This window comes from Anomaloglossus baeobatrachus, chromosome 1 (assembly GCF_048569485.1).
Source record: "Anomaloglossus baeobatrachus isolate aAnoBae1 chromosome 1, aAnoBae1.hap1, whole genome shotgun sequence".
Lineage (NCBI taxonomy): Eukaryota > Metazoa > Chordata > Amphibia > Anura > Aromobatidae > Anomaloglossus > Anomaloglossus baeobatrachus.
Window position 1 is genome coordinate 629068062 of NC_134353.1, and position 288358 is coordinate 629356419.

General features: G+C 45.9%; 1 protein-coding gene across 2 annotated transcripts; it reads right to left on the bottom strand.

Moving 5' to 3' along the window:
- Positions 1-70238: 70238 nt before the first annotated feature.
- Positions 70239-207600, bottom strand: CDC42SE2 (CDC42 small effector 2). Of its 2 annotated transcripts, XM_075318975.1 has the most exons (6): positions 207361-207600; positions 190281-190371; positions 103178-103424; positions 82266-82367; positions 76141-76254; positions 70239-73462 (listed from the first exon to the last, which is right to left on the bottom strand). In XM_075318975.1, exons 3-5 carry the CDS (start codon positions 103229-103231, stop codon positions 76156-76158), a joined length of 255 nt encoding a protein of 84 aa, XP_075175090.1. In that variant the 5' UTR covers positions 103232-103424; positions 190281-190371; positions 207361-207600; the 3' UTR covers positions 70239-73462; positions 76141-76155. The 2 variants fall into 2 exon arrangements, with proteins under 2 accessions (XP_075175090.1, XP_075175083.1); XM_075318968.1 differs by lacking the exon at positions 190281-190371.
- Positions 207601-288358: the final 80758 nt, after the last annotated feature.

The following is a 288358-nucleotide window of genomic DNA, read 5'->3' on the forward strand; positions in this document are numbered from 1 at the left end:
AACTCCTCCACCATGCTTGTTGCTAGGGTGGGGGGTTTGAGAGAGTTGGAGACCGCCATAAGAAAGTGCAGCAGGGGAAGCAGTGTCAGAGGGGGTGAGCCAGGTTTCTGTGATGCAGAGGAAGGAAAGTTTATTAATGATAAAAAGATCATGAATGTAGGATAGTTTGTTGCAGACAGAGCGAGCGTTCCATAGTGCTCCTGTTAGTGGGACTGGCGGAGCGGGGGCTGGGTGGATGGGTATGAGGTTTGAGAGGTTGCGGAAATTTGTGTTAGGTTGGGGATGAGGGTTTGAAGTGACAATAGGGATGAGGTGAGGAAGACCAGGATTAGAAGAGATATCTCCAGCAGTGAGGAGAAGCAGAGAGAGTGTTAGTAGGTGAGAGCAGGAGAGGCCATGAGATGGCCGTGTGTGTCTGGAGACACTGGGTGAAAAGTGGAGGAAAATATCTGACGGGAAGGTGAGATGGGTGGGGAGGATGGAGGGAGAGATGAACAGTTCATTACAGGGTTTAGGGATCAGAGGGGGCAGTAGAAAGGGAAGTTTTATAGGGGTGAAAGTGAAGAGAAACACAAACATTGTTTACAGTGACTATGTTTCCAGTTACCTTCCGGTCACTTCCGGCCCAATTCTGGCCTAATTCAATGCATCATACTTATATGGTGCAAACTTGTCTTGGTGCAGACAAAGTCTGGTGCAGACTTTTAGTTGCCCCAGTATATACACATACAAGTGCAATCAGCTGTGAAGGGGTGGGGTGCAACAAGAACCCCTTGATCACTCAATCAAAGAAGTCAGCATCACATAGGACTACAGTATTTATCTGTCACATTTCCACTCGAACCTGCTTCTGTTGTCAGGTGTCACCATATTCACTCTGGGCAGTGCTGGTGATAGAGAAGATGTTAGAACCAGAAGCCCTGGACAGCGCAGCCTCTGTCCATCCACTAAGTTAGAGTAGCTGGGACCTGCAGTACTTTCCAGTCTGGCAAAATGGCTGAGTGCGCTTCCACAGTATGAGAACAACAGGGTGTGTGATGTCCCAGAAGCTCCGTGCTGTGACCTTCAGTCTCCTGATATCTGCTTCTATTCTCAGACTGCGGAAGTATTAGGAGACTGATACAGCATGGAGCTTCTGGGAACGTCACACACCCTGTTCTTAGGGGAACTTTGCACATTGCGACATCACTAGCCGATTGTAGCAATGCCAAGCGCGATAGTCCCCGCCCCCGTCGCAGATGCGATATCTTGTGATAGCTGCCGTAGCGAACATTATCGCTACGGCAGCTTCACACGCACTTACCTGCTCTGCGACGTCGCTCTGGCCAGCGACCCGCCTCCTTCCTAAAGGGGCGGGTCATGTGGTGTCACAGCGACGTCACACGGCAGGCAGCCAATAGAAGCGGAGGGGCGGAGATGAGCAGGACGTAAACATCCCACCCACCTCCTTCCTTCCTCATTACAGGCGGGACGCAAGTAAGGAGATGTTCCTCGCTCCTGCGGCTTCATACACAGCGATGTGTGCTGCCGCAGGAACGAGGAACAACATCGTACCTGTCGCTGCAGCGAAATTATGGAAATGACCGACACTACACAGATCACAGATTTTCGCTTTACACGTTGCGACGGATATGCATCACCTTCGATTTGACCCCGACGATATCGCAGTAGCGATGTCGCAACGTGCAAAGTACCCCTTAAGGTACCGTCACACTTTAGCGACGCTCCAGCGATCCCACCAGCGATCTGACCTGGTCAGGATCGCTGGTGTGTCGCTACATGGTCACTGGTGAGCTGTCAATCAGCCAGATCCCACCAGTGACCAGCCCCCAGCCCCCAGCGACGCGTGGAAGCGATGCTGCGCTTGGTAACTAAGGTAAATATCGGGTAACCAACAGCTTGGTTACCCGATATTTACCTTGGTTAACAGCGCACACCGCTTAGCGCTGGCTCCCTGCACTCGTAGCCAGAGTACACATCGAGTTAATAAGCATACCGCTTTGCTTATTTACCCGATGTTCGGCTACGTGTGCAGTGAGCAGGGAGCCAGCACTGGCAGACTGAGAGCGGCGGATGCTAGTAACCAAGGAAAATATCGGGTAACCAAGCAAAGCCCTTCACTTGGTTACCCGATATTTACCTTAGTTATCAGCGTCCGCAGCTTCCATACGCCGGCTCCCTGCACATTCAGATCGTTGCTCTCTCGCTGTCAAACACAGCGATGTGTGCTTCACAGCGGGAGAGCAACGTCCAATAAATGAACCAGAGTAGTGTGTAACGAGCAGCGATTTCACAGCAGGGGCCAGATCGCTGCCCAGTGTCGCACACAGCGAGATCGCTAATGAGGTCACTGGTGCGTCACAAAAACCGTGACTCAAGCAGCGATCTCGCTAGCGATCTCGCTATAGTATCAGCTATTATAGGAGACTGACTGATACAACACTAAGCTGCACAATCATGTGTGACGTAAAGTCCCAGACTGGAGGGGTGAGTGGTGAGGGGCAGCTACTGTATAACTGATTTACAAGTGTTCTAAAGATAATATAAGGGTACGTGTTTTGGATGCAGCATGTTTCAGCTGTGTCCAAAACGCTGCGATGTACAGTACAAGCGCAGTAGATGGGATTTCTAGAAATGCCATGCCTATTCTGTGTACTGCCTGCAACGTAAACTGACATGCTCAGCATGTCAATTCTTTGCTGTGGAGCAGCAAGCGTTTGACGGGCCCACAGGGTTCGGGAGGTTACTCGTCACCAGGCCAGTGTAGGGGGTGGGATGTCACAGCAGCTAGGCCCGGTTCCGTGACCTCGGCGGTGTCAAGAAATGAAGGATGATGATGGGGATAGTAGTTATTCGTGACGCCACCTGTGTTATGCGGCTAAAAGAGGAGCCGCCGCTGCAAGAGGTTTCCCCTGGAGACAGATGGTAGCGAGCAAGTTTGGTACAGCTCTCCACAGGCAAAGCTTAGTCCCCCATTGAGGTTGGGAGTAGTAGTATTCTTTCAGCGGAGCACAGGGTTGGTGGCGGTGAAGAAAGGGAGCGACACAGGGGTTGCAATCAAAGTTCTCTACTCACTGAGATGTCACCACCTTTGGACTGCCAGACTCCGCTGTCATGGGCTCCAGCTGATCCCGGATAGTTCGGACATCAGAACCGGTGTTTATTTCTGTAAGTCCTTCCTACTTACACTGTGTTGTGTCCCTGTGGCTTGAAGCTACGCTGGGACCCGAGTCCTTGGATTGGCTCCGTTCCTGTCCCGTATGGCAGGCACTGCGAGTCCGTTACTGTTGCCGCTCTTGTGTAGGCTCCTGGCTCTAGTATGCTGCTGTGCCCCGGGCACTTTGTGTGGGCCAAAAGACTTGAAATCCTCTGCCTGGCGGATTCTGCTGGCGGGACTTGCAGTGCCCACCAGCCTAGGGCTCCGCACCCTGTTCTGTGCGCTCGATCCTGAGGGAGCTATGGTGTAGCTCTCTCCCCAGCGACCATGTACTCTCCCCTCCTCACTTGTTCCCCTCCTCACTTGTTTCCCTCCGCACTCAATGTCTGTTTGTGTGTCTGTCGCCTTTCTCCCCATTTTGTAGCTCCACCCCCCGAGTTGCTGAACTAGTGGGTGGGAGGTCCCATACCTTGTAGTGACCATCCAAATGACCCTACTCTAACCCAGTCCCGGTGGAAGGGCAACTGACTGTGTGTTTTCTTGGATTGTGGTGGTTTACCGGCAATGACCTCCTCCGTACCCAGGATGAATACTGCACCCCTGGTGAGATGCAGTACCCTATGGCAACTGAAGCCTCAGGGGTGCCACACATTCTCCGCATGGAGAACAGAGCAAAAGACCGCAGTTACCCGAGCCCAGATGGTGGGCACGAGCAGCTGCTGTCTCCTACGGAGGAGACTCGCGGCCTTGCAGGTCAGGACCCGCCACGTCCAGGGCTCAGCTGGTCCTGATCATGTGAACATAACCGAAGTATATGTCGCGGGCGGGGAGAACGCCGACGTCGCGCGCTCGCTAACGCTCGGGTCCGGCGCTGCTGCGATGGCTGCTCGGTGGCTCGAGCGGTGGGCCGGATCCGGGGACTCGAGCGGCGCTCCTCGCCCGTGAGTGAAAGGGGTGGTTGGTTTGGGGGATTTAGTCCGTGACGCCAACCACGGGTCGTGGTGAAGATAGGCACCACCGCTGCTGGTGACGGGGATCCCGGGAGCGATGGTAGGGAGCAGCTGGGATGTTGTTTCCCCCTCCGTGGGTAGGGGTCGGTGGTCCCGGGGCCCGGTGATGTTGTGACGGGGAGGCAGGGTCAGTGAGGTGCAGGGTCGCAGGGACAGCGCGGCGTGGTGCCGGATGGCACGGGTGTACTCACTCAGCAAGAAAGGTACAAAGTCCTCGGTAAACCAAACGGCTGGATGGACGGGTCCCGTAGCCGGCTGCAGTGTCTCTAACCGGACAGGTGATGGCGGCTGTCTTTCCCTGCACCTTGATGTTCTTCTTTCTGACTACTATGGATTCCCAACGGTAGTCCGCTCCCCGGTGTATGGGTACCGGAGGAGCCCGTTTGCCCGCAGGCGCTGGCCCTTGGGTCTCTAGCCTTCGGTGGTAGCTGTATACCCTCACGGTGTGGGCGGTTGCCTTCAATCGGGACTTTTGCTGTTGTGAAACCCCTGGGGTTCCAGTCACATTCGGATCTGACTATTGTCAGCGGCTCCAAGCCTGGCCGGGGTCCGATGGCCCTGCCTGTGTGTGCTGGCTTCACTTCGCTCCCCGGTTGGTACCGGCGGGCTGTCGCCCGACCCCGATCCTACGGTTCCGCGTTGCTCCACCACTCCTGCAGACGGCCACCACCGTCTGCCAACCTTGCTGTCAGTGCCTGGGCCACAAACCCAGACACCCAAGAGTTCACTCCTCCTCCCCCTTGGTGAAATGCAGACCGTCCGCGGGCTGCCCCTCCAGCACCGATTTTATTTTTCAACTGTAAAAAGATAAATTAACATGTAAAACATTTTAAACATACGCATGTTTGTTAGAACACTTCAAACGTTGCACATATATAGCATTTTTAATAATAGACGGACGGACGGGTGTCTTCCGCTCTCCCACCCAAGCAACCTAGCCCTGATGCTGCCCTAAGAAGTGGGCAGCACCCCTTGACCCCAGTCCAGGTTCAGGCTGCCCGAGCGGGAACGGGTACGGTTACTCGCACCCGGCTGCCACTTCAGGGGACCCCACGTCCTTGGGGGACCCCTAACCCCTGGAGGATGGCCACCGGTCCTGGTGGTGGCCAGGCCCCAGCCTGCTCTGCTGTGGGCCCTTCCTCCAATCTGCTTCTCCGGAGGTGGCTCCGACGGAATATCACCCCTCAACTTATTTACAAGCCCACAAGTTCGTGGGTGGCCTGCCAGTTCTCGGCCATGTCCATGAGTAGTCTCTCATGCAGGTTGTAAACACAGGGTCCCTCCGGGGACAACTTGCCGGCAACGGCCGGAATAATCACACAGATAATCGGGTGAAGGTTCGCGATTCATTAAAAGTCATTCAATCAAACTGCTGAGGGTCCCAACGGGGGACAACTGCTTGCAACGGCGAACCGCTGCCACTACTTAAGGTCATACTCCTCCAGGACCTCTTCCTGCTCCATATCCGGACGGCTTGGTGGAGGAGGAGGGGGCTGGGGCCGCATCTGCTCACCGCGGCTCTTCCTCTGCTTAACGTTCAAGGCGAACCAGCCCCTCTCCCCGCAGTGGCGGGTATGTCACTAGGTCGCCCGGCAGTAGATCATGACCTGGATGGCCCGTGGGGAGGTGTGAATTGACATCACGGCGGGCCACGAATACTTCGACCTCCAGGCCCGGCTCATAGATGAAGCCAAACCCCCTCCATTTGTCGAACTGCCGGACTTGACCCTCGTACACCGGGCCCCGCACCCGAAAGGTGGCATAACGGAGTGCATCTTTCTCTCGGATCACCCTCGCCATCACTTCGGCGCTCTGCTGCTCTCTGGCGGCAATCTCCCGGCTCGGATCTGACTATTGTCGGCGGCTCCAAGCCTGGTCGGGGTCCGATGGCCCTGCCTGTGTGTCCTGGCTTCACTTCGCTCCCCGGTCGGTACCGGCGGGCCGTCGCCTGACCCCGGTCCTACGGTTACACGTCGCTCCACCACTCCTGCAGACGGCCACCACCGTCTGCCAACCTTGCTGTCAGTGCCTGGGCCACAAACCCAGACACCCAAGTGTTGACTCCTCACTCTTCACTCTCCACAACTTAACTGTCACTTTTCCCGCCTCCAGGCCTGTGAACTCCTCGGTGGGTGGAGCCAACCGCTTAGCCCTGCCCCACCTGGTGTGGACATCAGACACTGGAGGAAGGCAACAAGGATTTTTGTTTGGCTGGTGTCCCTGTCTAATGGGGGGGTGGGGGTGTTTGTGTGTTATCTGTGATGACCTGGCTAGGCCAGGGCGCCACATGTACTAGATAGTTCATCTTCATAGTGTATGAGTATATAGGGACAGTACAAACAGTTTTTATCTCCACGGAGCAACCTTTTAAAGGGTGCAAAGGTTACTCTGGATTCTGCCAAATGCAGTGCTTGTGCCATGTCTGGCCAAGGTAGCCGTTTTGAGCCTGTGGCCTCAAACAGATGTTACAGGATCCTACATTCAACACTCCAAGGAGCTGTGAGTGGGGATGAGCAAACCCGAACTGTAAAGTTCTGGGTTTTTACCGAACACCAGGTGTCTGGGTCTCGGATTTGAACACGAATTTCCAACCAGATGTCCGTGTTACTGTTCAGGTTCGTCAGTCAAATAAAGCTTGGTTAAAGGCTGCATCCAGGCAATCAAAGGGCTTTTAGGCTGTGGAAACTTACGGAGCCATCACAGCCATGCCGTTATACAGCCTGTATAAAGGTTGTATCACGGTTTGCTCCGCCATTTTGCATTCTAATCCTGGTGCAGTACCACCCAGTGCAAAGCTGTAATATTAGTATTATTATTATTATTTATTATTATAGCGCCATTTATTCCATGGTGCTTTACAAGTGAAAGAGGGTATACGTACAACAATCATCAACAGTACAAAACAGACTGGTATAGGAGGAGATGACTGCTTTAAGGAGCTCTAGTACCACCTGGTGCAAACATCTCAAATATAGCCTGTGTATTACTGCTCTAACACCACCCGGTGCAATACTGCTCTAATACCGACTGCTTTAATCAGCTCTAATACCGCCTGGTGCAAACAGCTGTAATATCAGCTGCTTTAGTCAGCTCTAATACTACCTGGTGCATATGTGGTGCCCCTGAGGGGTCAGGTGCCACAGGGTACTGTATCTAACCCCGGATTCCTAGAAGACCAGTACCGGTAAATACCATTCAAACACACACATCCACGCCCTTTTCCCCAAACTGGGTAACAGGCTAGAGACGGAACTTATGGATGGACACCTATTGGTTGGGACTCATCCAATCCGCTAGTCAGAAACCTGGGAGGGGCTAGTCAGTGCAGTGGACGGGTTAACAGACATCTAGTCAGTCAGACAGTCTGTGGACGGTTAGTCAGAAGTCAACGTGCAGCCAGAGTGTGTAAAGTGGCTTATTGGGCTAAAGGAGTACGGTTGCCAGGGAGAGTACGGAGTGAGTACTCACTGGACTCAGCACCGGCAGGGTGCAGAGCCCTAGTTCAGGAAGACGCTTCAAGCTCACCAGATAAATCTGCCCGGTGAGGTAATCATCAGGGTTCCTCACCAACGTTAGTGTCTGGGGCACAGTAGCAAAGAGGGAACCGGGAAAGGGCACAGAGGTCCGACCCAAGAGAGGTTCAAGCTGCCTGCCATACGGGCCAGGACTGTGACAACAGGAGGGGATCCCAAAATTCTCCAGGCCACGGGGACCCACCAACTACAGACGGGTGCATGGAAGTAAAGTTCAACAGGTCACTACACCGGCACTGGGATCAAGGGAATACCAAATCACCTGGGGCCCAGATTGGTAGAGACCAGCACCAGCCAGGTTGCAGCTACTCCATACCAGTAAGTAAAGCACAAGTCAAACCACAGCCCCTGTGTTGTCTGAATTCTTCCTGCACCTCTGTATCACCATACTACAACCACCATCATCCTCCCCTGGGGCCTAGCTCTACTTGCACAGAGCCATAACATCCAAGCTGCACAATACCACCAGCCCCAGCAGTGAGAGACTTTGCAGCGGCGGCTTTCCCCACATAGCCGCATACCGCAAGTGGCGTCACGAAAAATGATCTATTATGATCTTCCATGGTTCCGGATCATAACACGTTGCCTAAAAAAAGCAGCATGTCACTTCTTCATTGCATTTTAGTTGCATTTTCCAACCAGTGTGTCAAATCGCAATCAAAATGTTTAGCTGTGCATTTGCACTGCATTTTGGTTGCATTTTGGATGCGCTCTTGTCAACAAAAATGCAAGTCTCTCTCTCTCTCTGTCGGTGTCGGTCTCTCTCTGTCGGTCTCTCTCTGTTGGTCAGTTTCTCTCCCTCTCTTCTCCTCTCTCCTCCTCACCGATCTCCGGCGCGGCGCTGCACAGCTGCTCCGGCAGCTTCTCCTGCTTCTGAAAGAGCTGGCCGCTCATTAGGCCATCTCATATTCACTGCTTCCCCACCAGCGCCCACCAGCGCCTATGATTGGTTGCATTCAGACGAGCCACCACGCTGAGTGACACTTGTCTCACTGCAACCAGTCACAGCCGCCAGTGGGCGGGTCTATATTATGCAGAAAAATAAATAAATTTAAAAAAAACAATGTACAGTCCCCCCAATTGATACCCAGCCAAGATAAAGCCACACAGCTGGGGGCTGGTATTCTCAGACTGGGCAGGCCTCTAGTTTTTAGGCTTCCCCCAGCCTAAAAATATTAGCCAGCAGCCGCCCGGAATTGCGGCATCCATTAGATGCGACAGTTCCGGGACCTTACCTGGCTCTTCCCAAATTGCCCTGGTGCGTTGGCAATCAGGGTAATAAGGAGTTAATGGCAGCCCATAGCTGCCTCTAAGTCCTAGGTTAATCATGGCAGGCGTCTATGAGACACCCCCCATGATTAACCTGTAAGTGAAAGTAAATAAACACATACAACCAAAAAATCCTTTATTTGGAATAAAAGGCAAACAAACCCACCCTCTTTCACCTCTTTATTAATCTCTAAACACCCCTCGAGGTACGACGTAAGCCACACGAGGACTCCAGCTATGGCCACGGGTAACCTGAGTGATGGCACCGCTGATCATGCGGCTCACTTCAGTCACTTAGGTGATTTGCTGTCACAGGTGAGTCCTTCACCTGTGACCACAAATCAGGCTGCGACACAGAGACAGAGCCGCGCGATGACAGTGAACTTGAGTGAAGCTCAGACGTCACTTCTGCGGACCCCACACTACTGCTTGTGTCCTGGCACTGACCTCAGAGGTTTATCCAAGTTCATGACAGCATACAGAGACAGAACAGCGCGATGACAATGAAGTCGGGTGAAGTTCATCCGAGTTCATTCTTATCGCGCGTCTCTGTCTGCTGTCAGCGGGCAGTCATGCTCTACGGTGCTGCTGTTAAAGAACAGGGATGTAACAGAGCCGAATCGCCTGGGACCGCACTGTCATATGCACCATAACACATGTAAAACGCATCCTCGACGCATGCGTTTTGGATGCATTCTTTTTGTCGAACGCAGTGTTTACAGTTGTCAAAGTCTGCCAGAGGGTGCTTTTTTTTTGTCAAATCAAGAACGCAGAGTGCGGACATACCCTTAGTGTCATGCATTTGATAAAGCACAGTAGGAAAGAGTATAGACACTATGGGTTGAAATTATCATGAGTGGAATTTTTTAAGTCAGTTTTGCTGTAGCTGCATTGACTTTCGTTTTGCAAAATTTGTCAAATGAATTTGCAATGTTTAATAAACTTGGTGAATCTTTTAAATAAAACACTTTTGCCTACATTTTTTTAGTTTTTACTCCACATCTGTACTTGAGAAAGTTTTTAATAAATCTGTTTTAGATTTATTTGCATAGCTAGCCACATCTTCACCTCAAAAATAGGTAAAGCAGCGTAAAATCCCTTAAAGTGATTAGTTAAAAGTTAAGCTAAAATACCATGCAACATTTTGATTCAAATAATGGAGTAAAACTATTATTTATTATGTAGATATACGGTATTCTCACTATTTATTGTCTCAATATAGCATCATATTATAGAGATTTTCAATCTCATCAAAATGAGAAAATTCAAAATGCATCTTGGATAGCATACAGTTGGTTACTATATAAATCCAACACTCAGTATAATTCCACAAACTGCAATAATTTACATAATGAAAGTTGATCAAAGATTTCTTGAACCTGCACCAAATATCAAATATCATCTGATGCACATTTTCAAATCTAAAATGAACAAAAAGAAATACCGTATATGTTATACAAAATGTAAAATACTTCTAGTAAAAAAAAAAAAAAACAAAAACAAAACATCATCACAACGTACACAAGGTTGTCATACTACATCTACATAGGTTTAACAGTCTGTGATGATTAATTTATTAAAATATCTTTGTAGAGCTCAGGGCCGTAAGCTCCCCTGCATAGTCCACTCTCCTGATATGTCTTGGGCTGATTTCATACATACACTGTTTATTGGACTGTGCTGAGATCGGAATACCCTCCCTGACCATTTAGTCTCCTGATGTGAGCTACTTGTCTTATATACTAGGCTATCATCATCTGTGTCCCTCCATACAACTCTAAACTAATATCCTGATACCTTCCCACACGTAATTCAAAAATTACAGTTTGAAAAAGCAACTAAACCCCTAAACTAAAGACTAATTTTAGATATAACTTTTATTACTACATTAATAAGTGCATAGATGATGCCGATCAAATATTGAAAGCACAAAGTGCTGTGATCTGAAATCTCTTGAAGGTATTTGGTAATGTTATTATTATTACACCTATTACATTTCGGGATAGGATCTTGGTGCAGATGAGAATACAGAAGAACCTAATTGGGTATCAAAAAAGGGGGGGAAATATATGTGGAGACACGGGGCTCAGTGGGTGCTCTCGTCCGCTAACACCCGCCGCCTTTAGAAAGACAACGTGGCTCAGGGCTCATCCCAACTGAACGCCGGCCTCCTTAACCGTGGGCGTAACACTACTCAGACAACACAGGGTGAGGGAACCACAATAATTAGACTTTATTGGATCTCCAAACAATTAACGGCACATAACACATAACCAGCAAAACACAAATGTAACAGGCAACAGAGTCTCACCCCTCCGCTGGCTCACCAGGGATTTAGAATGTCCATGCCTCAGAGGTCCCAGGGCTATTTACTCCAATCCAGCAGCACCCCGCTTTTGGCGGGCACCCACCGAGAAAGGAATAATGCCAGATTTAGGAAGCTGTCTGAGGTCTGCAAAGTCTGTAGCAGGTGACTGAACTGTCCCAACCTGAGTGTCCTCCTTAGGTAGTCCTGGTATGATGATATAATCCTGGCAGCCGGAGTCGAAATCCCTAGACTGTGGATATGGTCTCCAACCGGAATCGAAGTCCCTAGATTGAAGCCATGTAGCCAAGTGATCCTCATGTCAGAGCCAAAGTCCCTAGACTGAGTCCACAAAGTATCTTGGGTATGATCCCCTAGCCAGCTCCTAAGAGCTTAGACTGGGTCCATCAGCATTCATCCACCTTCATCAACCTGATGGCTTAAAGAAGTCCTCTCTTATAGCCACAGCCCTCCATCTGGGCACACTGCGTCCTCATCGATTGGTTGGACAAGATCGCCTCTCCCATTGGATGAATCTCAAGCTGCATGGACAATGTTCATCCAAATGATGTCTACAGAAAGACTGAGGGTATACATGTAGTCTGGAATGCACAGACTAGACAATGACTACTAAGGTAATTACATTAGCACTACACAACTACAATACAATGATTACTGGAAGGGTCTGGAGAAACAATAGCTAAGCAAACGTGAGTTGGCACACATAAGAACAATACGTCTGGCTGAATGTTAAGAAAATTTAACCCATGAGAGGCATTGGGTGTTATGATCCGGAACCATGGAAGACCACCACAAATCATTGGCAAAAGGTGACAAGAGCATTGGCAACTAATCTGGCCGCCATCCCCTTACTAACCATCACAACTAGAAGTAGCCGAGGGGTGAACTAACATCCTGTGCACCGCGAACCCAGCCGGAGAACTAACTATCCTAAAGGTAGGAAAGATGAATAACTCTCTGCCTCAGAAAATAGACAAGAATAGCTAGCCCCCCACATTCAAAGACTGCGGTGATATAGGAAAAACACAATACACAGGTAGATGACAGAATTAGCAAAAGGTGAGGCCCCCGCTGACTAAAATAGGAAAGGACAGGAAAGGGGCTGATGGTGGGCAGAGAAAAACCCTGCAAAATACCAACTTCCTGATAGTACAAAAAGGCCCTCAGATCGCACGATCTGAACTCCGTCCTATACCAGGTGCCCTTGTCATACCAATGAACAGAAAACAAGAATCATAACAAATTCAACAAGCCACAAACACATGGACCCAAAGGAGCTATACGCCACACAGAACTGCAGGGAGTTCCCCAACAAACCACTGAGGGGGGAAATCCCTGCAAGCAAAAAGCTGAAAACAACCACAGCAAATTACAAACCCAGATAAGCAAAAATAACCAGACAATAAATAAAGAGCAAGCACTTATCTGGAGTAGATGTGGTGTAGAGCAGGATGAAGCAGGCTGGAGATACAAAGAACAACTGACATCCGGCAACAGCCTGCAATCAGACCAGGATTTAAATAAGCAGAGAGTTAGCAAAGGAAACACCCATTGCACAACACACCTGGTCCAAGTCCAAACCATTCCTGGCCACCAGAGGGAGCCTCCCAGCAGCAAAAACATAACTAACATTCACAACAATTGGGTGTCCATGTCGTCACAATATACACTGCCATCGAAAAAGAAAATGCATTAAAATAATAAACTTTATTATAAACTGCAAATTCACACAAAAGTGCATGGATTAAAAACCACGTTGCTCACGTACAGGTAAGGGAAAGGGGCCAAGGGCACAAGTCCCTAATATCTCCCTTCCTAAGCATTATGGCGCCCCCGCTCATCTATGCAATATCTAAATGGGTTTGCACAATCATAATAATTCATCCATCCTGTAGTATACCCTGGGCGATGGGCTGTGATTCAGTAGGTAATTTGGCCAATTATGAGTGGTTTTATTATGGCTTGTTAAGCATATTTATGATGGATATTATTGCACATATACGAATATAACTGTATTATTGCTTTGACTGACCCTTGTGATGGTTACTGGGATACATGGATAGATGGAGATGTCTATACTGACCTATTGTGGGTTTGTTTCGGATTGAATGGTTTATGCCCCACCAGGATATACTATAGGATGGGTGAATTATTATGATTGTGCCAACCCATTGAGATATTGTGAACTGGCGGGGATTGTGATATCATTCACTATAATTTTTGTAGGCCCTTTAGTATCTTGAGTGTAGTGTTGGAAGGGCGAGCCATCGATGCGCGTGGACGCCATAATGCTATATTAGGGTGCCAAACTCTGCAGTCAGGAAGGGAGCTATTAGGGACTTGTGCCCTGGACCCCTTTCCCTGACCTGCATGTGTAGCAACCTGATTTTTAATACATGCACTTGTATGTAAATTTGCAGTTTATAATATAGTTTTTTTTGGTGGTTGTGCAGATGAGAATACCCCTTTAAGAGCTTATTTACCTACTGTTTATATATTGAATGAACCTGTGTAAATGTATATGTAATGTGGTGTAATTGTGTTAATATTGCTGTCTTCCCCAGTTTGTAGCACAGCTCTGCTCTAGTCCTCTTCTCACTCTCCTGACATTCCACAGGTTTTCATTGTAATAATGACTTCCAATTCACACATAAACCCTAGACACATGAATCCAGCAAGTCAGAATTGTAGTCACATGAGTGACAAGAGGACCGACGTGGGGCTGGAAATCAGTAGATGTTGATCAGTGCGTATTGTAACATACTATACAGTACATTACATATACATTCACAGATTTAGGGCATAAATGTTTCATGAGAGTGTTTCTTTAATTCTGCAAATCAAATAATACAATAGGTATTTGAACGAAGGTGTGGATGCCGGGCTGTGAGGGCTCCACACTCCTTCACCAGAGAGGGCCACTGCTTGTAGGTCGCTTTGGCTCGGGTGTACAACTCTTACTGTACTATTCGGAGTAGTATTCAATACCGCGCAGCCGGTCACCATAATAGATGTAGTAGATAGACACTGGACACTGGAGAACTCTTGGCAAAATAACCAGTTTATTACTTCTTCCACCTTCATAACAGACATGGCCACACTTATACGGTTCTGCTGCCGCTGTTTCGTGGGGTACTCTGTCTGGCCTATCCCGCTGACTAGAACCTAGTCCCCCAGCTGGCGGGTCAATGCCTCTGCTTCCCCCTGTTCTTCTCTCTTATGCTACCTGTAGTCCTTTCACTGCCTCGGATGGCTTCTAGTCACTCAACTTCTTTAGGCCCGTTCTGAGGAATTCTCACTCTGTAAGTCTATATAGTCCTCAACTCATCTAAGCAAGTCCTGAGGTGAGTCATAGTCTCAGGACCCTTGGAGGATACCTCTGGGTTTCCCGTCAGACCCAAGTTACAAGGTCACTTCTTTACTCCAGAAACACCACCGCAGAACTGACTCCTAGAGACTCATCTCTTTAGCCAACCATCTGGCCAGCTGTCACTCCTTCCACCTTTGTTCCTAGAGAACCTAGCTTCATTGCTGCATCTATTCACTATCAAAGTCTACGTTATCTATATAACATTCTTATGCTTTACCTTACTTCCTATAGATGACATCCTACTTAACATTCGTATACTTTTAATTACACTGTTAACATATTAACGGCACATAAGAGGTCACACTTCACATTACCAAATACATAGTTATTACAGCACAATATGCTTACAATTAATTAGGCCTCAGCACTATGCAGCGCTGGCCGCTCTCCTACATCGGGGAACTGCAACCTCCCCCATCAGCACAGTCTACATAAAACATACTGGACATAATACACATCAAACAGTATAAAACTCAGTGTGAGTGAGGACAACACGACCACCTCCTACACAATAATCTTCCAAACTAGTGGTGGCTGCATCCAGAATATTATCAGAGTTTTGTATCTGAAATCGGCATCTTCAACTGCCATAAAGAGTTATTAGAAAATTAAACAGCACAGAATAGTGGACCTAAAATGGATTTAAAAGTTGGAGATTCACCTTAAAGCCTAACTTGACCTGATATTGCCAGCGTCTTAATACATATTTCATTCGCGTGACACTGACGGGGTCCTGCCAGAAACTGATATATATTGAATAATTTGTAGACTCCTCACAGTGGAGTAATTAAGGCTGTTGCGTTAGGTTAATAGAATCATAAGGGGCAGTGTGATGCCCTGGCAAAACCAGGTAGTCACACAGAGTAGGCCCCCGCATAACACCGCTCCCACACAGGGTTAAACCAGCCGACAAAATCCTAGTCACCCCCTCAGGGAAGGACAGACACACCAGTGGGTGGGACCAGGCGGAAGCAAAACGCCCACCTAAGGGTCTGGAGAGCCCGGGGCGGAAAAACAGTCAGTTGAGTGAAGTTGAGTGGAGTTAAGTTTTGGAAGTCAGTGAGTTTGGAGGTGAAGCTGACAGGTGCCAGGGTCGGAGCCCTGACACATTGGCTAGGTGGCAGACAGTGGTCAGTCCCAGCAGGAGACGGAGAGACGGCTGCCGGAGATTTGAGATGGACCGGGGCAGGGTTGTAGCCCGCCGGTACCGACACCGGAGAACTGAGCCGGAAACCGTGCACAAAAGGGTGGTACTTGGACCCTGAAGCCAGGACCGGCACCAACGGCCTAGCTAATTAACCAATTGAGGGCAGGATTTTAGGTCCTGTCCCAACCTAAGTCCCGAAAAGTAGACAACCACCCACAGAGAGGGATAGGGCATCCGCCAGGGCCCGGTAGATCCAACGGGTCAGCGTCTGATGGGCACGGCTCCCAACAAAAGGACCGGGAGTGGACTCCTGCGTTACACACCAGGAAGTCCACCACAGAAAACACGAAGTGAAGAGGAAAGGGGCATTGACCACCGGCCCGGGTGTGGGACCAGATACACCCGTCTGCGGCAACCGGCCACCATCACCTTGGTTTACCAAAGGACTTGTGTGATTTATTCAACTGTGAGTAACATCCCCGGTCTGACCGTGTGCGCCGGCCCCTGCCGTTATCATCCCCTGCACAGAGACATTGGGCCCCGGGGCATCCATCCCTGCCCACGGAGGGGTTACCATCCAGCTGCCAGCCCATCACCCCCAGGAGTCCCACAGCAGCAGCGGTGGTGCTACATGTCACCACACACCGTGGGTGACATCACAGACAGTTTTCACCTGTACAAATACGCCACCCCTTTTATTCGAAGTTTCCGCGTGACCCCCGGGTCCGGTAGAGTCCCTCGAGCCATACCGCATAACCGGATCCGAGCAGCATGGCTGTTGGCATGGGGGCGGCACAGCAGCTCTAAATTTTGAAGTATACTCATCCTTAAAGGGAACCTGTGACCAGGTTTTTGGCCTATTAGCTGCGGCCACCCCCCAGTGGGCTCTTATAGACAGCATTCTAACATGCTGTGTATAAGAGCCCAGGCCACTGTGTACAACATAAAAAACACTTTATAACACTCACTTAAATTGGTCGCTGTGGTGGATGTGGCTCAGATGGGTGTCTTGGTCCTCCAGTGCCGGCGCCGCCTCTTTTGGCCACCTTTGTCGCCGCTTCTGTCATCCTTCTGATGCCGCGGTGCATGACGCGTCCGACGTCATACACACTCACCGGCATTCAGGTCCTCATGAGCAGGCGCACTTTGATCTGCCCTGTGCAGGGCAGATCAAAGTTTTGTAGTGCGCTTGCGCGGGACCGGCGAGTGTGTATGACGTTAGACTCTTCATGCACCGCGGCTTCAGAAGCAGGACAAAGATGGCTAAAATAGGCGGCGCCGGCACCAGAGGACGAAGATGCCCATCTGAGCCACATCCACCGCAGCGGCCGGTTTAGGTGAGTATTATAAAGTGTTTTTTTATGTTCTACACAGCGGCCTGGGCTCTTATATATAGCATGTTAGAATGCTGTATATAAGAGCCCACTGGTGGTGGCCACAGCTTATAGGGTAAAAAACTGGTGACAGGTTCCCTTTAAAGGGATTTTCCTTTAGCATTTATTACCTATCTAGAGGCTAAGTGATCTGTCTGATTGCCCATGGCCCATCGATACTAGAACATGAATCACAGTTCTCTGTCCTTTCTCCCTGTGCTCAATGATAGATTGATGTGGCATGCTTGCCTTTGGGCTGCCAAAAATCAAGTACTGCTGTACTCAGCTCTTTCCCTCTATCCCATACACATGATTAGAGCACCAGCAGCCAAGTTCGACCATGCTGCTCCCTTCAATCTCCGATCACAGTTAAGAAGGATACGGACTAGAATAAGGACCCCTATTCTACTGATTCATGGGGCTTTCAGTAATTGGATTACCTCCCTAGGATAGGTAATAAAATTAAGCGCTGTAGAATTAATAGTGCAATATATAAGTGAGTAAAGTAAAATAAAAAATAATAATTTATTGGAAACATTTAAAAATTTACCAAGAAGTTTGTTTCCATAGTTTATTCCTAGCATACATCTTTAGTAACAAACTACATGAAATTGCCATTTTGAATCCACACATACTGTATGTTATCTGTTACTGCTTTCATACTTTTCTGTGCTTTAAAATATTATTTCTTACAGAATAAAATGTAACGGACCCGTTAGCTCTACCCATTTGTAGCTACACAAAGCATGCATGGCCAGAGGCCTAGAATCTAGGCCAAAAATCAACCCCCCTGGAAGTTATTTGGAGAGGAATTAACCTCAAAAAGTGAAAAAATGCACTGATATAATAAGAACATTAGTGTGAAGCATTATAGACTTATCAAAAAACAATCTCTTATCATGTTCATTTAGAGGGATCCAGAATGACCAGCTATTTTTAAGTGCTTGTTCTCACCCACAAAGCTCTCCACAGTGCGGCACCCCCCTACATCTCCACCCTCCTCTCTGTTTATCATCCCACCCGTTCTCTACGCTCTGCAAATGACTTTCGACTAACATCCACACTAATTCGAACCTCCCACTCCCGGATCCAAGACTTCTTCCGAGCTGCACCAAACCTCTGGAACGCTCTACCCCAAGAAGTTAGGACAAATCACAACTTACTCTGCTTCAGACGCTCCCTAAAAACGCATCTTTTTAGGGCGGCCTATCACACTCCCTAGCCAAAATAATTTCACCTAAGCCCTCTACAACTTCTCAGAACATAACCCCACGTCAAACTCCATGGCACCCAAATGCATCTCAAGGCTCTGGCCAAGTGGTCCAGGAACATTATCTATCCCCCATGAGATGGCTGGATTGTCATTGTAAATAAGCACTTGTACCTTGCCCCTCCCCCCCATCTCATTGTAGATTGTAAGCTCTCACGAGCAGGGTTGCCTTTTTTCCCTTTAAATATTGTATCTTCTATAATTATTACTTGTTTGTATATGTTTATGTATATGATATGTATATGAGCCTCCTGAATTGTAAAGAATATGTTGGCGCTATAGAAATAAAGATTATTATTATTATTATAATAAGTAAGTTGGTGCAGAATGCTTTACCTACACCAATGTTCCCTTTCATATGTTATTGTCAGTACCAAGATTTAAATGTATTCCTACACTGTTCCATTACCTTACATCTGGACTTTGTGTATTTTAACTTATATTTTCCATATATACAGTTGTAGCCAAAAGTTTTGGCCCAAATTTTGGTTTTCATGTTTCTTGTTTCAGTGTTTTTAGATCTTTTACACAGATATTTCTATGGTTACTGAAGTACTATTATGAGCATTTCATAAGATTTTACAGTTTTATTGATGAATACATCATATTTAGGCAAAACTCAATAGCTGCAGTGTTGACCCATGTTTTTGAAGACTTCTGTAATTCTCCCTGGATATTATTTTCTGGGCCAAATCCTGACTGATGACAACCCATTCTTTTTTAATCAGTAGCAAGAGAAATGATGAACAGCTTAGTGGAAAATGCAATGATGGGTGCATTTTTCGGACATCCTGGGGAGGCAAACAAGTTGTTTGAAACGTACCAAAACAGCAAAAAAAATCCAGCATCTGCAAGGAAAAATGTAAATCTTGATTTCTTTATTCGAGTCCATTAAAATCCAAATATGAATTCTTATCAAAACATGTATAAAAAGAAAGACCAAGTCTTTGAGTCGTTTCGAGCAACGTACTTGCGCTTAATCATGACTCAGCGATATGATGGCTGGACATTTTCATCTTGTTTGTACTTGAGTATAATTGTTTGTACAGATGAACGAGGTTCCTTCAAGTATCTCGAAATTGCACCCAAGAAGGAACCAGACTGGTGCAAGTCCACAATTCTCTTCCTGAGATCTTGGCTGATTTCTTTTGACTTTCCCATGATGCTACACAAAGAAGCCGTGTGTTTCAGGTATGCATTAAAATAAATCCACAGGTGTGTCTCCAGTTAACTCAGGTGTTGCCAATTAACCTATCAAAAGCTTCCAAAGATATGACATCATCATATGGGCTGTCCATATTTTTTAAAGGCATAGTACTCTTAGGCGGGCTTTGCACACTACGACATCGCAGCCCGATGCTGCAATGCCGAGTGCGATAGTGCCCGCCCCCGTCGCAGCAGCGATATGTGGTGATAGCTGGCGTAGCGAAAGTTATCGCTACGCCAGCTTCACACACACACTCACCTGCCGTGCGACGTCCCTGCGGCCGGCGACCCGCCTCCTTGTTAAGGGGGCGGGTCGTGCGGCGTCACTGCGACGTCACACGGCAGGCAGCCAATCAGACCGGGGGGGCGGAGATGAGCAGGATGTAAACATCCTGCCCACCTCCTTCCTTCCGCATATCCTACGGAAGCCGCAGTGAGGCCGGTAGGAGACGTTCCTCGCTCCTGCGACTTCACACAGCGATGTGCGCTGCCGCAGGAGCGAGGAACAACATCGGACCATTGCGTCAGCGTAATCATGGATTACGCCGACGCTGCACCGATGATACGATTACGACGCTTTTGCGCTCGTTAATCGTATCATCCAGCCTTTACACACTGCGATGTCGCATGCGATGCCGGAAGTGCGTCATTTTCAATTTGACCCCACCGACATCGCACCTGCGATGTCGCAGTGTGCAAAGTGCCCCTTAGTGTATGCAAGCTTTTGACTTTGCAGAAAGTAATAAAAATTCCTTAAAACATTCTCTCTCTCTCTGTCTCTCATTAGTCTGGGATTTGGTAAATATAAATAATTTTGGTTCCTAATTGATCTAAAACGGATAAGGTTTATTCTGATTTCATGTCAGATAGTGAGAAAAACATGCATATGTGTCTTTTTAGATATATGTATATGACATTTGGGGAGTGCTGTACCCATGCTGCGTTTTTTTCCGCAGCGGAAATAATGCGGATTTCGCTGCGGAAAAATCTGCAGCATGTCAATTATTCCTGCGGATTTTTCCGCAGGATCCCATACTTACCTGTCTTGATAGCAGACACTGGAGTCACTTCCTCAAGTGCAGAGGAGCGCGGTGGACCTAGGAGCAGGCAGCAGGAGGTGGTGGGCGGGGCCTGCACGAAGTTCGGTCATGTGACACCCGGAGCTAATTCAGGCCCGCCCACCTTCTCCTGCAAAGTGCAGACAGGCACGGCCAGAAAGTGAAGTGCTGTGTGATGGAGGTAAGTATGAACTCCCCGATCACTCCAGCACTTGTTCTGCATTGAGAATACAGTGCCGAAGCCATGGTACTCTATCCTCAATGCAGAATGACTGCAGCAAATCCACAGGACATTCCGCAATACATCCGCAGCACATCCACTGCATGAAAACAGACAAAGTAGTGCTGCGGATTTCTAGGAGCTCCTGCAGAATTTCCTGCGGATATATCCGCAGGACACTTTCCCCCGTGGGCACATAGCCTTATAGTCCGAAAAATACGGTACTTAATAAATTAAAATATCGTCATAAAGTTAATTTAATTCAGTAATTCAATACAAAAGGGAAACGCATATATTATATAGAGTCATTACTAGAGATGAGCGATGTTCGATTCGAGCCGTTTGCCAATTTCAAATTCGAGTGATTTTGGGCGGTGTTCGAGTCGTTCGATGAATTCGAACGATTTGCTTCAAGTTCGGCCGTTCGAGTTACCATTCGATAACGGTTCGATCACCAAAACCATGGCTTTTCACAGTAAGGCTATGTGCGCACGTTGTGTATTTGCATGCATCCACAGCACAATCCCTCTCTCTTTCCTACTCACTGATCAGCTGCACGGCTGTCACAAAGCTCCAGTGGCTTTTCCTCTTTTGAAAATGGCTGCAGCTCATTATTCAATTCCCTGCTTTCCCCGCCCACCGGCGCCCATGATTTGATGCAGTCAGACACGCCCCCACGCTGAGTGACAGCTGTCTCACTGCAACCAATCACAGCCGCCGGCGAACGGGTCTATATCGTGCAGTAAAATAAATAAATAAATAATTTAAAAAAAAAAACCTGCAGTTCCCCCCAATTTTGATACCAGCCAAGATAAAGCCACACGGCTGGAGGCTGGTATTGTCAGGATGGGAAGCGCCACGTTATGGGGAGCCCACCACCCTAACAATATCAGCCAGCAGCCGCCCGAAATTGCTGCATCCATTAGATGCGACAGTCCCGGGACTCTACCCAGCTCATCCCGAATTGCCCTGGTGCGGTGGCAATCGGGGTAATAAGGTGTTAATCATGACAGGCGTCTCCCCGAGATACCTTCCATGATTAACGTGTAAATTAAAGTAAATAAACACACACAACGAAAAATCCTTTATTTGGAATAAAAGACAAAAAGAAACCTCATTTACCTCTTTATTAATCCCCAAACAACAATCCAGGTCCGAAGTAATCCACACGACGCTTTCAGCTCTGCTACATGAAGCTGACAGTTAGCACCGTAGAACACGAGCACTCTGTGTCAGCTCCACGTAGCAACTGAAGTGAGCCGCGCTGTCACCGGAGACTTCACCCAGGTAGTGCCTGCGTGTCTCTCTCTCTTCTCTCTCTCTTCTCTCTTTTTTTCTCTCTTTTTCTCTCTGTTTCTTTCTCTGTCTCTTTTTCTCTCTTTCTCTCTCTTTCTCTCTCTTTCTATCTTTTTCTCTCTATTTCTCTTTTTTTCTCTATTTCTCTTTTTCTCTTTCTCTCTCTTTCTCTTTCTCTTTCTCGTTGAATAATACACTTCTGGATTCTCTACTGCAATACAGAAGTCAAGATTACCAATGGGTAGAGCTGCCACCTAAGGAGAATTAGTTCACGAGATCAAGTCCCAGCCGTCCAGGTAAAGAATTTAATTTATTTATAATTTTAAATTATAATTATTATTTATTTATAATTATAATTTTATTTAATTATGCACTGAGGGGAGGAGCTGGACATCAGCTGTGAGACGCGGGACACACCTCTAAAATCGGAGCAGTTCACGGAATGAGGCTACATTGCTCTCTCCTCTCTCTCTCTCTTCTCTCTCCTCTCTCTCTTCTCTCTCTCTTCTCTCTCTCTTCTTTCTCTCTCTTTTCTCTCTCCTCTCTTCTCTCTCTCGTCTCTCTCTTCTCTCTCTATCATCTCTCTCTCCCTCTCTCTCTTCTCCCTCTCACTTCTCCCTCTCTTTTTTCTCTCTCTCTTTTCTCTCTCTCTTTTCTCTCTCTCACAGACCTGGTGATGATCAGCTGATGCGGTCACCTGATGGGATCTGCTGACACTATAAGTCTAGCGGTGAGGCCGGCTTTTTACTGCCCGGCCAGCTAAACTATCAGCTGCTGCTGTCGGACAGGAGTCTGCCCAGAAGTGTGTAGTTTGGTTTGGGGTTTTTTTTGCACTGATGCATCAGCTGATTGTATAAAAGCCGTTTATACAATCAGCTGCTGTGTCATGTGATTCAGGCCCTTGAACCTGACATCATCTGATCGCTTTGCCTTCCAGCAAACTGATCAGATGATATTGGATCCAGATTGGACGGCGCAGGACCCTTGACCCAGGATTACTGTGGAGGAGGGTTCTTTATTTCAATAAAGATGGAGCCACTAATTGTGTTGTGTTTTATTTCTAATAAAAATATTTTTCTGTGTGTTGTGTTATTTTATCTGTACTAGAAATTCATGGTGGCCATATCTAATATTGGCATGACACCATGGATTTCGGGCTTAGGGCCAGTTGATAATATTCAGCTAGCCCTAACCCTATTATTACCCAGTGAGCCACCCGTCACCAGGGCAGCTGGAAGAGTTGGATACAGTGCCAGAAGATGGCGCTTCTATGAAAGCGCCATTTTCTGGGGCGGCTGCGGACTGCAATTCGCAGCAGGGGTGCCCAGAAAGCTTGGGCACCATGCGATGCGGATTCCAATCTCCAGCTGCCTATTTGTACCTAGCTGGAGACAAAAATTGGGCGAAGCCAACGTCATTTTTTTTTTTAATTATTTCATGAAATTCATGAAATAATTAAAAAAAAAAGGGCTTCCCTATATTTTTGGTTCCCAGCCAGGTATAAATAGGCAGCTGGGGGTTGGGGGAAGTCCGTAGCTGCCTGCTGTACCTGGTTAGCATACAAAAATATGGCGAAGCCCACGTAATTTTTTTGGGGGGGCAAAAAACTCCTGCATACAGTTCTGGATGGAGTATGCTGAGCCTTGTAGTTCTGCAGCTGCGGTCTGCTGTCTGTCTGTATGGAGGAGAGGAGACAGCAGCTGCAGAACTACAAGGCTCAGCATCCTCCATCCAGTATGCTGGAGGGAGAGGCAGGGGGAGCAGAACTGCAAGGCTCAGCATACTTCATCCACTATTGTATGCAGGAGAGCAGACAGCAGCTACAGAACTACAAGGCTCAGCATACTCAATCCAGCATTGTATGCAGGAGTTTTTTGCCCACCAAAAAAATGACGTGGGCTTCGCCATATTTTTGTATGCTAGCCAGGTACAGCAGGCAGATATGGCTGCCCCCAACCCACAGCTGCCTAGTTGCACCCGGCTGGGAACTAAAAATATAGAGAAGCCCTTTTTTTTAATTATTTCATGAATTTCATTTAAATCATTTTCAATTAAAAAAAAAAAAAATGAAATGAGCTTCGCCCCATTTTTGTGTCCAGCCAGGTGCAATTAAGCAGCTGGAGATTGGAATCCGCAGCACAGGTTGGCTCGAGGTTTCTGGGCCCCTCTGCTGCGAATTGAAGTCCGCAGCTGCCCCAGAACATGACGCTTTCATAGAAGCGCCATCATCTGGCGCTGTATCCAACTCTTCCAGCTGCACTGGTGACGGGTGGCTCGCTGGGTAATAATGGGTTAATACTAGCTTTGTTTTACTAGCTAGTATTAAGCCAGAGATTCTTAATGTCAGGCAAGTTTGACCCGGCCATTAAGAATCTCCAATAAAGGGTTAAAAAAAAAGACACCACACAGAGAAAAAATACTTTAATAGAAATAAATACACAGACACACTTAGAGACTCCATGTTTATTACTCCCTCTCACCCCTCCACGATCCTGGTCTTCTGTCTTCTTTCTCCTTCAACCCATGCAGCTCTGCTACATCAGACAGCACTGCATGGGAGGAAGACGCTGCTGCTCCCGTGCAGTCTAATCACTCAGTGAGTGAGCAGAGGCTACGGGTTGTAAGCGGTGACGTCACCACTGCCACCGTTGAAATAGTAATCTGACAGGTGGGTTACTATAGCAACGGTGATCTCCGATCACCTGATTCCCGGTGCCGCTATTCACCGGCTATGGCATTCAGTCCTTGCATTTGGGCTGACTCTGTAAAGAGCGCCGACATGCAGGAATGGGGAGCCAAGCATGTGCCCAAGCATCTCACCGGTAAACGGAGATGCTCAAATGAGCACCGCGTACTGGAGAGATACGCTGACAGGACCTAGCATGACGTTTAGCCATGTGACCAGTCTGTAGCCAATGAGATAATACACATGTGACTGGTCACATGCTATGACGACATCACGGAAGGTCCTATCATCACTGCTGGTTACTGGGAGGGCACAGCGATGATCGGAAGGAAAAGCGGTGGGAGACAGAGTGCAGGACGCGTTGCGGGGACCTATAAATATATTGGCAATGTTTAATAACTGTATGCGTACATGTATAATGTGTTTGTATGTGTTTGTGTTTGCCTGCCATTGTTTTCAATGGGGTTCGAAGGTGTTCGTCGAACGTTCGTCGAATGTTCGCCGAACATACCCGCCATTCGACGAACCGAACACGAACACTAGGGGGGTGGCTCAACACTAGTCACTACAAACAGAGTCATCTTTTTCAAGTGTTTATTTCTGTCAGGCAGGGAACACATATCCGGCTTTTTGCCGTTTTGACGTATGCAGCGCACGCCAGTACACTATGATACAGTACAGTAGCAGCTCCGAAACTTACGGGTCACATGCTTCGGTCACATGACAGCATGTGACTGGTGCTTGCTGCGTTGCCAGTGTACTTTATACACTGTACTGGTGTGCGCCACATCCGTCAAACCGGCGAAAAGCCGGATATTTGTACCCGGCCTTAATGTTGTTGATTATGGCTTACATTATTATTATTATTTTTTTTAAATAAATATTAAGATACTCATTAGGACAATTAAGAGAACACCATACATTCTCAATGACTTATTACAGCTTCTTATAATGTAATATGGTATTTCCAAGCTGATTCATGACGTGCTGGCCAGTCATTATTAAGGTTTATTTTTAGCTCTGAACAAATGTAAGAGATGCAAGTTCTGAACTGCACTTTGCTCTTTGTGAAGCTGAAATAAGAATTACAAAAATAAACAATATAACGTCAAAGTTTCTGAATAACAGTTTGCTCAAAAATAGAAATTTCCCTGAATTGGGGTCAAGTCATTTCTAAATCTGTAGACATGTATTTTTTACAGCTGAAACCTTGGGAATTACAGTCCTAATAATAATGCTCAGAAATCATAATGTTCTTAAAGATACATTTTGTAATAAATTTATAAGGTGCATTAACCACTTCATAATGGCAGAAGATACATTTGTGTTGGAAGAATTAGCCTGTGTACGACAGACATAAATGTGTTACTTTCAAGGGATTATTCACCACTTTCTATTGGTGACCTATTTCTGGGATAGGTCATCATCAATATAAGATTGATGTAAGCAGTGTTGGTAGCTGCACAGTTTATAGATGACCTGTGCTGGTTTCTGTCCCCTTTATTTCTGCTTCCACTACAAGGCTGCGTTGCACATTTGTTCTGCTGCAAAAAGAAAGAAAGAAGAAATGCACAAACAAAGAGATCACCTAAAATAATTAAAATGTATCGAACAAGCCTAAAAACAGGCTACAACAATTAAAGGGAACCTGTCAGGTGCAATATGTGTGGCGCCCGAGGCTCAGTCGCCACAGGGTATTTCATCTGATTTAAATTAACCACTGGGTTTCACTTACACAACAGACACACAGCTAGGTGCTTCCCCGCTGGAACTGAGTTAATGGAGGTCACCATAACAATTGGTTTTTCCCAGCCACCAGTGAGTCATCAGGAAGGTGGGGGCAGCACAGGGGAAGTGAGAGAACACACAGTTTTTACCTCAGAATAGTCTGGGACACAGAATAGCTTGGTCGCAGGGGACAGTGCTTCAGAGCTTCCCCTGTTAGGACTGGCCTGACTGGAAAAAGCAGATGTTTACCGGGTGAGCTGGAGAGACAGAGGAGTAACACGGTTGCTGATGGGAGAGCTTCATTGCTCCCTTGGAATCGGCGCAGTGCGGGGTGCAGTGCCCTAGGGTGGAACATACTCTACGTTGGATCACCAGAATCTGCAGGATAGGGGGATTGTACGTCCTTCTGGCCATCACAAGTTCCCAGAGCACAGTGGCACATAGGACCCAGGGCCGGGATTACAGTCAGGCCCCACAGCGGATCCGCATCACCTGCATATGGGACGGGAAGTTAACTTACAAGAACTGGGTCCCCAAGTAGCTTCAGACCACTGGGATCCCTCTTTAAAATCGCAAGACAGGAGGGCCTCTCAGTATGCAACACCAGTGGCTACCTCAAACTTTCCCGGGATCGGCTGGGGCCCATGACAGCAGTGACCGGTAACCTGAGGGCAGCACTTGAACTGTGAGTAAAAAGACTTTGAACCGCAACCGCTGCCTCAGCCAATCATTACCAGCGCCCGCGCTTCGGTGTCAGCGGCCATCACACCCCTCATCATCCTCCCCGGGGCCAGCTCCACCTGAGGGGAGCAGAACCATCCTTTCTGCGACACCACCAGCCCCGGAGAACATCTCCCACCGCGGCATCTAATCCCTGGCCACGTACTACAGGTGGCGTCGCGAGACAACCACTACTCCCAATATCCTCACCCTTATCATCCTCCTCCCTTTTATTATACACCTCGGGGCCATGGAGCCGGGTTGGGCCACCCGTGACATCCCAGACCCAACATCACCAGCCCGGCGACGAGTATAATTAAACCCCTTTCTCCGTGGGTGGATGTGGTATTTATAAAAATTCTTTATAACATGTACGTTCCATTGAATAGCATTGGTGACGTTCCATTGAATAGCATGTTGGCATGACCCTGTGGGCATACTAACATGCTAAGAGGGCGAACTATTCGGGGGAAGTAACACCCTTATAATTACACTGTGTGCAGAATTATTAGGCAAATGAGTATTTTGATCACATGATAATTTTTATACATGTTGTCCTACTACAAGCTGTATAGGCTTGAGAGCCAATTATCAATTAAGTAAATCAGGGGATGTGCATCTCTGTAATAAGGAGGGGTGTGGTGTAATGACAACAACACCCTATATAAGGTGTGCTTAATCATTAGGCAACTTCCTTTCCTTTGAAAAAATGGGTCAGAAGAGAGATTTGACAGCCTTTGAAAAGTCCAAAATTGTGAGCTGTCTTGCAGAGGGATGCAGCAGTCTTGAAATTGCCAAACATCTGAAGCGTCATCACCGAACAATCAAGCGTTTTATGGCAAATATCCAACAGGGTCGCAAGAAGCGTGTTGGGCAAAAAAGGCGTAAAATAACTGCCCATGAATTGAGGAAAATCAAGCGTGAAGCTGCCAAGATGCCATTTGCCACCAGTTTGGCCATATTTCAGAACTGCAACGTTACTGGAGTATCAAAAAGCACAAGGTGGGCCATACTCAGGGACATGGCCAAGGTAAGGAAGGCTGAAAAACGACCACCTTTGAACAAGAAACATAAGATAAAACGTCAAGACTGGGCCATGAAATATCTTAAGACTGATTTATCAAAGGTTTTATGGACTGATGAAATGAGAGTGACTCTTGATGGGCCAAATGAATGGGCCAGAGGGTGGATCAGTAAAGGGCAGAGAGCTCCATTTCGACTCAGATGCCAGCAAGGTGGAGGTGGGGTACTGGTATGGACTGGTATCATGAAAGATGAACTTGTGGGACCTTTTCGGGTTGAGGATGGAGTGAAGCTCAACTCCCAGACCTACTACCAGTTTCTGGAAGACAACTTCTTCAAGCAGTGATACAGGAAGAAGTCAGTATCGTTCAAGAAAAACATGATTTTCATGCAGGACAATTCTCCATCACATGTATCCAACTACTCCACAGCGTGGCTGGCAAGTAAAGGTCTAAAAGATGAAAAATTAATGACATGGCCCCCTTGTTAACCTGATCTGAATCCCATAGAGAACCTGTGGTCCCTCATAAAATGTAAGATCTACAGGGAGAGAAAACAGTACACCTCTCGGAACAGTGTCTGGGAGGCTGTGGTGGCTGCTGCACGCAATGTTGATCGTAAACAGATCAAGCAACTGATAGAATCCATGGATGGTAGGCTGTTGAGTGTCATCAGAAAGAAAGGTGGCTATATTGGTCACTAATTCTTTTGGGTTTTGTTTTTGCATGTCAGAAATGTTTATTTCTAAATTTTGTGCAGTTATATTGGTTTACCTGGTGAAAATAAACAAGTGAGATGGGAATAGATTTGTTTTTTATTAAGTTGCCTAATAATTCTGCACAGTAATAGTTACCCGCACAAACAGATATCCTCCTAAGATAGCGAAATCTAAAATAAACCCCACTGCAACTTCCAAAAATTTTAAGCTTTGATATTTCTGAGCCTTTCGGGTTGATTGAGAACATAGTTGTCGATCAATAATAAAAAAATCCTCTAAAATACAACTTGCCCAATAATTCTGCACACAGTGTAAATATATGCATTTATTAATATTTTTTTTATTTATTTATATATATATATATATATATATATATATATATATATATATATATATATATAGTATATTAGCTGTACTAACCAGCTTCGCCCGGGTTAATAACTGCTGTTAACAAATAGAATGTATTGACAAAAATGTATTCTGCACACAAAAAACACAAAACAAATAGATAGAAATGTAATTATTAAATGACAAAAACTAAGCTAATAGAAGCATGTCACAACATATATTTCAACACACAGATATTCCACACAGATTTAACTAACTTGGTGTCACGCTCCCCGGGTCCTCGGCTCCCCTCCCCGGGTCCTCTGCTCCGCTCCCCGGGTCCTCTGCTCCGCTCCCCGGGTCCTCAGCTCCGCTCCCCGGCTCACCTGCCATGCTCCCCACTCTCCAACCTCCGGTGCCCGTCCTTCCCAGGCCCCCTGGTCTCCGCTCCCGGCGCCCGACGGCTTCCCAGGTCCTGGCCGGCTCCCCTGCGTCCTCCTCTCAGCTTCCTTCCCTGTCTTCTGGCACCCGCGCCGCGCGCATGCGCATTAGGGCGCGCGCGCGGTCACTGACCCTTTCTTAAAGGGCCAGTGTCAAATTACAGGAAATGATGCACATAGGTACAGGGTATATAGGGGGTTAATGTCCAAGGGGGCGGGGCCTGTTCTTCGTGTTTTCCCAAGCTAGGAGTCAGGTCTCCTTGTGTTTTGTGAGATACTTACCTCTCTATCTTCTAGAGCCGATCCTGCCTCGCCATCCGGTTCTGCGGTACCTCGAACCCCGAACGCTGTCCATCTGCCATCCTGACAGTCCGTACCATCTCGGATCCCTGCGGTGACCCGTCATCTCGCTCCAACGGTTCCGGACCCCGCCTGACACCATCACGGCTTCCGAACCTGAGCTCCGTCACCCGGACCACCATCAGTGACCTCGTGGTCCCAGGGACTTCTCCATTTTCTCCCAGTGCACGGACTGTCCAGCTACCTACAGTGCTCCGGCTACCGGACTCCTTTCCCTCATCCGGGAGTTCGGCCCAGTGGATCCACCTCCAGGGTCTACCCGTCCATCTGGCCATAACAGTAAGAACAGGCCATGGATCCCGCCGAAGCACTAGCGGCCTTGCATGAGGAACTCCAACGCCAGCGTGAAGTTCAGACCCGCATGCTGAACTTTATGACTTCCGTGGACACCCGCCTGACCACGCTACAAGCGGCAGTCACGTCTTCAACATCCCGAGCCTCCACTAGTCAAGCCACGACCCCCGCTCCCGTGGCTGCCTCTTCGGATGCTTCCAGACTGCGTTTGGCCACACCACCCCGGTACGCCGGAGATCCCAAGACCTGCAGGGGATTTATAAACCAATGCTCCCTCCATTTCACGCAGCTGCCACATCTGTTTGCCTCCGACCAAGCCAAGGTCGCCTTCATCATGTCTCACCTAGAGGGCGAGGCACTGGCGTGGATGAACCCCTTGTGGGAGAAGGAGGAACCTATGACCAAGAACCTCCAGGAGTTCCTGCAGGCCTTTCGCAGCACCTTTGACGAACCCGGACGCGCCTCCGCGTCTGCGTCATCACTTCTCCGGTTACGTCAGGGAACACTGACGGTGGGTCAATACGCCATCCGTTTCCGCACCTTGGCTTCAGAACTCGGGTGGAATAACGAGGCCCTAACCGCCGCCTTCTGGGAAGGACTATCGGGTCGAATCAAAGATGAGCTGGCTGGTCGTGACGTACCGTCCACCCTGGATGCCCTGATTACCCTAGCGACTCGAGTGGACATACGCTTTCAGGAGCGGTCCAAAGAGGTATCCCGTGAGAGACATCCGGTACGGCATTCCTCTCCTCCACGGAAGCCCGCCGTACTCCAGTCAACGGCCTCTGGTGTCTCCGTCCATGAGCCCATGCAGATCGACCGTGTGCGACAGTCTGAACAACGTCGAGCAGAGCGGCTCGCCAAGGGTCTCTGCTTTTACTGCGGAGAGGGCACACACCTGCTACGCGCCTGTCCAGAGAGGCCGGGAAACTCCAAAGCCTAGGGTTGGTAGGAGAGGCCACCCTAGGTGCTGGGACTCTCTCAGACCCAGTCACATGGACTGTGCAAGTAACAACGGGAGAGACGCGGTTTACGGCTGAGGCGTACCTCGATTCTGGGGCAGCAGGCAATTTCATCCAGCAGGCCACGGTGGACAAGTACCAGGTGCCTGTTACTCCACTCGACAAGCCCCTCGTGATTGCCTCTGTGGATGGGAGACCTCTCTCTGACACCATCTCCTGGATCACCAAGCCGCTTGAACTGCGCATCGGTGCTCTGCACACCGAGAACATCGCTCTCTACGTCCTCCCACATATGTCACATCAAATTCTGCTGGGTCTTCCCTGGTTGCGGACACACGAGCCTTCAGTCAGCTGGGGCACTGGTGATATTACTCGATGGGGGCCTTCTTGCCATGAGAGGTGTCTGAAGACCATACAACCCATCCGGCGACCTCCGGTTCCCGAGTCCCTACCGGGACTGCCCTCAGCCTATTGGTCCTTCGTGGACGTCTTTGACAAGAAGGAGTCCGAAGTACTTCCGCCACATCGTCCTTACGATTGTGCCATTGACCTGCTCCCGGGAACTACACCACCTCGAGGACGGATATATCCACTGTCTCCAGCCGAAACAAGGGCCATGTCTACGTACATCACAGAGAGCCTGGCTAAGGGATTCATCCGGAGATCCTCCTCTCCTGCTGGAGCAGGCTTCTTCTTCGTAAAGAAGAAAGAGGGTGACCTACGCCCATGTATAGACTACCGGGGATTGAACCTAATCACCGTGAAAAACAAGTACCCCCTGCCGCTCATCCCCGAATTGTTTGATCGGCTCAGAGGAGCTCGTGTGTTCACCAAGTTGGATCTTCGGGGTGCCTACAACCTGGTCCGTATCCGCTCAGGGGATGAATGGAAGACCGCGTTCAACACTCGCGATGGGCACTATGAATACTGCGTGATGCCCTTCGGCCTGTGTAACGCACCAGCTGTCTTCCAAGAATTAGTGAACGATGTGTTTCGGGACCTTCTCTACGTCTGTGTGGTGGTATATCTGGATGACATCCTTGTCTTCTCTCCGGACCTTCAGACCCACCGAGAGAACGTGCAACTGGTTCTACAAAGACTGAGAGAGAATCGTCTGTACGCCAAGTACGAGAAGTGCGTCTTCGAACAGTCTTCTCTCCCCTTCCTGGGGTACCTCATCACCGATACCGGACTGCAGATGGATCCCAAGAAGGTCTCCTCCATTCTCAACTGGCCTCCTCCTTCTGGACTGAAGGCAATCCAACGCTTTCTCGGATTCGCTAACTATTACCGCCAGTTCATTCCTCACTTCTCGGCTCTGACTGATCCTCTCTCCGCTTTGACCAAGAAGGGGGCTAATCCAAAGGACTGGTCACCTGCGGCCGACGCCGCGTTTGGCGCTCTAAAACGAGCCTTTGCCTCCTCTCCTGTACTCCACCGCCCAGAGTTAAACCGCCAGTTCACCTTGGAGGTGGATGCCTCCTCCTCGGGAGCCGGAGCAGTGCTCATGCAGAAGTCCTCCTCCGGGAAGATGGTGACGTGCGGTTTCTTCTCCAAGAGCTTCTCCGCGCCTGAACGCAATTACACCATCGGTGACCGAGAGCTATTGGCGGTCAAATTGGCTCTGGAGGAGTGGCGCTATCTTCTGGAAGGAGCAGTGTACCCTGTCATTGTTTACACGGACCACAAAAACCTGGAATACCTGCGGACTGCTCAGCGACTGAACCCACGGCAAGCCAGGTGGTCCTTGTTCTTTGCCCGGTTCATTTCCGACCCGCAAACAAGAATGTACGCGCTGATGCCTTGTCTAGGTCTTTCGTGCCCATGGAACAGGAGGAAGAGACATCTCAACCCATCATCTGTCCAAGCAAGATTATTCCGGTGGCTCCTGTCACCCTGGCCCAGATACCGCCCGGGAAGACCTATGTCTCTGAGACTGACAGGCAAAAAGTGTTACACTGGGGCCATGCCTCGAAAACAGCCGGTCATGCAGGTCAGAAGAAAACATGGAGCGCTATTGTACGTCATTACTGGTGGCCATCCCTGCGCACGGACGTCGCCTCTTTTGTCTCTGCCTGCTCCTCCTGTGCCAGGAACAAGACACCCAAACACCTGCCATACGGCCGTCTTCTGCCTCTGCCCATACCCTCAGTTCCCTGGCAGCACATAGCGATGGACTTTATTACGGACTTGCCATTGTCCTCCGGACACACAGTCATATGGGTCGTGGTGGATCGATTCTCTAAAATGGCCCATTTCGTTCCTATGGCTGGACTGCCCTCTGCTCAGGAACTCGCGGACGCCTATATACATCACATCTTCCGCTTGCATGGCTTTCCATCACACATAGTGTCCGACAGAGGAACTCAGTTCACCTCCCGCTTCTGGAGGGCTCTCTGCAAACATCTGGGAGTGACTCTAGACTTTTCATCTGCCTACCATCCTCAGTCTAATGGCCAAGTGGAGAGGGTCAATCAGATATTGACCTCTTTCTTACGTCACTACGTGAACGCCCATCATGACGATTGGTCCACGCTTCTTCCTTGGGCAGAATTCTCCCATAATCACCACGTCAGTGAGTCCTCCTCCAGTTCTCCCTTCCATGTCGTCTACGGACTTCAGCCGTCTGTCCCATTGCCTGTATCCTCGTCCTCGGACATCCCTGCTGCTGATGCAGTACTCCGTGACTTTACTACCATTTGGGACTCAGTTAAGGCGTCCCTTGCACGGGCAACCCTGCGGATGAAGAGACACGCGGACAAGAGACGCCTAGATCCTCCGTGTTTCTCTCCGGGAGATCTCGTCTGGCTTGCTTCCAAGTACATCCGACTGAAGATACCATCCTACAAGCTGGGACCTCGCTACATCGGGCCGTTTAAAGTCCTCGGCAAGATCAATGAGGTTTCCTACAAACTACAGCTCCCGGCCACAATGAGAATACCCAACTCCTTCCACGTCTCTCTGCTCAAGCCGGTTGTCCTTGGTCCCTTCTCCGCTGCCGCCAGCCCGGCTCCTCCTCCTATTGCTGAGGACGACATCTATGCGGTAAGGGATATCGTGGCCATGAAGACCGTACGTGGTCGGCAGTTCTTCCTGGTGGACTGGGAGGGGTATGGTCCTGAGGATAGGTCCTGGGAGCCCAGGGAGAACGTGGGCACTCCTCTGATCCGTGCCTTCATGTCCCGGTTGCGGGGAGGGGGGCGTGGGGGGGGGTACTGTCACGCTCCCCGGGTCCTCGGCTCCCCTCCCCGGGTCCTCTGCTCCGCTCCCCGGGTCCTCTGCTCCGCTCCCCGGGTCCTCAGCTCCGCTCCCCGGCTCACCTGCCATGCTCCCCGCTCTCCAACCTCCGGTGCCCGTCCTTCCCAGGCCCCCTGGTCTCCGCTCCCGGCGCCCGACGGCTTCCCAGGTCCTGGCCGGCTCCCCTGCGTCCTCCTCTCAGCTTCCTTCCCTGGCTTCTGGCACCCGCGCCGCGCGCATGCGCATTAGGGCGCGCGCGCGGTCACTGACCCTTTCTTAAAGGGCCAGTGTCAAATTACAGGAAATGATGCACATAGGTACAGGGTATATAGGGGGTTAATGTCCAAGGGGGCGGGGCCTGTTCTTCGTGTTTTCCCAAGCTAGGAGTCAGGTCTCCTTGTGTTTTGTGAGATACTTACCTCTCTATCTTCTAGAGCCGATCCTGCATCGCCATCCGGTTCTGCGGTACCTCGAACCCCGAACGCTGTCCATCTGCCATCCTGACAGTCCGTACCATCTCGGATCCCTGCGGTGACCCGTCATCTCGCTCCAACGGTTCCGGACCCCGCCTGACACCATCACGGCTTCCGAACCTGAGCTCCGTCACCCGGACCACCATCAGTGACCTCGTGGTCCCAGGGACTTCTCCATTTTCTCCCAGTGCACGGACTGTCCTGCTACCTACAGTGCTCCGGCTACCGGACTCCTTTCCCTCATCCGGGAGTTCGGCCCAGTGGATCCACCTCCAGGGTCTACCCGTCCATCTGGCCCTAACACTTGGCCAAGTAATGTGAAGTAATCTTCTACTCCTTATTTGAGAGCCTTTTGATAAACGACATTCTTAGTTCAGGTGCAATGACGAACAGATTTTTGGCTGTTCCAACTCTTGAACAAGCCACATAAAGTTGACCATGAGAAAAGCATGGAGATTGTAAATCGATTCCAACTACTTTCAAAGACTGTCCCTGAGCCTTGTTGATGGACATAGCAAATGCCAGTCGAACAGGAAACTCGAGGCGTTTAAAATCAAAAGGCAAATCAGATGGAATAAGAGGAATTGTTGGAATGAAAACATCTTCTCCTGTGGCACATCCTGTCAAAATGGTTGCCTCAATTACATGTGGAAACAGGTTCTTAATCAAGAGTCTTGTTCCATTACACAGCTTTGGTGGATCCAAATTTCTCAATAGCAGATTATGTCATTTGGAAGCAGTTGTACTTCCTAATGTTGTCCAAGAAATGCTTTGATATTGTACTGGTTCCTGTCATTAGAGACTTTAGGGGATCTGGTGGTGACAGGAGAGCTGGAAGTTTTATCTTGCCATTTGCACAGCATAAACCTGGCGGTTCATTTTTCAATTTCAGGGCACTGCAGTACATGCAGACCACATCCATTTTTCCTATCTGAACTTTAGGATGATCATGATAGTTTATGTCTGATGGGTAACAAAAGGCAGCATGTTTCAAATCTCCAACTATTTCCTGTGCCCTGGTGGAAGAAATAGCAATTCTCTTAGTGGCAAGTTGGCCTTATCTCTGTTGAGATGACTCATTGGCCCTTGAGCTCTTCTTCTCTTATCTGCAAGCCTCGCTTCCCTCTCCTTAAGGTACTGTCACACATAACGAGATCGCTAGCGAGATCGCAGCTGAGTCACCGTTTGGTGACGCAGTAGCGATCCTGTTAGCGATCTCGTTATGTGTGACACTTACCAGCGATCAGGCCCCTGCTGTGAAATCGCTAGTCGTTGCTGAATGGTCCAGGTCATTTTCTTCAAAGGCAATGTCCTGCTGGGCAGGACACATCGCTGTGTTTGACACTGTGTGACAGGGTCACAGTGACTGCTGAGATCGTTATACAGGTCGCTACTGCGACCTGTATTGTTCCTGCATCGCTGGTAAGATCTGTCTGTGTGACATCTCACCTGCGACCTCCCAGCAACTTTTTTTTTTTTTTTACCTGCGATCCCTATCAGGTCGCATCGTTTTCGGGATCGCTGGTAAGTCGTTGTGTGTGACTGGGCCTTTAGAAAGTTCATTGGCTCTTGAGGAAGCAGTTCTTGTTCTCTTGTCTGCAAGCCTCAATTCCCTCTCCTCATAAAGTTCATTGGCCCTTGAGGAAGCAGCTCTTGTTTTCATGTCTGCAAGCCTTGCTTCCCTCTCCTCACAAAGTTAATTGGCCCTTGAGGAGGCAACTCTTGTTTTCATATCTGCAAGCCTCGCTTCCCTCTCCTCAGAAAGTTCATTGGCTCTTGAGGAAGCAGCTCTTGTTCTCTTGTCTGCAAGCCTCGCTTCCCTCTCCTCAGAAAGTTCATTGGCTCTTGAGGAAGCAGCTGCTGTTCTCATGTGTGTCAGCCTTGTTTCTCGGTCTTCACATTTTTCATTGGCCCGTAATGCAGCTTTTCTTTTTGCATCAGCTGACATTCGTGCCAAGGAATTCCTTTTCTTATGCGGCATTATTGTGGTAAAAATAGTCTGTAACTGACAGTTTCTATATCCTCTCACATAGAGGTAATGTGACTGACATCAGCCTTTCCACCAACACACCCTAACTGACATCCTATTACCTCACACAAGCTTTGTTATACTAAGAATGTCCTTTGTTGCCTATATTAACCAATCAGAGCTTAGATTAATTAACTGTAGCAAAATGCTGAGCTGTGATTGGTTGCTATTGGCAGCCTGATAAATCCCCAGGCAACAGAAAGCCCTCTCCCTGACAGTATACATTAGCTCACACATACACATAATAGACAGGTCATGTGACTGACAGCTGCCGAATTTCCTATATGGTAAATTTGTTGTTCTGGTAGTTTGGCTGTTTATTAATCAGATTTTTATTTTTGAAGGATAATCCCAGACTTGTGCGTGTTTTATAGCGATTATGTGGCGAGGTTGTTGTATGTGTGGTGAGATGTGTGCTGAGGGTGGTATATGTGTTCAAGCACGTGGGAGTGTGTGGCGCATTTTGTGTGTGTGTTCATATCCCTGAGTGTGGTTAGTATCCCATGTCAGGGCCCCACCTTAGCAACTGTACGGTATATTCTCTTTGGCGCCATCGCTCTCATTCTTTAAGTCCCCCTTGTTCACATCTGGCAGCTGTCAATTTGCCACCAACACTTTTGTTTCAGTTTTTCTCCATTATGTAGATAGGGGCAAAATTGATTGATAAATTGGAACGCGCGGGGTTAAAATTTCGCCTCACAACATAGCCTATGATGCTCTCGGGGTCCAGACGAGTGAGTGTGCAAAATTTTGTGGCTGTAGCTGCGACGGTGCAGATGCCAATCCCGGACATACACACATACACACATACATACATACATACACACACACACACACACACACACACACATTCAGCTTTATATATTAGATATATATATCTACATACATAATCGTCAGTTTCTGTAACCCAATTCCGTCATGCACCGCGGCACAGTTGCGCAGGCACAGTTCGAACATACCCGTTACCGCAGCTTCGGTGCACGAACTGCACGTGCGCAAGTATCAGAAGCTGCAGTCTGTGTCCCGTTGTCATGGCCATGAGTCATGCTTCCCATCTCGCTTTCTCTCCCTCTCCCTCCTATCCACGTGAGCAGAGCAGAGACGAGCGCGCTACTTCAAACAAACGGCTCTGACTCTGTGCTGCTGCTAACGTATGGGTCAGCGGCAGACGCACTTCCCTGGCTGCCGCCGCTTTAAACCCGGCACCTGCAACCCATCGTGCATTGCTGACTGCTTTGCTGCTTCTGTATCGAAGTTCATCTGTGGCCGGAGCTACCATGCGACATGCTGAGCTCCCGTCCCACAGATGAACGTCACCGGGTCCAGCGCTGTTCGTGGCCCCCCTCTTCCCCATCTGTATTCCCCCAGCCCCCCCTCACCAGATCTGTATTCCCCAGCCCCCCCACGAGATCTGTACGCCTTCAGCCCCTCTCATCAGATCTGTATGCCCCAGCTTCCCCCCACAGGATCTGTATGCCCCTCCACCAGATCTGTATGCTCCCAGCATCCCCATCACCAGATCTGTATGCCCTCAGCCTCCCCCACCACCAGATCTGTATGCCCCAGCCTCTCTCACCAGATCTTTATGCCTCCAGCCCCCACCCCTCCAGGCGCAGTGACATACATGTCGCCGCAGCTTCCGGGCACGATACACAGAGTTAATACACACACATAGCGCACATGCATGTATACATTGAACACACACACACACACACATACACTGCTGTATACTCACCCAGCGATGCGTTCCCCGACACTAAAGTCCTCAGCGCTGCTCCGGCTTCCAGCTCCACAGTGGACTGAATATTCAGTGAGTATAATGAGCGGCGGTCAGGAGCGGGTTACAGCAGAACCGGCGACAGCACCGCTGGAGAGAGGTAAATAAAGACACGTGTTTTTTCCGGGGGGAGGGGAAGAGAGACAGAGAGAGAATACACACACATATACACAGACGCCTCTTACACACAGTGTACAGCCATATACACACACATATACACACACGTACACAGTGTACAGCCATATACACACACATATGCAGACACCACCTACACACAGTTAGTGTACAGCCATATACACACACATACACAGACGCCACCTACACACAGCGTACAGCCATATACACACACATACACAGACGCCACCTACACACAGCGTACTGTTGTGATCCAGTGACCGACGAGGATCAGAAAAAGAGCAATAACTCAGAAACCCAGAAAATAACCAGAGTGGCTGGTACCTTAATGGACTGCAGACCTAATACTGACACACAACTAGAAGTAGCAGTGGAACGAGCCTACAATGACCTAGTCATCTCGACACAGTCGGAGAACTAAATACTTTAACAGAGAGAAATCTAGAAAAGCTAATCTGCCTTGGAGTAGTCCCCAAAGATATTGCTAGCCCCCCACATGTAAAGATTACAGTGATATAGGAAAACACAATCCGTAGCTAGAGAACAGACTCAGCAAAGATGAGGCCTAAAACTATCTGCATAGGAAAGAATAGGAAAAAGCACTGACTGTAGCTGTAAAAACCCTAATAAATACCAGCACGCCTGACATGGAAAAATACTGAGCCTGAACAGGCTCTCTCCCGCTATATCAGTACTCTGGTGTTACTGAGATCCAAGAAAAACATTGATATAGAGAGGGGACTGAATATTGTACCAAGCGTGACAAAACACAATACATAACAGAACATGGAGCAAGGTACACAGATACTCCCAGCAGGGAATAGTCCAATTCCACCAGGAACTCCACACAGGCAAAATTACAAGAAAGTGAAAAACCATAAGCAAAGGCACAAGACCAACTTATCTGAGAGGAGTTCTGGTAGACACAGAGAATAGGGCTGGTTTCAGGAAGTCCTTAGGACACAGGAAATACAATTGAGCACCGGCAAGGAACAAAAGGAAGCTACATAGTTATATAGGCCCAAACTTAAATGGCCTGATTGCAAATCCTATTCAGCTGTCCAGTTCCCACTCAGCAAGTCAACTGCATTACCAGCACTGACGACAAGAGGGAGCCTCACACTGGAATCTAATTCAAATGTATTCACAACAGCGTACAGCCATATACACACACATACACAGACTCCACCTACACACAGTGTACTGTTGTGAATACATTTTCCAGTTTGGGGCTCCCTCTTGTGGTCAGTGCTGGTGGTGCAGTTTATTTGTGGAATGAAAGCCACACACCTGTAGGGCACTGGCAATCAGGGTCAGATTGGGACTATATAACTGAGTAGTTTTCTCTTGTTACTTGCCGGTGCTCAATGGTCTCCTGTGTGTTAAGGACATTCTGTAACCAGCTCTGCTTACTACCAGAACTCCTATCAGATAAGTGGTCTTTGCACCTCCGCTGTTTGTTTTCCACTTTTTTGTTGTTTTTTCTGCTTTGATATTAATGCTTGATTCCTATTTTGTCTGTGTGGAGTTCTTGGTGGAATGGGATAATTCCCTGATGGGAGTGTCTGTATACTTAGATCCATGATTCTGCAAGGTATTGTGTTTGTCGAGCTTGGTATTAATTCAGTCCCTCATCTATATTAGTGTTTTTGGATCCCAGTAACAACAGAGTGCAGATACAGTGGGGGAGAAGTTGTGTGACCTCAGGATTTTTCCATATCAGAAGTGCTGGTATATATTAGGTTTTTTTTACGGTTGCAAACAGTGCTCCTTTCTATCCTTTCCTATAAAGATAGTTTGGGCCTCACCTTTGCTAAAACTGTCTTTTCTAGCTTTGTATTGTGTTTTTCTATATCACTGTAGCCTTTACATGTGGGGGTCTATCTATCTATATTTGGGGACTGCTCCAAGGCAGATTAGCTTTCTTATATCTCTATCTGTGAGAATATTTAGTTCTACGGCTGTGTCGAGACGACTAGGTCATCGTAGGCTCGTCCCACGGCTACTTCAAGTTGTGTGTCAGGATTAGGTCTGCAATCCATTAAGGTTCCAGCCACTCTGTTAACATTTGGGATTACGCATTTTTTGATCCTCCTCGGTCCCTGAATCATAACAGTGTACAGCCATATACACACAAATACACAGATGCCCCATACACACAGCGTAGAGCCATATACACACACAGACACTTACACACAGCATACAGCCATACACACACATATACACACACGCCACCTACACACAGTAAACAGCCATATACACACACATATACACAGACACCACCTATACACAGCGCACAGCCATATACAGTACAGACCAAAGGTTTGGACACACCTTCTCATTCAAAGAGTTTTCTTTGCACACTCTTGGCATTCTCTTGATGAGCTTCAAGAGGTAGTCACCGAAATGGTTTTCACTTCACAGGTGTGCCCTGTCAGGTTTAATAAGTGGGATTTCTTGCCTCATAAATGGGGTTGGGACCATCTGTTGTGTTGTGCAGACGTCTGGTGGATACACAGCTGATATTCTGAATTTGTATTATGGCAAGAAAAAGGCAGCTACGTAAAGAAAAACGAGTGGCCATCATTACTTTAAGAAATGGTCCGTCAGTCCAAAAAATTGGGAAAACCTTGAAAGTGTCCCAAAGTGCAGTGGCAAAATCCATCAAACGCTACAAAGAAACTGGCTCATATGAGGACCGCTCCAGGAAAAGAAGACTAAGGCTATGTGCCCACGCTAAAATGTCCCTGCGGATTTTTTTGCCTGAAAATCCGCGACTTTCGCGGCAAATCCACACCCGCGGATTTGCCGCGGATTTACCGCGGATTTGCCGCGGATTTTGATGCGGATTTTTTTTTTTTTTTTTTTCCCCATTCAAAGCCAAAAATCCGCACCAAATCTGCACCAAACAATTGACATGCTGCAGATTTTTCCGGATCAAAATCCGCGGCAAATCCGCCGCGGAAAAATCCGCAGCATGGGCACAGCATTTCCAAAATGCCATTGAAATGGCTTGGAAGTGCTGCTGCTGCAGATTTTCGGCAAATCCGCGGTAAATCCGCGGCAAAATCCGCGGTAAATCCGCGGTAAATCCTGTAGCGTGGGCACATAGCCTAAGAGTCACCTCTGCTGCGGAGGGTAAGTTTATCTGAGTCACCAGCCTCAGAAATCGCAGGTTAACAGCAGCTCAGATTAGAGACCAGGTCAATGCCACACAGAGTTCTAGCAGCAGACACATCTCTAGAACAACTGTTAAGAGGAGACTTTGTACAGCAGGCCTTCATGATAAAATAGCTGCTAGGAAAGCACTGCTAAGGACAGGCAAGAAGCAGAAGAGACTTGTTCGGGTTGAAGAACACAAAGAACCGTGAAGCATGGAGGAGTAGGTGTGATGGTGTGGGTGTGCTTTGCTGGTGACACTGTTGGGGATTTATTCAAAATTGAAGGCATACTGAACCAGCATGGCTACCACAGCATCTTGCAGCGGCATGCTATTCCATCCGGTTTGCGTTTAGTTGGACCATCATTTATTTTTCAACAGGACAATGAACCCAAACACACCTCCAGGCTGTGTAAGGGCTATTTGACTAAGAAGGAGAGTGATGGGGTGCTACGCCAGATGACCTGGCCTCCACAGTCACCACACCTGAACCCAATCGAGATGGTTTGTGGTGACCTGGATCGCAGAGTGAAGGCAAAAGGGCCAACAAGTGCTAAGCATCTCTGGGAACTCCTTCAAGACTGTTGGAAGACCATTAACCCCTTTACGACCGCGGGCAGTAAAATTACGTCCTATTTTATCGTGACTTAACGACCAGGGACGTAATTTTACTGCATAAAGTTCATTTGATTGCCGTGGCCATAGCAACGGCTTTCAAATGATGTCCCCTGCTGTTTCTTACAGCAGGGGACCTTTGCTTCACCCCAGAGGGGGTGGCATCGCCACCCCCCATCGACGATCGATGTGATTGGCTGTTCAAATCTGAACCGCCAACCACATCTTTCGCACTGATTTCGGTAAAAATAATGCCGGAAATAGTGCGATACTGTGAGATCCAGCTATGAGACGCCGTAGCAGGTACAGCAGATCATAGGTGGATCTCAAACATGCCGCCCCCAGCCGCTGCAGCACTGATTGGAGTGATCGTGCTATGACGCGCAATCGCTCCAATCAGTGTGCAGTGGGGCGGTTTGATTTGCTGGTGGCCTCCCTCCCCAGGCCTGTGCTGGTCTGGGGACCCTCCCCCAACATGTCTGCAGCGTGCAGCACTGGCTGGTACTAGTGGTACCACGCCACCGCTGCTGCTGCCGCTGCTGTCACGTCATGGAGCAGGAGCGGTGAGTATTGTGCTCACCTTGCAGCCCCTGCGCGCTCCTGTGATTGCTCATGCGCGCTCCCGTAATGGCCCCTGCCCGTGCCCCCCTGCGATCTGCCCCCCGACATCCCAATCTGCCCCCCCGACATCCCGATCTGCTCCCCCGACATCCCGATCTGCCCCCCTGACATCCCGATCTGCCTCGACATCCCGATCTGCCCCCCCGACATCCCGATCTGCCCCCCGACATCCCAATCTGCCCTCCGACATCCCGATCTGCCCCCCGCCATCCCGATCTGCCCCCCGCCATCCCAATCTGCCGGCCTCCCCCGTGATCTCTATTCTGCAGCTCCTCCGGTATCTCCCTCCTCCTCTGCTCTCCCCCTCCTCCTCTGCTCTCCCCCTCTGCTGTCCCCCTCCCCCTCTGCTGTCCCCCTCCCCCTCTGCTGTCCCCCCCGACGTCCTCTTACCTGTCTTCACTGGCCGATCACATCTGCCTCCATCGCTGGGTCCTTCTTCCTGGGTCTTCTGCTGAGCTGTCCAACTTCCTGCCTGCTGGCTGCTGCTGTAAAGCTGTTCCTCCTGATAATCCTCTGGGTACTGTGAGTATAACTTTTTTTTTTTCTTTTTTTTTCCTCTATCCCCTGTCCATTTTTACACCTCATGCGTCCGTGCGTCCCGGCATCCCTGCTCAATTTTTGGGGTGACTTTTTTTCCCGTATCCCCGACGCTTTTTGTATCGCATCAGTCCGTGCGTCCCGCCGAGCGCTGATCAGGGATGCACATAACGGATCGGCATCCCTGCTCAATTTTTGGCGTGACAAAAAGCATCGGGGATACGGAAAAAAAAGTCACGCCAAAAATTGAGCAGGGATGCCGATCCGTTATCTGCATCCCTGATCAGCGCTCGGCGGGACGCTCGGACGGATGCGATACAAAAAGCGTCGGGGATACGGAAAAAAAAGTCACGCCAAAAATTGAGCAGGGATGCCGATCCGTTATGTGCATCCCTGATCAGCGCTCGGCGGGACGCACGGACGGATGCGATACAAAAAGCGTCGGGGATACGGAAAAAAAAGTCACGACAAAAATTGAGCAGGGATGCCGATCCGTTATGTGCATCCCTGATCAGCGCTCGGCGGGACGCACGGACGGATGCGATACAAAAAGTGTCGGGGATACGGAAAAAAAAGTATCGCATCTGTCCGTGCGTCCCGCTGAGCGCGGATCAGCATCCCTGCTCAATTTTTGGCGTGCCTTTTTTTTTTTTTCCGTATCCCCAGCGCTTTTTGTATCTCATCCGACCGTGCGTCCTGCAGTGGCCGATCAGTGCACTGCGTCTGTGCGTTTGAAAAGTCAAATGGCGTTCCTTGTCTTCTGGGCCCCGCCATGCGCCCAAACAATTAATTTCCACCACATATGAGGTATCTGCGTACTCGGGAAAAATTGAACAATACGTTTTATGGTGCATTTTTTCCTGATACCGTTGTAAAAAGAAAAAAAAAAAAGCTACCTTGTTGCTGCAAACATTTAAAAAAAAAAAAAATAACTTTCACGGTTCAACGTTATCAACTTTCAGTGCAGCCCCTGGGGGTACAAGGGGCTCACTAAACATCTAGATAAATTCCTTGAGGGGTCTAGTTCCAAAATGGGGTAATTTGTGGGAGAGCTCCACTGTTTAGGCACCATAGGGGGGGTCTAAAAACGTGACATGGCGTCCGCTAATGATTCCAACCAATTTTGCTGTCAAATGGTGCCCTTCTCTTCTGAGCCACGCCATGCGCCCAACAATTACTTTCCACCACATGTGAGGTATCTGCGTACTCAGGAGAAATTGCACAATACGTTTTATGGTGCATTTTTCCTGATACCCTTGTGAAAAAAAGCTACCTAGTTGAAGCAACAGTTTTGTGGTAAAAAAAAAATTTTTTCTTTTCACGGCTCAACGTTATAAACTTCTGTGAAGCCCCCAGCTGTTCAAAGTGCTCACCAAACATCTAGAAAAATTATTTGAGGGCTCTAGTTTCCAAAATGGGGTCACTTGTGGGGGAGCTCCATTGTTTAGGCACCTCAGGGGGTCTTCAAACCTGACATGGCGTCCGCTAATGAGTGCAGATAATTTTGCGTTCAAAAATTCAAATGGCGCTCCTTCCCTTTCGAGCTCTGCCGTGTGCCCAAACATTTGATTTCCACCACATATGAAGTATCTGCGTATTCAGGAGAAAATGGACAATACATTTTATGTTGCATTTTTTCCCGATAACCTTGTGAAAAAAAAGCTACGTAGTTGAAGCAACAGTTTTGTGGTAAAAAAATGTTTTTTCTTTTCACGGCTCAACGTTATAAACTTCTGTGAAGCCCCCTAGTGTTCAAAGTGCTCACCTAACATCTAGAAAAATTATTTAAGGGCTCTAGTTTCCAAAATGGGGTCACTTGTGGGGGAGCTCCATTGTTTAGGCACCTCAGGGGGTCTTCAAACCCGACATGTTGTCCGCTAATGAGTGCAGCTAATTTTGCGTTCAAAAATTCAAATGGCGCTCCTTCTCTTTCGACCTCTACCGTGCACCCAAACAATTGATTTTTACCCCATATGGGGTATCAGCGTACTCAGGAGAAAATGCACAATAAATTGTAGGGTGCACTTTCTCTTTTCTCCCTTGTAAAAATGAAAATTTTATGGCTAAAGTAACATTTTTGTGTTAAAAAGTAAAATTTTCATTTTTTCCTTCCACATTGCTTTGGTTCCTGTGAAGCACCTAAAGGGTTAATAAACTTCTTGGATGTGGTTTTGAGCAGTGTGAGGGGTGCAGTTTTTAGAATGGGGTCACTTTTGGGTATTTTCTGTCACCTCGGCCTCTCAAAGTCACTTCAAATGTGATGTGGTCCCTAAAAAAAATGTTGTAAATTTTGTTGGAAAAATTAGAAATTGCTGATGAACTTTGACCCCTTCTAACTTCCTAATGAAAAAAAAATTTCTTTCGAAAATTGCGCTGATGTAAAGTAGACAAGTGGGAAATGTTATTTAGTAACTATTTTGTGTGACATATGTCTCAGATTTATGGGCATAAATTTTCAAAGTTTGAAAATTGCTAAATTTTCAAAATTTTCGCACAATTTCCTAAATTTTCACAAATAAACGCAAAAAGTATCGGCCTAAATTTACAACTGACATGAAGTACAATATGTCACGAAAAAACAGTGTCAGAATCGCCAGGATCCGTTGAAGCGTTCCAGAGTTATAACCTGTCAAAGTGACACTGGTCAGAATTGCAAAAAATGGCCCGGTCATTAGGGTGTTTTAGTGGCCGGGGGTGAAGGGGTTAACAGTGACTACCTCTTGAAGCTCATCAAGAGAATGCCAAGAGTGTGCAAAGCAGTAATCAAATCAAAAGGTTGCTACTTTGAAGAACCTAGAATATAAGACATATTTTCAGTTCTTTCACATTTTTTTGTTAAGTATTTCATTCCACATGTGTTAATTCATAGTTTTGATGCCTTCAATGTGAATCTACAATTTTTAGTCATGAAAATAAAGAAAACTCTTTGAATGAGAAGGTGTGTCCAAAGTTTTGGTCTGTAATATTTATATATATATATATATATATATATATATATATATATATAATTTACAATTTGTTTTTTTTCTTACCTGTTTTTCACTTTTTTTCCCTATTTGGGACATTATCTTTTACTACCCTGATCACAGCTATAATGTATTGCAATGAATAAGTGCTGCACTAACACATGCATTTGAGATCTTTCTCCTGGCATGATCTCAGATGCTTACCATAGCTGGGTTACCCAGAGGTCATCATGATGTCATCATGACGACCTCAGGTTATCACTGCATAGATTGTGATCACATCACTCTGGGGTCCCGATCACTTGGAAGAGGAAGTGCACTCCCTCTCCAAGCCCCTAATTGCTGCGATCGCTATTGATCGCAGAGGTTAGGCTGTTAAACAGCCCGGGGCTGTGAGAGCCGGGTCTCGGCCTTCCGGTTAGCCAAGCTCCTCTGCCCCGCGTGATCGCCATGATGTTAAAATACATCATAGGTTGGGAACCCCTTCCCAACAATGACGTATGGATACTTCAGAGCACGTGAAGGAGTTAATACTACTTTAAAGATGTTGTCTGGTCTAAATCCACAATGCTGTACTCACTCCATGTGACTGCAGACTTATAAATTCTCACATCTGACACACTGTGGGGATTCACCAGTGTCAGACCATGGAATGGTGGTCACGTGTCCATGAGTATACAATATGCATACTCCCGTCCAGAATTCGAATAGATGGACATGCCACTCTTGATACATTTGCATTGATTGGAACGAACCCATCTAGTTGGAATGTGGCTGGAAGCATGTACCTGTACACTACTAACAAAAAGTTAGGGATATTTGACTTTGACTCTAACCTTTTCACGTGAACTTTATGTGATATTTTCTAAACTTTTGACTGCACACGTCCAACTATCCAATGTTTCAGTACTTTCTGCACAACTTGCTGTTCTCCAACAAGGAGCCTAAGGGCAAAATTCACAACAGGTGTTTGAACCCCAACATTTATTGAGTGATTCATGGATCTATTAGAATTGGTATTAACAGTCCTCCGCCTCATGCTGTTCCCATTTTGGCATATAAGACTAAGATAACACCTAACAATTGACCAACAGTACCTTGCCTTTGCAATATTTCAAGCAGGATATTCTCAGATGGAAGTGGTCACTGAACTTAGAATGTCATAGAGTGTCACCAGTAGGTTGCTACAAAGATACAGAAAGAATGGAAGAGCCACAAAAAGGCAGAGAAGTGGATATCCTTTGGCCACATCCCACACTCATGACAGCGTCACTGTGAACAATGCCCTTTGGAACCGGATGCATAATGCCACACAATTCATGTAAGTGAGGTGAGAGGCACCCAAGTGTCATGTCAGACCATTTGAAACTGTTTACATCAGTGTGGTCTGCATGCTAGATGACCTGCGAAGGTACACCTGACTACACTACCAGGCACAGGCGTCATCGTCTTGCTGAATGAGAGACCAGTGGACCTCAGTGCAGTTCACTGATGAAAGTCAATTCACACTGAGCAGAAATGATGGCTGTCACCAATGTTGGAGATGTCAAAGAGAGCGCTATGCATTAGCCATTTGTGTCACCAGATGAGCCTTTGGTGGTGGTGGTGTTACAATGTGCCCTACACTTTATGAATGGCAAAGTGACAAGCCTCTACTACTTGAATAACATCATTAATCCAGTCATTGTGCCTCTGCATGAACAACACAGGCTAATTTCTTCTTAATGGAGGACAATGCTCCAACTCATTGAGGTCGCATAATTAGGGAACAGCTGCTGGAGATTGTGGGGTATGTCAAATGGAGTGTCCTGCACTTTCTTCAGACCTGAATCTCATAGAAAACCTATGGGATCAGTTGAATCGCCGTGTAAAGGCTCAAAGCTCTGTACCCCAGAATGTCAATGATCTGAGGGCCACCCATCAAGAAGAGTAGGATGCCAAGCCTCAGTAGACAATAACTCCACTTGTGAACAGCATGAGACTTCGTTGTCAAGCTGTAATTGATGATCAAAGCCACATGATAATTTATTGAGGTATTGACATATTTTTGGGAAGGTATATCCACCACTGCTGTTGGCTTTTGTTTTAATTGTTTCAGATGAGGAAATCACTATTGCATACTTCTACTTCAATGCCCTAATTTCATGATAAAATATCACTGTAGCGTGAAAATTTAACATCAATTTCATCCAAAAGCCAAATATCCCTAACTTTTTGTGAGTAGTGTATATCGCATAACCGCGGCCATATGACCACCATTCTCGACCCTGACACCTGTGAATCCTCACAGTGAGCAGTGCGTGCTATGGAAGGATTCACAAGTCTGCAGTTATTCGGAGTGACTGCAGGCTTGTGGATTTACACTGGACAAGCCCTTTTAACGCTTCTCTTCTGGTTTAACATCTGGAAGTTCACTTGGGTTGGACCTCTAACTGTTTGACCTTTTACCTGCATTCCCTGGATACTGACCAACTTGCGCTTAGATTCTAGACTCTAGATTGACCCCCTGTCCATTTGGTTACCCCTCTGTTCCACCAGTCAGTCTGTGGATGCAATCAGGGAGTTCCTGTAGTGAATATTAGATGCCTGTAGAGGGAGTTAGAGGGTTAAAACAGGGAGTTACTGGAGAGGCCAGTAGAAAGCCTGACTGTGGAAGCCCATTTTGAGCTGATGTTATTATTACATTTGCATTGCAAAACGATCTGTGTGTCACATATGAGTGACGTGACTCATGCACCAGCTGAGGCACCGCTCTGTAGGACGTTGTTTGTTTTTCTGTAGCTCTGTGTAAACTCTCGAGTCAGATTCAAATGACTATTACCAGATTTTAAATAAGGAAGATGAAAGCGTCAGCGTTCTTAAAAGCAAATTGACATAGGTTGGCATTCTGTGACAGTTGTATGGTTCCTGGAGACTTTCCCATGGGGAAGAATTGAAGATGCATCATGACTGTCATGTTATGCCTAAAGCAGGGCCTGAAGGTTTGATGTATGACACCTCTTGGTGTTCTTAGATTCCTTTTGTCCTGCACCTTCATGGTCCTGCACTAGGCATAAGGGAATGTCCACACAATTGTTTTTAGGTGTTTAAACACTGAGTTTTCTATTGAAATTGCTTCAGGACATGCTTCTGGAGTTCTTGGAAGACTTTTTTTTTGTTTCCTCAAGCATCTCCTGAAGTGGTATGAAAGAATTTTTGCAGCAAGTCGGGGAGTGTTTTCCCTGAGGCGTTTTTTGCAACCTTCTGCAGTATCCACCAGCTCCTGTTAGAGCCACTTGATGGCTGATTAAATCAACCATCAAATCTCGCATGACCGCACACTCTCCTGACAGGAGTGGGTCAGCTGCATGTATTTCCATGCAGATGAGGTGCTCATGTCCGGAGAGTTTGAGGCTGTGCCGGGTGATACCGATGCGAGACTCGCACGAGTCATACGCAAGTGGAACTCCGGCTTAAGGGAAAGATGCGGGCTTAGCGTGTGAGCCCACATGAAAGGCTAGGACATGACCAATGATATAAATATACTTCATCGGTTGTGAAGGGGTTAAGCATATAACAGCAAAGTGATTTTACAGTGTTGCTTAAAATTTTGTGAACCCTTCAGAACTTTCCATATTTCTGCATAAATTTGACCTAAAACTTCATGAAATTTTCACACAAGTCCTATGAGTAGAGATAGAGAATCAAATTAAACAAATGAATCAAAAATATTAGATGCGGTTATTTATTTTAAATGGGAATGATCCAATATCACATATCATTGAGTGGCAAAAGTATGTGAACCTTTGCTTAGCTTTCAGTATCTGATGTGACCTCCCTGTGCAAAAGTAACTGCATCTAAACATCTCCAGTTATCGATTAGCTCCGTACATCGGCTATGAGGAATTTTAGCCCATTACTCGCCAGCCTTAATGCTGGGTGGGTTCTCTAACATAAATTGATTGCTTCAAGTGCTTTTGACTGTAGGACTAAAGGGTGCTTTACACGCTGCGACATCGCTAACGATATATTGTCGGGGTCGCATCGTTAGTGATGCACATCCGGCGCCGTTAGCGACATCGCAGTGTGTGACACCAAGGAGCGACGATCAACGAGCGCAAAAACGGGAAAAATCGTTGCTTGTTGACACGTCGTTCATTTCCTTAATATCGTTGCTGCTGCAAGTACGATGTTGTTCGTCGTTCCTGCGGCACGACACATCGCTAAGTGTGACACCGCAGGAATGACGAACATCTCTTTACCTGCGTCCACCGGCAATGAGGAAGGAAGGAGGTGGGCGGCATGTTCCAGCCGCTCATCTCCGCCCCTCCTCTGCTATTGGACGGCTGCCGTGTGACGTCGCTGTGACGCCGCACGAACCGCCCCCTTAGAAAGGAGGAGGATCGCTGGCCAGAGTGACGTCCCAGGGAAGGTAAGTCCGTGTGACGGGTGTTAGCGATGTTGTGTGCCACGGGCAGCGATTTGCCCGTGTCGCACAACCGACGGGGGCGATTACGCTCGCTAGCGATATCGGTACCGATATCGCAGCGTGTAAAATACCCTTAAGGTTAGGACACTTGGCCATTCGAAACTAAAAACTTTATTCTTCTTTAACCATTCCTTTGTAAAATGATTAGTGTACAAATACAAACTCAAATACAAAATTTTGAATTTTCAATAATATGTACAATTCAATGTTTAATAGGAAGCGAAAAAGAAAAGATGAAAAGGATGATAGACATCATTACGCTACAGCAATAGCAATTATCAACATCATATTCTATGTTATACAGGCTAGATATAGATATATGATACGTACCGTATGTATTTTATGTACCTCTGTGGCGATAGGCAGAGGAAAGGGATGCTGAATATATCCTGAATTAGATAACATATACTGTTGATATTGTTAGGGCTGCAACTCACCAAATCAGTGTGACTGGTGCCATATGCAAGCATCTGTGTGCATTTGTGAGGCAACTATCCATGAATGGTCAGTTTGTGAGTGGTTGTTTCATCAGTATTTTGTAGCTGTCCTGCCCCTGCTTTTATCTTGGGGGTCGACTTTATCCTGAAATGCATTTTTTATTGTGATTTGGTAAGTTAGGCTGCCTTTTTATTGTGTTTTTTTGCTATGGCTGTGTAGCGCCCCTGAACCCATCAGGGCACTACAAGGTACTGCATCCTGCCAAAAATGCAGGGCCTACCCCCAGGGACCTGATAGACCAGTGCCGGTAACAGCAAAACACATTCAAATCCCAGTTTTCCCCATCCACAGACTGGTGACAGATTAGAGTGGACCCAATGTGGATGGCCACCCAGGGGTGGAGCCGATCCAGTCCACTAGATGACAACCAGGTGGGAGGAGACAAACAGTTAGTAAGTGGAAGTGAGAGAGAACGGACGTAACTGCACTGACACGGGAGTGTGACGGTGACCTGAGGGCCCAGGCATTGGGCTGCCGGTGGAGTATGGCAAAGTATTCCTGGAACCATAGCACCGACGGCGTACAGAGCCCTATGTCAGGAAAAACGCTCCAGGCAGACCTGATAAAATCTGCCCAGTGTGGGGACCATCCAGGACCTCACTGACCGTAAAGTCCGGAGGCATCAACAGTGATGGGTGAACCAGGGACCGGAACAGAACACCGACCCTACAGGGTTCAAAAAGACCGCTGTATGGACTAAAGACTGAGAGACTACAAGGAGGGGACACCAAGACGCTTCAAGCCAAGGGGACCCACCAAATAGAGAAGGGTGCAGGGGAAACAAGCCACCAGGTCACCAAACCGACACAGGGACTAAGGGGACCAGTGGTAAAGACCAGCCTTCCTCCGGGTACCAGCCACCAAACCGCTGTAAGGAACCCAGTTACACTGCAATCCCGTGTGTGGCCTACCTGCTTTCTGCGCCTAACTCCATCACCTATCCCCTGGGGCCCCGGCCCTACTTGCGGAGGGCCCAACATGCAGGTTGCCATCAACATCAGAACCAGCAGAGAAACTGTGCAGTGGCATTTCCATCACCATAACCGCAACCCGCAAGTGGCGTCACGATACAAACTCTATAAACATTCCCCTGTACATAATCCCCCTTTTAAAAGCAACCCCAGGATCACGGAACCGGGCAACAGCCACCCAGTGAACTGTTCCCCGTATATATACGGCCCGGGACCAACTACCCCATAGCCCTGGGGCGACACAGCTGCAATGTGATGACACATTTAATGAGAGTTATTCAAACTCGTATATTGTTAGATGCAGAAGAGGAACAAAACTGGTGTCTCATGTCTCTGTAAAGAAATTGACATGCTGCCCCTTTCCCGCTTGAATACATTAATTGCGTTGTTATTATGTAATGTATAATGTAATGTGTTGGTAACATAGAATGTGAATTGTGTTATACAGTCAGATGAAAAAGTTTGGGCACCCCTATTAATGTTAACCTTTTTTCTTTATAACAATTTTGTTTTTTTGCAACAGCTATTTCAGTTTCATATATCAAATAACTGATGGACTCAGTAATATTTCTGAATTGAAATGAGGTTTATTGTACTAACAGAAAATGTGCAATCTGCATTTAAACAAAATTTGACCGGTGCAAAAGTATGGGCACCGCAACATGAAAGTGACATTAATATTTTGTAGATCCTCCTTTTGCAAAAATAACAGCCTCTAGTAGCTTCCTGTAGCTTTTAATGCGTTCCTGGATCCTGGATGAAGGTATATTTGACCATTCCTGTTTACAAAACAATTCTAGTTCAGTTAAGTTTGATGGGCGCCGAGCATGGACAGCACGCTTCAAATCATCCCACAGATTTTCAATGATATTCAGGTCTGGGGACTGGAATGGCCATTCCAAAACATTGTAATTGTTCCTCTGCATGAATGCCTGAGTAGATTTGGAGCGGTGTTTTGGATCATTGTCTTGCTGAAATATCCATCCCCTGCGTAACTTCAACTTCGTCACTGATTCTTGCACATTATTGTCAAGAATCTGCTGATGCTGATTTGAATCCATGCGACCCTCAACTTTAACAAGATTCCCGGTGCCGGCATTGGCCACACAGCCTCAAAGCATGATGGAACCTTCACCAAATTTTACTCTGGGTAGCAAGTGCTTTTCTTGGAATGCCGTGTTTTTTTGCCTCCATGCAGAACGCCTTTTTGTATGACCAAACAACTCAATCTTTGTTTCAGCAGTCCACAGGACCTTCTTCCAAAATGTAACTGGCTTGTCCAAATGTGCTTTTGCATACCTCAGGCGACTCTGTTTGTGGCGTGCTTGCAGAAACGGCTTCTTTCACATCACTCTCCCATACAGCTTCTCCTTGTGCAACGTGCGCTGTATTGTTGACCGATGCACATTGACACCATCTGCAGCAAGATGAAGCTGCAGGTCTTTGGAGGTGGCCTATGGATTGTCCTTGACTGTTCTCACCATTCTTCTTCTCTGCCTTTCTGATATTTTTCTTGGCCTGCCACTTCTGGGCTTAACAAGAACTGTACCTGTGTTCTTCCATTTCCTTACTATGTTCCTCACAGTGGAAACTGACAGTTTAAATCTCTGAGACAACGTTTTGAATCCTTCCCCTGAACAACTATGTTGAATAATCTTTGTTTTCAGATCATTTGAGAGTTGTTTTGAGGAGCCCATGATGCCACTCTCCATAGGAGATTCAAATAGGAGAACAACTTGCAAGTGGCCATCTTAAATACCTTTTCTCATGATTGGATACACCTGCCTATGAAGTTCAAAGCTCAATGAGGTCACAAAACCAATTTAGTGCTTTAGTAAGTCAGTAAAAAGTAGTTAGGAGTGTTCAAATCAAGAAATTGATAAGGGTGCCCATACTTTTGCACCGGTCAAATTTTGTTTAAATGCGGATTGCACATTTTCTGTTAGTACAATAAACCTCATTTCAATCCAGAAATATTACTCAGTCCATCAGTTATTAGATATTTGAAACTGAAATAGCTGTTGCAAAAAACCAAATTGTTATAAAGAAAAAAGGTTAACATTAATAGGGGTGCCCAAACTTTTTCATATGACTGTATGTGGTTGCCAGACCTAAGTGTAAGAAACGGTGGGCATCGGTGAAATAAAAGGGCAAGAAGATTCACTCAGCCCTCCAGATATTACACCCTCAGTAGGGAGTGCCGCATCTGGGAGTGTCAGTTCATGGTGAGAATTGCCTGCCCACATAGGGCAAAATGAAGAGAGAAAGCCTGCTCTGTACAGTGTGACAGTGAAGAACGGGTGGAGAAGCAAAAGGAATGAGATGGTGAGCCAGAAGAAAACCCACTGAATGAAATGCTTCATTTGTTGCACTTCCAGTCTGCAGCCTGGGGAAATAGTCCAGTTTCTCAAAGAAGACTGTCCACGAGCGTGGTTTACGGTGGCAGTCTCCAGGATGAGATTGGAGATGAGAAAATTGCCTGCAGCAGTGCAGCCCCAACGAGAGGCATCCGCACCAAAGACTTTGGTGACTCCTGGTCCGGAAGCCCAAGTGTAGAAAGATGGAAGGGAGACTGCTCCATCCCTCACTAAGTAAGGCTGCTTTCACACTTGCATTGTTTTGCATCAGTCACAATCCGTCACCTTGAGGAATTACGGTATCCTGCAAAATATTTTTCAGGAATCCGTTTTTTTCCTTATAGACTTCTATTAGCGACGGATTGTGACTGATGGCCCTGCGTTGCATCCGCCACGTGACGGATGAGTTGTTTACTGACTGACCGTAAGGCGAGAGCAACACTGAATGTAACGTTTTTTTGTAAGCAGCGGTTCGGTTTTTACTGTAAGCGTGTGCACAGTAAAAAACCATGATCTACTGTAAACTCAGTTCCAGTGGCCGGAACGATCAGCTGAACGCCCGGCGGCCGCATTTTGTGAACGATCAGCTGATCGGCCAGCGGACGGCTCTTACAAAAGCCGACCGACGGCCGATCAGCTGATCGTTCACAAAAGGCGACCGCCGGGCACTTAGCTGATCGGTCATAAAAGGCAGCTGCCGGTAAAACAGTAAAAACACAACGGATCGTTTTTTTGAAGCATCAGTCACATCAGTTGTGCCACTGTCTGCAATGCATCCGTTGCATCAGTCACACAACTGATTGTGACTGATACAAAACAACGCAAGTGGGAAAGCAGCCTAAGAGTGGACCAGCAGACTTCTGGAAAAAGCTGTCCAACCGGCCATGGTATACATGGCTCAGGGTGCTCACCCTGTTGGCTTCAGGCAGAGATTGGAGGCCAGAAAGACCTGGATATGTCGACCAAAGAACAGTGAGAGAATGAAGTAGTATGCTGAGGAGGTCCAGCTGTGCTAGTTGCATCTGATTAGTGGTATAGTTCTAGATCCCTGAGGACCACATATCTGTGGGTCTAAGACCCACATAATTTGGAACTCCCACATGTTGAAGCCATGAATGGCTCAAACTTGTGTTACCCCTTTCCGGATAGAGGGACTTTGGAGCCATGAGTGAGCTGAATGCATTTTATCATGGAGTTTGTCCAATACAAACATGGACTTTGCCCCTAAAGGATTATGTCCCCGTCCTAAGGACTGATATGAAGAAGCCATGAACTATGCCCTTAACATGAAAGGCCACCACTTTGCAAGGATGTACTGTGTTATACAAGCCCTTGCTATAATGGGCTACCCTTACAGGGATGAACTGTGTAAATGAATCTTGGTGAAATGAGCCAAAGTGACCCAAAGGACTGTGCTGGGAAGATGGACTTGGACATTTGTGGTTTAGGGGTCTTATCAAAGTAGGACTCGGTTGGTATTATTCTGAAGAAGAACAGAAGACATCCTATTGATTAATGTTGTGTTATATGTGGTGTTATGTTTGTGTCTTCTAGGTTTCTGGATGATCGAGGGTGGCCATCATTAAAAAAGGGGGAAATATTCCCCCTTGAAGACAACAATCAAATTGTTATTATGTTATGTACAATGTGATGTCTTGGTAACATGCAATGTGAATTGCATTATATGTGGTTTCCAGACTGTAGGGTAAAAAACAGCTAACAGATGGGACTAGCCAATAGTTTGAGGAGCTATTACACGGACAGAAAACAGTTTTCCTGTCAGAACATCAGATAGGGCCTAGAGTGTGATGAAAAAATTAGAGCTTGAGACTCTGTAGGCCACATGACATGGGTGTTCTGAAGTGAGAGTACACCAGAGCAAGTCAGAGTGTGATCTGGAGTACAGAGGCAGAAGGAGGTGAATGTGACTCAGAGTCATCCATTTGAGTCGGGTTAGTGGACTGACCAAAGGAGTGAGTGGCAGAGTGATGTGAAAAGGACGCTAAGGAACAAGGCCCTAAGCAGTTTACAACTCTTAAAGGTAACAGTCCAGGACAGAATAGGGCATGAGACAAAGTGTGTGTCCTGGGCAGAAGTCCTCTAAGTGTCATAGAGCATGAAGCTAGAATTGAGTCATATTGACAATACAGTATGTATCATTTACAAGGAGAATAAGTCGTGGAACCACAGGAGGGAAAGAATGATTTTTACTAACTTTACTGTGATGTTGAGCTGGGTGGTGGTGAAACAAGCAAGACTAGTGACGACAGAAACAACTGAGATGGAAGGAGTAGAGAAACTTTATGGATATATTTTGTGTTGCTGAAAAAACCTGTGAGAAAACTTGTGCTCACTAGTAGATAAAGGGTATCAAATCAAATAAATGAGACAAAAATATTAGACTGTCATTTTTTATTGAGTAACATCAGCCAATATCACATGTCTGTGAATGGGAAAAGCATGTGAACTTTTAGGTTTCGAAAATAATTTGAAAGTGAAATTAAAATCTTGTGGGCAACCTTTTCTATTTAAATAATGGGGATCTGTCAAAGTTTGATCTTCACAAAACATTTGTTGACGTGTATCCTGGCACAAACAAGAGAGATTTCTGAGGAGTTTAGAAGTTTGAACTCCAGCAATCCATAATCAGACAGACTGTGTACAAATGGAGGAAAGTCAAGACCATTATTATCCTCCCCAGACATGATCAACCAACAAATATTACTCCCAAGGGCAAGGCATATAATAGTCTGCAAGGACACAAAAGAACCTAATGGTAACCTCTAAGCAACAAAAGGCCTCAGTAAAATTAGCTAATGTTAATGAATATATTGTGAGCTAAAAAAATACACTAGCACTCACCAACTAGTAGCCATCTTTTTATTTCATGTATGTCCAACAAACACATCCATGGCTAACAGAATATGTTTGGAGAAACCAGAGATTGTAGAATATTTAGGCACTGCTTGGACTCTATACTACCCTGTCTGTCAACCATAGAACATTCCATTATAATTCAGGCATGGTGACATGTAAGAAAAACCCTAAATGCAGCCACTTTGATCGGGTTCCTCAGTAATTGTATAGTTAGGCAGCCACATCTTAGGCCATGTGCCCATGGGAGCTTTTTGCTGCGGAGTTTGCCGCGGAAAACCTGCGGATTTTTCTGGATTTTCCAGATGAATACGCAGGTTCTAACATGTACAGGCACTCCCCATGTTACCCTATGGGACACGGGGAGTGTCTGTGTCCACGCTGCGGAAAGTGCGGCTGCGGAATCTGCTGCGGAGATCCCTCAGCCGCACCTAACTGCATGTCAATTATTCATGCGGATTTACTTGCGGAGATCCCGGCCCTCCGCTATGGAGATAGAGGCCGGGACGTCCGCAGGTAAATCGCGTGAAAGTCCGCATGTTTCCCGCAGCTATTCCGCTGGAAACTCGCAGCTAAAAATAGCTGCGGATGCCAGCGGGCAGCTGCGGGAAACATGCGGCCGTACCTGCGAATATATCCGCAGGTACGAGCGTCCCATGGGCACATGGCCTTACAATACTAAAACTGTTAATGATCATAAATAGTCATTGTTTTACTTTAAGGCTATGTGCGCATGTGTGCGCTCTGCACCGCACCGAAAAGGTGCACTTCAGAGTACAGCTGAAAAGCTGCGTTCTGAAGCGCATGGTGCCGGCGAGAACGTGCGCTCTGCCTGCAGCTCCTGCCATAGACAGAGCAGGGGCTGCCAGCAAAGTGCACGGAAGAAGTGACATGTCACTTCTTAGAACGCAGCGATTCGGGCAGCAGCTGAAGCGCTGCGCTCTAATATGCCACGTGCGCACGGCCCCTGCACAATCTCCATAGATTGTGCAGGGGACGCAGGACGCATGCAGTTACGCTGCGCTACAAAGCGCAGCGTAACTGCATGAATTTCGCACACGTGCGCACATAGCCTTACACTGTCTTACAAAATAATGATTGTCAGCTTTATATCTAAATATTGTGGCAGCTTATTGTACAAGGGTTAATGATGCACTGGGTCTCTATAGGCGTCTTCAAATACTATCAGTTCATGTTATTCTTGGCACAGAATGTCCTAAGTTATTTTCTGCTATTCCATGTTCTGAATAATTATACTATGTAAACGACATATTGTCCTACATCTTGATAAGAACATTGTTGTTACATTACAAAAGCACGCTGCTATCCCTTGATGTCATGTACGCTTATTTTCCTGGTTATTGTTATGTTATGTGCATGAGCTAATTTCCTACAAACTGCCAGGAATGTAATCCTTGATTATTTAGAGGAAGTTGTGACATTGGACAAAATGAAATTTATACTGTAGACCTGATTTAAAGGTGTTAAATTCTTAAAACAGGCACAACCAGAACATCATTGTTTTGTTATAGCTGATTGGAGGATACGATATTTATAGTTAGAAAAAAAAAAAGCAGCAAATTAACGTAAATTGTAGCTTCCTATTAAAAACATTTTTAAAAACTGCATTCTTAGGCAAAGAAATGGTGAATGACTCGCATGAGTGCAAAGTGAGAAAATCTCGCATTGCACTTGGCTCCATTTACCGCAAGTCAATACTGCAGAAAAAAAATTGCAGCATGCTACAATTGTCTGCGAGTCTCGGATCACTCGCACTCATACAAGTCTATGGGTGTGAGTGAAACATCGGACTGCACTCGGATAACAGCCAAGTTCAATGCGATATACAGAGGGGCTGACAATGGAGGAGACATGGAAATTAGTCTCTACCTCCCTCTCCTCTGCAGCTGTGATCCGATCGCAAGATTGGATCACAGTTGCATGACACTCGGCTCACGCTCGCAGCAGAGACGGAACAGAGAGTCATTAGCATCTCGCATCCAATGCTATACACTAATGTGCCTCCAGCCTTTATCATAGAGATATCCTACCCTGTCTAGTAACCTGCTTACAAACATTTAAGAACCCATCATGGTAAATCAGATAATTACTGACATATGTGTCATTGAAACAAGTATTGAATAATAACATTTAATTGGACAAAGCAGTCTAGTATACAGTATATCACAAAAGTGGCAACCTCTGAAGCTCTAGTGAACTCCATGCCTAAGAGAGTTAGGCAGTGCTGGAAAATAATGGTGGCCATATAAAATATTGACACGTTGGGCACAATTTGGCCATTTTCACTTAGGGGTGTACTCACTTTTGTTTCCAGTGGTTTAGACATTTATGGCTGTGTGTTGTGTTATTTAGAAGGCACACCAAATTTACACTGTTATACAAGCTGTACACTGACTACTTTACATTGTATCAAGGTGTCATATCTTCAGTGTTGTCCCATGAAAAGATATATAAAAATATTTACAAAAATGTGAGGGGTGTACTCACTTTTGTCATATTCTGTATATGGTATAGTTTCTATAGTTTAAGCCATTCAGTTGTTTTGTTTTAATTAATAAAGTCTAATAGATTTACTGTGTCTTTTTGAGCAATTTCCTCCCCCTTCAGGGCTTATAGAGTGAGAAACAATGAATGAAAATTTATTCTCTTAACAGATGAATCTAGCAAGTGATAGTTGTAGACTTTTCCCAGGTCCATTCCAACCATGTGATCAGAGTAAGGAAAGAAAAAAACCCCAAACTTTCTGCCTTTATTATATTATATAAAAGGTGGTTTTTTATTCAAAATGTAGCTGTGTTGTTTGTTGTTTTTCTTTTCTTCAAATGATAGGCAGTTGGTAATATTTAACATGCAATTTTAAAACCATTTTTAGCATCTTTTATTTTTATAATAATTTGGCCTGTAAGCATGCTCAGCTTACCCAAGAAGAAGCTGACAGGCGAAACACGGGATCATGTTAAAGCTGTTTTTAATGCATTTACTTTTGTGATTATAATATGAAATCCTAAACTAATTGTCTGGCAGTGCTACTCTATAGCGGGCTTTACACACAGCGACAACGCTAGCGATGTCGCTGGTGAAAGCACCCGCCCCCGTCGGTTGTGCGTCACTTGCAAATCGCTTCCCGTGGTGCATAACATCGCTAACACCCGTCACACGGACTTACCAGCCTAGCGACGTCGCTGTGGCCGGCGATCTGCCTCCTTTCTAAGGGGGCGGTTCGTGCGGCGTCACTAAGCGGCCGCCCAATAGAAGTGAAAGGGCAGAGATGAGCGGCCGTAACATCCTGCCCACCTCCTTCCTTCCTCATTGCGGGCGGCCGCAGGTAAGGAGATGTTCCTCATTCTTGTGGTGTCACACATAGCGATGTGTGCTGCCGCAGGAACGGCGAATAACCTGCGTCCTGCAACAGCAACGATAATCGGGAAAGGAACGACGCGTCAAAGATCAACTTTGATCGTTAACAGTCGTTCTTGCGTTTCACACGCAATGACGTCGCTAACGAGGCCGGATGTGCGTCACGAATTCCGTGACCCCCAACGACATCTCGCTAGCGATGTATTTGCGTGTAAAGCCCGCTTTAGTCCTGTTGATTTGTAAGGGAAACTTTGAAAATATGGTTGTCAGTGATAGCTTGTAGAACTATTGGTCTCAGCTGGACTGATAACATCAACATCGGATGAATACACCAATACTAGAAAAATTATTCCTGATGATGTGGATTTTTCTGTAAAGATTGTTGATGCGGTAATGTATATAAACCGTGAAGCGTCTTGTACCACTTTATTGAACATTGCCTTGCTCCAATCTTACTCGCCTCCTTTTAGTGGGAGGAGTGGCCAGTTAAACAGTTATAGTGGTAGAATTGCACCCTTACACAGCTGTAGTAAATCAGCCCCAGCGTTTGTGAAGGTGCCTGGAATGTAGTGGAGTGTTCTTGACTGATTGTTTCCAGTGAGAATGATTCATTCCACAGACATACCAAGGATAGATTACATTTATCTTAAGTGTTCAAATATTTTGACAGAGATTATTTATCAATAAAAAGTATTTTTTATGAAATCACATCCATCACAAGTCTGTAGAGACTGAAGAGGAGCTCTGTAATAATATATGACATTTTCATCCATTTAAAGGGAACCTGTTATATCCAGAAATGTAATCTACTTGCAGATATGGGGTTAATTTGCAAGTAAATTGGATAAAAAATACATGTCTGCCTTTCTGGAGCAGGGCTACAGGGAGAAAATACATTTATATCTTCCCTGCAGCCACTCATTTCAGGTCATAGGGGCAGTGCGCGCAGTAATCACTCCCCTGTAGTTGGATTGAGAGTCAGATTTGCAGCTTGTGTGCACAGAGCAGGCTGTCACAGTGCCTGGGAGTCACTGATTGTAACAGCTCTTTCCACCACCCCTCCGACTGGAAGCCAGTGGCTACTGAGAGGATATAAGTTAATTTTCTCCCTATGGTGACTATTCCAGTAAAACATGATTTTAATGCCATTTATCTGCAAATTGATTGTATATCTGAAGGTAAATCACATTTCTGTACATGATAGGTTTACTTTATTAGTAGTACTGATTAGAGAAGAGGGAACCTTTGGAGGTTCGGTTCGGAGGGCACATTGGAACCTTAGATAAGGTTCGATTTGTGACCCTGACGTGATCCGAATCTCCATGGATGTCAGTAATTGGGCAGTTTATGTCTCCATGCACATATAGCCAGCCATAAGCAAAACACTTCCAGGGGAGGGTGACCAATTTTTCAAATTATTATTTTTTTTTTTCATTTCGTGTGTGCACACACACTACATCTGATCACGCTGTTGTTACCCCCATTGTGAGCCGTTCATACACTGCATGCGGCTTACACAGGGCTGAGCATCACTCATACCCAAGCACAGCGCTGCTCGCTTGAGCGGATTGCATCGTGACTCACTCGAACGTTGTTTTTTTTGGAAGTCGGTTTCCAAACCCGAACCTTGAACAGCAGGTTTGCTCATCTATAGTACTCATGGCAATTAACTTGATGTGACTAATGGTAAGTACCATCAGTTGCATATATTTTTCTTTAGTGAATAGAACTTTTTCGAGGAAAATCCCTGGGAAAATACAACTTTATAGACTATTCAACAGAGAGGAAAATAACGGATCAATCTGTGACATCTAAAGTCTTGAGCGTTCATCCTGTTGACGGTATTGAGGAAAAAAAAAACGGGTCTGTGGTCTGAGCGGCCTGTGAGGCAGACATGTAGCGAATGCTGCTTTATCCTGAGTTACCGGCAGTATCTAGGTATATAAAGGCGCTCACAATCAGACTACCTTCTGGAGAGGCCAGAGCTTTGATTGAGAAGGCTACTCCCGACATAAAAATGCAAAGGAGCCTCATGACCGCAAGATGACGCCATCCAATATGGCGCTGACATTTCGCGCTCCTGCTCATGCCAGAATATGCGAAGCTGCGGCTAATCTGGAGAGATTTGCTCAGACGTTACCCTCTGACAACAGTAACAGGGAATGCTCTAAACGGGAGTGTGGTGTGGAGGTGGACTTACTAGCAGGACTCCCGTAAGTAAGATGGCTGCCACCTGCCACATGGACCAATGGTCAGACCCTTTAAAGCCCCAGGGTGAAGGGGAGATAATGGTGGGTGCTGATAATCAAGGGCCCTTACAGACTGAGCCTACACTTGGTGTTGTGCTTCTGGCAGTGAATGCCTGAAATAATACCCAAACCATACTACAGGGAAGTAACAAGAGAACGGCAAAAGAGAAGGGAAACTCTGTGTTTAGAAAAGGGGGAGATGGTGACGCCTGACCAAGCCTACCGCTGGGACCTGGCTTCCCACACCACCCTAGATAGGTTCCATACCTATGTGCGAAGCCTGATACCTGACCCTGGCTGACTCTAAAGTAGGCCCTCTGTGGGGAGCAGATGGGATGAGCATTTAGTCAACCCCACTGAGCTCTAAATAAGACACAAGGATAACAAACAGGGAAAAGTAAACAAATAACTTATCTCCAGATGAGTCAGGGCAAGGAACTGCAATATCAACAAAGTTTCTCCATATGAATGCTAGCTGAATGCTTGCACTGAAGATTTGTTAAAGGTATCATACTTATCACCAACACAGAGTAAAGAGAAGTTAGGGTATATAAAGACACCAAGGGAAGTGCTGATGAAAAACAGTTAAAGGGTGAGGAACTTAACAGGGTCCTAAGGGGAAAGGAATTAAAGCAGAGGCGATACATAGAATACCAAATACACCAAGCCGGAATAATAGAAGGGGAGCAGGTTGCACAGCCAAATGCTGTGACCTTCTATAGCCAGACACCGCAGGATTGTCACCCGTGACCGTGCGCAAATGGAGGACCTGAAAGCAGCCATATACGGCATTAAACATGAGCTGCATTGAGTTAATGAAAGGATTCGGGAATGGGAAAGTTGTCTGAGTCCTGCAGAGGATATGATCCCTCCAGTGACCTGTGACCTTGGCAAGATGGTGCACACCATCTCATTGCTGATTAACAAAATTGATTATTTGGAAAATTGGTCCCGCAGAATTACCTGCATCTTGTGGGAGTCCCTGAGAGAGCAGATGGTCGAGACCCTGCAACTTATTTTGAAGAATGACTGTCAAGTACCCTGGGAAAGGATGTCCTCTCCCCATTTTTTTTAAAATTAAAAGGGCATATAGAGTCCCCACCTGTTCTCCTTCCCCTGGAGTGCCTCCACATTCCATCCTTCTCAGACTCCTTCACTTTAAGGATTTAGATTCTGTTCCTCTGAAGGCTAAGGATCTTAAAGAACTCAGCATAGGTGGCAACAGGGTCTCTATTTTCCTGAATGTCTTGATGGAAGTACAGCGGAAATAAGTACAATTTCTTGATCTTAAAAAATGATTGAGGAATCAGCAGATACCATATTATATAATGTACCCAGCCAAGTTACGCATTGCTGCAAATGGAGATACCCATAATTTTGACTTTTCAAATGCTGCACTGTCCTGGCTTGATGCCAATGAGGCGGCTTTAAATAGGGTCACCTGCTGCATTCTATCCTTCCATTGAATTATGGTATATAGCTGTGTAAATACCGGTGACAATACTTTTATTGTCCTAAACTAGACATGAAGTGGGAAACATCCGTCTTCACGCATCGTTGTGTACGTTGCGAGGTGTGTCACTCTCTGTCTTATATGGGCCTTGGTCGTTTTTTAGCCCTGTTTCTCTCTGCAACTATGTTTTTTAAATTTACTGTGTTTTTATTTTTTTTATACAATAGTCACTTTGCTGCTTTACATTTTAATGCTAGAACTCAAAATGCTTATTTGTACAGTGCCTTGCGAAAGTATTCGGCCCCCTTGAATTTTTCAACCTTTTCACACATTTCAGGCTTCAAACATAAAGATAAAAATTTAATGTTATGGTGAAGAATCAACAACAAGTGGGACACAATTGTGAAGTTGAATGAAATTTATTGCTTGTTTTAAACTTTTTTAAAAAATAAATATCTGAAAATTGGGGCGTGCAATATTATTTGCCCCTTTAAGTTAATACTTTGTAGCGCCACCTTTTGCTGCGATTACATCTGCAAATCACTTGGGGTATGTGTCTTTCAGTTTTGCACATCGAGAGACTGAAATTCTTGCCCATTCTTCCTTTGCAAATAGCTGGAGCTGAGTTGGTTGGTTGGAGAGCGTTTGTGAACAGCAGTTTTCAGCTCTTTCCACAGATTCTCGATTGGATTCAGGTCTGGACTTTGACTTGCCCATTGTAACACATGGATACATTTTTATGTAAACCATTCCATTGTAGATTTTGCTTTATGTTTGGGATCATTGTCTTGTTGGAAGACAAATCTCCATTCCAGTCTCAGGTCTTTTACAGACTCCAACAGGTTTTCTTCAAGAATGGTCCTGTGTTTGGCTTCATCCATCTTCCCATCAATTTTAACCATCTTCCCTGTCCCTGCTGAAGAAAAGCAGGCCCAAACCATGATGCTGCCACCACCATGTTTGATAGTGGGGATGATGTATTCAGGGTGATGGGCTGTGTTGCTTTTACGCCAAACATATCGTTTGGCATTGTGCCCATATAGTTCGATTTTGATTTCCTCTGACCAGAGCACCTTCTTCCACGTTTGGTGTGTCTCCCAGGTGGCTTGTAACTTTAAACGACACTTTTTAGGGCTATCTTTCAGAAATGGCTTTCTCCTTGCCACTCTTCCATAAAGGCCAGATTTGTGCAGTGTACGACTGATTGTTGTCCAATTGACAGCCTCTCCCACCTCAGCTGTAAATCTCTGCAGTTCATCCAGAGTGGTCATGGGCCTCCTGGCTGCATGTCTGATCAGTCTTCTCCTTGTTGGAGATGAAAGTTTGAGTGGACGGCCGGGTCTTGGTACATTTGCAGTAGTATGATACTCCTTCCATTTCTATATGATCGCTTGCACAGTGCTCCTTGGGATGTTTAACGTTTTGGAAATCTTTTTGTAACCAAATCCGGCTTTAAACTTCTCCACAACAGTATCACGGACCTGCCTGTTGTGTTCCCTGGTTTTCATGATGCTATCTGCGCTTTAATCAGAACACCGAGACTATCACAGGGCAGGTGCATTTATACGGGACTTGATTACACACAGGTGGCTTATATTTATCATCATCAGTCATTTAGGACAACATAGGATCATTCAGAGATCCTCAATGAACTTCTGGAGTGAGTTTGCAGCACTGAAATAAAGGGGCCGAATAATATTGCACGTCCCAATTTTCAGTTATTTTTTACAAAAGTTTAAAATAAGCAATAAATTTCATTCAACTTCACAATTGTGTCCCACTTGTTGTTATGGTGAAGAATCAACATTAACATTTTCATCTTTATGTTTGAAGCCTAAAATGTGGGAAAAGGTTGAAAAATTCAAGGGAGCCAAACAATTTCGCAAGGCACTGTATCTTTGCATTGCTGGTGCAATTTCCTGTTATATGTCAAAGATCAGCACTATGGCATCAGCAATAAATATTATTGCATGGAATGTTCGAGGCTTGGGGGAGGCAACGAAAAGGTGCGCTCTGTTTACATATTTGAAGCAATTTCACCCAGCCATTTTGTGGGCTTCTGAAGTGCACATGGTAAGGGAAAGGGTTCATTTGATGCATAAAAATGTTATCTCTCAGGAGTATCATTCAATGTACTCGATGCATTCTAGAGGAGTGAGCGACTTAATACAGAAATCATTCCTATTTTCCTGCATCATATCCTCAGTTGATCAATAACCCTCAGTCCAGTAGACCACTGTGCAACCGGCTCTGTCTTCACCTGTTTTTCCTCTCACCCATTCCCTGTAGACTGTGAGCCCTCGCGGGCAGGGTCCTCTCTCCTCCTGTACTAGTCTGTTTTGTACTGTTAATGATTGTTGTACTAGTTTCTATGTATACTCTTTTTCACTTGTAAAGCGCCATGGAATGGCGCTATAATAATAAATAATGCCAGCCCGTGTGCATGACATAGGACGCGTCATGCACCCCGGCTTCAGAAGAAGGACGACAAAGATGGCTGAAAGAGGAGGTGTTGCACCCGGAAAACTGAGCCATCCATCTGACCTGTCTGCTCCGCACTGACAGTTTAGGTATTATAAAGTGTTTTTTAAGTTCTACACAGCGGCCTGGGCTCTTATATACAGCATGTTACAATGTTGTATATAAGAGCCCAGTGGTGCTGGCCGCAGCTTATAGTCACCAGATCTGGTAACAGGTTCCCTTTAACTGATTGCTAATTAACTTGCATTTGTAACGGATCCGTTTTTTTTTCTTAAGGATCCATTTCAAATGAAAGTACACTGGAAATAGAAAACCATTAACAGATCTGTTCTCCATAGACTCCCATGTTAAAAAAAAAATAAAAAATAAATGGATCTGGCAAACATCAGTTATTTAACAACAAATAAAAGTTGAGTCTGCATATCTTTTTTTTCCCAACAGATCTCTGAATGCTCCATTCTAATGGATAATTACAGGACATCTGAACTCAGCCTAACACCTTTGATTTACAAGTTGACATAATGTTGTGCTGCGCATAGGAAAGATATATGTCCTACCTTCCAGTCCAGCCAGTGACTGCCCGCTGCAGTGAGGGGTTGTCCACAGTCAGGTCACGATGGAGGACTGTTAGGTTTGGCCTACTGCATTTCATGAGATTTGTGGACAATAGGTTCAAGACCTTAATGGTTCTGTGATAGTTGGGGTTGAAGATTCTTTAGTTATTTGGTCTCATATGAAATTACATTTCAAAAAGTGTTGCCCCCAACAAGGTAGGGTTGACAGTAAACACTTGATAACTTTCCATCATCTACACTACTGTCCACACATAGCTTACTAGCAGAATTACCCCATTTTGCACAGGCGTATTTTGTTGTTTACTGGTTTATTTAAAAACAATGTTTGCTGTCGTGTCCGACTATAGAAGATCACAGCGCTTGGCTGTGCAAACTGCTCCCTGACCTATTATTCCTGTTTGGTGTATTTGGTATCCTATGTATCTCCTCTGCTTGATTTTCATCCCTTTCCCTTTAGGACCCTGCGTATTTTCTCACCCTGTCAGCTCTCTTTCATCAGCACTTCCCTTGGTGTCTTTATATACCCTCACTTCCCCTTACTCTGTGCTGGTGATACGTCTAATACCTTTAACAAGTCTTCAATGCAATCATTCGGCTTGTATACATCTAGAGAAACTGTTGTTACAATTAGGGTACCGTCACACTTTAGCAACGCAGCAGCAATCCCACCAGCGATCTGACCTGGTCAGGATCGCTGCTGCATCGCTACATGGTCGCTGGTGAGCTGTCAAACAGGCAGATCTCACCAGCGACCAGTGACCAGACCCCAGCCAGCAGCGACGTGCAAGCGACGCTGCGCTTGCACGGAGCCGGCGTCTGGAAGCTGCGGACACTGGTAACTAAGGTAAACATCGGGTATGGTTACCCGATGTTTACCTTAGTTACCAGAGCACACCGCTTAGCTTAGCGTGTGCAGGGAGCAGGAGCCGGCACTGGCAGCGTGAGAGCTGCGGAGGCTGGTAACGAAGGTAAATATCGGGTAACCACCTTGGTTACCCGATGTTTACCTTGGTTACAGCTTACCGCAGGCTGTTAGATGCCGGCTCCTGCTCCCTGCACATTTAGGATTGTTGCTCTCTCACTGTCACACACAGCGATGTGTGCTTATCAGCGGGAGAGCAACAATAAAAAAACGAACCAGGGCTGTGTGTAACGAGCAGCGATCTCACAGCAGGGGCCAGATCGCTGCTCAGTGTCACACACAGCGAGATCGCTAATGAGGTCACTGCTGCGTCACAAAAAACGTGACTCAGCAGCGATCTCGCTGTGTGTGAAGTACCCCTTACTCTCCCCAAGTCAACTGCAGATAAGTTATACGTTTATTTTCCCACTGTTTGTTAGCCTTGTGTCTTCTTTAGAGCTTAGTGGGGTTGACTAATAGCTAATCCCATCCACTCCCTACCTAGGGCCTACTTCAGGATCAGCCAGGGTCAGGTATCCAGCTCGGTGCATAGGTGCAGCACCTAACTAAGGGTTAGAGAGTTGAAAACCAATCAGAAGCTCCCAAATTACCCATATGCCAAATTTAGGGCTTATTGGTCCAGTCATTTGGCCTTAAATTAAAGGGGTTGTCCAGTATTCGGACAACAACTTCTCAATCACGGTTTCCCTTTGATGCCAGCTCAATTTCAGCCGTATTGGCACTGGTTTTCCAGGGGCTCGTGTGACATTGATATATCACTCAATCCTTGTGGCCATTTAGCAGCCGATTCACTCTCCAGGTCATTTGGCTGTAAATTAGTATTTTTATTCATGCTCCATTTGTTTGTCGTGAATATCTCAAGAACAAAGGCCAATACCAGAAGAAATACACTCTTCATCTCACACATCATTTCAGTTGCCATTTTTATTTGATAATGTTGAGAAAATGAAAACATTTCCAACGCAGAGATGAAAGAAAACATTTATTGAATCAATGTCAATACTTCTCTGTAATATCTACAAGCCAACACTGAACTTACTTTATTCAAGAATGAACACAATGTACAAAAAGTATGCTTTGTTATAAAAATATGTCAATTATTTACTTCTTATTCTCTTGTTCAAAGAATGTGAAAATATTTTTTGATAAACCTGCTCTTTAGACAGATTGGTAGTAGGATGATAAAAAGCATGGCGAATAATCCTGGCACAGTCTGATGCCTTTCACAGAACAGTGTGTAATGCCACACAATACTGAAAGTAGTACAACAGTTTATTAGGCTTTTGGATGTAGCACAACAGTGTGACCATCTCTGGTCGGGTGAGGAGCAGAAATCCGCACATGAATCCCACCGCTGCTTGTTCATGAGGAGCTTTGATCTAGCGGGTTTACTGTAATTAATCCTCATTTCCCCATTCTGATAAGCCATCTGTTCTGACACTGTATGGATAAGGTATACTTGTCATACTAGACATTATACAGGACATTTTGGCGTCACGGTTCTCGACAGGCATTCAGTCAGCGTTACATTTACATCCCATTTATTCAATACTGTGTTTGACGTGGTGCTGAAACTAGCCCGACATGATGGTGTCACGCCAGCTCCAAAACACACCGCTTACATGATCTGAACACGGGACCAAACAACATGTATATCTGTAAACAGTGCAATATCAAAATAGCTATTTTTACAATGTGTAAAAGACATACACGTTTCGGAACCTGAGCAAAAGACATTTTACAGACGCTGTCAATTCACCCTGTATTTTAAAAGCCTTTTTAACTTTTCCCTTGCCCTGGAATTTTTTCAACCACAGAGCAGCAGCCTACAATCATATAAGCCTGTAAGAATGAATATGGTCTTAAAGGAGAACTCACAAAAAGGTAATAGAAGAAAAAACATAAAAACTCCATTCAAATTGGGAAATAAAAGGAAAAACAGGGTCACTGGGAGTGAGAAAATACAAGCACCACTTCCCTACTGGTCCCAATGACCACTCTTCAGATGTGATGAAAAGAACTGATGTAATGTCCAAATTTTAACTTCTACTACTAGCTAAAATGTGGACATGATCCATTCTCTAATAGGGTCCCTAATGAGAAAGGTGACCAGGGGGGGTGCACACCTATTGGTATTGTCACCTGGAGATGATTTACCAGGCTTCAGATAATGCATTTAAATGTTTCCCATTTGCAGGAAGCTTTTATGGTCTTACCTGGCCGTTTTGAAAATTCTCCTTTGAAGACCTCCAGCTATGTTTTATTTTTTTCACCACAAGAGACAGAACTAAGTCCCTTTTCGTTTTCAACGTGCTCTTGCCAGTTGTGTTAAGAAAGATTGTTGGAAATTGAGCAATTCCACAAGATTATGAGTTATCCATGGATGAATCATAGACACACTTCTTGCCAATCTACCTTCACTCCAATCTAGAAGTCCCTAACCTTTTGTACCTTGTAGCCACATTAAAGTTTGAGCCAAGATCCAGAGCTACATTCAACTCAGAAATGGAAAAAGATGGTGTAATTTGTCTGCAATATTGCCTGGGCATATTTTCTTAACTCCAGGTTTCTATGGTGGGCTACCGAGCTGGGAGTCATGAGTTACCAGCTGGGTACCACTACCCTAAATCATTAATAAAGGTCAGGGTTGAACAAGAAAAGAATGTCTCTGCCATCAGAGGTGATTAACCAGATGTTGAGAAGATGCGCATTGTCAACCTATTTAAGAAACGCTGGTGCCACCTATTTCTCATGTTCCACCAGCTTTTGAGTTCCCGAATTGAAATCTTTTAAGCACAGGAGCTGGGGATAGCAGGTAAGCAGAATTAGTTTTCTTTTTCACTTGGTAGCGTGTGGAGGGCATGGACCCCAACTCAATGAGTGGCCTCTTGTGCAATGTAAAACTCAACACCAGGTGGAAATGCTCTTCCCATGGCTCATCTGACCATTTCTTATATTTCGGTCTCTTGTGGTTGGTAAAACCTTTAAGAACATTAGTTGGACTCCCTTTCTTCAGGTCATACAGTTGTAATTGATGGACTATGCGATCTATTCTAATCATAAATCTAGAAGTTATATTATATTCTCCTTTTATAAATTTCTCCATTTGAAAATAATTATCCTTTTCTTCCATCTATAGATGTTTGTGCCAATGTAGTGTCGGTTATGATGCGTGTGATTACTCCTGGAAGGGCATAATGTTAATATTGAGAAGCACATCGCAGCTTTTAATGGCTAAAGCAAAATGTTTAGAATATCACTGGCTAAAATCAATGGTTGAAAACTGGCCATAAAGCTAATGAACTCTGCCAGCAGCTGCATGACAGGCCATGAGTTTCAGCCCAGACCGGAGAGATGGTTGCCTGTACATCATATCATGTTATGGGATTATTGCAGGTAGTCTGACATGCACTATTGGCCACCTAACATTAGGCAACTAAATGGGTAAGAAAGCCGGAATGGTGATTCTAGTATTTCCTTAGAACAGACAAAAGCACCAACACAACACTTCATAGGTTACTACATTGGTTTACAATCTCGAGGTCAGAGCTTCCAAATAAATATAGCGAACATTTACAACAGAATTCCTTATGAGTGGAAGCGTTTTATTATTACGTCGTCTTATTATTATCATCCTTAGCACGATCAGATTGGGGTACACCTAAAGTGATATAGCTATACTCAGTCTTTACACGCATTTTCTCCTGTTGCTTTAGGAGGTTATTTTGGCAGATACAAGTAGCATCATCTTCAGCAACAGGCAGTTTCCCAGTTTCTAGACCCAGCATAGGGCCACTGTACAAAGCAACATTACATAGCATGCAAGTCATCTACTTCACTGGCAGTCCAAATTTCAAGAAGCATTGTGCTTGACGGTCCCAGGCCTTCTCAACATCCATGAGCAAAGGCCTGCATATAGCAATTATTAACTAACGGGGGAAAAAAAAAAAAGAGTGAAAAATGAGCGAATCTGCAAAATAATAGGATTTCGAAGATGTTGCTATTCATTTTGGCGTTGACTCTTTGTGCCCTTTTGCGCTTGGTAAGACAGTCGGCACAGGCCGTCATCTTTTTCACGTGGGAGTACAAATGCATCATCTTGCACATAATGAAGAACACAGAAAGCAGTCACCGATGCAAAATGAGGGTGGTAAAGACAAAAGGAAGGAGAAGTAAGAACCATTCAGAGGACCCTAGAAAGAAAGAATATAATAGATTAGTCATACAAATGGGACCTGACTGTTGATATGGTTTCCGATCTGGAAGAGCAGCGCTGAACAACTGTACTAATTACACATTAAAGGTGGTCCGAAACTAATAATGATTTTCACGCTTTTTTGATCAAAAACAGTAATTACTAAACACCCTATATTATTTATATCTATTATTACTATTTACTTACTGCAGGGAATATTCTCATTTTGTTTCTATCTTAAATGGACTCTGTCAGTAGGTTTCTGCAATGTAAGGGTACCGTCCCACTTTAGCGACGCTCCAGCGATCCCACCAGCGATCCGACCTGGTCAGGATCGCTGGTGCGTCGCTACATGGTCGCTGGTGAGCTGTCAATCAGGCAGATCTCACCATCGACCAGTGACCAGCCCCCAGCCAGCAGCGACGCATGGAAGCGATGCTGCGCTTGGTAACTAAGGTAAATATCGGGTAACCAAGCGCCTGGTTACCCGATATTTACCTTGGTTACCAACGCACACCGCTTAGTGCTGGCTCCCTGCACTCCTAGCCAGAGTACACATCGAGTTAATAAGCAAACCGCTTTGCTTATTTACCCGATGTGTACTCCGGCTACTTGTGCAGGGAGCCGGCACGGACAGCGTGAGAGCGGCGTACGCTGGTAACTAAGGTAAATATCGGGTAACCAAGCAAAGGGCTTCCCTTGGTTACCCGATATATACCTTGGTTACAGCTTACCGCAGGCTGCCAGACGCCGGCTCCCTGTTCCCTGCATATTCAGAACGTTGCTCTCTCGCTGTCAAACACAGCGATGTGTGCTTCACAGCGGGAGAGCAACGTCCAAAAAATGAACCAGCACTATGTGTAACGAGCAGCGAACTCACAGCAGGGGCCAGATCGCTGCTCAGTGTCACACACAGCGAGATTGCTAATGAGGTCACTGGTGCATCACAAAAACCGTGACTCAGCAGCGATCTTGCTAGCGATCTCGCTATGTGAGAAGTACCCCTAACCTGAAGATAGCATACTGCAAGAGTTAAAAGAGACTTCAGCCCTGCTTCTGTTATCTCAGAGTCTTTTTTTAGTTTACATGCAATGTTAGCTTAAGCCTCTTATCTTTATCATTAGTGGATCTCAGCAGCACATGAGCTCTAGTCCAATTCCACCCCTTCTGTGATGAGTAGCTTTTATCTATGGAAATATGAACTGAAAGCCTGGTGTGGGTGTGTATAGCTCTTCCAGCACTACTATATGCAAAATCTTATATTTTTCACTGTGAAAAAAGGCTGCACACAGTAATCTAAGTGATACACATTGAACTCAGGGCCTCTTTACCTACATCCTGCTTCTCTCAGATAAGGTAGCAAAACTGCTGACAGATTCACTTTAAGTTTTGTCTGTTAAATTGCCATGGTATATATGCGACATGTAAGAGCATTTTCACACTAACTTATGCTCCAGCTCGTTTCTTTGATTTTGATGTAGTTTTCTTGTACTTTGTACAAACGAGCTTTACGCCCCCTTTTTGAGCTAGGCATTTAAATTTATAAATCTTCCCATGGGCAGGTATCTGAAAAGTCAGGCCCGATCCTGCTCTAAAATTTAATCTTCATTGAGGTCACTTGACACAGGGAAAGGTTTTTAATACTAGAGGATAGGGCTGTCCTGAATGAGGTACACTTTGTTGCATTGGGATTGCATTTACGCTTTTGTTTTTTTTTTTAAATCAAAACAGTGTTTACAAAAGTACCCTATGCCATTTACCTGTACTATTACTTTTTACTTATAGCAGGACATATATTCATTTTCTTTCTATCTTAGGTTTTGTCTAATAACTATTTTAATCTAAAATGACTATTTATTGTAATAATCGAATAGCTTTTCTAATATGCTTTAATTATAAACTCCTTACCGTTCCCTTTCTAATCTAAATGCTTTATGTTATACCTAGTTCCTATTCGGTGATGTTCCGTTTGAGAATCTCCAGTGCATCAGTGATGTCCATTACACAGCCTGGCATAGTCCCTGCTCTACTGAGCAGGTGTCGGTTCTCAATTTTGATGTAAGTAGGATTTTGTCATTGTGCAATATTTTTCTCAGTGCACAGTGACAGCGCGTTCCCCTGCCATCCCTAATAGATATGATGAGCTGGCAAAAAAAAGCACATTGTAAGGAGAGAATAGATCGAGGAGAGACCAACTCTGCCCCAGATTGTAACATCACTTTCCAGGGTGGAGATGGTCTTTGCTTGCTGAGTACTCACCTTACCATGTGCAATGACAGTACGCTCGCTTGCCGTCTCATCAAAAGACTTATTTTCATTCCAATCCATACATGATTTTCTAACCCTTATCGTCTATTGATACAATAGCAAGTGGGGCATCAGACAATAAATCTTTAACCTACAGCACTAATAGGAAGCAGTGGGGTGCTTTCATGACTGCTATTGCAGTGTATTCGACATTTTTAGTCTTACGATTCTTTTACACGATCATAATGAGCATCCAATTGACACTCATTTAAGGGGCTTTTTATCCGGGCCAGTAATTGTGAGCTTGTGTAAAAGCTTATAAACATTATTGATCCCTGTAAAAGCCATCTACTATACATCTTTTAGGATAAGTGGAAGATTTCTGAAACTCACATTCACTGACAATACATTAATGCTACACATACTGACCAGGTAATACTAAGGTTATCCTGCTTTTGTATCTACAAGTTGCATCTGGACATTCGCAGACATGTTGCCACCATAGCCGCCCTTTGACTGCATTTGGTTTTGGATAGAACTCACCTGCAACATAAAAAAAAGCATTAGAGACCAATATGATCACGTACTGTGATATTTACAGCAGAATTATACAGCATACAAACAATGACCTTGCAAAGGGCTCCTACGTCTGACTCTGGAAAGACAAAAGAACTTCTCTGCTTTTTGAGACATTTTCTTTTCTTACTTTAATATAATAATAATAATAATAATAATAATAATAATAATAATAATAATAATAATATCAGGTTCCATTACAAAATATGATGAATTTTTTGCTTTTTATAAGCCGTGTTGGACAGTCTCAGACAACATAACAGTTGAATGTGCACGGAAATAAAAAGCCTGTAAATTCACAAATGCAATTTTTTTAATGAAACTAAATTGCAAAAAAAAAAAAAATAAAAAAAAAATATTTTTAGCCAAAAATTACAAGCGTTTCAGTAATAAATAATTTTTTTTCCCTAGACTTGGACGACCCTTTTAAAGCTTTGAGGCTCACAAAGTCTCAAGACACGAGTGACCATACCCTCTATATCAGTGTGACGTAAAGTGGTAAATCGGAATAAAGAAAGATGCTTTGCACTGAAATGATTTCACCTTCCTAGCTACTAATCTATGGACTTTCACATTCATGAATGGGTTTATTCTACTGCTTATTGCAGATATTTAAAACTTTCTACAGAATCTACACTGTATTTGCACAATTTCTGGAAGAATCTACCGTTTTACTTTCTCTGTAAATTTAAATGCTACCAAACATGAGTAAGCAAGGGCTTCCAGTAGATGTACTTGAGGCCAATTTGATTACCCAGAGCAGAGGTCTCAAACATGCAGGCCGCATGCAGCTCCTCAGGCTTTTTCTTGCAGCCCGCAGGCACGTGGACCCCGTGACAATCCGTGCCAGGGGCCGCAGTAGTGAACGCTTCATTTCATTTGAATTAACTGCTGGTGCCACGCTGAGCCGCATTATCCCCCCAAAACATATATGAAGTTTGAACATAGCATGAGCCTTATGCAAACTTTACTACCAGTAAAGTGTCCCATGCCTGCAGAGTAATGAAAGGGAAGGGAAAAGAAGGTGCGTAACACATGGGATCATCAAGCAAATATATATCCAAAAATAGCAAAGGTTTTTATTAATGAACAATAGCAAAAAAACGCCAAAGACATATTAAAACCATTTAAAACACTCACAAAAGTGAACAAAGTGACCGGGGTTTGCATGTAATAAAGCAAAAAAAAAAAACAAGGTACCCTCCTCCAATCGTAACAGTCCAAGGAGGTAATGCACCAAACACTCAAAAATGTGAAGTAGCTCAATGAATATGTAGCTTAGGAAAAAGCTATTGGTAACAAATAACATAGATGAACAAGAAAATAAACAAGAGCATATCAATACATACTATCCCACCAGAATCGCATAAAGAGATGGGAATAGGGAACAGAGCCTTCAGGTTAAAGTAAACAACCATGATGGAGGAGGGACCCAAAAGTACACTTCACATTGTTGAGTGTTTGGTGCATTACCTACTTGGACTGTTACAAATGAAGGAGGGTACCTTGGGATTTATTTTTTTTTTGCTATATTACATGCAAACCCCGGTCACTTTGTTCACTTTTGTGAGTGTTTTAAATGGTTTTAATATGTCTTTGGCGTTTTTTTTTTTGCTATTGTTCATTAATAAAAACATTTGCTATTTTTGGGTATACAGTGGAACCTTGGTTTAAGAGTAACTTGGTTTGAGAGAGTTTTGCAAGACAAGCAAAGCTTTTTACAAATTTGTAACTTGGTTTAAGAGCAATGCTTTGCAATAAGAGCTAATACTCACCATGCACACGTCTGGTTCTGTCTTTTCACCACGCTCTGACCCGCTCTGGAGGTAAATTTCTGTACATATGTACTGTATAATGTACACAGTATACCATTGTATAGTAAGGTATATACTATATAGCATATCTTTCAATTTGCATTTGTGGATATGGTATTGTACTTTCTTATTGATAACCAGTGCAGCACATTGCTTGTACTGTATCTCCCGCACACCAATTCTATTGTAAGCTAAAGTGCAGTTTAAATTTATTTTATATGATTTTACTGTATTGCACAGTATTTTGTATTAGTGCACTGTAATAATGTTATATGAATACAGTACATTATTTTGCATTATTGTAATACGTTTGTATAAATACAGTAAATATTTTAGGGTTGTGGAACGAATTGTCTGTGTTTCAATTATTTCCTAAGGGAAAATTTGCTTTGATATAAGTGTAACTTGGTTTAAGAGCAGACTCCAAGAACCAATTATGCTTGTAATCCAAGGTTCCACTGTATATTTGCTTGGTGATCCCATTTGTTACACACCTTCTTTTCTCTTCTCTTTCATTATCCTAGTACTTTAGGTGTGCCTTTGGATTGATCCCATTTCTATTGTTGTAGTGCCCTCATATTGTTTTATATATGCCTGCAGAGTCACACCGGCCAGTCGGTAAACATGCCATCTGGGGCCAGAATATATCTCATGCCACTGTGCCCGCACACTGGGAAATGATGGATTCTGGCCAGTGGGATGCCCGTGCAGTGAAGCAAGGTGTACTGGTGCCTGTCCCATCTGTGCACTGTGCATGCACCAGTTGCTGCTAGAACAGGCTTGTAATAACTGATAGCAGCCTGTAAGATATCAATAAAGCATGGTAAGGGAACTGGCCAGAGTAAGGGTACCTTCACACTTAGCGATGCAGCAGCGATCCGACCAGCGATCTGACCTGGTCAGGATCGCTGCTGCATCGCTACATGGTCGCTGGTGAGCTGTCAAACAGGCAGATCTCACCAGCGACCAGTGACCAGCCCCCAGCCAGCAGCGACGTGCAAGCGACGTTGCGCTTGCACGGAGCCGCCGTCTGGAAGCTGCGGAGACTGGTAACTAAGGTAAACATCGGGTATGGTTACCCGATGTTTACATTAGTTACCAGTGTGAGCAGGGAGCAGGGAGCCGCGCACACTGAGCGCTGGCTCCTTGCTCTCCTAGCTACAGTACACATCGGGTTAATTAACCCGATGTGTAATGCAGCTACATGTGCAGAGAGCAGGGAGCCGCGCACACTGAGCGCTGGCTCCTTGCTCTCCTAGCTGCTGTACACATCGGGTTAATTAACCCGATGTGTACAGCAGCTACATGTGCAGAGAGCCGGAGCCGGCAGCACAGGCAGCGTGAGAGCTGCTGGTAACTAAGGTAAATATCGGGTAACCACCTTGGTTACCCGATGTTTATCTTGGATACAGCTTACCTCAGCTGTCAGATGCCGGCTCCTGCTCCCTGCTCGCTTCATTTGTCGCTCTCTTGCTGTCACACACAGCGATCTGTGTGTCACAGCAGGAGAGCGGCTTTGAAGAAAACGAACCAGGGCTGTGTGTAACGAGCAGCGATCTCGCAGCAGGGGCCAGATCGCTGCTCAGTGTCACACACAGCGAGATCGCTAATGAGGTCACTGCTGCGTCACAAAAAGCGTGACTCAGCAGCGATCTCGGCAGCGAGCTCGCTGTGTGTGAAGCACCCCTAAGGGTACCTTCACACTTAGCGATGCAGCAGCGATCCGACCAGCGATCTGACCTGGTCAGGATCGCTGCTGCATCGCTACATGGTCGCTGGTGAGCTGTCAAACAGGCAGATCTCACCAGCGACCAGTGAACAGCCCCCAGCCAGCAGCGACGTGCAAGCGACGCTGCGCTTGCACGGAGCCGCCGTCTGGAAGCTGCGGAGACTGGTAACTAAGGTAAACATCGGGTATGGTTACCCGATGTTTACATTAGTTACCAGCGCACACCGTTTAGCTGTGTGTGCAGAGAGCAGGGAGCCGCGCACACTGCTTAGCGCTGGCTCCTTGCTCTCCTAGCTGCTGTACACATCGGGTTAATTAACCCGATGTGTAATGCAGCTACATGTGCAGAGAGCCGGAGCCGGCAGCACAGGCAGCGTGAGAGCTGCAGAGGCTGGTAACTAAGGTAAATATCGGGTAACCACCTTGGTTACCCGATGTTTATCTTGGTTACAAGCTTACCTCAGCTGTCAGACGCCGGCTCCTGCTCCCTGCTCGCTTCATTTGTCGCTCTCTCGCTGTCACACACAGCGATCTGTGTGTCACAGTGGGAGAGCGCCTTTGAAGAAAACGAACCAGGGCTGTGTGTAACGAGCAGCGATCTCGCAGCAGGGGCCAGATCGCTGCTCATTGTCACACACAGCGAGATCGCTAATGAGGTCACTGCTGCGTCACAAAAAGCGTGACTCAGCAGCGATCTCGGCAGTGAGCTCGCTGTGTGTGAAGCACCCCTAAGGGTACCTTCACACTTTAGCGATGCAGCAGCGATCAGACCAGCGATCTGACCTGGTCAGGATCGCTGCTGCATCGCTACATGGTCGCTGGTGAGCTGTCAAACAGGCAGATCTCACCAGCGACCAGTGACCAGCCCCCAGCCAGCAGCGACGTGCAAGCGACGCTGCGCTTGCACGGAGCCGCCGTCTGGAAGCTGCGGACACTGGTAACTAAGGTAAACATCGGGTATGGTTACCCAATGTTTACCTTAGTTACCAGCTCACACCGCTTAGCTTAGCGTGTGCAGGGAGCAGGAGCCGGCACTGGCAGCGTGAGAGCTGCAGAGGCTGGTAACGAAGGTAAATATCGGGTAACCACCTTGGTTACCCGATGTTTACCTTGGTTACAGCTTACCGCAGGCTGTCAGATGCCGGCTCCTGCTCCCTTCACATTCAGGATTGTTGCTCTCTCGCTGTCACACACAGCGATGTGTGCTTATCAGCGGGAGAGCAACAATAAAAAAACGAACCAGCACTGTGTGTAACAAGCCGCGATCTCACAGCAGGGGCCAGATCGCTGCTCAGTGTCACACACAGCGAGATCGCTAATGAGGTCACAAAAAACGTGACTCAGCAGCGATCTCAGTAGCGATCTCGCTGTGTGTGAAGTACCCCTAAGTGAGCTGTCAAACAGGCAGATCTCACCAGCAACAAGTGACCAGCCCCCAGCGACGCGTGGAAGCGATGCTGCGCTTGGTAACTAAGGTAAATATCGGGTAACCAACCCGATATTTACCTTGGTTACCAGCGCACACCGCTTAGCGCTGGCTCCCTGCACTCCTAGCCAGAGTACACATCGGGTTAATTACCTGATGTGTAGTCTGGCTATGTGTGCAGGGAGCAGGGAGCCAGCACTGACAGCGTGAGAGCGGCGGACGCTGGTAACGAAGGTAAATATCGGGTAACCAAGGAAAGGGCTTCTTGGTTACCCGATATTTACCTTGGTTACCAGCGTCCGCAGAAGCCGGCTCCCTGCTCCCTGCACATTCAGCTGTTGCTCTCTCGCTGTCACACACAGCGATGTGTGCGTCACAGCGGGAGAGCAAAAACTAAAAAATGGTCCAGGACATTCAGCAACAACCAACAACCTCACAGCAAGGGCCAGGTTGTTGCTGAATGTCACACACAGCAACATCGCTAGCAACATCGCTGTTGCGTCACAAAAGTCGTTCCTCAGCAGCGATGTTGCTAGCGATGTTGCTTAGTGAGACATGGCCTTTACGCTACAGGTAAGTGGTCCCAATTACCAACCGCCTACCAGCAGATGCTGTGAAAGTACTAACCTTTTTCCATTTATGTAGCATTAGACAACAAATATAAAATGAATGGCCGACAATGTAATGTAAGATCTACCAGAGCAGGAGATGGTTTGTAAAAGAGTATCCCTGTTATATAGGGTGGTCCTAAGCAGAGGGTTTCCCTCATATATATGATACATGGAAAGGGGTTGTCTTTCACCTCTACTAATTGGCGGTGCTTCCAGAGGATTGAACCCGCCATAACGTTCTAAGGCGGTAAAAGCACTACCCTGAAAATATGACTGGTGACTGTAGACAGCGAAAAAAACATTGCTGATAGCGGGAAGACATCAGGTATAGAAAACACAGCGGTTACAATATCCATATTTACTTCATTTTTTTTTTTTAAACAAAGTTTTAAACTTACTGAATTCATTCCGCTAAATACATCTCCTGATCCTACATGTGCAGTATGGACAAAATTTGTGGGTTCTCCTATCATGCTTCTGTCGATACGCCGCCTTCTTTTCTGTAATGAAAGAAAAAATACAATGATACATTGTGGCTCAGTCACCTGCTGTCATATGCCTAATAACATGTAATCGTCTATGAAAATAAGTGGGATCATAAAAATGTTACGCTTTGTAGGTTGCGCAGACCTAGAACGTGTGGTGTCCACACAACACAACCATTTACTATGACAAGTTTGGTGATTGAGAACCGTTCAGAATTCTTGGCAACTCTATGAATATATTTATCAGCTTTTATGTTATTGTTTTTTCAGTGAGGTATTTCAATACGTGCTTCTTGAACTTTGTCGTAGCATGTCAAGTGCCCTGTTGGCGCCCTTTTTTTTTAAATTCACGCTGTATAATTTGTACAACTGACATTGCTTTGTATCTTGGTGGTTCTCCTGAAGAAGTGTGACCACTGCGAAACGCATTGAGAAATAAACAGCCTTTCATCTTCCCACTTCTCAGCAGCGCAGTCACTACCATGTCATGTATCGTTACGAGCTTGAGGGTTTGTGATTCCTGCGGCAGCGGATTATGATCGTGTTGTGTGTAAACAGAACTCAGCAAAGTGAGCATATACTCAGAAAATACAAGTTTGTTTGATAAGACCCTATTTGCACTGTTCTATCTCATAGTTCCCAACCTTGGTGAATAGGATCACGATAATCCAGTTTGCGGTTTATTCTTTTCACCAGGTTTTTCCATCCTGCAGATTTTACATCTAAAATCTGAAGGGAAAAATCTTCTCCAATTCCGTCCAATGTGGCCTAAGACTCTCTACACCCACTGGATTTTTGCAAGAAGCTTTTCTTTCAAAGAGAAAGCAGTTTGTAATGATTGTATCCTGCAGAGAGCAGATGAGATCCTCAAGCAAGTCAGAAGCAGTGGATTCTTTCCAACTTGCTTATTACCTTTCTTGCAGGTCACAATGCCACCCCATCCACTAGGCTACAATATAGCAGAGGCATACAGGAATCTTTGGCCATGCAACCTGTGTCACGACCAAAGTTGCCAAGTAGCATCGGTCTAAAGGGGTTATCCAGGACTCTGATATTGATGACTTACCCTTACTTCAACACACAGCTTCAATGGGAACTAAGCTGCAATAATAGAGAAAGACCACTATACAGTGTATGGGGTTGTACTGCTCTTACTGTGTGTACATATGACCACTGCAGAAGCTGCAAACAGATGACCGTTGGGGGTGATGGGTATCAACTTATCTCAAGAACAAGCCAACAATATCAAATTCCAGGTTAACCTCTTTATGGGGATGTGATGAGGTATGCGACAGAGCAGTGAGGGACGCCAGGCCAAGGAACAATTCAAAAAGGGCTTTATTGGAACCACAAAGATAAAGCACCAAACATAAATATAAATCCTTAAAGTCTGCAAGGAGTCCACAACAAAACAAAAGATCCAAGGGCGCCTCCCGGTATTCCAACGCCAGGGAAAATATGGCAATGGTCCTCATAGGAGTCTCTTGAGTCCAACAGGGTGAACAACAAAAGACAATCCCACGTGGCCACTGATCTCCAGTCTGTAACAGTCCATACGCAGGCTCTAGGATCCAGCCTCAGCTATAGATCATAGTCCTTCTCCAGCCGAGATCCAACTAACTGACCTAACATGGGTCTCATTGTTCTTCTCTCCTGGGATCAGCCCCTAAGGTGGGCCCAACTCCGCCTGGACATTTGATAACATTTGATACATGAATGGACTTTAGACTCCTGGCTCTGTTCTGTTTACCAAGTTGTGGATTGGAGAAGTCCCATGCTGAGAAGAACAAACAATCACCCACCAGTAGCACATACAGGACAGTCAAGGAGAGACAGACTATTACACCATGAGCACAGGCGGGGGAGTGTACCTTTTGTCATTGCTAGAAGAAGTCATTTTTATCCTCATGTGTAGAACACTTTTATCTTGCAGAAAGTGTCTAATTTATTTCCCATTCTTCTTAAGGGTATGTGCACACGTTAAGTATTTGCTACAAAACACATACAGCTGCACTCTAAAATGCTAACAATGAATAAGGGAACTCTGGTATTGCATTACTGCTTTAGGAATATTTGAGTAAAAGATATATTTAGCTCATGTATTGGCCAATGCATGTGAGCCCAGTAACCAGCGTCAAGGTACATCTCAATACCGGGACCCTAACTCAAATGCCTCTTAAAAACAAACATGTCTGGGCAGTCAGGATCTAGCTATAAAGGGGAATGAACACAGCCTGGTTACAGGGTGGAGGGCTCAATCACAAAGAAATGCTATAGCAGTAATGCAATAATAGAGTTCCCTTATTGATTGTAAGCATTTCAGAGTGCATCTGTATGCGTTTTGTAGTTATATTGTGTGTTCAGCTAGCACCTGTTCACATCTGTTGGATGTGCGGGTCAGTCTTTTTGATTTATTTGTAGTTCATTTCTTTCTGATTGCGTACTCTGCCCTGTAGCCAGGCTATGTCCATCCTCCTTTATAGCTGGATCCTTTCTGCCCAGACATGGAGGTTTTAACCCAGAGAGAGGTATTTGAGTTAGGGTCTGGGTATATTGAGATATACCTTGCTGTTAGTTACCGGGCTCACATGCACTGGCCAATACATAAAGGTAAATATCACTTTATTCAAATACTCATAGCAGTAATGCAATACCAGAGTTCCCTTATTCATTGTTGGCATTCTAGAGTGCAGCTGTACATATTTTATAATTAGAGTGTTTTCAGCTAGCACTTATTCACAACTGTTGGATGTGAGGGTCAGTCTTTTTCATATATTTGTAAAGTATTTGCTACAGGATTTTTGCATCAAAAACATGTCTAGTAACAGGAAAAATACTGCAGAAAAAGTGTGTTTTTGCAGCATTTGTGATGCATTTTTTCCCCATTCATTAGAATGTGTGAAAAATGTTGCAAAAACACTGAAAGAATTGACATGCTGCAAATATGAAACCTGCAAGGAAAAAATAAGCAGCATATGCATGAGGTTTCACAAATCTAATTCCCTTTCCTGTGACAAAAATACACTGCGTTTTTCATAGAAAAAATGCGATGTATGAGCACACCCATATACTTTTACTCGAATTTTAATTGCAAATGGCTGTGTACTGCATCATTGCTCTATACTGTTTCACCAGCACTTTCATACATGATCGGCAATGTGTACACACTAGATAGGAGGGATTCATGTGATTAAGGAAACAAAAAGGGAATAAGGATGTCCTGTTACATAAGATTAAATAAACTAGCCGAGGTCATGGAAAGATACAGACTCCTGCAGAGTGCAAGATAACATAACCAGGCTGCAAAGCGCACCTAAATATAGTGTATATACTTTACAAAGTATGCGGACTGAAAAATACTTCTCAAAAAGACACCACGCTGCCCCTCTTCTGCCCCACTGTGATGATTCGGGAAAGGCTGGTTTAGACTCTGTTCACACCTGCTGTAGAGGCGGCACTGCAGATCTTACCGGCTACGTGCTGCGCTATTTCTCATATCAAAATGTCAATGATATGTGACTATTATAAATACGCAGTCTGTACGGTACAGGTGGTATCCACAATATAAGTAAACTTGTGTTGTGCCATGGTTGCTTTTATAAATGGAAGAGTTTTTGTCATGTTGTACTACTAGGATATGCACTGGTTACAATACACCTTAACAGTGAAATTGTAACGCCATGAAGGAATAGCCGTGTTACTACGTACAGAAAGAGAAAAGACAAAGCGCAGAAGGAGCACACCACCAACAATCACAATAAATTATTACATTTTATTAATACAAAACACATATGCGTTAAAAGGACAAAATCCCTAGATGCCAAAGATGTTACACATGAGCCAACAGCAGATAACAAGTATCCCCATCAGTAGTGCAATGCTATAAAAGGATACCATGTTTCGAACACTATTGTTGTAAAAAAAATAGAATAAATGCTGGACACCATAGGAAGAATATATACTCCACATATATTACTATAATACACTGGATATATAAACAGACAGCCCCTCCAGAAGCCTGACTAAAGCAGTCAGGACCATTAAATGACTTCAGACCTGCTGGTTGTGCCCTGTACAGGAGGGAAAATCCAGTGTGAATAGAGGAGTAAAGCCCACTTATGCCCAGGGATCCACCTGGATATGGGGGATCCAAAATGTGGCCTAGACAGCCACAATGCTTGGGACCCAAGTAGCTAGATTATAGATGGAATTAATGAGGCATAATCATCCTCCGACGTGTATCGCCACTGCAAATGCGGCTTCATCAAGGAGAGATATCGTAAATCACAGGACCAATAGACATGTTAGTCATGCAAATGATAAAAAATAGAAACTACATTTTTAAAACATCTCAATAATTCAATATCACGTATGAGCGTCACGTGTAGAAATACTCGGACTTCCACTACCAAATAATGCCAAGCTGTTCCTGCACCAGAATGAAAACTAGATGGCTCACCCAACACCATAATCCTAGGATTAAGACGGCTGTGACATTCCTTCATGAAGGCCCCTTTGCGGTGTTGCCACTTGGTCTTCTGACCCAATTTGTAGCTATCACTGCATTTAAGACAAAAACGGGACTTCTAGCTGAAAAGGCTGGACCTGCATTCAGCCTTCATTGCTACTTTCTATCTTCCAGTGTCCATCTGGAGACCACGTCGGCAAAGCCATGAAGAAGCCTTCATGACGGAACCTCACATCGATCCTACGTCCGACATGACATGGGATGGCATTATATACACTATTCAGAGTGGCAGAACATTCCTCAGACAACCATTAATAACCTCATTGATAGAATATAAGGGGTATGTGTGTATTTCTGTATGTGGCGCTCATACTCAATACTGAATAACTTGAGAGGTTTTTCATTTTTTTCATTCTTTGCATGTCAGTAATATCCATCCTCTGATTTTCAGAACTCCACAACTTTTCCTTCTTGGTGTTGCAATCTCACTGTTTAGGAATGTATATAAAAAAGGGGCGACGGTAGTAGGGCTGTTTTTTAAGATTTCACATGAATGAGGCTGTGGAGAGAACTGAGGGGCCGCAGCTCCTTCCTTCTATAAACTAACCATGGTCTTCCATGTTTTTGTAATTACGTTATAAAAACAATAAAGACATCTTAGCAAGAATGATATTTCCAAAAGAAGAAATCCATAGCTTTCAAGTTATGACCAATAATAAACATATGTAAATATAATGCTGTGCCTGAAATACAATATGACAAGGCCCCCAGGACTGGAGACATCCATACTAATGTGCTTAGGTCATAGCAGCACTTCATACCAGAGCTCAACATCATTCCGGAATAAATCATCAACCCAACAGTAGTACGCGCATAAAAGAATTCATCAGATATGGTGCCATCCTCCACACCTCAATCGTATGGTTTGAATTTAATGATTTTTATGAGGCCAATTTTGTTTTAAGCTTCCCAGTAGAAGACCAATGTCCAATATATAGAGTCCTACAGGCTGAAATATTGGAACAAATCAAGCCAGACATGTCACTCAAAGCAAGGATCACCAAGCTACGACTTGCCTACTTTGGGCACATCATACGAAGAGAGAAATCAATGTAGTAGGTCATCATGGTCAGATGAATAGAAGGAACAAGGTGAAAAGGAAGACCAATAACTAGAGTTGAGCGGATAGTGCAAAATCCGGGTCCGGCGGCTATCCGGCGGGTTGATAAAGAAGTCCGGACCAGATGCGGAGTTTGGCCCCATATATATGTCAATGTGGAGTGGAATCCGGGAGAGAGAAAAGAAAGAGAGAGAGCGAGAAAAGAAAGAGAGAGAGCGAGAAAAGAAAGAGAGAGAGCGAGAAAAGAAAGAGAGAGAGCGAGAAAAGAAAGAGAGAGAGCGAGAAAAGAAAGAGAGAGAGCGAGAAAAGAAAGAGCGAGAAAAGAAAGAGCGAGAAAAGAAAGAGGAGAGAAGAAAGAGAGGAGAGAAAAGAGGAGAGAAAAGAGAGGAGAGAAAAGAGAGGAGAGAAAAGAGAGAAAGAAAGAGAAAAGAAAGAAAAAAGAGAGAAAGAGAGAGAGAAAGAGAGAAAGAGAGGGGGAGAGAGGAAGAGGGGGAAAGAGAGGGGGAAAGAGAGGGGGAGAGAGGGGGAGAGAGGGGGAAAGAGAGGGAGAGAGGGGGAGAGAGGGGGAGAGAGGGGGAGAGAGGGGGAGAGAGGGGGAGAGAGGGAGAGAGAGGGAGAGAGAGGGAGAGAGAGGGAGAGAGAGGGAGAGAGAGGGAGAGAGAGGGAGAGAGAGGGAGAGAGAGGGAGAGAGAGGGAGAGAGAGGGAGAGAGAGGGAGAGAGAGGGAGAGAGAGGGAGAGAGAGGAGAGAGAGGGAGAGAGAGGGAGAGAAAGGGAGAGAAAGGGAGAGAAAGGGAGAGAGAGGGAGAGAGAGGGAGAGAGGGAGGGCGAGAGAGAGAGAGAGGGCGAGAGAGAGAGAGAGAGAGAGAGAGAGAGAGAGAGAGGGCGAGAGAGAGAGGGCGAGAGAGAGAGAGACTATATCCGGATTTTGCCGATCCGGATCCGCTCAACACTACCAATAACCCAACTGCATGATACTATCAAGATAATGGCAGAGATACCCTGGTGGAACTATCTAGGCTTGTATAAGATCAATCCTCCTCCTCCATCCTTCAAGTCGCCATAGCTGATTATTAAGCTGAAAACCGGTTAACAAAAAAGTCTTAAAACATGGGCATAAAAAATATAGCTTGCGTTAGAGCACTTACCAGTGGGTCCTACAAGAGTATGGGCTTTTTACGAGATCTTTTTACAAGATCTGCTCCAGGTCATTAAATTGCAACCAGCTACATACAAGTCATTGAGTCGTTTCTTGATTTATTAACCTGTTTAAGTATGAAGAGAAAGGTGTACCTAACAAACAGGATCACCACACACAAAATCAAGTGTATTAGCAAAAAATATATATTTTTATTATTTTTTTTGAATATATATTATATATATTATATACACATAACACACTATATTTGGAGATGAAGTGTTTTGCACTTCAGAGTATGTGTACATAAACTTTTTAAGGAGTTTTCGTAGCAGGTCTGTTATTAAACAAAAACAAATTATTTTTTTTTCTTTTGCGAATACACTTGATTTTTTGTGTAGTGATCCCGTTCGTTAGGTACACATTTCTCTTGACACTTTGCCAGTTTGTCTTTGTACCTAGGAGATCCCACTTCCAGGTGGTGCCCCCCCCCCCCCACAGTTTACAGTTTTGATTTATTGACCGGCTTAAACTGTCTGACTGACTTAACAAGCATAGACGGATCCTTAATATACCGTATTTTTCGCTTTATAAAGACGCACTTTTGTTCCCTCAAATTTTGGGGGAAAGTAGGGGGTGCGTCTTATAAACCGAATATACGGGGGGGGGTGTATAATATTATATATATATATATATATATATATATATATATATATATATATATATATATATATATATATATATATATATATATATATATATATATATATATATATATATATATATATATATATATATATATATATATATATATATATATATATATATATATATATATATATATATATATATACTGCAGGGCCCTCTCTGGAGCGGTGCTGGGGGCAGGTGAAAGCTGCGGGCGACAGCGTTAGATCTCCTGCTTCCGCTCATATAATATGCACAGCCGCTGTCCATCAGCGTGGTGCTGAAACCGCATCGCGCTGATGGGCTGGGGCAGCGGTGCATATTATATCTGCCTGTGCTCCCTTTGATCGCACATGATCCCCCGTTTTAGATATGGCCCCCATACTGCTGCTCATAGTAAAATGAAATAAGCTTTACTTACCTCCAGTGCTGATCTCCCGGTCTCCTGCTGCTGCTGTCTGTGATAAGGCAGGCAGAGATGATATCACTCTGCCGTGCCGATCACATGACCGGCAGCAAGAATCAGGAGGTGGAGGAGGACTCTGAGCTCAACCCCACGGAGGGAGACACAGGGATTACAGCGCTGAGAAGGTAAGGAAAGAGTGTTTTATTTTATTATGAGCAGCAGTATGGGGGGCATATCTAACACAAGGATGTGCCATCTATAGTGGCCATGGGCAGCAGTATGGGGGCTTTATCAAACACAGGGAAGGTGTGCCATCTATAGGGGCCATGGGCAGCACAGGGGGACGTGTTTTTCCACACCTGCCTAAAAGTTTTTCACAGTACTGTATATAATTCACATACATGGGAGCTGTGAAGATCCCAACCACACTCAGCTGCTAACACTAATCACTGGATACACCAAAGCAGCGGCTACTTCTATCCGCATTGCTAATAAAGCTCCATGTTGCCTTATGGAGGAGCAATTGACAACAACTTAAAAGGAATCGGTCAGCAGGTGTTTGCTATGTAATCCGAGGGCAGCTTGAAGTAGTGACCAAGACCCTGATTCTAGCGATGTAACACTTACGGGGCTGTGTATTACTGCTTCAATAAAATGAGTGTTTTAATCAGCAGAAGATTATCAGTATAGGACAAGCTGCCTTCATGCATATACAGTAAGGGTACCATCACACTTTAGCGACGCTCCAGCGATCCCACCAGCGATCTGACCTGGTCAGGATCGCTGGTGTGTCGCTACATGGTCGCTGGTGAGCTGTCAATCAGGCAGATCTCACCAGCGACCAGCCCCCAGCGACGCGTGGAAGCGATGCTGCGCTTGGTAACTAAGGTAAATATCGGGTAACCAAGCGCTTGGTTACCCGATATTTACCTTAGTTACCAAGCGCAGCAATCGGGTAACCAAGCGCTTGGTTACCCGATATTTAACTTGGTTACCAGCGCACACCGCTTAGCGCTGGCTCCCTGCACTCGTAGCCAGAGTACACATCGGGTTAATAAGCAAACCACTTTGCTTATTTACCCGATGTGTACTCCGGCTATGTGTGCAGGTAGCCGGCACTGGCAGCCTGAGAGCGGCGGACGCTAGTAACCAAGGTAAATATCGGGTAACCAAGCAAAGCACTTCACTTGGTTACCCGATATTTACCTTGTTTACAGCTTACCGCAGGCTGCCAGAAGCCGGCTCCCTGCTCCCTGCACATTCAGATCGTTGCTCTCTCGCTGTCAAACACAACGATGTGTGCTTCACAGCGGCATAGCAACGTCCAAAAAATGAACCAGAGCAGTGTGTAACGAGCAGCGATCTCACAGCAGGGGCCAGATCGCTGCTCAGTGTCACAAACAGCGAGATCGCTGATGAGGTCACTGGTGTGTCACAAAAACCGTGACTCAGCAGCGATCTCGCTATGTGAGAAGTACCCCTTACTTTGTCTCTACCACTGATTATCAGCTTTCTGTCGATAAACAGTGTATACAGAAAGCTGCCAATCTCTGATGTGGGTGTAGTTACTAAGTACTTAAAGGGGTATTACCATCCTCAAGCTGTAGTAAGTGTAGTTATGATAATATTAGCAAATACTTCCAGATAGAAATGTAGTATAGTTCTCTGCAAACAGCGATGTCTCTTACCTCATGTACAGGGCATTGCCAGTAGTTATCCATGGTTACGACCACGAGCAACTAACTGTCACTATATGAGTGGATGTAATCATGGATACCTAAGCTTCAATGCCCTGCACATGAGGTAAGAGACATGGCTATATCAGAAGAACTGTACTACATTTCTAATTGGAGCCATTTGCTAATAATATTATTATTATTACACCTACTGCATATAGGGATAGGATCTTGGAGATGGGAATAACCCTTTAATATTGTGAGCATTGCTAGATCTGCAACAGAGAAAACTTTGATTCTTTCACAACTGTTGCACCCAGTAAAATAAATGATACATTGCTAGAATAAGGGTATCTGACTACATGCTGCCAGCATATTAAATGGCAAATACCTGCGGACAGATTCCCTTTAAATGGCCGTGTAGAGTGGAGTGGAGCTACACTTTAATATATGCTGATTATATGCTGGAGGAACAGAGTTCATAGCAGAAGGATGCCTGAATGATCTGCCAGGAGCTGATGTCTGCACACTTGTGAATGCTCTCTGGTATTTTAAAAAAGACAGGTTTTGGCATTTTCACAAGATCTGTTGGCGCTCAGACTTATACTTAAAGGAAACTCACTGAAAGAAGCCCGTTGTATGACTAGACTGATGGTTTTCCATTTCTGTTACTTTTCATTTCAGCGCCAACGCCTAAACACAACATCCCCTTCCTTTATATTACAGTGCTGGTCTATACAGCTGTCCATGTAACCGGTGCAGCCCAAGCAACGGCATCTCCAACAGGTAAGTATACATACCCTTTTACAAGACAAGAAATTAGTGTCTCACTAATGAAAGAGTAATTATGGCTCTATCAGGTGGATGGCGGGTAGAAACTGCATCCCAGCCCTATATTCCTGCAGAGCGCATCCACTGAGTCCTTAATGCAGAGCGTAGGCATGCACAAAACTCCAGTAGAGGTAGTCACAGAGATTTCTTGCCACTCAGAGAGGGCATAAAGCAAATGTCCCCTTCTGTATACAGATCTCTTGCAGGAAGCCTCCTATATCAGTCAGTAATAGGTGTCTTTCATGCAGCATCCCGCTAGCAGAGGGAACATCACAAGACTCCATGGGAGGCCAGCATCTTCAGCAAGGTGGGCCAGGTGTTTGTGTGTCTGCTAAGGGATGGGGGTTCTTTCTGCGACTACTGAAGGGCAGAATGGAGTCAAGAATAATCAGGCATTGCAATGCAAATGGGACCTATGAAAAAAGGTGCTGATGTGACTACTGAAAAATTCTAGGGCTAAGCCCTGTCTACTATTGGGTGGTGACTGCTATGACTACTGCGTAATGGTCTAAAACAGTGCACTTTATGCCAGGTTAAATTAAATTTCAATAGGAAAGTCTCTCCAGCTCACCATTCGGCTCAGAGGCTGAAGAAGAAGGGAAATCGCGAAAAAAATCCAAAAAAGAAAATTCCAGTTTCTAAAAAATTCCAATTCTTTAACAGAATTAAAACTAAACGAAATTTAATCAGATTAAGACTGCAAAAAATACATTGGAAAAAGCATCAAACTGATACTGATTATAAAGAATTATTACATCGCATTGAAAAATGTGTTTCGGAACTTGAAGATTCCATTATTCTTAGAAAAAAGCACACATTTCTACAAGATTACAGTGTTTATACCCTAAAACAGGTATACGAATGGGGGCGAAGGGAAAATACCAGCAAGAAATCCCAAATCTATTCTAAAATGCCTAAATTCTCATAAGTATCACGTGTCAGGTTTAGTTCCTCGGATGTGGAGTCGTCTGACAATAACCCAAAAAACTTGGTTATCATGGATTCATCTAAGAATTCATCATATTTTCGCAAGAACAAAAATCGTACAAAAAAAAAAAAATGGAAAAGACGAGGTGGCTGCAAACGCAGAAAATCCTGTAGGTATGATTACCCGATACAGGAAAAACTTCAGATTTGAATCAAGTTACTAATGTTCTAAACCTTGCACAAAGGAAACTAACAGATCAAATTAGTGTTTTATCTGGTGGACTTAATTTTATGCTGGACAGGAATTTTTATTTTTTACGTTGTTAGAGGTCAATAGATTATTAAGGAACTTAGCTGTCTATAGAAATTTTTTGGATGAAGATTCAACTAACCAGAATGGGAATTTTTCTTGTGAAAAAAAATGATTATTGTCATCTGAATTTTGATGAACAGTTGAAGTGAATTACAAGAAACTAATTCATCGTTGGTAAACACAATTGACCAAGTGAAACAAAGTATCCACACTTCAACCCTTTACAGTCAAGAGCAAAGTGTATGGATCTAGTCCAGGCGATAATGGAGAGGGAATTGAAAATCTTCCACAAGTCTATTGTTAAAATCCCCAGACGTAACAACCTAACTACCTCACAGTATAAGGCAATAAAAGAATTGAAGAACACGTCCGACATTAATATTGAAGTGTTGGCTAAAAGGTAGTACTAGTTGTCCTGGATTCTCCAGTTTATAGGTTACAAATTCTGAACATGTTGAGTGAAAACAGTACAGTACATACAAAAAACCTCTTCAAATCCGACTAAAATCTTCTAGAGACAAGCCATATCATTGAGGAGGATTTTACATTGGGGCTGTTCACAAAAGCACAAAGATTAATTACTAGTAGACTATCCAGTTTTCCCTATACTACATTCTCTTCCACAGATACATAAAGCCATTGACCCTACACCTATGAGGTCAATTGTGACACAGCACGCCAGGGGGAATGGTTGCATTCTTTACTTCAGCCGCTAGCCCAACATATTCCTGGTTTCCTGAAGGACTCGCGTGATATTTTAGACCAGTTTTCATATCTTTTGTGGGCCAATGAATTGAAATGGCTGAGCTGTGAGGTCATAATACAACTCAATCCCACATTATATCGTCATTGATGCTCCTGATTTGTCAAAATATAGTACCTATTCATTTGATCTACATATATTATTACTGTTACTTTTTTCTTGTGACACTTTTCCTTTGATAATGATTTTTTTTTCTACAATGTAAAGGTGTGTCTATTGGAGTGAAATATTCACCTTCATTGGCAAATTTGGTAGTATCTTATTTGTAGATGTATTATATTTATACTCCAGATAATGCTTTCACCCCTTGCCTGTTTTGGTATGGCAGATTCATTGATGATCTCTTCATATGGAGGGGCAATGAAGCTGCCATATGTTCATCCATTAAATGAATAATAATCACTGTAACCACAGATTTACTTCAAATTATCATCCTACCAAAATATGTTTTTTGGATCTACAGTTGGAGACTGTGGATGACAAGATTGTCACTTCTACTTATTCTAAACCACTTTCTGGCAATACCATACTTCATGCCTCAATTAGTCACCATAGACATACTTGTTAAAGCACTCCCAGTAGCTGAATTTACAAGATTAAGAAGAAATTGCAGTGATACTGAGAGAGAGGTTATTGTACCTGGATTTTAAACTGGCTGCACAATATTGTATTGAGAAAAAAATTGCCAAAGTTTTGTAAAATCCAAAACTTGTAATCCACCAAGTATCAGTAATAGACTGGGTTTGTCATTACAGTTTAGTCCACAATTTAATCAGATTAAATCTATTTTTCTCAAACATCTACCTATCCTATAGGAGGATTTAGCTTTATCCGCTCTTCTTCAATCTGGATGTAGAGTAAAGCTACAAAGCTTGGTAATATCCTTTCACCTAGCATGGTTAACTCTTACATACAGTGGTGTTTAAAAAGTGAATTAAGCCCCAAATCTTTACAATAGTTTTATTTCCATGCATGTGGAACATTGCACACGGTTTTCTAAATCATTCCTGTGAATCACTAACCTAATATTTAGTTCTATAACCATTTGTTTTCTAGAAGTGTTTCACATCTACGTTGTTGCATAGAGTCAACCCAAACTTCTGGCACCTGTCAACTCCTATTCCAGCCCAGGATGCTTTGACTACATCCCACAATTTATTTGCATTTGCTGGATTTGCCTCAGAAACTGCATTTTTTATGTCACCCCACAAGTGTTCTATTGGATTAAGGTCTGGGGATTGGGCTGGCCACTCCATATTCTCAATTTGTTTGGACTGGAACTAAGATTTTGTTTGTTTACTTCTGTGTTTATGGTCATTGTCTTGCTGAAACACCTATTTCAAGGGCATTTCCTCTTCAGCGTTAGGGTACCTTCACACTTTAGCGATGCAGCAGCGATCCGACCAGCGATCTGACCTGGTCAGGATCGCTGCTGCATCGCTACATGGTCGCTGGTGAGCTGTCAAACAGGCAGATCTCACCAGCGACCAGCCCCCAGCCAGCAGCGACGTGCAAGCGACGCTGCGCTTGCACGGAGCCGGCATCTGGAAGCTGCGGACACTGGTAACTAAGGTAAACATCGGGTATGGTTACCCGATGTTTACATTAGTTACCAGCGCACACCGCTTAGCTGTGTGTGCAGGGAGCAGGGAGCCGCGCACACTGAGCGCTGGCTCCTTGCTCTCCTAGCTACAGTACACATCGGGTTAATTAACCCGATGTGTACAGCAGCTACATGTGCAGAGAGCCGGAGCCGGCAGCACAGGCAGCGTGAGAGCGGCGGAGGCTGGTAACTAAGGTAAATATCGGGTAACCACCTTGGTTACCCGATGTTTATCTTGGTTACAGCTTACCGCAGCTGCCAGACGCCGGCTCCTGCTCCCTGCTCGCTTCATTTGTCGCTCTCTCGCTGTCACACACAGCGATCTGTGTGTCACAGTGGGAGAGCGCCTTTGAAGAAAACGAACCAGGGCTGTGTGTAACGAGCAGCGATCTCGCAGCAGGGGCCAGATCGCTGCTCATTGTCACACACAGCGAGATCGCTAATGAGGTCACTGCTCCGTCACAAAAAGCGTGACTCAGCAGCGATCTCGGCAGCGAGCTCGCTGTGTGTAAAGTACCCCTAAGGCAACATGACCTCTTCAAGTATTTTAATCTATGCAAACTGGTCCATGTTCCCAGGTGTGTGGTAAATAGGCCCGGCACCATAGTAAGAGAAACCTGCCTATATTATGATCCTTGCACCACCATGCTTCACTGTCTTCACAGTGTACTGTGGCTTGAATTCAGAGTTTGGGGGTCGTCTGATGAACTGTCTGTGGCCCTTGGACCCAAAAATAACAATTTTGCTTTCATCGGTCCACAAACTGTTTCTCCATTTCTCTTTAGGCCAGTTGATGTTTTTTTTGGCAAATTGTATCTGCTTCAGTATGTCTTTTTTTAACAGTGGGACTTTATGGGGACGTCTTGCTCATAGATTAGCTTCACACGTGTCTTCTGTCACAGTCCTCACAGGTAACTTGAGACTGTCTTTCATCATCCTGGAGCTGATCATTGTCTGAGCCCTTGTCATTCTGGCAATTCTTCCATCCATTCCAATGGTCATGTTCCAGTTTCTTCCATGTCTCTGTTTTTGCTTTCCATTTTAAAGCATTGGAGATCATTTTAGCTGTCAGCCGATCATGGTCTGCACTTCTTTATAAGTTTTACCCTCTCCAATCAACTTTTTAATCAAAGTACACTCTTCTTCTGAACAATGTCTCAAACGACTGATATTTCTCAGGCTTTCAAAGAGAAATGCATGTACAACGTGGGCTGGCTTCACCCTGGAATAAGGGCCACCTGATTCACCCCTGTCTCTTCACAGAATGATTGACCACACTAATGTAACTCCACACTGCTTTTATTTTGAACACTACTGTACCTATGGAAATGTGGCTAAATCATTGCAGTTTCTACAAATGCGGCATTAAATTGATTTAGAATTTGCAGCACATCTCTGGGATTCACTCTTTTTTCAATCATATGTCCCAGGAATACCAAACTAGACAATACATAAATTGCAACTCACATAATGTAGTATATGTGATTTGCTGCACACTTTTCTAATAAAATGTATGTGGGTTGCACTATTAGAAAGTTTAGTGCGCATCTCTGAGCATTTATCAGATACTTCTAATCTTTCTGGTTCCTCTAGTAATATTTTCAATGCATCTGAGACTTGATCACAGAACACCAAAGTAAAATTTCATCTTTACAAGTATATGGCATTGAGAAACTGCAGAAGCCGATAAGAGGAGAGGACCTTAGAAGACGCTTATTAACACATGAAGCATTTTGAATTTTTAATCTGGGAACGTTTCATCCGAATGGTTTAAAGGGAATCTATCACTAGGTTTTTGCTATGTCATCAGAGAGCAGTATAATGTAGGCAAAGAGATTCTGAAACTAACCATTTTTAACTTAGATTACAAAGTGCAGCCTTCTGACTTAAGGTACCGTCACATTAAGCGACGCTCCAGCGATCCCACCAGCGATCTGACCTGGCAGGGATCGCTGGAGCATCGCTACATGGTTGCTGGTGAGCTGTCAAACAGGCAGATCTCACCAGTGACCAGCCCCTTGCGACACGTGGAAGCGATGCTGCGCTTGGTAACTGAGGTAAATATCGGGTAACCAAGCGCTTGGTTACTCGATATTTACTTTGGTTACCAGCGCACACCGCTTAGCGCTGGCTCCCTGAACTCGTAGCCAGAGTACACATTAGGTTAATAAGCAAACCGTTTTGCTTATTTACCCGATGTGTACTCTGGCTACGAGTGCAGGGAGCAGGGAGTCGGCACTGGCAGCGTGAGAGCGGCGGACGCTAGTAACCAAAATAAATATCGGGTAACCAAACAAAGCGCTTCGCTTGGTTACCCGATATTTACCTTGGTTACAGCTTACCGCAGGCTGTCAGAAGAAGGGTCCCTGCTCCCTGCACATTCAGTTAGTTGCTCTCTCGCTGTCAAACACAGTGATGTGTGCTTCACAGCGGGAGAGCAACAACTAAAAAATGGTCCAGGACATTCAGCAACAACCGGCGACCTCACAGCAGGGGCCAGTTTGTTGCTCGATGTCACACACAGCGACATCGCTAGCAAGATCGCTGTTGCGTCATAAAAACCGTGACTCAGCAGGGATGTTGCTAGCGATGTCGCTTAGTGAGATGTGGCCTTTAATCTCAGAGTTGAGTTTAGCAGAGATACAATAGAAATTGTGCATTGACTGTGAGGTGTCAATCACATTAGGGAGGACACCAATGTTAATAATGGAGCAATAAACCCTTTAGTATGAGGGAACAATTTAGAAGTTGGAAATTAAGTAAATCTGTAGCAAGTTGCCACATGGAAAAAACAGCCGGGGCAGCAAAGTACAATTAGCAGGAGAGAGAGGCATATTTCTTATGTTTTATACCACAAAACTAATATAAATGTTTTGAGAAATCAAATCCCCCTCATTGTAGTCAGGTCATCACACTTTGAAGGTCCCCATCCAAAAAATAGTAGATCAAACCTACCGATTTCAATTGGGCCAGCAGATCATCTAATGTGTTTGGGGACTTTGACTCTTCCACCTTGACAGATGAAGGTAGGCCAGTAACAACTAATCCTTTTGTTTCAGAGATGCAGCGGCTTTCCCCTCTTGAACACACTCAAATGATTTGCCGAGTGAAAGGGATAACCGTCTCCTGAACAGTAATTTGACTGACAATTATCTTATGCGTATGGTCAGCTTAAAGAATCCCATATGTATTAGACCAATATTGGCCGATAGTCTAATGTGTATGGGGGCCTCCTGACTCTTGCCAGACAAATGATTTTGTGTCAGTTAAGGATCTGGCATGTCTGATTTTTGAACTTCGATCCTACTGTTCTTGGCGCCAGGGAAGTATGGCAGCAGCAATATCATAGTAGGTATGGAGGAGTCAGATCACTTATGGCCAAATGATTTGCAGAACCATTGGTCGCCTAAAAGTTATCCATCGTGTATGGAGGTGTTAAGACCCCATAGGAGTACTTGGATCAGAATTGATAAGCCCATAGCAGTTTATGTTTTGGACCAAAAAAATCCAGGTGCAAAATACAGATACTACTATAGTGGTCTATGACTTATCTGCAGATGAAATGTCTCTGCAGTAATAAGAAGCCAGCTAGAATGATTCACTGTTGGTTAGGTGCAGAGAAATAGAATAGTGGAGTATGGCCGCTCAATAGGTGAACAATCTAGATCTGCTCCACCATCTCCACTAAAGACTTCTAGAATAGTCAGAAGATGAAAGCACAATGGATAACCTTAATTACCAGTGGATGCGCAGTTGTGAACCAAATAAAACATAAAATAATTGTATTTTACCAGTATAGCTAATGCTTTAGGCCACATATATACCGTATTTTTCGCTTTATAAGACGCACTTTTGTTCCCCCAAATTTTGGGGGAAAGTAGGGGATGCGTCTTATAATCCGAATATACGGGTCCAGGGGAGGTGGGGGAAACTCTGGAGCGGTGCTGGGGCTGCTGGGGGGGCTGATGGAGGCTAGTAGAGGCTTGTGAAGACTGCTGGAGGCAATAGCAGATCTCCTGCTCCAGCTCATATAATATGCACAGCCGCTGTCCATCACCGTGGTGCTGAAATCGCACCGTGGCGATGGGCTGGGGGAGCGGCGCATATTATATGTGCCTCCCCTTTGATCGCACATGTTCACCCCCCTCGTGTTAGATATGGTGTGCATGCTGCTGGCCATTCTAAAATAAAAAAAGCTTTCCTTACCTCCTCCAGCGTGTCTTCCGGTGTCTCCCCGATCTCACTGCTGATGCTGTGATCAGGCACGCAGAGATCATATCACTCTGCTGTGCCGATCACATGACCGGCATCGAGAACCAGGAAGTGGAGGAGCTCAACCACATGGAGGGAGACACGAGGATTACAGCGCTGGAGAAGGTAAAGTGTTTATTTTACTATGGGCAGCAGCATGGGGGCCATATCTAACACAGGGGGACGTGTGCCACCTGTATGGGACGTGTGATAGCAATAGGAGTCCTGTGCCACCTGTATGGGACGTGTGCCAGCAATAGGAGACCTGTGCCAGCTGTATTGGATGTGTGCCAGCTATAGGAGACCTGGGCCATCCAACTGTATTGGATGTGTACCAGCTATAGGAGACCTGTGCCAGCTGTATTGGATGTGTGCCAGCAATAGGAGACCTGTGCCAGCTGTATGGGACGTGTGCCAGCTATAGAGACCTGTGCCAGCTATAGAGACCTGTGCCACCTGTATTGGATGTGTGCCAGCACAAGGGGGCTATATTCAATATAAGGGGGCCATATTTCAGATTAAGGGGGCTAATTATAGGATGGGGGGCTATAAGAGACATATACCGTATATGATTTGTTAGACGGACACTGGCATTATAAGACGGACCCCATCCCATTTAACATTAAAAAAAATAAATTCTCTTTCTTCACCAAATTTGGGGGTGCGTCTTATAATCAGGTGCGTCTTGTAAAGCGAAAAATACGGTAATTAGTGACTCTAGTGTAGCTGCATTATATATTAGTAGTTTATTGAAGAGCCACTTTCCATGTAATCACAGGCTCAGGGTAATGATGGAATCCAGCCTCATTTTTTTTACATATCTAGTACAAACTGCAGAAAAGGGAAGAGGAACATGTATTCTAAGATTCGAGATACATGGTTCCTGGCCAAATAATAGCCATTTCTTCTGACCCCCTTATTTACTGTACATACTAGCCTCACTGAACAGAGTATGTAAGGGGAGAAGGAAAGACCTTGGTGCCACAAAAAAGGATTTGTATTTAAAGGGAACCTGCCATCAGACTTGTCCCCTATAAATTGCGGCCAGCATCAGTGAGCTCTTATATACGGCATTCTAGAATACTGTATATGCGGGATGGTTCGGCCCGATGGGCAACGCTGGTCTCGGTCTAAAGCCTCCTCTCTTCTTGCGATTGCCGCCCTCCTTCTGTGCTCCATATGGATGAAGCATCCTAGGTCATCCACACAGAGTCCTCTATTGCACTCCTGAGCAAGTGCACGTCTGTCTACCCTGTTGAGGGCAGAGCAAAGTACTGTAATCAGCAGGTATGGGGAAAGGTCAAAGACCGCCCGCGCATGCGCACTACAATACTTTGATCTGCTTTCAGCCGGGCAGAGAGAAGACACAGAAGAGGGCAATGAATGACTGTGTGGATGACGTAGGATGTGACATCCACACGGTGCACAAAAGGAGGACTGCCATTGCAAGATTGAAGGAACCGGATTAAGACCAGTGACACTCATCAGACCGGACCAGTGAGTATAATAAAAGGTTTTTTTTATATTATACAGATTGCCCTGGGCACTTATATACAGTACTCTAGAATTATGTACTTGTATATAAATAAGGGCTCACTGGTGGTGGCCACAGTTTATAGGGGACAAATGTGGTGACAGGTTACCTTTAAGATGAACATGCCCAGTCCTTATCTGCTACTGGGGGACACTTGGGGAGGAATTTATCACAAGGAGAATTTTTTTAAGCCTGTTTAGCTGCAGACAATTTTGACATAATTTGCTACAAATTTATCAACGTTTTGCTGAAGGGTTGACACCTTTAGCTCTTGTTATATTTAAACACTCAGGTCTCGTGTTGTTCTTTCAATGTCTCCTCCACAACAGAGTGAGAGCCTGATAGATTGCCTTTAATTTCCAATGTGAAGGTCAATCACATTGGCAACAGAAGAAGTATCCAATGCCCACCATTATTTTACCGACTAGTATGGGGGTTAAAATCCCCCAAATCTCTACTACCCTACAGCATTTTCCTCCTATAAAGTACTGCCCGGTCTACATCTTCATACCACTCATCACTGAGAGCATGGTGCACCATGTCACCGGTGTGTGCTGTAATATTTCCACCAGCTGTATGACTACTGCCGGAGGTTCACCCATTGGCCTTTGTAGACCACCGGTCAGGGACTGGTCTGGTGACATGATACAGAACGTGCGCATAGGATGTTCTTTCGTGCACTAAAAAACATGGAATGGGCCAGCAGATGTAACGTGAGAAAAGGAGATGTGTCTGTGACCTTGTGCAGAGGTGTTTCCTCCTACAGAGGTTTTCCTAGAAGAGACCATGCTCATGACCACTGCTGCCAAAGATAAGAGGATATACTACTCCAGAAGCATTTCAATTACCAAATGACACTGTTTTTCCCAAGATAAATAGCAGAACATAATTAACCATGCGTTGCCAGACAGCTGTCACATGCAGGCCGAGAATCACATGGACGGCTCTATTTCCTCCAGCTGTGGTATGCTGGTGGTATATTCCCTACAAACAGGTAGTAGGAACCGCTTTCTTTCCGAAATCTAAATGTATTCTGTCCAAGATACACATTGTGTGAAATAGGAAATGTATCTACGGCAATCCTAGGAAATAAATGTGGAAGCTACTTACAGGCTGCGGCTGTTCTGCAATGCAGCAGTTGAAACACAACCAGAATTCACTCATTGCTAAAAGTCCAACAGTTACAGTGAAGGGAAAATGGTGAGAGACCCCCTCCACAAGCCAGTGGACAGGATAGTAAAAAGGGGTCCGGGAGGTAAAAATCCAAAACACGATGTCAAGTGCTCAGCAAAGCCGTGTCCTGAGCGAGTTGCGCCTGCATTGGGGAGCGTCCACTGGTCACGGTGAAGATGGAAACCTAAGAAGAAAAAAAAACAATATATCACTTATATTATAAAATAATATTTATCAACTTTGTTATTTGCAGACAATCAGATGAATAAGCAAAGTGGCTAGCGCAAAATCTCTATATAAAAAAGGGATGATCAAAACTGATAGTAACAAATGAAGTGTCACACACACAATGAAGTATTGGTCATAAGTAGGTATTTATGAGGGCATGTAAAGCAAGATCTGGAGGCAGATGGGAGATCCGTGTCCGGCTCGTAGATCTCAACTCATTTAAATATTAAGAAAAGCATGGATCTCTCAAGAAATAAGACATCGGCTCATAGACATCAAAGTATAATTTTATTCAACGTCCTATGACGTACGTGCCCATGTAGACGACTTACGAGGGTTGATCCGATTAACAGATTCCCTTTAAGTGAGAACTCAAAGTACTAATAATACTCAAAAGCAATTCATACACCGAGCAATGGTAGACCTCTATACATATGGAACATCACATGGTCATATGGTCCTTAATGGGTAACCTTGCTTTATCACAAGGCAGGGTAGATACAACTATTACATCAACGCAGTTGCAGCACCAATACCTAGAACAAGGTATTTGTTTGCAGAAGGATTTACTTTATAGTATTATAGCCTAACACAAGGGCACTTTACACGCTGCGATATCGCTATAGATATCGCTAGCGAGCGTACCTGACCCCGTCGGTTGTGCGTTACGTGCAAATCACTGCCCGTGGCGCACAACATCGCTTAAACCCGTCACATGGACTTACCTTCCCTGCGACGTCGCTGTGGCCAGCGAACCGCCTCCTTTCTAAAGTGGTGGTTCGTGCGGTGTCACACGGCAGCCGTCCAATAGAAGCGGAGGGGCGGAGATGAGCGGGCGGAATATCCCGCCCACCTGCTTCCTTCTTCATTGCCAGTGGACGCAGGTAAGGAGATGTTCGTCGTTCCTGCGGTGTCACACATAGCGATGTGTGATGCCGCAGGAACGACGAACAACTAGCGGCATGCACCACCAACGATATTATGAAAAGGAGCAACGTGTCAACGATCAACGATTTTTACCTCTTTTGCGATCGTTGATCATCGCTCCTAGCTGTCACACGCTGCGATGTCGCTAACGACGCCGGATGTGCGTCCCAAACACCGTGATACCGACGATATATCGTTAGCGATGTCGCAGAGTGTAAAGCACCCTTTACTACATAATGCTATTAGCAATGTATTCTGTCTGCCACCACATTAATAACGGACTGATTGCAGCCTGCCAATCTCCTATGGCACGGGCACAGCCCAGCTATAAACGAGCGGCGGTGCCCTTATCTAACCTCACTTCTGCAGCCAAATTTTCATGTAATAACAGCTGAATGCACTCTGAAATACCAAGGTTAAAATCAATTGATTGTTCCCAAGAAGAAATCATCTTTAATTCTTCCACTTGTCGTTCCTTACAGGGCACAGAATAACCCTTCAGATTCCAAAGAAGAAACTACACAGTCAAGATGAGGACAAGTCAACACTCAAGAGGTATTCGGTGGAGGGGCTGAACATGTCCACAGCTAGAGTTCATTGCACTAATTAACCGGCACATTTCAAGTTGTGTTCAGACCTTCATCCTGCAAGGAATTCTGGGAGACTGCAGCTCTGGACATATAACATAAGACCAAAGAATGGTCAGTAAACAGCTTTATTGACAAGCTACAGGTTTACAAATAAGCTGAGCAGCAGCACTCAATGTCAAGCAGCAGCTGCTAAAGCAAACAAGGTTTTAGGGTGTATAAAAAAGAGAGATTAGATCCCGTGATCCCAACGTACTGTTACCCCTCTATAAATCACTTGTAAGGCCACATCTGGAATATGGGGTCCAATTTTGGGCTCCACATTTTAAAAAGGACATTCAGAAGTTAGAGTCAGTTCAGAGGCAGGTAACTAGACAACTACAAGGGATGGAAGACCTCCCATATGATGACAGGTTGAAAAAGTTAGATATGTTTAGCTTAGAAAAAAGACGTCTCAGAGGAGATCTCATTTATATGTATAAATACATGTGTGGTGCATATAAAGGACTGGCACATGACTTATTTCTTCCAAAGCCAATACTAAGGACCAGCGGACACTCACTGCGAGTGGAAGAAAAACGATTCCGGCAGCTAAATAGGAAGGGGTTCTTTACAGTTAGAGCAGTCAGACTGTGGAATACACTACCACAAGAGGTAGTAATGGCTGATACTATAACAGCTTTTAAAAAAGGGCTGGATGATTTCCTCAGTACACACAACATTGTTGGTTATAAATGACTTAAGGGGGCTTTACACGCTACGACATCGCTAATGCGAACTCGTTGGGGTCACGGAATTGGTGACGCACATCCGGCCGCATTAGCGATGCCTTTGATTTCCTCTGACCAGAGCACCTTCTTCCACGTTTGGTGTGTCTCGCAGGTGACTTGTAACTTTAAACGACACTTTTTATGGATATCTTTGAGAAATGGCTTTCTCCTTGCCACTCTTCCATAAAGGCCAGATTTGTGCAGTGTACGACTGATTGTTGTCCAATTGACAGACTCTCCCACCTCAGCTGTAGATATCTGCAGTTCATCCAGAGTGATCATGCGCCTCTTGGCTGCATGTCTGATCAGTCTTCTCCTTGTTGGAGATGAAAGTTTGAATGGACGGCCGGGTCTTGGTAGATTTGCAGCAGTATGATACTCCTTCCATTTCAATATGATTGCTTGCACAGTGCTCCTTGGGATGTTTAACGTTTTGGAAATCTTTTTGTAACCAAATCCGGCTTTAAACTTCTCCACAACAGTATCACGGACCTGCCTGTTGTGTTCAATGGTCTTCATGATGCTATCTGCGCTTTAATCAGAACAGTTAAGGGGGCTTTACACGCTACGACATCGCTAATGCGAACTCGGTGGGGTCACGGAATTGGTGACGCACATCCGGCCGCATTAGCGATGCCGTTGCGTGTGACACCGATGAGCGATTTTGCATCGTTGCAAAAACGTGCAAAATCGCTCATCGGTGACATGGGGGTCCATTCTCAAAAATCGTTACTGCAGCAGTAACGAGGTTGTTCCTCGTTCCTGCGGCAGCACACATCGCTCCGTGTGACACCGCAGGAACGAGGAAGCTCTCCTTACCTGCCTCCCGACCGCTATGCGGAAGGAAGGAGGTGGGCGGGATGTTACGTCCCGCTCAGCTCCGTCCCTCCGCTGCTATTGGGATGGCCGCTCAGTGACGTCGCGGTGACGCCGCACGGACCGCTCCCTTAGAAAGGAGGCGGTTCGCCGGTCACAGCGACGTCGCTGGGCAGGTAAGTATGTGTGACGGGTCTGGGCGATGTTGTGCGGCACGGGCAGCGATTTGCCCGTGTCGCGCAACAGATGGGGGCGGGTACCCACACTAGCGATATCGGGACCGATATCGCAGTGTGTAAAGCCCGCTTTAGTGACCAAATGTAGAACTGGTGGAGGAAGGTTGAACTAGATGGACCTAGGTCTTTTTTTCAACCTAAGTAACTATGTAATATATAGAAATTGGTGTTCATCGGTGCATATATTTGGTATTCTAAAAGTATATACAAGAGCGCAATATATCTATTGCTATGGTTTATAAATATATACATTCTGGGATCCCTACAAGAGTAAATATCCTGTGATGACCCAACATTCGGGAAGGGGGCTGGCTGTATGGCTTGTTTCAGTAACTAAGCCAGTTCCCTTCTCTGTCACAGCAGATGCGTACACAAAGAAGAGTATTGGCTTAGCCACTGAAATATGCCAGCCCCTTTACTTCCATCACTAGCTACATCCTGACACAAGAAACATTCTCCTGTGTCAGAATTGACATAACTAATCAGGAGAACTATACTACATTTCTAATTGGAGGTATTTGCTAATATTCTTCTTACACCTACTACTTATTGGGATAGGAATTTGGAGATGAGAATAACCCTTTACAGTGAATTTGTCAGTGAAACCAACGTCCCCCTCCCCCAAACCTCAAAGATCAGCATGTAGGGTCTTTGAAATGGAAAAATCGAATGTTTGAATGACGCCAAGAACAGGATAATATGGGGCACAGCAAACAATGTGCCAATTTTAAGTGCTTTCTTTCTAACCCTAGCTGCCATTTTGTGAGGCCACTTAGCACCAAAGATGTGGTAGCACCTGCCACCAATTTGTGCACAAAGAACCTTCATTTTTCTAAGTATATTTTATATAGCATTTATGCAGCTTACATTTCATATATTGTATGTTAGCACATGTTTTGGTGCTTACAGAGTGCTGCTGTATCCCTTTGTGTTTCGTGCAGTTTTAGTAGTTCGCACTCCTTCACACTTGCTATATTTGGAGATGCAGTGTTTTGCAGTTTAGGGTATGTGTACAACTGTACATAACATTTTTAAAGGAGCTTTTGTAGCAGGTCTGTTATTAAACAAAAAAAAACAAAACTTGAAAATTTGCTCAAAACTCATTTGAAAGATTTGCTTTCCACTTTTTTTTTGTAAAACTCCTTTATATTAATATGTTCACTCTTTTTCCACCTATGGTTTTGAGAAACGCCTGATGGGAGAAAAGAAAGTTCTTGTCACTAGTGATAAGCGAGCACTACCATGCTCAGGTGCTCGGTAGTCCAAACAAGCAGGTCAGACGCTCCGACGGGCTGGACTAGAGTATCAAACATAATGGAAGTCAATGGGAAACTCGAGTTTCCCATTCACTTCCATAATACTAGGTACGGAGTTGAGCTCATCTGACTGCTCTTCACGAGTACCTGAGCATGGTAGTGCTCACTCATCATTACTGGTCACTACTGTGAAGCGCCTTCTGATGGAATGTGTTCCAAACTAGGCACTGTCCAATAAGAAAGCTGCAGAAAACGTGTAAAGAAATAAAAAAAGTCTTCCAAAAACTCTTCAAAACCGCCTTAGGCTAAGTGCACACAATGTATTTCTCAGGTGGATTCCGAACGGAATGAGGCTAAAAAAAAAAAAAAAAAAAAAAAATCACTGCCAAAGTGCTCCATAAAATGAACAAAATGCGCAGCAATGTTAAAACGACACTGCTGTGCACATGTTCCATCACATCAATTAACTGTTTCAGGGGTTGGAAATACTGAAGTGGTTAAAAGAAGTTACCTGCTCATTCTTCACATTATATAGTTAAAGACACTGAAGCCGTGAGAATGACAGCAAAACCACCAGCAAAATCCCTGCGGGAAAACTTGCCATCTCAAGGACATCAAGAGCGTGTAGTCCCTGGAAACTTAAAAACTACTACAAAAACTACCCAAAGAGGGAATATATTTGGAATAGGTTGCCACCAAACAACTTGTGTTTGACTGCCTCAAAAAAAAAAAAAAAAAAAAAACTTCCTGTGACATAGCCTAAGCCTAAGGGCTTGTTCACACGTTTAGTTTTTTTTAAAGGTAAAACAAAATAGAAACGGACATTTCGGAAATCTCATGATACTTTTTTCCCCTTGTGGTTTTTTAAAAAATAAAACATTTTTGCAGATCTGAAACATGGAAATTCTCTCAACATGTTTTGCAGTGTTTGTCACCCATTCCAATAATTGGGTAATAAATGCAGATAAAAATTCTGCAAAAAAATCTGCTGCAAATACTCAACATGTGTACATGGCCTATAAATATAAATATCAGGAGACAAAAACTACCGCATCCTTTTTAAGTCTGCCCTAATATATTGGCCCTAATACTTTGGCATTTTCTACTGACAGATATGGTTTTAAAGGGAATCTGTCAGCAGTTTTTTGCTATGTAATCTGAAGACAGCATGCTGTAGGGCAGGGGTCAGGAACCTTTTTGGCTAAGAGAGCCGTAAACGCCACATATTTTGAAATATAATTCCGCGAGAGCTGTACAATATGTTTAAAGGGCCATTGACAGATCAATCGCTCCAATGTTCACTTAGTACAGCAAGGAATGCTCCTCCCTGCTGTATAAAGCCACAACTGGACTGAAACAATGGTAATTAGCAGTAAAAAAATCAAATAAATAACTTACATTGTGAACTTGCAATGCATGACATCAGTCCAGCAGTCTGGCTTCTTCTTTTTCCTGCGCATGACTGGAAGCTGGCATTCTTCCCACCTGATGTTGAGAGAATGCCAGCTTTGAGGCATTCGCAGAAGAAAGAAGCTGGAATATTGGACATGTCACACAACGCATTGTCAGTTATGTCAATTATCTATTTTATTATTTTACAGCGAATTATTGTTTAGGTCCAGCGGTGGCTTAGTGCAGCAGAGAGGAACACTCCTTTGTGTACTAAGTGACCGCTGGAGCAATTGTATCTGTCAGTGGCTCTTTTAAAAGTGTTGGTCTTACAGAAAATGAACAAAAAAGAGAGGCTCAGACCCAGGAGATACACACACAAGCCATACACAGCACTCAACATGCCGTATACACAGTACATAAGGAGAAGAAAAAAAGCTCTGCAGGTAAACATATGCACACCAGGAATTAGATATACCAATAAACCTCACAATATGAAACTTTATTAAGTGCCAAACACAACAAACACAGCACACATACACACCATATACACAGCACACACTCACACACGCCAAATACACAGCACACGCACGCGCCGTATACACAGCACACGCACGCGCCGCATACACAGCACACGCACGCGCCGTATACACAGCACACGCACGCGCCGTATGCACAGCACACGTACGCGCCGTATGCACAGCACACACAGATATAAGTACCTGCTGCTTAGTTGCCCTGTAAGATCAGGTGCAGCACAAGTGATGGATGCAGCAGTTCAAGGGCTGGCTTCATTCTCCTCTTTTCTCTCCAAGAAAAGACCTTATAGACCTGAGCAGCAGAGCACAGAACTGGAGGGTGAGAGGCAGAACGCACGGCACTATACAGGCCCCTGCCCCATCACTCTGCTTCGATCTGCAATTTCACAGGGGAGCATGTAGGAGCCGGAGGGAGGAAGTCCCACCCCCAGTGCTGTCTGCCGGCAATAGACAAGATCAGCGGCTGCCCGAGCACTGCAGCCTCCGGGAATCTGCCCCAGTGCCCCGGGGGCCGCAGAAAAGGTCATCGCGGGCTGGATGTTCCCCACCCCTGCCTTAAAGGGACGGCAGGCACAGTTTCCTGCCGAGGACTGCGGTCCCCGGAACTCAGCCCAGGGACAGCAGAACTGAAGTCGAGTGGCCAAAATGCCGCGCCCCTGACATGTGCCGCCCGGGGCAGACTGCCCCCTCCGCCCCCCCTTTGCTACGCCACTGCAGACCTGCGGGAGAGGCGGGGGGCGGCGGCCCCCCCACCGGCCAGCCCACCGGGAGAAGTCCCGCCCCTCCCGCCTGTCAGTCCGGGCCTAATCAGCGTGCACCACGGCCTGATGGAGCGCGGTGCATGCATCCTTCCCATAGACAGGTAGGAGCCCTGTCTGCGAGCCAGATACGGCCATCAAAAGAGCCATATCTGGCTCGCGAGCCATAGGTTCCCGACCCCTGCTGTAGGGGATAACACTGAGATTTCAGCCATGTGTCTCTTTTCACACTGTGTGCAGTTGTTTACTGCAACGTTTCTTTGTGCTTCAGGAGATTATCATTGCCAGACTAGGTCAGCTAGTCTGGCACACGGTCCCCCTGATTAGCACCTCACTGTCTATACATATGTACATACAGAGCCTGGTGTGGAGTGGGGGCAGCTAAAAACTCTGTCAGAACCACACCCAGTATACTAAGTGATACATCAATGGATTCAAAGTCTCTTTCCCTACATTATGCTGTTCTCAAATGGTAAATGGCAAAAACCTGCTGACAGATTCCCTTTAACCCCTTTGCAACCAATGACGTACCTATACATCATTGGTTGTGTATGTCTTTTAAATGCGGGATCATCTGATCAGCCGACATGTGCAGCTAAGAGGTGCGAGTGGATCGGAAATCCATTTACACCTGTTATCTAGTTAGATTGTGAAACTATGACAGTGCAATCTAACACACGCCGGCAGGGATCGCGCCATTACCCGCCGCTATAGGCGGCCCTGTGATCAGATCACGGCGTGCCGTTGGGCTGTCATGACAGCCGAGGGTCATGACGAAGTTCCTGTGAATGCCGGCTGAGGTTCAGCATTTCTGCTGTGTAGAGGGATGCTGAAGCATCCCTCAGAACAGGAGAAGTGATTGGACAGTCAGGCTTAAAGACCCTAAGGGGACTAATAAAATCAATTAAAAAAATGTAATAAAAGTTTTTAACAATATGAAGAAGAAAAACCCCTAAAAATTCTTATCACCCCTTTTTAACCCATTGAAACTAAAACCATAAAAAAATACACATATTTGGTATCGCCGAGTTCAGAAATGTAGAAACACCTTTTTTTTTAGTCGTTGCAAAATTGTATTAAAATGCAATAACAGGCGATCAAAATATCACATCTACCCAAAAATGGTATAAGACCAAACGCCAAGTCAAGACAAAAAATACGCCATCACCGAGCACCAGATCCCAAAAATGAGAACGTTACGGGTCTCAGAAAACGGCGTTGAAAGCGCTATTATTTTCTTTAACAAAACTTCTGAATTTTTTTCCACCACTTAGAAAAAAGTAAAACCGTACGTGTTTGATATCTACGTACTCGTACCGACCTGGGGAATCAGAATGCCGGGTCAGTTTTACCATATAGTGAACTTGGTAAATAAAAAACAAAACAAAAATCAATTGTGTACTTGTCCTTTTTTCCCCATTTTCAGTACAGTATGTGGCAGAATGAATGGTGTCGTTCAAAAGTACAACTCGTCCTGCCAAAAGCCAAGCCCTCATATGGCTATATTGATGGAAAAATAAAAGTTATGGCTCTTGGAAGAAAGGGGGAGAAAAAAAAAACAAAAATGAAAAACGCCGGGGGGGTGAAGGGGTTAGAGGACAAAAAAAAAAAAAAAAAAAAAGAGTAGACATTTCTCATATATGTTTTACGAACAATTAACATGTACGTCTTTAAAAAGAAAACCATGTACTCTACCAGCTGCTGAAAACAAACAGTGAATATGTACAGAGCGAAGAACACACCCAAGATACTAGATAAATCTTACACTACTGCATCACCCAAGGCCACGGTAGGGAGAACTCGCTCAACAACCAGCGACACAATCTACAAGACAGAAGACAAGATCTAAGGGTTGTGCCCAACAGTGGACAAACCAAAAGAGAAAGCAACTACCGGTAAATGAAACCTCCCTGGGTAAAGAGAAAAGTCCCTAAATTCACCTTTCAAGGGCTTCTTGGAAAGGTGAACTGCTTGGATTTCACCTTGTCTGCAGGTTATTTCTTGTTAGGAATTCTCAGCCAATTCTAAATAAGACGGAATTAATAGCCCTGAAGATATCCCATAGTATACATTGCATGCAGACAGCAGGAAAGATCTTCGTGGGCATTGGATATTAATCGCTGATTTGGATGCAGACTAATGAATAACTTCATAGGAAGAAATGGAAAAAATGGGAAAATGTATACGTACGTGTTGTGCCTATGTGTATTGGTTATGCAGGTAGCATTATACTAATGATATTTAGTAAAGTGTTGGGTGCCACTACTAGACAACCTCTTCCGAATGCCCCCAATGTGCTCAATAGTACTTATCTTCAGGACCGGCGTGGCTCCTCCACTTGTCTCCTCCACTCCCAACCCTGCGGCTCCTCCACTCCCAACCCTGCGGCTCCTCCACTCCCAACCCTGCGGCTCCTCCACTCCCAACCCTGCGGCTCCTCCACTCCCAACCCTGCGGCTCCTCCACTCCCAACCCTGCGGCTCCTCCACTCCCAACCCTGCGGCTCCTCCACTCCCAACCCTGTGGCTCCTCCACTCCCAACCCTGTGGCTCCTCCACTCCCAACCCTGTGGCTCCTCCACTCCCAACCCTGTGGCTCCTCCACTCCCAACCCTGTGGCTCCTGCCCATCTTACGGCATTGTTTAGGATATGTCAACACTGCTTCCAGTCAAAGGCTGCTGATGGGCTGCAACCTTCAATTCCAGAAAAGTATGATGTTTTTTTAATCAGCATATCGGTGGCATTCAAAAGGGGATGTGTAGTAGTGTACAACCCCTTTAAGATGCATACAGCTCTATTTCAAGCCCCAGTACAATGGTTTATTAGCACAGTCAGACATTAATAATGCAGTAAAAGGTAATCACCGATGCCTACATGCCCTTGATTTATCCTCTACGACAGTCAATTCAGCATTTCGGATTTCCGTCTGTATCTGGGCGACAACCAATATGACCACCAGATTGGAGGGAGGAACAGCACGGCATAAATATGTAGGATGACAAGCGTAATGGCTGTATTGGCAGTCATTCCCGATATATATAAAAAAACAAACGGAATTTTTAATGAATTCACAGAAGAGGACAACTCAAGGACTGTCTATTTTATGAGAAAGTGATTTATAAGACGAATCTGGGAGGACAACTACAATCTAGAAGTATTTTCTGGCAGGCACTTGAAACACCATTGCCTCTGTGTAAGCCTAAAGTTGGGGGTAGACGGGAAATTGATCAACTTTGTACGGGAGAAGAATATGGAGAGGCTGATGCCCCCAGTAAGGAGTCACAGGATGTGCCGACATATAGGTTTATTTCATCACAATGATTAAATATCACTCAATAGAATTAAAGCATTACGAGATTCGCAATGTTGTATAGCCTATGATGAATTTCTGAGGTCTTATAGCTTGAAAATAAAGGTCTTCTCTGCAAGGGAAGAAAAATTACTCTAGGCCAAACTGATCAACCATAAACCACAAGCTAGCCAATCATTTGGACCAAACAGAAAGGATCAATCCAGGAGGTCTTTGCACAACAATCTGTGTCATCAAACCATCTGTCCAGAAGATCTTGAAGACTCACCCTGTTTAGGTTCGGTCAGACCTTCGTTACCCCAACAATTTCTCCCTGAGAAGGGCAGTCCACATCTGACCCTATATAGACAATACCTTACAAAATACCCATTCAGGTTTCTTCTGTGGATAGCGATGCACATTATCATTCTAAGGGCTTTAGTGGCACCCACATCCATGTGGTGGAGGAACCCTAGAATGTTTATGATCTTCTTGTTACGAACTTACGTCTTAAGTAGGCGACAGTCTAGATCCAGATAAAGGTATTTTAGACCACGACAGTTATTTTAGTGTCATCAGTTGCAGTGTGACTAATTTTATTAGGGGTCAAGTATTAGCGAATACTCCCTTTTGACTGATAAACGAGAGTGTTTTATAAGGTTTAGTGTCTTCCTGTTACTGACATGAAGTGTAGGTGACAGCCCAGATATAGCAGACATCCTCCCAACCCACACACTCGAAAACTTGTAACAGGTCATAACCGCAACCTAAGCAGTGTGCAGATCTATAGTGCTGCAGAGCATCATCTCCCAAAGCCTCATCACTGCAGGCCCAGGGAAAAGCATACAAAGGCCGAAGAAGTAGTGGCGGGGACTTACTTTACTGCATGTCCGTGCAATAGTATGTCATATACATGCTATGGAGTATGTGCAGGATTTATCTCACAGTGAGCTATGCGGGTAGTACATATATACAAATACCAGCCACCACAAAATGAGCGCTCTAATCAAAACACCTAGCTTACCGAGCTCCAGGTCTAGGCACCTTTGGGTTGTGAAGCGGACAAGTGTGCTTCATTACTTAAATGGTCACTGTCGTTCCAACACACTGCATAAATCAATAGGGCAAGCGAATATAAGAAACTTTGTAATATCTTATCGGAGAAATATGCCTTATTCTCCACTTCTTCCCCTCCCCCGCGTCCTGAACTCGCCATCCTCTGTGTAAAACAGGTAAAATCATTTACTAGCTCCCTGAGGATCGGATTACAGCTGCTTAACGGGAGTCTGCTCGCTCCAAACCACAATGGAACCTACTCATACAGTCCTATAGGTATAGGGAACCTAGCCCTTAAGAAATGTATAGTGCAGCTATGTATATTCTAAGTCGCACAGAAAAAAAATAATATACAAAAGAGTTTAGTCGGTGTACCCTTGGTGTGGCCAAGGGGTCAATACACTGATAGCACCCCAACAATTAGCATTCACCACACTTCTTAGCATGAGTGACAGGACTCATTTGCCCAAGAGTGAGCTCCTCCTGAACCGAATCCCTGGCTTTGCATGTCCACACTGACACTGCAGGAGCCCATCGAGTGCGTGCAAACAGTGTCAGTGTCCTGTCAGCAGTGCCCTGCTATAACACAATCAAGTGCTTCTCTCCTGTATGCAGTGTCCTCTTTATTTGCCTACACTGTATGTGCACTGGTGCTGGGCTCAGAGTCAGCGGGCGCTGGCATCAAGATAAGGGACAAGCAAAGTAAATGAGAAGGCGGAATGGTGCACTGAGCTCTTGGCCATGCCAGGGGTGCACAGAGGAGCCCCCATTTACATATGAAATAATAAAAAGCTACGTACAACTAAAGGAGTAAAAACTATACTGCTAGAGTGATTGGGGTTTTTTTACATTTTTTTTATGGGGGCCAAATCTCTTATCACTAGAAGTCCCAGAGAGGGGTCATTTAACATTTCTACCTTTGGAACCCAGAGATCTGAAGGATTTTAGCTAACATCCTATAATCACCGTCTTTTGTTCTGTAACTAAGGCCATTACTGTCGCACCACAGGAGGTTGTTGTTTTCCATTGAGTTTAGCCATTTAGTTTCTGGTTAGTTCTATTCAGTTTATTGTATGTCATTTGACCCTCTTTCGGGACTTCAGGGGGGAGCTCGAAATTTCTGGGACTTCTAGTGTTATAGGACTACATAAGTAAAATAAAGGGATTCCGTGACCCCGGGCCCCAAACTCTATTTAAAGAAGGGTGTAAAGAAGAGTGAGGGGAGCACACAGACAATGCTGGTGCTGTCTATTGGGCATTTTCTCTCATCCCCATTCCTGATTTCACAGATACAATGCTAAGTACCGCCTTAAGGTGTCTCCCATGCTAAGTACCGCCTTATGGTGTCTCCCATGCTAAGTACCGCCTTATGGTGTCCTCCATGCTAAGTACCGCCTTATGGTGTCCCCAATGCTAAGTACCGCCTTATGGTGTCCCCCATGCTAAGTACCGCCTTATGGTGTCCCCCATGCTAAGTACCGCCTTATGGTGTCCCCCATGCTAAGTACCGCCTTATGGTGTCCCCCATGCTAAGTACCGCCTTATGGTGTCCTCCATCACGCTAAGTACGGCTTTATAGTCTTCTCCATGCCAAGTACGGGCTTATGGTGTCCATCATCATGCTGAGTACGGCCTTATGCTGTCCTCCATCACGCCAAGTACGGCCTTATGATATCTTCCATCATGCTAAGTAACGCCTTAATGTCCTCCATACTAAGTACCGCCTTATAGCGTCCTCCATGCTGTTGCTTATGCTACATAGAAACAGCAGAGCAGGAATCCAGGTCTCTGTGCATACCGTGTATGGCAGACATCATAGCCACTAATCTCTACCCACTAGATCAGAGATAACTGAACACTAGACAGAGTTTACAGAGGGAAAAATACAGCATACAAGCCACGTACTCTCCATAGTAATGTTCCCCTCCTATACACACACACACACACACACACACACACACACACGAGAGCGCATTCTGAAAAATTACCCGATACTGTAGAGACACTTTATTAATGGAAAAGCACAAGTGATACCTATCCAAACATCAGGCCACTACAAAAAGTGCAAAACATCAGAAAAACTACAAATTCAAGAAACATTTATGATTACGAGTGTTCCAGACGAAAAACGAGATTGAATATTAGTGGCGAAGGTAGAAAAGGAAGAGTGGAAACAACCTGGCACAAAATCCTGCCATTCATCCAGCCATAAGCAGACTTCCAGATGGTCAGGCTGTAACCTACATGTATAGATGTACATAAATCTTACGGGGCTACTCCAGGTACAGCGGGAGAATGGAACGGACGGTGCTGGAGTTCGCTCTAGTCTCACCATGTACTTTATGTACTCGCACTACTTCCCTTGTTAGTTTCCTCTGTAAAGGAAGCAGCTTATGAAATGTTGATGGTATCAGATACATCACCTCAAGCTGAAGACTTCAAGTAGCAGCTCGCCGGGGAATCTTACAGAGAGCCGCCTTCTGACGCTGCAGACAACACTTGCCTCATTTATTATAGGACTATACAGAATCACTAGAGTTCATTATGTCCTCTCTCCATCAGATGAGGGGGCAAGGGGCAGCAACAAACTGCAGCTACAAGAGCAATATCAGCATATGTAATAGGAAAGTTCATAAACTACCAGAGCAATGTCTACCTTATCACTGTACGAGGATGCAATCTATTGTTCCCTGTTATCAGTCATTGCAGGCTGGGGAGATCCCAACAACAGTTCTCCATAGTATTTATAAAGCATACTGTAGTGGTAAAAGGGATTGTCCTGAACAAAAGATAGTGGACAATGTACTAAAAACTATTTCTTTATTAAGTTAGAAAAAACAAAACAAAACACGTAAAAAACCTTCTAAAATTCCAATCAGTGCCTCTGCAATGAAGGGCACAAGGAATTGAATAGAGCATTTAGGTCAAAAGAAATGGTGAAATATACACTTGGAAGCACAGCAAAACTTGTAGCAGTCCCTGTGGATAACAGAATGATGAGTATTATATTAGCAAGTCCTAGTTCTAGTTCCTTAGAAATTTATGATCTTGATGCAACCATATACAGTGCAATACCTGACTAGATACAAAGCTGTTTAATAGATCCACACGTGCAATAGGACATCTGAAAGATTTACCTGAAAATAGTGATGGGCAGCAAATGGCTTCTTGTCCCTCCACCCCGACGCGAGTTTCACCTAGCTTGTTCAGGCGATACCAGCACCTAAACAGCTGATCAGCAGGGGTGTGGGGTGTTGCACCCCGACCGATTTGCCATTGATGGCCTATTCTTAATGCCCTGTCACACACAGAGATACATCTGCGGCAGATCTGTGGTTGTAGTGAAATTGTGGACAATCAGTGCCAGGTTTGTGGCTGTGTACAAATGGAACAATATGTCCATGATTTCACTGCAACCACAGATCTGCCAAAGATGTATCTCTGTGTGTGACGGGGCCTTTAGGATGTGTCATCAATATAAAAGTAGTGGACAACCTCTTTAAATTCAGCAAGTGACCCACTTAGCACCCTGTTAATATGGTATAAAGTTGCCGAAACTACGATTAGAATTTGAAGCAACTATAACTTCAATCCACCCACATTTATAGGCTTTATGATAGTGTCGGACCCCCACTAATCTCATACTGATGACCTATTTAAGGATAGTAATATTTTAGAAACCTGTATATTTAACATGGTGTTTTTTTCTCTCCGGAATCAATGGGGACAAACTACTACTAATTAGTAGAGTTGAGCGCGGTTCGTGGTTCGTGGTTCTCCAGTTCGCGGCTCGAGTGATTTTGGGGCATGTTCTAGATCGAACTAGAACTCGAGCTTTTTGCAAAAGCTCGGTAGTTCTAGAAACGTTCGAGAACGGTTCTAGCAGCCAAAAAACAGCTAAATCATAGCTTGGTTTCTGCTGTAATAGTGTAAGTCACTCTGTGAATCAAACTATTATCACATTTCAGTGTATAGTGTGCGTGAACAGCGCCTTCAGATCACTGCTGTTTCTATAATGGCGATCGCCATTTTTTTTTTTTTTTTTCTTGTCTTCCTTCCCTAAGCGCGCGCGTCTTGTGGGGCGGGCCAGCATGTCAGCCAATCCCAGACACACACACAGCTAAGTGGACTTTGAGCCAGAGAAGCAACGGCATGTGTGATAGGATCTGCATGTCACATGTCCCTGCATTATAAAACCGGACATTTTCTTCACGGACGCCATTATCTGCCTTCTGCGTCTTTGGTGTCAGACATCACTGTCGCAGCTCCGTCTTCCTGAGTCCTATAGCCGATACAGCTGTATGCGCTGCATACACAGCGTTAGACAGCTTAGGGAGAGCACTTTATAGCAGTCCTTTTAAGGGCTCCAACCGGCAGGGTCAGAGAGCCATAGGTGACAGGTCCTGCAAACAGCAACAGCGTCTGTGTAGCCCAGGTCAGGGATTTCCTACCTGCATTTCACCATTAGGAGGGAATAGAAAGGCAGGCTTCCATTCCTCTACCCAGAGCACCACAATCCTGCCACTGTACCCTCTTGTCCTCTGCACACTCCAACTGATAACTAAGCCATTATACTAGCAAACACTCAGTGTACCTAGTGGCATCCTATACGTGGCTATTGGACTTTGCTATAGTCCCACTAGTGCAAAGACATTTGCAGAGCGCGTCTGCCTGCATTGCACACTACAACTCATTCTAACCAAGCCATTATACTAGCAAACACTCAGTGTACCTAGTGGCATCCTATACGTGGCTATTGGACTTTGCTATAGTCCCACTAGTGCAAAGACATTTGCAGAGCGCGTCTGCCTGCATTGCACACTACAACTCATTCTAACCAAGCCATTATACTAGCAAACACTCAGTGTACCTAGTGGCATCCTATACGTGGCTATTGGACTTTGCTATAGTCCCACTAGTGCAAAGACATTTGCAGAGCGCGTCTGCCTGCATTGCACACTCCAACTCATTAAAACCAAGCCATTATACTAGCAAACACTCAGTGTACCTAGTGGCATCCTATACGTGGCTATTGGACTTTGCTATAGTCCCACTAGTGCAAAGACATTTGCATAGCGCGTCTGCCGGCATTGCACACTCAAACTCATTTTAACTAAGCCATTATACTAGCAAACACTCAGTGTACCTAGTGGCATCCTATACGTGGCTATTGGACTTTGCTATAGTCCCACTAGTGCAAAGACATTAGCAGAGCACATCTGCCTGCATTGCACACTACAACTCATTCTAACCAAGCCATTATACTAGCAAACACTCAGTGTACCTAGTGGCATCCTATACGTGGCTATTGGACTTTGCTATAGTCCCACTAGTGCAAAGACATTTGCATAGCGCGTCTGCCTGCATTGCACACTCAAACTCATTTTAACTCAGCCATTATACTAGCAAACACTCAGTGTACCTAGTGGCATCCTATACGTGGCTATTGGACTTTGCTATAGTCCCACTAGTGCAAAGACATTAGCAGAGCACATCTGCCTGCATTGCACACTACAACTCATTCTAACCAAGCCATTATACTAGCAAACACTCAGTGTACCTAGTGGCATCCTATACGTGGCTATTGGACTTTGCTATAGTCCCACTAGTGCAAAGACATTTGCAGAGCGCGTCTGCCTGCATTGCACACTCCAACTCATTAAAACCAAGCCATTATACTAGCAAACACTCAGTGTACCTAGTGGCATCCTATACGTGGCTATTGGACTTTGCTATAGTCCCACTAGTGCAAAGACATTTGCATAGCGCGTCTGCCTGCATTGCACACTCAAACTCATTTTAACTAAGCCATTATACTAGCAAACACTCAGTGTACCTAGTGGCATCCTATACGTGGCTATTGGACTTTGCTATAGTCCCACTAGTGCAAAGATATTAGCAGAGCACATCTGCCTGCATTGCACACTCCAACTTTTTTAAACTAAGCAATTTTACTAGCAAACACTCAGTGTACCTAGTGGCATCCTAAACGTGGCTATTGGACTTTGCTATAGTCCCACTAGTGCAAAGACATTTGCAGAGCACGTCTGCCTGCATTGCACACTACAACTCATTGTTACTAAGCCATTATACTAGCAAACACTCAGTGTACCTAGTTGTATCCTAAACGTGGCTATTGTACTTTTGTCTATTCACAGTATTTGAACGATATTTGCAGCACGTCTGCCTGCATTGCACACTCTAACTTTTTTAAACTCAGCCATTTATAGTAGCAAACACTCAGTGTACCTAGTTGTATCCTAAACGTGGCTATTGTACTTTTGTCAATTCACAGTATTGGAACGTTATTTGCAGCACGTCTGCCTGCATTGCACACTCAAACTTTTTTAAACTCAGCCATTATACTAGCAAACACTCACTGTACCTAGTTGTATCCTAAACGTGGCTATTGTACTTTTGTCTATTCACACTACTGCAAATCTATGTGCAGCACCTCTGCATGACAACCTCGTGCTCTGTTTTTAATAAGCTATAATGATAGCACAAAATACTGCCATTTTGTGGCATCATAGAACTGGCTGTTGTATTCCATTAGTGCCCCACTGGTGACAAGCTATTTCTAGCACCTCTACATCACACCCTCATGCACATTTAGCTACGCTAATGTTATAGCAAACTCATGGAATTCATTGCTGCATTTCATAATTCGGAGGGATAGAAAGTCAGGCTTCCTTTAGCTTTTCCTTCTGTTCATAGACAGCATCTCCAAGACAAATTTCCCCTCCACGTCTAAGTGTGGAGAGGCAGCTAGTGCGCATGCGTGTGCCGATGTACCCCAGCTGCAGCATAATTACAGTGTTTCGCCTAGTGAGTATGCTCAGCCTGACTGTGCCATTCCTGACGCTAAGTCTTCATTTCGGGATACAGCGCATGCTCCCACACTAAGTGTGAAAAGCCTCTTTGCACAGGTGCTTGCATTCTGTGCCGGGTCTAAGTCCTGTTTTGTGCCTAGACACCATGCTAAAGCTGATAGTCTTTTTTCAGAGACTGTATTTCATGCTACTGAGCATGCTCAGGCACTTCCTGCATCAGAGACTAGGTCCGGTAATGAACTCTTTGGCCCTGGCCCTGATGTGGGGGTCCCATATAGACCACAGGGCATCAGGTGTCCTCCCAAATGGCTTGCAGAGGCCCACACCTATGACTTGTCACCGCATTATTGATGGTCAGACGATGACTGGTGAGGTGTTTGGGTCATGGCAGCCATGAGGTCATCATTGAAGTTGCGTTTCCAAATAGGACGCTAGTTATGCCACTCATGACGTGTCACTCTGCTTTTGTCTCCAGGAGGTGCATTGTGGTTCACCCTGGTTTGGGGCGGACCCAGGTTATAAAAGGGGCTGGAGCCAACAAGGAGGTGCGCAGTCTTCTATTATGCTCCGAAAGAGCACACCTCCATGTGTTGAACCCATTGCGGCTTTAGGCCAGAGGTAGGCAGGGATAGGGTGGTGGATGCAGGCCACCACCACAGTTGGTAACGCAGAACGGTTAAGACCAGCTCCTGTCCTAACAGTCCTGCTTGTGCAGCCCAGTGGCATTAACAGGCCTGCTGCTGCTGATGCGCCTGCTGTCCACAGGTGTGGCCCCTACGCACACGGTCAGCGTACTCAATGGCCCCTGTGTTGTTAACAGGGAGTTCCTGGGCTGGGTGGGCATGTGGACCCTGTGACGCTAACAGGGCTCACAGTCTCCAGATCCGAATGGCGTCTAACTCGGTTCAGGCTACTATTAGTTTCATAGCCACACAGCTCTGTATCCTCCACCAAACCTTCAAGTTGCCAACCTCTCCTTTTCCAACTGGGAGCACGGTGGACACTGACTGCTGATGGGGATATATACCTTTCTCTTTCTTTTCTTATTAATTTTTGTTATATAGCGGTCACAGATTATATACCACTTTATCCAAATCTGCCAGTCCCACTGTAACAGATGTTGTTTCTTCAGCAAATGTTACAGTTGTTTAACCACCAAATCCACGGACCAAAATTTTTTTCCCCTTTCCAACACACCTGTTCCCCTTTCCAACAGCATCTGTCCTTTTTCAACTCATTTTGGGATATGACCAAAAGTGCAACTGTGCAGGGACACCGTACTCAACGCCATCTCAGCACAGCAGCCATCCCTCGGTCCCTCCGATGTGGACAAGTAAAAGACCATTTCCTCCTATCCATGACAAAGTGTTGAGATTCACTCTGTGCAGCACTGGTGTTTAGTGGAAAAGTAGATCTAAGATTGCGTACCACATTCTGCAGATACTCCTGTATACGTGCGTCTATTTCTATGGCAGGAATTAGTTCGCCAAATTTTGTCTTGTACCGGGGATCTAACAGTGTGGCAACCCAGTATTCAGGATTACTTCAAATTCATACAATCCGAGGGTCATGTAGGTAGTGCAGCAAGAAGGCGCTCATGTGTCTTGTGCATCCAGGAGGACCAAGTCCTTGGTGTGTTGGTGGCAGAGAGGTGAGAATCGTGCATCCTTCCTCTGCCCTCTACCCACAACCTCGCACAACCGAAATGTGAGCAAGCTCTCACTCATCTGCTGAGTCTTCCATGCCCATCGCCAGTTCGTCCTCCATTTCTTCATGGGCTCCTGCACTTTCATCAACACTTTTTGCTGATACTATGCGCCCTTGTTAATCCCTCTCCCTCACCATGACTGCCGCATAGGTGCCGCTGACCATCTGGACCTCGTAGATCTTGTTATCCCTTCCGCATATGACTCCTCCTGTACTTCCTCCCCTTCCTCTTGTCCCAACACCTGACTCCGAATAATAATTACAGTGTGCTCCATCATGTAGATGACCAGAATTGTCACGCTGAGAATGACATTGCCAGTGCTAAACATCTTCGTCGACATTTCAAAACTGTGTAGCAGGGTGCATAGGTCCTTGATCTGACACCACTCCAGCAGCGTGATCTGCACCACCTCTGGATCAACTTATCCCAGGCTATATGTCTTACCGTATTTCAGCAGGGCTCTGCGGTGCTGCCACACACGCTGCAACATGTGCAGATTCCAATTCCTGCGTGTCGGAACATCGCATTTCCGGCGTTTAACTGCCAGACCCTAAGACTTCCGGAGTGATGAAAGTTGTTGAGCTGCTGTGTGCGCACGATGGAAGTGAGCACATAGCGAGCGTGCCCGCTGCACAAGGCCATGTAGGCCGTGATGGTGTTTTAAAAATTGCTGGAGAATTCGGATCAACACGTGAGCCATAAAAGGCACGTGTGTCACATTGCCCTGAGGATGGCCCGCAGCCAGGTTTGCATCATTGCCGCACACGGCTGTTAAGTCACCAACGGAGTCCGCTCCGTCAATTTGTACTCCGGTCGCCAGGTGACAACGTGTTCCTTTCATGAATAGTGCTGATGATGGGAGAGTAGTCGATGCCAGCGGCGCAGGTGGACGCAGGTTATGCTCACCCACTGGGCTGCATTACCTTGACAGATGCAGAATCTCTGGCTGAATGTAGCTGGTGGGTATCTCACAGATGAAATACCATCATTCAGCTACAACCAATGGGAAGACACCACACCCTTTTTTATGCCCATCCTGTCTGCAGACCACTGCCAGACATAGCTATGAACCTCTGGTTAATTTTACCCCCAGTTCAGTTTTATGATTTTGTGTGCTTGTTACCTGACTACTTTTCCTGCTTGCTGTTTATGTACCTTGTTGGCCGATACGCATTTCACCTCTGCTTGTTTTCTGATTAAGTCCTGGCCGTCCCATTCTGTTCCTGTTCCTCAATTAATGTTTTGACCCTGCCTGACTACTATTCTCTGTAATAGCGGTGTGACTCACATTTCCCATACATTTCAAAGTAAAACTTTGACCGCCTGATGGCATTGAGCTCTGCTGCCAGCATAGTAAGGAGGTGTGTGGTAGTCCTTGTGCGCAGTTGCAAGGAAGGGTGGCCTGACCACACAGGGTTTGCGCAAAGGTAGAGGACCCACACGAGGTTGAAGAGGCAGAAGCAGTGTATTAACTTCTACATACAGAACAAGGATTGAAACAACTCGTGGGGACGGCAAGACTTGTACAGCAGACCCTTCTCCATCTCTCACCATAGTTTGCCAGTGCCCAGTCAGTGACATGTAATGACCCTGTCTATGCTTACTGGTCCAAGTATCTGTGTTGAAATGCACCCTGTCGCACACAGATTTTCTCAAGGAAGTGGTGATGTTGTGTGCGACATGCCGGTGTAGCGCGGGCATGCTTTTCTTGGAGAAGCAGTGGTGATTGGGCATCTGGTACTGGGGCACAGCGACAGACATAAGGTCTGTAAAATCCTGTGTGTCCACTACGCGTAAAGGCAGCATTTCGGTAGCCAACAGCTTACAGAGGGATAGAGTCAACCACTTAGCTTTGTCATGGGTCGCAGTAAGTGGCCTTTTATTTGACCACATCTGAGGGACAGAGATCTGGCTGCTGTCTGTAGACGGTGTTGAGTAGGGTGTCCCTGGAAAAATGCAGGTTTGTGAGAAAAGTGCAGGCGGAGACATGATGTTGGCTTCATCTTGCCTTCAGATCTGTTCATCTTGTATCATTTTTAAAAAACACAGCAAGCAAGGGTTACTCCAAGCGGAGTCTCCCTTTTTTTCCAAAAATTGGGCCCCACACAGACACCTTATCAGTGGCAGCACTTGTGCCCTAGTTGCAAACAGGATGTTTTGATTTGCATCAAGCACATTCCAAATCCACAAGCATTTACTCTCCCCAGGATGACACAGGGGTAGTAAATTCCTTCTGGATCCATGACTTGTTCATTTTGATGAACGTCAGTCTGTCCACATTGTCACTGGACAGACGCGTGCGCTTATCTGTCAGCACACACCCAGCAGCACTGAAGACACGTTCAGAGACAACGCTGGCAGCTGGACACGACAAAATCTTCGAGGCGTAACTGGAGAGCTCTTGACATTTTTCTAGATTTGAAGCACAAAAGGAGCAAGGCTCCATTTGCAAAGTCATTGCATCGATGTTCATTTGGAGATACTCCTGTATCATCCTCTCCATCCGTTGACTATGTGTCAGACTTGTTGTCTCTGGTGGCCTTGCAAAGGAGGGTCTAAAAAAATTATGAAAAGATTCCATAAAATTGCTGTTACCAGCACCAGATACGGTCCTACTGGTACGGGTAGACTGTTGAAGATGACGAGGCCGTCCCATGTTTGTCAAGTTACAACTGGGAGAATCACTCCCTTCACCTGCACGGTTGTTTGGTGGAAAAGCCGAGCTAAGATCGAGTAACAGCTTCTGCTGATACTCCTGCATACGTGCGTCCCTTTCTATGGGTGGAATTATGTCACAAAATTTGGACTTGTCCCGGGGATCTAATAGTGTGGCAAGCCAGTAGTCATCATCACTTCTAATTTTGACAATACGAGGGTCATGTTGGAGGTAGTGCAACAAGAAGGCACTCATGTGTCTTGCGCAGCCATGCGCACCAAGTCCACGCTGTGTTTGTGGCATAGAGGTGCTAACCGTTCTTTCTTCCTCTGTCATCTCCCCCCAACCTCTTTCAACTGAAATTTGACCAAGGTCCCCCTCATCTGCTGAGTCTTCCATGTCCATGGACAGTTCGTCCTCCATATCTTCATGTCCTCCTGCACCTTCCTCAACATCTCACCTGCTACCATGCGCCCTTGTTGATCCCTGTCCCCCATGGTCCCATGCCTGCCGCGTTGGTGATGATGAACGTCTGGACCTTGGTGATGTTGTTGTGTCTTGCGCATATGAATCCTCCTGTAGTTCCTCCCCTTCCTGTTGTCCCACCCCCTGACTACGAATAGTGTTTAGCGTGTGCTCCAGCATGTAAATGACTGTAATCGTCATGCTGATAATGGCATTGTCAGCGCTAAACATATTCGTCGCCATGTCGAAACTGTGCAGAAGGGTGCATAGGTCCTTGATCTGAGATCACTCCATCAGGGTGATCTGCCCCACTTCTGCATCTCGTTGGCCCAGGCTATACATCATGACGTATTGCACCAGGGCTCGCCGGTGCTGCCACAGTCGCTGTAACATGTGGAGAGTTGAATTCCAGCGTGTCGCCACATCGCATTTCAGGCGATGAACCGGCAGGCCGAAAGACTTCTGGAGCGATGCAAGTCGCTCAGGTGCGGCGGTTGAACGGCGGAAGTGAGCACTGCAGACAGTTTCCGTGCCCTGGTCAGAAGGCCATCTAGGCCGGGATAGTGTGTTAAAAATTGCTGGACAACAAGGTTAAACACGTGAGCCATACAAGGCACGTGTGTCACCTTGCCCAGGCGAAGGGCCGCACCCAGGTTTGCAGCATTGTCGCACACGGCCTTACCAGGCTGCAGGTTGAGTGGAGACAACCATTTATCAAAATCAGTCTCCAGAGCTGCCCACAACTCAGTCGCTGTGTGACTCCTATTTCAAAGACATGTCAAGCTAAAGACCGCCTGATGCCGTTGCGCTCTGCTACCAGCATAGTAATGAGGGGTGCGTGATTCCTTCTGCGCAGTGAGAACGCTGGTGGCCTGACCAGGCAGGCTTGGGGCGGAGGTGGAGGACCCAGATGAGGTGGAGGATGCAGAAGCAGTGGCGGAACTTGGACAGACAGAGGATTGACACACAAGTCGTGGGGACGGCAAGACTTGTGCAGCAGACCCTTCACCATCTATCACCATAGTTACCCAGTGGCCAGTCAGCGACATGTAACGTCCCTGTCCATGCTTACTGGTCCAAGTATCGGTGGTGAAATGCACCCGTTCACACACAGAGTTTCTCAAGGAAGCGGTGATGTTGTGTGCGACATGCTGGTGTAGCGCGGGCACACCTTTCTTAGAGAAGTAGTGGCGACTAGGCATCTGGTACTGGGGCACAGCGACAGACATAAGGTCTCTAAAATCCTGTGTGTCCACTAGGCGGAAAGGCAGCATTTCTGTAGTCAACAGCTTACAGAGGGATAGAGTCAACCTCTTCGCTTTGTCATGGGTCGCAGGAAGTGGCCTTTTATTTGACCACATCTGAGGGACAGAGATCTGGCTGCTGTGTGTAGACGGTGTTGAGTCGGGTGTCCCTGGAAAAATGCAGCTTTGTGAGGAAAGTGCAGGCGGAGACATGATGTTGCCTTCATCCAAAGTTGGTGATATCGATGTCTGAGAGAGCTGTACACACTCACTTGTTTCCCCTTCCAAACCAACTGACGACCTACCAAGCAAACTGCCTGTTGCGGTTACAGTGGTGGAAGTTGTGGGTGGAAAAACAGGTGTGACAGCTGTCCCCACAGTCCTAGAAGATGACGAGCGCGCGGATGCACTGGAAGGGGCAGGCGGTGGATGGTTCGCTCCGCTAGGCCGCATTGCAGCACGGTGAGCTTCCCATCGGGCCATATGATATTTATTCATGTGACGATTCATGGAAGAAGTTGTCAAACTGCTGAGGTTTTGACCTCTACTAAGAGAACCATGACAAATTTTACAGATCACATAATTTGGGCGATCTTTTTCTATGTCAAAAAAGGACCTGGCTAGGCAAGGCTTAGAGGCCATGCGACCTGTTGATCCACCCCGAATAATGCTCAGAGGCAGAGTGGTGGCTGAGGATGCAGTTGTAGACGTGCTACCAGTGCTCCGACTGTGTCCAGGAAGGCGCCAGGTTACTTCGACGTCGGTTGCATCCTCCTCCACCGCCTCTGTTGACCTCCTCGAGTGTCTGACTGTGGGTTGACAGTAGGTGTGATCTAGAACTTAATCATCAATTGTTGTGTTTGCACTCCCCTACCCCTCAGACCGAGTTTCTTCTTGCCCTGACCGAATATTTAAGTTGTCATCCCAATCGGGTATCTGCGTCTCATCTTCATCAGTATGTTCCTCATTGCCTATAACCACAGTTGTTGGAAAGGCAGCATTTTGGTAGCCAACAGTTTGCATATGATGAAAGTCAACCTCCAAGCCATTTCATGCCCTTCTAAAAGCATGTAAAACACAGCGAGGGGACTCCAACCACAGTCTCCCTCGTTGCCACTAACTGGGCCACACACACCCCACTTGACTGGCATCGGTTGAGCCCCCTTTTGAAAAAGAAAAAGATGCTTTGCATGAAGCACTCTCAAAAATACGCGTGCCTTTCCCGTCCCCTGGCTGACCCAGGGGAAGAAAAGTCCTCTGAGAGCCATGACTTGTTCATCTTGGTTCTTTTAGAGACACAGCGAGGGGACTCCAACCACAGTCTCCCTCGTTGCCACTAACTGGGCCACACACACCCCACTTGACTGGCATCGGTTGACCCCCCCTTTTGACAAAGAAAAAGATGCTTTGCATGAAGCACTCTCAAAAATACGCGTGCCTTTCCCGTCCCCTGGCTGACCCAGGGGAAGAAAAGTCCTCTGAGAGCCATGACTTGTTCATCTTGGTTCTTTTAGAGACACAGCGAGGGGACTCCAACCACAGTCTCCCTCGTTGCCACTAACTGGGCCACACACACCCCACTTGACTGGCATCGGTTGACCCCCCCTTTTGACAAAGAAAAAGATGCTTTGCATGAAGCACTCTCAAAAATACGCGTGCCTTTCCCGTCCCCTGGCTGACCCAGGGGAAGAAAAGTCCTCTGAGAGCCATGACTTGTTCATCTTGGTTCTTTTAGAGACACAGCGAGGGGACTCCAACCACAGTCTCCCTCGTTGCCACTAACTGGGCCACACACACCCCACTTGACTGGCATCGGTTGAGCCCCCTTTTGAAAAAGAAAAAGATGCTTTGCATGAAGCACTCTCAAAAATACGCGTGCCTTTCCCGTCCCCTGGCTGACCCAGGGGAAGAAAAGTCCTCTGAGAGCCATGACTTGTTCATCTTGGTTCTTTTAGAGACACAGCGAGGGGACTCCAACCACAGTCTCCCTCGTTGCCACTAACTGGGCCACACACACCCCACTTGACTGGCATCGGTTGAGCCCCCCTTTTGACAAAGAAAAAGATGCTTTGCATGAAGCACTCTCAAAAATACGCGTGCCTTTCGCCTCCCCTGGCTGACCCAGGGGAAGAAAAGTCCTCTGAGAGCCAGGTCCACATTGTCAGTGGACAGACACGTGTGCTTATCTGCCAGCAGACCCCCAGCAGCACTGAAGACAGGTTCCGAGAGAACGCTGGCTGCAGGACACGACAAGATCCTCAAGGCGTACGTGGCGAGCTCAGGCAATTTATCCAGATTGGAAGCCTAAAATGAGCAGGGCTCAAGTTGCACAATAATGGAATCGATGTTTCTTTGCATATACTCATATATCTGTGTGTCTCCCTCTTTTTCCTTGTCCAGCTGTTTTGTTTTCACATGAGTATATGTCCTTGTCACTTTCCCATGTGTTTGTGTTATGTTGTGAGTTGTTTGTCACCTTTTGGACACCTTTCAGGGTGTTTTCTAGGTGTTTTACTGTGTTTGTGATTGCCTGCCATTGTTTCCTATGGGCTCGAGTTCGGTTCGTCGAACGTTCGACGAGCCGAACTCGAGCCAGACCCCCCGTTCGGCGAACCGCCTCGAGCCGAACCGGGACCGGTTCGCTCATCTCTACTAATTAGCATGTGGCAGTTTAAAAAAAAATTTAAAAAAGCATAAAATAAATTTAAAAAAAAAAAAAAAAGACCACCGCAAAAAATATCTATACTGGAGGTTACAAAAAAAATCCCTAATGATTGTTTCCAAAAAAGCTGCAGGTTTTCCACTCTAGGAAAGACTCCTTTCGGACGAACACACAGACCCCTAACTCAAGACTCACCAAGTCCTTGCAAACAACAAATCTTCATGTGTCTGATGAGATGAAATAAGCATCTGTTAAATTCAGATTTCACAGATAAAAGGGTCGTCCTCCTGTGACGCGGCCCCTCTTATCAGAAATACCTAGCTATTAAGACACTTGGTTTAGTACATTATTACCAAATAAAGGAATGTGCTAAAACTCTGGAAAAACCTAGGAAGTGCAAGTGACCCACAAAGGGTCGGCGCTGCCAGGACATTGCTGGACTAAGCCAGGTGAGTCACGGAACGCAGCAGCCAAGAATTGATCAATTCCCACTGACTCCGCAACATGCTGCGAGCAGAGCATTACTCAGCAGCGTACTTCATGTCGGACGGATTTTATTTCTAAGAGGATGACATGGCAGAATACGGAGGAGGCATGTGGTGTTACCTCTCTGGGGATCCTAAAAAGGCTTTTCTCCAGGAGGAAGACTGAAAACACCACATGTCAGTCCATACATATTTGGTTCATGGAGATCCACCGCCAACTAAACGTCCTGCTCCCCACAGTCAAGAATGGCTCGTGAGGTAATGACGGACTGGGCATTAGTGGGTGAGGTTGTAAGCAAAATGGATTCTGACGGTGGTGAATAGGTGATTATTCACTATAATGGGCAGCTTTTTAAATAAAAGTATCAGTTTTCAAGTCAAGAAAAGTGTGTGTAAAACTCACCAGACGTACAGTATGCAACTGTGAGAAATTGTGAGGAATCTGTGAGAACGATCTGTCCAAGTGCCTTATGCTGGAGCAGGGGTCTCGAAATACCACATCTACAAGATATGACAAATCCAGGACTACCATGACACTTCGATTTGTACAAGTCAAAGGGAAACATTTAGTGCCCCAAAGCGCTCATATGACTGCTGCAAAGACTTTACACTAAACAATGCGCCTGTGCTGTAAAGCGCTCATATGACTGCTGCAAAGACTTTACACTAAACAATGCGCCTGTGCTGTAAAGCGCTCATATGACTGCTGCAAAGACTTTACACTAAACAATGCGCCTGTGCTGTAAAGCGCTCATATGACTGCTGCAAAGACTTTACACTAAACAATGCGCCTGTGCTGTAAAGCGCTCATATGACTGCTGCAAAGACTTTACACTAAACAATGTGCCTGTGCTGTGCTTCTGGAAGTTGAGAGATCACTACACCAGTCCCGATATACAAATGCGGATAGTTTTATGTGTACAATCCCTTTAAATCTTTTTGCCTTGTCACACTACTAGGCCCATGTGACTTGTTTAGGAGCCTATGAATGGCCCCTCCGCTGCACCACGTACCTCTTTCCTTTAAAGGAAAACGTAGCTATATGTTGCATTAAAGTGAACCTGTCATGTCCAAAAAAAGCTAGTAATTTGCGGATGTGTTTTAATCTGCAGGTTTATGGCGTTGTGAAGCTGCCGGCACCCCCACTGCAGGGAAGAAATTAACTTTATTCCTCCCTGCAGCGTTCAGCTTTCAGTCATGGGGTGGCGCCGATTCGAGTTCAGTCACCGCTCTTTGTATAGTGAGTGGCAGCTGTAACCACGCCCCCACAGCTCAACGGTCAATGTGGGGGGTGTGGTTATAGCTGCCACTCACTATGCACAGAACAGCGTGACCCACATCGGGTCTACCCCATGACTGAAAGCCTGCGGCTGTCAGGAGGAATAACGTTAATTCCCCCCCAGAAGTAGGGCTCTCAGAGCGGGCTCATGGAGAAAACAATCAACCCTATATCAGCACCTGAATAGTCATTTTTTTAATTTTTTTACCAGACAGGTTTTCTTTAAGAAAACGAAATGAAAAGCACTGTCCAGTATAAATGCGCTATCCCTTATCCCCAGTCTCGTTCGCACATAATTGTATATACTACAGAAGGTGACAATAGAAACCGCGACCAAAGTTCAACCAGATGGCAGTGTTTATTGCAGGAAGGCAGGGCTGGTAAACACGTAAATAGTAATGGAGAACCACACTTCCCAGAATAGAACTGAACATTGGCTGCCAGCAAAATATGGATATCACTGTATGTGGTAAATTAGTATTTGTCAGATAGTAATTAGCAAATCACACTGGGAGGTAACCACTATAGTCACTAGATGCCACCGCCTTGTGACACTGGCAGAACCTGTCCTGGAACATTAATAGGACAGGTGCTTGTGAGCTGGAGACAATATATATCACAAATTGGTAGAGCAGGAAAGTTAAAAGGGAATCTGTCAGCAGATTTTTTCCTCCTCATCTGAGAGCAGCATGATGTAGCCAAAGAGATCCAGAATGCAACGATGTATCACTTAGATTACTGGCTGCAGCTGTTCTGACACAATCAGAGCTTTTAGATTTGGCCATTTAGCAGAGCTGAGCTGTCCCACCTACACCAGGCTCTCAATAAAGATTGTATATTGACAGTGAGGTGTCAATCAGAGCAGGGGGAGTGCAGGACTGTCCTGCACATGACATTGGTATGATAGTCACTAGGTGATAAAGCCTAGTTTTAGTTTAGTTTAAGTAAACACCAGCACATAGCCTGATTAGAGACAGTTGATTTTTGCTTTTTAACCCCTACAGCATGCGGTCTTCAGATTACATAGCAAAACCCAATGACAGATTCCCTCTAATGATTCTAGTTTTATGCAAATGTAGACTTAAAGAGAATCTGTCACCAGGTTTTCAGGTTTTTGCCTTTTCTTCTTCTTTGAAACATCTAATGGAACACTCCACGCTAGGCTCTATCCAATCAAAATAGTGCAATTAAAGGGAATCTGTCACCAGGTTTTTGCTACCCCATCTAGGAGCAGCAAAATGTAAAGGCAGAGACCTTGATTCCAGCGATGTGTCACTTACTGAGCTGTTTGCTGTCATTTTGATAAAATCACTGTTTTCTCTGCTGCAGATCTAGCAGTTATACAGAGCTCATGAATACGCTGGACTACCTGGCAGAGGCCAAGTAGTCCTCTAATGATAAAATCACTGATTAATCAGCAGTAGATCAAAACTTCACCAAGCAGCCCAGTAAGTGACACATCGCTGGAATCAGAATCTCTGCCCCTACATTATTCTGCTCTCAGATTAGGTGGCAAAAAACAGGTGAGAGATTATCTTTAAAAATAATTTGTCAGCAAGAATTTCTACCTCTTCATTTATAAGTGCATGTAGCTCTTTCAAATACAAGTCGAGTAATACCTTTTCATGGCGCTCCGTCCCTCTGTTACTGAGAAATCAGCGTTTGAACTGCAAATGAGTCTGTAGATTGAAGACTTTGTCACTCCAGCTCTATTCCATGACCATCACTACTGCCTCCTGCCTGACGGCTCCCTTGCCTGAAGTCACACAACCAGAGTGGTCAGTCAAGCTGGAGGAGGCAGTGCTGCACAGAGAACAGAGCTGGAGTGACCGAGGCTACAATCTACAGCATATCAATTCATGAAACCGCAAGTGTCATTTTAATGAATTTGGTGCAAAAAAATGGGAGTGAAAACCACTGGACAAAAAAAGAAAGGAGACAAAAAAAAAAAAAAAAAAAGACTTTGTTCACAAAGCAAACAACAAAAAAGAAGTTGGAAAAAAAAAAAGCCAAAAGTTTCTCCTTCACCTTTACATCTCCAGTAAGGATTGTGCATTGTCTCCCTGCATGAAGGCCCATGGTGCATTTGATTCCAGCAGGGGACATTTTTCCCCACTAGGGTAATACACTTCTGATGGCCCGCACTGTTTATAGCTACGTTCCCATGATGAGTTTTTGATGCTGTCAATTTTTACTGCTTCAAAATCACAATGTCTTAGGCTACATGCGCACACTGCGGTTTTTGCTGCAGTTTTGTTGTCAGAGCTTTCTGACATTTCACTTCTCAGCAAAGTCTATGAGAAGTCAGATTTGCGCACATTGCAGTTTGTCAGCGTTTTGTCAAGAGTTTGTGACAAAAAAAATGCAGCATGTTCATTCTTCCTGCGTTTTTGTCAACATTTGTCACAAAAACGCAGCAAAAACGCAGCAAAAAAGCACCGAAAACGCAGCAAAAAGGCACCTACAATTACAAGCATTTTTTGTGACATTTCCAGGCTCTGACAAGGTGCAGTTTTGGCTGCGTGCGCATGTAGCCTAAAAGGTACCATCACACTAAGCAACATCGCTAGCAACATCACTGCTGAGGCACGACTTGCTAGCGATGTTGCTGTGTGTGACATCCAGCAACAACCTGGCCCCTGCTGTGAGGTCGTTGGTTGTTGCTGAATGTCCTGGGCCATTTTTTAGTTGTTGCTGTCCCGCTGTGAAGCACAGATCGCTGTGTGTGACAGTGACAGCGAGACAGCAACAACTAAATGTGCAGGCAGCAGGAGCCGGCTTCTGCGGACGCTGGTAACCAATGTAAATATCGGGTAAGCAAGAAGCCCTTTCCTTGGTTACCCGATATCTACCTTCATTACCAGCATCCGCCGCTCTCACACTGTCAGTGCCGGCTCCCTGTTCCCTGCACTCCTAGCCACAGTACACATAGGGTTAATTAACCCGATGTGTACTCCAGCTATGTGTGCAGGGAACAGGGAGCCGGCACTGGCAGTGTGAGAGCGGCAGACGCTGGTAATGAAGGTAGATATCGGGTAACCAAGGGAAGGGCTTCTTGGTTACCCGATGTTTTCCGTGGTTACCAGCGTCCGCAGAAGCCGGCTCCCTGCTGCCTGCACACGTAGCAGAGTACACATCGGGTAATTAACCCGATGTGTACTGTGGCTAGGTGTGCAGGGAGCCAGCGCTAAGCGGTGTGCGCTGGTAATCAAGGTAAATATCGGGTTGGTTACTAAGCGACGCTCCAGTGATCCCACCAGCAACCTGACCTGGCAGGGATCGCTGGAGCGTCGCTACACATGGAAGCACGTGTAGCGACGCTCCAGCGATCCCTGCCAGGTCAGGTTGCTGGTGGAATCACTGGAGCGTCGCTTAGTGTGACATCTCACCAGCGACCTCCTAGCAACTTACCAGCGATCCCTGCCAGGTCAGGTTGTATCGTTGTTGGGATCGCTGGTAAGTTGTTTAGTGTGACTGGGCCTTTACAGTTCCAGCAAAGTGGATGGGATTTCTAGAAATCTCCTGCCCACGTTGCTTCTTTTTTTCACATAAAGCATATTTTGGCAGCAAACATTTTTTTATTGCGTTTGTGCATTTTTTCCTTTTCCTTTTTCAGTCATGGTGATTGCGGGGATTCAGGCACTGTCCCTCCATGATAGTTGCTGGGTCTCCGGCTGATGTTAAACCTGGGACCCAGCACTCAATGCCCAGAGCGGTGCCTGCGCTGCTCACGGCAGTTAACCCCCTGAATGCTGCGATCAGTGTGATTGCAGCATTCAGAAGGCAGGGAGAGGAATCACTTACCTCTCCCTCGTGATCGGGTCCCTGTAATGTGATCACAGGGACCCAATCGCTGCCATAGTAACCCTGGGTCGTAACCATGACAACCCCAGGTTACTGAACTATGGCCAGCCTCACACCTCATGGTGTCTGAGGCAAAGTGCTGAGAAATAATCCCCTGTAGTGATAAAGCAATGCAGGAGATTATAGAAACTCAGGAAATAAACGCAGAAAGAAGTGACATGCGGATTCTTTTTTCAGCAACAAACTCTGCAAGGAAAAAAGAAGCAGCGTGTGCAGAGCAAGTCAGGATTCTCAGACTTTGCAGGGAAGCTTTTTCTTTGCTTTCACACATCCGGTTTTTGCAGAGCGGCTAAATTCGGCTCTAAAACCTATGTAACGGATACGGCTAAAAAAACGGATCCGTTGCATAAGTTTTTCCATGCGGCCCGTCTGTTTTTTGACGGATGCAGCTTGATACTGAGCATGCGCAGTGCAAAAAACCGCACCCGGCGGCCGGATGCGGTTTTTGCCGCAGGACGCCGCATCCGGCGTCCATAGGCTTGCATTGTAAATTGCGCCGCATTGCGCCAAATCCAGCGCGATGCGGTTTTTTCGACGCACAAAAGACGTGCCAGGCAACGTTCCATCCGGCCGCCGCATGGGCTAAATATGTCGTATCCGGCAAAAACCGGACACAACGCAAGGCCATGCGGCACAATATGGCGCTAATGCAAGTCTATGCGGAAAAAAACGCAACCGGAGGCAAAAAAAAAACCGGTTGCGTTTTTTCTGCAGAGCGCCGTATTGTGCCGCTCAGCAAAAACGGGATGTGTGAAAGCAGCCTAATTCAGCGTAAACTGACCTGTGGTATGTGTTTCATATCCGCAATATGACAATTTATCTTGCGGTGTTGCTAATTTATACGTGCAAATTTTCACCATTGACTTGCATTAGATGCAGAAAATCTTGCAGGTAAAAAATGCGTATTGTTTTTAGTTTGTTTCCGTGACTAAAACGCATATAATTCTGATCTAGATATATCAATAAAGATTTGTCAAAGCCAAATAGCAGGAAATATAAAAAACAAACCAGCTTTATTTAAAGAATAACAAGCAGACAAAAAATAAATAAACTGTATATATATATATATATATATATATATATATATATATATATATATATATATATATATGTATATATATATATATATTATATATACATATATATATATAAAAGTGATAAAAATGCACGTAACTAAAATTTAAATAATAGGTGCAGAAATTCTGCAACATCAAAAACTCATGGTGGGGAACACAGCCCAATAACTGTGCCTCATCGGTTTAGGTTTCTAGATGTGAATATAATGTAAAGTTTAGGCTGGTTTCACACTACGTCTTTTTAACATCCGTTGAAAACGTTATTTTAGCGGAAGTACGGATCCAGTGCAAATGCGTTTTCATTTCAATGCATTTGCAATGGACTCGCGTCCACCTGCGTTCACCTGCGTTTGCGTGCGTTATAGTGCGGATCCGGTGACTTGCAGTTTTTTAACATGTTTCAAAAACGCTACTTGTAGCGTTTTTGAGCTGCGTCAAAATACTGCAAGTCACCGGATCCGCACTATAACGCACGCGAACGCAGGTGAACGCTGGCGTGCTGATAGACAGGATCCTGCTTTTGTACTGAGCATGCCCAGAAAGTACTGAGCATGCCCAGAACCAGTCTCGCGTGATCTGTCTATCTCTCTACTCCCTCCCTCACCCTCTCTATCTCTGTCTTTCCCCCTTCCTCTCTCTCCCACCTGAGAGCTGCGGACACTCGTAACCAAGGTAAATATCGCGTAACCACTTCTCTTAGTTACCCGATGTTTACGTTGGTTACGCGTGCAGGCAGCCCTGCTCCTAGCAGCTGCAGACACTCGTAACCAAGATAAATATCGGGTATCCAAGGCCGATGTTTACCTTGGTTACCAGCGTCTGCAGCTGTCAGAAGCCGGCTCCCAGTCTAGCTCCCCTCACTCCCGATCACATGACTCCAATGCCCGCCCCTAAACGTCCAGTGCAGGATCCTGCAAAATAACATATGCGTTTGCATACGTTATTTGCTGTAAAAGCAGGATCCGTACTTCCGCTAAAAAAACGTTTTCAACGGATGTTAAAAAGACGTAGTGTGAAACCAGCCTTAGTAATAAGCTCCATGTGATGCAGTTGCCTGTATAGAATAAGGAGTAGATGACGTCCACCATTCTCTCACACAAGCTATGCACTGAAGGCGAGGCATGCCGTCGTCAGGATGTGTCCCCGGAATGAATCTGACGGATTAATGTGCCCGGCTGCAGGCGGGGGCCACGCTTTTGGAAGGATGCCCTACTTCTTCCTCCCAAGGTCTTGTTACCAGGGATGCAGCTGCACTGTCACTGTCTCCTAGAATGCATGTTCTGATGGGCACAAAGACATTCATTATGTGCACACCACACACTGCGGACATCATGGCACCCCCCCATCCATGTGCTGCACACAACACTGCCAAAAACCCAATGCATTAACACCAGTCTAACCTCTGGTCCATTAATAAACTCAAAAACATGAGCAGGTAACTTTTCACTAGGTATTAATGCATAGGAATTCATTACAATGTAGGATGGATTATAGGGTTACTGACTGCGAGGGTGAAGAATGGTCCCATAACAGCCATATAGAAATCCCGCTGTCTCGTCAGCTTCTCACTGACATCGCCATTCCTTTATTCAGCGGTAGCACACATTTTCTACAAAAAGAAAGTGAAAACAAGAAGAGTAGATATTCAGGTTGTCATTTTTACTTAGATATTTAAGGAACTGATCATCAATAATGCATGGGACAAAAGGTAACAATGAAAATGGGTACAAAACAACTTTTATAAAAGATTATTTAAAAATATAGGATTTTGTTGTTTTTTTTTTTTTTTAAAATGAACTTTAAAATAAGTTCTAATTCACCCATTTTCACTGCTATCTTTGTCCGCACATAATCGGTTCGTTGTGTCACGTTTGTGCTTTAGGACCCCTTAGGCCATGTGCGCACGTTGCGTCCAGTACCTTGCAGAAATGTACGCATCCTCTGGCAGAATTTGTCATTGTCAAATTTGGTTTTGACCATATAAACGCAGGAAATACATGTGCGTTTTTGCCGCGTTTTGACCGCGCTTTACTGCATTTTCAGTGCTTAAATTGAGATGCGTTTTCAATACAAATACACAAATAAAGTTTGAACATTCAGTCAGAAAAGAAATAAAAAAATAATAATTACCTTTAAATCAAACACTAATGATAATTTACCGAAAATGTTAATTGAGATTTAATAATTATGTTCAAAATAAAGTAAAAGTATTGTTTTACTCATTTTTTAAAGTCGGAATGGATGAGAGGGCAAATGGAAACCTCTTGCCCAAAACGCATGCTTTGATTTTGTCAAAAAAAGCATGCGTTTAGCATCAAAAATGCATGTAAAACGCTAGAAATTTCTTTTAGGATGCGTTTTGATTTCTCTCATTGACTTCAATGTTAGCAAAACGCTGCCAAAATGGCAAAAACAATTCACATGTTGCTTCTTCAAACGCAGAGATTTTGACAAATTTTCTGCAACTAAAACGCAGTGTTTTTAAATGCATAGTGCGCACAAGAAAGCCATATTTTCCATAGACTTTGCTTGGAAATCAAAATGCATGCAATTTAGCATTAAAATGCTGCAGTTCAAAACGCTGCGAAAATGCATGAAAAAACGCAAAGTGCGCACATGGCCTTAGACTACGTTCACACACTACATTTTCACAGACACGTTAAAATTAAAAAACAAAAAAACAAAAGGAAAACAAAAAACAGTGCAGTTTTCCAATTTGGCCAGGAAGAAAAAAAGAAACAAGAATGTGCATGGGATTCCTATAGCTCATAGCTTAAAAGCGACTGTTAATTTGCTTAAAAATGGTGAAAATAAATGTGTGAACATAGCCTTACTTCACTTTAGGTTCTGGATTATATATTTACTTAGGGGTACTTTGTACGCTGCGACATCGCAAGCCGATGCTGCAATGCCGGGCGCGATAGTCCCCGCCCCCGTCGCAGCTGCAATATCCTTGTGATAGCTGCCGTAGCGAACGTTATCGCTACGGCAGCTTCACATGGACTCACCTGTCCTGGGACGTCGCTCTGGCCGGCGACCCGCCTCCTTATTAAGGGGGCGGGTCGTACGGCGTCACTGCGACGTCACACGGCAGGCGACCAATAGGAGCGGAGGGGCGGAGATGAGCGGGATGTAAACATCCCGCCCACCTTCTCCCTTCCGCATATCCTACGGGAGCCGCGGTGACGCCGGTAGATGTTCCTCGCTCCTGCGACTTCACACACAGCGATGTGTGCTGCCGCAGGAGCGAGGAACAACAGCGGACCATCGCGTCAGCGTAATTATGGATTACGCCGACGCTACACCGATGATACGATTACGACGCTTTTGCGCTCGTTAATCGTATCATCTAGGCTTTACACACTACGATGTCGCCTGCGACGCCGGATGTGCGTCACTTTCAATTTGACCCCACCGACATCGCACCTGCGATGTCGTAGTGTGCAAAGTACCCCTTAGATGTTTGGTAACATTTTCACTTTGTAGTTGTAAAACGGGATGACATTAGTTTTGTCGTCCTTTCAGAAGTTCCCAATGTGACGTCCTCTACTGCAGACCTCCCTGTTCACACATTTGTATATATTAAAAAAAAAAAAAAAAGGCACTAAAATTGTGTTAATAAGCTCATGGTGCGTTTACAACCGTAAATTATAAATGCTCGTCGACAATTATCCACTGGTTTTACCATGGCAGCGTTTTTCGGACACTCAAGCGTTTTGGGTGATCTTTCAGCCCCTTTAAGCAGGCAAATGAATGAGCACCAAACAACTTGTGTATTGTCTAATAGCACTCATTATTGGTATATTCAGTGACGGGCCAAAATTGACAAATGTCAATGCTCCATGAGGCTACTGCCCTTCACTGATATAAGCAGAGGTCCTCTAACCTGATCACTGATCGCAATTCATTGGCAACGGCTGCTTTTACTGAACCCCAGGGATTCGGGCATGGCCTCTTATTACCTAACCATATTTTCTAATACAAGCTTATTACTGGCAAGTAGGAGAGGAGAGTAAAGGGTGCTTTACACGCTGCGACATCGCTAACGATATATCGTCGGGGTCACGGTGTTTGTGACGCACATCCGGCGCCGTTAGCGACATCGCAGCGTGTGACACCAAGGAGCGACGATCAACGATCGCAAAAACGTCCAAAATCGTTGCTCGTTGACACGTCACTCCTTTTCATAATACCGTTGCTGCTGCAGGTACGATGTTGTTCGTCGTTCCTGCGGCAGCACACATTGCTACGTGTGACACCGCAGGAACGACGAACATCTCCTACCTGCGTCCACCGGAAAAGAAGGAAGGAGGTGGGCAGGATCTTCCGCACGCTCATCTCCGCTCCTATTGGACGGCTGCCGTGTGACGTCGCTGTGACGCCGCACGAACCGCCCCCCTTAGAAAGGAGGCGGGTCGCCGGCCAGAGCGACGTCGCAGGGAAGGTAAGTCTGTGTGACGAGTGTAAGCGATGTTGTGCGCCACGGGCAGCAATTTGCACGTGTCGCACAACCGACGGGGGCGGCTATGCTAGCGAGATCGCAGCATGTAAAAGTGCCCTTCAGGTTTATTTGAACGGGCACTCATTCCCATGTAAACATGGCAGGTTCCACTGCTAATCGCATGGTTTATCCCGAAAAATCATAGCAGTGAATTCATGTATGTCATCGACCATGTCCCTGCCTTTGATGCGGCCTCACACTATGAGCCCGTATTTTTCCCAGCACTTAACAGCTGATTTATTCAGTCATCAAGTGCCTCTATCAACTGCGGGAGATCCACCTGTAGCTGTTAACCAGTTAAATGCCCATGTCAACTTCTGACAGCAGGATTTAACAAGCGCTGACAGGAAGCGCATCACTTAACCTGCCAATCCGAGACCCTGTCTATTGATCACGGGGCCCTGATGGGTTGTCTTGACAAGTGGAGGTCAGCTGATGACCCATGCGTCATCGATCCTTCTGTGAACGCCAGTTGTAAGCCTGCATTCATAGGAGTAATTTTGTGCCATACAGAGGAGTGCTGATGCATTGCTATGTATAGCACAGGCGATCAGATGATTGCAGCTTCAAGTCTCAAAAGGGGACTATTAAATGCTGCATAAAGTTAAAAAAAGAAGTTTAAATATACAATATGGGGCAGAAGGAATGGTGTCATTCAAAAGTACAACTCGTCCCGCAAAACTCAAGCCCTCATATGGCTACAATGATGAAAAAATACATTATAACATCATAACATAAAAAAAATTATAGCTCTTGGAAGGGGAGGAAAAAACAAAACCGGAAAATCGCCGGGAGCGAAGGGGTTGATGAATGTTGGTCCCCATACAGTTTATATCAGCACATGTGAAAAAGCCTTCAAATCAGCGTTGATCAACTTGTTAGACTGTCAAAATGAGCTAGCTATAGGCAGAAATCTGCCCATGCAAACCTCCCTAGTCACCTACGGCAGCAGCACACCTTTCCTGAGAAAAGGAGGATTGGGCATGGTGAAAATCAACACGCCCAGTCCCCACATCCAATATAGGCCAAGTAAGCATCTGTTAAACTTCACATTCAAATGAATTGTCCATCTTGTCCTACCAAAGTCACAGTTTGGCTAACCTAAATGTTTATGGTCACCATAAAGAGTGATTAGTTGCTGACAATTCTGCCTGTCAATCACGTGCAGCAGCATTATTCAATAACTCTTACAGGTAATGTTGTGGAGGGAGTTGTCAGAAATAGCTGACTGCAGAATGACAGCCATCTCATGTGTATGGCCACCACAGGTATGGCAAGTGATATACTAAAGGAGGTTGGAGGCCACAAAATCCAACAACTGACTATTGTCTACAGTTAGTGAAATTGGACTAATTTGGGATTCACCTTTATTTGGCTCAATATGCCATAAAGTGGGTACAGGATAAGGGGTTGCTAAAGCACACAACCATTACACAAGTAGTCACTCTGCAGACGGTACAGCAGACTGCCATGTTTCTACTCATAAAATGTAGTGCTATGGTGGTACTAAATAGACTATCACAGCCAGGTATACTACAGTACACTGTCTGATTCTGCTGTTCTATTACTTCACAGGTATCTGTTCTCCATTTCTATGTGTTTTAGTTCTCATGATACTGTCCTACTGCTGAAACTTCCACCTTTCTCAGAAGGAAACACTATACTTTGTAGATGGAAATGATCAGCATGACACAGCTTCACAGCTCTTAAGGGATTCTCAGAGAATGAGATAAAATGGCAGCAAACTGCAGTCTGTCCTAGAGACATGTCAGTATGGGCTGCAGGCTGAAGAGATACAGTGTGTCCACCGCCACTAACTTGAGAACGGCGGCAGCTATAGGCATAGAAGTGGTGTCTAGGTATAGTAAAGTAGCCATGCGCTACGCAATTAAACCACCTATTGCGCCACCTGATGGAAAACAACACAGTTAGCATTTTTATCTCGAAAACGGAACGAGATAGAGAAGAAAAAATGAATTACAAAGTTGTAGGGCATCATCAATTCAATACAAATCGACACCTTGCATACAGAAATGCTATGATTAGAACGTGTAAAACTCACAAGGCTGCGGACGTGAAGCGATACCTCATGGAGGCCTTCCTACAAGTCATTGAGTATGGTGGCTGCGTGGCGTGGCCTCTACGCTCACCTGACCTGACCCCATTGGACTTCTTTCTGTGAAGTCACATCAAACAGCAGGTGTATGCGACCCCTCCACCAACATTGCAGGACCTACGACGACGTATCACAGATGCTTGTGCAAACGTGTCACCTACCATATTGCACAACATGCAGCAAGATACAGTATGCTGTCCAGAGTCCAGATGTGCATTGCAGCTGACGGTGGCTACTTTGAGCAGCAAAGTTAAATGAGCGCCATATGCATGACCTGCATTTAATGTTCTGGGGGTGGAGGGGGGGGGGGGGTGGGGGGTTGATGGGTTTCATATCATAGCATTTCTGTATGCAAGGTGTTGATTCGTATCGAATTGATGATGCTCTACAATTTTTTATTTCACTTTTTTTCTCTCTATCTCGTTCTGTTTTCAAGATAAAAATGCTAACTCCATTGTTTTCCACCAGGTGGCGCAATAGGTGGTTTCATTGTAGCACTTGGCTACTTTAGTATACCTAGACACCACTGCTATGCCTATAGCTGCTGCCGTTCTCAAGTTAATGGTGGTGGACAGGATATGGGTGGACACACTGTATAGCTCCCAAGACCTGTGTGTCGGCTGATAAGAGCTGCATCACATATACCTCAATCAGCAGCACACATGTAAAGAAATATATCTTTTTTACTGAGCACAATTGGGTTATCTCTTGGTTCATTCCACCAATACTCAATGTTTATTTGTTTTCTCGTAGCACACAGTCAATCTCTGTGCACTGCTATAAAGCGCTCAGACTGATGAAGGAGGGAGATGAAGCTGATGGGTTAAAATATTTATTCACATATCACAGCCGGCAGTTGACTGAAGTTTGTGTGATACAGCTTGTGAGTTGAAACACAGGTTTTGGGAGCTATATATTGTCAATCTGCAACCCGTGCGGATACGTAACTAGGATGGGCTGCAGTTTGAATTATATCAGGATGCCATTTTCATCTCATTCTCGGACAACACCTTTAAATATCAATTTGGTCCTGTATTTTTCCTACTTTCCTGCAATCATAAATTGCCAGTTAACACGCACGCCATCTGTGCTGATGAGGTATAAAAGGCCAAAACAGATCTGCGCATAGATGTGTAATTCCAACTTTCGTAGAGGTGCACAACCTGTTTTGGTCTGAGTGCCAAATTTTGTGATTGTACTCCTGCCAAGGGCTGCATAAAATCTGAAGATGTTTTCGGATCCTAGTTCTATATCGACTGACAGTACTATATGCCATAATTTAATAAGATACTCATATACTTCCACTATTGTAGACAGAAATAGTCTTTTGCTCCCCTATCTAGCACTTCGGGGGAAAAAAAAGGAGTGAAGATGAACATACATTGAGCTCAACTATCCCCATAGTTCAGGAGTCACTGAACACCGAGGAGTCAGGAATGGCTGTGGGCCAACCAGACAGATGTAGGTTGTTTACCTCCTATCTGAAGACTATATAGATTACGGGCTTCAGAGGGAAACTTAACTGAAGACCCTCTAAGGCCCAGTGCTCACGCTGTGTAGTTTTGACGCGTATTTTTAGAAATCTGCAGCAAAATCTATATGTCCATTGTAAAGCCAGCAAAGTCTATGAGAATTCAGAAGTGCTGTGCCCACGTTGCTTATTTTTCCTTGCGTGTTTGGTGCAGATTTGGTGCAGAAAAAAACGAAATCTGCACCAAATATGCAAGGGGAAAATACTCATCGTGGGCACAGCACTTCTGAATTCTCATAGACTTTGCTGGCTTCACAATGGACATGCAGATTTTGCGGCAGATTTCTGAAAATCTGCGTCAAAATCCGCGTCAAAATCCGCAGCGTGCGCACAGGGCCTAAGGAGAATAAATATTCAAGGTTCCATCTTCCCCAGTGACCTTGTGTGCTTATTCAATACCAGCACAAGATGCAAGATTTGCTGAACTTCCGTTGAGATTTCTGACAGAACTTGGATGCTTACACCGTTCCACCTCAATACACAGCCACGCATTTTTTTTGTAAGTCATCTAGGTAAGGAACGCTTCAGCGATGCTAAGCTTCATTTCCAGTCTACTGCCTCTGAGCGTTTCGCACATTTGTGTCAGGGAGGCAATTTCTCCAGAGCTATGAGCCTGACATAAGGAGCAAATCACTGTTGATGCCGACAGCTCTCTCTCAGGTGTCAGGCAGGTAGCATAAAGCAGACGGCCTTATCAATTACACGTGCTATTCATGTGATCGCCATTTACATATCACATACCGGAAGCCGGCAGCTGCTACAAAAACAGCAAAAACTAAACAGTAATAAATACGTGTCCTTCTGATGTATAAAATACCAATGATATATTGCATCTAATATTCATGTAGGTAGGGATAAAGGCGTATATATAGCATGTTTAGTAAGAATACCTGTAGAACCTGTACAGATCTGCTATCCTTACTCTTACTGTACTCATATCTAGGTCATAGGGAACTATAACTTATGAGCAAGTACGATGCATGTGTACTTCTCTTATTTAGGCTGAAATTGTGTATTATTAAAGGGAATCCGTCACTGGGTTTGTGTCACCAAGTCTGAGAGCAGCATAATATACAGATCTAGACTCTAATTCAAGAAATGTGTCACTTATTGGGCTGTTTGCTGTAGTTTTGGTAAAATCACTGTTTTATCAGTAGGAGATTATCACTAGTGAGCTAGTAAACTGCTGTCATGTAGTCCCCCATATTCATGAGCTCTGTATAACCCCGCCCCCACCTCTGATTGGTAGCTTTGTCAATAGGCAGAAAGCAGCCAATCAGTGATGTGGACGGAGTTACACAAAGCTCAATATTCAGAGAATTAGTTGATCTGCAGCAGAAAAAAACTGCGATTTTTATCAAAATGACAACATGCAGCCCAGTAAGTGACATCGCAGGAATCAGGGTATCCTGTTGTTCTCTTTATAGGTAGCAAAAACTTGGTGTCAGATTTCATTTAATAATAATTACTAAACCATTAAAAACAACTTCTACTGCACTCTAAAGTTGCACAATGTGCTCCATTTGACTCCCAATGCTTCCTTTGCTCAGCTAAAGAGGATCAATGACTCCTTCTTCCAAGATGGCCGCCTCCGTCATAAACACATCTGCTCTGCTTTTCCACAGAAAAAGGAAAGGCATGGTTTAGACTTACCACCGCACTCCACATTGCACACCGGCAGCCATCTTGGAAGTGGCAGGAAAGGAAACTGATCTGAGCAGAGGAGGCAGCAAGAGGCACCAGGTCGGGTGCCTACACATCACAAGTAGCTTTTTAGTCTCAAGGTGGAAGGTCGCTTTCATATTTGTATGTACATTGGTTCACCCAGGTTTGCTTTTACAAACCAAATGGACTTGAAATCTCAAATCAATAACTTTAGCTGCCTAAAGGCTGCTTTACACGGTACGACCGATTGTGCAATTTCACAATCGATCGTACCCGCTCCCGTCTTTTTTGCGTCACGGGCAAATCGCTGCCCGTGTCACACAAAGTTGGTAACCCTCCGTCACACGTACTTACCTCTCGTGCGACCACGCTGTGGGCGGCGAACGTCCATTTCCTGGAGTGGGAGGGACGTTCGGCGTCACAGCAACGTCACACGGCCGCCGGCCAATGGAAGCGGAGGGGCGGAGATGAGCGGGACGTAAACATCCCGCCCACCTCCTTCCTTCACATAGCCGGCGGCGGCCACGTCACGCAGGTGAGCTGCTGTTCATCGTTCCCGGGGTGTCACACGGAGCGGCGTGTGCTACCCCGGAAACGATGAACAACTAAATTAAACGATATTATGGAACCTAGCGAGCAGTACCCGACTCACGATTTGTGAGCGATACTGCGTCTCTAGGAGGTGTCACACAGGCCGGCATCGCCAGCGATGCCGGATGTGCGTCACAAAAACCGTGACCCCGATGATCTATCGCACGATAGATTGTCTGGTGTAAAGCAGCCTTAAGGCCCCTTTCACATCAGTTTTTTACCATCAGTTGCAATCTGTCGTTTTGTGAAAAAAACTGATCCGTCGCTGCATCCATTTTTTTTCTCATTGACTTGTCTCAGTGACCGATTGCGACGGAAGGCCTCACGTTTCATCTGTCGTGCGACGGATCCGTCGTAAAATGTTTGTCCGGGCGACGGAGCCGACGTCCACATGAACAATTTTTTGTCTGCGTCGAAAAAACAAACAGCGACAGATCAGTCGTCTGTTATAATGGAAGCCTATGGGAGCAGAATCCGTCGCAATCCGTCAAATGACTGATTCTGACATCGTATCAGTTTTTCAACCGAGCATGGTCAGATGAGGTGTAAAATCATTTGTGGTCACAATTGCTCACTCCTTCCCTGGGATGGGTCCATACAGGTTTTTAATAGCAAATAACCTTTGACATGGAAAAAAAAGTGGTGCAACAGATCCATTATTTTACAGGATCCGTCGCATCAGTTTTACCACAATCTGCGATGGATCCATTGCATCAGTCACAAAACGGATTGTGACTGATGGCAAAAAACTGATGTGTGAAAGAGGCCTAAATGGGAATTTATGTACTGTATCACAGGTGGTTAGGCCTTCAACAATCAGCAAGTTATGCCCCATCCTAATGATAGGGAAAAAGGGGATTGATTGAGAATAACAATGGACGCCGGGTTCGTAGCAGAGAAGATCCGGGAGGCAAGAATACTTTTTCTTTTATGCAGTTTGGTATGCTGATAATGAGTATTTCAGTAGAGGACAACCTTAAGAAGGGCTAAGGCTGCTTTCACACATCCGGTTTTTGCAGTGCGGCACAATACGGCGCTCTGCAGAAGAAACGCAACTGGGGTTTTTTGTCGCCGGTTGCGTTTTTTCCCGCATAGACTTGCATTAGCGCTGTATTGTGCCGCATGGCCTTGCGTTGCGTTCGGTGTTTGCCGGATGCGGCATATTTAGCCCATGCGGCCAGATGGAACGTTGACTGGCACGTTTTTTTATGCGGCGAAAAAACCGCATTGCGCTGGATCCGGCGCAATTTACAATGCATGCCTAAGGCCGTCGGATGCGGTTTTTTGCACTGCGCATGCTCAGTATCAAGCCACATCCATCAAAAAACAGACAGGCCGCATGGAAAAACTTATGCAACGGATCCGTTTTTTTCGCCGCATCCGTTGCATAGGTTTTTGAGCAGGATTCAGCCGCACTGCAAAAACCGGATGTGTGAAAGCAGCCTAACCCCTCTCCCTGTATGAATGTGTCCCTATAAGAGGAAGAGACTCAAGAAACAGCAGAGGCTGCAGCTTCAAAATGGCCTCAAAATACTAATAATAGTAAGGAAAAACCACATTTCTGACATCTCTGCGACCAGCAAATGAAAGACGAAACACTTCTAATGGACATCATGAAGGGTGGGGGTGAGGGGAGGAATTCAGAAAGTCCCCTCATTTATACAGTAGGAGTCAAAATCCCTGCACACATGGAAAAGTAAATATCACCCTGCAAGGACATTCATTTTACATATTTTCTGAAGACAAGAAATCCAGTTACTTTCTTTACCTTCTCTTCCTCCACAACAACATTGCGAGTGTCTGTGTGTATGGGCATACATAAGGTATATGCATATGCACTTGAGAAAGACTGTACATGAGAAGCTGAAGTGTTGCACGCGTCGTTGCATAAAGTAAAGCCCGCGCCACCTTTTGTTTACCGATTTCCATTGGGTTGCCGCTTCATATTATATACACACATACATATATTATTTATTTCTACAATGCTATTAATTCCATAGTGCTTTGCAGGCGATGTAATCATATCACTGTCCCCATTGGGATTTCCAATGTAAATCCCCTATCAATAGGTCTTTGGAGATTATTTATAATATATGCTATAACATATATATATATACATACATACATACACACACACACACACACACACACACACACACACACACACACACACACATATATATATATATTCTGTCAATGAGAAAATAAGCAATGTGTGCATGAGACTTCAGGATTCTCATTCACTTTGCTAGCATCAGGAAACCCTTTGTGAAAAATCTGCACTGAAAAACACATACCGTAAGAAGCACAATAAAGCTGCAACGTGTACACACAGCTTTAGGACACCTCAACATGTCAGTGATTTTGGTACGTATGTTACTGTTTTTATATGTACCAGAATCACGGACATACACAGACTCATTAAATTCAATGGGTCTATGCATACAACAGTGACTTCTCACTGACGTGTTTATGTGCAGCGTACACGCGTGTCCGTGTGCTCTGTACGCAGACAAGTCCGCTTCTTTCTGGCATCACTGATGGCTCACGGACCACACAGTGGTGTGATCCGTGAAACACATAGCAGAAAAACAGGGACATTTAAAATAAAAAGCTTTTTAAACTCACCCATCTCCAGTGATGCCGTCTTCAACCGCTGCTGTGTCCTGCTTCCTGCACAGCTAATTATGCTCATACATATTCACTGCACAGCTGACCAGGAAGTAGGTGCAGAGGGGAGACAGCAGCGGCCAGACACAGCATCGCGGGAGACTTCAGCACCACAGTAAGCAGTGGCGTGGACAGGTGAGCAAATTCCTGCTATCACTGATAACACACAGATCACACTTGTGCCAAAATCACGACACACTAAAGAACATACGCACCTTTAACAAGTCAGTGGAAAACGAGTGTGTTTTTCACTGACGTGCCTTATGCTGCTTCTAATTAGTGCTGAATCCTACATGCCCTTTACATTTTAGTGCAGTGGAGACATTTTTGATTAAAAAAAAAAAATATATAGGTTCTGGGTACCATTGGAGAAAGCTACATCTTGCTGTGGCGCTCATGAATTGGCTAATTTGTGAGTGAAGCACCTTCATTTCAGAATTATACTCTATATAGCAGTAATGTAGTCTAAATTTCATATATTCAACCTTTGCATACATTTTGGTGTATACAGAATGCTGCTGTGTCGCGCAGGGTTATGGGGTACTCGGTCCCAGGCGGTGTATAACTGGGGAATGTCACTTTGGTGGCCGTTGCCCGGTCCCGTGCCCTGCGTGCTTTTTAAAAGGGGAATATTTACAAGGGATTTTTGAATAAAGTTCACAAGCGACGCCATTTGCAGTTTGCGGCTATGGGAATGGAGCCACCGCTGCACAGTTCTTGCTACTGGGGCTGGTGTTAGTGGCAGCCTGGATGTTAGGCCCTCCGCAAGCAGGGTCGGGCCCCAGAGGATGGGGAATGTAGATGGGTGTTTAAAGAAGGTATGCCACACAAGGGGTTACAGTGTAACTGGTTCCTTTACTCACAATAAGGCTGGGGCCACACGGGCACTACTGCGATCCACTTGCATGACACTCGGCTCGTGCTGGCAGTACAGCAGAGCCGAGTGTCATGCCTGTGTCCTTGCAACTGAGGTCAGTTCGTGCGAGCAGACCTCAGCTGCGGGGGGTGGGCCGGCACTCAGGAGTGGAGGGAGGGATTTCTCTCCCTCTCTACTGCGTAGCCGGCTATTGCCATTCTCGCACTGCACTAGCGGTACACCGGTGTACCGCGAGTGCAGTGCGATTTTTCTCTCGCCCCATTCACTTGAATGGGTGCGAGAGAAAGAGACTCAGCTTACAATCGCAGCATGCTGCGATTGTTTTCTCAGTCCGATTAGGGCTGAGAAAATAATCGCCCATGTGTGCTGACACACAGGCTAGAATTGGTCCGAGGGGAATGCGATGTTTTATCGCACTCCACTCGCACTGTTTTTCTCGCCGTGTGGCTTAGGCCTAAGCTGCAAACTGGTCACTCGAGGAAGGCTGGTCTCGACCACAGGTCCCCTTAGTCCCAGTGCCGGTTTAGTGACTCGGTGGCTTCTGTCCCCTGCACCTGTCTTTGGTTGGTGGGTCCCCGTGGCTGGGAGAGGCTGGGGGTCCCTTCCTGGTAGTCTCTTAATGGTAGTCCATATGACGATAGCGTGAACCCTATGGGGTTGGAATCTCTGGTCCTGGTCCCCGGTTCTCCCGTAGTGTCCCGAATATCAAGGTCAGTGAGGTCCTTGATGCTCCCCTAATTGTGAAGATTTTATCAGGTCTGCCTAGAGCGTTTGCCTGACCTAGGATTCTGTACTCTGTTGGTGCGTGATTCCGGGAGTACTCCACCGGCAACCAACTGCCTGGGCACTCCGGTCACTGCTACACTTTCGGCAGTCCTTCCTCTCTCTCTCTCTGTCACCGACTCACTGACTGTCCGTCCACTGTCTGCCTCTCCCACCTGGTCGTCTAGTGGACTGGATTGGCTTCACCTCTAGGCGGCCATCCATTGGTCCAACCCTAGCCTGGTACCAATCTATGGAGATTTTGGGGAAAACAGGGATTATCTGGAGTTTTTGTGTTGTTACTGGCACTGGTCTTCTGGGTCCCTAGGGGGTAGGCCCTGCATCCCGGTGGGGATGCAGTACCTTGTAGCTCCCTGATGGCTTCAGGGGCGCTACACTGCCATATTCTTATATATATATTATATATATGCAATGTGAGTATGTACACACACACATACTGTATCTAGCAGTTGGTCAGATTGAGCACCCAAGGATGATGTACGTCAATGGAGAAATCAAGCATTTTCCCAGAACATATTCCCAATTGACTTCCATTATACTTGGGTACTTGAGTAGCGCCCGTCCGACTGCAGACTGTGATTACTGAACATGGTAGTGCTCACTCATCACTACTATATATGCACACGCATGCATCTAGATATATATGTATTCGCTTATGAGAAGAACATTATTATTCTGAGCTGTCTGGGTCTAACAGATGCTGGATTCACCATGTGACAGCCGTCGTTGGCAGTTTTCACAGCTGTCATACAATTGCCTATACACCATGCATTAAATATAGTCCTTCACTGTTCTCTCATACGGCTCTGGTATTTTATCCCTGATCTATCAGGTTGAGGGTGAGTAGTGTTCTAGGTCTCCCCAGATTATAAACCACTATATCATACTTCGGAAATACCGGACAGTGCAGCAGCGTATTCCCACTGTTGCCAATCAGTGTCTACAGACTGTTGAGGAGATACCCTACTAATATAGATGATAGGAACGCCCAGTAGTTATTTTCTGTATACAATTCCAGAAGAAATGACAGGGAAGTGGCATAATGCAGCAGACTAATCAAATGTGATATAACAAATAAAACGGAAATACCAATAGTGTTGACTAGTGACCTGCTACAGCCTGGGATTGCCTGCAGCGGTCACGTGTCACCTCATTGCGATAAAGTAGGGATCATAGTAAGACAATGTAGTAAAGTAATTGGATTCCTCCTTTAATGATCTGTAGTATTGTTAGCCAGAATAGTGATGAGAATAAAAACACAATGAGATGTGCAGTGACTGTCAGCGCCCTTACATTTAGGAGTGTGCTGTACTAATGGAGAATCAGCAGCAGTAAGTCGGCATTCTTATCTAGCAAGGCACAACAATCCTCAACAATCAAATGGTTCAGGGGTGACATTAGTTACATAAGAGGATGTACCTAGCAATGCCGTAATCTCACAGTAAGCTGCAGGCTGCATTACAGCAGGTAATACTGGCAGCAACAGCCGGCCATTGATATCACGGTCTGTAATAGAGCAGAACATATGGAATGGCGGACCACAAACTGGCTGAGGTTATGTATATGTATACATTTTAGAAAGCAATTATGCTCCACTAGTTAAAAAAAAAAAACAAAAACACTAGAAAAGAACATTTTTCAAGGGGTTTAAAGAGAAGCATATAGCATCACAATCCCCTCACCAACACCTGGTCACATCTCAACATGGCGGAGAGTGCCTGTTCAGCCAATCACTGGCTGTGGCAGGTCAACAGTATGGCCAGTGATAGATGGCAATGTTTGCCACTTCTGGTGAACTGAAATAGGACCACAAAGTTGAGACCAGCAGGGCCGGAATAAGAATTAGACTTTACATCCATGAAATGTGATGAAAATGGTATCAGTAGGGCATGCCACGACCACATCATCCACAGAGATGCGTATTCATGAGCTAGGTCTCATGGCATCCTAGTGGTGCCTCTAGTTGTGTCACTGGCACACTGCATCCCTCTGGCTCCCAAGGCACTGTGGTGTCCATTATTATCAGCTGGGATACATAGAGTACCCCGCCACCGCATTGAGATGATTCAGGAATGATTCATAGAGAGCGCACAATGTAGAGGCAGAGACCCTGATTCCAGCGATGTGTCACTTACTGAGCTGTTTGCTGTCATTTTGATAAAATCACTGTTTCCTCTGCTTCAGATCTCGCAGTTATACAGAGCTCATGAATATGCTGGACTACCTGATAGCAGGCCAAGTAGTCCTCTAATGATAACCTACTGCTGATTAATCAGTGATTTTATCAAAACTACACTAAGCAATCCAGTAAGTGACACATCGCTGGAATCAGGATCTCTGCCCCTGCATTATGCTGCTCTCAGATTAGGTGGCAAAAATCTGGTGACAGATTCCCTTTAAGCTTCATTAATTAGAAAATGTATTTTTACTTAACTTACATTTTTGTAGCCATACTTGTGTAATAGCGGACAACCCCTTTAAAAAGCCAATGGTCAGCAGGTTTTTGCTATGTAATCTGACAGCAGCATGAAGTATGGACATGGAGACTCCAATTGCAGGGATGTATTTTTTAGTTTACTGGGTGCAGCAGTTATGATAGTTTTCTCTCCTGCCGACCTAGAGCTCAGATATTTATCTTTGTATAACCCTACCCAAACCACAGCTTTCGTTGTAAAATGTATAGTGACAGAAACTACTACTCAGTGATGGGGGGGGGGTTGGACTAGGCGGCAGGAAATCAGTTGTTCTGGAGTGAAACTCCTGCTGATAACACACTGATTGTATGCAAAACAGCAAACCACAGCCCAATAAGTGACACATCCCTGTAATCAGGGTCTCTGCTCCTACATAATATGGCTCTCAGATTACACTTCAAGAAACCTGGTGACTGATTTCCTTTAAGAAACTCTAGCATTAAGGCTGCTTTAAACGCAGCGACATCGCTAGCGATGTCGCTGGTGAAAGCACCCATCCCAGTCGGTTGTGCGTCACGGGCAAATCGCAGCCTGTGGCGCACAACATCACTAGGACTCGTCACACGGACTTACCTGCCTAGCCACGTCGCTGTGGCCAGCAAACCGCCTCATTTCTAAGGGGGCGGTTCGTGCGGAGTCACAGCGACGTCACACAGCAGCCGTCCAATAGAAGCAAAGAGGCGGAGAAGCAGCCGAAAGAAAGTTACGCCCACCTCGTTACCGGAGGCCGCAGGTAAGGAGATGTTCCTTGTTCCTGAGATGTCACACGTAGCGATGTGTGCTGCCTCAAGAACGACGAACAACCTGCGTCCACCACCAGCAACGATATTTGGGATTAGAACGACGTGTCAACGATCAACGATTAGGTGAGTAATTTTGATTGTCAGCGGTCGCTCGTACGTGTCACACGCAACGACGTCGCTAACGAGGCCGGATGTGCGTCACGAATTTCGTGACCCCAACGACATCTCGTTAGTGATGTCTTTGCGTGTAAAACCCCCTTTAGGCGTGAGTAAATAGCTAAGGCCACGTTCACATTTTGAGTATTTAGTGAGTTTCTTACCTTTGTAGCCAAAATCAGGAGTGGTAATAAATACAGAAGTGATACCGTGTTTGCATTATACTTTTCCTCTGATTGTTCCACTCTTGGGTTTGTCTACAAATACTGAGGTAAAAACTCCCCAATTACTGAAAGTGTGCACGTGGCTTAATACACGTTTTGTTCTGCAGCTCCCAAGTAGACCTATGTGTTTCCATGGTAACAGACTACAAACTGTACGCTCTCATTTTGCAGTAAGGCTACTTTCACACATCCGGTTTGAGCACTGCGGCTCAATCCGGCTGTGAAAACTATGCGACGGATGCGGCGAAAACACCGCATCCTTTGCATAAGTTTTTACATGCGGCCCGTCCGTTTTTTTCCGGTTGCGGTATGCTACTGAGCATGCGCAGTGGAAAAAACCGCATGCGGCGACCGGATGCGTTTTTTTCCGCATTGCGCCGCATCCAGCGTCCATAGGCATGCATTGAAAAATGCGCCGCAGCAGCCGGATGCGGCGCGATGCGGTTGTTTTTGCCAGAGCAAAAAACGTTGCAGGCAACGTTCCATCCGGCCGCGGCATCGGCTAAATCTGCCGCATGCGGCAAAAACCGGACCGAACGCAAGCCCCTGCGGCACAATACGGCACTAATGTAAAGTCTATGCAAAAAAAAACGCAACCGGCGTAAAAAAAAACGGTTGCGGTTTTTCTGCAGAACGCCGTACTGTGCCGCAGAGCAAAAAACCGGATGTGTGAAAGTAGCCTTAGGCTATGTGCACACACTGCAGATTTGGGGCAGAAATTTTCTGCACCATATGTGCATGCTGTGGCAAAAAAACCGCACCAAAACCAGATGCGGGTTTCATACGTTTTTATTGGGCCATGAAGAAAGTCAATGAATTGAAGTCAATTGGTGAAAAAACACTTTTTCTACATCAAATTCTGCACCAAAACTGCGAGGGGAAAAAAAACACCATGTGCACAGCAAATCTAAAATTCCAAAGACTTTGCTGACTTTACGAGAAGCATGCAGATTTAAAATAAAAAAAAACTGCGTTAAAAACCTCAGCGTGTGCACAGGGAGTAATATTCACATCTGTCCCATTTCTTGCTTGGATGCCTTCAGCAGGATACAAAAAAGGACAAATAGAAGGAGGATTTGTGATCTGAATCCATACTGGCACAGACATGAAGTCTGCATAATCACTGTACATACAGAATAGTTGTTTATTTTTTTCTCTTTTTTTCCAAAATTAAAATTTATGGAATTTTTGCTAACCGTGTATGTAGACAGTACCATAACAGTAGTGAAAAGGGATTTAATAGTACCTAAAAATGTGGTTAAGCCAAGTGGTACATCAGTTTTTGGCACAAGTTATTGGTGTATGTGTACATTGGCCATGAGAAGGAGGAAAGCCTCCAGCGCTTCCACAGTTGTACCATTAGGTAAGTTAGAGCCATTTCCAGCAACCTCTGAATACATCCTGGTAAATCTCACAAATGTGTAATACAAAAAAAATATATATTTTTTTTTATTTTGCTTCTCGATTAACCTTTTCCTATCCAATAAAACTGCCTGTTTCGCCCATTGAAAACCTATTACAGGTCGTCATCAGTTATATTTATTCCAGCGTTGGTAGTGAAAACAGAATCTGCTCAGACCCATTGGCAGACAACGACATTCGTTGCCACCCATCGGTATCTACATCCGTACCCTCGTCATCTTCGTCGCTGACATCGGTAGAAAGAACGCTTTCAACATCCCTCAGTTCCAACGCTACAGCTTCACTTCCATCGTCTGAATCGCCCTCACTATGACTACTTTCACTAGTATCGATTACACGCTGCCATACGTATTCACATACCTTCGTTTTGCTATCTCTTAGCCATTTTCACTTGTCAAAGAAGAAGAAAACAAAACTGGGTTGGGTCAAAGGTCGTCAAGAACAGATTCAACCATTCGCTGCCAAAAATATCACTATGCGCGAAGTCCTGCCTACTATGCTTAGAAAATGGACTTTCCACTCAATGGCCCGCTAGAAGAGACTTAGGACCGTAAAAAGTGTATGAAATATTGATGTCCCCTGCCAGGGGACTGAGGATAGGAAAAGATTAAAGAAATATTAGCAAAGTATTTGTTACTTAACGATTAACACCCACTTGGATATAAAAAAAAAAAAAAATAAAAAATAATAATATAATATATGGAGATAGAAGTACATGCCCCCGGTGAAAACTGTGTTCTGCTGACCAATCATAAAAAGACAGCAACACTCAAATGAAAGAAGAACACGCCCTCACATTAAGTTAGAACAGGTTTCTCAGTGTGTGAGATGTATGACAGACAGCGTGATCTCCTGGTCTAACCTCCTGCATGATTAGAGAACACAGATGACCAACACCTTTCAGATAAGGCCCCTGTGAGGGGAAGAGAAGCACAGGGGAGTTTAGCCCTGTCATATTAGAAACCCTTCTATCAGCTCTCCATTCACAGCGCTATCACCTCTGCTGTACTGCCCCTCCAGAAATGTGTCAGTGTTCACACTTATATCTGCTGTGCTCATCTTGTAATCGCTCTGCAGTGAGATCGGAGCAGGGTAACATTACGTCTCCCACACAAGTAGTCTCCAGAACAGGCAGGCTGATCATTTGTGAGCCCTGATCCCTTATAAATTGCTTGAGAACAACAGTCATAAGTGTGATTACTGGCACATCTCCAGACAGGAAGTGTGGGGCAGAACAGCAGAGCTGACAGTGCTAAGAGAAGAGGAGAGCTGATAAAAAAGGGTTGTAATGTGACACAGCTAAACTTAGTAGGAGTGCCCCTCCCCCACACTGACGACTCTGATCTCCTGGTCTAACCTCCTACATGAGTCAGACATTATACCTTTCATTTATTGAGAAACCTAATCCAAGTTATGGTGGTGGCTAGTGTTGAGCGAGTAGTTGACTATTCATACTTGCTATGCTGTTAGTGAGTACTGTTCGCTACTCGCATATTCGTTACGAGTAGCAGATGCAATGTAAGTGAATGGGGAAATTCTCGCTAAGTAGCGAGTAACCCGAAAGCCGTACTACTCGCACAAAATGTACGGCTTTCAGGTTACTCTGTTCAGATTGGTGATCACTACAGCGGCGCCTGATTGGGTGACCGTGCCAAACAAAGGAAGACACAAAAAAGGACGACACACTAGCGACACCAGACAGAGACTCTACTACGTGGAACAAACAATTGAACTTAAAGAATGAAATCGCTGTAACGCCTTCGGCAAGGTACCCAATCGGAACGCTGTTATCACCACCAATCGGAGTCGTGGGGGCGTTGTAAAATACACCTTGTCCTGCCTTCAGTCCTTCGTCACTGCCTTCAAAGTCGTCGCGACTGTCGCTGCTGCGGTGTCAAACACAAGGATGCATGTGGCGCAGCGGGATAGCAGCGATCAAAAAATGACCAGGAATACTCAGGAGCGAGCAGCGATCTCGCAGCAGGGGTCTGATCGTTGTTATGTGTCACACACAGTGATGTCGCTGTTGAGGTCGTTGCTAAGTCACAGAAAATGGCGACTTAGCAGCGATGTCGTTGTCGCTGTGTGTGACATCACCATTACGCTCTCCCTCCTAATGCAGGGTGCACAGATAGGGTGTGAAGGTTGCACGTGCATATTTGCATTAAACAGTCACTCTTTATTTCCAGGAAATCAGAAAACGCTTTACAAAAAGTGTTTCTAGGGAATGTATGCAGATAGTCTCTGTTGCCCCATGGAACCAGGACTTGTGCCAATCTCTGCTGGTCAGACGCTGATGCAGCGGAATACATCTGTTCCGGGATCTTCGGATCAAAGGCATAAAGTAGCTTTATTCTCTTTCATAAGTGCAGAAAATTAATATAAAACAGGACAATTTTAGAGAAAAAAGTATACGCGCAGCAGATGGTTATACTAGAAAAGCGATAGCGAAGGAGTGCTGGTAATCGAGCAGAGAGGAAAGCAGCTCCTCCTGATGAGAGGAAAATAAAAATACACCAAATCAATGGTTTGTCATTATGGGACAATTACTACTCGTCAAGTGCGTGACTGTGTCTCTACAAAAGCAATTTCAGCGCCTGCGAGAAGCGAGAATCTGCTCCAAAAGTACAGTCCAATTCTATGGGATGACGATCGCGTGGTCACGAGCTGGGACATCTCACAACACTTCTACAAACAGAGCCTTAATTGTCCCTGGAGACAACTAGAGGCACTAAACGCTGTGCAAATGTTATCTGGGTCAACGTCATGGCCATGTGCAAAGAATACACACACACACAACTGTAGACATAGTATACAACAGTTGTGGAGAAATCTTATTTTGGTTGCTTATTGCACCTAGAATGTAAAGCAGTGTTCCCCAACTCCAGTCCTCAAGACCCACCAACAGATCATTAAAGGAATTGTCCATGCAGAATGCGTACAAAATAGATTCAAAGAGACTGATGGAACTGGTTGTTGAAAATTAAAGAAAACTGGTGCTATAACTATTTATATGCGCAAGTAGTTCTTTCAAAGGAAAGTCCAGCAATAAATTGACATGACCGATCCATTCCTCTATTAGTGAGAAATTGGCATTTGAATTAATCTGCAAATGATGTTGTAGATCTGAAACCTCTGTCACTCCAGCTCTATTCCCCACCCAGTGCTGCCTCCTCCTGCTTGACTAATGATTCTTTGCCTTAAGTAACACAGCATAGAGGCAACCAGCCAAGCAGGAAGAAGCGGTGCTTGGACAGGGAATAGAGCTGGAGTGACAGAGGCTTCAGATCTATCATATGTATTTGCATATCAATTCAAACACTGATTTCTCAGTAATGAAGGAACGGACTGGCCATGTAAAGGTATTGCTGAACTTTTCTTTGAAAGAGCTACATGCACATATAAATAGTTGAGTGGGGGATTGAAATCATGCTGACAAATTCCCTTTAAATAGATGCATACTTATCTGATCCACATTACATCAGGACACCATCGGTATTTCATCTTCATTGGAGCCATGTTGCCAAGATGGCTCTCTCATGTAGTGAAACGTTAACAGCCATGTCCCCAAATGTTATTAATCTCTGATATAGCCTAATAGCATTCCAATGCTGCCCGGGCACCTTTTTGCAAGAGTGCAAAATATACTTTATTCTTCCTGATAAAGTCTGGCTTTCAGTCATAAAGAAGTGCCAGTATGGCTATATACAGTAATCAGTATATGGTGATCAGCAGCTGTAAGCATGCCCCAGCACTTTGATTGACGGCTCACTGTGCAGTGCAAGCTGTCAAAGTGCTGCAGCGTGCTTAGGGTACCGTCACACTTTAGCGACGCTCCAGCGATCCCACCAGGATCGCTGGTGCGTCGCTACATGGTCGCTGGTGAGCTGTCAATCAGGCAGATCTCACCAGCGACCAGCCCCCAGCCAGCAGCGACGCATGGAAGCGATGCTGCGCTTGGTAACTAAGGTAAATATCGGATAACCAAGCACTTGGTTACCCGATATTTACCTTGGTTACCAGCCCACACCGCTTAGCGCTGGCTCCCTGCACGTCTAGCCAGAGTACACATCAGGTTAATAAGCAAACCGCTTTGCTTATTTACCTGATATGTACTCCGGCTACTTGTGCAGGGAGCCGGCACTGACAGCCTGAGAGCGGCGGACGCTAGTAACCAAGGTAAATATCGGGTAACCAAGCAAAGGGCTTCCCTTGGTTACCCGATATTTACCTTGGTTACAGCTTACCGCAGGCTGCCAGAAGCCAGCTCCCTGCTGCCTGCACATTCAGATCGTTGCTCTCTCGCTGTCAAACACAGCGATGTGTGCTTCACAGCGGGAGAGCAACGTCCAAAAAATGAACCAGCCCTGTGTGTAACGAGCAGCGATCTCACACCAGGGGCCAGATCGCTGCTCAGTGTCACACACAGCGAGATCTCTAATGAGGTCACTGGTGCGTCACAAAAACCATGACTCAGCAGCGATCTCGCTATGTGAGAAGTACCACTTACAGCTGCTAATCACTGTATAATGATCAGTGTCTGAAGCCACAAGGTCACTCCTGTATGACAAAGCCAGCAGCTCCTGAGAAGAATAAAGTAATTTTTTCCAAGTTGCCACACTTTCAGTAAGGCAGGCAGGAAGTATTGCAATATTAATCTGCAAATTAACCCTGTTTATAGCGTTTCTGGACATGAAGGTTCCCTTTAAATTTCCTACCTAGAAGACAATCAATCAGTAGTACCAATTTCATCTGTAATCGGTCTGTATTAAAGATCCGTATTGTACGTTTGTACCATTTTACATGAGAACATTTGTAGTTTCAGAAAATTCTAAAGAAAATCAGCAATGAGCTTTTCAAATCAGTTTTATGAAATGACCAAATAATGATCGCTATAAAAATATGCAGTGATTCACAGAGGGCTCAGATCAGAGTGGCTTTAATACATGTGCTGAACAGACATTGAGCACATTTCCCATCCTGACAATGAGCCATATATGCAAAAATACACAAATAAGTCCTTATCAGTTTCCAGGCCTCATTCGTACATTTTGCAGGAAAATGGCACTGCATTTAAAGGGAGCTGGCAATTACCTACCATTAAATGCTTAGCTCCATAGAAAAAGAAAAAAAAAAAAAGAGTTCCGGATAACCCCTTTAAGGAAAGGCTGATATGGCTATTTGGGATATCGTTGGCGCTACCCGCGCACTAAATATAGACTGAAGGAGCACATTGTGCTGGCCCCTTCACTTTGGCCACCTACATCTACAACCAGGCAATATAGTACAAGTCAATACAGTCACTTACAAAGTGTCAGAGTCTAAGGCGATTCATATGGAAGACTATGAAAGAAGCATTATATATGTCACTGACAACGAAGGCTCTGTTCTGTTCCTGGCAATAAAAGACAATTCATGTAGTAGGCAATAGCGAGACAGAAGAATCTTATTACATGTGAGTGACATCATGAAGGTTCTATTTAATATGTAAATGTATTCTCTCGTTGTATTAGCGAGGTTTTTTTTATTTTTGTTGCTTTTTTTTATTACTATTATATTAGTTGGACTTTATACCTTAGGTTCCCATTACTAAAAGATCCTGCACTGATGTACACAGAGCCATACTGTATCAGATCAGTATACAGTTCATAAAAAGGCTACACAGCCAAGCTAAATTAGGTAGAGGGGGTTCGAAAAAATTAGCGTACTGGAACTATACTTAGCAATCAAATCACTATGTACACACGAAAGGGAATTTCGACCAGTTCTCTAATGACAGAAGTAAATTTCATAGCTCCGTTCTCGAGGCAGAAGCTGGTTCCATTGGTGGGACACAGATCTCCTACAGTGGGGAAAAAAGTATTTGATACACTGCCGGTTTTCCACCTATAAAGGATGGAGAGGTGTGTAGTCTTTATAGTAGGTAAACTTCAACTGTGACAGACAAAACAAAAAAATACAGTAAATCACATTGTATGATTTTTTAAATAATTAATTTGCATTTTATTGCATGAAATAAGCATCCGATCACCTACCAACCAGCAAGAATTCTGGCTCTCACAGACCTATTATTTTTTCTTTAAGAAGCCCTCCTACTCCATACTCATTAGCTGTATTAACTACATCTCTTTGATCTTGTTGCCTGTATAAAAGACATGTTTCCACAGACTCACTCACACTCCAACCTCTCCACCATGGCTAAGACAAAAGAGCTGTCTAAGGACACAGGAACTAAGTTGCAGACCTGCACAAGGTTGGGATGGACTACAGGATAATAGGCAAGCAGCTTGGTGAGAAGGCAACAACTGTTGCCGCAATTATTAGCAAATGGAAGAGAAATAAAATTACTTTCAATCTTACGTGGTCTGGGGCTCCATGCAAGATCTTGCCTCGTGGGGTAAGTATGATTCTGATAAAGGCCAGGAACCAGCTCAGAACTACACGGGAGGACCTGGTCAATGACCTGAAGAGAGCTGGGACCACAGTCTCACAGATGACTGTTAGTAACACACTACATAGTCATGAATTAAAGTCCTGCAGGGCACGTAATCTTCCCCTGCTCATGCCAGAACATATCCAGGCCTGTTTGAAGTTCGCAAATGACCATCTAGATGATTCAGAGGAGGCTTGGGAGAAGGTCATGTGGTCAGATAAGATCAAAATATAAATTTCTGATATCAACTCCAATTGCCGTATTTGGAGGAAGACGAAAAAGGAGTACAACCCAAAAACAAAATCATCAAAACCATAAAGCATGGGGGTGGCAATATACTTTGGAGGTGATTTTCTACAAAGGGGACAGGATGATTGCACTGTATTGAAGGAAGGATGGATGGGGTCATGTATTGCGAGATTTTGGCCAACAAGCTCCTTCCTCCAGTAAGAATATTGAAGATATGTGGCTGGGCTGATATGTGTTGTGGCTGGGTCTTCCAGCAGGACAACCAGAAACACACAGCCAGGGCAACCAAGGAGTGGCTCCATAAGAAGCATTTCAAGGTCATGAAGTGGCCAAGCCAGTCTCCAGACCTGACCCCAATAGAAAATCCTTGGAGGGAGCTGAAACTCAATGTTGGCTAGTGACAGCCCCGAAATCTGAAAGATTTGGAGAAGATCTGTATCGGGGAGTGGGCCAAAATCCCTGCTGTAGGGTGTGAAAACTTAGTCAGGAACTACAGTAAACGTCTGAGATCTGTGATAGCAAACAAAGGTTTCTGTGTAAGTTTTATTTTTCAATTGTATCAAAAACTTATGCGGGCGTCACACGAGAAGATCTATTGTGCGATCGCACCCGCCCCCGTCGTTTGTGCATCACGGGCAATTAGTTGCCCGTAGCGCAGAAAGCCGTTAAACCCCCGTCACACGCACTTACCTGCTGAGCGACGTCACTGTGGGCGGCGAACATCCACTTCCTGAAGGGGGAGGGACGTTCGGCGTCACAGCGACGTCACACAGCGGCCGACCAATAGAAGCGGAGGGGCGGAGATGAGCGGGACGTAACCATCCCGCCCACCTCCTTCCTTCCGCATAGCCGGTGGCCGCAGGTAAGCTGCAGTTCATCGTTCCCGGGGTGTCACACGGAGCGACGTTTGCTGCCTCGGGAACAATGAACAATCTGACGTTCGATTTTTTGAAAATGAGCGACGTGTCAACGATGAACGAGAAGGTGAGTATTTCTGCTCGTTCATAGCTGTCACACGCTACGATATATCAAACAATGCCGGATGTGCGTCACTTATGACGTGACCCTGCCGACATATCGCACGATATATTGTCTCGTGTGACGCCCGCATTATTCTATGCAATAAAATGCAAATTAATTATTTAAAAATCATACAATGATTTTCTGGATTTTTTTTAATTGTGTCACAGGTGTAGTGTACCTACTATAAAAATTACAGTATCAAATAGTTATTTTCCCCATTATATATGCTGCGGATATGCCGTAAATGTTTGAGTAGGAATATCCCTTTAATTTTTCAAACGGTATTCGAAAAAAGTGTTAGCAGTAATTCCACTTCTATCTTTCCATCGCTCGTGTTTCCTGACTTTGATGTCAGCTGCACAGCTTTCTTCTGGACACGTGTGATGCACATTGATGAATGGTAGGACTGTAGTGCTGGCTAGTAGTGCGGCCCCTCACTGCCTCCCACATTACATATTGCTATGGATACATGACGTCCTGCTGATCTGAATTCAGAGCGCTATCTAGGCTCCTGCTCATTTCTCTGACATGATGAGTGTAAAAATAGAACAATACTCAATGCAATTCAGCTAATGCAAGCACACTCCAACTAGTGATGAGCCAGCGAAGAGCATGGGCAGGCACGTCTAGCCTCCCAAGCTGCCCCCACCGGGCCTATATTAGGCAGCAGCCGTACAAATTAGCTCTACCCCAGACATCCTGATGGAGTACCCTACTTCTGAGTATGCATTATTCCATACCTTACCTCATAAGTCACCGATCTAGGTCACACTAACGAAAGAAAATGCTTCCTCATTTATAACCATTAAAAGGAAAACCCATTTGGAGAGAGATTTGACACAGGTTTGATGTATTCGGATCTTATACACAAAGCGTGCCTGTAAAGGTATTCACTCCAGGGTCCGACTTCCGAGGCGTCAAGAGAAAGCCAGGATTCTTCATCCTGATGTGGCTTCACTGCTGCAGTTTTTCCTATACTTTTATCTACGGTATGAAGAGCAACCATGGCCATATTCTTTTTATTACAAACTCTGAAGCAGTTAAAGGGAACCTGTCAGGTGCAATATGTCCCCAAAACCATGAGCATTTCTTTGTGCATATTGCTATTCCCTGCCTAAAGGTCCAGTCACACTAAGCAACTTACCAGCGATCCCAACAACGATAGGGATCGCTGGTAAGTTGCTAGGAGGTTGCTGGTGAGATGTCACACTGCGACGCTCCAGCGATCCCACCAGCAACCTGACCTGGCAGGGATCGCTGGAGCGTGGCTACACGAGTTGCTGGTGAGCTCACCAGCACCCAGTGACCAGCCCCCAGCGCCGCATGGAAGATGCTGCGCTTGGTAACTAAGGTAAATATCGGGTAACCAACCCGATATTTACCTTGGTTACCACCGCACGGAGCTACACGTGCAGAGAGCAGGGAGCAGCGCACACTGAGCGCTGGCTCCCTGCTCTCCTAGTTACAGCACACATCGGGTTAATTACCTGATGTGTGCTGCAGCTACATGTGCACAGAGCAGGGAGCAGCGCACAATGCTTAGCGCTGGCTCCTTGCTCTCCTAGTTACAGCACACATCGGGTTAATTAACCCGATGTGTGCTGCAGCTACATGTGCACAGAGCAGGAGCCGGCACTGACAGTGAGAGAGCGGAGGAGGCTGGTAACAAAGGTAAATATCGGGTAACCAAGGACAGGGCTTCTTGGTTACCCGATGTTTACATTGGTTACCAGCCTCCGCAGAAGCCGGCTCCTGCTGCCTGCACATTTAGTTGTTGCTGTCTCGCTGTCACACACAGCGATGTGTGCTTCACAGCGGGACAGCAACAACTAAAAAATGGCCCAGGACATTCAGCAACAACCAACGACCTCACAGCAGGGGCCAGGTTGTTGCTGGATGTCACACACAGCAACATCGCTAGCAACGTCACAAAAGTTGTTCGTTAGCAGCGATGTTGCTAGCGATGTTGCTTAGTGTGACGGGGCCTTAACTGCCCCTGTACCTAGTAGCATAGATAAAGGGAAAAAGTATTTCTAAAGACCTTTTATCTTATGCGAATGAGCAGGGGAACTAGTCATCAGGGTGTTATATCCCCCGAATAGTCGCCCTCTTAGCATGTTAGTACGCCCACAGGGGTGTACTAACATGCTATTCAATGCAGCATCGCCACGCATACCTGTATTTGCTATGACTGCTCTTCTGAATGCCCCGCACTTCCGTTCACGCGCACTAGACCTCTCTGAAGCCGGGACACGTACACCCGGCCTCATACTGTGCATGACCGGAAGTGGCCGGCATTCAGAAGAACACCAGCACCGCTGATGATGATGCATTGAATAGCTCACTGGGGTTTTTTTTCAACTGCTCTGCATCTTTGAAAACCTGAAATGGTTAAAATATGCACAGATTGAACATATGCACAGCAAAGTCATTTTGACACTTATCTCACTTTCTCTGGTTGTCAATTACGTCTGAAAGAGGGGACAGTGAAGAGACAGCTGATTGGTAGCATGGATTGCATGACAATGTCACGTGAGCCCCAGGAGAGGCAATTCCAACACTGCTGGAACAGCTCCAGCACCAGAGGTGAGTATAGGTGATTTTTTTTTTTTTACCTGGGGGTAACAGGGAATGAGAAGGATTATGATAATGTTAATGAATCCAAACCTGAACCATTATAAAAGTAGGCCACACAATATGTCTATATTGAACAATCCCATTAAATACATGACCAGATACATACAACAGTATGCATATACTGACTTACAATGTAAATAGTAATGGATACAATACACTTTGTATACAGTGCTTTTTTGCAGTATAGCGATTAAAGCTGTGCCAGATTAAATAAAAAAATTATATATATATATATATATATATATATATATATATATTATATATATTATATATATATACACATATATACATATATATATATATACGGCATATAGGCAACACAGGATCCGTCCTGGGCAGATGTAGATGATTAACCCCTATACAATAAGTAACAGTATAGAGTGCTAAAGTAAATTAGTACATTCTTCGTTTTGGAGGGAAGGGGGAGAAATATCTGAAGGAGGAGATATGACTGGCTAGAACATTTGGACATCTCAGGATTCTGACATTGTCGCACAGCGTCCAGACCCATTTGATAAGTGTCAGATATACTGAAGTCACCATAGTAGAGCAGAGCATGTATGGATTATTCTGGACTACACCGTGGCCACAATACATTTCACAAGTAGGTGCTGACATATTGATTCATATTTGCTGTTTCCCTTCTTTGAGCTAAATGGAAAGAGATCAATGTGAATATGGAACGTGTCACCCAACCTGACATTGAGGAGAGGGAAAAACATTGTTTTCCATTTCGATCAGACCTAGATGTATCAAACAGCATCTACTCACAGCCCCGCAATCTATTCATAGTGACCCTATACGTTTCCAGCATATATTCAAGGTTGTTCATGTAACTAGTTTCCAGAAACTGTCATTCTGCATCCCAACATTATGATACAGCATATCAGCTGCACAGAAAATGGCAGAAACCTGATGAGTCACCAGACCGATACAGCTGGTACACCCTTATTGTACACTACCACCCAAAATCAATGCTTCAGGTAATAGGGGAAAGTCAGTGGAGACATGTTTTTACCATATGTAGGACGGTGTCTCTGCATAACATCAGTCACTTTGTAACTATCCATCTAGAACATGGGTGGGCAATTAATTCTCTATAGGGGCCACATGAGAGACATTGGCTGAACTGTTAGGCTGAAATTAATTATGTCCAATATTAATATTAACATATTAGTTACAATTAATATAAAATATTAATTCTAAAACTTCATATTGAGCAGACTATGATAGTTCCTCCTGATTGTGCAATACTATGTCGCATGTGTGAAACCAGCCTTAACTGGTTTACATGATTTCAGTCACAGATCCATTCGGCTAGGTTCATACCAGCATTAGCTGTTCCATGTCAAGGTTTCTTAAAGGGAACCTGTCACCAGATTTGGCGACTATAAGCTGCGGCCACCACCACTGACCCCTTATATACAGTATTCCAGAATGCTGTATCTAAGAGCCCAGGCCATGCTGTAAAACGTAAAAAACAGTTTTATAATACTCACCCAGGGGGCGGTCCGGTCCGATGGGTGTCGCTGCTCTCTGGACCAGCGCCTCCTCTCTGTGGCGATCGCCATCCTCCTTCTGAGGCTTGTGTGCATGACACATCCTACGTCATGCACACAGGTCGGCATTGAGGTCCTGCGCAGACGCACTTTGATCTGCCCTCCTCAGGGCAGATCAAAGTATTGTAGTGCGCATGTGCATTTTAACCATTCCTCGTGTCTGCGCATTACTGTTCTTTGATCTGCCCTCAGCATGGCAGATCAAAGTGCACCTGCGCAGGACCTCAATGCCGGTTAGTGTGCATGACGTAAACGCTGGGTAGAAGGAGGACGGAGATCACAGCAGAGAGGAGGCGCCGGACCAGAGAGCAGCGACACCCATCGGACCGGACCGCCCTCTTAGGTATTATAAAAGTGTTTTTTTACACAGCGGCCTGGGATATTATATACAATATTCTGGAATGCTGTATATAAGGGCTCACTGGTGGTGGCCACATCTTATAATCACCAAATCTGGTGACAGGTTCCCTTTAACAGGAGTGGAAAAACAAAACTCCCTAAACAAAATACTACTTCTGTGCTGTGATGGAAACAACCCCAGACCGCACTTTACTGTACAACGTGCTTTTTCTTCTGGTGGTTTTCTGACGGAGGCTCCACTAACCTTAGATTGGAAGGATCTTCCCAAATTGCAGGTTTTTTTCTCTCATGATGATAATAAATAGTATATTTTTAATAATTGAATCCCTGCATAGAATCAGCAATTATTATTCACCATTCCTCCGAATATAACTTCTGACCATTCACCTGTCCTTTCCTGCCTTTGTTCAACGACAAAGCCATCACATGTATAGTACATGTCCTCCAACGTACAGTACGTATTCCCAAGGAGAATGTACTTTCAAGCTGAAACCCTAGTGTTCACGAGTCCGGGGCTAGTAGATGTCATACAATTTACCTGCTGCAGAGGTCACCTCCTAAAATTAGAAAGTTTGTTTCCAGCAATACTCAGGATGTGCTAGCTTCTTACAAGTGAATGAATGGACTAGTCCAGAGGCTCTGCAACAGACCTGAGCTACCTCTGATGACCACTTACTGTAAAACGTACATGTAATCACAGCCTCTATAGGGGGTACGGTCAAGAATTGTGCAGCGCTATATCACACTATTCGCCTATAGGGTCAGTTGATCAACACTGGGATCAAAATTACAGCGGATCCCTTAGTGATGGAGTAAAAGGGGTTGGTTGCCGTTGCCTGGATTATGACAAGGCTCTACTTTATTCATAGTAAGGGTCCCAGAGGTCAGACCCCCACTAATCATAAAATGATGGTATAGCCTAGCTAGAGGTTATGCCTTTAATTCTAGATTACTGATCTTAGAATATTGCTGTTATCAACAGTTACGTGAGAACATTTTCAGCATGGAGTAATGATCATAGAAGGGGCAGACATTTTCATCAAAACACATGCCGTTACCTACAATTTTGACTGTTAGGCTATGTGCCCACGTTGCGTTCTGTCCCTGCAGAAATTTCTGCAGCGATTTGAACAGCACACGTGCGCTTCAAATCGCTGCAGAAACAGTGCGTACTGAAAAGTCAAATTTCTGATAGCAGCCCCTCCCATAGACAGAGCGGGGGCTGCATGCAGAGCGCATGAAAGAAGCGACATGTCACTTTTTAGAACGCAGCGCTTCAGCAACAGCCGAAGCACTGCGTTCTAATACGCCACGTGGGCACGTCTCCTGCATAATCTTCATAGATTGTGCTGGGGACGCAGGACGCACGCAGTTACACTGCAGTGCAGAACGCAGCGTAACTGCATGAAAATACACCACTTGGGCACATAGCCTTAGGCTACATGCGCACGCTGCGTTTTTTTTGCTGCGTTTTTGGCTGAAGTTTTGTTGTCAGAACTTTCTGACATTTGAGTTCCCAGCAAAGTCTATGAGAAGTCAGATTTCCTGCGCACATTGCAGTTTGTCAGTGTTGTATTTGTCAAATGTTTGTGACAAAAAAAAAATACAGTATGTTCATTCTTCCTGCGTTTTTGTCAACATTTGTCACAAAAACGCAGCAAAAACGCATGTTGTGAAAAACGCAGCAAAAACGCAGCAAAAACGCACCTACAATTACAAGCATTTTCCAGGCTCTCGCTGACAAGGTGCAGTTTTGGCTGCAGTTTGTGAACACAAAAAGATGCAGCGTGCGCACGTAGCCTTGTAATAACTTGTTGAAACCTTGATTTCACATAGTAGGTGGCTACATCATTGGTACAGAGTTTTGTGTAGACGTTTGGGGCAGTTGTTTTTTGCCGAAAATGTGTTTTTATTTTTTCATGTGTATGTGCTCGTGCTGTATATAGGGGGCTATGTGAGGCTCAAAGTATATACGAGGCTTTATGAGGCTCATGCTGTATATAGGAGGCTGTGTTGGGGATCATCCTGTCATTTAGAAGGCTGTGCTGGGGCTTGTGTCATATTTAGGAGGCTGTATTGGGGCTCATGCTGCATATAGGAGGCTGTATTGGGGCTCATGCTGCATATAGGAGGCTGTATTGGGGCTCATGTCGTATTTAGGAGGCTGTATTGGGGCTCATGTCGTATTTAGGAGGCTGTATTGGGGCTCATGTCGTATTTAGGAGGCTGTATTGGGGCTCATGTCGTATTTAGGAGGCTGTATTGGGGCTCATGTCGTATTTAGGAGGCTGTATTGGGGCTCATGTCGTATTTAGGAGGCTGTATTGGGGGCTCATGTCGTATTTAGGAGGCTGTATTGGGGGCTCATGTCGTATTTAGGAGGCTGTATTGGGGCTCATGTCGTATTTAGGAGGCTGTATTGGGGCTCATGTCGTATTTAGGAGGCTGCATTGGGGCTCATGTCGTATTTAGGAGGCAGTATTGGGGGCTCATGTCGTATTTAGGAGGCTGTATTGGGGGCTCATGTCGTATTTAGGAGGCTGTATTGGGGGCTCATGTCGTATTTAGGAGGCTGTATTGGGGGCTCATGTCGTATTTAGGAGGCTGTATTGGGGGCTCATGTCGTATTTAGGAGGCTGTATTGGGGGCTCATGTCGTATTTAGCAGGCTGTATTGGGGATAATTCTGTATTTAGAAGCCTGTGTGAGGGCTCATGCTGTATTTAGGAGGCTGTGTAGGGCTCACACAATAAAGAGGGGCAATATGGAATTCCAAGCAGTTCAATATAGAGGGGCTTGTGAACTACAAGCAGTTCTGGGTGCATATTTTTAATCCCTGGCTAGTTGAGGGAAGTAACGCCCTAAGGCTACATGTGCACGCTGCATCTTTTTGTGTTCACAAACTGCAGCCAAAACTGCAGCCAAAACTGCACCTTGTCAGAGAGAGCCTGGAAATGTCACAAAAATTGCATGTAATTTTAGGTGCGTTTTTGGTGCGTTTTTCACACCCTGCGTTTTTGCTGCGTTTTTGTGACAAATGTTGACAAAAACGCAGGAAGAATGAACATGCTGCATTTTATTTGTCACAAACCTTTGACAAATAAAACGCTGACAAATAAACTGCAATGTGCGCATAGCAAATCTGACTTCTCATAGACTTTGCTGGGAAGTCAAATGTCAGAAAGTTGACAAATAAACTGCAGCCAAAAAAGCAGCAAAAAAGCAGGAAAAAAAGCAGCGTGCGCATGTAGCCTTACAACTAGTCCCGACTCATTAACATACAATAAAAGATCTTTTTTCCAAAGATCTCTTTATCTATGCCACTAGCTACAGGGACGGTTAGGCTACATTCGCACGCTGCTTTTTTGGCTGCAGTTTTGTTGTCAGAACTTTCTTTTCTTTTCCCAGCAAAGTCTATGAGAAGTCAGATTTGCAATGCGCACATTGCAGTTTGTCAGCGTTTTATTTGTCAAAGGTTTGTGACAAATAAAATGCAGCATGTTCATTCTTCCTGCGTTTTTGTCAACATTTGTCACAAAAACGCAGCAAAAACGCAGGGTGTGAAAAACGCACCAAAAACGCACCGAATACGCACCTAACATTACATGCGTTTTTTGTGACATTTCCAGGCTGCGGCTACATGCACACGCTGCATCTTTTTGTGTTCACAAACTGCAGCCAAAACTGCAGCCAAAATGCAGCAAAAACTGCACCTTGTCAGAGAGAGCCTGGGAATGTCACAAAAAACGCATGTAATTTTAGGTGCGTTTTTGGTGCGTTTTCGGTGCGTTTTTCACACCCTGCGTTTTTGCTGCGTTTTTGTTACAAATGTTGACAAAAACGCAGGAAGAATGAACATGGTGCATTTTATTTGTCACAAACCTTTGACAAATAAAACGCTGACAAATAAACTGCAACGTGCGCATGACAAATCTGACTTCTCATAGACTTTGCTGGGAAGTCAAATGTCAGAAAGTTCTGACAACAAAACTGCAGCCAAAAAAGCAGCAAAAAAGCAGGAAAAAAAGAAGTGTGCGCATGTAGCCTCTCTCTGACAAGGTGCAGTTTTGGCTGCGTTTTGGCTGCATTTTGGCTGCAGTTTTGGCTGCATTTTGGCTGCAGTTTTGGCTGCAGTTTGTGAACACAAAAACATGCAGCGTGCGCATGTAGCCTTAGGCAGGGGTTAGCAATATACACCCAGAACTGATCGTGGTTCTGGGTGCATATTGCACCTGACAGGTTCCCTTTAATACTGCCAATTTGTGGTGAAACTGGATAATGAGGGGACGTGACTGTTCTCATTTTAGCCATAGAGATAGGAATATTAAGCCACAAAACATTGAATAAATATTACATATAGCGTACGACAGCACAGCAGTGAAGAGTGGTTACCATCTGTTTAGTCATAGCTGTGTATGTTGAGGCCAATGACATTACTAAGGCTGAGTTTGTAGTAAAAAGTTTAAAATGAGTTGGTACAGGCCTAAGAGACCTTAGTGTGTGTGTCGATCATTTGTGACTCCCCGCAAAGCAATAGGCTGAGAATCAAAATTTTGGGAAAAATTAGGCGACGTTGACTAATTGGAATTTTGAAAAGATTCCCTCATCTCTAGTATCAAGCTGCAGAGTTCGGTTGAGGAGGCCCAAATGGGTCTGGATATTGCAGCCTGTGCTCGGACCATCAAGTTGTGACTAAGGCCACCAAACCCAGGAGTGGAGCAGTCAAAAGGAAAAGTATAGAAATAGGTGCTCCACTTCTGCATTTTTTATTCTCTCCTGGTGTCAACAAAAAATAGAAAATAAACCTGTTAATAATTGGATACAGAGACGGAGCAGGATACCAACACAGATTGGGCAAGTGCCATCTCATCCAGGTTGTAGCACGGATTGGTTTCCTTGTGTGACCGGTGGTCATGCTGTGAAGACCGGAGTATCCTGCAGCCAGACCATATGCCAGAGGTACAATTGTGTCATAGAAACTACTCTGATCACTCATAACCTTTGCCCAAAAGTAGAAAGATCCAACATGAAAACGAAGGAGCCGTCTGAAGAATGTCTGCGAGCCCGGCAGTGGAGCTGAAGTCATACATTTTTCAGCATTTTAGGGACATTTTTGGCAGGAACCAGTGTAAATGTGCTTGGCATTGGCAGAGCTTCAGCAGCTGTTAACGTCTCTATGGAGGACGAGGGCAGGCGTATCTCCAAAAATACAAACTACTTGTGTAATAAAGACATTAACTTGTCGGTCATAGGCTGCTTAGGAGGGAAATAAGTAATTATTCAGTCTAATCAGAAGATTCTACCAAGACAAGGATTGTCAACTGCAGAAGATAACTATGGGATACTGACCTCATTAACACTTAGCTCAATTCTGTGCCTTTGGGAACCCCCCCCTATAAAAATGACATATCAAGCAATTTCTTCATATATAATTACCAGTCGTAGACCGTGACATATGACTGTTAAACTAGTTTATGTTCCAGCCTAATAACATACACGGTTATTCAATGTGCTTACTAAACGCATAAGAACGATGCTGATGGGGTGGTTTATGGGTATCTGCTCGTTTCCATATACTATCCACAATATAAAAGGGAATGTGTCACCAAGATTTTTTTTTTTACTACTTAGCTGAGAAACGGATATCCAATTTTATTTTATATACCATTAGTCAATTTTCTATAGGAGAGCTTTCTTAGCATGGTCTGTGGAGAGGTCATTGTCCAGCGAAAGGGAGGAAGCGAGCGGTGACCATCACCCATTATGAATGTTGGATCCTTTGTTGTAGGTGCTACTTTTCATTGTAATCCTGTCTGTGATGATAATGACAACTGAAAATTGATCTCTACAATACAGGAGGTGTCCTAATATTGTGGCGCTCATTGGTTTGACTGAAAATTGCACAATTTTAGGATCTTTAAAATTACAGATAGAAAGCAGAAAATTAAAAAAAAAAAAAAAAAATTCTTAAACATTTTCAACTTAATCTTGAATCACATAATCGTTCACCATTCCAGCAGGAGGAGTACATATGGGTAGGCGTCATCACTATTTTCATTTATGCATTATTATTCTCTAGATGGAATTTCTCTTTTTATACTTATTATTTTGGATGGGTATTACACCCCATATGTACTAGTTTCTCCATTACCAGTGCATCATTACTGCTCTATGTCTGGTGCTCTTTTCCCATAGCTATTCTTAACAATTATAAGTATATAGCTTATTGATTATTGTCTCTCCTGCTTTGTATGTCACCTTATATACGATTCCCTCACTTTTCAATTTCTATTTTGCATTTTTTACCAATAAACATTATCAATATTCTGTGTTGGGCAATGTACGATTTTTGTTGGTTTTCTAGTTGTAAGGTACAGTACGGCGGCTGTTTTTGACTATATGCGTACTTTTAGTGTATTATTTACTTTTATTATTTTGGGATTTTATATATACCCTTATATTTACTTAAGTAATCATTTCTTCATACACCTTTGTGTTCGCTGCATCTTTGGTTCTTTACATGAGGAAAAAGCTTAGTGTAAGCCTACAGGGACGTCATTACATATACACTATTTATTATCCCCAGCTCATCAGCACAGTAAATAGGTAAGAACATGTGGAATATCAGGCACCTAATGGCAGAGGGATGACACAGGACTAATTAAATGGTTTGTTCAACCGTCTACTGTATTAATTGGTCTTTTGGGCCCTTTAAAGATCACACTTCCTATGGGGTATTATAGGATAGTGAAAAGTAGGCCAAGTGCTAAATTTACACACCGCACAAGACTGAACAGACACTGTAAGAGAGCAATAGTCTGGAATGACTATTCCATGTATGCCACAGCACTTTACATAGATACTGCCAGCAGTGTAAGGACCGTCCCCTCAAGTGTAGACATATATGAGCAATGAACAGTGCAGAGTATGAGTTGAGGTACATCACAGGATTTTACGGCTTGCTGTGACATCACGTAGACAGAGAAGTTTCTTCTCTTCATCTCTGCTCTGTTTACAGAGCATCTCTGCTAATGTCATGCTGACCGATAGCTGGCTCTCCGTTTGCCAACTGAGGGGATCCAGTGAGATCCCGAAGACGGAGAAGACCGGAAGAGGAAGAGCTGCTCTGTCGATGCAACATCACAGGACAAAACAACGACTCTGGCCGGGTGGGAGCAATGCCTAGTAGACCAACAAGACAAAACAACGACTGATCTCGGGGGAGACCAGCCAGAGAAAACACTGCCGGCAGCCAGCGAGGGCGCACAACAGAGTGAAATCCTAGGTGCATTGCCCCCTGGGAAATATGCAAATCAAAAAAGTCCGTGGAGCCTCTGTTAGGAGTCTCGACACAGAAACCAGCCAGATATCCCTCCGGGAAGGACCCAACCAAGGAGTGGCTGTTTTTAGGAGACCACCACCACGGACTTTTTTGATTTGCATATTTCCCAGGGGGCAATGCACCTAGGATTTCACTGTGTTGTGCGCCCTCGCTGGCTGCCGGCAGTGTTTTCTCTGGCTGGTCTCCCCGAGATCAGTCATTGTTTTGTCTTGTTGGTCTACTAGGCATTGCTCCCACCCGGCCAGAATCCTACTCCTCACTGATGAGGGGCAATACCCCGGAACAGCTGTCTGTGGATGGATACCTGGCCTTGGTATTTCCCTTGTCATATCTTTAAACTTGTCAAAAAGTTGGATATTGACTTAAAGGGCCACTTAATATGGTGGTTATGGTGGTCTCCTAAAAAGAGCCACTCCTTGGCTGGGTCCTTCCCGGAGGGATATCTGGCTGGTTTCTATGTCGAGACTCCGAACAGAGGCTCCACGGACTTTTGAGATGCAACATCACAAGAAGCAGCAAAATGGTCAGCAGGAGCAGACTATAACCACTGTGAGACTGCAGAGATAGGCGCCGGGCAGAAAGACAGAATTAGCAACTACCTGCCTGTAAGTTCTTAGCCTTAAGAAAAAGAAAAAAAATAGAAAAGTCCCAGATATCTCCTTTAGGCACCCCATACACTTAAATAGCTATCAGTCAAACAATGGCTCAGCCAACAGCCATCTTGCCCAACTCTCCCATCCAGGAGTCCTTGCTCTGCTAAGCACTACTGTATTCTCCATGAGAGCAACTACCAGACATGATGATGTCTTATCTCTACAGAACAAAAGGATTGGCAGTACGAAATCAGACATGTCAAATCTTTATTTCCCTCGACGTCACCTTTCGAAGGCCCTCATACACATTAGACTGTCAGCCAAACTCGTTGATATCGACGGGTTCGGCTGACAGCAGTTTGACACGTAAGGGGGCCTTCAGCATAGGCCATGAATATTTTTACTCCAATGGGTCTGACTCTGTAACCCCCACAAATTGACAATATGAAGGGGATGAGGGGCTCCCGACACCTTCATTGTACTTTTAGTAACGATTGTGCCTGGTATTACAACCTCATTCCATTGAGGTGAAAGAAACTACAAAATCAAATACTGACAATTTTGCAGTGGTCTCTGAATCTTTGCCATGGCTGTATATTTTTATTTATCATGCAAAATGGGTTTCACATGTATATAATACATATACTAAGGCATATTGGATCCGATCACGATTGGATCTTACCCCCAGCTATTGAAATACTGCAAGTGGATCTCACTGGGCTGAGCACCGAGCGTATCCGAGCACAGTGATGCTCGCACAGTGGTTTGCAGAGATAAAGCTTCCTCACTCAAATACTGTTTTTTTTTCGGGCCTGCTCATCTCTACTCTTGGCACCTGAATCGATCAGCTGTTATAATTGAGACTTTTTATACACTGATCTATACAGAGCAATGTTTAGACACGGCTGCTTTTCTGATTTTTCTCTTTATAGGTATATTTTTGAGTAAAATGTAAACTGTTCTTTTATTCTATATAAACTACTGACAACATGTCTCCAAATTTCCAAGCAATAAATTTTGCATTTTTTGTTTCTGAAAATGAGAAATGGTCAAAATCACAAAACAATGCATTGCTTTCAGACATCAAATAATGCAAAGAAAACAAGTTCATCATTTAGAAACAACAATACTAATGTTTTACCTCAAGAAGAGTTCAGAAATCAATATTTTGTGGAATAACCATAATTTTTAACCACAGCTTTCATGCGTGTTGGCATTTTTTCCACCAGTCTTTCACATTGCTTTTGGGTGACCTTATGCCACTCTTGGTGCAAAAATGTAAGCAGTTCTTCTTTGTTTGATGGCTTGTGACTATCCATCTTCCTCTTGTCTACATTCCAGAGGTTTTCAATGGGGTTCAGGTCTGGAGATTGGGCTGGCCATGACAGGGGTTTGATGTGATGGTCCTTCATCTACACATTGATTGACCTAGCTGTGTGGCATGGCGCATTGTCCTGCTGGAAAAAAACAGTCCTAAGAGTTGGGGAACATTGGCTGAGCAGAAGGAAGCAACTGTTTTTCCAGGATAACCTTGTATGTGGCTTGATTCACAAAGTTTAATCTGCCCAATTCCAGCTTTGCTGAAGCATCCCCAGATCATCACCGATCCTCCACCAAATTTTACAATGGGTGCAAGAAACTGTGGCTTGTACGCCTCTCCAGGTCTCCGTCTAACCATTAGACGACCAGGTGTTGGGTAAAGCTGAAAATTAGACTCATCAGAGAAGATTACCTTACTCTAGAAATTGGGCAAATTAAACTTTGCGAAGGACGTATGAATCAAGTCCCATACAAGGTTATCCTGGAAAAACTGTTGCTTTCTTCTGCTCAGGCTATATTCCCCAACTCTGAGGACTGTTTTTTCCAGCAGGACAATGCGCCATGCCACACAGATAGGTCAATCAATGTGTGCATGACGGACCACCAGATCAAAGCCCTGTCATGGCCAGCCCAATCTCCAGACCTGAACCCCAATGAAAACCTCTGGAATGTAATCAAGAGGAAGATGGATAGTCACAAGCCATCAAACAAAGAACTGCTTAAATGTTTGCACCAGGCGTGGCATAAGGTCAGCCAAAAGCAGTGTGAGACTGGTGGAAAGCATGCCAAGACGCATGAAAGCTGTGATTAAAAATCATGGTTATTTCACAAAATATTGATTGCTGAACTCTTCCTGAGGTAAAACATTAGTATTGTTGTTTCTAAATGATTCTGAACTTATTTTCTTTGAATGCATCTGAAAGCAATGCATTGTTTTGTTATTTTGAACATTTCTCATTTTTAGAAAATAAACACAAAATGTATTGCTTGAAAATTCAGAGACATATTGTCAGTAGTGTATAGAATAAAAGAACAATTAACATTTTACCCAAAAATATACCTATTAAGAGAAAAATCAGAAACACTGAACATTTTGCAGTGGTCGCTTAATTTTTGCCAGAGCTGTATGTGCTGCAAAGCAGCATTCTTGCTAAGTTATATATACTCGTCTTTAATGAGAGAAATAGCCTGTGATGCCAGGAAAGATACCAGACGACTGTTCATACAGTGACGCCGCATTGTAAACTCCATGTTCTAGTTGTCAACATAGTACCTCCAGTACTGATAAATATATAAATGTATATATACATAATCTCACAGAGAAACAGATTTTGAGATACATTTAGGCCTTGGCTCATTGCTTTGCACCTTTACTTGAGTAAAAGTTTGAGTTTTAAGCATTTTTAAATACTTGCGCCAAATTAATTATGTTTTTTTCAGCTATTTTCCTCAGTTCTTTTTTAGGTAGTCTTGACAAGTTAACTGTGGTTTTCATTATCCAGATGTTTTCAGCTAAGGCTAGTTTCACACTTGCGTTGAACGGCATCCGTTGCATTGCGTTGTGTGACGGATACAACAGATGTGTTGCATATAGTGACACAACGGATGCAACGGATCATACAAAACAACAAAATCTGCTTTTTTTTTCTTTACAGTTTTACCGGCAGCAGGCTATTGTGAATGATCAGCTGATCACCCGGACGCCAGGTGATCAGCTGATCACTCACAGCAGCCGGCCGCCGGGTGATCAGCTGATCGTTCGGCTGCCGAGAATGTGTGCGGGGCGCGGGGTGGGTGGAGCCGAGCGGGGTCATGGCGCTGAGGACATCAGTGCCGGGGACTGCATGGCTGGGGACAGGTGAGCGAGTGTGTGTGTGAGTGTGTGTGTGTGTGTGTGTGTACATACGGAGTGGTGTGCGGGAGGGGGCGGAGCTGAGCAGGGAAGAGTCGGGCTCCTTGCACACGTAGCCAGGGTAGATATCGGGTAATTAAGCAAAGCACTTATTATCCGATATTTGCCTTGGTTACCAGCGTACACCGCTAAGCGCTGGCTCCTTGCACACGTAGCCAGGGTAAATATCGGGTTACCAAGCAAAGCGCTTTGCTTAGTAACCCGATGTGTACCCTGGTTACGTGTGCAGGGAGCCAGAGAGAGCATGCGCAGCGAAATCCTAAGGATTCCGCTACACAAAAAACGTTACATGCTGCGTTCCTTCCACCCGGCGGAAGCAACGCAGCATCGGCCAGCGGAAGCAACGCGGGTACTTCTGTCACAATCCGTCGACCACACAAGTCTATGGGAAGCAGCGGACATACAAGTCTATGGGAAGCAGCGGAATCCGTTAACGGATTCCGCTGGTTTCCAAAACGGCTGAATGCAACTGAAGGAAAACAACGCAAGTGTGAAACTAGCCCAAGTCATCATTTGATACTTTTCAAAATATTAAAAAAATTATTGTACAACTTTACTCTGGCACCCTAGTGTTATAGAATAAGCCGCCTATTTTTGAGTAGATGAAGACTATCGAATGACATCATCGCCCCTTAAAACTTAGATGCCGAGCCCATTCTACACCGTTCAGATGTCGGCTGTGTTACATAGCCGCCATCTGCATCTAAACAGCAGCTGTTGACCGTTTAAGTGCCACTGTCAATCCCTGACAGCAGCATTTAAGCGACACGATCTATCCCGATGTACCAATGGCAGCTGAACAGACATAATTCTTTACTATATACTGTAATATTACAACAGGGATTAAAGTCCCTTTCGGAGACTGAAAAAGAGTGAAAAGTTCAAAATATATTATATATATATATATATATATATATATATAAAAATCGCCTTGTCCAAAAAAGTCCAGTCCTGAAGAATATAACATTGTTTAGCCTGTGTGTTAGAGGGTATACAGAGAAATAAAACTTAAAATGTCAAAACTGACATATTTTACTTGTAGCTGCGCCTAATCGCTAGAAAAAAAAATGAAAAGAGTTAAAAAGCGATCATCCTGCATATATGGTGATTAAGCAATTGTCTGGTGAAAACAAGCTGGGATTAAAGCTTAAAAGGGGTCTTCCCATCCCCAAGATCCTATCCCAATATGTAGTATATGAAGTAATAATTTTAGAAAATTCCTCCAATTAGAAATGTAGTATAGTTCTCCTGATATAGTCATGTCACTTACCTCATGTGCAGGGCATTGCAGCTTAGGTATCCATGGATACGACCACCCATATAGTGACAGTTGCTGTGGTCGTAACCATGGATACCTATGCCCTGCACATGAGGTAAGAGATATGGCTATATTAGGAGAACTATAGTACATTTCTAAGGTATTTGCTAATATTATTATTACACTTACTACATATTGGGATAGGATCTTGGAGACAGGACTACGCCTTTAATGAAAGGGCCATTTCCAGGCTGTGTAGAGAAGGGCTATGATTTACAGCTTACTTGTAATTTCAGTTTGGTATGCAGTACTTAAGACATATTTCTCTCCAGCACTTTATAATCTATAAGAAAACGAGGATGATGCTATAATTGGAAGCCACATAAACTTGTAAGAATTTTTTTATGAAGATTTCCATCATATTTCAGTGACTACAAGTTCTAGGAGTGTGTAAAGCTACATAATGCAGACCTTGACGGCCATTGGTATAGTTTGTAGCTTTTCACAGGTTGGCATGTGATGGGTTCAGTAAAAAGAATTTGCATTTGGCAGACTTGTATTTAAGCAATTTTCCTATTGTCATCCAGAATTCTTTGCCCAAAAAAAGGGCATGAATACCAAATACTGTTTTGGGGTACCTGCCATGGCCTCCCAGACTCAAGTGTATCATCTTTTCCATTGTGATGAACAACATGGCATTGTACAGAGAGCCATGCTGAGGTATATAGCTCAATCTCTCATTATTAGTAAATGTGTTTGAGATCCAGTGTCTCCAAACTATTTTTTATAATCTTTCTAGTCTGAATAATTGATTGGGGAACACTAAGCAATCCTACTGTCGACTGTGCTCGTTAAACGAACACTGATCGGCTACATTTAATCTGAAAGATTGCTTTTTAGTTTAGACCAGACTATCGCAATTGTATACACACAGAACAGTTATAATGAATGTTCTGTGCACATAGAATATAGTTTTATAGGCAGCACAACTGCCGTTTACACAGGTTGATGTGCTGCCGAAACTGATCTTTAGACCAGAGGAACAATATGTCAGGTGTCTGAGAAGGAGCAGTCCTAAGAACATGTGTTACCAGGTCATCAGCCCGTCTACATGGTCCGTAAGTAGACCTGAGGAACGATATATCAGGTGTCTGAGAAGGAGCAGTCCTAAGAAGATGTTACCAGGTCATCAGCCAGTCTACATGGGCCGTAAGTAGACCAGAGGAACGATATGTCAGATATCTGAGACTGGTCAGTCCTAAGAACATGTGTTACCAGGTCATCAGCCCGTCTACATGGTCCGTAAGTAGACCAGACAAACGATGTCAGGTGCCTGAGAAGGAGCAGTCCTAAGAACATGTGTTACCAAGTCATCAGCCCGTCTACATAGGCTGTAAGTAGAACTGGCCCTGGTTTTAATGCAGAAGTGGCCATACCTTTACTGAAGTTACATGTAGTGATGAGAGAGTGCTTGGTACCGAGTTACAGGTAGTGATGCTCGGGTGCTTGGTACTTGTAACGAGCAGTTAGTTTCTTGGATGGTCTGGACTCGTGTGCCGAATATAAGGGAAGTCAACGTGGAAAATCAGGAAAAATGCTCGAGTTTCCCATTGACTTCCATTATACTTTGTACACTAGTCGCGCCCATCTGAGCATCCAACTGCTTGTTACGAGTACGGAGCACCCAACCATGGTAGTGCTCACTCATTACTAGTTTTAACTGCTCAGGCTTGTAGATTGTGTCTAAAATATTTTTGGAGAGACAATTTGAATATTTTGCAGAGGGGCGTGGCAGCTATAAGTCCCCTTACTGGAAAGCAGCCAGACTGGCTTGCAAAGTCTCCATAAGGAGAATAGTGTTCCCCCGTGATCCCCACATAGCTTTCTCATGAGCCAGATCAGACACCCCACACTTTGCACTGACGAGGGGCAAGCACCCCGGAACACCGTGTCTGCAAATTGGGATTCTGATCTGGCATATATATCCTAAGTTATATGTAAAGGGTTGTTAAAAATCCACATTTAACTTTTAAGATCGCTACTTCCAATAGGTGGCGCTGCGCTAGAGTTGGTCTCCAGTCCTGGAGAGACAATTAAAATATTTTTGGCACAAATAAGGAAAAAAATATATATATATCGTGTGAATTTGAGCCAAATCCATCATTGTGCACATTGAGAATTTAGTGAAAAATTCACCTGCACAAAAAAGAATGACGAGTAAAAGATATTAATAAAAAATGCAAATGTTGAATTAAGGCCAGAGGGGCAGATTCTCTAAAGCTTTCCATAGAAAGCTTACATGTTAAAAAGTCACTAATTTTTGACCAATGTAAACTGGTAGAAAAATTTAGCAAAATATATTGAAAACTATAACATAAATGGACTTCAGTCAATGACAAGCCCCAATGATTGGAGTACATGTATGACTGTGGCGCACGCCAGCTGAAAGATGCACCACACATTAACAGCCATGCGCCTAAATGAATTTGGCATACCTTACTGCAGCAAACAAGACCGGCCTATTGCTGATAAGCCGAAGTCTCCGCTTATGTTTGCTCTTACTTTATTTTATTGGTGAACCCATTATACCAACGTGTGAGAAGCTACAAACTATGCCAATGGCAGCCAAGTCGTGTGTAGTGCTACAAAGTGCGGAACGTGTAGTCACAGATGATGAAGACTAATACCTTGCAAATCTCCATAAAACAATTATTACAAGTTTATGTGGCTTACAATTACAGCATTATCCCGGTTTTCTTAGTTTATAAAGGGCTACATACCAAGCTAAAGTTATAAGTAAGCTGTAAAAACACACCCCATATCTACACACAACGCCTGTAAATGAAACAAGCTGAATCACGGGCGACCTTACCTGCTCCGTCCACTGCGGGACTGCTTTATGATGCACGCTTGATAGCTACAGGAATGCAAGACAAGCGTGCGTCCTTCCCTGAACAATGCCGTCCGCTCCCTTACGAGCGCTCTACTTTGGAGTAGTCACTTGCTTTTTTTCTTAGTTTATGCTTTGTTCGCATACATTGTATTTATCCGGTTGGACCTATTAAACAACTCTGACTGCTGTCGGATGGCATCCAAGTGGTCTGACTATTTTCATGGACCTACAGACTCTGATCAAAATCAAACACGTTCCGCGATTTTGGGGAGAACACTCAGTCTGCGGAAAATCATGGACATGAGAATGACCCCATTCACTATTGTAGGTATGAGTGCAATCTGTGAGAACCACGGATAGCCCTTGTATGTAAAAAAAAAAAACAAAAAAACAAAAAAACACAACAGGTATCTGAATGAGGCCTTAGAAAGGAATGGACACATTTTATGCCTACAAGGTGTTGATCAAGTGTCACGGGTGTATCACAGGTGACAGTCATGTGGTTTCTGGCCATAGAAGGTCACAGCCTTTGGCTGTGCAGAATGCTCCCTGACATTCCATTGTTCCTGTTGTCAGTATTCACTAGTATGGTTGCTGGAAACTTTGCTGAACTTCTGCCTGAGTAATCTGTAGATAAGTAGTTCATACATTTTCCCCCAGTGTTTCCTCCTTGTGTCATCTATAGTGTTTATTGGGTTTGACAAAGAGCTCATCCCATCCGATCCCCATTTAGGGCCCAACACTAGGGATACCTAGGGTCAGGTATCCGGATTGGCACATAGGTGCGGAACCTATCTAGGGTGGTGAGGGACCACAGGGACCAGCAGTAGGTTAATCAGGGGTCACCATCTTCCCTTTCCTTAGACTTAGTGTTTCCTTTACTTTTCCTTTCGCTTGGTACTACCCCTAGCGAGGTCATAGAAAGTGATCTTGTGTTACACATCCCCTATCCCCTATTGAGGCATGGAGAAGTGCAACCGACAGGCTAAAAGTTTTCAGACCACATAAAAGATGGAAGGGTTTGCTTTCTTGTCAGTTGATTTCCCTGCAGGCTTAAGGGGGCTTTACACGCAGCAACATCGCTAGCGTTGTCACTCGTGAAAGCACCCGTCCCCATCGTTTGTACATCATGGGAAATCGCTGCCCGTGGCGCACAATATCGTTAGTCCCCGTCACACATTCTTACCTGCCTAACGACGTCGCTGTGGCCGGCGAACTGCCTCTTTTCTAAGGGGGCGGTTTGTGCAGCGTCACAGCGACGTCACAGGGCAGGTGGCCAATAGAAGCGGAGTGGCGGAGAGCAGCCGCAGGAAAGTGACGCCCACCTCGTTGCCGGAGGACGCAGGTACGGTGTTGTTCGTCGTTCCTGGAGTGTCACATGTAGCGATGTGTGCTGCCTCAGGAACGACGAACAACCTGCGTCCAGCACCATTAACTATAATTGGGATTTGAACGACGTGTCAACAATCAACGATTAGGTGAGTAGTATTTGTGATCGTTAGCAGTCGTTCATACGTGTCACATGCAACGACGTCGCTAATGAGGACAGATGTGCGTCACGAATTCCGTGACCCCAACGACATCTCGTTAGCGATGTTGTTGCGTGTAACGGGGCCTTTACACAGGGTATGAATGGGAGAGTTCAATGAGACCTTCACCCTTACCTTACTGTCACAAGTAAAATCTCACCTTCTTGCATATAGATAGCAGGTGTATTGGGAGTCAACCCCCGAAAGCAATGCAGACAATGCACAAAAATCCCAGCAATTCCACCTTAATTTGTATACCTTTCCTTGTCCTTTCTTCAAATCCCAATTTGCACTAACAATTTGTTAAAAAAAAGGTCACCTTGCTTTTCCCACAAGCCTTTCTTTAAGGTCTCGTTCACACCACTGTGTAAATCGGATGAGCGCAAACCAATGAGAAAAGGTATTGCACTCTGACCCATGTTATTTAAAAAGGCATTGCTGATTAATATTTTGGGGGTTTTTTTTATTCTCATACAGATTTGGGGTGAGAAAAAAAAAAATACAAATTCCACATGAAGCCACAATATAACATCATATGTTTAAGGATACATTGCAGTGGTTTAACAACAGGAAACTATATGATTACCGGCTGCTGAGTAAAAAAAAAAAAAACGGACTGCACACAGCTCACGGATGACAAGCAAAAAAAAAAAAACTGGCCCACTTTTCTGGATGAGTATGGGACGGATTTTTTATACAGCCACATTATACTCAGCCGGATAGTGGCAAGAGGGTGAGCACTACATTTTGAACATGGACACTTACGGCATGAGCAAATGGTTTGGTTTTTTTAGGCTATGTGCGCACAGTGCGTTTTTCGTGGCGTTTTTGCGCGTTTTTCGGGTGCGTTTTTGGCCTCAAAACTGCAGGACTTTGCTTCCCCAGCAAAGTCTATGAGTTTTCATTTTTGCTGTCCACACACATCTGTTTTTTTTACCTGCGTTTTTGAGTTAAAAAAAAAAAATGGACATGTCAGTTCTTTCCTGCGTTTTTCTGCGTTTTTCCCCCATGCAATGCATTGGAAAAACGCAGCAAAACGCAGAGATCAAAAACGCAGCAAAACGCAGCCAAAAACGCACCAAATCGCGGCAAAAACGCATGCGTTTTTTGATGCGTTTTTTTGACGCAGGTGCGTTTTTGTGCGTTTTTAGCGGCCAAAAACGCAGCGTCAAAAAGACGCAGTGTGCGAACCTAGCCTTAGGCAGTCAAAAAGGATAAAATCCACTGCAGCAGACGCTCCTTATCTGGAGGAGTCTTTGGAGATTGTTGTATTTCCTAAAGAGGATTTGAAGTGTTGAAGAACAGTTTTTTCCTGACTCGATTTTTTGCAGTCTTTTCATTGGTCACTTCATTATTTTTCCTCCCACCAAGAGTTTTTAAACACTGGAAGTGAAATAAAATGCTCAAAACACTGAACATTAGACCAGCAAAGGTTTTTGTATAGAAATGGGCGAGTCTGATCCTGACCAAACGTTATATTGGTCAGTGTGCCGTTTGTACACGATCAGTTCTAGGCTGGAATCATACAATCGTATGAAAAACGGTCCCATTCTCCTCCAGGAGAGTCAAACGAGTGGCATTTGTGTGTACTGCGAGTGCTACGTGAGGGGGTGACTTTTCCTCTCACTTGTCATCAGTGTACTCTCAGTGCACAATCTCTTCTTTTCTCAGTAGCTATTAGTCATGTACAGGACCATTTACAGTGTTCTATGCTACATGATAATCATGTATCCATAAAAATGGATGTCACTAGGATGGTCTGTGTGACGTCCGTTTTCCACTGACTTGTATTGGCGAGTCTCACATTTTCAGCATCCACTCGCAGCATGTTGCGATTTTTCGCTCATCCAGAATCTGTACGAGAAAAAAGCTGAAACTGCTCCAACTGATTGTCTAACATTGATCTGAGTGCAATACGAGATTTTCTCGCATTGCATTCGCAAGCGTTATATGCTCATGTGAGCGTATTCTTAGGGTTCTCTCACACTGGCGTATAAAACAGATGCGAGCAACGAGAGAAAAAAAAAACGCATTGCATTCAGACCAATGTTAGTCAATGAGGCAAAGCAGATCTGCGAGTTTTTCCTCAACTCAAATCAGATTGAAGAAAAAAATTGCAGCATGCTGTGACTGCACTCTATAAATAAATCTTTATTTTTATATAGAGCTAACATATTCCGCAGCGCTTTACATACGTCAGAAAGACTGTCCCCATTGGGGCTCACAATCTAGGTTCCCTATGAGTATGTCTTTGGAGTGTGGGAGGAAACTGGAGAACCCGGAGGAAACCCACGCAAACATGGGGAGAACATACAAACCCCTTGCAGATGTTATACTTGGTGGGATTCGAATCCAGGACCCCAGCGCTGCAAGACTGCAGTGCTAACCACTGAGCCACCGTGCCGTCAGTCAGACCAGATTCGCCATATAGGTGTGGGGGGGATAATAGACACCATCCATATGCCATCTGGTTTTTACAGATATATTTCCATTCATACGGGTGCTAGGAGGGAAAAAAAAGCCCTGCACACTTGCATAGCACTTGACCTATTCCACTCGTCCTTTTCAGTAGTGGAATCAGGCTAGATTTTCACATGCAGTGTGAGAGTACCCTTACATACAGGCAGCAAGCAGATTGCACACTAGTCTGAACGAGCCCTTATAGAAAAGTGCACCCGATTGCCAGTTCACACTGGGTAATTAGTGCAGCATTTCATTGGTTTTAGTAACTCCAGCATTTAAGGGAAATCAGGATGATTGATGAGAAATATGACCGACACTGGCACTCTCATGGCACGGAGTACATGCGGTGTGTAGACCCTGTATTGTGGCCTAGCTGGATGCCCATAAACAACATTTCAGCAGCCACACCCTATGACAACACTTCCAGCAGGTTTCTGTGTGCACCTTTTACACTGGCAATTCCTGAGCAGCCAGCTATGTGTGACAGGTTTTTACCAGCCGACTGTTTACTCCGGGAAAGGGAGGTACACTGTGCTGATAATGGCAGCATAAGTGCTATGTTATTGTTTTCCCAATTACGGAGCCCAGAGGAGTGTCGCTGGTATGCTGCCTGATGTGGCACCCAATCTTCTTATGGGCATGCTAGAGACCCCAGTGCCACCTTCATATGCGGCAGCCAGAAATGCCAAGCATATTCATGTCTGACAGCCGAGAGAATGACGTTTCTGGGTGCAATCCTGTTGGAGTAGTGTATATATATATAGAGATATATAATTTATTATGTGTGTGTGTGTGTGTGTGTGTGTGTGTGTGTGTGTGTGTGTGTGTGTGTGTGTGTGTGTGTGTGTGTGTGTGTGTATACACAGTATATGACACATATATATGACACACAGATATACATACCACAACACCAAATGATACAACTAAATGGCAAACAAAACAGCGCACGATATGGAGTTTTATTTTTCTGTTCTTTCTGTTCTATTTTTATGTTCTTTTAACCTAGTGTTATGTATGTACAATTTTATTTTAATTATGTATAATATAACAAATTATATATATAGGTTCTATTAATTATTTTATATGTAGTTATACATTTGTTATTTTAGTTCGCGTTTTTTGTCATTTTATTTACATACATGCATTATTTTTCGTTGTTGGTGTTATTTTATTTAGCGCTATGTATTCATTTTTTTGTGATGTTTTCAAAGGTTTTGGATAAAGGTTGAACTTGATATATCTGCTGTAGATCTTTTTTTCAACATATACATATATACACACACACATACATACATACATACATACATACATATATACATACATATACATACACACACAGTAGATGACAGGTGAATAGTGTGTGTAAAGCAATATTTTGATCAAACACCCGTAGCCCAAAAATCTCCAGAAACCAATACGTATTTTATGTGCTTATTTTCTATTGCATTATTGACATCAAAGTAACATAATGTAGAAGACATGCACAACAAAAATACGCTAGAAATAATGAAGAAAAAAAAAATCACAGTGTGTGTCCATCCGATATATAAATCTGGCACACAAGATATACCGTATGTTCTAAAAGTTACTGCACCTGATCAGTTGTATATGTCTGAATGTTATTGTTCCTGCAGAATTCTTTCACTCCTCTTTTCACCTTTAATGAGCCTCCATTTAATCCCCCCCTAAAAAAAAAAAAAAAAAAAAAAAGTTTGCAAACTGGTATCAGAGTTTTTTTTCTTTAAGTGATCAAATTAACAGAGTTTCCTAGTGGAAACAGCTTTAAGAAACACTCATTTGGAGAGTTTTTAATTTCCTATGCAATTTTGAAGATATATTTTTAGATAATTTAAAGGGAATCTGTCACCAGGTTTTTGCCACCTAATCTGAGAGCAAAATAATGTAGAGACAGATATCCTGATTCCAGTCATATGTCCCTTAGTGAGCTGTTTGCTGTCATTTTAATAAAATCACTGATTAATCAGCAGTAGATCATCATTAGAGGACTACTTGGCCTGCTATCAGGTAGTCCAGCATATTCATGAGCTCTGTATAACTGCTAGATCTACAGCAGAGAAAACATTGATTTTATCAAAATGATAGCAAACAGCTCAGTAAGTGACACATCGCTGGTATCAGGGTCTCTGTCTCTACATTATACTGCTCTTAGATAGGGTAGCAACCTGGTCACAGATTTCCTTTAATTGCACTATTTTGATTGGATAGAGCCTAGTTTGGAGTGTTTTCCATTAGATCTTTCAAAGAAGAAAAATACTCAAAAGACTGAACAGAAGAACAATAAAGTGGTTTTACAACAAAAATGAACAGGAAGAGTCTTTCAAACTATTTTTGAGCGATTTTTCAGGCATCTTTTCCTAAAGAAACTCTGTGTTTACCTTAGGCTATGTGCGCACTAGAAAGTGCATTTTTCTTGAGAAAAAAACGGACCCCCTGAAAGAATCCCGCACCCGCGGTAAAAACTGCGGTAAAACCGCACCCGCGTTTATGCCGCGATTTGCCATGGTTTTGCCGCGGATTTTCCGCAAGTTGGTCCCCGCAGTTTTTACCATTATCTATGGCAAAAACCGCAGGTACCTGCAGAAAAGAAGTGACATGCACATTTTCTCAAGAAATTTTCTCAAGAAATTCTGCAGAAAGAATGTTCTTGAGAAAAAAACGCAGTGTGCGCACAGCTATTTTTTTCCCATAGGTTTTGCTGGGAAATGTCTGCAGAAAGGTTACAAACATTTCTCAAGAAATTTCTGCAGGAAAACCGCGGGTAAAAACGCAGTGTGCGCACAAGGCCTTAAGAGTATGTGTATATGGCTACATTCACATGTTCAGTATTTTACATCAGTATTTGTGAGCTAAAATCAGGAGTGGGTAAAAAATGTAGAAGTGGCGCCCATATTGCTATTATATTTGTCCTCTGTTCCACTCCTGATTTTGGCTCACAAATACTGAGGTCAAATACTGAACATATGAACATGGCCTATGTGGTCTGTTAGACCCGCTGAGTTTCTGAAGCTCAAAGACACCTCAGGAAGACGCTGGTGGTGTTTTCCTTAGGGTACGCTCACACGAGCGTATAAATCGGACGAGTGCAATGCGAAAAAATCTGGCATTGCACTCAGCCCCATGTTAGACAATGCTACAGCTCATTTTTTACTCAGTCGAGATGGTGGTTTAGTAATGTACATGTGCAAATGTGGTGCCAATATTCAAAAAGGGGACAAAAACTGAGCCGGGAAATTATAGGCCGGTAAGTTTAACCTCTACGGTTGGTAAAATCCTTGAGGGTTTCTTGAGAGATGCTATACTGGAGTATCTCAAGAAAAATAACCTTATGACAGAGTATCAACATGGGTTTATGAGGGATCGATCCTGTCAAACTAATTTGATCAGCTTCTATGAAGAGGTAAGTTCAAGCCTGGACCAGGGAAATGCAGTGGATGTTGTGTATATGGACTTTTCAAAAGCTTTTGATACGGTGCCACACAAAAGGTTGGTACATAAAATGAGAATAATGGGGATAGGGGAAAATATGTGTAAGGGCTAAGCCACACGGCGAGAAAATCGGTGCGAGTGGAGTGCGATAAAACATCGCATTCCACTCGGACCAATTCTAGCCTGTGTGTCAGCACACATGGGCGATTATTTTCTCAGCCCTAATCGGACTGAGAAAACAATCGCAGCATGCTGCGATTGTAATCCGAGACTCTCTCGCACCCATTCAAGTGAATGGGGCGAGAGAAAAATCGCACTGCACTCGCAGTACTGCGAGTGCAGTGCGAGAATGGCTATAGCTGACTACGCAGGAGAGAGGGAGAGAAATCCCTCCCTCCCCTCCTGAGTGCCGGCCCGCCCCCCGCAGCTGAGGTCTGCTCGCACGAACGGACCTCAGTTGCAAGGACACAAGCATGAGACTCGGCTCTGCTGTACTGCCAGCACGAGCCGAGTCTCATGCAAGGGGATCGCAGTAGTGCCCGTGTGGCCCCAGCCTTACTGGGTTAAAAACTGGCTCAGTGATAGGAAACAAAGGGTGGTTATTAATGGTACGTACTCGGACTGGGTCTCAGTTCATAGTGGGGTACCACAGGGGTCAGTATTGGGCCCGCTTCTTTTCAACATTTATAAATGACCTTGTTGGGGGCATGCGGAGTAGAATTTCAATATTTGCAGATGATACTAAACTCTGCAGGGTAATCAATACAGAAGAGGATAATTTTATATTACAGGGAGATTTATGTAAATTGGAGGATTGGGCTGAGAAGTGGCAATTGAAGTTTAATGTAGATAAATGTAAGGTCATGCACTTGGGTAGAGGAAATAACATTTATGATTATGTACTTAATTGTAGAACACTGGGTAAAACAGACACAGAAAAAGACTTAGGTGTATGGGTGGATGGTAAACTTCACTTTAGTGGACAGTGTCAGGCAACTGCTGCCAGGGCTAATAAAGTAATGGGATGTATTAAAAGAGGTGTAAGTGTTCATGAAAAAAATATAGTTCTACCTCTGTACAAGTCACTAGTGCGACCGCACTTAGATTACTGTGTACAATTCTGGTCACCGATATATAAGAAGGACATAGCTGAACTGGAGAGGGTGCAGAGAAGAGCGACCAAGATTATTAGAGGAATGGGTGGGCTGCAATACCAAGACAGGTTATTAAACTTGGGGTTATTTAGTTTGGAAAAACGAAGGCTTAGGGGGGATCTAATCACAATGTATAAATATATGAGGGGACAGTACAGAGACCTTTCCAAAGATCTTTTTACACCTAGGCCTGCGACTGGAACACGGGGGCATCCGCTACGTCTTGAGGAAAGAAGGTTTAATCATAATCACAGACGAGGATTCTTTACTGTGCGAGCAGTGAGACTATGGAACTCTCTGCCGCATGATGTTGTAATGAGTGATTCACTACTAACATTTAAGCAGAGCCTGGATGCCTTTCTTGAAAAATTTAATATTACCAGTTATGTATATTAGATTTTATGACAGGGTATTGATCCAGGGAACTAGTCTGATTGCCGGATGTGGAGTCAGGAAGGAAATTTTTTCCCCATTGGAACTTGTTTGCCACATTGGAGTTTTTTTGCCTTCCTCTGGATCAACATGTTAGGCTACGGGTTGAACTAGATGGACTTAGAGTCTCCCTTCAACCTTAAAAACTATGATACTATGAAACTATGATACTATGATGTGAGGAAAAAAGGTGCCTCTTTTTAAAAGGACCGCAAATTAATTTGAAAATAAATAAATAAATAAAATGTCAAAAATTGCGTGTTCATCTATCTACAGGATGATGTCACAAAATCTACTGGGGTAGTAGTAATTCAACAAAGCCATAGAAATACATGCAACTGCATGCTTATGTGAGTCTCTCGCAAGTGTGACACTGGCCCTTTACTTGACCTCTGATTGTTCCACTTGTGGTTTTGGTTACAAATACGGAGGTAAAAACTCACCAAATACTCAACGTGACTGTGCACACGGTCAGACAGATTTTCCTCTAGGTCCCGTGCACATGTTGAGTATTTGGTGAGTTTTTTACCTCAGTATTTGTAGCCAAAACCAGCAGTGGAACAATCAGAGGAAAAGTAGAATAAATACAGACATGGTACATGTGTTTCTATCACCCACTCCTGGTTTTGCTTTACAAATACTGAGGTAAAACTCTCACCAAATACTCAATGTGTGCACGTGGCCAGCCAGCCAGACTAACGTACCTCTAGGCCACATGCACATGTTGAGTATTTATTACCTCAGTATTTGTAGCCAAAACCAGGAGTGCAACAATCAGAGGTACGGTAACATATAATGGAAACACGGGCACCACTTCTGTATTTATCACCCACTGCTGGTTTTCCATTACAAATACTGAGGTAAAAAGCTCACCAAATACTCAACGTGTGCATTTGGCCAAACAGATATATCATAAAACAAAATTACCCTTAAAAATAATTTGTATAAAATTAATATTAAAATACCAACCAAATATGGAGTTTAGTGAACATCTTTCTAAAGTGCACTGTAAAGAGAGAAAATAATGCTGACTCTGTGCGATAGTGATATAATAAAGTGCACAGTGCTAATATCAATAAATATTCAAATTGGCAGATACAGGGTAGGTACAATTAGGCTATGTGTCCACAGGAGCTCGTACCTGCGGATATATACGCAGGTACGGCCGCAGGTTTACCGCAGCTGCCCGCCGGCATCCGCAGCTATTTTTAGCTGCGGTAGTACAGCGGAATAGCTGCGGTAAACCTGCGGCCTTTCATGCGATTTACCTGCACAAGCCCCGGCGTCTAGCTCCATAGTGGAGGGCCGGAATTTCTGCAGATAATTCCGCAGGAATAATTGACATGCAGTTATGTGCGGCTGCGGGAAATCCACAGCATATTCCGCAGCCGCACGTATCCGCAGCATGGACACAGCACTCCCCATGTCCCATAGGATAACATGGTTAGTGTCTGTACTTGCTGAAACCTGCGGATTTATCTGGAAAATCCAGATAAATCCGCAGGTTTTCCGCGGCAAAAACCTGCTGAAGCAAGCTCCCGTGGGCACATAGCCTTAGAGGGTACTCATCACTTTCCAAACAGGTAATAGAGATGAAATATAAATCTGTAGCCTCTCATGGACAAAAAACCTCAACACATTTCCCATTCTTATTGGTTCATCAGGAGGTTGATGAGAATGCCCTATTCTATGGGCTAATCGCCATGATGTTCTCATTAGTCAAACTTAGAGGAGCCAGCTACGAGCAAGGTGACCAGCCAGAAATCCAGTTCCCAGCTCAATGGCTACAGTATACTTCAGATAGAGGTGATATACGATATCACCTCTATCTAAAGTGCACTGTGCACTTTATTATATCACTATGGCACTTTAGTAGGCACTGCACTTTTTTTGGCAAGGATATATAGGGATAGGTAGGGTAAGTCTACGGTGAGCGGGGGCGCCATTACGCCAATTAGGGTGTCCCCCTCCGCTACGCTAACAGGTAGAGGAGCATAGGAGGGAGTGACTCGCACAGGGTCAGCATTATCTTCTCCCTTTACTGTGCACTTTAGAAAGATGTTCACTAAACTCCACATTTGGTTGGGATTTTAATATTAATTTAATAAAAATTATTTTTAAGAGTAATCCTGTTTTATGATTCACCTGATTAATGCCCTCTACCATTTAAGCAAAGTGTCGAATTACATGGCCAGACAGACAGATTTTTCTCTAGGCCACGTGCACACGTTGAGTATTTGGCGAGTTTTTACCTCAGTATTTATAGCCAAAACCAGCAGTGGAGCAAACAGAGGAAAAGTATAATAGAAACACGGCACCACTTCTGTATTTATCACCCACTCCTGGTTTTGGCTACAAATACGGAGGCAAAAATTCACCAAATACTCAATGTGTGCACATGGCCTAAAGCGGGCTTTACACGCTAAGACATCGCTAATGGATTTTGTGACGCACATCCGGCCGCATTAGCGATGCCGTTGCGTGTGACATCGATTAGCGATTTTGCATCGTTGCAAAACAGTGCAAAATCGCTAATCGGCGACACGGGGGTCCATTCCCAATTATCGTTACTTCAGCAGTAACGAGGTTGTTCGTCATTCCTGCGGCATCACACATCGCTGCGTGTGACGCCGCAGGAGCGAGGAAGCTCTCCCTACCTGCCTCCCGGCCGCTATGCGGAAGGAAGGAGGTGGGCGGGATGTTACGTCCCGCTCATCTCCGCCCCTCCGCTGCGATTCGCCGGACAGGTAAGTATGTGTGACGGCTCTGGGCGATGTTGTGCGGCACGGGCAGCGATATGCCCGTGTCGCGCAACAGATGGGGGCGGGTACGCACACTAGCGATATCGGGACCGATATCGCAGTGTGTAAAGTAGCCTTTAGTCACCCACATTGACTAACAAAAAATAAGAAAGTGATAAAGATCTTAAAAAAGGCACACAAAAAATTAGGCAAAGAATAAAGAAAAGAAAATGAAAATAGAATTTCACTAGAAAAAAAATGTTCAAATTTAATAATGAATCTGCCCCTTGGATTATTTTGTACATGCAGTACTATGATGCGGTTCTGTTCAGTCACTCCTACCCTCAGTGTATTTTGAGATATCATCCTGCAGACAGGTGAACACACAATTACACCCAGGCTATTACCTCACGTACTGCCATTATTCCAGGCAAACCTCCTTTAGTTGATGGATCGCCCATCAGATTAGAGGTGACACTGGGTCCTCAATAGACCCAAGACAAAAGCCCTCCGCCATGTAGTATTTGGACACTTGCTGCCTTTACAGCTGTGTACGCTTTTCAGGATAAATTGGCTGCCTTGTAAACCAAAGAGCCTGCATCAGCAAACTACAAAATGAGCTGCCGAAAGGTGCGGAAATGAATGCAGCAAGACCATAATGAATTATACAGAGTATACAAGATGTGTCTGTCCTGCTAACGACACAGCAACGACAATATGCACACACACACACACACACACACACACACACACACACATATACACTCATACCAATATATAGACATACATACATGTATGTTTATGTTACAGCTTGTGAGACTTTTTTTTTAGTTAATTACATTTTTATGGCAAAAGAGAAGTAAAACATTTAAAGGGAACCTGTCACCAGATTTGGGGCCTATAAGCTGTGGCCACCACCACTGGGCTCTTACAGTTAGGTCCAGAAATATTTGGACAGTGACACAAGTTTTGTTATTTTAGCGGTTTACAAAAACATGTTCAGAAATACAATTATTTATATAATATGGGCTGAAAGTGCACACTCCCTGCTGAAATATGAGAGTTTTCACATCCAAATCGGAGAAAGGGTTTAGGAATCATAGCTCTGTAATGCATAGCCTCCTCTTTTTCAAGGGACCAAAAGTAATTGGACAAGGGACTCTAAGGGCTGCAATTAACTCTGAAGGCGTCTCCCTCGTTAACCTGTAATCAATGAAGTAGTTAAAAGGTCTGGGGTTGATTACAGGTGTGTGGTTTGGCATTTTCTGAGAAAAAAGGAATTGACTGGTGAGCTTCGGAACTCAAAAAGGCCTGGGCGTCCACGGATGACAACAGTGGTGGATGATCGCCGCATACTTTCTTTGGTGAAGAAGAACCCGTTCACAACATCAACTGAAGTCCAGAACACTCTCAGTGAAGTAGGTGTATCTGTCTCTAAGTCAACAGTAAAGAGAAGACTCCATGAAAGTAAATACAAAGGGTTCACATCTAGATGCAAACCATTCATCAATTCCAAAAATAGACAGGCCAGAGTTAAATTTGCTGAAAAACACCTCATGAAGCCAGCTCAGTTCTGGAAAAGTATTCTATGGACAGAGGAGACAAAAATCAACCTGTACTAGAATGATGGGAAGAAAAAAGTTTGGAGAAGAAAGGGAACGGCACATGATCCAAGGCACACCACATCCTCTGTAAAACATGGTGGAGGCAACGTGATGGCATGGGCATGCATGGCTTTCAATGGCACTGGGTCACTTCTGTTTATTGATGACATAACAGCAGACAAGAGTAGCCGGATGAATTCTGAAGTGTCCAGGGATATACTTTCAGCCCAGATTCAGCCAAATGCCGCAAAGTTGATCGGACAGCGCTTCATAGTACAGATGGACAATGACCCCAAGCATACAGCCAAAGCTACCCAGGAGTTCATGAGTGCAAAAAAGTGGAACATTCTGCAATGGCCAAGTCAATCACCAGATCTTAACCCAATTGAGCATGCATTTCACTTGCTCAAATCAAGACTTAAGACGGAAAGACCCACAAACAAGCAAGACCTGAAGGCTGCGGCTGTAAAGGCCTGGCAAAGCATTAAGAAGGAGGAAACCCAGCGTTTGGTGATGTCCATGGGTTCCAGACTTAAGGCAGTGATTGCCTCCAAAGGATTCGCAACAAAATATTGAAAATAAAAATATTTTGTTTGGGTTTGGTTTATTTGTCCAATTACTTTTGACCTCCTAAAATGTGGAGTGTTTGTAAAGAAATGTGTACAATTCCTACAATTTCTATCAGATATTTTTGTTCAAACCTTCAAATTAAACGTTACAATCTGCACTTGAATTCTGTTGTAGAGGTTTCATTTCAAATCCAATGTGGTGGCATGCAGAGCGCAACTCGCGAAAATTGTGTCACTGTCCAAATATTTCTGGACCTAACTGTACATACCTCATTTTAGCATGCTGTATATAAGAGTCCTGGCCGCTGTATAGAAAATAAAAAAACTTTATTAGGTTATGTTTACCCGTATGTGTATTTTACAGTTTTTTTGCACGTTTTTCAGCTGCGTTTTTGGTCAGAAAACTGCGCGACTTTTCTTCCCAAGCAAAGTCTATAAGTTTCATTTTTGCTGTCTGCACAGTGCTTTTTTTTTAGCTGTGTTTTTGAGGTGAAAAAAAGCAACATGTCAATTCTTTTCTGTGTTTTCCACCTATGCAATGCATTGGAAAAACTCAGCAAAACGCAGCCAAAAACGCTGCATCTTTGTGGTCACAAAAAAAGGCAACGTGCACACATAGCCTGAGGCTATGTGCGCACGTTGCGTCGGAGTACCTGCAGTTTATTCTGCACGTTTTCCTTCCCTTGGTTTTTGACCAAATGGCTTTTGACCATTTTTTAGCGCTAAAAACGCATGCGTTTTTACCACGTTTTTAGTGCGTTTTTAGCGCTTTTTACCTGCGTTTTCACCTGCGTTTCTGCAGATGCGTTTTTGAGATCAAGACACTGAGAAATAAAGTTGAATTAGTCAAAAAGAATGAAAAAAGAGAAAAAAAGTATAAAATTAACTTTTAATTAAATTATATGGGAAATTATCAATTTTAATTTAATAATAGTGGTTATGCACATTTTAACAGAAAAATAGCTAAAGTTTATTATTTTTTTACATTTAAATATTCGGTTATTGTGTGTGTGTGTAAAGGAACATTAGAACCCATTAATTTTTGACCAGAAAAGCATGCGTTTTTGGAGCCAAAAACGCAGTTGAAAAGCAGGTAAAAAGCATGAAAAACGCAGGAATTGTGATTTTGGTTGCTTTTTGCCATTTCTCATTGACTCCAATGTTAAGGAAACGCTGCAGAAATGGCAAAAACAACTGACATGCTGCTTCTTTTTCAGCATGGTTTTTGACCACAAATATGCAAATTAAACGCTGCTGAAAAAAAAGCAAAGTGCAGACAGGATTTCTGCTTTTCCCATAGACTTTGCTGGAAATCAAAAACGCATGCCTTTTTGCCCAAAAACGCTGCTGCCAAAAACGCTGCAGAAACGCGGTAAAAAACGCAACGTGCGAACATAGCCTAATACTCACCTAAACGGTCGGGGTCGGTGCAGAATGGTCACATGGGTGTCTCCGTTCTCCGGGTGTGGTGACTCCTCTTTCGGCCATCTTTGTCCTCCTCCTTCTGAAGCCTGGGTGCATGACACGTCCTACGTCATACAAACAGGCCGGCATTGAGGTCCCGCGCAATCGCACTACAATACTTTGATCTGCCCTTCTCAGGGCAGATCAAATTATGCCTGCGCAGGACCTCAGTGCCGGCTATTTTGGATGTTGTAGGCTGAGTCATGCACCCAGGCTTCAGAAGGAGGAGGACAAAGATGGCAGAAAGAGGAGGCACCGCACCCGGAGAACGAAGACACCCATCTGACCATTCTGCACCGACCCCGACCGTTTAGGTGAGTATTATAAAGTGTATTATAAAGTTCTACACAGCGGCCTGGGCTCTTATATACAGCATGTTAGAATACTGTATATAAGAGCCCACTGGTGGTGGCCGCAGCTTATAGTCACCAAATCTGGTGACAAGTTCCCTTTAAGGCTAAGTTCACATGTCCAGTTAGAACGGATCCAGCAGCAATCCACTGGCAACAAAGTTCTGCAAACACAACTTTTTTGTCCGTTGTTAAACAATTCATTTCAGCTGGATCTGTTTTTTTTCCTCATTGAAGTCTATGGTAAAAGGATCTGGTTGGTTTTTTTTTTACATTTGGAAGGGATCCATTTCTTTGCTTACTAGATCAGTAAGACAAATAGCAATCAGTTAGCAGATCTGTTTTACATAGACTTCCATGTTAAAAAACAAAAAATGGATCCAGCTGAAATCAGTTATTTGAAAAGAAACAAAAAAGTTGTGTTTGCAGAACTTTTCTGCCAGTGGATAGCTGCTGGATCCGTTCTAATAGAGGACTATTGGACACGTGAACTCAGCCTTATGTTACCATACCTGTAAGAATGAATCCACATGGCGATTTTTAATTACCAACATTTAGGCTATGTTCACATGTTGCAGTTGCATACAGATTAAAAGCTGATTTTTACAATTACAGCAACGGCTGTGAAATTTCAGAAATTTCATACACACTTTTTTTCCCCTCACAAAATTGGAAAAGTAGAGTTTTTTAAATTTGCAAAATATCAATTCTTTCAGCATTTTTGCAGCATATTTTCAGCCATAGAAAGCAATAAGGAAGTGCAAAAACACTTTAAAAAAAAAAGCAACAATGTGAATAAAACATGATTAAACATGACATATATAAATCGGCAGCAAAATTGCACAATAAAAAGCAGCAAAAAAGCAACAAAACCCGTTGGGTTTTTTTAGTGTGTAGCTTCTTTATTGTCAAAAGAGCATGCTTTGCATGCAAAAAAAAAAAAGTTCAATGTGTGAACACAGCCTAAGGCCTAAGCCACACGGCATGAAAATCGGACCGAGTAGAGTGTGATAAAACATCGCATTCCCCTCGGACCAATATTAGCCTGTGGGTCCACGCACATGAGCAATTATTTTATCGGTCCCAATTGGACCGAGAAAATAATCGCAGCATGCTGCGACTGTAATGCGAGAATCTTTTCTCCCACACCCATTCAAGTGTATGGAGTGAGAGAAAAATCGCACTGCACTCGCGTTACACCGGTGTACTGCCAGTGCAGTGTGAGAATGTCAATAGCCAGCTACGGAGGACAGAGGGAGATAAATCCCTCCGTCCCCTCCACAGCACCGGCCCGTCCCCCGCAGCTGAGGTCTGATCGCATGAACGGCATGACACTCTGCTCCTGCTGTGCTGCCAGCACGAGCAGTGTGTCATGCGAGGATCGCATTAGTCCACGTGTAGCCCCAGCCTAACAGTAATTTTGTGATATGTCCATTGCATCATGTGAGATGACTGAAAGCTGAAACAAACTACAGCTCTGTTCACACACACACACACGCTGTGATGTCCATCATAAATCGGACATGGTCCTCTATGGACACTGCTAACAGAACCTACCCTACCTATACAGTGCTAAAGTTTAAGAAGTTGTCCACTACTAGGATAGGTCATCAATGTTTCATCGGCCGGCGTCCGACACCCCAGCATCCCAGCTGTTCGGCAGCGGTGACAGTCAGCTGTTAATGCTCATTCAAAGCAATAGAAGGTGGATGTGCTGTATCCTGCCGCCGCTATCAGAAGACAGGGCAGATCCGAAACCGAGCATTTCTGGCCACAGGCTGCCGCCGACGGTACCAAGAATAGCTGATCTCGGGGGACACGGACCCCGGCCGATCAGACATTGATGACCTAAGGATACGCTATCAATGTTAAAGTGGTGGCCAACCTCTTTAACACTAGAAGTCCCAGAGAGGGGTCATTTAACATTTCTATCTTTGGAACCCAGAGACGGGTCGAATGACCTGAAGAATTTTAGCTAACATCCTATAATCACAGTCTTTTGTTCTGTAATTAAGGCCATTACTGTCGCACCACAGGAGGTCGTTGTTTTCCATTAAGTTTAGCCATTTAGTTTCGAGTTAGTTCTATTCAGTTTATTGTATTTGGTCATTTGACCCTCTTTCGGGACTTCAGGGGGGAGCTCGAAATCTCTGGGACTTCTAGTGTTAAATGGTGGCACCATTCTCATTAGAAACTGCTCACTGACACACCTATATTAAGCCTTACTCAGACATGCAAGTCTCTTAGAAAAAACAAATCCACAGCACCTTGGTCAAAACCAAGACTGCCTGTGCAATAGGACACACAATCAGCAGTTTAGAGACGCACGTCCATAATCAAAGGATTGCTTGATGTAACATACCAAAAGACAAAGGATGACAGCGTCCCACCGGGTGACATTCAGTCCATATTTATTCCATCAGATGAGAAAAAACAGCAATGTTTTGACCGGTTTGGTCTCTACTGAGCATGTTTCTTTGCTTGTGTGACCTCAAAAAAATCCAGGAGACTATTTGTGATCAGTGTCACAAATCCAAATTACCAATACAAGTGTATGGGTCAGAGAGCACACATTGGCATCAGTGTGTCACCTATGTGCTGTCAGCGACTAATACTGGAAAATAAAGGAGACACTTTGTAATTTATTTCTTTACCCATACGGGAAAATCACTGCTGGTAAAAACCAACACACTGACGGCACTCGGGGCATTTATTGTATACGTGAAAAATGATGACAGTCTGAAGGAGGTTATGTATCCACAGCCCTATAATAAAGAACAAGTCATTTATTACAGAGACAAATTAATATAAGGGTCAGGTGCGGGATATACCAGCGGACTGCTGACAGCATGCTTACGTCAGGGAATAATCCTCATATTACACTGACATTCCCAGCACGGGCAGACGCCTGATTTATCAGGATATCAGAAAGCTGGCATTTATGGGCAGCGGGCTCACTACAGAAAGCGCTGCCCTCTGCACTTGTCATCATGAACTAGAGTGCAAGCTCCTGGGGCAGCTTCAACTCGATTTATTGGTTTATTTTTTACATTTACATCATGAACTGTCAGCTTATTTTGTGCAATTTAGGTCATGTCAAATACAATTCTGTGACACTGCATGTCTAAAGGGAGTCCAGTGTAAACCCACATAAGATAAGGCCTCTGATGACAGCCCTACAGTCATCTGTTAGCAGAGGCGTACAGTAATGGGCAGGGAATCCAGGCAGATCTAGTCACTGGTATGTACGCCCCTCATCCACGCTGCCATATACAGATGATCCGGGCCAGGGCTATCCCCACATCTGGCCTCACAGACAAGCATCTAACTGCAGCTACCGGGTACTAAGCTAAATCAGCTAAATTGGGGGCTCACTTAGCGTCTAAACACATGTACCTACGGAGCGTCACAAAAGGTTTTTCTAGGTATAATATTAAATCGGACTTAAGTGACATCTAGTGATGAGTGTGCACTACCATGCTCGAGTGCTCAGTACTCATAACAGCTACCGATGGGCGAGCACTACCATGCTCAAGTGCTCAGTACTCATAACAGCTAATGATGGGCGAGCACTACCATGCTCAAGTGCTCAGTACTCATAACAGCTAATGATGGGCGAGCACTACCATGCTCGAGTGCTCAGTACTCGTAACAGCTACCGATGGGCAAGCACTACCATGCTCAAGTGCTCAGTACTCATAACAGCTAATGATGGGCGAGCACTACCATGATCGAGTGCTCAGTGCTCATAACAGCTAATGATGGGCGAGCACTACCATGCTCGAGTGCTCAGTACTCGTAACAGCTAATGATGGGCGAGCACTACCATGATCGAGTGCTCAGTGCTCATAACGGCTAATGATGGGCGAGCACTACCATGCTCGAGTGCTCAGTACTCATAACGGCTAATGATGGGCGAGCACTACCATGCTCGAGTGTTCAGTACTCATAACAGCTAATGATGGGCGAGCACTACCATGCTCGAGTGCTCAGTTCTCATAACGGCTAATGATGGGCGAGCACTACCATGCTCGAGTGCTCAGTACTCATAACACCTAATGATGGGCGAGCACTACCATGCTCGAGTGCTCAGTACTCATAACGAGCAGTCGGACACTCTGATGGGTATGACTCCTGTACCGAGTATAATGGAAGTCAATGGGGAAGATTTTCCAGAAAATTGCTCCAGTTCCCCATTGACTTCCATTATACTCGGTTAACGAGTTGCGTTCGTCCGCGCATCCAACCTGCTCATTTTGAGCACCCGAGCAGGGAAATGCTTGCTCATCACTCGTTACATTCACAATACATATATGAAGTCCACTTGCACAACGGACCGCACGAGCACCAATGTCAGCCTACAGGCTTGGGCACATGGATGTTTTTACATGCAGAGTCCTGATCAGTGTGGAGGGGGAGGGGGGGGGGAATTGTAGCTTGTGTTAGTTGGGTCCAATTTATAGACCGGACTAGTGCATGGAAAATATAGGCAGTATGTGGACAGGCACATGGATTGCAAAGATCAGCACTCGGCTCAATTGAAAGGGCTTTTCCGTAGATTGACAACCTCTGCTTACTCAATTCATGGCCTTATAGAAAGAACAAAAAGCAATTCCTCTCCTCCAGCAGCGCTGCTCCAGCAACGTTGGTGCAGCTGTTCCCTGTGGGTGAGGTGACATTATTCTGTCACATGAGCGCTGCAGCACATCCAAATAGTAAAGGCTGCAGCCAGTCAATGGCCACTGATTGGTTGGTTGCTGAGCCAATGTGACAGTTCACACAAAAGTCGGTGAGGAGGGGGAGTAAAAGATTTTCTTATTCATTTGGAGGACTTGGGCATTTAAGATGGTGTTATCCAAGTAGAGGATACCCCTTTACACCTTATCCTAAGAAACTTTTACATGGCTCCATAAGGGATATTAATGGGGTCATGCTGTCAATAATCAGAAGATAACCCCGATTCCCACAACCAGCCTTCTCCTGCAGGATGATAGTACAACAGATGAATGATGTCTGTGCGATACACCAGAATATGGGATACTCAGACACAGAGGCTCCTGATTCTGGCTCCCAGAGAAGGGACAGTCTATCATGTCCATATTCCCTAAAAGCCACAGGACATCCATCCAAATTACCTGCTCACCCCGGGCCAGAAGCTTAGTCTTCAATAGTAGACAGGCGCCAAACATCTCTAGACCCTGACACATTAAAGCTGGCGTACATATATTGTACACGGCCATGGCGCCTCTTCAGACCCCTCCAATAGTAACTGATCACATGCGTTATTGGACTCGGCACCTGACGGGGCCTATAGGGAGAATGTGTGGCTCAGCGCCCGTGTGAACGAGCCCCAGAGCTGGTAAGATATTATTATGATGATGGTGAATTTACCCCGTCATTTTCAGTAAGACATAAACAATTATTTTCATACCAGTGAGCTCATTCTATCGCTGGAGCAGCCATTTCTACACAGACAGGTGAACAAGACACCCAGTTACACGCGACAATACGGATCTGACAACAGCCAACTACAATGGCGGCCACTCATCAACTAAAATCAATCTCTAGGTCATGCACAGCCATGATAACCGCTGTGGTCACAAGTAATGACAGGACAGACACACGGAGAACCAGAGCGCACGGACAACGCCAGCTTTAGGCTACCAACTACAAGCAAAATGGCAGCTAATTAAGTGACATTAGACCTTACCATAACCATTAGAGGGGGGCTCCATTGGTGACATTTTCTGGAGTAGCATCATATTAGATATACAAATACACACAGCATTCCTGCTGCCACATCACTGGTGTGTACAAGGCCCACACAGGACATCTATATATATATATACACATATACACACATACACACACCCCAGGAGGTGGTATACAAAGAAGTACATGGTCCTCCATATACTGTTCCTGCACAGGGCCCCTTATGTCAGTGTCCACTCTGGATTATTATATACACACAGCATCCAGCCACATCCACCGGTGTATTCAGAGCCTCCATAGGACATGCAAGTGTATATCTATACACACATATAACGACCATCACCCAGCCACATCCCTGGGGTATAAGAGGCTGCACAGGACAGATCTGCAGCAGCTGGAGGAGGCACAGGTGGGAGATGTGCACCCTCATACCAGCACACTGCCCTCAGCAGGTGCCAGTGTGCACTGTATATGTACTATATTGTATATACACACACACATATGCATACATACACATACATACAGCAACACGGGATCAATCGAGTGGCCGTGGAGAGGATGACCCCTGGCAGCAGCCCACATAGCAGAGCCGACAGTGATGAGCCGGCTGATGTTCACACCGATCCGTCCCCTGCCAGCTGATGCCCCCCTGGCACACACCGATCCGATCCCTGCCGGCTGATGCCCCCCTGGCACACACCGATACGTCCCCTGCCGGCTTATGCCCCCCTGGCACACACCGATACGTCCCCTGCCGGCTTATGCCCCCCTGGCACACACCGATACGTCCCCTGCCGGCTGATGCCCCCCTGGCACACACCGATCCGATCCCTGCCGGCTGATGCCCCCCTGGCACACACCGATCCGATCCCTGCCGACTGATGCCCCCCTGGCACACACCGATCCGTCCCCTGCCGGCTGATGCCCCCCTGGCACACACCGATCCGATCCCTGCCGACTGATGCCCCCCTGGCACACACCGATACGATCCCTGCCGACTGATGCCCCCCTGGCACACACCGATACGTCCCCTGCCGGCTGATGCCCCCCTGGCACACACCGATCCGTCCCCTGCCGGCTAATTCCCCCCTTGCACACACCGATCCGTCCCCTGCCGGCTGATGCTGCCCCGGCACACACCGATCCGTCCCCTGCCGGCTGATGCTGCCCCGGCACACACCGATCAGTCCCCAGCACTCACCGGTCCGCTGTCCTCCCGTCACCCCGCTGGGGTGGCTGTCCGGGGATCCCTCCACTAATCCGGGTCACCTCCCGCCCCGCCGGCAGCCCGGGTGGATAGGCGCGCAGCCGGCAGATATTGCTGATATGTAGCGGGAGGAATGAGAAGGAAGTGAAGATGGCTGCTGGAGAGGAATTGAATGGCTTCACATCTCCCCCTCCCTCCTTTCCTCGGTGTGTGAGTGATCAGAGCTGCAGGGAGGAGGAGACAAAGCGCGGCCCGGGCACCTCACACCGAGCGGCCACAGGTGGTGGCACAGGGCAGCGCAGCCATGGGGACCACTGCCCATCCCCCAGTGTTCTGCCATCCTGCACCCACTCAGGGCTGTGCACGGTGCCATGATGGCCTCTGCTAGTTACTAACCATTATTCAGTCTGTTTCTTCACTTTCCTGTCTATTCATCATGGAGCCAATATAAGTCAAAAACTGGGATCTTGAAGGATTTATCAGGGATCTGCCATGCTGGGTGCCGCCCCAGCAGCGAATCGAACCGCTTGGATCCGGGGGTGGTAATCGTTCGTGGCTCGGGGGTCTGGGGGCTTAGGGGCCACACTCAAATGGAAAGAGAGTATTTACAGGGGATTTGGTGTAGTTCGTGATGCCACCCGTGGTGTGCGGTAATTGGGGAGTACCACCGCTGCCGTTGGCAGTACCCGGGGTGATGGAGTGGGGCAGCTTGCGGACGTTGCCCTCCACAGGTAGGGGTAGGCCCCGGGACTCTGGTGGGAGATGCGGGGGACGCAGTGCAGGGGTCAGTCAGGTACTAACTCACCAATGAAGCAGACACTGACAACAGGGTAAACTAAGTCTCTGAACGCCGTTGCCTCTCGGGGGGAGCTCGTCCAGGTCCCATCCCCCACAGTACTGCCGGTGGTCCGTAACCTGCCCCCTGGCACTAAGTTTTAGATTGTCCGTTGTGGCCCGGTAGCTTGGAGCTTTCCGGGCCCCGCTCCCCACGATGGCTAAGTGAAGGAGCTTGCTCTCAGGAGCTCACGCTTGGGATTTCAGTGGGCTGCTTGCTAGGAAAGCCCTATCCCCCTCGTTGCCTAGTGCCCCGATCTCTGAGCTGGTGGGAACAGTCCATAAAGGCCCCGTTCTCCGCAGGTTAATTGCCGGGTTGCCTGAAGCTTCTCCCCGACCTAGGGTCCGTGTACCCCATCGTGCCTTTGGTCCCGGACCAGTGATAGGACTAGGCTGCTTACCGTCCTCTTTGACGGGTCCCAGGCACCTAGCTTCAATCCCCTGCGACCAGGGGTCCAACTCCTCTAGGTCCAGACCACTGTCTGCGACCTAGTTTACTTCTCCCCTGGTAGCTCAAACTCCCAGCTTCCTCAGAGCTCGTCACAGCTCGAGGGCTACCACTCAACTCACCTGACACTTCCCACCTCCCTGTCTGACCCCTAGGTGGGCGGCCCTATTCCTGCTTAAGCAGCCCACTGGTGTGCCTGACAGGTGTGGTGCAAGGTGTATCTAGGATTTGTGAATGCTGATGGAGGTAGTACTGTAGGATAGAGACCCCGATCCATGGGGGGTTGAATACTGCATGGGTAGGGCAATTTGTGCAGAACCATGTGACGACCTGAGTAGTCCAGGGGCGTCACACATATATGAGCCAGGTCACCCACAGATGCCATGAGATGACACCGTATTTCCAGAGACAATGGGGATATGTGTTAAAAATAACATCCATGTCCGCAGATGTCATCCATGGTCCTGTGTAAGGTGCTGTAAAGTCTATCAGGTTCCTACTAGAACATACCTTTAAAGGGTATATATATATATATATATATATATATTACTATATATACAGGGCCGGCCTTAGCCTGTATGGCGTCCTGTGCAAAACTGCCCTTTGGTGCCCCCCCCCCCCACTTTCCCTACTGATTTGTTTACCCGGTTTCCAGGGAACAAATGAGGACCAGAGGCCATTTTTTTATATATATCCTAAGAAAATTGATCCCTTCAAATGTACAATAAACTCCTCCAGATTTGTGCTTCTCAAATCCACATTAATTCCACCGCATCACACAGAGACAGAGACACACAGAGACTGATATAGAGACAGCTACACACAGAGACAGAGACACAGAGAGACTGAGATACAGAGACACACAGACTGATACAGAAACACACAGGGACACAGTCTGATACAGAGACACAGAAACACAGAGACAGAAACAGAGACACAAAGAGACACACACAGAGACTGATGCAGAGACACACACAGGGACAGAGACACACATAGACTGACAAAGAGACACACAGAGACAGAGACACACAGAGACAGAGACACACAGAGACACAGACACACACAGACATAGAATCACAGAGACTGATATAGTGACAGAGACTAAGGGGTACTTTGTACACTACGACATCGCAGCTGCGATGTCGGTGGGGTCAAATTGAAAGTGACGCACATCCGGCGTCACTGTCGATATCGGAGTGTGTAAATCGTTTTTTATACGATTAACGAGCGCAAAAACGTCGAAATCATATGATCGGTGTAGCGTCGGTCATTTCCATAATTTTGGAAGGACCGATGTTACGATGTTGTTCCTCGTTCCTGCGGCAGCACACATCGCTGTGTGTGAAGCCGCAGGAGCGAGGAACATCTCCTACCTGCGTCCCGCCGCCAATGCGGAAGGAAGGAGGTGGGCGGGATGTTTACGTTCCGCTCATCTCCGCCCCTCCGCTTCTATTGGCCGCCTGCCGTGTGACGTTGTTGTGACGTTGCACGACCCGCCCCCTTGGGAAGGAGGTGGTTCGCCGGCCAGAACGACGTCGCAGGGCAGGTAAGTGCATGTGAAGCTGCCATAGCGATAATGTTCGCTACGGCAGCTATCACAAGATATCGCAGCTTCGACGGGGGCGGGGACTATCGCGCTCGACATCGCAAGCATCGGCTTGCAATATCGTAGTGTGCAAAGTATCCCTTAGAGAGAGAGAGACACAGAGACACACACAGACTGATACAAAGACACAGACAGAGACTGATACAGAGACACACACACAGAAACACAGACACACAGACTGATACAGAGACACACAAAGACACACACAGAGACAGACTAATACAGAGACTGATACAGAGACACACAGACATAGACACACAAAGACTGATACAGAGACACAGAGGCACAAAGAAAGAGACGGAGACACACAGAGACACAGACATAAACAGAGACAGACACACAGAGGCACACATACAGAGACACGGACACACACAAAAACACAGACACACACAGAGACACATTCATACACAGAGACAGACACAGAGGCAGAGACACACAGAGACAGACACACACAGACAGAGACACAGACAGAGACAGACAGAGACACAGAGACACAAAGATACAGAAACACACATAGAGATACACAGAGACAGAGACACATAGACACAGTGATAAACACAAGCACAGACACACAGAGACAGAAACACACACAGAGAGAGGGAGATAGACAGACAGAGAGGGACATAGAGAGTGGGAGAGAGACAGTTACACTACAACTATATGCAAATACCTGCAGGAGGCCCCACACAGCCTCCTATGCACAGCAGGAGCACCCACACAGTCTCCTATGCACAGCAGGAGCCCCCACATAGCATGTTATGCACAGCAGAAGCCCCCACACAGTCTCCTATGCACAGCAGGAGCCCCCACACAGCATGTTATGCACAGCAGAAGCCCCCACACAGCATGTTATTCACAGCAGGAGCCCCCACCCCCCACACAGCCTTCTATGCACAGCAGGAGTCACAATGCAGCCTTCTACACACCGCAGCCCCCACACAGCTTCCTATGCACAGCAGAAGCCCCCACACAGCCTCCTATGCACAGCAGGAGCCCCCACACATCCTCCTATACACAGCAGGAGTCCGCACACATCCTCCTATACACAGCAGGAGCCCTCAAACAGCCTCCGATGCACAGCAGGAGCCTTCACACAGGCTCCCATACACAGCAGAGGCCCCCACATAGCCTCTTATACACAACAGGAGCCACCACAGATCCCATATAGACATAAAAAAAACTATACTCACATAATCCTGATTCCCAGCACCGCAGCCTCCGTCTTCACTTCTATGGCGGCCTGCAGAGGCAGCGTGATGCAATGATGTCACTTCAGTGCCCTTGTGGATATACGGTCTCCTAAGACAAAGGCCTGCAGCGGTCTGTGGCTTAGGAGACGGGCAGTGATAGAGCAGGGAGCTCTGTGCTCTATCACAGGATTGAACTGTATCGGGGTGACGCCAACATAGTTCAGTGCGGTGGTTGCAGAAGATTCCGGGCTCCGGCCAAGAAGTTCTGGGCTGGAGCTCCGGATCTTTGATGTCAGTCGTGCCCCTGCCAGCGGGTCCCTTTTATGTCCACTTAGAGAGCCCACCGGGGCATTGACTGGTGTCTGTGTGCCAGACTGACGCTGGATAGATGATAGACAAATACAGTCATATGAAAAAGTTTGGGCACCCCTATTAATGTTAACCTTTTTTCTTTACAACAATTTGGGTTTTTGCAACAGCTATTTCAGTTTCATATATCTAATAACTGATGGACTCAGTACAATAAACCTCATTTCAATTCAGAAATATTACTAACAGAAAATGTGCAATCCGCATTTAAACTAAATTTGACAGGTGCATAAGTATGGGCACCCTTATCAATTTCTTGATTTGAACATTCCTAACTACTTTTTACTGACTTACTAAAGCACTAAATTGGTTTTGTAACCTCATTGAGCTTTGAACTTCATAGGCAGGTGTATCCAATCATGAGAAAAGGTATTTAAGGTGGCCACTTGCAAGTAGTTCTCCTATTTGAATCTCCTATGAAGAGTGGCATCATGGACTCCTCAAAACAACTCTCAAATGATCTGAAAACAAAGATTATTCAACATAGTTGTTCAGGGGAAGGATACAAAAACTGTCAGTTTCCACTGTGAGGAACATAGTAAGGAAATGGAAGAACACAGGTACAGTTCTTGTTAAGCCCAGAAGTGGCAGGCCAAGAAAAATATCAGAAAGGCAGAGAAGAAGAATGGTGAGAACAGTCAAGGACAATCCACAGACCACCTCCAAAGACCTGCAGCTTCATGTTGCTGCAGATGGTGTCAATGTGCATCGCTCAACAATACAGCGTGCGTTGCACAAGGAGAAGCTGTATAGGAGAGTGATACGAAAGAAGCCGTTTCTGCAAGCATGCCACAGAGTCGTCTGAGGTATGCAAAAGCACATTTGGACAAGCCAGTTATATTTTGGAAAAAGGTCCTGTGGACTGATGAAAGAAAGATTGAGTTGTTTGGTCATACAAAAAGGCGTTATGCATTGGAGGCAAAAAAACAAGAAAAGCACTTGCTACCCACAGTAAAATTTGGTGGGGGTTCCATCATGCTTTGGGGCTGTGTGGCCAATGCCGGCACTGGGAATATTGTTAAAGTAGAGGGTCGCATGGATTCAACTCAGTATCAGCAGATTTTTGACAATAACGTGCAAGAATCAGTGACGAAGCTGAAGTTACGCAGGGGATGGATATTTCAGCAAGACAATGATCAAAAAAACACCGCTCCAAATCTACTCAGGCATTCATGCAGAGGAACAATTACAATGTTCTGGAATGGCCATCCCAGTCCCCAGACCTGAATATCATTGAAAATCTGTGGGATGATTTGAAGCGTGCTGTCCATGCTCGGCGACCATCAAACTTAACTGAACTGGAATTGTTTTGTAAACAGGAATGGTCAAATATACCTTCATCCAGGATCCAGGAATTCATTAAAAGCTACAGGAAGCGACTAGAGGCTGTTATTTTTGCAAAAGGAGGATCTACAAAATATTAATGTCACTTTTATGTTGAGCTGCCCATACTTATGCACCGCTCAAATTTTGTTTAAATGCGGATTGCACATTTTCTGTTAGTACAATAAACCTCATTTCAATTCAGAAATATTACTCAGTCCATCAGTTATTAGATATATGAAACTGAAATAGCTGTTGCAAAAACCCAAATTGTTATAAAGAAAAAAGGTTAACATTAATAGGGGTGCCCAAACTTTTTCATATGACTGTAGATATCAGATAGATAGATAATAGAAAGATAGAGATAGAGAGAGATATATAGAGAGATATATGATAAATAGATAGATAGATAGATAGATAGAGATAGATAGAGAGATATATAGATAGATAGAGATACAGTGCCTACAAGTAGTATTCAACCCCCTGCAGATTTAGCAGGTTTACACATTCGGAATTAACTTGGCATTGTGACATTTGGACTGTAGATCAGCCTGGAAGTGTGAAATGCAGTGCAGCAAAAAAGAATGTTATTTCTTTTTTTATTTTTTTTTTTAAATTGTGAAAAGTTTATTCAGAGGGTCATTTATTATTCAACCCCTCAAACCACCAGAATTCTGTTTGGTTCCCCTAAAGTATTAAGAAGTATTTCAGGTACAAAGAACAATGAGCTTCACATGTTTGGATTAATTCTCTCTTTTTCCAGCCTTTTCTGACTAATTAAGACCCTCCCCAAACTTGTGAACAGCACTCATACTTGGTCAACATGGGAAAGACAAAGGAGCATTCCAAGGCCATCAGAGACAAGATCGTGGAGGGTCACAAGGCTGGCAAGGGGTACAAAACCCTTTCCAAGGAGTTGGGCCTACCTGTCTCCACTGTTGGGAGCATCATCCGGAAGTGGAAGGCTTATGGAACTACTGTTAGCCTTCCACGGCCTGGACAGCCTTTGAACGTTTCCACCCGTGCCGAGGCCAGGCTTGTCCGAAGAGTCAAGGCTAACCCAAGGACAACAAGGAAGGAGCTCCGGGAAGATCTCATGGCAGTGGGGACATTGGTTTCAGTCAATACCATAAGTAACGTACTCCACCGCAATAGTCTCCGTTCCAGACGAGCCCGTAAGGTACCTTTACTTTCAAAGCGTCATTTCAAGGCTCGTCTACAGTTTGCTCATGATCACTTGGAGGACTCTGAGACAGACTGGTTCAAGGTTCTCTGGTCTGATGAGACCAAGATCGAGATCTTTGGTGCCAACCACACACGTGACGTTTGGAGACTGGATAGCACTGCATACGACCCCAAGAATACCATCCCTACAGTCAAGCATGGTGGTGGCAGCATCATGCTGTGGGGCTGTTTCTCAGCCAAGGGGCCTGGCCATCTGGTCCGCATCCATGGGAAGATGGATAGCACGGCCTACCTGGAGATTTTGGCCAAGAACCTCCGCTCCTCCATCAAGGATCTTAAGATGGGCCGTCATTTCATCTTCCAACAAGACAACGACCCAAAGCACACAGCCAAGAAAACCAAGGCCTGGTTCAAGAGGGAAAAATCAAGGTGTTGCAGTGGCCTAGTCAGTCTCCTGACCTTAACCCAATTGAAAACTTGTGGAAGGAGCTCAAGATTAAAGTCCACATGAGACACCCAAAGAACCTAGATAACTTGGAGAAGATCTGCATAGAGGAGTGGGCCAAGATAACTCCAGAGACCTGTGCCGGCCTGATCAGGTCTTATAAAAGACGATTATTAGCTGTAATTGCAAACAAGGGTTATTCCACAAAATATTAAACCTAGGGGTTGAATAATAATTGACCCACACTTTTATGTTGAAAATTTATTAAAATTTAACTGAGCAACATAACTTGTTGGTTTGTAAGATTTATGCATCTGTTAATAAATCCTGCTCTTGTTTGAAGTTTGCAGGCTCTAATTTATTTGCATCTTATCAAACCTGCTAAATCTGCAGGGGGTTGAATACTACTTGTAGGCACTGTAGATAGAGAGATAGAGATAGATAGAGAGAGATAGATAGAGAGATATATGATAGATAGATAGATAGATAGATAGATAGAAAGATAGAGAGATATATGATAGATAGATAGATAGATAGATAGAGAGATAGATAGGCAGACATACAGATAATAGATAGACAGGCAGGCAAATATTGCACAGTATATAGTACACACACGTTATACATCACACACACAGACAGTACATAATACATTACAGATGACACACAGCATGTTATACTCACATACAGTCACTTCCTGGGCTCCAGGATTTCAGTGGGTTTTTGTAGCAGCATTTCCGGCAGTGTTACCGCCCCTCCCCCTCTCTATGGTAAAGACGGGAGGAGAGAGGATACAGAGCCAAGAGCAGGTGAGGGCGCCCCCTGCTGGACGCTGTGCAGGGAGCAGATAGAAGCAGAGGGGAGGGGGGCGCCCCCTGCTGAACGCTGTGCAGGGAGCAGATAGTAGTAGAGGAGAGTGGGAGGGGGCGCCCCCTGCTGGACGCTGTGCAGGGGCAGACAGTGCAGAGCGGAAAGGAGGGGAGGGGGAGCGCTCCCTGCTTTACACTGTTCAGAGAGGGAGGAGACCGGACACAGGGCACAGAGAAGGGGGGGGCGCTCCCTGCTGGAGCCTGTGCACCAGAGCAGCAAAATGAATGTAAACAGCTGCTCCCTGGGTGCCCCCTCTGCTGTCTGCCTGCTAGCGCCTTGTGCGACCGCACCACTCGCACATAGGTAAAGCTGGATATATATATATATATATATATATATATATATATATATATAATAGCTGTAGTACCTGGCATTACTCGGAATAGTAACTGCCTCTCTGTCCCTCTCCCTGTGGCTGGAGTCACACTTGCGATTGAAAAATCGGTCCGATTCTCATGCTGGAAAGTCGGGACGATTTTATATCACTATTCATCCGTGTGCTGTCAGTGTGCTGTCAGTGTGCAATCCGTTTTTTTGCTCAGCAGCTGTTACTTTTTACAGTCATGTACAGGAGCATTTACAGTGTTCTCTGCTACATGATAGAATTGTATTTCGAAAATCGCATGTCACTAGGATGGTCCGTGTGCCATCCATTTGACATCCGTTTTTTTTCTCGCACCCATACATTTGCATTGGAGTGACTCGCGCGAGAAACTCTAAAAATCGCAGCATGCTGCGATTTTTTTTTTCTCAGTCCGATCTGGGCTGAGGAAAAAATAGCAGTTCGGAGCTGCCTCATTGATTAACATTGGTCCGAGTGCAATGCGAGAATTTCTCGCATTGCGCTCATGCGAGTTAATCGCAAGTGTGACTCCAGCCTGTCTCTGTGTCTCTCTCTGTCTTTTTCTGTTTGTCTCTGTGTGTGTCTCTTTCCCTGTCTGTCTCTGCATCTCTTTGTCTGTCTCTCTCTGTCTCTTTTTCTGTCTGTGTGTTTGTCTGTGTCTGTCTATGTCTGTCTGTCTCTGTCTGTCTCTATCCTTGTCTGTCTCAGTCTGTCTATCTCTCTGTCTGTCTCTGTGTGTCTGTCTGTCTCTTTCCCTGTCTGTCTCTGTGTTTCTGTCTGTCGCTTTCCCTGTCTGTCTCTGTGTTTGTCTGTCTCTTTTCCTGCCTGTCTATTTCTCTATCTCTCTGTCTGTCTCGCTTTTTCTCTCTGTCGCTCTGTCTGTCTGTCTCTGTCTGTTTCTATCTGCCTCTCTGTTTCTGTCCCTGTCTGTCCCTTTCCCTGTCTGCTTCTGTCTGTTTTCTTCTGTCTGTCCCTTTGTCTGTCTGTCTTTTTTCCTGTCTTCCGCTGTCTCTTTCCCTGTCTGTCTGCCTCTTTCCCTATCTGCCTGTGTCTGTCTGTCTCTTTCCCTGCCTGTCTCTTTCCCTGTCTGCCTCTGTCCATCTGTCTATTTTCCTGTTTGTCTCTTTCCCTGTCTGTCTCTTTCCATGTCTCTTTCCCTGTCTGTATTTCCCTATCTGTCTCTTTCCTTGTCTCTCTGTCTGTCTCTTTCCCTTTCTGCCTTTGTCTGTCTCTGTCTGTCTCTTTCCCTGTTTGCCTCTTTCCCTGTCTGCCTGTCTCTGTCTGTCTCTGTCTGTCTGCCTGTGCCTATGTCTGTCTCTTTCACTGTCCATCTCTATCTGTCTCTCCACAGAAATCATATTACCTCACACATAAGCTTCTTATACTAATAATGTCCTTTGTTCCTTTAGCAATCACTCACAGCTCCTATTAATAACCTGTAGCTTCCAGCTCCATTGACTTTAATGGAGGAAGGTTTTTTGGAGAGTAACTGTAAAGCGTGGGGTTAAATTTTCCCCTCAAGACATAGTCTATAGGGTGCTTTACACGCTGCGACATTGCTAGCGATTGCTCGCGATGTCGCGAGCGATAGCACTCGCCCCCGTCGTTCTTGCGACATGTGGTGATCGCTGCTGTAGCGAACAACATTGCTACGGCAGCGTCACACACACATATCTGTTCAGTGACGTCACTGGAGACACCGAACAATCCCTCCTTCAAGGGGGAGGTGCGCTCGGCGTCACAGCGACGTCTCAACGGTGTTGCTAAACGGCCACCCAATAGCAGAGGAGGGGCGGAGATGAGCGACCGGAACATGCCGCTCACCTCCTTTCTTCCTCATTGCCGGTGGATGCAGGTAAGATGTTCGTCGTTCCTGCGGTGTCACACATAGCGATGTGTGATGCCGCAGGAACGACGAACAACCAGCAGCATGCACCACCAACGATATTATGAAAAGGAGTGACGTGTCAACGATCAACGATTTTTAATGTTTTTGTGATCATTGATTGTCGCTCCTTTTATGCGGACGTCACACGAGATGAGCTATCGTGCGATGCATCGTCGGGGTCACGGTTTTCGTGATGCACATCCGGCATCGTTCACGACGTCGTCTTGTGTGACACCTCCGAGCGACGCAGAATCGCTCACAAATCGTGTGTCATGTACTCGTCGCTAAGTTTTAAAAAAGTGTTTATTTAACATGGCGCCGGTTGTTCATCGTACCCGGGGTAGCACACATCGCTCCGTGTGACACCCCGGGAACGATGAACACTGCTTACCTGTGTCCCGCAGCATCTGCCGGCTATGCGGAAGGAAGGAGGTGGGTGGGATGTTTACATCCCGCTCATCTCCGCCCCTCCGCTTCTATTGGCCGGCGGCTGTGTGACATCGCTGGGATGCCGAACGTCACTCCCCCTTCAGGATGTTTGCCGCCCACAGCGAGGTCGCTCAGCAGGTAAGTACGTGTGATGGCGGTTTAACAACTTTGTGCGACACGGGCAGCGATTTGCCCGTGACTCACAAACGACGGGGGCAGGTACGATCGCTCGATAGATTGTACCGTGTAAAGCCCGAATTAGTCAAACGCTGCGATGTCGCTAACGACTCCGGATGTGCGTCACAAACACCGGACCCCGACGATATATCGTTAGCAATGTCGCAGCGTGTAAAGCACCCTTAAAACGTTCCCTGAGTCACATGAGCTGTCTGTGCAAAATTTCGCGATTGTGATTGCGACTGTGCGAATTCCTTTAGCGAACATACACACACATATACACACATACATACATACATACATACACTCAACTTTATATATTAGACTAGCTGTAGTACTCGGCGTTGCCCGGGATAGTAACTGTCTCTCTCCCAGTCTCTGTCTGTGTGTCGCTGTCTGTCTGCCTCTCTGTCTGTCTCTTTCCTTGTCTGTCTGTGTCTATGTCTCTGTCTGTCTGTTTCTATCTCTCTGTCTGTATTTGTATCAGTCTGTCTCCTCTGTGTCTGTCTGTCTCTCTCTACCTCTATGTCTCTGTGTGTGTCTGTCTGTCTCTCTCTCTCTTTCCCCGTCTGTCTCTTTCCGGTCTGTCTCTTTCCCGGTCTGTCTCTTTCCAGGTCTGTCTCTTTGTCTGTCTGTCTCTTTCCAGGTCTGTCTCTTTGCCTGGCTGTCTCTTTGCCCGGCTGTCTCTTTGTCCGGCTGTCTCTTTGTCCGGCTGTCTCTTTGCCTGGCTGTCTCTTTGTCCGGCTGTCTCTTTATCCGGCTGTCTCTTTGCCCGGCTGTCTCTTTCCAGGCCTGTCTCTTTCCAGGCCTGTCTCTTTCCCCATCTGTCTCTATCCCGGTCTGTCTCTATCCCGGTCTGTCTTTATCCCGGTCTGTCTCTATCCCGGTCTGTCTCTATCCTGGTCTGTCTCTATCCCAGTCTGTCTCTTTGCCCGGCTGTCTCTTTGCACGGCTGTCTCTTTGTCCGGCTGTCTCTTTGCCCGGCTGTCTCTTTCCAGGGCTGTCTCTTTCCCCATCTGTCTCTATCCCGGTCTGTCTCTATCCTGGTCTGTCTCTATCCCGGTCTGTCTCTATCCCGGTCTGTCTCTATCCCAGTCTGTCTCTTTGCCCGTCTGTCTCTTTCCAGGTCTGTCTCTTTCCAGGTCTGTCTCTTTCCAGGTCTGTCTCTTTGCCCGTCTGTCTCTATCTCTCTGTCTCTTTCCCCGTCTGTCTGTGTCTCTGTCTGTCTCTTTCTGTCTCTCTCTATCTGTCTCCCCACTGACATTTTATTACCTCACACATAAGCTTCTTATACTAACAGTTTGTTTTGTTCCTATAGCAACCACTGACAGTTGCTATTAATAGCCTGTAGCCCCCACCTCCATTCAGTTTAATGGAGGCAAGATTTTGGAGAGTAACTGTAAAGCGGGTTAAATTTTCCTGTCAAAACATAGTCTATGACGTTCCCTGGGTCACATGAGGCATCTGTGCAAAATTTCGTGATTGTAAATGCAACGGTGCGGATTCCTTTAGCAGACATACATACACACATACATACACTGAGCTTTCTATATTAGACTAGCTATAGTACCCGGGCGTTGCCCGGGATAGTAACTGTCTCTGTCTCTCTCCCAGTCTCTGTCTGTCTCTGTCTGTCTTGCTGTCTCTTTCCCTGTCTGTCTCTGTGTGTCTGTCTGTGTCTATCTCGCTATCTGTCTCTGTATCAGTCTCTCTGTCTCTCTCTATCTCTGTCTGTCTGTGTGTGTATGTCTGTTTCTATCTGTTTCTGTCTCTCTCTCTTTTTCTCATTTGTCTCTTTCCCCGTCTGTCTCTTTGCCCGTCTGTCTCTTTGCCCGTCTGTCTCTTTGCCCGTCTGTCTCTTTGCCCATCTGTCTCTTTGCCCATCTGTATCTTTGCCTGTCTGTCTGTCTCTTTCCTCGTCTGTCTCTTTCTCCGTCTGTCTGTTTCCCCGTCTGTCTCTGCCTTTCTCTCTGGCTCTCTCTCTCTCTCTTTCCCTGTCTGTGTCTGTCTGCCTCTGTCTCTTTGTCTGTCTGTCTGTCTGTCTATCTCTCTATCCGTCTCACCACCGATATCATATTACCTCACACATAAGCTTGTTATACTATGAATTTCTTTCGCTCCCATAGCAACCAATCAGAGCTGCTAACAATAACCTGTGGCTTCCAGCTTCATTGACTCTAATGGAGGCATGATTTTTGGAGAGTAACTTTAAAGCGCGGGGTTAAATTTTCCAGTCAAAACATAGACTATGATGTTCCCTGAGTCACATAAGGTGTCTGTGCAAAATTTCGTAATTGTAAATGCGACGGTTCGGATTCCTTTAGCGGACGTACACACATACACACACACAAACACTCAGCTTTATATATTAAACTAGCTGTAGTACCCGGGCGTTGCCCGGGATAGTAATTGTCTCTCTGTCTCTCTCCCAGTCTCTGTCTGTGTGTCGCTGCCTGTCTGTTTCGCTATCTGTCTCTTTCCTTGTCTGTTTCTATCTCTCTGTATTTGCATCAGTCTATCTGTCTCAATCTCTGTATCTGTCTGTCTCTCTCTCTGTCTCTTTGCCCGTCTGTCTCTTTGCCCATCTGTCTCTTTGGCCGGCTGTCTTTTTGCCCGGCTGTCTCTTTGGCCGGCTGTCTGTTTCTAGGTCTATCTCTTTGCCCGGCTGTCTCTTTGTCCGGATGTCTCTTTGCCCTGCTGTCTCTTTGCCCAGCTGTCTCTTTCTAGGGCTGTCTCTTTCCAGGGCTGTCTCTTTCCAGGGCTGTCTCTTTTCAGGGCTGTCTTTTTCCCCGTCTGTCTCTCTATGTCTATCTGTCTTTTTCTGTTTCTCTCTATCCGTCTATCCTATCTTATACTAACAGTTTATTTTGTTCCTATAGCAACCACTGACAATTGCTATTTATAGCCTATAGCTCCCAGCTCCATTCAGTTTAATGGCTGCAGGATTTTTGGAGAGTAACTGGAAAGCAAATTTTCCCACCCAAACATAGTCTATGACGTCCCCTGAGTTACATGTAGTGTCTGTGCAAAATTTCGGGATTGTAAATGCGATGGTGCAGATTCCTTTAGTGGACATACACACACACATACACTGAGCTTTATATATTAGATAGATAGATTATAAATATATATATATATATATATATATATATATATATATATATATATATATATTCCCGTTAAGAACTACAGAACATACTTTTTGCATGGGTCAAGAGCAAACAGATATCAGAAAAAGGAGGGAGCTGGACCAACCTTCTCCAAAATTTACCTTTTTGGGGTCCAAGCGTGAAATCTATAAAATGGCCCCCAGCTACCATGTAACATTTAGGTAAATCCCTTGGCGTGGACAATAATTATGAAACAAATCAATAATAATGTCAACCAGAGTTTGTCATGCAAGGTTAAAGGCAGCTCTGAAATGGGCATCCTGTGTCCTGTTCATGAAGGGGGTAGATTATCTCTTGGCCAAGTATAGAGCCCCCATACACAGTTGTTTTGGCCAATTCCTCAACCAGCAGCCATCTTGGCTGTTTCTCCCATACTCAGGAGCGCTGATTTGGCGTTCCTGTGTTCTCTATGACAGAAGTTATGTCGGACATCTATGCCAGCAGTTTATCTACGAGAAAACAATGATTGGTAGTCCAACATCTCTCCCAGCCTATACATATTAGGCTGCTGGCTGAAACAGCCGATATCGGCAGATTCAGTGGACATTAGTCTAATAGGGCTCCTATGAGAGACACAGAGAGTAGAACTCAGTGTAAAGCCATATTCAGACATCTTTTTTTAAAGTATGTGGAAAAAAAACCAGTCCAATCCTCATCAGTGTTTTGGGCCAGATTTTCGTCCGTTTTTGGCATATGCAAAAAAATAAACCAGCTCCTGGATGATTCTCATGCCTCCATCACAGAACGTGAATATGGACAGCACACATATACAACTGGATGTCACCAGAATGCTGGCCACGTTTTTTACTAACCCATAGAATTGCATTACCGAATTTGATATACAGTTGAAACCAGAAGTTTACATACACTATCTAAAAAGACACATATGCATGTTTTTCCTCCCTATCTGACTTGAAATCAGAATAAACCTTTCCCGTTTTAGGTCAATTAGGAACCAAAATCTAATATATAAAGCTCAGTGTGTGTGTGTGTGTGTGTGTGTGTGTGTGTGTGCGTGCGTGCGTGCGCGCGTGTGTGTGTCCGCTAAATGAATCCGCACTGTCGTATTTACAATCACAAAATTTTGTACAGACACTCCATGTGACTCAGGGAACGTCATAGACTATGTTTGGGCAGGAAAATTTAACTCCGTGCTTTCCAGTTACTCTACAAAAATCCTGCAGCCATTAAACTGAATGGAGCTGGGAGCTATAGGCTATAAATAGCAATTGTCAGTGGTTGCTATGGGAACAACATAAACTGTTAGTATAAGATAGGATAGACGGATAGAGAGAGACAGAAAAAGACAGACAGACAGAGAGAGACAGACGGGGAAAGAGATAGACGGGGAAAGAGATAGACGGGCAAAGAGACAGATGGGCAACGAGACAGATGGGCAAAGACACAGACGGGGAAAGAGATAGAGAGAGACAGACACAGATAGAGACAGACATACACACACAGACAGACACAGAGATAGAGAGAGACAGAGAGACTGATACAGAGACAGACAGAGAGATAGACACAGACAGAGAGATAGACACAGACAGACACACAGAGACAGACAGGGAAAGAGACAGCGAGACAGACAGACAGACAGAGACTGGGAGAGAGACAGAGACAGTTACTATCCCGGGCAACGCCCGGGTACTACAGCTAGTTATTTATATTTGCCAAATGACAGAATAATGAGAGAGACAGAATGTTTTAAGGCATTTTTTTTACTTTCTGCAAAGTCAACAGTTTACATCAAAGTAATATGCCTTTAAACAATATGGGACAGCCTATATGATGATGTCATGTCTTTGGAAGCTTCTGATAGGTTTATTGGCAACATTTGAGTTAATTAGAGACACATCTCTGTATGTATTTAATGCACACCTGGAACACACTTCTTCTCTGTGTAGCATCATGGGAAAGTCAAAAGAAACCAGCCAAGATCTCAGGAAGAGACTTGTGGACTTGCACAAGTCTGGTTCATCCTTGGGCACAATTTTCAGATACCTGAAGGTGTCTCATTCATCTGTACAAACAATTATATGCAAGTACAGACAAGATGGGAATGTCCAGCCATCATACTGCTCAGGAAGGTGATGGTTTCTGTGTGCCAGAGATGAACGTGCTTTGGTCAGACATGTGCATACCAACCCAAGAACAAAAGCAAAAGACTTGTGAAGACGCTGGAGGAAGCTGGTAAGATTGTGTCTTTATCCACAGTGAAACAAGTACTGTATCAACATGGGCTGAAAGGCCACTCTGCCAGGAAGATGCCATTACTCCAAAAGAAACATAAAATAGCCAGATTAATGTTTGCAAATGAACACAGGAAAAAAGACCTGACAGGGAACCTGTCAGGTGGAATATGCACCCAGAACCAAGAGAAGTTCTGGGTGCATATTGCTAATCCCTGCCTATATGTCCCTGTATACACTAGTATAGATAAAGGGAGCTTTAAAAAAAGTATTTCTAAAGAGATTTTACCATATGCTAATGAGCGAGTGGACTAGTCCTCTGGGCGTTAGTTCCCCTGGCTAGGCGGCCCCCTTAGCATAACATGCTAATGAATGTGCAGCGTCAGAAGATGATCTCACTCACCTCCGCCGCCATTGCATCCAACGGGGGATTTCGGCCCACTGCGCATTACCCCGGAGTTTTGGTCATACGCACTATGAAGCCGAGTGTACGCGTCCTGGCTTCAAACTGAAGTAGTGCACATGACCCAAACTCCGGGGTCATGCACACTGAGCTTAAATCTAGTGTCTGACATGATGGCGGTAGGAGAGGTGAGTGAGATCTTCCTGTGATGCTGTGTATTCATTAGCATGTTAGCACGCCCACAGGGGAGTACTAACATGCTAATGGAGCTGACTGGTAAGGGAACTAATGCCCAGGGGACTACTGCCCTCGCTCATTAGCATACTGTAAAAGTTCTTTAGAAATACTTTTCCTAAAGATCTCTTTATCCATGCTAGTGTATACAGGGACGGTTAGGCAGGGATTAGCAGTATACACCCATAACTGCTCTTGGTTCTGGGTGCGTATTGGACCTGACAGGTTCCTTTTAATTTTTGGAGACATGTCCTGTGGTCTGGAGAAACTAGAATTGTACTCTTCCTGTACATGTCACTTTACTACCCACCTCCTGCGTTTATAGCTGCGTTTTTGGTCTTAGAAACGCACCAAAACGCACCTATTTGCGTTTCTCATTGCGTCTTTCAACATCCCATTGCACTCAATGGATGAAAAGCGCAGTGAAAAACGCGGGAATAATTGACATGCTGCGTTTTTGTGACACCACAAAAACGCAACTGAAAAAAAACGCTGTGTGCAGACAGCAAAAATGAAAACTCATAGACTTTGCTGGGGAAGCAAAGTCATGCAGTTTTCTGAGCAAAAACGCACCCGAAAACTGCGCAAAAACGCCGCGAAAAACGCACTGTGTGAACTTACCCTTAGACTGCTGTATTCACCTGCTGTTAATACAAAATGAATATTCACCCCTTCCCCCCACCCCTCCGTGCCAGCATCAGAAACTTTTAAACAGTGGAACGGTCCCAACGGGGACACATAACTGGGGTAGCTGGGATTTCACTACCTACTCATCTTCTTGGCAATCAGGTGAATTATTCGGTCAATTGAGATTCATTAACACACATACAGACTATGTACACAGCAAGCGGGCACCACTCACTAGACTTCAGTTTCCCTGTATCTGAGGGGTGGCCGACCTAAGTTAGGGCGTGTGGACCTTCTTAGCCCCCTACTCTCACTTAGAACTGGTGGGGTAGAGTGAGTTACGGGTTCCTCTGCCCTAATGTCAGGTACAGCAGGTAAGGACCTACGGGGGCGTGGTGTAGGTGCAGGTGCTTCCCTCGGTGCAGGTGTTTTGTGTATTGCTGACAGGCCTTTCTGGTTCCATATCTTCCACGGGTTGTGGGAACATTATAACGGGAACAATCGCCGCTCCATTCTGCATGGACCAATCAGCCAGGAAATCACCCATAATGGTGTGGATCGCCTCTTTCGCCTTCTCCGCGCCCGGAATGGGAGCGGGAACCTTCTCCACCATCTTCAGGGGCTCTGGATACTTCTTCAAGTGGTCCCTGGAAACAGTGGCCATAGTCCTCTCTTGATCGCGGCTGACAAGGTACGTTTTCTGATCTTCTCGGCCAGTGGGTTGGATGACGTAGGGGGTCCTCTCCCACTGGTCATCCAGCTTGTGCAACCTTCTTTTTCTCTTCAGTACTACATCCCCGGGTTCAAAAGGAGTGGCTTGGGCTCGCCGGTTGAAACGCCACTCTTGTCCTTTTTGGCTCTGGCGCCGGTACCTCTCCACATATTCCTGGATCTGACGGTACTGCTTCTGGTGCTTGGCGTCCCAATTGGTGGTTGGTAGGATGGTCTCAGGCACTTCAACATCCAACTCCAGATCCACCGGCAGTCTTCCGGGCCTCGACCTCATCAGATATGCGGGTGTGCATTTGGTGGAGCAGCTAGGAATATTGTTATACATATGCTTCAAATCGGGCAGTTTCTCAGGCCACAGGTTTCGCTCCTCCAGGGGCAAAGTCTTGAGGAGGTTGAGGACCAGGTGGTTCATCTTTTCACACATCCCATTAGTCTGGCCACGATAGGGTGTGGTCCGAATCTTTTTACATCCGTACAGGTTGCAGAACTCCTGGAAGATCTCTGCTTCAAAAGGCAGGGCCCTGGTCTGTAAGCACCTTCTAAGGGTATCAATGCGGCCGGCAGAAGTATGCCTGAAAGACCCAAAGGCTGCAGTATGGGCAGTTAAAACCTTGACGGGAACCACCACTATGAACCTGGAGTAATGGTCTATGATAGTAAGGGCATAAGTGTAGCCGCTCCAGCTTGGCGTGAGCGTGGCATGATCCAGAGCAACCAACTCCAGAGGCTGACGGGTGACAATTGGCTGTAACGGGGCCTTCTGACTGGTTCCATCCCTTCTTCTCAGCGCGCAGGAACCACACTCCCTGCACCATGCTTCAATGGACTCTCTCATCCCACTCCAGTAAAAGCGCTCCCTCAGCAGCATCTCCTTCTTCAGCTGGTGCCGCTGCCGCTCCCAATACGGGCTACTGGCTCCATGCTCCGCTTCTTCCTGCGCAGGGGCTGGGCCCAGCCGGATACCCTCCGTGCCGGCTACGACCGGCTTCACTTGCAATGGAGGGCTCCGTTGTGTCATGGCTCGTTCTGCTGCCCTGCAGGTGCATCCCAGCTGCGCCTCAGCCAGGACCGGGAGCTGGGGAGCGGCCGGCGTCTTTGCTGATTCTGATTGGAACGGGGAGTTACTCCCCTGAACTAGTCCGGGTTCCCATTCACAATGCCAGCGGGCCACTACCCTGCCCCGGTCCTCTTTGGGTCCCCTCCTGATGCCTGACTTGTTCCCGCAGTCCAGGGGCTCCAACCCCTGACCGCTCTGACCGCTCTGCTTCTTCCTCTGCAGACTGCTCCGGCAGCCCAGGAGATACACTCCTCACTGCTCTGCCTCTCTCATACAACTGACCTCAACCCCTCCCCTCCTACTCTCTTCACTTCCTACGCTGGGGGGAGGGGGCGGCTGCTCATATGCACCATGTGGGTGTGTGTGGAATTACCACGGAGGATGCACTCTTCTGTAACTGCCTGGCTAGGCCAGGGCGTCACATATAAATTTTCAGGGGCTTACAGCAACACGTTGGGGCAACATGCAGCAATAAAAAATATAAGACATCCCCAAAAAATAAGCCCTGGCGCATCTTTCAGAGCCAAAATTATATAAAACTCAGTGTTATTTTCTGGGACACACGATACATTATCTGTACTCAGAGATATCACTGTGTTATCTGTGGTGTTACATAGGACTGCTGGTGATATGTATTATGTTATTTATACTCAGAGTTATCACTGTGTTTTCTGTACAAGTTACATGCCAATGTAGGTAACATCTACTGTATTACATTACTCAGTACTCTGAGTTCGCTCTGTGTTCTCTTTGGTGTTACATAGGACTGCAGATGACATGTACTACATCATCTGTACTCAGCGTTATCACTGTAATATTTTTGTGATGTCACATAGGAATGTAAGTCACAATCTGCCACATTATCTGAACTCCGAGATAAGACTGTGTTATCTGTGATGTTACATAGGACTGCAGGTCACATCTACTACATTATCTGTACTCAGTTTTCTGTGGTGTAATGTGGCTTTTTTTAGGGGGGGAGAGGAGTTGAAGTGGGGGTGGGGGGCAAATATATATCTTGGCACTTGGGCCCCTGATCTTTTCTGAGCCTTGCAATGCCCGTGGGCCGAACCATCGTTTGGCCTATAGCCATTTAATGTGTATGGCGGTCTTTACGGTTACACCACTGGTGTTTTTGAAAACATAAAGAGAAATCCTTGAAATAGCATTAAAAATTTACTGAGTTTCACTGAGATCATACTCCAAAGAAAGTTTACAAACACTATTGATCGTTGTGCCTCCAGCAGGAGCTGTGCATACATATCAGTTATCATGCAGTATAATATGATAGTGTGAAGTCAGTAATAGAAAGCTACTGTCCAGCGCCACCTAGTGGTATTCTCTTTTGTTTTACGCTGGAGCTGAGCTATGGTTTGTTCAGTAGATGTTTCATATAAACAAACAATTCATTCCCAAAAATTCATTAATTTATTAACTACAAAAATTAATACCACACCATTTAGTGAGAGAAAATAGAACATCAATTTGTCTCAGACTTAAGCGGGCTTTACACGCTGCGATATCGGTCCCGATATTGCTAGCGTGGGTACCCGCCCCCATCTGTTGTGTGACACGGGCAAATCGCTGCCCGTGCTGCACAACATCGCCCAGACCCATCACACGTACTTACCTGCCCGGCGAAGTCGCTGTGACCGGCGAACCGCCTCCTTTCTAAGGGGGCGATTCGTTCAGCGTCACAGCGACGTCACAGCTGCGTCACTGAACCGCCGCCCAATAGAAGCGGAGGGGCGGAGATGAGCGGGACGTAACATCCCGCTCACCTCCTTCCTTCCGCATTGTGGCCGGGACGCAGGTAAGGAGAGCTTCCTCGTTCCTGCGGTGTCACACGGAGCGACGTGTGCTGCTGCAGGAACGAGGAACAACTTCGTTACTGCTGCAGTAACGATATTTGAGAATGGACCCCCATGTCACCGATGAGCGATTTTGCACGTTTTTGCGACGATGCAAAATCGCTCATAGGTGTCACACGCAACGGCATCGCTAATGCGGCCGGATGTGCGTCACCAATTCCGTGACCCCAACAACTTCGCATTAGCGATGTCGTAGCGTGTAAAGCCCCCTTTAGACCTAGTAATGGTCACCTCTGGCCTTGAATATCAAGGACAGGGTTTACATAATATACCGGACAGATTGATACAATTCAGATGTATATAATACAGGTTCACACAGGGAACAAGGAATAACACCTAGATGTCTATTGTAATATGCTTGAATTCTGATAGACTGTACTTACCTTTCATAGCCTCCTGATGAACCACATATTTCTCTGTGGGGAAACGCGTCGAGGTGGAGACTGAATCCAATTGATTTGATGGTCGGCAGTTCACCCTTTTACTAGTGGGACTGTATATCATACGCCTTGTGACCTATTTGGACTTATCTGGATTGCATGATTTAAGTGATCTCTGTGATTAATGTTCTGTGGAAGAATACTTACAGTCCTTAAGTTAAGTTTAATCATATGGTGTTATTCCTTGTTCCCTGTGTGAACCTGTATTCTATATACATCTGAATTGTATCAATCTGTCCGGTATATTATGTAAACCCTGTCCTTGATATTCAAGGCCAGAGGTGACTAACTAATAGGTCTAAAGGGGGCTTTACACGGTAGCGATATCGCTAGCAATTTGTAGCGATAGCGAGCGTGTAAGTACCCGCCCCCGTCGAGCACGCGATTGTTTGTGATCGCTGCCGTAGCGAACATTATCGCTACGGCAGCGTCACACATACTTACCTGGTCGGCGGCGTCGCTGTGACTGCCGAACAATCCCTCCTTCAAGGGGGAGGGACGTTCAGCATCACAGCGACGTCACCGCAACGTCACTAAGCGGCCGGCCAATGAAAGCGGAGGGGCGGAGATGAGCAGGACGTAACATCCCGCCCACCTCCTTCCTTCCGCATTGTGGCCGGCGGCAGGTAAGGAGACGTTCCTCGCTCCTGCGGTGTCACACATAGCGATGTGTGATGCCGCATGAGCGATGAACCACCTGGATAAACAACCCTTACCGATTTTTGAGTTTGGGACGACCTCTCCATGGTGAACGATTTTCACCATTTTTGAGGTCGCTTAAGGTCGCTGGTCAGTGTCACACGCTGCGATATCGTTAATGACGCCGGATGTGCGTCACTAACAACTTGACCCCGACGACAAACCATTAACGATATCGTAGCGTGTAAAGCCCCCTTACATCTGAGACAAATTGATGTTCTATTTTCTCTCACTAAATGGTGTGGTATTAATTTTTGTATTTAATAAATTAATGAATTTTTGGGAATGAATTGTTTGTTTATATGACTATAATATTCCCTAGACCTGTGAGTCGTATATGTTATATGTTCAGTAGACGTTTCCTCATTTGTTTATCATGATTCAGTATCACCGGGCTGCCATTATGACAACTTCTCTACACACCGCTAATTATATACAATTATACTTTATTTTGCTCCAGTTGTAGGTTAATAATGTACATTAAATGTATAATAAGTTATTAACCCCTTGGTGCTAGCTTTGGTCATGCAGTATTTCTTGTCATCCACTCCTTCCCAGGGTTTTTTTTTGTACCTGTATGACAGTTTTTATAGATTGCTTTGAGAGCACAATAAAACACATCACTTCTGTATTATTTTGGGGGAGGGAGGAGCTTTTATTTTTGTGACACTCACTGTACAATTTTAAAAAGTAGTTAAACCTTGTTTTCCAACTATTGCACAATTAAGTAATAAGACATAGGGGCAATCTTATTGCCAGGTAAAAATGTATGAAAGAACAGTCAAGAAATCCTTCTAATTATCTTTTTTACAACTAGGCATAGAATGGTGACAAGGAGGCATCTTCTATGTCTAGAAGGTTTAATCATAATCACAGACGCAGATTCTTTACTGTAAAAGCAGTGGAACTCTCTGCCACATGTTATAATGGTTGATTCAATAAACAAGTTCAAGGAGGTCCTGGATGCCTTTCTTGAAAAATATATTACATGTGAAGAGTGCTAGACTATGTGCAGTTTGTGCTTGGAATTAAGTGCCTAAAGGCTGCTTTACATAAGTCGATTTCTTGTGCGATCGCATTTGCGATCGCACCCGCCCCCATCGTTTGTGTGGCACGGGCAATTTCTTGCCCGTGTCACACAAAGTCGTCAACTCCCGTTACACGTACTTAACTTACAAACGACCTCGCTGTGGGCGGCGAACATCCACTTCCTGAAGGGGGAGGGACGTTCGTCGTCACTGCGACGTCACACAGCAGCCGGCCAATAGAAGCGGAGGGGCGGAGATGAGCGGGACGTAAACATCCCGCCCACCTCCTTCCTTACGCATTGCCGGTGGGACGCAGCTAAGCTGCAGTTCATCGTTCCCCGGGTGTCACACGAAGCAACATGTGCTGCCTCGGGAATGATGAACAACCGGAGCACAGAAGGACGTTCGATTTTTTGAAAATGAGCGACGTGTCAACCAGCAACGATAAGGTGAGTATTTTTGCTCATTCACAGTCGCTCATTTGTGTTACACGCTATGATATGTCAAACAAGGCCCAATGTGCGTCACTTACGACGTGACTCCGACAACATATCGTTTGATTTATCGTAGTGTGTAAAGCGGCCTTTAGGTGTGAAAAGAAAATAGTCCCCTAACCATTACACTACACCCAACTTGTGCAAGGCACGATGGACAAGACAATTTTGGTGAGCTTATGCCCCATAAGTAGCCTTATGCCGGCGTCACACGGGGCGATCTATCGTGCGATCGCACGAGTGATCGTACCTGCCCCCGTCGTTTGTACGATATCTCGAACGATGCCGGATGTGCGTCACTAACGACGTGACCCCGACGACATATCGCCCGATATATCGTACCGTGTAACGCCGGCATTAGTTTCAGCATCAATAAACCCATATGTAGTGGCATATATAGAAATCATTGTGCCCCATAGCAGAAGTCCTAATTGGGCCCTCCACATGGCTCCACAGTAACTCCCCCTTCAAAGTATAATACCCCTACAGTTCCCCTGCACAGTATGATGCTCCCAAAATCCCCAACAGAACATAATGGCCCTGAAACAGTCTTCCCACACAATATAAGTCTCCCACAGCCCTCCACACAATATGATAGCCCCACACACAGTATAATAGCCTCCACACAGTACTCGATACAGTATAATGGCCCACCACATAGCCCTCTGTACAGTATAATGGTTCTCACACAGTATAATGGTCCTCATACTATACAAAAAGTCTAATAACTGTTGCACTGACACAAGGTATTATAAACTGAACATAGTATGATGGCCCTCACATAGCCCTCTGAACAGTATAATGACCACCCACGTTGTACAATAGCCCTCCACGATGTATAATGGCCCCCACACTGTATAATGGCCCCCACATAGCCCTTCAAACAGTATACTAGCCCCTTTATAGCCCTCCAAACAGCAGCCCACACACTGCCCTCCAACATGTATAATGGCCATCACATACCCTCTAATGGTATAATCGCCCCCCACATAGCATAATCACCCAAATAAGTACAGTGAGTCATGCCTCGGATTTGATCTGGCGGCCTCCTGTGCTGTGCTCCGTTTCCTTCTCTATTAGACCATAGTCAGGGTCAGTCACTGTCCAGGGTCTGAACAATTTGTCTCTGTGCTTATACTTTTTGTATTCATTGCCTTTCTGCCAACAAGTGTTTCCTATGATGTAATTATGTCTGCCCTATCACCAGGTGCATGTAACTATGTAAAGCCCCAGGCATCCATTCCCAGCTGGTGATACAAGGGGTGTTCATTAAAGATTTCCCCTGACCCACTTCTATTTATCGCAGGACACAGTAACTGCAAATGTATAATGATATAAGTGTCTATAGGTTATGTGCCAATTTTCAACTCTGAACTGATAACGGTTTTTCTTTTACAGGTGCTGAAGTGGTGTGAGGTGTGATAATAGAGCCAATGGAATACAGAGCAGTCATCAAGTGAAAAGGTGTGAGCAGCCGGGGAACTCAGCGAGCGGATATGTCGGGGGCAGGGGCCAGCTTCCCCGTCCTGGGGGCTGCTCGGGGAGATCTCGCTCGGATCCTGTGCCTTCTCCTCGGTGGCTCGAGCGGGCCAGACCCGGGGCTCGAGCAGCGCTCCTCGCCCACAAGTGAAAAGGGGAGGAATTTGGATTTGGGATATATATAGAGTTCGTGACGCCACCCACGGGTTGTGATGATGGTGGGGACCACCGCTGCTGGTGACGGGGTTCCCGGGAGCGATGGCGGGGAGCAGCTAGGTGTTGACCCCTCCGTGGGTAGGGGCGGTTGGTCCCGGGGCCCGGTAGGAGGTTGGGTTCCCGTAGGAGGGGTTCGCAGGGTGCAGGGTTGCGGTGCAGCGCAGCACCGGATGGCACAGGTGTACTCACTATTAAACCACACAGAGTCACTGGTAAACTAGAAACTGCCAGAGTCCACAGCCTTCGGTGCGGAGGGTGTTTGGGTCCCACACACAGTACAGCAGGATCCTGTTCTTGTTTTGCAGCCGGGCGCTTCTTTCTCCTTCCTCAGTCGGGAACGGGGAGCCCACTCCCCTGCAGTGATCCGGGTTGTCCCTTGGTACCGGCGGGCCACTACCCTGCCCCGGTCACCTCGGGCCCCTTCCTCACACTTTCCTTCCTTACAGCAGCCAGGAACTATCCTCCCCTGGTCTGCTCTCTTCACTCTCCTCACTCACTCTGCTCCAGCCCCTCCTCCGCTGCTCAGTTTTTGCTCCTACACTGGAGGGGGGGTTTGTCTGTCCTGCTGCACTAGTGTGGGATCAGGTTACCAAGGAGGAGAATGGCCTGCACTTTGCTGGATTTCTGCAGGCTCTGTGACACCCTGGTTTTGCCAGGGCGTCACAGATACATTATACTGTACATATGAAGATGGTATTGGATGATTTTTTTCCCACGGACCCCACACAAATCTTGAAAGTTTGGGCTAGGTGACAAATGTTTACTCTTCGATTTTCCAAAATGGCAGCCTTCACTTGTTGAATGGTGTGCTGCACGGTTGGTGCGGTGCAGACTGGTCGGATTGGTGTCCTACGTCCTACGTCATGCACACAGGCCGGCATTGAGGTCCCGCGCAGGCGCAATACAATACTTTATTCTGCCCTGCTCAGGGCAGATCAAAGTGGGCTTGCGCAGGACCTCAATGCGGGTGAGTGTGGATTACGTAGGACGCGTCATACACCCAGGCTTCAGAAGAAGGAGGACAAAGATGGCTGAAAGAGATGTCGACAGGGCCGCCATCAGGGCATTACTACTGTGCCTGGTGTACTGGGCCCGGTGAAGAGGGGGGGCCCGGGGGCCTAGCTGAGCTAGGAACAATTACTTAGTTTTATTAAGCACCGGGGCAGCCGGGCCCCAGTCACAGTCACAGCAGAGGGGCCCGGCAGTGCTGCTTTTGCCGCTATACAAGTGGCTAATTTGCATCGCATGCAAATTAGCCACGTGTGCTGGAGATACCGCTGCAGCTGCACTGTGCCCCGAGGTTCAGGGGGACTCCCTGGTCTGTCAGGGCAATCTGACCTGTAGCTGCTCAAGGCTCTGGGGGCTGCTGGCCAGATTGCCCTCATCGCATGCAGTGTGCCGGGCAGGGAGCGATCCGATCCGCAGCTCTGTAGAGTGTAGTAGAGAGCGGAACTCAGGAGTCCGTTCTCTGCTCCCTGCCCTGCACTTTTCTGTGTGACACACAGCGCACACTCCTTGATGACATCATCACACTGCGCGCGCCTGTGTCATTTGAAAAGTACACGGGAGCTGGGAGGTGAAGAGACGGCGCAGCGTGGGTCTGCACAGCCGGTACAGGAGAGGTAAGGGTTAACTTCGCTTTTTTTTTTTACCCCTTAATGATGTACCTTCTCATCTCCAGAACAACTGTTAGGCTGGACTCACACGAACGTATAAAAAAACGTTCCCATTATCGTGTGCGATAGTCGTGCCATAGTGATCCGTGTGGTCTTCCGTGTGTACTGCGTGTGTAATGCGTGTGTCAAACCTTCATCCGTATTACAGTCCATGTGCATTCCGTGTGTAATACGTGTGGAATGCATTTTTTAACCTTTAAATTGACATTTAATATATGTTGTCAATGTTTTTTAATTGGGCTCATGAGTAAGTTGTTTGGGCTAACAAATAAATGAACGGCAGAACAATGAGACAGTTTGACTCCTACACATTACACTGTCCAACTGTGTTTTCAGTCCTGTGTACCCATTGTGTCCTGTCCTTTGGAGAAATGTCTTTGCATCTTACTTTCAACACAACTGAAAGAATTTTATACCATTGGTTATTGTCCAGAGAGTTTGGCACGCAATATCCAGAAGAACATGTTCCGCTGAGGCGTCGTCGCTTTTGGGTCCATCCTCTACTATGCAAACGATACAGCAGAGGACATTTCAATCGTCTTTATATTGAGTTAAGGAGAAATGAAGACAAATTCCACGCTTACACCCGCATTACCATAACTACCTTTGATAGTTTGTTAGATGAGATTAGGCCAATGATCACATACCAGGACACAAATATGCGTTGTGCAATATCTCCTGAGCAACGTTTGCTAATCACTATAAGGTATTTTTTTTTTATTTTAAATAAATGTTTTAATTTCAAATTATTGACAACACTTAAATTTATTAAAATTCTCCACTTTTTCCCTTTATGATATAGATTCCTTGCAACTGGATTATCCTATTCTGCCTTACATCTTGAATTTTTACTTGGCAAATCTACTATTTCAATCATTGTAAGGAAAACATGTCATGCCATTTGGGAGAAATTACAACCTCTAGTGATGGCAGAGCCAAGTGTTGAAGATTGGTACCGGATAGCAAATGGCTTTTATGAAAAAACACAATTTCCTAATTGCATTGGTGCCATTGATGGAAAACATATACGTGTTAAAAAGCCACCAAACTCAGGAACACAATTTTTTAATTACAAACAATATTTTTCTGTTGTTCTACTGGCCATAGCTGATACTAATTACAATTTTGTGGCAGTAGATATCGGTGCGTATGGTCGAACAGGAGATTCCAGAATCTTTAATAATTCAGTCATGGGTCAGAGACTAAGGTCCAATGATTTGTCTGTACCACCCCCGCGTCTATTGCCTGGCATATCTGACACACAGGCACCTTTTGTAATAGTAGGTGATGAGGCCTTCCAACTTCGTAGAGAAGTCCTTAGGCCTTATCCACGTCGTGTTCTGGATAACAGACGCCGTATTTTTAACTATCGATTAACCAGAGCACGACGTGTTGTTGAATGCGCGTTTGGCATCCTGACAGCCAAATGGAGAGTCTTGATCACACCATTGCAATTGAGTGAAAACAATGTCAACACCATTATAAAAGCATGTGTTGTGTTGCATAATTTTGTCAGAAAATATGATAACATTGAAGATGACATTACAACTTCAATGGAACAAAATGAAACACATGGCAGCCAAGTCATGGCAAGAAACATTCGTGCCCCTTCCGCCATACGTGTGAGAGAAATTTTCACAAATTACTTTATTTCATCAGAGGGTGAAATAGATTTACCACAACATGTTTTGATTGAGCATGTAAACATGACCTAGCCCTAAATTTAATGTTAAATAAATTTGAAATAAGCTGTTCATGTATAAAAAATACATATTCATTGTTGATGAAAACAAACTTTTCATTTATTTGGCATAAATAATGCTTTCAGAACTTAACTTGACACAACTATGTGTGATAATGACCAAACATTTTTGATTTGTTTAGATTAGCTTCATATTACTTTTTGAAAAAAAACATTGTTTTATATTTGTGCAAAAAACATAGTGCTTTCATATTTGCTTTATATGGAATAAAATTTAAGAAGAAACATGTAACATACAAACTAATATGCTCATAAATTCTGATATGTGTGTGGTGAATGTGGAATGTTAACATTCAGTGGCTGGTGTGTTGATATGTTTGAATTTGGTGTGATGTATTGATTTCTTTGTTGACTATGGGCTGATCCTGATGCTTGACCATGTTGTTGTGCATGATAGGGCATATGTTGAGGCAAATTAGAACCTTGATGAGGCCTTACAAAATTCCATGATTGATTACCGTGTTGGGCACCTGATCCAGGTGGCTCAATTACATGAGTGCCATAGGTAATTGGTTCACTAGAAACATGTTGAGCAACAAAAGTGTTGTGTGGTACATATTGTTGATGTTGGGATTGGTTTTGTGTTGGTTGTTGCTGTATTGATTGTAATGTTTGTGTTTGAAATTGTGGTGGATGCATTACTGTTTGTGTATTGGTTTGATTTTCAGGTTGTGCTTGCTGCCTACCTGCATTATCAGGTTGTGGCATTCTCAGCTGATTATTATTTGACTGTTGCCATTGTTCTAGTGAATTAAACACTATTTGTGGGTTGTTTGGTGAGGTACATGCATCTATGACGATTTGTATGGCTGCTCTAGCACGGAGACGCACTTCTCTTGGAATTTGCCTAAGATAGTTTGCCATACTTCTTGTGAATGCCTCCTCCCCATCATCAGAAACAGTGCGAGATAGATATTGTAAAACTCCATTATCTACCTCGCGCCGTGTATTGATAATGGGGAGTTCTCGACGTCGTCGTGGTCGGCGTGACACTGGCAGGGCAACAGGGGAGTGGTCTAAAGCCACTGTAGGGCTGCTGCTCTGTTGTTGAACTTCCTCATCAGGATTATGTAACAATGCTGGTGTGTTATTGAAATCTTGCGATTCATTATCATTGTTTAGTGGATTTGCCAAAGAGGTGCCCTCTTCTCTCTGCTCCGCTGCTTGTTCAACTTGTGCCTCAGATTCTGATGTTGACCGACTTCTTAAATTACTGTCTGTTCTGAAATATTATAAATAAAGAATCTTAATTCCAAGCCTTTTTATTTTTAGTTTAAAGTAATATATATGTTTACTTACGGCTTTAAATCCATTATTGGTGCCAAAAAATTTAAACGATCAAAATATATATATTTTTTTTTCCGCTGTGCCTCAGATCCACTACGACATTGCTGTTGCCTTTCCCATCGGTATTAATCCTGGCAACTACGCCAGCGCCGAGTTACATCAGACACTATATTATGGAGAAACCACATACATAAAAATTTATCTTAACATACATTTTTGACATGTGTGATATAAAACATCTCCAAATTGATTTTGACATTTGCACTTACTTATCTCTTGACGAACTTCAGAAGATGACTCATTATAAATGGGAAATAATTGTTGACATATGTTTATCCAGCTGGCATCACGCCTATCACGGTCACAGTAGCCTGGGTGTCTTGTATCCCAAATTTCAGGCCTTTCCTGCACCATCACCAGCAGCAGCTCTACATTGATGTGCCTGGACATGTTGTCTGGAAGTTGTCCGTGGAGGCTGAACTTCCTGTTTGTTTTTTTTTAACACATGCAAACTGAATTTATATGATGTAATTTCCTTTTTTTTCTTTTAAACTCGAATCAAAATTGCACAGCATACGTGAAACACACGGACGGTCCGTGTGTGTTACGTTTTTTAATCGCACCCATTGGCTTTCATTGGCGATTCTCGGCCGTTTCACGCATGAATTCGCAGCATGCTGCCGCTTTTCTCGCATCCAGATTCGGGATGCGAGAAAAGCTGACCAACGGCTCGCACTCATAGAATAACATTGGTCAGAGTTTAATGCGAGAAATTCTCGCATTGCTCTCGTCCGTATTTGTCGCTCGTGTGAGCGTACCCTTAAGAGGAGACTTTGTGCAGCAGGCCTTCATGGTGAAATAGCTGCTAGGAAACCAGTGCTAAGGACAGGAAACAAGCAGAAGAGACTTGTTTGCACTAAAGAACACAAGGAATGGACATTAGACCAGTGGAAATCTGTGCTTTGGTCTGATGAGTCCAAATTTGAGATCTTTGGATCCAACCACCGTGTCTTTGTAGAAAAGGTGAACGGATGGACTCTACATGCCTGGTTCCCACCGTGAAGCATGGAGGAAGAGGTGTGATGGTGTGGGGGTGCTTTGCCTGTGACACTGTTGGAGATTTATTCAAAATTGAACGCATACAGAACCAGCATGCCTACCACAGCATCATGCAGCGGCGTGCTATTCCATCCGGTTTGCGTTTAGTTGGACCATCATTTATTTTTCAACAGGACAATTGAAAAAATGGAATATTACCAGTTATGTATATTAGATTTTATGACAGGGTGTTGATCCAGGGAACTAGTCTGATTGCCGTATGTGGAGTCAGGAAGGAATTTTTTTCCCCAATTGGAGCTTGTTTGCCACACTTATTTTTTTTTTTTTGCCTTCCTCTGGATCAACATGTTACGCTACGGGTTGAACTAGATCGACTTAGGGGTACTTTGCACGCTGCGACATCGCAAGCCGATGCTGCGATGTCAAGCGCGTTAGTCCCCGCCCCCGTCGCAGCAGCGATATCCTGTGATAGCTGCCGTAGCGAACATTATCGCTACGGCAGCTTCACATGCACTTAGCTGTCCTGCTCTGGCCGGCAACCCGCCTCCTTCCTAAGGGGGCGGGTCGTGCGGCGTCACAGCGACGTCACACGGCAGGCGGCCAATAGCAGCGGAGGGACGGATATGAGCAGGATGTAAACATCCCGCCCACCTCCTTCCTTCCGCATTGCAGCCGGGATGCAGGTAAGAGATGTTCCTCGCTCCTGCAGCTTTACACACAGCGATGTGTGCTGCCGCAGGAACGAGGAACTACATCGTACCTGTCGCTGCACCGGCATTATGGAAATGTCGGACCCTACACCGATGATACGATAACGATGCTTTTGCGCTCGTTAATCGTATCAAAAAGGATTTACACACTACGATATCGACTCCGACGCCGGATGTGCGTCACTTTCGATTTGACCCCACCGACATCACACCTGCGATGTCGTAGTGTGCAAAGCCCGCCTTAGAGTCTCCCTTCAACCTTAAAAACCATGATACTATGATACTATGAATGACCCCAAACACACCTCCAGGCTGTGTAAGAGCTATCTGACTAAGAAGGAGAGTGATGGGGTGCTACGCCAGGTGACCTGGTCTCCACAGTCACCAGACTTGAACCCAATTGAGATGGTATGGGGTCAGCTGGACCCCAGAGTGAAGGCAAAAGGGCCAACAAGTGCTAAGCATCTCTGGGAACTCCTTCAAGACTGTTGGAAAACCATTTCCGGTGACTACCTCTTGAAGCTCATCAAGAGAATGCCAAGAGTGTGCAAAGCAGTAATGAAAGAAAAAGGTGGCTATTTTTAAGAACCTAGAATACTGTATAAGACATACACTTTTTTTTGTTAAGTATTTCATTGCACATGTGTTAATTCATAGTTTTGATGCCTTCAATGTGAATCTACAATTTTCAGAGTCTTGAAAATAAAGAAAACTCGAGGGGCGTGGCCTGCTTTCCCATGTGAAGACACAGGGAATTGGTGCTCCTGCTTCTAATCACCAGCAACAGGGTTTTTAGCCTTTTTAAAGGCTCATCTCCCTACCAAAGCAACAGGACAGAGCGCAGGTGTGCACAGAGAGCATTTTGATCCTACTTGGGACTTCTTAGGACTTTGCCTCATCTAATTAATTACAAGGAGGCCTGAACCCATGATGCAGCACTAAGGAGCCATTACAGCCTGGGTCTCCTGGCTCTTTTATCTATCTGGGACACCCACTAACAAGTCTCCTAACACAACAGCAAGAACTCAACAGATAAATACAAAGCTTCATAGATTTCCTGCAACCAGGTGAGCAATACCACTTTATTCTGGACTAATATCTCTACATTGCATTGTTTGCTCTCTGGCTCCTAGCAGTGGCTCATATTACCACATCCTGTCAGCTCTGAAAAACTCCCACAGTGATAATTGTTCAAGAGCTCTCCTCAGTAAGGGTACCTTCACACTTAGCGATGCAGCAGCGATCCGACCAGCGATCTGACCTGGTCAGGATCGCTGCTGCATCGCTACATGGTCGCTGGTGAGCTGTCAAACAGGCAGATCTCACCAGCGACCAGTGACCAGCCCCCAGCCAGCAGCGACGTGCAAGCGACGTTGCGCTTGCACGGAGCCGCCGTCTGGAAGCTGCGGAGACTGGTAACTAAGGTAAACATCGGGTATGGTTACCCGATGTTTACATTAGTTACCAGTGTGAGCAGGGAGCAGGGAGCCGCGCACACTAAGCGCTGGCTCCTTGCTCTCCTAGCTACAGTACACATCGGGTTAATTAACCCGATGTGTAATGCAGCTACATGTGCAGAGAGCAGGGAGCCGCGCACACTGAGCGCTGGCTCCTTGCTCTCCTAGCTGCTGTACACATCGGGTTAATTAACCCGATGTGTACAGCAGCTAGATGTGCAGAGAGCCGGAGCCGGCAGCACAGGCAGCGTGAGAGCTGCTGGTAACTAAGGTAAATATCGGGTAACCACCTTGGTTACCCGATGTTTATCTTGGATACAGCTTACCTCAGCTGTCAGATGCCGGCTCCTGCTCCCTGCTCGCTTCATTTGTCGCTCTCTTGCTGTCACACACAGCGATCTGTGTGTCACAGCAGGAGAGCGGCTTTGAAGAAAACGAACCAGGGCTGTGTGTAACGAGCAGCGATCTCGCAGCAGGGGCCAGATCGCTGCTCAGTGTCACACACAGCGAGATCGCTAATGAGGTCACTGCTGCGTCACAAAAAGCGTGACTCAGCAGCGATCTCGGCAGCGATCTCGCTATGTGTGAAGCACCCCTAAGCTTCCTGCATTTAAAGGATCCTGCCACTATATTGACTGAATCACCATATACCGGCATTTACTATTACATAGACTATTTAACCACCCTTAATACAATAAATAGCGGGGAAACGTCACTGAGGGAGCTGTGGTTTAGCCATACCTCCCAACTGTCCCGGATTCTGCGGGACTGCCACGATTTTAGAGGGCTGTCCCGCACTCCCGCGGCTCACAGCTGATGTCCCGGCTCCTCCCCTCAGTGGAGTGAATAAATTAAATTAAATTATCATTGGCTCTGGATTTTCAGGGCAGCCGGGACTCAAACTTGTGGAACTGTGAGTTCATTGTTTCAAAGGCAGCAGCTTTACCATTGAGCCACTGCCTGTATTGAAAGCAATAGGAAGATTTTGTTATCTTGACCTCTATACTGCAGGTGAGACACCAGAAGCAGGTTATTCAGCTGCAAAGATGGATGAATGGAGGGATGAATGGAGGGATAGAGGGAGGGATGAATGGAGGGATAGAGGGAGGGATGAATGGAGGGATAGAGGGAGGGATGAATGGAGGGATAGAGGGATAGAGGCAGGGATGGATGGATGATAGAGGGATGAATGGAGGGATAGAGGGAGGGATGAATGGATGAATGGAGGGATGAATGGAGGGATGAATGGAGGGATGAATGGAGGGATGGATGGATGAATGGAGGGATAGAGGGAGGGATAGATGGATGAATGGAGGGATGAATGGAGGGATGAATGGAGAGATAGAGGGAGGGATGGATGGATGATAGAGGGATGGATGATAGAGGGATATATAGATACACGACAGATAATAGATAGATAGAGATAGAATCATAGAGAGATAGAATCATAGATAGATAGAGGGATAGAGATAGATAGATAGATAGATACTGTATCTCAATGTAGGTGAAAAAGTCAGATTCATTTGTTCCCATAAAACCACTATAAAGAAATGAGGAAAAAAATACAAATACAATTTATTTATTTTTTTATCTTCACCATCTTGGATTCAAACCAGCAACATTCAAAACTTGTGTCCAGCAGCCTCCTAGCTTTCCTAGCTGCTCAAGCTGTTGAGCCACTAGGATTGATGATATCAGAAGGAGGATTTCACATAAATGAACCTACAATGCAGCCTCTTACACAGCAGATTACACAGGACACAGCTACATTGTACAGAGCAGCATCTCTATGTGGAAAAGAGGATTTTTTTTTTCTTCTAATAAAGTTACTAAAAATAATAAAAAAATAGAATAATGTAATTTTATTACACTTTTTTATAAAATAATAAACATCACAAATCAGCAAATAACATGGACATATTTGGTGTCCCTGTAATTGTAATGACCTGAACAACACAGCGATCAGATTGTTTATGGGGATCGGTAAATGGCGGGGAAAAAAAGGCGCAATTTATTATTTTTCTTTATTAAAACCAATAAAAAATGTAATGAGAATGGATCACTGAGGCCGTGTTCACACTTAGCGTAAATGCGGCATTTTTTCTGCAGGTGTCCGCGCCACGAGTGCAATAACAATGTTCTCTGATTATTGCGTGTTTGCGGTATTTTTTATACATTGTCCCCCTTATTTGATACATGTTTGTTGCTGATGTGAATCCTGAAGCTTATAAAGAAAGAAACACCAAATCTGCACAGTTCAGCGGCGTCTTTACACGAACCAGGAGTGGAGATTTCATGACGTCTCATCCACTTTGCTTGGACAATTAGTCCATATTCCCATGTAGTGTAAATGCTGCATTGTTTTCTGCTGTTTTTGTGCACATTTATTCTGCTGTGTTTAATTGTCCAAGTAAAGTGGATGTGATTCCATGAAAAGACGCCGCTGAATTCTGCGGTTTTCGGGGGGGGGGGGGGGGGGGTTCTCTGGAGGTTTCTATGTGGAGCTTAAAAAAATGCAGGAAAAAGCTTCTCTGTACAATAAAAACACTTAAAAACGCAGATTCACATCTGAACCAAAAACGCATTAAATAATGGAGAAAAGGCAGAAAAAATGCAGCAAAAATGGAAAAAACAGAGAAGATTGTTATTGTGTAGTTTGGTGCAGACAGAGACAAAAAGAAACAGAATTTATGCAACGTGTGAACACGGATTGATAGGCACAAATAAGCAACATGTCATATAGTGACACAGAAATATAAAAAAATTCTGAATGCTATAAATATGAATGAACAGTCCGGGGCATCTGCTGAATGACCCTTACTGCCAAATGGGTGTGGCTAGGGGTGTGGTTAGGGGCGTGATCAAAATTTGCCGCGGCGCGCTGCGCGCGCCACATACTTTGTCCCTCTTTCCTTTCTTGAAAAGTTGGGAGGTATGGTTTAGCTGCGGTCAGCTATAACAGACAGTCTACAGGCTGCCAGCAGATTGGGTGTTCAGATCTGCACCGACCTTACGCACGGGATTCCAGGTTCAGACAGCACTTCTAACAGATGCATAGCTGATCTTGTCAGCGGCTCACAGAAGCCCTACATCACGGACACTACCGCAAGCTGATCAGGTGGAAGAGCCTTCCACGTATTCAAGCACCGCAGATCTGGGATGTGAAGGAACTCTGCATCTGCACAAGACAGTAAAGAAGCGGATCATCACTCAAGCGAAGTCGGCGGGCTTCCCACGTACCCGAGCCCCGCAGACTCTGGTTTAATCACCACTACAACAGAAGATTGACATAGTAACGTTGGGGGGACGACAGGGAGTGGAGTGCAGCAATCATCCACAACTAAGGCATAGCTGCTGCCCATTTTCAGTAGCATTGCACAGCTGCAAGCAACTTTTAAACAAATAAGTGGTGACTGCTGCATTCCCTTCATCCCTCCCATACCGGTACCTCACTATACTACTACAACCTCTTAAGACTACCAAGAGTAACTGAGTAAGCCTCATTTTGTGTGTGTGTGTGTGTGTATATATATATATATATATATATTTGTTAGCTGTCTCATTTACAGGTTGTTAATACAACAAAGCATTACCAGGCTCTGCAGATAGGAGATATATGTAAATTGGGTATAATATACACTAAAGGCTACTTTACACACTGTGTGGGTACCCGCCCCCATCTGTTGCGCGACACGGGCAAATCGCTGCCCGTGCAGCACAACATCGCCCAGACCCGTCACACATACTTACCTGCCCGGCGACGTCGCTGTGACCGGCAAACCGCCTCCTTTCTAAGGGGGCGGTCCGTGCGGCGTCACAGCGACGTCACTGAGCGGCCGCCCAATAGCAGCGGAGGGGCGGAGCTGAGCGGGACGTAACATCCCGCCCACCTCCTTCCTTCCGCATAGCGGCTGGGAGGCAGGTAAGGAGAGCTTCCTCGTTCCTGCGGCGTCACACATAGCGATGTGTGCTGCCGCAGGAGCGACGAACTACATCGTTACTGCTGCAGTAACGATAATCGAGAATGGACCCCCATGTCACCGATGAGCGATTTTGCACGTTTTTGCAACGATGCAAAATCGCTCATCGGTGTCACACGCAACGGCATCGCTAATGCGGCCGGATGTGCGTCACCAATTCCGTGACCCCAACGAGTTCGCATTAGCGATGTCGTAGCGTGTAAAGCCCCCTTTAGAGCTCAGCTAAAGCTCCATAGGAGCTGAGTAACTCAATGTACGCTGTTTAACTTGTTTACAAGTACCCACAGCAACAGGCCCAGGAGGAGGGGGGAGGATCCCTGTGGCACAGACACTAGCAAATGTGAGCTCACGCATGCTGTGTATGTGCCACAGTACCGTACCTTCCGTTCCATACATTTAAAGGGCCTAATTAAAACTTTAATTGAGAGTTATACTACAAAAGACCCCACAAATAAGCAGATTTTGAGCATACCACATCATAAGGGCCTGAATCACAGAGGAACCCCAAATATACCCTCCCATAAGGGTATGTACCATAACACTACTACTCACCTGTTCATATCCAGATACCATAAAGCACAGGAATTTAAGTATATCAGAATATCCAAAAACAAAATTGGAATCTATAGATGTGACAGGGGAGACATTCGACTGAAATAACTACTTTACAGGAGGGAGAGGGGAGGATTAGGTAAGAGAAGGAGAAAAATCCTTAAAACCACAATAGTTAACCTGCACAATAAACTACATTGTAAAAATAGAATAAAAGCACATTATAAAACTCCTATTAATACACAATGCCACCCAAAAACAAAAATAATCCTAATAGTAAAACAGTAGATAATGAAACCATGTATGAGGAGCGCATGGACCAAACCCCCCCCCCAACAGCCCAAGGTCCTACTCAATCATCAAGGAAAAATAGCGGAGACAACAATAGGGACCTATGGGCACCTGATCTCACTCCATCACTTGATGTTACGGTTAACCAAGAAAAGAAAAGAAATGGAAAACAAACACAACCCTGCCCAAGTCACAAATCTACCTGATGACACAGACTCAGACAGGAGCAATTCTTCCAATTCAAGCCCAGTCAAAAAAGAAGCCAGAAGAGATTCAAACGACGAAGAATTCATGGTGAACTACAATGTGGGCCAGCCACTGGACCGGGAATTCTTCTACAACCTCTTCAGAGCTTACAACAAATCGCTTAAAACTGACTTAGATGACTTGAAAACTTCTATGGCAATGATAGCCTCAAGATCGGAGAAAACCGAAAGAGATGTGGAGGAACTCTCAAAGGACACAAAGAACTTACAAAAAGAACAAGACAAGCTAAAAGAGGAGGTAAAATTCCTAAGAAATAAATGGATAGATAGAGAAGATAGAGACAGAAGAAGTAACTTAAAATTTCGAGGAATACCAGAAAAGATCAAAAACACAAACCTTATGACATTTGTAAAGAACATAGTGAAAAAATCTTTACCCTCCCTCCCAAAATTGGAGTATTCATTTGAACGCGTTCACAGGCTCCCAAAACCGACATTCTTAGCAGAAGAAATCCCCAGAGACGTCATTGCGAGATTTACGTTCTATATAACAAAAGAAAAACTAATGGATCTCTTACGAAATAACAAAACTTTACCATCCCCCCACGAGAACTTAAAAGTATTTATCGACCTTTCAAAGGAGACTTTAAAAAGGAGAAGAGATTATAAGCCTATCACGGATGCTCTGAGGAAAAATGACATCTTATACCGCTGGGGCCATCCAAACAATAATCTGATCTTCACATTGAAGCAAAAAACCATGTCAATCGAAGAGCCGGAAGAGGGGCTGAAATTGCTCAAAGACTTGAAAATTGCATCTCCCCAACCTGGGAAGGAAAAAAGATGATCCCAAGAGATAATTATCAGTGCACCCTCGCTCAAGTCCCTTATCTGAATCGGGACTACCCTAATAGGCAGAAAACACTAGCCCACAAGGAGAAATTTGTTGTAATATATCTCCCACAATATATCTACCTTGAAGCTTCACCCCATGTTTATGTTTAAAATAGTTACCTCAAGTTTACCTGACATGATCAATAACATGACAAAAAGTATCCCCAACAGGAGGAAGATCAAATATCTAGATAACACCAAGAGAAAAAGCCTAAAAAAAAAAAAAGCTATCAACTACCAAGATGACCACAAAATTCCTGACTATCAACGTCAATGGGTTAAACTCGTCACAAAAAAGGTTTCTCATATGGAGGGACATCCAAAAATTCAAAGCAGATATAATTGGACTACAGGAAACAAAATTCGCCCTAGAAAAAACACCCAAATTTGAACATAAATCATTCCCAACAATCCTTCTCTCTTCAAATGAAAAGAAAAAATTAGGTGTGGCTCTCATTATAAGAGACTCAATAAGATTTGAAGAACTGAAAACGATAATTGACCCAGAAGGTAGATATCTAATAGTTATCTGCAAACTAAATAACACTACATACACACTAGCCAACATATACGCTCCCAACAAGGGACAAATTACCTTCCTAAATAGAGTACTATCTTTAATTAGATCACACCAAAGGGGATGTCTTTTGCTTTTCGGAGATTTTAACGCCATACCTAACCCTAATTTCGACTCTTCCAACAAAGGCAGGGTACTGAATGTCACTCTTGATTCTTGGATGAACCGAGAGGAGCTATACGACATCTTTAGATGCCTAAATACAACCTCAGTAGAATATACTTATTATTCAAACCCACACAGATCATTTTCAAGAATTGACCTAGTCCTTTCTGACATCAATACCTTACAGAAAATTAAACAAATTACCATTCACCCTAGAGTGTGGTCAGACCACTCTCCCATCACATTTGAAATCCTCACCAATCATCACATAAATAAAACTTGGAGAGCTAACTCGTTTCTATTCGCCCACCCAGACCATAGCCTAAAAATACAAGATGATTTAAAAAATTATTTCAAATATAATGACATAGAAAATATCTCTATCACAACTCTGTGGCAAGCCCATAAGGCAGTCATCAGAGGAACCCTGATCCAACTTAACACTAAGATTAATAAAATTAAACAAAAGAAAACTGAAGAGATTGTAAATAAAATTAGAGAACTAGAAAATTCACAAGCAAATAGTCCATCAGATGATACACAAAAAGAAATTTTAAAACTCAGACTAGATTTAAAAACCATTCTCTCAAACGAATACGAAAGATTCATACTGACCTCAAAATCCAATTTTTACCATCTCATGAATAAACCTTCGGGTTTTTTAGCCAGAAGAACAAGAATTCTGAGATCTAAGACCAAAATCTTACAGATAAGAGATAAGGACAACAAAATTTACAAAAATCCAAAAGACATTTCACTAAAATTTGAGGAATTTTTTAACAACCTATATAACTTAAAAAATAATAAACTAGAAGACAAACCCACTAAGGAAGACATCAATCAATTCCTTGACTCGATTCAGTTACCCTCTCTGTCTAACGAAGATTTACATTTTCTAAACACCCCACACAAAAACAGTGACATAATGACTACAATAAACTCTCTAAAACAAAATAAAGCACCAGGACCAGATGGAATTCCCAATGAGTACTACAAAAAGAGATGCAAGAAGCCACTATATCAGTTTTGTATAAAGAAAAGGGAGACAGAGACCTCATTGGAAACTATAGACCCATTTCGCTCCTAAATTCTGACCTGAAAATATTGGCAAAAACCCTAGCCACCAGACTACAAAAAATAGTACCGAACCTTATACACAAAGATCAAGTGGGGTTCATTGCGAACAGAGGAGCAGAAGACGCTACCAGACGAATCCTAAACCTACTCACTCACTCAGGGGAAACTAAGACTCCCACAGTCTTTATCGCAATTGATGCTGAGAAGGCATTTGACCGGGTTCAGTGGAACTACTTACTTCAAACTTTAAAAAAATTTGGCTTCAATGGGAGGGTATTAGACCTTATAAAATCATTCTACTCAAACCCGTCTGCAAGAATTTTAACAAATGGTCTCCTCTCGGGTAAAATCAATCTCTCGAATGGAACAAGGCAGGGGTGTCCTCTTTCCCCATCATTGTTCGATCTTTTCATTGAGCCCTTGGCGGAAAAGATCAGGATGGACAGCCGGATTAGGGGCGTCCCTGCTAATAACAGACAATTCAAAGTGTCACTTTTCGCAGATGACATCCTACTCTCTCTAACGGATCCACTGAACTCGGTCAAACAGACCTTGGAAGTTTTTAAAGAGTTCTCAAGGGTCAATATGGATAAAACCCAGGCTATGCACCTCAATCTGGATCAGGATCTATTAAAAGTCCTACAATCTGATATCAAATTTCAGTGGAATGTGGACAGCATGTCTTATTTAGGAATCAAACTAACAAAAAACACAAAGGACTGCGCTAACCAGAATATTACTGACATTTATAATACCATCCAAAAAGATCTACAACATCTGTCCAAAGTAGAGCTTTCCTGGTTAGGAAAAATAAACACATACAAAATGCTGGAACTTCCCAAGCTACTTTATATATTCAGAACTATCCCATTACCAATCAAGAAGAAGCTTATACAAAAACTCCAAACTCAACTAACATCTTTTGTATGGGGTAAAACTAAACCTTGAGTAGCACAATCTACCCTAAACAAAAACAGAATCAATGGGGGGTTGGGGATGCCAAACATAATGGCCTACTATCAAGCAACGACTATTAAAAGCAGCCAGAAGTATTGGAACAGAGGTGATAAACCTGCATGGGTGGGACTTGAAGATTCTTACTGTCCAAATATAGAAGTTGGAGACCTGGTGGTGGCCTACCTATGCGACTCTAAAAAGCGACTACCTAAGGAGGTCATCACCAGGAACTCAATAATAACATGGAGGAAATTTGGAGCCCAATCTAGAAAAATACACGGCACTGAATCAATAGGTTGGATGAAGATCGAAACTCTTTCTTTCTGCATTCTCACCAAGATTAAAGCTCAACGACTGGAAATCCAAGGGAATATGCTTAATCTCAGACATACTTGATAACGATAAGCTGAAACCCTACCAAGACTTAGCAAAAGAATTCAAACTAACAAAGTCAAATAAGAAAACTTGGAATATAATAGAAAAAATATTCATGAAACCTAGCACCACCCTCCACCTTCCAAGTAACATCACAGCTCTCTTAAAGAATCCAAATAATCAAAACACTTGGAAAACCAAATATATCTACCAAATTTATAACGAAGACACAAATCTCCGTAGCTTAAAACACTTGGAAAAGTGGAAAATCGAGTTAAAAATCCCAGAAAATCAATTTGAAGAAAGATTTCAAAAGTCATTGGCCACAGTCTACAAAAATATAACTTGCGTTGCTCTTATAGAAACCAATTATAAGATAACTAGAAGGTGGCCCGATTCTACGCATCGGGTATTCTAGAATTTACGTATTGTGTAGTTCATGTATGATTTTTGTTATATATATATATATATATATATATATATATATATATATATATATATATATATATATATATATATGTTGTTGTGTGTAGTTACCAAGTTTTTGTGTAGGGCGCTGTACATGTTCTGGGTGTTGTCTGGGTGTGGCGGGGGTGAGAGCGGTGTTGTATGTGTGTTGCGTGTGTTGCGTTGTTTGTGGAGCGCTGTGTGTCTGTAGCGTTGTGTGTGTGTGTGTTGCGCTGTTTGTGTGGGTGTGGTGTGTTTTGGGGGGAGGTATGTTTTGTGCAATGTGTGTGTTGTGCGGTATGTGCGTATATTTATGTATGCCGCGGTGTTTGTGTGTTGGGTGTTGTGTGTGTGCAGCGTTGTCTGTGTGTGTGGGTGTCTGTGCAGGGTGGTGTTTGTGGTTCCCAGTGTGTGTGTGTGTGTGTGTTGGGGGGAGGTGTGCACCCCCCATCGTGCTCCATCCCCCATGCTGCGCACCCCCCATCGTGCTCCATCTCCCATGCTGCGCACTCCCCATCGTGCTCCATCCCCTATGCTGCGCATTCCCCATCGTGCTCCATCTCCCATGCTGCGCACTCCCAAACGTGCTCCATCCGCCATGCTGTGCACTCCCAAACGTGGTCCATCCGCCATGCTGCACACTCCCAAACGTGGTCCATCCGCCATGCTGTGCACTCCCAAACGTGCTCCATCCGCCATACTGCGCACTCCCAAACGTGCTCCATCCGCCATACTGCGCACTCCCCATCGTGCTGCATCCCCCATGCTGCGCACTCCCAAACATGCTCCATCCGCCATGCTGCGCACTCCCAAAACGTGGTCCATCCACCATGCTGCGCACTCCCAAACGTGCTCCATCCGCCATACGGCGCACTCCCAAACGTGCTCCATCCACCATGCTGCGCACTCCCAAACGTAGTCCATCCGCCATGCTGCGCACTCCCAAACGTGCTCCATCCGCCATACTGCGCACTCTCCTTCGTGCTGCATCCCCCATGCTGCGCACTCCCAAACGTGCTCCATCCGCCATGCTGCGCACTCCCAAACGTGCTACATCCGCCATGCTGCGCACTCCCAAACGTGCTCCATCCGCCATGCTGCGCACTCTCAAACGTGCTCCATCCGCCATGCTGCGCACTCCCAAACGTGCTCCATCCCCCATACTGCGCACTCCCCATCGTGCTCCATCCCCCATGCTGCGCACCCCCCATCGTGCTCCATCCCCCATGCTGCACCAGCATCAGCCTCTCTGCCCCCAGCATCAGTCTCTCTCCTCCCAGCATCAGCCTCTCTCCTCCCAGCATCAGCCTCTCTCCTCCCAGCATCAGCCTCTCTTTTCCCAGCATCAGCCTCTCTCTTTCCAGCATCAGCCTCTCTCTTTCCAGCATCAGCCTCTCTGTCCCCAGCATCAGCCTCTCTGTCCCCAGCATCAGCCTCTCTCCTCCCAGCCTCAGCCTCCCCCAGGATCAGCCTCTCTTCTCTCAGCCTCCCCCCTCCCAGCCTCCCTCCTCCCAGCCTCCCCCAGCATCAGCCTCCCCCTCCCAGCCTCCCCCAGCATCAGCCTCCCCCTCCCAGCCTCCCCCAGCATCAGCCTCTCGCCTCCCAGCCTCCCCCAGCATCAGCCTCTCTCCTCCCAGCCTCCCCCAGCATCAGCCTCTCTCCTCCCAGCCTCCTCCAGCATCAGCCTCTCTCCTCCCAGCCTCCCCCAGCATCAGCCTCCCCCTCCCAGCCTTCCCCAGCATCAGCCTCTCTACTCCCAGCCTCCCTCCTCCCAGCCTCCCCCAGCATCAGCCTCCCCCTCCCAGCCTCCCCCAGCATCAGCCTCTCTCCTCCCAGCCTCCCCCAGCATCAGCCTCTCTCCTCTCAGCCTCCCCCAGCATCAGCCTACACCCTCCCAGCCTACCCCAGCATCAGCCTACCCCAGCATCAGCCTCCCACAGCATCAGCCTCCCCCTCCCAGCATTCCCCAGGATCAGCCTCTCTCCTCCCAGCCTCCCCCAGCACGCCATGCTCCTCTGCCGACACTCACAGATCCGATCGCATACACTCACACACACCCGATCGCATACACTCACACACACCCGAACGCATACACTCACACACACCCGATCGCATACACTCACACACACACACACACACACACACACACACACACACACACTGACGATATTGCACATACGCGCTCACCCTCACAACATCCGGAGATATCACATGCTTCTGGCCATGTGATCCTCCGGCAGGTCCTGTAAGGTCATAAGGTCACTGCACAGTATCGCCGCCGAGAAGCAAGTGATATCCCAGGATGTTGTGAGTGTGTGGATGCGATGTGATGTGTGTGTGAGGTGTGTGTGAGAGTGAGTGTGATCTGATGTGTGTGTGTTGTTATGTGTGTGTTGTTATGTGTGTGCGTTTGTGTATGTTCCGCCGCTGCAGGACCTTGATGCGCTGGTAACTATGCTACCATGGTTACCAGCGTATCCCGTCCCCCGCTCGCACGGGAGCCCACACCAGCATACGGCGGCAACCCCAGCAATGCGAGGGTATGTGTCGGCTTGGTTGGTGGCGTATGCTGATGTGGGCTCCCGGGGGTACAGTACTCACCTGGGAGTCGTGGCTCCGTGTCGGTTCGGGGAATGCGTGCGGGGGGGCGGGGCCAGAGTGAGCGTGCATTGCGTGAGGGGGGCGGGGCGTGGCCGAGTTGCCAATGTGTACAGGGTGCCGGGGCGAGAGGGCAATCCGTGTGGGGGTGGAGCCTGGGCGAGCGGCCGGCCAATCCGTGTGGGGGCTGAGCCTGGGTGAGCGGCCAATCCATGCGGGGGGGCGGGGCCATGGCGAGCCCAGCGGCCAATCAGCTTTGTGTCACCGTAAGGACACAATTTTGGAGCAAGACAGACAGACAGACAGACAGACAGAATAAGGCAATTATATATATAGATAACCCACTGGTATTACACACCCCATAAATTGCATTTAATTAACCCAGACACCTCAAACAAATGCTGGAGAAACTGTGGAAATTCAGGCAACATAACTCACATATTTTTGTCGTGTCCAAAAATTAAGAAATTCTGGAGAGACATTCAATCACTTAAAAGGTCCATTACACAGCTAGATGTAACTCTAACTCCAGAATTAGTTCTTCTTCTCTTAAACATTGAAGCGATACCTAAACATTTTAGGCCCATAGTAATACATATTCTACTAGTGTCCACTAATCTCATTGCATCCAAATGGAAAAGTGAGAAAGCTCCTAATATTCAAGAAGCTAAGGAGAAACTAACTCTACATAAAGCTTTAGAGTACTACTATGCCATAAAAAATAATACTCAAACAAAGTACCTCACCAAATGGGACCCATGGCCAGAGCCCAATCACCGACAGACTATATAGCCCAACTGACGTTAAGAAAACACTAACTATATTCGAGAAATACAAGCTCACTAATAATTCCAGGCCTGAAGCTCTAGTCTTTGATACCTCCCTGATCTAAAACTCACTAGAATTATATGTTTCTGATCTTGCAAATTTGCTGGACTGTCTACGGCAGACCTGGGCAAGGGGCGGCCCGCGGGCCACATCCGGCCCGCCTACTCTCTGTGACCGGCCCGCCTGGCTCCGGGCGTCCTTGCTGGCCGGTCACTGATGAGGGCAATCTGACCTGTTGTCCGGAGCTCCAGGCTCCGGGCGGCCCGTGGTCAGATTGCCCTCATCACACGCTGCGTGCCGGCAAGGAACAGAGGACAGATACTGCAGCACCGCACAGTGCAGCAGCGGAACGCAGGAATCTGTCCTCTGTTTCCTGCCGGCACTTTCTCTGTGACACACACGCGTGTGCCCTGATGTCGTCAGTACGGCGCGTGTGTGTGTCATTTGAAAAGTTCCCGCCGCGGCAGGAGAAGAAGATGCAGCAGCCGGAGCCCGTACGGGGAGAGGAAGCAGCTCAGCGGGGAGCCGTACAAGAGAAGAAGGATGTCAGCGGGAGCCCGTACGGAGGTGCCTGAGGAGGGAAAGGTGAGTGGTGACTAGTAACCTGAGGGGACAATGGGGGGAGTGGAGGTGAGGGGGGGGTAACTGGTAAGTAATATTTGGGGGGTTTGATGTAGTATATGGCAATGTAGTTTTACAGGTGTAGTATATAGGGGTCTAGTGATGTATATGTGGATGTAGTGATGTATATTACAGGAGTATATAGCGGTGTAGTGATGTATATTACAGGTGTATATGGGGGTGTAGTGATGTATATTACAGGTGTATATAGGGGTGTAGTGATGTATATTACAAGTGTATATAGGGGTGTAGTGATGTATATTACAGGTGTATATGGGGGTGCAGTGATGTATATTACAGGTGTATATAGGGGTGCAGTGATGTATATTACAGGTGTATATGGGGGTGCAGTGATGTATATTACAGGTGTATATAGGGGTGTAGTGATGTATATTACAGGTGTATATGGGGGTGTAGTGATGTATATTACAGGTGTATATAGGGGTGTAGTGATGTATATTACAAGTGTATATAGGGGTGTAGTGATGTATATTACAGGTGTATATGGGGGTGCAGTGATGTATATTACAGGTGTATATGGGGGTGCAGTGATGTATATTACAGGTGTATATGGGGTGCAGTGATGTAGATTACAGGTGTATATGGGGGTGCAGTGATGTATATTACAGGTGTATATAGGGGTGTAGTGATGTATATTACAGGTGTATATGGGGGTGTAGTGATGTATATTACAGGTGTATATAGGGGTGCAGTGATGTATATTACAGGTGTATATGGGGGTGCAGTGATGTATATTACAGGTGTATATGGGGGTGCAGTGATGTATATTACAGGTGTATATGGGGGTGTAGTGATGTATATTACAGGTGTATATAGGGGTGCAGTGATGTATATTACAGGTGTATATGGGGGTGCAGTGATGTATATTACAGGTGTATATAGGGGTGCAGTGATGTATATTACAGGTGTATATGGGGGTGCAGTGATGTATATTACAGGTGTATATGGGGGTGTAGTGATGTATATTACAGGTGTATATGGGGGTGTAGTGATGTATATTACAGGTGTATATAGGGGTGCAGTGATGTATATTACAGGTGTATATGGGGGTGCAGTGATGTATATTACAGGTGTATATGGGGGTGCAGTGATGTATGTGAAGATGTAATTTACCCTCTCACTGTATATGCTGTGATACTATGTCATGATATGCATATTTCCCTGGTTGTATTAGTTGTAATTCATGTATTTCCTTGGGGGAGCTACTGATCTCAATGTGTCTCTCTCATACAATTGTAGTCTTGGCATCTAATGTGATTATGTAAATAGCCTGTCCTCTTCTTTCCAGAGTTGTGTATCTAATCTGTAATTGAATTGGCCAGTGAAGGAATAGTCATTGTTCTGCACAGCAGGGGATCCCTTCATCTACTGTGGCTGGCAGACATATCGGAGCCCTGTGATGGACCAAACCATTGATGATAGGATGTGTGACCTCCACCCCCTGAACATGGTGGGCTGGTCAAGGAGCACAGACAATGCATTTCCCTTTTTGTAACTTCAGAGTGAGCTGAAACTTGAAGGGAGCAGGAGCTCCAGCCTGTGTGGCTGTGGACACGGACGGAGCTAGGCCTGTGTGGCGGCCCGTGGGATTGTGTGGAACTCTTTGGACTACTGTAAGGACGATTGCTTTGTAATCCGGTCCGAGGATTGTCGGGAAGGGCCCCCGAATCTGTTTTACGTGGACTTATCGTGTGCTGTTCCAGTGTTCTTGTGAATAAACCTGTTGGATCGTTCCTCGGCCTGTTGTCTCTCCTTGCTCTGCTGTACACCCCGTCACAATGTATATTACAGGTGTATATAGGGGTGCAGTGATGTATATTACAGGTGTATATGGGGGTGCAGTGATGTATATTACAGGTGTATATGGGGGTGTAGTGATGTATATTACAGGTGTATATGGGGGTGTAGTGATGTATATTACAGGTGTATATAGGGGTGTAGTGATGTATATTACAGGTGTATATGGGGGTGTAGTGATGTATATTACAGGTGTATATGGGGGTGCAGTGATGTATATTACAGGTGTATATGGGGGTGTAGTGATGTATATTACAGGTGTATATGGGGGTGTAGTGATGTATATTACAGGTGTATATGGGGGTGTAGTTATGTAGTATATGGGGATTGTTTGTGTATATATGTATATAGCGTGTGCGTGTGTGTATGTATGTGTGCGTGCGTGCAGAGAGAAAAGCCCGTAACTGCGAGTGGTACTGGAGTTACATCGGGTACCACGTGCTCTCTCCCCGCCCCCTGCAGCGCCATACTGCCATTACAGGGCCTGATTGCGTTTCTCCAGTACCTGTTTGCATACATGTGACAGGTACCGGAGAAAACACGAGTCTGAAATAAAAAGATTTTCCATATTTACCTGCTTTCTTCAGCTCTGCTGCCTCCCGCTCCTGACCACTGCTCATTCATTGATTATTCACTGCACTCAGGACCTGGAAGCCGGAGCATCGCGATGACAGCACCGGGCACAGCACCGTTGAGGACATCACCGCAGGGACAGGTGAGTATTCTGCAAGCACAGTGACCTCCAGGAGGTCATCAGAGTTTCCAATGAACTTTGATGACCATCCTGCGACACCCACGCTACAGCTTCATGGGTTCATCAGAGTTCATTGGGAACTGTGACGAGTCCCCGAGATGCTCCGGCTTCCAGGTTCTCAACATACACACACACACCTGTATACTCACCCAGCGATGCGGTCCCCAGCGCTGTCCCTGCTTCCAGCTGCTCACTGCAGTGAATATTCAGTGAGTATAATTACCAGCGATAAGGAGCGAGAGGCAGCAGAGCCAGAGACAGCAGCGCTGGAGAGAGGTAAATATAGAAAATCTTTTTATTAAAAAGACCCGTGTTTTCTCTGGTATTTGTCACACTGATGTCACACAGATCACATCAGTGTGCGATCCGTGTGACACCCGTGCTGCCAGAGAAAAAACGGACATGTGTGCGTGTAGGGCCACGAGGGGTCACACAGTCCGTAACTTACTGTTTGTATATGAAGGGATAGTATATATACTATATACAGTATTGGGTAAAACTGAGTTAATTATATTAGTCCGGCCCTCTAAAACCATCCCAATTTCTCATGCGGCCCCATGGGAAAATTAATTGCCCACCCCTGGTCTACGGAATCCATGTCAGGAAGTTGTTAATTTTATTTGCTGTTTAGTTACGTTTTGCAAAAAGTTAATTCATAAGCAATTGATTTGACCAACAAAATATACTGCTTGATGTATCAACACTAACAAACTGGAGGGTCAAAATATGTGCATTTTCTTAACCTTGCTTTACTATCTATATGTCCTTAAATTTTGTAACGCATGATTTCAAGATTTGTTAACTACAAAACCTAATAAAAATCATTTGAACAGAAAATAAAGAAAACTCTTTGAATGAGAAGGTGTGTCCAACCTTTTGGTCTGTACTGTATATATACAGTGCTGGCCAAAAGTATTGGCACCCCTGCAATTCTGTCAGATAATACTCAGTTTCTTCTTGAAAATGATTGCAATCACAAATTCTTTGGTATTATCTTCATTTGTTTTGCTTGTAATGAAAAAACACAAAAGAGAATGAAACAAAAATCAAATCATTGATCATTTTACACAAAACTCCAAAAATGGGCCAGACAAAAGTATTGGCACCCTTAAGGGGGCTTTACACGCTACGATATCGTTAATGTTTTGTCGTCGGGGTCAAGTTGTTAGTGACACACATCCGGCGTCATTAACGATATCGCAGCGTGTGACACTGACCAGCGACCTCAAAAATGGTGAAAATCGTTCACCATGGAGAGGTCGTCCCAAACTCATAAATTGGTAAGGGTTGTTTATCCAGGTGGTTCATCGCTCATGCGGCAGCACACATCGCTATGTGTGACACCGCAGGAGCGAGGAAAGTGTCCTTACCTGCCGCCGGCCACAATGCGGAAGCAAGGAGGTGGGCGGGATGTTACGTCCTGCTCATCTCCGCCCCTCCGCTTTGATTGGCTGGCCGCTTAGTGACGTTGCAGTGATGTCGCTCTGATGCCGAATGTCCTTTCCCCTTGAAGGAGGGATTGTTCGGCAGTCACAGCGACGCCGCCGACCAGGTAAGTATGTGTGACGCTGCCGTAGCGATAATGTTCGCTACGGCAGCAATCACAAACAATCCCATGCGCGACGGGGGCGGGTACTTACACGCTCGCTATCGCTACAAATTGCTAGCGATATCGCTACCGTGTAAAGCCCCCTTTAGCCTAATACTTGGTTGCACAACCTTTAGCCAAAATAACTGCGAACAACCGCGTAAGGTAACCCTCAATGAGTTTCTTACAATGCTCTGCTGGTTTTTAGACCATTCTTCTTTGGCAAACTGCTCCAGGTCCCTGAGATTTGAAGGGTGCCTTCTCCAAACTGCCATTTTGAGATCTTCTTGAGAGATTTTGAGGTGTTCTATGGGATTCAGGTCTGGACTCATTGCTGGCCACTTTAGTAGTCTCCAGTGCTTTCTCTCAAACCATTTTTTAGTGCTTTTTGAAGTGTGTTTTGGGTCATTGACCTGCTGGAAGACCCATGACCTCTGAGGAAGACCCAGCTTTCTGACACTGGGCCCTACATTATGCTGCAAAATTTATTGGTAGTCTTCAGACTTCATAATGCCATGCACACGGTCAAGCAGTCCAGTGCCAGAGGCAGCAAAGCAACCCCAAAACATCAGGGAACCTCCGCCATGTTTGACTGTAGGGACCGTGTTCTTTTCTTTGAATGCCTCTTTTTTTTCCTGTAAACTCTATGTTGATGGCTTTTCCTAAAAAGCTCTACTTTTGTCTCATCTGACCAGAGAACATTCTTCCAAAACATTTTAGGCTTTCTCAGGTAAGTTTTGGCAAACTCCAGCCTGGCTTTTTTATGTCTCGGGGTAAGAAGTGGGGTCTTCCTGGGTATCCTACCACACAGTCCCTTTTCATTCAGACGCCGACGGATAGTACGGGTTGACACTGTTGTACCCTCGGACTGCAGGGCAGCTTGAACTTGTTTGGATGTTAGTCGAGGTTCTTTATCCACCATCCGCACAATCTTGCGTTGAAATCTCTCGCCAATTTTTCTTTTCCTTCCACATCTATGGAGGCTAGCCACAGTGCCATGGGCTTTACACTTCTTGCTAACACTGTGCACTGTAGACACAGGAACTTTCAGATCTTTGGAGATGGACTTGTAGCCTTGAGATTGCTCATGCTTCCTCACAATTTGGATTCTAAAGTCCTCAGACAGTTCTTTGGTTTTCCTTCTTTTCTCCATGCTCAATGTGGTACACACAAGGACACAGGACAGAGGCTGAGTCAACTTTAATCTATGTCAACTGGCTGCAAGTGTGATTTAGTTATTGCCAACACCTGTTAGGTGCCACAGGTAAGTTACAGGTGCTGTTACTTACACAAATTAGAGAAGCATCACATGATTTTTCAAACAGTGCCAATACTTTTTTATGTTTGGAGTGGAATTATATCCAATTTGGCTTTATGACAATTTTTTTATTTTTTTTCATTGAAGACAAATTAAATGAAGATAATACTACCAAAGAATTTGTGATTGCAATCATTTTCAGGAAGAAACTGAGTATTATCTGACAGAATTTCAGGGGTGCCAATACTTTTGGCCAGCACTGTGTATATATTATATATAGAATATTTTTTTTATATACATATATATATATATATATATATATATAAAAACATAACCTATATATAATATATGTACATATAATATATATTAATATATATTATATACTGTATATGTATATATGATATATATCTATAATCTATATCTATCTCAGAATTCCCTGCTTCACCAGCTTTGATAGCAGCTGTTTCTGCGCTATTTAGGCCTGTGACTAGTTGCAGGGGCCGTTGTTTCCCCAGACTAGTCGGCCATCTTTCCATGCTATCCCACCTCTGTGGGCATAATAACATGATTTTCACAAGTCGGCGTCACCGCTAGCTCCTGGAAATTTTGTGCATACGCGCCGCTGTGCTCACTCACCCATACGTTCTGGCAACAGAGAGGCGCACTGAGCATGGTCAGAGGTGCAGAAACTGTTCCTCCGGTCATGTACAGTGTGCCTCTCTGAAGCCGGGACCTATACACCCAACTTCAGATGAGGCTCAATGTGAGAGAACACAGCAACGAATGCGCAAAATTTTCAGGGGCTGACGATGACGTCCGCTTGTGGAAATCATGTTATTATGTCCACAGGGGTGTGGTAGCATGGAAAGAGGGCCAACTAGTCTAAGGAAACAATGCCCCTGTGACTAGTCATAGATCTAATTAGCATAGAAACAGCTCCGTTTATAAATCCTCTTTTTTAAACATTCATTTTAGTGAATAGCATTACACAGGGCTGGTGAGGCCGGGAATTTTGACATACAGACGTGAATGCTGCTGGAGGGCATAGAGAACCTGACAGCAGGTTTCCTTTAAAATGAGTTGGATAGTGGGTGACGATGCTAAGTTCCTCATAGCGTCCGCTCCAAAATTTATTATACAGTATGGCCCTGATAACCTCCTACCCAAACTAAAGTTCATTATATAGCCCTGGTTGTGTCTTGTCCCCCCACAATTCATTGTGAAGCTTTTATGGACGTATGATAAATTGTGGGGGGAGGTCACATGACAGGGGCTAAGGCTTTGTGCACACATTCAGTATTTGCAGCATAAAATTGTGCTGCAAGTGCTGATGTGCTGGTGTGACGCCCTGGACACCCCAGGGGTCACAGGTCATTACACTCACCACATACACCCCCACCCCAGTAAGGTACTACCAGTCAACCAAAAGACCTGATTGCCTCCCTCAGAGTCAGACAGGCACACCAGGTGGGCGGAGTCAGGCGGAAAGACACACCCTCCGAGGAGTCTGCTGGCCTGAGGCAGGAAAACACGAGAGTTCAAGTTTAAGTTTGGAAGAGAGAGGAGCTCAGTTCTGTGTGGGGCCTGGGTTGGAGCCTAGGACCCCAGATCAGTAAGGCAGGCAGACGGTAGTGGCCGCCTGCAGGAGACCGAGAATATGACCAGCGGAACTGTAAGGGATCGGGACAGGGTAGTGGCCCGCCGGAACCGAACCGAGGAGCTAACTGGATACCGGAGCACCAGGCAGGATACTCAGACCCCGAACTAGGCTATTAGCTACCACCATAGTCAAATTAACTGATTGCGGTCTGGACCTCAGGGGTTCATTCCCACCTAAGTCCCGATTGAAGGCAACAGCCCAACCCGTCCGGATAGGAGCCACCGCCAGAGGCCAGAGATCCAAGGGCCAGCGTCTGCAGGCAAAAGGGCTCCTATGACACATATACGCCAGGGAGCGGGCTACCAGTGCTCAGGCACAGTAGCCAAGATCACATACAGGTGCAGGAGAAAGGCGGACATTACCAACCTATCTGGAGAAACTGCAGCCGGCTGCGGGCCCTGTTCATCACCCCGTTTGGTTTACCAGTGACTCTGTGTAGTTTAATCGTGAATACACCAGTGCCCTCGGGCATCGCACCGCACCGCAACCCCGCGCCCTGCAACCTCACTACCGGGCCCCGGGACACACCTCCCCTACCCACGGAGGGGCTAACACCAAGCTGCGCTACTACACCGGTCCCGGGAGCCCACGTACCTTCACCGCAGCGGTGAAATGTTTTAATTCCACCCGTGGGTGGCGTCACGAACTGTACAACACAACCACCCCACAACCCCTGTGTGCACTGCCACTACACCCCTTGCAGAGCGACGTGACCCCCGGGTCCGGAGGTGCTCAAGCCACCGATACACACGAGCCCGGACCCGAGCGGCTCGGCGGTCGCAGCCGAGGCCGCGGGGCGGTACACATCGACTCATCTGGCGTCACAAACAGGATCGAGCCAGTCTACTTACCAGTAGAAGTGCGCCTTGTGATCCCCGTCAGCGGCGTCCCGCTGAAAAATCTGAAGATCCGCCATCTTGGGCGCGAACGTTTCCCGCTCGAGTCGTCTTCCCCGAGCAGTGAAGGCGCGAAAGTGAAGCCCTGCCCCCAAAAGAGAGAAGTGCTGTAGAAAAACCAAGGGGGGCGGGCGAAGAGCTGGCCCCATGTGATCCCGGGGATAAGAAGCAGGGACGCCAGGACTCTGCACACGTCTTGTTCCTGGACCCCGAAGGCGCAGCGCCATGTCTACCACGTCCAAGCAGCCCGAAGCTCTGAAGCCCGCGCCCAGAACGGCGGCGTGGGTGGAAGCCCGGACTGCGGAGATGTGCCACCGCCTCCAGATGCAGGTGTACTTTTTACTTGAGCACTGGGCGGTAGAGATGGTGGTTCTGGAAAGGTGGCAAGGCGACCCACGCCCCTATGTCCCCGAGGGACAGGCCGCTGCGGCTGAGGGACCCGGTCAGCTCCTGCTGACCATACCACCTCCTCCATCACCCATAATGGTCACCGTTACCACTCCACCCGAATCCCCACCCCCGACATCGGTGGTGGAGCCCGTCATAGTTGCCCGAGAGGAGCGACCTGTGGAGGCTGGCCGTGGACGGCCCCAAGACCATCAAGCACCAGACCGGTTGCCCTGGGAAGACCGCCAGGAACTGAAGCCCGTCCCCGAGGTGGACCCCATCATCCCAGAAGAAACTGCACCCACCGCTCCGGCCCCGGCAGTCCGCCCGGCCAAGATGGAGGAAGACGCTACCCACAGGAAGGCCCCAAAAGGTGAGGCAGGCCGCTCCTGGGTCCCGGTCCTCGGCTGAGGTTCCGTGGGGAGGCGGCTGTTAGGCAGCAGAGCCGGCCGCGACACAGCGGGGCTCCCTTCGGAGAGTGACGGTCGTGGCCGCCACTGGGGAGCTCCGGCTGGGCCAGACCCCCACTGATACTGACCCTGGGCAAGCCGACACCCCCTATTGGAAGCGGCCGCCAAACCCACCATGTCCGGGGGTAGCGGCCCATGAGAAGCAGAGAGCGGAGGTCATCGCCTGTACCATCCGGGAGAAGGAGAGTATCTGCAGCGCTACCTACAGGGTGCGGGGCCCCACGCACCAGGGGCAAGTCCGGCGGTTCAACTGCGACAAGGGATGGGGATTCCTCTACGACCCCGGCCTGGAGGCCGAGGTGTTCTTTTCCCGCCGGGATGTGAATGCCCACCTCTCGTACGGTCACCCGGACCGTGACCTGCTACCCGGTGACCTAGTGCAGTATACCCGGCATCGAGGGGCTGGTTTGCCCTGGATGTCCGCAGCGGCAGGAGCCGTATTGTCTCGGAGCAGTTCCAGTCCCCTCCCCCACCGTACAGCCCTGATGTGGAGCTGGAGGGGGAGTATGAAGGAGGCGATTTAAAGTAAGGCAGTGGACCACCGTTGCAAAAAGGACAGTCCCCATTGGGACCAACAGTGTTTGTGGTAGCCCGTTGGCTGCTGAAGTGCCCGTCCCGTTTGGGAATGATGTTGTCCCCTTTTCCCTAAAGACAAGGCTGAGAACTAGCAAGCCACCCAATAACTATTGGGCTTGTAAATATTGACCAACTGCCCTTCCCGCAACTGCCAGTCTCCGGAGAGGCTGGATGGAAGAGGGACCCGCAGCAGAGCAGGCTGGGGTCCAGTCACCATCAGAACCGGTGACCATCCTCCGGGTCAGGGGTCCCCTTGGACGTGGGGCCTCTGAATGACTGCCGGGTGCGAAATACCGTACCCGTTCCCGCTTGGGTAGCCTGGCCAAATTCCTGTTTCCGGACAGGGGAAAAGAGGTGCTGCCAATTTCTTAGGGGCAGCATCAAGGTCTAGGATGCTTGAGTGGGAAAGCGGAAGGACATGGACCCATTCCCCGTATGTTTAATAAAAATGTTCCGTTTGCAACAGTTCAAGTAATGTGCCTCCCGTAAGGGAAGAAATGAAAAATGCTTTTTGAATGTTTTTCAATTGTTTATATTTTTACTGAAAATAAAGCCGGTGATGGATGGGCAGCCCGCGGACGGTCTGCATTAAACCAAGGGGGAATGTGACGCCCTGGACACCCGAGGGGTCACAGGTCATTACACTCACCACATACACCCCCACCCCAGTAAGGTACCACCAGTCAAACAAAAAACCTAATTGCCTCCCTCAGAGTCAGACAGGCACACCAGGTGGGCGGAGTCAGGCGGAAAGACACGCCCTCCGAGGAGTCTGCTGACCTGAGGCAGGAAAACACGAGAGTTCAAGTTTAAGTTTGGAAGAGAGAGGAGCTCAGTTCTGTGTGGGGCCTGGGTCGGAGCCTAGGACCCCAGATCAGACGATAGTGGCCGCCTGCAGGAGACTGGGAATACGACCGGCGGAACTGTAAGGGACCGGGACAGGGTAGTGGCCCGCCGGAACCGAACCGGGGAGCTAACTGGATACCGGAGCACCAGGCAGGGTACTCAGACCCCGAACTAGGCTATAAGCCACCACCATAGTCAAATCAACTGATTGCGGTCTGGACCTCAGGGGTTCATTCCCACCTAAGTCCCGATTGAAGGCAAAAGCCCAACCTGTCCGGATAGGAGCCACCGCCAGAGGCCAGAGATCCAAGGGCCAGCGTCTGCGGGCAATCGGGCTCCTATGACACATACAGTTAGGTCCAGAAATATTTGGATGGTGACACAATTTTCGCGAGTTGGGCTCTGCATGCCACCACATTGGATTTGAAATGAAACCTCTACAACAGAATTCAAGTGCAGATTGTAACGTTTAATTTGAAGGTTTGAACAAAAATATCTGATAGAAATTGTAGGAATTGTACACATTTCTTTACAAACACTCCACATTTTAGGAGGTCAAAAGTAATTGGACAAATAAACCAAACCCAAACAAAATATTTTTATTTTCAATATTTTGTTGCGAATCCTTTGGAGGCAATCACTGCCTTAAGTCTGGAACCCATGGACATCACCAAACGCTGGGTTTCCTCCTTCTTAATGCATTGCCAGGCCTTTACAGCCGCAGCCTTCAGGTCTTGCTTGTTTGTGGGTCTTTCCGTCTTAAGTCTGGATTTGAGCAAGTGAAATGCATGCTCAATTGGGTTAAGATCTGGTGATTGACTTGGCCATTGCAGAATGTTCCACTTTTTTGCACTCATGAACTCCTGGGTAGCTTTGGCTGTATGCTTGGGGTCATTGTTCATCTGTACTATGAAGCGCCGTCCGATCAACTTTGCGGCATTTGGCTGAATCTGGGCTGAAAGTATATCCCGGTACACTTCAGAATTCATCCGGCTACTCTTGTCTGCTGTTTTGTCATCAATAAACACAAGTGACCCAGTGCCATTGAAAGCTATGCATGCCCATGCCATCACGTTGCCTCCACCATGTTTTACAGAGGATGTGGTGTGCCTTGGATCATGTGCCGTTCCCTTTCTTCTCCAAACTTTTTTCTTCCCATCATTCTGGTACAGGTTGATCTTGGTCTCATCTGTCCATAGAATACTTTTCCAGAACTGAGCTGGCTTCATGAGGTGTTTTTCAGCAAATTTAACTCTGGCCTGTCTATTTTTGGAATTGATGAATGGTTTGCATCTAGATGTGAACCCTTTGTATTTACTTTCATGGAGTCTTCTCTTTACTGTTGACTTAGAGACAGATACACCTACTTCACTGAGAGTGTTCTGGACTTCAGTTGATGTTGTGAACGGGTTCTTCTTCACCAAAGAATGTATGCGGCGATCATCCACCACTGTTGTCATCCGTGGATGCCCAGGCCTTTTTGAGTTCCCAAGCTCACCAGTCAATTCCTTTTTTCTCAGAATGTACCCGACTGTTGATTTTGCTACTCCAAGCATGTCTGCTATCTCTCTGATGGATTTTTTCTTTTTTTTCAGCCTCAGGATGTTCTGCTTCACCTCAATTGAGAGTTCCTTAGACCGCATGTTGTCTGGTCACAGCAACAGCTTCCAAATGCAAAACCACACACCTGTAATCAACCCCAGACCTTTTAACTACTTCATTGATTACAGGTTAACGAGGGAGATGCCTTCAGAGTTAATTGCAGCCCTTAGAGTCCCTTGTCCAATTACTTTTGGTCCCTTGAAAAAGAGGAGGCTATGCATTACAGAGATATGATTCCTAAACCCTTTCTCCGATTTGGATGTGAAAACTCTCATATTGCAGCTGGGAGTGTGCACTTTCAGCACATATTATATATATAATTGTATTTCTGAACATGTTTTTGTAAACAGTTAAAATAACAAAACCTGTGTCACTGTCCAAATATTTCTGGACCTAACTGTATACGCCACATAAACGTCACCCCGTTTGGTTTACCAGTGACTCTGTGTGGTTTAATCGTGAGTACACCAGTGCCCTTGGGCATCGCACTGCACTGCAACCCCACGCCCTGCAACCTCACTACCGGGCCCTGGGACATACCGCCCCTACCCACGGAGGGGCTAACACCAAGCTGCGCCACTATACAGCTCCCGGGAGCCCCCGTACCTTCACCGCAGCGGTGGTGTCCATCATCACCACAACCCGTGGGTGGCGTCACGAACTATACAACACAACCACCCCACAACCCCTGCGTGCACCGCCACTACACCCCTTGCAGAGCGACGTGACCCCCGGGTCCGGAGGCGCTCGAGCCACCGATACACACGAGCCCGGACCCGAGCGGCTCGACGGTCGCAGCCGAGGCCGCGGGGTGGTACATTGGCAGGAAGAACACTGCATAAAATATGCGTTTTGCTTGCAACTGTAAAATGCTGCATATTTTCCGCTACAAAATCGCAATGTATGCACATAGCCTTATAATTAATTGGGGGAGTCACAGAGACTGATTAGTTTATATTTATTAGGCGACAGATTATAGCTATTGGGGGGCACAGTGCAGCTTATTTATCACCTTATATTCTGAATGGTGTGTGGCTCATTGTATAATGTATAGTCTGGTACATATTTATATTCAGGGGCACAGTGTGGGGTAAATGTATGTATACAATATATGTGACCTTGTTATTTTCAGGGCTGCGGTGATCAATGTGACAAGAAGAATAGTTGCTGTAAGATGGCGACATGAAGGTCTGACCAGATGGAGAAGAGACAACAGAAAATAACTTACCAGATGAGACGTCAGCGGTAAGTAACTTTCTGAAAACATTTATTCTGTACTGTATGACTCGGAGTATTGCTGTTATTTGTTAAATCCGTTAGGCCACATTATCATATTTGTGTGACATTTCCGTGTGTTGCCAGACTTTTTTATCAGACGGCACGCGGACCCCTAGAGTTTCATAGATGCAGTCACATATCTGTGAAAATCACAGCTCTGAGAATGAGATCTGCGAGACTCAGAGCATGTGGTGTTCTGATCTGATTATGAAGAATAGGACAAACTCCATGGGTCAGTGCGCTGTCCGAGAAAAAAAAGTCAGGCAGCACACCGACACTGCACACGGATGCAGGATGCAACCTCATTATTTAGTGTACTCACTATGCAAAGCGCTGTCCTTAAGTACATTGTTTCTCCTTTTATTATGTATAACACTGTCCCTTATTAGCATCCTCGCTAGTTATGTATGGCGCTGTCCCTTATTATATAGTGTCCTCTCTTTTTCTGTATAGCACCGTCTCCTATATAGCATATTCTCGTTATTTTTGTTATTCACAGCTCCGTCTCTTTATTATATAATCCTCTCTTGTTAGATATAAAATGACTTCTGATGGAGCAGCATCTGACCAGAAGACCAGTCCATCAGAAAAGAAGCTTTACCATGTTCCATCAACAGTCATGTCATTTTATATCTAACAAGAGAAGATGCTATGAAATAAAGACAGAGCTCTATAAATAACAAAAATTACAAGAGAATCCAATATGTAAGGAATTGTACTGTACATAACAAAAGAGGGCACTATGTAATATATATGTAGATAGATATAAATCTGTAGCTTTATCACCATAAAAAAGGGAGGCCCAGGCACAATTTCTTGCACAGCCGTCAGTGTCTGCTCCTGTGCTGGAGGCAGGGGCAGAGCAGGGCTTAGCGTGCAGCAGTGTGACGAGGTCATTACACTGCTGCAGGAAAGCAGAGCCGTGGAGGTGGCGAGGATTCGGCAACCGGCGGAGACAGGTATTCGCTCTGTGAGCCGAAGACAGGTGTGGGACAATTGCGGCGGGTGTTGGAGGGGCCCACCGACCCGGGTCCCCGCCTTGCTTCAGCTGGATGTGCGTTCGAGGGTGCATATCCAGCTGAAATGAATCGTGGCTCAGAGAGGACGCCGCGCGACTTGGGAGGCGGGGAGGGTGAGTAAAATATGTATTAAATATATATATATAGATAGATAGATAGATACATATATCTAAAATGTTTTCCAAGAGTAGTGGCAGACTGTGGAAAGTTTGCGGGGTGGAGGCGGAGCAGGAGTGGAGCCTGGGCGAAGTCCCAAGGGGGCCCCATAATTTTGCCAGTATGGGGCCCTGAAATTCTTAGTGGCGGCCCTGAGTGTCGGACCCGTAGAACAGAGACGCCCATCCGAACAGTGTGCACCGCACCGACCGTTTAGGTGAGTTTTATAAAGTGATTTTTACGTTCTACACAGCGGCCTGGGCTCTTATATACAGCATGTTAGAATGCTGTATATAAGAGCCCACTGCTGGTGGCCGCAGCTTATAGTCACCAAATCTGGTGACAGGTTCCCTTTAACCAATGTGATAACACGCTCCGGGATCGCCTTTGCTGGGTTCAAAGGGCACGTATTCACCTCAGGCAGACAGCCGAATTCAAGGTGTAACTGACGCTTGGTCAGGTTTATTGCAGTGAAGCATAAACAAAAAGAAAAAAAAACACCAACAAAATAAATCCTTGCCTGTCCGGCACTAACTATACACGGTGTTATCCTAACTACCAACTGGAGGGCTTCTCCCTTCCAGCTAAACCTTACAAACATCAGGCACTGCTCCTCACAAGTGTCTCCTACACAGACAGGCTTACTGTGTTCCCAGATGGAGACCCTCCCCTAACTTCCCAGATTCCTTTTACCTCCGTCCTTCACCTCCCATTAATCCATTAGTAGCCAGGTGATCCTGGCCAGGCTAAGTCACATAGGACCGATACCGGGGTGAGATATACCTGCCCTCATCCACTAATCCCACATGAGTCTCACATATCCCCCCCCTCTGCTCAGACCACTGCAGCTGAGCAACAGCACCCACAAAGCAGTGCACACGAGACAGGGCATCAGCATTCCCCATCCGCACCCCCGGGCGGTGCTCCACCGTAAAACGGTAGGCCTGAAGTGCAAGGAACCACCGGGTCACTCGGCCATTCCGTTCCCTATTCAAGTGCATCCACTTGAGAGGGGCATGGTCAGTGATCAGCCGGAACTTTCTTCCAATCAAGTAATATTTAAGGGACTCTAGAGCCCACTTAATGGCTAAGCATTCTTTTTCCACTATGGCATAGTTGCGTTCATGCTTATTAAGTTTCCGACTAAGATAAAGGACCGGATGTTCCTCTCCGTCCTTCAGTTGTGACAATACAGCCCCTATACCGGCATCAGAAGCATCCGTTTGGACCACGAACTCGCTGCGGAAGTCAGGAGTCATTAGCACAGGTTGAGAGCAAAGAGCTAGTTTTACGTTACGGAAGGCTTCTTCGGCTGCCGTGGTCCATTTGATCATGACAGAGTCTTTCCCTTTGGTAAGGTCCGTCAGGGGAACAGCGGTAGCCGCAAAATTGGGAATGAACCATCGGTAGTAGCCGGCTATTCCCAAAACGCTCTCACCTGCTTCTTGTTGACTGGTTGCGGCCAGTTCTGAATGGCTTGTATCTTGTCAATCTGGGGTTTAACAATTCCCCTCCCAATCACGTATCCCAAATACCGGGCTTCTTCCAGTCCGATATGACATTTCTTGGGGTTTGCTGTTAGACCCGCCTCCCGCAGGTCCTCAATCACAGCCTCTAGTTTCTGGAGGTGCGTCTCCCAGTCCAGGCTGTAAATGACTATGTCATCCAAATACGCAGAAGCATACTGCCTATGGGGCCTCAGGACTCGGTCCATCAACCTTTGAAAGGTTGCCGGTGCCCCGTGTAGTCCAAACGGCATATACACATACTGGTATAAACCTTCCGGTGTAGAAAACGCGGTTTTCTCTTTAGCGGCCTCTGTTAGCGGGATCTGCCAATAGCCCTTCGTTAAGTCTAGGGTCGTGATATACCGGGCTTTTCCAAGCCGATCTATTAATTCATCGACCCGTGGCATAGGGTATGCATCAAATTTGGAGACCGCATTTAATCTCCTGAAGTCATTGCAGAATCTAATGGAGCCATCTGGTTTCGGTATTAACACAATCGGACTCGACCAGGCGCTATGCGATTCCTCGATTACACCTAACTCTAACATGGTCTTCACTTCTCGGGAGACAGCTTCCCGCCGAGCCTCCGGTATTCGGTAGGGCTTTACCTGTACTGTTACCCCAGGTTCTGTTATGATGTCATGTTTAATGAGAGTGGTCTGCCCGGGCTTTTCCGAGAAAAACTCGTGATTGTTGATTACAAACTGCTTGACGTCGGTCTTTTGCCGCTCCGACAGAGTCTCCGCCGTCCCGACATCCGGTATGGTCTGCTTGCAGACCGGAAGGGCCAGACCTGCTGACAGAGCTGGACGGTCCTTCCAGGGTTTTATCAGATTCACGTGATAAATCTGTTCAGGCTTCCTTTTACCAGCCTGGTACACTTTGTAGTTTACCTCACCCACCCTTTCCTTAATTTCAAAGGGGCCTTGCCACTTTGCCAGAAATTTGCTTTCTGCCGTGGGGACCAGGATCAACACCCTATCTCCGGGTGCAAAAGTACGGATCTTGGCCCCCCTATCATAAATCCTTTTCGGTGCTCCTTGAGCCTGTATCATATGCTCTTTAACGATGGGCATCACAGCCGCAATACGGTCCTGCATTTGGGTTACATGGTCTATTACGCTTTTGAACGGGGTGACCTGTCCCTCCCAGGTTTCTTTAGCGACATCTAACAGTCCACGGGGACGTCGGGCGTACAGAAGCTCGAAAGGAGAGAACCCGGTGGAAGACTGGGGCACCTCCCGGATGGCAAAAAGCAAATACGGGAGTAAGTAGTCCCAGTTCTTCCCGTCCTTGTCTATCGCCTTACGGAGCATCTGTTTCAAAGTTTTGTTAAACCGTTCGACCAGTCCGTCCGTTTGAGGGTGATACACGGAGGTGCGTAACTGTGCTATTTGTAACAGCCTGCAGAGTTCTTTCATTACTTTAGACATAAAGGGGGTTCCTTGGTCTGTGAGTATTTGTTTTGGGACACCAACCCGACTAAACACATGGACCAGCTCCTTGGCAATGGTCTTGGTGGCCGTGTTACGCAAAGGGATGGCCTCGGGGTAACGAGTGGCATAATCCAAGATGACAAGGATGTGCTGGTGTCCTCGTGCAGACTTGGGGAGGGGTCCAACTAAATCCATCCCAATTCTCTCAAATGGGATCTCGATGATAGGCAGAGGTACTAAGGGCCACAGAAACGGAGCCTAGGCGCAGAGATTTGTCAGTCGGGACAAGACTCGCAATAGGTGCGAATATCGTGATGCATGCCTGGCCAAACAAAACAGTGTAATATCCTTTCGGTAGTTTTCTGGACCCCCAGGTGTCCCCCCATCATGTGTCCGTGTGCCAGGTCCAGCACTCTCCGCCTGTAGGCTCTCGGCACAACCAATCGTTGTACTGTGTCATCCCCCTTGTTCTCTATCTGATAGAGAAAGTCATTCTCCAGTGCCATGTAGGGGTAAGACAGCCTAGTACCTGCATCCACCTGCACCCCGTTTATCATTTTAACATTTTTTATAGCCTGAGAAAGGGTAGGATCTCTCATTTGCTCACTTTGGAAGTCATCTTTCTGGACTTCCAAATTCAGCCAAGAGGAAGGGGGACAGCCACCCGTGTCCGCCTCTGCCCCGGGTTCATCGGAATCACCCGCCAGAACTGAAAAGGGGAACTGGGGGTTGTTTTCAGCGGATTCCTCCTCTGAACCCTCTTGTGGGGCATCCTCTAGTGGCTCCGGGCCCACACAAGGTGTGGGAGAAGGATCATCCGTGCGGCTACCCTGGGGTACTAATTGGTTCTCCCACAACTGCCAGAAGTGGGGAAAATCCCTGCCCAAAATGATATCATGCAATAGTGCTGGTACTAGTCCCACCTTATGATGCACAGACCCATAGGGCGTAGTAATGCAGGAGACCGTTGTGAGGTACGAGCAGGTGTCTCCATGCACACATGTCACAGAAAATGTATCTGATGGTCCCATCGGGACTGCTACCAGACTGGCCTTTACCAGAGTCACCACACTTCCCGAGTCTAATAGTGCAACAACAGTATTGCCATCAATGGACACTTCACACAGGTGTTTTTTCATATCGCCTTGACATGCAGCAACACACACTACCCGTGCAACCATAGCCCTGCGTTTTTCAAAGTCCGTGACATCGCACTGCATCGGTTCTGCAGTTACTGGACAGTTTGCAGCAATGTGGCCCACCTCCTGGCAGTGGAAACACCTCACGGTCCCCTTGCTAAGACCATAGTTTGGCACCTTAGCCCTCACAGGGCCAGCAGTCCTGTTTTCCTCCTCCACTGCCTTAGGATATTTTCCTCCTCCCCATGACCCTGGAACAGTCTTACCAGATCCTCGTCGAGAAGGGGAAGAGCGAGGATTTGTAGCATCGTCCATAAGTCCTTCTGCCAAGGAATAACGCTCCACTAGATCCACTAGCTGATCCGCTGTCGTGGGGTTTCCATGGCTTACCCACTTCTTCAGAGATGGCGGTAGAGCTCTTAGGTATTTATCAAGAACGATTCTTTGTACCATCTCTGGCGCCGTCAAAACCTCGAGCTGTAGCCATTTCTTGGTCAAGTGAATGAGGTCAAACATCTGTGACCGCGGTGGTTTATCGGGCTGATAAGTCCATTGATGAACTCTCTGTGCTCGCACGGCCGTCGTCACTCCCAGCCGGGCAAGGATCTCGGCTTTTAGTTTATCAAAGTCATGCGCTGCTTCAGGCTCAAGATCAAAGTAGGCTTTTTGGGCCTCACCTGCCAGAAACGGTGCAAGCAAGTCGGCCCATCGCTCCTTTGGCCACTTTTCCCGCTCCGCCGTCCGTTCAAACGTGGTCAGGTAAGCTTCCACATCGTCCTCTGTGGTTAATTTCTGCCAGCACCGACTCACATGAATCGCCCTCTGGTCAGCCTCCGCATTACTCTCCGGTACGGTCGCCAGACGCTGCGCCACCTGCTGCAAAAGTTGGCGGTCTTTAACCGTCGATTCCACCAGTTCCTTGAACTGTGCCGACATCAAGCGATTAGCCTCCTGCTGCACAGCTGCGGATTGTACCAGCGCTTTCACCACGTCATCCATTATGATGCGCTGTAACGTGCTGCCCGCGTTCTCCACCACAATGTGATAACACGCTCCGGGATCGCCTTTGCTGGGTTCAAAGGGCACGTATTCACCTCAGGCAGACAGCCGAATTCAAGGTGTAACTGACGCTTGGTCAGGTTTATTGCAGTGAGGCATAAACAAAAAGAAAAAAAACACCAAGAAAATAAATCCTTGCCTGTCCGGCACTAACTATACACGGTGTTATCCTAACTACCAACTGGAGGGCTTCTCCCTTCCAGCTAAACCTTACAAACATCAGGCACTGCTCCTCACAAGTGTCTCCTACACAGACAGGCTTACTGTGTTCCCAGATGGAGACCCTCCCCCAACTTCCCAGATTCCTTTTACCTCCGTCCTTCACCTCCCATTAATCCATTAGTAGCCAGGTGATCCTGGCCAGGCTAAGTCACATAGGACCGATACCGGGGTGAGATATACCTGCCCTCATCCACTAATCCCACATGAGTCTCACACATAGCTATTGTCACACTGTTTCCTGGCTGCAATAAGATCAGTAAGTTACTTGTCGCGGGCGGGGAGGACGCCACTGCGCTGCGCTCGCTAACGCTCGGGTCCGGCGCTGCTGCGATGGCTGCTCGGTGGCTCGAGCGGTGGGCCGGATCCGGGGACTCGAGCGGCGCTCCTCGCCCGTGAGTGAAAGGGGTGGTTGGTTTGGGGAATTTAGTCCGTGACGCCACCCACGGGTCGTGGTGAAGATAGGCGCCACCGCTGCTGATGACGGGGATCCCGGGAGCAATGGTAAGGAGCAGCTGGGATGTTGTTTTCCCCCTCCGTGGGTAGGGGTTGGTGGTCCCGGGGCCCGATGATGTGACGGGGAGGCAGGGTTGGTGAGGTGCAGGGTTGCAGGGACAGCGCGGCGCGGTGCCGGATGGCACGGGTGTACTCACTCAGCAAGAAAGGTACAAAGTCCTCGGTAAACCAAACGGCTGGATGGACGGGTCCTGCAGCCGGCTGCAGTGTCTCTCCCCGGACAGGTGATGGCAGCTGTCTTTCCCTGCACCTTGATGTTCTTCTTCTGACTACTATGGATTCCCAACGGTAGTCCGCTCCCCGGTGTATGGGTACCGGAGGAGCCCGTTTGCCCGCAGGCCCTGGCCCTTGGGTCTCTAGCCTTAGGCGGTAGCTGTATACCCTCACGGTGTGGGCGGTTGGCTTCAATCGGGACTTTTGCTGTTATGAAACCCCTGGGGTTCCAGTCACATTCGGATCTGACTATTGTCGGCAGCTCCAAGCCTGGTCGGGGTCCGATGGCCCTGCCTGTGTGTGCTGGCTTCACTTCGCTCCCCGGTCGGTACCGGCGGGCCTTTGCCCGACCCCGGTCCTACAGTTCCGCGTTGCTCCACCACTCCTACAGTCGGCCACCACCGTCTGCCAACCTTGCTGTCAGTGCCTGGGCCACAAACCCAGACACCCAAGTGTTTACTCCTCTCACTTCAACTCCATTGCTCTCACTTCAACTCCACTGCTCTAACTGACACTTTTCCCGCCTCCAGGCCTGTGAACTCCTTGGTGGGTGGAGCCAACCGCTTAGCTCCGCCCCACCTGGTGTGGACATCAGACACTGGAGGGAGGCAACAAGGATTTTTGTTTGGCTGTTGTCCCTGTCTAGTGGGGGTGGGGGTGTTTGTGTGTTATCTGTGACGACCTGGCTAGGCCAGGGCGCCACATACATATGTACTGACCATGCAGGAGCAGACAGCGCGGGCACAGTTTACTGAGCTGTGACCATCAGCTCACCACGCATGCTCAGTCAGACCTGTACAAGGGCAAGTGATACACCGGAAGCTATGGATTAAAGAAGAATGTAAGTGCGAATGCTCAACCACTACCATTATAACTTCAGGAGGAGATTCTAATGGCAACAGGACGATAAATAACGCCGGAGTAGTTAAACTAAGGTGGTAATATCTGCAAGTGGGTCCATATTTAAATGAATTGTATTGGGAAACCTGTTTAAATATCCATAAGGAATATTATGAGATAACATATTGGGTATAACCCTGGAAGGAGTACTGGACCCTCTATATTGCCAGAGAGACCGAAAGTTTTGTCATACCTCCCCACCATCCAGGATCCAGTTGGACAGCTCCACAAAGCCGTGACTGTTCCACTGAATCTGGGACGTTGGGTGGTAAGTCCCAACTTCATCTCAATTTGTGTCCTCAGGATACATGTACAGTTGAACACAATGGTGCACCAGAGAGTAGACAGATCCTTACTTCCCCATTTTGCCTGTACGTGTCACGCCAGAGTAAAGGGGGCTTTACACGGTACGACCGATTGTGCAATTTCACAATCGATCGTACCCGCCCCCGTCCTTTTTGCGTCATGGGCAAATCGCTGCCCGTGTCGCACAAAGTCAGTAACCCCCGTCACACATACTTACCTCTCGTGCGACCTCGCTGTGGGCTACGAACGTCCACTTCCTGGAGTGGGAGGGACGTTCGGCGTCACAGCGACGTCACACGGCCGCCGGCCAATGGAAGCGGAGGGGCGGAGATGAGCGGGACGTAAACATCCCGCCCACCTCCTTCCTTCACATAGCCGGCGGCGGCCGCGTGACGCAGGTGAGCTGCTGTTCATCGTTCCCGGGGTGTCACATGGAGCGACGTGTGCTACCCCGGAAACGATGAACAACTAAATTAAACGATATTATGGAACCTAGTGAGCAGTACACGACTCACGATTTGTGAGCGATACTGCGTCGCTAGGAGGAGTCACACAGGCCGGCATCGCCAGCGATGCCGGATGTGCGTCACAAAAACCGTGACCCCGACGATCTATCGCACGATAGATTGTCTGGTGTAAAGCAGCCTTAAGGGAACCGGGTTTGTGGCACAACAGGAGGGGTATACAAAGGCAGATTTAAAGGAAGGCCCTGGCGATAGGGAAGAGATCACCACCTCACAGTCACCTGTGTCTGATCCCTGCACTCCCTAACATTCCTATACGTGTCTAGGCCCTGGCTGATCCTGGACTTCCCCTGTCTAGTGAGCAGGCCAGCAAGACACTAGTCTTATTACTAATATAAAGACAACACGAGGGAGGGGAGACAAACAAGTGACACAGATACATCAAAAGAACTCCAATTCTTTTCTTCTGTAAAGATAAGCACAGGTCAGCATAGAATTAACTATAGCCAACATAGGAGAGAATAAGGAGTGGGTTTATATAGCAGAAGGGAGTGTCAGCAGCTAAGATTACAACTACATGTTAATCACAGCAGGATAGAAAAGGAAGAGTAACCCCTTCAGTATCAAATGGAATTTAATAATGTCCTACTCACGATAAATGAAAAGAGTATCTACAATCAACTAAACGCTTATGACCTTCTTAACCCAGGTCTCCCAGAGGTCTCATCAGGGCGCAACACAGTCGTGACAGTACCCCCCAAGAAAAAAAACCCACAAAATGAGCATATACCATATAGTAAAGTAAATAGTAGTGTGACATTGATATATCATAAGGCATTTGATTAACAGATCAAGAAGCGTAAACGCCATCTCACTGCGACAAGGTGTACCCAGTCTGGACAGTCCTACTCTAGTATTAAAACCTTACTTTGCAACCTCAACATCAGTGTAAAAAAGGGCAGAGAAGGACTAGGCCCAAACTTTAGCCACCTGTCCTGGGAAGTTATGTTTTTGCAATGTCTAATGTCTAAAGGGTTAAGTCTCACATCTTGATGGGTGGCCTGAGAGACCTCAAGCAGTGTGTCCTTTAGCTAATACTTCTGGATCCTACAAATTACATAACAAGACCTCTCGAATTCCAAAGGACTTGACATAAAAAGGGACTTTGTCACTAGGTTATTTCTACCCTATCTGAGAGCAGCATAATGTAGAGACAGAGATCCTGATTCCAGCGATGTGTCACTTGTGTGGCTGCTTGCTGTCATGTTGATAAAATCACTGTTTTTATCTTGGCTGCAGTTCTAGCAGTTATTTAAATGTGGAGTTTTATATCCTTACCTACAACAATGATGGGTTGCTTTTTGTCCATGTAACGTATACGTAGAAAGCTGTCAATCACTGGGGGCAGTGGGGTTATGCAGAGTTTATGAATATAAATGACTATCTGGCTCTCATCTTCAAATTGGCGAGATTGTTCTATTTCTATAATCCTGTGTCCTTGAGTTCTAATGTTTCAGCTTAACTCATTCCTATACATCTATCATGTTTAATACACGCACTACATAGCCTGGCCACTACATGGTAACATCTTCACATTACATTTAAATTTACATTCTTACGTTACTTTACACCAGGAGGCTCAAACACAGAGCCTTTTCTTTTGGCCCGCAGGCCCGTGGACACCGTAACGTTCGCGGATTGTGCAGGAGCCGCAGCCGTCAGCACTTTATTTCAGATGAACGTTTTGCCGGTGCTGTGCAAAGTTAAGCTCTCTCTTCACACTTGCCGCCGGCCATTCAGAGGCAAGCAACTGACGCGTATGACTTCTGCTGCTTGCCTCTGATTGGCCAGTGGCTGCTATTGGAATAGTTGTGCAGAGAGAACCTTACTGTCTGCTGGCAAAACGTTAATCTGAATTTCAGATGAAGCGCTGACAGTGTCTCTATTGTTACCGGGTCCACGTGCCTGTGGGCCGCATGAAGCAGCAAAAAAGATGCCAAGGGAACGGAGGACAGGTGAGAAGAATGTTTTGGTGTTTGTGTGTGTGTGTTGCCTACTGAGGCTGCACAGGGCAGGGGTGTGTGTGTGCATGTGTGAAGAATGGCACAATAGGGAACCAGGATGGGGCATTGCTACAAAAATAGGTCGAGTGAAGGGGACTGTTATGATTCAGTGACCAAGGAGGATCAAAGGGGGTAAAAATTAGGAAACCCAGAGAATCACCAGAGTGGTTGGAAACTCAGCAGACTGCAGACCTCTAACTGACAACACAACTAGAAGTAGCCGTGGGACGTGCCTAGTGACCTAGTCGACCCGACACAGTCGGAGAGCTAATTATTCCTAAAGAGAGAAAAACAAGTAAAGCTAATCTGCCTCGGAGCAGTTCCCCAAAGATTATAGGTAGCCCCCAAACGTGTAAAGCCGGTGACACAAGATGAAACACAGTACACAGGTAGAGAAAAGATTCAGCAAAGATAAGGCCCAAACTATCTATATAGGAAAGGACAGAAAAGAGCACTGTCTGCAGCTGCGCAAAACCCTAATAAAAAACCAACACACCTGATATGAAAAACTGAGACCACACGGCCTCTCCCCCACTATATTAGTACTCTGGTGTTACTGGGATCCAAGCAAAACACTCATATAGAGGAAGGACTGAAATTAAAACCAAGCATGACAAGACAAAAATACATTGCAGAATATGGAGCTGGGTACACAGACATTCCCAGCAGGGAATAATCCAACTCCACCCAGAATTCCACACAAACAGAAATCAGGAAAGAAGCATTAGAACCACAAAAATAAAACCAACAAGAAAATGTAAACAAACCAGCAAGAGGTACAAAGACAAATCTTATCTGCAAGAAGTTCAGGTGGAAACAGAAGATAGGGCAGGCTCCAGAATGTCCACAGCACCACAGGAGACAATAATTGATCACCGGCCCAGACCAAGAGAACACTACTCAGTTATATAGGCCCAGTCTGAGCAGCCTGATTTCCAATCGTTATCAGCTATCTGGCTTCTGTTAAAAAGACCAACTCTACTACCAGCACTGACCACAAGAGGGAGCCCAAAACCGGAACCCAGTCCAAATGTGTTCACAACAGGGGACATTACTACAAGAAGAGGACCTGCATGGGGACATTACTACATGATGGGAACAAGGATGGGGCACATTACCACAGGATGGGCAAAAGGATGGGGCACATTACTACAGGATGAGCACATTACTGCAGGATGGGGACCAGGATGGACATATTACTACAAGATGGGGAAAAGGATGGGCACATTACTACAAGATGGGGACAAGGATGGGGCACATTACTACAAGATGGGGACAAGGATGGCTACATTACTACATGATGAGCACCAGGATGGGCACATTACTACAGGATGAGGACTAGAATGGGACACATTACTATAGGATGAAGACCAGGATGGGAACATTACTACAGAATGGGGACAAGGATGGGGCACATTACTACAAGAAGGGGACAAGGATGGGTACATTACTACAGGATGGGGACAAGGATGGGGACATTACTACAGGATGGAAATAAGGATGATCACATTACTACAGAATGGTTAGCAGAATGATGCACATTGCTACAAGAAGGGAAACAGGATGGGGACATTAGTAAAAGAATGCGGACCCCCAAAATATTTTTTTTCTGTGTGACCCCTATACCCATCCGAGTTTGAGACCCTGCTCTAAACATTATGCTTGTGTCTTCAGGGGGCAGGGGTCCGGCCACCTCCTCACAACAGTATAGGAACAAAATCAGAAGGTTAGTAAAAAACAAGCCATGGTCAAAATCAGTGCTTTTTTTGCGGTGGTACGCGTCGGTTCAGCGTACCAGAAAATCTGATGAGCGCTGAGGATAAGCAGTGCACCTCTGGCTCTGTCCACATGGCTAATTTGTAAATTTGCTATATCATCAGCCATTGGCTGGAGCAGGGTGACCTCTGTGTCTCCCCCCCTCCGATCTGATTGGAGCTAGCATCCATGTGACGCTATCCCTCCAATCAGATGTGGAGGGGCGGTGGGTGCCCGCCCTCTTCAGGATGTTCAATGACGCTGAAGATCGAGGTCACGGCCGGTCATCCCGATCTGCCACCATCCGGTAAGGTACTTGCTCCCCTCTTCTGTCTTCCACTCCCCCCCGGCCTCCGTTGCCCCCCGTCGTCCAATTCCACAACCCCCCCACGACCTCCGCTCCCTCCCACCTGCCCTGTAATCACTGTGCTGCTCCTGCCACCGGCAATCGGGTCCCCCAGTGCTCACCCCCCTGGCACCCAGTGCTCGCCAACCCCCCAGCCCCCAGTGCTCGTCCCCCCCGGCCCCCAGTGCTCGCCCCCCCGGCCCCCAGAGCTCGCCAACCCCCTGGCCCCCAGTGCTCACCAACCCCCGGCCCCCAGTGCTCGCCCCCCCCAGACCCCAGTGCTCGCCCCCCCTGGCCCCCAGTGCTCGCCAACCCCCCGGCCCCCAGTCCTCGCCCCCCCCGGCCCCAAGTGCTTCCCCCCGGCCCCCAGTGCTCGCCCACCCCCCGGCCCCCAGTGCTAGCCAACGACCCACTTCCCCCCTGCTTCCTCCTGCTACCACCGGCGCCATGTCCGCTCCCAGCTGCTAAGCGGGAATGCTAGAAAAAAAATATCACACTTACCGGTCTGCAGCCTCCCGGGACACGTCTGATCGGCTTCAGGACCTGCTGGTAATCAGCAAATGCAGTCACGCTACGGCATCAGCTGACAGTCTAAGTCCAGCTGTGAGGCTGGCTTTTTACTGCCCAGCTGGTTTAAGCGATCAGGTAATGCTCTGAGGTGACTGCAGCAGCTGATTACCGGTGGCTCCTGGAGCGATCAGTCGTGTCCCGGGATTTTGCAGACAGGTGAGTAGCTGGTTTTTTTTGCACTGATGCATCAGCTGATTGTATAACCGGCTTTTATACAATCAGCTGATGTGTGATGTGATTCACATCCTTGAACCTGACACATCATCTGATCGCTTTGCCTTCCAGCAAACCGATCAGATGATATTGGATCCAGATTGGACGGCGCAGGACCCTTGACTCAGGATTACTGCGGAGGGGGGTTCTTTATTTCAATAAAGATGGAGTCACTAATTGTGTTGTGTTTTATTTCTAAGAAAAATATTTTCTCTGTCTTGTGTTTTTTTTTATCTTTACAAGAAATTCATGGTGACCATGTCTAATATTGGCGTGACACCATGAATTTCGGGCTTAGGACCAGTTGATAATACACAGCTGGCCCTAACCCCTTATTACCCAGCGAGCCAGCCAGCTCCAGGGCCGCTGGAACAGTTGGATACAGCACCAGAATATGGCGCTTCTATGAAAGCGCCATTTTCTGGGGAGGCTGCGGACTGCAATTTGCAGCAGGGGTGCCAAGAAAGCTTGGTCACTCTGCACTACGGATCCCAATCCCCAGGTGCCTAGTTGTACCTGGCTGGACACAAAAATTGTGCGGAGCCCACGTCATTTTTTTTTTTCTTAAATTATTTAATGAAATTCATGAAATAATTAAAAAAAGGGCTTCCCTATATTTTTGGTTCTCAGCCGGGTACAAATAGGCAGCTGGGGGTTGGGGGTAGCCCATACCTGCCTGCTGTACCTGGCTAGCATACAAAAATATGGCGAAGCCCACGTCATTTATTTTTTTTACATTCTACGTTTTTGGGCAAAAAACTCCTGCATACAGTCTTGGCTGAAGGATGCTGAGCCTTGTAGTTCGGCAGCTGCTCTCTCTCCTGCATACACTAGTGGTTGGAGTGTGCTGAGCCTTGTAGTCCTGCTCCCCCTGCCTCTCTTGCATACACTATTGGATGGAGTATGCTGAGCCTTGTAGTTCTGCACCCCCTGCCTCTCTCTCCAGTATACAGTACTGTATGTAGTATGTAGAAAACCATGCACAGGATCTCCCGGCTGCCCGATAGCAACGACAGCACCCCCTCCCACTCCTCAAACTCGGCCGCCGGCTGACAGATCCTCCCCACCCCCCTCCTCAATCTTGGCCACCGGCGCCTAACAGCACCCCCCCCCGCGCTCCTCGTCTCAGAGATGCGTAGCGGCAAATATTTTTTTACAAAAAAAGCACTGGTCAAAATACTACATCACCCTTGACGAAAATGTGGCGCCGCCTGTTGACAGGTGCAGGAAGGGCAGGCACTGATACTGATTTCACAATTGCCTACTAAGCCCAGTTGCATAGATAACCACTTTAGCAGAGTTTCTTAGCAATAGCCCGAGTTTGTTGAATACAATGCTTAAAGCGTAACCATCATTTTAATTTTTGTTCCACAAATCAATAGTACACATGAAAATAAGTAATTTTGTAATGTATCCTATCAGACAAATTTGCTTCTTTTTCTGCCAGAATTGATCAGTCATTATCAAAAGTCTCAATTTTGAGATAAAATCTGTATTCAGTGAAGACTTTCCCATTACTGAGATAGGAGATGGCAGCTGGTACTGATGAGATTCTATGTAGACTGGAGGAGGGAGGAGCTAGAGGCAGAGGGAGGAGCTAGACGTAGAGCTCCACCTACATTCAAACAACAAAAATTCTCAAAATATTAGATACAACAAGGAAGCACCTTGTTGTATCTAATATTTTGAGAATCTTTGTTGTTTGAATAAATCAATTTTACACTGAGGCCTTGTGTCACTTACTTCAACCATATTAAGGTTGATGATTATGGCTTACCATGTGTCACTTTATGTGGTGATAACTCTGGAATTTTTTCTCATATCTTAGTGAGTCTGAGAATGTTTTTTCATGACACATTGTTAGTGATAAGCGAGCGTGCTCGGCACTATTTAGTACTCGATCGAGCATCAGGGTGCTCGAGCGCCATGCTTCAGTCCCTGCCCTGCATGTTTCGCAGCTGTGTTTCAGCCACTAAACATGCAAGGATTGCCTGCCAATCACAGTAAAGCTGTAGCCATGTTGGCTACTTGCATTACTGTGATTGGTCTGCTATATCTAGTCATCAGTGTTAAAGGACACCCGGGGGTATGATGTTTGGCACACTGCAGTTCAGGGAGTTTATATAGGAGGGACAGCGTAGATTAGAGCAGGCATATAGGCAGGCTTTCCACTTTCACTCTTTAGTGCTTTTCATGTGGCATTAAAAGGTGTTTTTAGACTGGTTTAATTTAATAAATAAATCATTTAAAAAAGTGTTGTGGGGTCCCCCCGATTTTGGATAACCAACCTAGAGAAAGCAAACAGCTGGGTGCTGGTATTATCAGGATGGGAAGACACATGGTAATTGTGCCATTCCCAGCCTAAAAATAGTAGCTTACAGCAGCCCCAGAAATGGCGCATCCAGTGCTTGTTTTTGCGGCGGTACGTGCCGAAATGGCTTACCGGAAAATTTGAAGAGCACCTCTGGGCTTGTCCACATGGCTAATTTGTAAACTATACAAATTAGCCATGTGTGGAGCGGAGGCTCAAGCCAGTGGCGTATCTAGGGGGGAGCTGGCGGGGCCCTGTTGGGCTGCCTGATGTGGCGGTGTGGAAGTCTTCAGGAGTTGGAGCCGCTATTCTCTGAGCGTGGCTGTCACGCTGACAGCCGCACTCATAGAAAGTGCAGCGCGCGGCTCCCACTGCTCAATTGTCCTTGTATCTGTCAGACGCGAGGACAATTGGAGCGGTGACGCCGGTGCTGACTTCCGGGTCAGCGCGACGGTTTTCATGTGATCAGGTCAGCTGATCACACTGCTGACCAGGAAGCCAGCGCCGCAGCGCGGAGGCGGCAGAGGGACGCTGATAAGTGCTCCACTGTGGAGCTAAAGACACGGAGGAGGAACATTATGGGGTGAGAGGGGAGTATTTATGAAACAGTATGGGGAAGAGACTGGGGGGAGGGAACTATCTGTGGACACACTATGGAGGGGACAGGGTGTGGAGGGGGCAAAATCTATATACACAGTATGGGGTGGGGGAGGGAACTATCTGTGGACACACTATGGGGGGTGTGAGGTAGCACGGTCGGCTGCGCAGCAGAAGACACGGGATCCAGGCATTAAGGTTCACAGCACACGGTTTTAATGTCCAAACAAAAGTCCATAACACAATACATGTGCCTCTCCAGCAGAGAACTCAGGAAGTTCTGTTCACTCCCTCACACCCGGCACACCTGCCCTCGTTCCTGTTTCCTTTTAACCCTTCCTTAAGCCTGTAGGGAAACAGCATTAACCCTATAGTGGATTTACTTTCTATCATGGAGTGAGCACAACCTGGGCGAGACATACCGGCCGTCATAGATAACCCCGGTCACAGTCTCACATACCCCCCCCCTCAGTTCAAGCGTGCGGGGTTGAACTCCAGCCATCAAACACGGGCCGCGGGACAAGGCATCGGCGTTGCCCTGCAACCTACCGGCCCTATGTTCAACCGTAAACCGGAAGTTCTGCAGAGAAAGGAACCACCGGGTAACCCGGGCATTCCGTTCCTTGGCGGACCTCATCCAGACTAGTGGAGAGTGATCCGTCACCAAGCGAAACTGCCGTCCCAGCAGGTAATAGCGTAGGGACTCCAAGGCCCACTTGATCGCCAGGCACTCCTTCTCCACTACGCTATAATTCCGCTCGGGAGGGGTGAGCTTCCTACTTAAGAAGGTGACGGGGTGTTCCTCCCCCTGAACCACCTGAGACAGCACTGCCCCCAGGCCGACCTCTGAGGCGTCAGTCTGTACTACGAACTCCTTCCGGAAATCAGGGTGTACAAGAACGGGCTGTCCGCACAGGACCCCCTTCAGGGCCCGGAAGGAGTCCTCGGCCTGCGGAGTCCAGCGCACCATGACGGACTTCTTGCCTTTGAGAAGGTCCGTCAAGGGGGCTGATAGTCCCGCAAAATCCTTTACAAACCTCCTGTAGTATCCCACGATACCCAGGAAGGCCCTAACCTGCTTCGTGGTCAGGGGTCTAGGCCACTTCTGGATCGCCTCAACCTTGTTAATTTGGGGCTTAATCACTCCTTGGCCTATCACGTAGCCCAAGTAGCGGGCTTCCGTGAGTCCCAACGCACATTTCTTGGGATTGGCTGTCAATCCGGCTGTTCGAAGCGCGTCCACCACCGCTTGTACCTGTTCCAAGTGGGTCTGCCAATCGGAGCTGTAAATAATGATGTCATCAAGGTACGCTGATGCATACGCCTGGTGGGGTTCCAGCACTAAGTCCATCAACCTCTGTAACGTGGCCGGAGCGCCATGTAACCCAAAAGGCAAGACAACATAGTGGAAGAGACCCTCCGGTGTAACAAAAGCGGTTTTCTCCTTGGCGGACTCCGTCAGTGGCACCTGCCAGTACCCCTTGGTCAGGTCGAGCGTGGTAAAATACCGCGCCTGTCCCAGCCTATCAATCAGCTCATCCACTCTGGGCATGGGGTAGAGATCGAACTTGGATATTTCGTTCAATCTCCTAAAGTCATTGCAGAACCTTAAGGAGCCATCGGGTTTTGGTATTAGGACAATCGGACTAGCCCATTCACTCCGGGATTTTTCGATGACCCCCAGGCGTAACATTGTCTTTACTTCCTCCGATATGGCTTGTCGTCGAGCCTCCGGTACCCGGTATGACTTCAGGCGTACCTTCAGGTGGGGCTCGGTGACAATATCATGTCGTATCAGACTGGTCCTACCGGGCAGCTCGGAGAAGACATCGGGGTTCTGCTGAACCAACCGTCTGGCCTCTCGCCTCTGAGTCTTGGTGAGGGCTTCTCCAATCCTTACTTCCGGTTCGTCCTCTCCGGAGGTCGCTGGAGCCGGAGGTGAACGACCCGAAGAGGAGGGAGATGGGGAAAAAACAGCCATCAGGCTTTCCCGTTCCTGCCAGGGTTTTAATAGGTTGACATGGTATATTTGTTCAGGTTTCCGCCTACCGGGCTGCAATACTTTATAGTTAACCACCCCGACTCTTTCCTTTATCTCGTAGGGGCCTTGCCACTGAGCCAGGAATTTACTCTCCGCCGTGGGGATTAATACCAACACCCGATCCCCGGGTTTAAAGGTCCGCATGGTAGCTTGTCTATTGTAGCGGCCGCTTTGCGCGGCCTGAGCCTCCTGTAGATGCTCCTTCACAATTGGCATGACCGCGCTTATGCGGTTCTGCATACCCAAAATGTGTTCAATCACACTTTTATGGGGGGTGGGCTCTTGCTCCCATGTTTCCTTTGCCAGGTCCAACAATCCCCGGGGATGTCGCCCGTATAACAACTCAAAAGGCGAAAACCCCGTGGATGCCTGTGGCACCTCACGGATGGCAAACATCAAATAGGGAAGCATCATATCCCAGTCTTTCCCGTCTTTTGAAATCACCCTTTTTAGCATGGTTTTCAGGGTTTTATTGAAACGCTCGACTAAACCGTCCGTTTGAGGATGATACACAGACGTACGCAACTGCTTGATCTGGAGTAGCCGGCATAGCTCTTTGGTCACTTTAGACATGAATGGGGTCCCCTGATCCGTAAGGATCTCCTTGGGCAACCCCACCCGGCAGAACACAGCAAACAACTCCCGAGCTATAAGCTTTGCTGCAGTATGTCTGAGAGGTATCGCCTCGGGATACCGGGTGGCATAGTCAACGATCACTAGGATGTGTTGGTGCCCTCGAGCGGACTTTACGAGGGGCCCCACCAGATCCATCCCTATCCGTTCAAAAGGGACTTCTATAATGGGTAACGGTACCAACGGACTGCGAAAATGGGTCAGGGGTGCGGTAAGCTGACACTCCGGGCAGGTTTCGCAGAACCGTTTTACCTCCCCAAAGACTCCGGGCCAATAGAACCTTTGCAATATTCGCTCCTGCGTTTTCTTGACCCCTAGGTGGCCACTCATCAGGTGTTTATGAGCCAAGTCGAGGACCCGCCGACGATGCGGCTGGGGCACCACCAACTGCTCTACCCCCACGCCCCGTATTTCATCTACCCGGTAGAGTAAATCCTGCTTAAGAGCGAAATGGGGGTACCTTACCTGGGCACCGGGCAGCTGTGCCACCCCGTCAATTACTGTCACCCGACTCCGGGCATGTATTAATGTAGGGTCCTGGAGTTGGGCAGTCCCAAACGTATCCGGGGACGCCTCCAACTCCGGGATGGGTTCGACCGTCTCAGCCTCTCCTGCCAATACCTCTAGGGGCGACCTATCGGGTTCACATTCTGTCCCTATCATGGGGACCCCTACGGCAGGTGTCCCGGATTCAGGATTGCAGGGCTCAGGTCCCGGACTGACCAATATCTGAGGAGACTTAGGGGGTCCCTTCCATAAAGTCCAAAAATAGGGCAGATCCCTTCCTAGGATCACGTCATAAGGAAGAGTGTTAAGAAGTCCCACCTCATGTTGCACCTGACCGCAAGGTGCTGTGATGGTGACAATCCCTGTGGGATAGTCTCGGCGGTCCCCATGTATGCAAACCACCCCCACGGTACGTCCTGTGGCCTTTACTTTAGCCCTCAAGGTGGATCGCACAAGGGTCACTAAGCTTCCGGAATCCAACAATCCTGTAACCAGACATCCATTCACCTGTATTTGGCACAAGTGGGGCTCCGTCTCTGGGGAGACCAGGTCAGCGGTACACACCACCTGAGCATACATTGAACCCCGCCGGGTAACCCCACAATCCATGGGCTCCGTGGTGAGTGGACACTGGGCTTCCATATGTCCCACCCGCTGGCACCGCCAACATCTAATGGGGACGG

What these genes read in the sequence shown, in the direction of transcription:
- CDC42SE2 (XM_075318968.1), bottom strand. Translation starts at nt 103,231, where the DNA reads ATGAGTGAATTCTGGTTGTGTTTCAACTGCTGCATTGCAGAACAGCCG. An exon ending in TTGCAGAACAGCCGCAGCCT is followed by an intron (nt 82,368 to 103,177) that starts GTAAGTAGCTTC and finishes CTTTCATTACAG; the next exon opens with AAAAGAAGGCGGCGTATCGA. An exon ending in TATTTAGCGGAATGAATTCA is followed by an intron (nt 76,255 to 82,265) that starts GTAAGTTTAAAA and finishes TTTATGTTGCAG; the next exon opens with GTGAGTTCTATCCAAAACCA.